At 38.5% G+C, this 288358-nt stretch overlaps 15 protein-coding genes across 26 annotated transcripts in view; 6 read left to right on the forward strand and 9 right to left on the reverse strand.

Annotated features, from left to right (window-relative positions):
* LOC131953854 (uncharacterized) overlaps positions 1-8695 on the forward strand; it is a 26266-nt gene extending 17571 nt beyond the window's left edge. The window contains exons 9-10 of the mRNA XM_059317257.1: positions 5402-5811; positions 8633-8695. Of these exons, the coding sequence (XP_059173240.1) occupies positions 5402-5769 (368 nt within the window). The 3' untranslated portion in view covers positions 5770-5811; positions 8633-8695. The remainder of the gene's footprint in view (positions 1-5401; positions 5812-8632) is intronic.
* A 6249-nt stretch (positions 8696-14944) lies between these two features.
* On the forward strand, positions 14945-25901 carry LOC131953858 (uncharacterized). 3 transcript variants are annotated; one of them, XM_059317284.1, is made up of 5 exons: positions 14945-15023; positions 18753-18900; positions 21904-22309; positions 22614-22686; positions 25722-25901. In XM_059317284.1, exons 3-5 carry the CDS (start codon positions 21943-21945, stop codon positions 25747-25749), a joined length of 468 nt encoding a protein of 155 aa, XP_059173267.1. In that variant the 5' UTR covers positions 14945-15023; positions 18753-18900; positions 21904-21942; the 3' UTR covers positions 25750-25901. The 3 variants fall into 3 exon arrangements, with proteins under 3 accessions (XP_059173267.1, XP_059173253.1, XP_059173260.1); XM_059317270.1 differs by having other exon boundaries at positions 14949-15023; positions 21922-22309; positions 25722-25899; XM_059317277.1 differs by having other exon boundaries at positions 15019-15120; positions 21922-22309; positions 25722-25899.
* Positions 25902-34633: 8732 nt separating this feature from the next.
* Positions 34634-64751, reverse strand: LOC131953326 (uncharacterized). The gene is made up of 4 exons (XM_059316468.1): positions 64564-64751; positions 62915-63214; positions 52702-62545; positions 34634-36435 (listed from the first exon to the last, which is right to left on the reverse strand). Exons 2-4 carry the CDS (start codon positions 63026-63028, stop codon positions 34943-34945), a joined length of 11451 nt encoding a protein of 3816 aa, XP_059172451.1. The 5' UTR covers positions 63029-63214; positions 64564-64751; the 3' UTR covers positions 34634-34942.
* A 1613-nt stretch (positions 64752-66364) lies between these two features.
* On the reverse strand, positions 66365-76988 carry LOC131953737 (uncharacterized). 3 transcript variants are annotated; one of them, XM_059317082.1, is made up of 3 exons: positions 76878-76988; positions 70090-73251; positions 66365-66851 (listed from the first exon to the last, which is right to left on the reverse strand). In XM_059317082.1, exons 2-3 carry the CDS (start codon positions 73187-73189, stop codon positions 66829-66831), a joined length of 3123 nt encoding a protein of 1040 aa, XP_059173065.1. In that variant the 5' UTR covers positions 73190-73251; positions 76878-76988; the 3' UTR covers positions 66365-66828. The 3 variants fall into 3 exon arrangements, with proteins under 3 accessions (XP_059173065.1, XP_059173056.1, XP_059173076.1); XM_059317073.1 differs by having other exon boundaries at positions 66365-66884; XM_059317093.1 differs by having other exon boundaries at positions 66365-66888.
* Positions 76989-78608: 1620 nt separating this feature from the next.
* LOC131953908 (uncharacterized) lies at positions 78609-88422 on the reverse strand. Its single transcript, XM_059317355.1, has 5 exons — positions 88400-88422; positions 82812-82924; positions 82434-82692; positions 81559-81628; positions 78609-80435 (listed from the first exon to the last, which is right to left on the reverse strand). Exons 2-5 carry the CDS (start codon positions 82920-82922, stop codon positions 80372-80374), a joined length of 504 nt encoding a protein of 167 aa, XP_059173338.1. The 5' UTR covers positions 82923-82924; positions 88400-88422; the 3' UTR covers positions 78609-80371.
* Positions 88423-94653: 6231 nt separating this feature from the next.
* LOC131953953 (UV-stimulated scaffold protein A) lies at positions 94654-110352 on the forward strand. Of its 3 annotated transcripts, XR_009388724.1 has the most exons (18): positions 94654-94802; positions 95842-95929; positions 96366-96498; positions 97069-97244; positions 97678-97832; positions 98312-98432; positions 98793-98924; positions 99208-99494; positions 99679-99820; positions 100291-100368; positions 101298-101652; positions 102292-102420; positions 103761-103821; positions 104170-104292; positions 104555-104669; positions 108706-108916; positions 109420-110162; positions 110245-110352. XR_009388724.1 is itself a non-coding variant. In XM_059317408.1 (17 exons), exons 2-17 carry the CDS (start codon positions 95905-95907, stop codon positions 109514-109516), a joined length of 2340 nt encoding a protein of 779 aa, XP_059173391.1. In that variant the 5' UTR covers positions 94654-94802; positions 95842-95904; the 3' UTR covers positions 109517-110346. The 3 variants fall into 3 exon arrangements, 2 of the variants coding, with proteins under 2 accessions (XP_059173391.1, XP_059173402.1); XM_059317408.1 differs by having other exon boundaries at positions 109420-110346; XM_059317419.1 differs by having other exon boundaries at positions 108709-108916; positions 109420-110346.
* Positions 110353-112253: 1901 nt separating this feature from the next.
* On the forward strand, positions 112254-128315 carry LOC131953287 (uncharacterized). The gene is made up of 10 exons (XM_059316413.1): positions 112254-112677; positions 123063-123184; positions 123483-123634; positions 123906-123959; positions 124368-124506; positions 125000-125106; positions 125250-125295; positions 125966-126640; positions 127098-127210; positions 127489-128315. The coding sequence occupies exons 1-10, from the start codon at positions 112664-112666 to the stop codon at positions 127513-127515; spliced, it is 1449 nt and encodes a 482-aa protein (XP_059172396.1). The 5' UTR covers positions 112254-112663; the 3' UTR covers positions 127516-128315.
* A 3618-nt stretch (positions 128316-131933) lies between these two features.
* On the reverse strand, positions 131934-141191 carry LOC131953881 (zinc finger protein 728). Of its 2 annotated transcripts, none has more exons than XM_059317297.1 (5): positions 141066-141191; positions 138312-138406; positions 137476-138159; positions 136488-136812; positions 131934-136229 (listed from the first exon to the last, which is right to left on the reverse strand). In XM_059317297.1, exons 3-5 carry the CDS (start codon positions 138152-138154, stop codon positions 134549-134551), a joined length of 2685 nt encoding a protein of 894 aa, XP_059173280.1. In that variant the 5' UTR covers positions 138155-138159; positions 138312-138406; positions 141066-141191; the 3' UTR covers positions 131934-134548. The 2 variants fall into 2 exon arrangements, with proteins under 2 accessions (XP_059173280.1, XP_059173289.1); XM_059317306.1 differs by lacking the exon at positions 141066-141191 and adding an exon at positions 140898-140935.
* A 14222-nt stretch (positions 141192-155413) lies between these two features.
* On the reverse strand, positions 155414-191036 carry LOC131953931 (uncharacterized). Its single transcript, XM_059317395.1, has 3 exons — positions 190524-191036; positions 166755-166928; positions 155414-156666 (listed from the first exon to the last, which is right to left on the reverse strand). Exons 1-3 carry the CDS (start codon positions 190666-190668, stop codon positions 156551-156553), a joined length of 435 nt encoding a protein of 144 aa, XP_059173378.1. The 5' UTR covers positions 190669-191036; the 3' UTR covers positions 155414-156550.
* Positions 191037-202953: 11917 nt separating this feature from the next.
* Positions 202954-208990, reverse strand: LOC131953259 (uroporphyrinogen-III synthase-like). 2 transcript variants are annotated; one of them, XM_059316368.1, is made up of 9 exons: positions 208898-208990; positions 208239-208362; positions 207094-207256; positions 206607-206675; positions 206262-206336; positions 206066-206149; positions 205385-205470; positions 204754-204849; positions 202954-204254 (listed from the first exon to the last, which is right to left on the reverse strand). In XM_059316368.1, the coding sequence occupies exons 2-9, from the start codon at positions 208338-208340 to the stop codon at positions 204144-204146; spliced, it is 786 nt and encodes a 261-aa protein (XP_059172351.1). In that variant the 5' UTR covers positions 208341-208362; positions 208898-208990; the 3' UTR covers positions 202954-204143. The 2 variants fall into 2 exon arrangements, with proteins under 2 accessions (XP_059172351.1, XP_059172358.1); XM_059316375.1 differs by having other exon boundaries at positions 208881-208990.
* A 2893-nt stretch (positions 208991-211883) lies between these two features.
* Positions 211884-227607, forward strand: LOC131953750 (uncharacterized). Of its 2 annotated transcripts, none has more exons than XM_059317111.1 (20): positions 211884-211950; positions 216665-216737; positions 216950-217133; positions 217747-217891; positions 219193-219320; positions 219613-219670; positions 219801-219852; positions 220085-220254; positions 220501-220690; positions 221954-222073; positions 222284-222338; positions 222514-222586; positions 222984-223047; positions 223238-223354; positions 223547-223611; positions 223885-223970; positions 224267-224333; positions 224552-224718; positions 224891-224997; positions 225377-227607. In XM_059317111.1, the coding sequence occupies exons 2-20, from the start codon at positions 216668-216670 to the stop codon at positions 226504-226506; spliced, it is 3048 nt and encodes a 1015-aa protein (XP_059173094.1). In that variant the 5' UTR covers positions 211884-211950; positions 216665-216667; the 3' UTR covers positions 226507-227607. The 2 variants fall into 2 exon arrangements, with proteins under 2 accessions (XP_059173094.1, XP_059173088.1); XM_059317105.1 differs by lacking the exon at positions 211884-211950 and adding an exon at positions 214791-214859.
* Positions 227608-227639: 32 nt separating this feature from the next.
* LOC131953762 (histone-lysine N-trimethyltransferase SMYD5) lies at positions 227640-232909 on the reverse strand. Its single transcript, XM_059317124.1, has 12 exons — positions 232841-232909; positions 230744-230992; positions 230327-230448; positions 230056-230125; positions 229806-229910; positions 229631-229693; positions 229395-229465; positions 229177-229283; positions 229039-229095; positions 228185-228279; positions 227954-228024; positions 227640-227795 (listed from the first exon to the last, which is right to left on the reverse strand). Exons 1-12 carry the CDS (start codon positions 232892-232894, stop codon positions 227681-227683), a joined length of 1179 nt encoding a protein of 392 aa, XP_059173107.1. The 5' UTR covers positions 232895-232909; the 3' UTR covers positions 227640-227680.
* Positions 232910-234607: 1698 nt separating this feature from the next.
* Positions 234608-242921, reverse strand: LOC131953817 (hypoxanthine-guanine phosphoribosyltransferase). Of its 2 annotated transcripts, XM_059317193.1 has the most exons (9): positions 242799-242921; positions 241150-241256; positions 240620-240803; positions 239386-239448; positions 237809-237874; positions 237500-237600; positions 237145-237191; positions 236865-236941; positions 234608-236264 (listed from the first exon to the last, which is right to left on the reverse strand). In XM_059317193.1, exons 1-9 carry the CDS (start codon positions 242817-242819, stop codon positions 236211-236213), a joined length of 720 nt encoding a protein of 239 aa, XP_059173176.1. In that variant the 5' UTR covers positions 242820-242921; the 3' UTR covers positions 234608-236210. The 2 variants fall into 2 exon arrangements, with proteins under 2 accessions (XP_059173176.1, XP_059173183.1); XM_059317200.1 differs by lacking the exon at positions 239386-239448.
* Positions 242922-246212: 3291 nt separating this feature from the next.
* On the reverse strand, positions 246213-254972 carry LOC131953888 (galactocerebrosidase-like). Of its 2 annotated transcripts, XM_059317328.1 has the most exons (19): positions 254957-254972; positions 253474-253835; positions 253020-253088; positions 252665-252728; positions 252411-252499; positions 251541-251705; positions 251306-251344; positions 250985-251112; positions 249855-249972; positions 249710-249747; positions 249465-249589; positions 249007-249146; positions 248701-248790; positions 248116-248205; positions 247762-247903; positions 247466-247637; positions 247032-247198; positions 246837-246910; positions 246213-246732 (listed from the first exon to the last, which is right to left on the reverse strand). In XM_059317328.1, the coding sequence occupies exons 2-19, from the start codon at positions 253612-253614 to the stop codon at positions 246505-246507; spliced, it is 2079 nt and encodes a 692-aa protein (XP_059173311.1). In that variant the 5' UTR covers positions 253615-253835; positions 254957-254972; the 3' UTR covers positions 246213-246504. The 2 variants fall into 2 exon arrangements, with proteins under 2 accessions (XP_059173311.1, XP_059173303.1); XM_059317320.1 differs by lacking the exon at positions 254957-254972 and having other exon boundaries at positions 253474-253925.
* An 11842-nt stretch (positions 254973-266814) lies between these two features.
* On the forward strand, positions 266815-287492 carry LOC131953280 (collagen alpha-5(VI) chain-like). Its single transcript, XM_059316401.1, has 14 exons — positions 266815-266892; positions 267538-267575; positions 271751-271793; positions 272662-272678; positions 272909-272924; positions 273746-273954; positions 274087-274432; positions 276569-276786; positions 282583-282915; positions 283883-283907; positions 284109-284317; positions 284430-284775; positions 285189-285406; positions 287162-287492. Exons 2-14 carry the CDS (start codon positions 267573-267575, stop codon positions 287489-287491), a joined length of 2313 nt encoding a protein of 770 aa, XP_059172384.1. The 5' UTR covers positions 266815-266892; positions 267538-267572; the 3' UTR covers position 287492.
* Positions 287493-288358: the final 866 nt, after the last annotated feature.

Genomic DNA, 288358 nt, shown 5'->3' on the forward strand with positions numbered 1-288358 from the left:
GAAATTCCATATATGATTGTGTGGGTAACTTGCGGAGTGTTCGGAATTTTGTCCGATAGGCCTCGGGCGTCAGTGCGTAGGCCTTTAAAATGGCAGTCTTGACCAAACTATAGTTATTTTGAACGTCGTGAGAGAGTGCCTGGTATGTTTTTGCAGCTTTCCCAGTAAGGACAGAGCTCAATAAAGCAGTAATGGAAGTTTCGGGCCATTCACATGTCTTCGCTAAACTCTCAAACGAGTTAAAGAAAACGACCAAATCTGTTTCATCAAATTTAGGAACTAATTTCCCAAATTTGGCAATCACTTGCCCTACCGACAACTTTTTTGGATCTACCGGAGAAGTGACATCACTAACTTGACCAAACTCTAATTCCAACCTCCTCTTATCTAAAGCAATTTTAGCCTCTAACTCCTGTTTCTCTAGAGCAATTTTAGTTTCAAACTCCTTTTCTTTTAATAGAAGCTCCCTCTCTTCTATAGATTTCTCCTCGCGGAGCAACACACTAGCTAACAAACTTTCGTCAAATACTCCTTCATTAATGAAATGAACAACAATTTTATCTCTCAACACCTCTGACTTCTGCGTAACAGAATAATCCAATTTCAATTCCTTAACAACACTAACCAAAACTTTTCTACTCAACTTTTCTACATCTTCAACAGTAGGATTAGCCAAAAAAGACTCCATAACACTACTTGAAAATCACAACAAGCCTAGATTCTTTAAATTACTACACAGCGTTGGGCCGTGTACTTGACCTCTAAATGTAGGACGTGACACGTCTGCTTATTTGACCTAGATACTCTAGCCTGAGCGCGCGTTGCAAGAACACTGCGCTACTGGATATAAAAACAACTAAATCCAACTAACCTTAGTATTCAACTGATATAACCAACAACTGGAACGACAGATTAAATCTCGGCGAGCTCCCACTTTGTAACGTTAACCTTTCTATCAGCCAAATAGAAGGAGAACGTCCCCGGATTCTTTTTTCGGGGTCATATGCAAATGCCTTACGGCCTAAGTGGATGAACACTTAACACAACGACCACTAGGGCTCGAAATTAATGTCTAGGGGAGCTAGTGATACTATTGTAATTAACACTCATCCAATCTACATACGACCATTTAATCAGCGAACTCAGATGTGGCAAAACACCAAGATGAACGAGATAAAATATTTAATGTATAAAATATCAAAAACCCAACTTACACAATGTAGGAAAAAACACTATCACAGATTTCTACACTGTCTAAAGAACAGCTACAGGCCACACAACACTGCTGTAGCTTCAAGACTTACTTAGCGACAAGTAATATTAAACTAGAAGACTAAATCATCTGAAGAAAGCAAGGCACACACAGGTCTTAAGTACTCTCACGTTCAAATGGTCAGAGTCTATAGCCGGACAATATGGACGGCTGCCTGACTAAGGTAAAACGGCCTCGTAGACTGCCAGGTCAAGAAAAACTGCCTCGTGTTGCGAGTGTGCAGTGCAATTAAAGACTTCTGTGACAGGGGAGGTTATCCTCAACTCATGTCGCCATTGGTTGGGATAATCATCTGATCAGAATCATTCAATCAGATTTTAATGGAAAATTTCTATGTCTCAAACACCTTAATAAGTCAGTGGAAAAACCCCAGGTGTTACACCATCATTCCATATAAGGAATTATACAATGTCAAAAATAAAAATGACTCGACCTAAGTAGGTCACACCTCTGTTTTCCCCATAAAATACAAAGATTATATAGGGAAATACGACTGGTCAGTTTTGACCCATTTCCCGATTTTTCCCGGACATGGCGAGTTTTTTGTGACACCCTAAGGCGTTCTCCTACCACCTCACAAAATATCAAGGGGGGTCGTCGGAGGAATTTTTTTTTCGTAATAGAGCTCATATAAAGAGAATTTCACTCGCGGTCACTTTTTAGCCCTCGTCGAGGGCTTTGAGTGTAACCGACAGTTTTCCCTAAAGGTCAAGCCATTTACCTATAAGCATGCCAAAACTGAGCCAGATGTAAAGAGGGTAAGTGCCATAAAATCCGTTTTGAAATGACCCTCTGTTTTCCCCATAAAATACAAAGATTATATAGAGAAATACGACTGGTCAGTTTTGACCCATTTCCCGATTTTTCCCGGACATGGCGAGTTTTTTGTGACACCCCAAGGCGTTCTCCTACCACCTCACAAAATATCAAGGGGGGTCGTCGGAGGAATTTTTTTTTCGTAATACAGCTCATATAAAGAGAATTTCACTCGCGGTCACTTTTTAGCCCTCGTCGAGGGCTTTGAGTGTAACCGACAGTTTTCCCTAAAGGTCAAGCCATTGACCTAGGAGCATGCAAAAAATTAGCCAGATATACTGAGCTTAAGTATCCTAAAGTCTACGTTGAAATGACCCTCTGTTTTTCCCATAAAATACAAAGATTATATAGGGAAATACAACTGGTCAGTTTTGACCCCTTTACGAAGTTTTCCCAGATATGCCGAGTTTTTTGTGACACCCCAAGGTGTTCTCCTACCACCTCACAAAATTTCAAGGGGGGTCGTCGGAGGAAATTTTTTTTCGTAATAGAGCTCATATAAAGAGAATTTCACTCGCGGTCACTTTTTAGCCCTCGTCGAGGGCTTTGAGTGTAACCGACAGTTTTCCCTAAAGGTCAAGCCATTGACCTAGGAGCATGCAAAAAATTAGCCAGATATACTGAGCTTAAGTATCCTAAAGTCTGCGTTGAAATGACCCTCTGTTTTTCCCATAAAATACAAAGATTATATAGGGAAATACAACTGGTCAGTTTTGACCCCTTTACGAAGTTTTCCCAGATATGCCGAGTTTTTTGTGACACCCCAAGGTGTTCTCCTACCACCTCACAAAATTTCAAGGGGGGTCGTCGGAGGAATTTTTTTTTCGTAATAGAGCTCATATAAAGAGAATTTCACTCGCGGTCACTTTTAAGCCCTCGTCGAGGGCTTTGAGTGTAACCGACAGTTTTCCCTAAAGGTCAAGCCATTGACCTAGGAGCATGCAAAAACTTAGCCAGATATACTGAGCTTAAGTACCCTAAAGTCTGCGTTGAAATGACCCTCTGTTTTTCCCATAAAATACAAAGATTATATAGGGAAATACAACTGGTCAGTTTTGACCCCTTTACGAAGTTTTCCCAGATATGCCGAGTTTTTTGTGACACCCCAAGGTGTTCTCCTACCACCTCACAAAATTTCAAGGGGGGTCGTCGGAGGAATTTTTTTTTCGTAATATAGCCCATATAAGGCGCCGGTCAGTCGAGGTCAGTTTTGACCCCCTCTCCGTAGACTTTTTGCCGAACCGTCACCGGCCCTCGTGTTCTATCGCCATAAGGCACCTTCGTGCCAAATTTGACGCGCCTGCGGCGCCGGGAAGTGCCCTATCGGGCACCCGACCACTTTGCTTTATATATATAGATACAATATTATGCTATACGAGAATACAATGTTGTGCATTTTATTCTCTCTGGCCCTTCCGGTTTACTTTAAGGAGAGGTTGGGGCCGTTTTTTTAAAATATTTGAATTAATAAAAGAATTCTTAACAGCTTATATTCGATACATAAATATATAAATGAGTGTTATCGATGGTTCCCGAACGGCTCTAACTTTTGCAAATGTAGCTATGATTTTATCACTTCCTTTATTTTTTAACGATTTTTTTTTCAAAAAATTAGTATGATTACATAGACTTTTCATGCCTATAATAAAAGTTCAGAACAAAGTCTTTGGTTTTTACAAAAATAAAAAAATATACATTCACCGCCTCAATGACTTCACTGTAATTCAGGCATATGAGTTTCTATACTAAACTATTTCAGGCCTTTAATGTGTTATAAAAACATTTGTTTAGCAATGGAATTGACTAAATTAGGATATAAATTATTATAAAATAATGCTCGCGTAATTTAACTGTATTATATAATTTTTTTCTTACGGGGAGGGGGGGGGATTAGGTGCCGCACCGGGTGACACCCGACCTCGCTACGCCACTGCTCTACGTGACTTTGACCGTCTCATGTTTGGGGAAGAAAAAATCGGATACTGACTGTTTTTAATAAGGTGTCTTCCAATAATAACTTCACCCTCAAAGGATGGGGGGGGGGGGGGGAATCCGTAGTTTTGTAACGAGTGAGGACGGGGAGGGGGGGGTCAGATCATGTGACGACGTATTTTTTGTATTTTAAAAAAGTCATGTTAGAAATTTAATTTTAGCCGCCATTATGCGTTTTAGAAAACTGTTTATAAACAAATGTAATAGAAATTGATTAAAATACCTATGTTAGTCGAGCTCAGTCAAGATCTTAGAAAAAAAATCGATGTTTAAAAATAAAATTCGGTTTTGAGGAAATATGATTTGAGAGGGAGTCTTGCTTTTGTGACAGAGAGGATAGGGAAGGTTAAAATCATCAAACAAACGTGACGTCGTTTATGGACGACACCTAACAATTTACAGCTATTCCCAAAACATAAAAAAACGACGTGCCTTGGCTATCAAAATGGTTAACTTTGGTTCACATATAAAACCCTTTCTAATTTCAGCTAATCTGGTCCATTTCATTTTCCATCACATGAACTTTCAAATGACAATTAATCTAAATCCAGGCTCTTTACAGTTGAAAACTAACATTTTTACTATTCCAATATTTAAAAGAATATAAGGCATAATTTAAAATTGAAAACAAGAGTAGAACAGGACTAGATTCGTACAATTTAAATTAGCTTAATGTTAAAATAAAACTTAATTTTCACTTTTGTTACATTGTAAAAAAATAAAGTTGTTTATAAGGTAACCATTAAATCGCAATTAAACAAGACTTTCAATGTTATTTTAGAGTAACATAACCTTCTTTTATTTAAAATATTAGCTATATCAAACAATAAATTAGTGCAGTAACAGTGTCCTCCTGTGTGAGACTCCTTTAACTGAGATTTTAAAAAAAGATAAAACATATTAGGTTCTTGTCCGAAGAAAATTTCCCAATTTTCTTTACCTGTCTGGTCACATTCCGGATTAGGGTGGACAAACTAGCGCCCCAACATCTAAGGACAAACTAGCGCCCCAACATCTAAGATGGGGCGCCTCGGGGGTAGTGAGGACAAACAGCGCCCCAAAAACTAAGATCCAAGAAATAAAGTGCCGACATTGTTTACATTAAATTATCACTATTCTAGAAAAAAGGCAAACGTCTTAAATAAATACACGATTGCTATGATGTCTGATAAAACAGCTGCAACGGTTTGGTGTGTATGACTAGATTTCGAGAGCCCATACTTCGCGCTTGGATGCATGTATGTGATAAGCTAACTTAAAAACAACAACTCCAATAGCATTAGTTAATAGATTTATAGTCTATTCGTTATTTGCTTTCAGTCGTCAACAGTTTCAAGAAAAGATACACGCAATTCCACAAACGATTAACAGACTTTATTACCGGGATGGACAATAATACGTACCTGAAAAATTTAAATTTGACCCAGAAACAAATGATAGACACTGTGAAAAAAACACTAAAGGACTTTCCTCTAAATGACACTTCGTTCACATATCAAAGCACGCTCGTGTTAAGTAAAAAATGGACTGACTTATCTGAAGCTGCTGGGAGCTATTTAGACGTGCTGCCCTCTTTAATCAAACCGCAGCCCGAAAAACAGCTGTCTTTGTTGCAGAACCTAATCTCGATGCTGAAGTCAGACATCTTTTTGACGACGTCTTATGCTATTCAGCTTAACTTCGCTTAGGATGTTTCAAAAGATAAACATTAGCTACTGGATCATTTCTGTGTAAGTTCGTTGTAGCAATGGCAATTTTGATCTGTCATATACATACATACATGAATACATACATACATAAAAACATGCATAAGTATGAACACGCACATGCATGCACACACATTCAAACATAAAGCTAAAATGTATACATAATAATGCACAGCCTGCATATGAATATATATATATATATATATATATATATATATATATATATATATATATATATATATATATATATATTAATGGACATCCCAGAATAAGTTGTCTCACACCAATCATCTATATGCTACTAAAATTCAAGTTTGTATAATAATTTTTAAATATTTTTTTTGTTGTTGTTTGTTTTTTTTTTGTTGTTTTTCTCTGTTTGGTTACAGGAGAGAATCTGCACTATGTGTAGATCTGTAAAATACGTATTTAGGTAAAGAACAATGTTCTTTTTTACCAAACTGTTAATCACAAAATAAATAAACCACGTGTGGTTCTTATTTTGTAAAGAAATTGTGATTTAATTTCACAAATACATTTTTTATGAAATTTTTAAGCTTCAGACCTCATTGGCCGATTGTAGGAAAAATGTCACAGGAAAAAAGTCGGATACTTTTATGTATTATGTTAATGAACTTACGATTAATTAAATGCAATGTAATCATTTTTCATTTGAATTTATTTTGTAATATTTATAACACATAACAATTTTTAGTATACAGTTTGTAGGTTTTAATTGTAACTCCGTGTTACATATAACGTTTAATAAAAATTAAAATAATGTTCGAACCAAAAAAAAGGATAACTTTTTTAGAAAATTTCAAAGTTCAATTTTTTTTGGTCTGACTTTGAAAAATTCTTTAAAAATTCAAAATTTGTCACAATGGGTATCTTCTAGTTCCAACGATAGGCTACCCTTAATTTAAAGACGTTAATTAATTTATTGAAATATTCATTGGAAGATTAACCACTTTAATTATAAAAGTTCAGAACAATGACTTTACTTATAGTCACGTCACATTATTTATTTACTTTTTCTACCCATTTTGGAGCACTCAAAAGCAGCCACCACGCCCTCAAAGCACTAAGAACGAACAATAAGCAAAACAGAACTCACAACCACCTCCATCCCATGCACTAACAACCGGAAATGTACCATCTACAATGACAACCCACAATACATCCCATTCTAAGTTGTCAGGCAACAATCCGAAAATCACCACTACAAGAATACAACAACATTTCAGGCAACAGAGCTATCAGCGTCGAAACCACCAACAATGACCCTAATGCCGAAAGACAAACAAACAGTCTAAACATCGATTACACTGGAGGCAACAGCCATGAAGCTAACAATATAGCTAATCAATGTTACAACTGCAAGTTCCAGTAAAACACAGACTTAAAAAGCAGTGGACACCATCACATCAACAAATAGAAAACAAATGAACATAGCCCTACACCAGAACAGTGGAAAACAAGGAAGGCAAACATTTACTATAAAATTACTAATTCAGTACCCGAGATAACCCCCCGTACCCCTTCTGAACAACAGCACCACAAAAAGGGAAAACAGCAGCACCACAAAAAGGGAAAGCAGCAGCACCACAAAAAGGGAAAGCAGCAGCACCACAAAAAGGGGAAGAAGTTGACCCAAGCATTAGCCAAAATAAAGAAACCACAACAAAAATTAACGAAAACACACTCATATAACCAGAGAATTTACACCAGTCAAGTAGCTCGTCCAAAACATCAAAGGAAATTAGTCTAAAATCCCAAGAAGAGGAACCATACAAGCAAGTGCACAGTTACACAAAATGCAAATACTTTGCCAGCCTGTACAAAGTAACCGCAGAAGCGGAATGCCATGAACATAGTACACAAAGACCTCAAACAATGCAGTCTTTGCGATGACATAAATAATTCACACCGACATAGAGAAGCAACACGCACAAAAACATCCCAACGCAAGTGCCTTCAAATGTGCCTACTGCAACACAATACAGCCACTGGAAAAATGAATTAAGATGTTCTTAAAGCACCACCATTCGTAGGCAAAACAAGGATAAAATATACTACAGAATCACCAAAGACACTTAAAGACTGCATAACATACATCTACAGCGGAGTTCTAGAATATGAACGCTAACACTTCACCTTACCAACTCAACTTTTCTTTCATTTCAGACGTTTTGTATTCGTTCCCCACCAGAAGAAACATATCAATAGATGTATTCATAACTCCCTCCCCACTTTTTAATTAGTTAATTGCATTGACCTCACTGCAGCTACCATTTGTTTTTATCTCTCCCCACTTTTTACCAGTTGTCAAATGTTTTGTTTTTTTAGAAAATGATATAAATAATACTAGTAATAGGAATATGATAATGTTTTAATGTATAAATGATGTTTTATTTTCTTTTCATGCACAATTGCTATTACCGCTTGAACCTCTTACTAGAGTAGGCAGGCGGTGAGAGAGAATTAATATTAAACGGAAAAAATTGATTGAGCTTAAGTAAAAATGAGCCACATGTTTGAGCTTATATATATATATATATATATATATATATATATATATATATATATATATATATATATATATATATATATATATATATATATATGTATATGTATATATATATATATATATATATATATATATATATATGGGCGGCGCAAAAATTCAAAGTTTGCCCGGACAACGAAAGGAGTTGCTACACTTGTTTTGATCTATGACGACTGGATGACGACAGACAGAGGAAGCAAGTGAAATAAAAACTTGTAAAAATATGTTTTGTAATCCAATTAAGTCAAATTCAATGTCATTTTGCATTCTCATCAGGTAGGGCCAAACTTCACTCTACTGTTGAGATTTCGACAGACAGGATTGAGACAGACAGAAAAAGCAAGTTAAATAAAAGTTTGCAAAAATAGTGGGTCTTTGTTATTATCTTTCCATTTATTTGATTCAAAAAGGACGAGAAGATATGAAAAAACTAACAACATTAATCCGTGATAAACTAACTTCATGCCACATTTCTTGTAAAAAAACACTTTGGTCAAAGTTTTTTTTTTTTCGGCGAAAGGCTGCATAAGTTTTATGCTTAATGTTGACAGAGTTGGTATAATGTGTCTAGGTCACTGCTGGTAAAAATGTGTCTATGATATGCAAGCTTAATGCACATGCAGTCAAATAACAAGTCTTTTTTTCTGTAATCACGGATCTGTAGGCCTACGCTGTCCACTACATACATACAGATGAAAGAATTGAACTTAGATATTCGAGGAAGTTAACTCCCACTTTGTTTATCACTTACATCTAGATCAAAACATTACCCTGTGTGGCGATGTGTAGAGGAAGGTACCTTGTATCACACTTCTCAATAATGTCATTCAAGGAAACTTGACTAGACTTCGTCAACCTCTCACGTACAAAGAATGTAGTATATTTTATCGAATAGGACTGTTGTTTTATGCTTCGTTAAAAAGAAAGCTTCTCACAATCGACACTCACATACATGTATAAAAAAATATGTAAACTTTAACACCAGACTCTTCTTATAGAATAACACATTTAGTCTCTAAACTAAGAAATTTAGAATGTAATACATAGAATAAATCATTTATCACTGTAGACTTCACATAGAAGAAAACACCTAACATTATACACTACACATAAAACATCTACCACTATACATAAAACATGTACCACTACACATAAAACATCTACCACTACACGTAAAACATCTACCACTACCCATAAAACATCTACCACTACACATAAAACATCTACCACTACACGTAAAACATCTACCACTACACATAAAACATCTACCACTACACATAAAACATCTACCACTACACATAAAACATCTACCACTACACGTAAAACATCTACCACTACACATAAAACATCTACCACTACACATAAAACATCTACCACTACACATAAAACATCTACCACTACACATAAAACATCTACCACTACACATAAAACATCTATCACTGCACATAAAACACTTATCACTAACACTACATATAAAACATCTAACACTACACATAAAACAGCTATCACTGCACATAAAACAGCTATCACTAACACTACACGTAAAACATCTACCACTACACGTGAAACATCTACCATAATACATAAAACATCTACCACTACACATAAAACATCTACCACTAGGCTAACTTATTACTAGTATTTTGCTGCTGTCCGTTTGTCGATCGCCACTGGCCATCAATAACGGATGGCCTGTTCCCGTCTAATCAAGTTCTGTGTTGATGAGAACAAACAGCCCGCTCCATATTTCATTAGCTGTGTAGCCAGTCTAGGGCCTATAACTCTGTCTAACGTAAGACGGGATAAAGTACTGGGTAAAAAAACACGGTTATCTCTCTTTTATCGGCTATTTCCTATGTCATTAATTCTAGAAAAAAAAAATGAATGTCACTTGAGTGGGTAATCGCCTCACACCCTAGTAGCGGATTTAAGGGGGGGGGGGCTGAAAGGACTGCAGTCAGTGGCCCCCGATTTTTGCGGGGCCCCCAAATTTGCTGGTTAATTGTTAGTTATCACTATGAAAATAAAATGTTTAATGTTTGCATCACAAGATTCAATTTTTTGTTTCAAAATATCTAAAACGTGCACACACTGAAGTATAATAATACATAGGAGCTGTCATCACCTCCTACCCGGGCATTGTTTAAAAAGCCGACGCTCCCTAAAATAACGCAGTACGCATCAACAGTAATAGCTTGAATTTAAAGTAATTAAAAATTTTAAGGAATTTCATTCAAGTAATGGGGATATATTTTGTCCTGGTATCTTTTGTATGTGAGATCAATTGTCCTTGAGATCATTTGTCCTGAGATCATTTGTCCGTGAGATACTTTGTCTGAGATATTTTGTCTGCGATCATTTGTCCTGCCACCTTGAAATGTGATGGCATTAGGCTTGGTGGTTGTTGTGGCCTCTGGAAGATGACAGACTGGTGAGCTAGCTACAAATAGAACTGGTGTTGGCGTGACGATGGTTGTACAGTCACCGTGGGGTAATGGAAGAAATGGGTGTACATTTTAGTCTGTTTTGTCAAGGGAGGTAACAAAAGGGTGTACATTTTAGCCTTTTTTGTTAAGGGAGGTAAGAAATGGGTGTACATTTTAGCCTTTTTTGTTAAGGGAGGTAAGAAAGGGGTGTACATTTTAGCCTTTTTTGTTAAGGGAGGTAAGAAATGGGTGTACATTTTAGCCTTTTTTGTTAAGGGAGGTAACAAAAGGGTGTACATTTTAGTCTGTTTTGTCAAGGGAGGTAATAAATGGTTGTATATTTTAGTCTGTTTTGTTAAAGGAGGTAAGAAATGGGTGTACATTTTAATCTGTTTTGTCAAGGGAGGTAACCGATGTGAACACGATTTTAAAAACAAAAGAATTCTGTGTAGCCTCCCTGTACTACTATTAAAATTATATTTTTGTTTACTGTGATAAATTGCAGGGTAGATAAAATGGTCGATAGCTGGACTTTGGTCATTTCTGCATCAGCCGTCCACTGTTGAACTACCTTAGACTAGTATCGTCGCTCTGCCCTCCTCAAGTTAAACATGTTACCAACTGCTAACTTATTGGCGACCTAACATTTACTGCTTGTTAACTACTGTTAAAATCCCAACTAACTACCTGTTCTATCCCAACTACCTACCTGTTCTATCCCAGCCACCAACCTGTTCTATCCCAGCTACCTACCTGTTCTATCCCAACTACCTCCCTGTTCTATCCCAGCTACCTCCCTGTTCTATCCCAGCTACCTACCTGCTCTATCCCAGCTACCTACTTGTTCTATCCCAGCCACCTACCTGTTCTATCCCAACTACCTACCTGTTCTATCCCAACTACCTACCTGTTCTATCCCAACTACCTACCTGTTCTATCCCAACTACCTCCCTGTTCTATCCCAGCTACCTATCTGTTCTATCCCAACTACCTACCTGTTCTATCCCAGCTACCTACCTGTTCTATCCCAACTACCTACCTGTTCTTTCCCAACTACCTACCTGTTATATCCCACCTACCTGTTCTATCCCAGCTACCTACCTGTTCTATCCCAACTACCTACCTGTTCTTTCCCAACTACCTACCTGTTCTATCCCAACTACCTACCTGTTCTATCAAAGCTGCCTACCTGTTCTATCCCAGCCACCTACCTGTTCTATCCCAACTACCTACCTGTTCTATCCCAACTACCTCCCTGTTCTATCCCAGCTACCTACTTGTTATATCCCATCTACCTACCTGTTCTATCCCAGCTACCTACCTGTTCTATCCCAACTACCTACCTGTTCTATCCCAGCTACCTACCTGTTCTATCCCAGCTACCTACCTGTTCTATCCCAGCTACCTAACTGTTCTATCCCAGCTACCTAACTGTTCTATCCCAACTACCTACCTGTTGTATCCCAACTACCTACCTGTTCTATCAAAGCTGCCTACCTGTTCCATCCCAGCCACCTACCTGTTCTATCCCAACAACCTACCTGTTCTATCCCAACTACCTACCTGTTCTATCCCACCTACCTACCTGTTCTATCCCGGCTAAACTACCTGTTCTATCCCAGCTACCTACCTGTTCTATCCCAACTACCTACCTGTGCTATCCCAGCTACCTACCTGTTCTATCCCAACTACCTACCTGTTCTATCCCAGCTACCTCCCTGTTCTATCTCAGCTACCTACCTGTTCTATCCCAACTACCTCCCTGTTCTATCCCAGCTACCTCCCTGTTCTATCCCAGCTACCTACCTGTTCTATCCCAGCTACCTACTTGTTCTATCCCAGCCACCTACCTGTTCTATCCCAACTACCTACCTGTTCTATCCCAACTACCTACCTGTTCTATCCCAACTACCTCCCTGTTCTATCCCAGCTACCTACCTGTTCTATCCCAACTACCTACCTGTTCTATCCCAACTACCTACCTGTTCTATCCCACCTACCTGTTCTATCCCAACTACCTCCCTGTTCTATCCCAACTACCTACCTGTTCTATCCCAACTACCTCCCTGTTCTATCCCAGCTACCTACCTGTTCTATCCCAACTACCTACCTGTTCTATCCCAGCTACCTACCTGTTCTATCCCAACTATCTATCTGTTCTATTCCAACTACCTACCTGTTCTTTCCCAACTACCTACCTGTTGTATCCCAACTACCTACCTGTTCTATCAAAGCTGCCTACCTGTTCTATCCCAGCCACCTACCTGTTCTATCCCAACAACCTACCTGTTCTATCCCAACTACCTACCTGTTGTATCCCAACTACCTACCTGTTCTATCCCAACTACCTACCTGTTCTATCCCAACTACCTATCTGTTCTATCCCAGCTACCTACCTGTTCTATCCCAGCCACCTACCTGTTCTATCCCAACTACTTACCTGTTCTATCCTAGCCACCTCCCTGTTCTATCCCAGCTACCTCCCTGTTCTATCCCAACTACCTCCCTGTTTTATCCCAGCTACCTACCTGTTCTATCCCAGCTACCTACCTGTTCTATCCCAGCTACCTACTTGTTCTATCCCAGCCACCTACCTGTTCTATCCCACCTACCTACCTGTTCTATCCCACCTACCTACCTGTTCTATCCCGGCTAACCTACCTGTTCTATCCCAACTACCTACCTGTTCTATCCCAGCCACCTACCTGTTCTATCCCAGCTACCTACCTGTTCTATCCCAACTACCTACCTGTTCTATCCCAACTACCTACCTGTTCTATCCCGGCTACCTGCCTGTTCTATCCCAACTACCTACCTGTTCTATCCCGGCTAACTTACCTGTTCTATCCCAGCCACCTGCCTGTCATATCCCATTTATCTACCTGTTACTTACTTATTATCTGCGTAAGAACCTGTTATCTACCTGTGTGTTACCTCCCCCTTTCATCTCACCTGACAGACCCATGCACCAATGACTTTCTTCTATTTTTAGCTCTCCACGCCCGGCTGATTGTGAGCTCAAAATTTCTCCGTGGCTTCGATAAGAGAATCATTTTTTCCGTCGAGACATTCAAGCGGCTGAGTTAAAAAAAAAACACTGCTGGTTTTAAACGGAAGGTGAGCGCCTGTGTAGGCGGAATTTCAAGTGGTGGATAGGGTTTGTTGATGGACTTTACTGTCGGGCAGACAAATTTATCCGCTTGTAAACTTTTCAGTCAGACAGACATGCATGTCTGCCTGTGACTTGCAGACAGACAGACCAATGCGATTGTATACCCGACAGCCTTATATAAAAACACAAATCTCCTCTTATAATTTCTTTTTTACTTGAAATTTACGACTGTGTAAATTTTCTCCAATCTAATTAAAGACTGAATAAAAAAGCTTTGATATAGACTTACTCAAGTTTTTTAAATCTAATTTAACCTTCAGAAACGACACTGAAACATGAGATCGACAACCTTTCAATACTCAAGCAGCAGGGGCGCTTCTAACATGGAGGGAAAGTGTGAGGGGGCGCCCATTACCATCTGAAAGTAATTTTCTCAAACACGACATAAGGATTACAATTTTCATCTGTCAGGTGTGATGTGTATGCCGAAGCAACGTCACTTAGCGATCATCATTTGCAGTGTTTCTTCCAGACTTTTTTATCCGGGGGGGGGGGGGCACTTGAAATTTTCGAGGGGAGCGGACAAAATTTTCCGGGGGGTGGGGGGCGGTCACTGTTAAACGTATATATTTTCTATGTAAATTCCATTTTGTTCGGGGGGCGGTAGACTTTCTTCAGGAGGGGGGGGGGAGAAACTCTGATCATTTGTACCTAAAGTAACTTTACCAACAAGCAGATTTATCAAACGGGTATTCCCGACATACACACAAAGAAATAAACGGAAATGCCCGATCATAATCAAATAATCGGACAATCCCAATGTAAAGTGAAACAAGGGAGAAGTTAAACGCGGCAATAAATGAAATCGTTCTTTGGCCTTTGGAAATGACAGTAAAAGGGGCGCAACTTCTGGTCTTGTTTTGATAGGCTTATCTATGCGCAGTGATCTACGGAGAAAAACGAGCAAATTTACAACTTGTCAGGCATTGACTAAAAATGTTGACTGCATTATCAATTTTGTCATGTGTACTTTTTTGTACAATGTCGCTGTGTACACACTTAACCTGAGGTTGTATTACCTCACATGTAAATCTTCTGTTTCAGATCATAAAAATGACACAATAAACAGGTCTAGTCTTCTTATAAAGCTCTGGTTTCTGCCTTTAGCTCGCTCTACAAGTTGTTAGCTGCGTGTAGGGTGTTGTTGGCGCCGAATTCTTGCACAAGTAAGTAAAGAAAAACCTAATACGGTACGGGTTAGTTCTCTAGTTGACGGGACGTCAGTTGGTCCATGGCCAGCTTGCTGTGACAAATGCCTCCGGAAATATATCGATATGTCCGGAAATCGGCTTGATCACAGTGTTCATTACATCACGACTGTCAATCTCTGTCCGCGTAGAAGCTTGATATAATGTTAATTAGGTTTAGCCCTAATGAACTTGTACCTTACTTTTAAGACGCACTCAAGTCTCATGGAACTGAATGGCGTTTCCCACCCTACCCTCTACCCCCACCCTCCACTTTAGCCAAACGTGTGTAGCCTACTCTCTAAGAACGGTAGGTTTTTAAATTCTTGGCGCACATTCAATCATCGACATGGTAATTTTAAAAAAACTCATTACAGGTTCAGTGAAGTTTCACTGGAGCTCTTCATTTCTCTAGGCCGTACACACGTACACGTACACGTACACGTACACGTACACGTACACGTACACGTACACGTACACGTACACGTACACGTACACGTACACGAACACGTACACGTACACGTACACGTACACGTACACGTACACGTACACGTACACGTACACGTACACGTACACGTACACGTACACGTACACGTACACGTACACGTACACGTACACGTACACGACATTTTTTGAGGTAATAACTCCCTAGTGATAAGGGGGTCATAGCTCGGTGTTACGCTAAAGGTAAAGGGAAAGATAACTCATTGTATAGATGGAGACAAAGTATACGTCACGTAAGAGTTGAAGGATTTATATACTAGGTAATGACTTGTGGTATTCATGTATTTGAAGTTAATGATAAATAAGGATATACATTCCTAGAGGTGAGGGGTGTCAAGTATCACATGACAGGGATAATATTACTTCATGTAATTGGTAACATTACATACGCAATTAACACCATTGGTCTAATTAGGGAACGACGTGGTCGGATGGTAGAGCTGACCTGAAAATGTTCGTGTTCGGATCCCAGTTCTAGTTTGTTGGGCGTTCCAGAGTCCACTCTAATACGTGTTAGATACGTTAGATACGTTAGATACGTTAGATACGTTAGATACGTTAGATACGTTAGATACGTTAGATACGTTAGATACGTTAGATACGTGTTAGATACGTTAGATACATTAGATACGTTAGATACGTGTTAGATACGTTAGATACGTTAGATACGTTAGATACGTTAGATACGTGTTAGATACGTTAGATACGTTAGATACGTTAGATACGTTAGATACGTTAGATACGTTAGATACGTTAGATACGTTAGATACGTTAGATACGTTAGATACGTTAGATACGTTAGATACGTTAGATACGTTAGATACGTGTTAGATACGTTAGATACGTTAGATACGTTAGATACGTTAGATACGTGTTAGATACGTTAGATACGTTAGATACGTTAGATACGTTAGATACGTTAGATACGTTAGATACGTTAGATACGTTAGATACGTTAGATACGTGTTAGATACGTTAGATACGTTAGATACGTTAGATACGTTAGATACGTGTTAGATACGTTAGATACGTTAGATACGTTAGATACGTTAGATACGTTAGATACGTTAGATACGTTAGATACGTTAGATACGTTAGATACGTTAGATACGTTAGATACGTTAGATACGTTAGATACGTGTTAGATACATTAGATACGTGTTAGATACGTTAGATACGTGTTAGATACGTTAGATACGTGTTAGATACGTTAGATACGTGTTAGATACGTGTTAGATACGTTAGATACGTGTTAGATACGTGTTAGATACGTGTTAGATACGTGTTAGATACGTTAGATACGTGTTAGATACGTGTTAGATACGTTAGATACGTGTTAGATACGTTAGATACGTGTTAGATACGTTAGATACGTGTTAGATACGTTAGATACGTGTTAGATACGTGTTAGATACGTGTTAGATACGTTAGATACGTTAGATACGTTAGATACGTGTTAGATACATTAGATACGTGTTAGATACGTGTTAGATACGTTAGATACGTGTTAGATACGTGTTAGATACGTTAGATACGTGTTAGATACGTGTTAGATACGTGTTAGATACGTGTTAGATACGTGTTAGATACGTGTTAGATACGTTAGATACGTTAGATACGTTAGATACGTGTTAGATACATTAGATACGTGTTAGATACGTGTTAGATACGTTAGATACGTTAGATACGTTAGATACGTGTTAGATACATTAGATACGTGTTAGATACGTGTTAGATACGTTAGATACGTGTTAGATACGTGTTAGATACGTTAGATACGTTAGATACGTTAGATACGTGTTAGATACATTAGATACGTGTTAGATACGTGTTAGATACGTGTTAGATACGTTAGATACGTTAGATACGTGTTAGATACATTAGATACGTGTTAGATACGTGTTAGATACGTGTTAGATACGTGTTAGATACGTTAGATACGTTAGATACGTTAGATACGTGTTAGATACGTTAGATACGTGTTAGATACGTGTTAGATACGTGTTAGATACGTGTTAGATACGTTAGATACGTGTTAGATACGTTAGATACGTGTTAGATACGTGTTAGATACGTGTTAGATACGTTAGATACGTTAGATACGTTAGATACGTGTTAGATACATTAGATACGTGTTAGATACGTGTTAGATACGTTAGATACGTGTTAGATACGTGTTAGATACGTTAGATACGTTAGATACGTGTTAGATACGTTAGATACGTTAGATACGTGTTAGATACGTTAGATACGTGTTAGATACGTTAGATACGTGTTAGATACGTTAGATACGTTAGATACGTGTTAGATACGTTAGATACGTGTTAGATACGTGTTAGATACGTGTTAGATACGTGTTAGATACGTGTTAGATACATTAGATACATTAGATACGTTAGATACGTTAGATACGTGTTAGATACATTAGATACATTAGATACGTTAGATACGTTAGATACGTTAGATACGTGTTAGATACATTAGATACATTAGATACATTAGATACATTAGATACGTTAGATACGTTAGATACGTTAGATACGTGTTAGATACGTTAGATACGTGTTAGATACGTTAGATACGTTAGATACGTTAGATACGTGTTAGAGGAAAAAAGTCGGCTGGACATAGTGCTGACCATAACATCCCTCACACGTCGAGATCAATAAAACAGGTCAACTTCACTTCATCTACCCCGTGTATATTGGGTACGAAAGGGTAGAAGATGATGAAGATTGTTCGATTTTACTTTCTACCTACACTCAACACACTGATCTATTTTACTTTCTAACTACACTCAACACACCGATCTATTTTACTTTCTACCTACACTCAACACATTGAGCCTAGATCCAATTCTGGGCACATCCTTAGAATGCGAACAGAAACACAAACCTCATCAAACCCATTAAACTAATTATAACTTCAGTTACCACCTCTAAAAAAAAACCAGCTCCCCTTAAAAGCACATTAGCCCGCTGCTTGAAGCAACTCGGACTAATCACGTCCTAGTGAGCTGAATTGTCTACACGAACTACCACTACAGACCAGCTTCGTGAAAATATTTCAAATTTTCCATACCTGTCCACGACCGCCCCAACCCACAGGTTCCTGCTCGTGCACGCAGGTGTGAGTGCACTGAGGGTTATGTGCATGGTCATATCTCGTCAAGTTGTTTATTTACCAAGTGAAATAGTTTGACGGCAGTTGAGCAGACTTCTCTAGACCAGATTTTTGTGCTCACACCAAGCTCAGGTAAATATTGATTTGACTTTATACTCCAGCTGTATGTGGGTAAATCTAGGTGAAGCAGACATACGTCTGATATTTTAGTCTAATTAGTAATCTAATGATGGTGATAGTATTACTTAAAATTGTTCCTATATTTAATTAACCCCTAAGGAAACGTCATAGACAAAATATTAACTTTTGAAGTAGGTGGCGACTATTTGAGTTTAACTTTTAATCTAACGACTAAGTTCGACTTTTAATCTAACGACTAAGTTCGACTTTTAATCTAACGACTAAGTTCGACTTTTAATCTAACGAATAAGTTCGACTTTTAATCTAACGACTAAGTTCGATTTTTAATCAAACGACTATCTAAGTTCGACTTTTTATATATTTTTTTAATCAGTGAAAAATAGTCTATCCTCAAACAGTTTGTTGACCGACGTTTTCTCTATCGTATCTAAAGAAAGAAATATGGTCTAATCGTTAGGTTATTTAAATGATAGTTATTACTGTTTTTAAAACATATTATTTTCTTCTTTTTCCAAATTAGTTCTGTAAGAAGAAAATTGTAAATCAATATTTATGTTTTAAAATAAATTAACATCATAATTGTTAAATTGTTCACGTTCATTCTTAATTAAGACGATACACTTCCAATTAAAATATATCCATTAAATCCAATCATTAGACTACGATAAGTAAACTGTGAGTTGTAGTAAAATGGAATTAACGTCTTACTAATTGTGATCTAATTAAATATACACATTTTTTAACAAATCAGTATATTACCTAAGTTTGTCTTTTAAACTCATTACCTCATATGTTACATGTTTAAATCCTACATGATAACCTATGATTAGCACGAAGTTTTGTAAACAACGATGAACATCAGCTCACCGGACTGGCCTTTGCGACCTAGTCCTTTCCCGTTTTTTTCCCACGTTTTCTTTAACTTGCTTTCGCGTCTGTTTTTCCATCAAATCTTGCGATCGAAATTGAGGGCACTTCCCAATTAGCTAGCGCGCTGAAATTTTCAGGGAAGCTTTGTTTACGATGACAATACAATATTCAATTATTATTATTACTAAATTGATCCATGGAAAAATTTTATTGATCATTTTAGACTCCTATTGATTTGTACAAAAAAAGGGACATAACCTTGTAATTGTAATTTGATAAAAAACAAGGTTCGGTACTTTCCCTTTTCTGGCTTACAATTTTTTTAGTTCAATCAGAAAACGTGGGTTGTTTTTTTTTATTTTTAATGATAATTATTATTATTGTAATAATTATCTTTTAGTTTTCTCGACAAATTGACTTATTTGATATTCTTTTAGTTGACTAATCATCATGATTGAAATATTTATAATGATATTCTTGAAAACGATACTGTTGATAATGATACTCTTGATAATTATACTCTTGTAGATACAATAGAAAAGAAATTATTCCTTTAAATATAGATTACTTGAATTGAGCACCAACAAACAAACAATTAAACTTTACGAAACAAAGTAAAACCTGGTAAAAAAAAATGAATCCAAATATTTTAAGAGATACAAATATTTTATAGACCACCGACAAAGGTATTTAAAGTATAGGCTCCGACAATCTATTGAGATAACTTTTCGACTGACAACTCGCTCAGACGTGAATAAAACACGTGTACTGCACCTCAACTCCTATTCCCCCCCCCCCCCACCCCCCCACCCCCACCCCTCCCCAACCAAACAGCGAACATCTTCAAACGTTCATATCAAACCTTGGAAAACACTTGTTACTATTACCTCCCCCATATCTCATAGATACCGTTTGTTTGATACTTTAGGCATCCCCGAATAGTAACATCAGAAAAATGATTTTAAAAACTGTAGATCTTGGTACGTAGGCTCACAAGATCATGTTCAGAAAAATGATTTTAAAAAGGTAGATCTTGGTACGTAAGCTTACAAGATCATGTTCAGAAAAATAATTTTAAAACGTAGATCTGGAGACATTGGCTCACACCATAGAACTTTCCAACAAGATCTAGTGTAGAATTCCCACTCGAACTATTTATGTGAGAAGGCTTAAAGTACGAAGAATTTTAGTTCATCGTTAAACTTGTATTACTTAGCCCATGGCTCAGGTGGGGTAGGAGGGGGTGGGAGCGGAAATTGCAGGTCTGGGTGTAGACATTCAACTACAAGGTATAATTTGTAGCAACAACTGTAGACAAGATTAATAGTTAGATACAAACTTCACATAGTGCCGAGGTGTGCTATTCAAACTTCACATGGTGCAGAGGTGTGCTATTCAAACTTCACATGGTGCAGAGGTGTGCTATTCAAACTTCACATGGTGCAGAGGTGTGCTATTCAAACTTCACATGGTGCCGAGGTGTTCTATTCAAACTTCACATGGTGCAGAGGTGTTCTATTCAAACTTCACATGGTGCAGAGGTGTGCTATTCAAACTTCACATGGTGCAGAGGTGTGCTATTCAAACTTCACATGGTGCAGAGGTGTGCTATTCAAACTTCACATGGTGCAGAGGTGTGCTATTCAAACTTCACATGGTGCCGAGGTGTGCTATTCAAACTTCACATAGTGCCGAGGTGTGCTATTCAAACTTCACATAGTGCCGAGGTGTGCTATTCAAACTTCAAGCTAATACCTTTCATCAAGCTCAGTCTACACGTGCATAAAAACACAATGTGTTCAAATTTAACTTGTCAACTTACCCAAGTCATCTACTGTATAAATATATACATCGTACACATATCTCTCCAACACATCAACACAACATATTGTATTCTCGCCCGGGGTGGCACCCCCTCATTGTGACGCCATTTTTGTAACTTGCTAGATTTAGCTATGCAAAAATCTACAAGATGAAACCCTTTAAAACTAAATGATTCTAATTTTTAAAAACGTGTGCCCACTTTTCGTGTTTATCTTACAGGTGTGAAATAATAATAAAAATTATCCGAAGCGTTTTTGTTACTTGATAAAATTTTCCAATAGATTTGTATACTTTATTTAGTCTTTTCTCGAACTCAAGCAAGCAAGGCGTGCAGACAACATGGAGGAAACCAGACAAACTTTCAGCGACGTGCACAAGGCTATTGGCGACTTCACCAAGGCTCTGCCAACCCATCTGAAGTCAGGCCAACCCAGGCTGGTCGAGACCTTGACCCAGATCTTGTCCTACCTGCCCCTGGATGACCCAGCCTGGGACGACGAGGAGGTGGGTGAGCTAAAGACGGGGTGGGACGACCTCCAGGTGTGGATGGAACTGATTCTGGACAAGACGGGCGCCTTGATCAAGGACTCAAGCAAGGACTGGTACTCCAAAACTAAAGAAGACTTGCAGTGGAAGCTATTCTTGTTGCATGCTGCTATAGAAAAGATGAAACCCTTTAACGAGATTAGTGTTGTCAAAATGCAAGGTATGAATCTGTAGACTAAAGATCAGAGTTTCTTTCAGGCATATCTTCAGGGGCGCTCCCCTAACCTCTAACAAATTGAGAAAACTCTCTAAACAGTAAATTTATTCTTTAAACAGTGTCTGCTAACCTCGCCCCTGAAATTTTAAGTACACCCCTGGAGATAAATGTTTGAAAGAAACCCTGCTTAGGATGTGTTTGTAGTGTGTACTTCAGTATGAAAACATTGAAATACAAATGGACAACTCTTGTTGCGTAAAAAAATGTACCCAGCAGTTATTTCCCCTGAATGTAACTTTTCTTCCAGTTCTGGCCTCCGGTATTGGCGGCGGTAACCACTACATTGGAGGTGAACAACGTAAGGCCATCACTAGGGAGAGGTAGGTCTACAGGTGTCTCTAGACAGGCAGGTAACCACTACATTGGAGGTGAACAACGTAAGGCCATCACTAGGGAGAGGTAGGTCTACAGGTGTCTCTAGACAGGCAGGTAACCACTACATTGGAGGTGAACAACGTAAGGCCATCACTAGGGAGAGCTAGGTCTACAGGTTTCTCTAGACAGGTAGGTCTACAGGTGTCTCTAGACAGGCAGGTAACCACTACATTGGAGGTGAACAACGTAAGGCCATCACTAGGGAGAGGTAGGTCTACAGGTTTCTCTAGACAGGTAGGTCTACAGGTGTCTCTAGACAGACAGGTAACCACTACATTGGAGGTAAACAACGTAAGGCCATCACTAGGGAGAGGTAGGTCTACAGGTTTCTCTAGACAGGTAGGTCTACAGATGTCTCTAGACAGACAGGTAACCACTACATTGGAGGTGAACAACGTAAGGCCATCACTAGGGAAAGGTAAGTCTACAGGTGTCTCTAGACAGGTAGGTCTACAGGTTTCTCTAGACAGGTAGGTCTACATGTGTCTCTAGACAGGTAGGTACCTACAGGTTTCTGTAGACAAGTAAGTCTACAGGTTTCTCTAGACAGGCAGGTCTACAGGTTTCTCTAGACAGGTAGGTGTCTACGGGTTTCTCTAGACAGGTAGGTGTCTACACGTTTCTCTAGGCAGGTAGGTACCTACAGGTTTCTGTAGACAGGTAAGTCTACAGGTTTCTCTATACAGGTAGGTGTCTACGGGTTTCTCTAGGCAGGTAGGTGTCTACGGGTTTCTCTAGACTGGTAGGTGTCTACAGGTTTCTCTAGACTGGTAGGTGTCTACAGGTTTCTCTAGACAGGTAGGTGTCTACAGGTTTCTCTAGACAGGTAGGTGTCTACAGGTTTCTCTAGACAGGTAGGTCTACAGGTTTCTCTAGACAGGTAGGTGTCTACAGGTTTCTCTAGACAGGTTGGTGTCTACAGGTTTCTCTAGACAGGTAGGTCTACAGGTTTCTCTAGACAGGTAGGTGTCTACAGGTTTCTCTAGACAGGTAGGTGTCTACAGGTTTCTCTAGACAGGTAGGTGTCTACAGGTTTCTCTAGACAGGTAAGTGCCTACAGGTTTATCCCGACAGGTAGGTGCCTACAGGTTTCTCTAGACAGGTAGGTGTCTACAGGTTTCTCTAGACTGGTAGGTGTCTACAGGTTTCTCTAGACTGGTAGGTGTCTACAGGTTTCTCTAGACAGGTAGGTGTCTACATGATTCTCTAGACAGGTAGGTGTCTACAGGTTTCTCTAGACAGGTAGGTGTCTACAGGTTTCTCTAGACAGGTAGGTGTCTACAGGTTTCTCTAGACAGGTAGGTTTCTACAGGTTTCTCTAGACAGGTTGGTGTCTACAGGTTTCTCTAGACAGGTAGGTCTACAGGTTTCTCTAGAAAGGTAGGTGTCTACATGTTTCTCTAGACAGGTAGGTGTCTACAGGTTTATCCCGACAGGTAGGTGCCTGCAGGTTTATCTGGACAGGTAGGTCTACAGGTTTCTCTAGACAGGTAGGTGTCTACAGGTTTCTCTAGACAGGTAGGTGTCTACAGGTTTCTCTAGACAGGTAGGTACCTACAGGAGTTTTTCTAGACAGGTAGGTGCCTACTGGAGCATTTCTGTGCTAAATTTGCCTCAGTTTTACGTGTCTGGCTTGTAAAGACAATAGATACACCACTAAAAGTGAAATCCTTTCGGTGTGTACCATGGCATTAGCCAATGAGATCATGAGTCTCTTGATCTCACTCAATCTTTACATGTATAGTCCAAAGAAATGCTAAACCATAGGTTTGGTTCCAATCGGTTGCAGAATCTGGCGAAAAGAGACCAGAGTTGGTAATCCTGTCACGTAACGGGACGGTGGGAATTTGTTCTCCCACATCGAATAGTTTCTGTCCCCACCCAACCAGCCTCATCTGTCCGGTGGCTCGAACTCAGGCTCTAACTCAGGCTCGAACTCAGGCTCGAAATCAGGCTCGAACTCAGGAATATCGGGTTGACAGCTATGAACTTTTCCCTACCATACCACGTATAATTTGATAGTTGAGAGGTTCCACGCGTTTAATGTATTAGATATCAAAAACAAGCTTTTAATGCCATGCAATGGGATAAAGTTCAGTCTGACTTGCGGTCACTTAGAATTGGTTTTCAGCTTTAGGGAGAGAAATGTGGGCCTTATCAATTGGTTAGAGAGCTGCGTTTTAAAATATTTAAAAAGATGTAATGTTTAAATCAATGTAGTGTGTAAATATAAATAAAAATGTGCCTAACGTGTCTGGTAATAGTTAATTAGCCTTCCTAATGTAATCTTATCACAACTTTGGACGCGGGTTAAAATCGTACTGGTGTTTGTGTTTAACTTCATATGCACTTCCTTTCATATCGCATCTGTGTAACTTTTGTTACGTTATTTGTAGCTTTAATTTTCTTTTTCGATATTGCCTTTCTTGTTAACTTTAAGTTGATTTAGAATTTTTTTAAATTAAATTACTTCTTTAAATAAATTAGTGTTTAACAGTTTTGTAAAAAAGAAAATTATTATCTTCATAAATTCGTAATTTACAGTTCTACTCATAATGCAGACAAAGTTTCTTCCAGGCTTCGCCCCCCCCCCCCCCCCCCCATCCCGAAAAAATTCTACCGCCCCCCCCCCCCCCCGAACGAAATGAAATTAATATAATTTATATAGAAAATATATACTTTTTCAGTGTCCGCCCCCCCCCCCCCCCCGAAGAAAGTCTACCGCCCCCCCCCCCCCCCGAAAATTTCAAGTTCCCCCCCCCCCCCCCTTGAAGAAAAACGTCTGGAAGAAACACTGAAAGCAGATGCTCTGATCTACCGGAACAATCAAACAAACAATAATATACAAACTTCTCGCTTTTAGCATGCATATAGATAACATCGTTTAAAAGAATATTACATTGTTAAAATTATTTTTAAAATTTTAATAAACATATCTACGTCTAGAAGCGAAAGACTGAATGTATTTTTATTTTTACAGAATCAACTGTGCAGTCAACCTACTGTAAATAAAAAGTCTTGAAATAATCAAGAAGGCACTCACAGAAAATGCATCATGATTTGGCTGCAAATGCAAACTATGGACACTTTTACTAGTTTCCTTCTCTGCTTTTATATGTTGAATAAATACTTGTCAAAAATACTTGTCAAAAAATACTTGTCAAAAATACTTGTCAAAAATGCTTGTCAAAAATACTTGTCAAAAATACTTGTCAAAAATACTTGTCAAAAATACTTGTCAAAAATACTTGTCAAAAATACTTGTCAAAAATACTTGTCAAAAATACTTGTCAAAAATACTTGTCAAAATAGGCCTACTTGTCAAAAATAGGCCTACTTGTCAAAAATAGGCCTACTTGTCAAAAATAGGCCTACTTGTCAAAAATAGGCCTACTTGTCAAAAATACTTGTCAAAAATACTTGTCAAAAATACTTGTCAAAAATACTTGTCAAAAATACTTGTCAAAATAGGCCTACTTGTCAAAAATAGGCCTACTTGTCAAAAATAGGCCTACTTGTCAAAAATAGGCCTACTTGTCAAAAATACTTGTTAAAAATACTTGTCAAAAATACTTGTCAAAAATACTTGTCAAAAATACTTGTCAAAAATACTTGTCAAAAATACTTGTCAAAAATACTTGTCAAAAATACTTGTCAAAAATACTTGTCAAAAATACTTGTCAAAAATACTTGTCAAAAAACTGTCGTGATAGTGTTTGTAAACGGATGCAGTTTCTGCCATATTTAAGTCTTTGAGTTGCATAATCTTCCTCCCACTTCCCCTTCTCCTTTACGTATGCACTTGACAGTAGCCTAGCACGTCGTCAACCCTCTATACATTTTGGCTTACACTTACAATACATCCTTCATACTTTCTTTCTACCTGCCTCCCTTAATACATTAAGGTCATTACATTATGTTATAACCGTCTTACACTTACATCCTTCATGTAGCACTTGCATTTGGCGATATCGTGATTTTATTTTATCTGGCCAAGATTTGACCATTGAGGCGATTGGTCCTTTTGAGAGTCTACTGGGCACAACATTAAAACAAGATAACTGAGTTCGTACGGGCATGTCACCAAAGTTTCTTCCAGGCATCTCTTCAGGGGGCTCTCCCCCCCCCCCCGAAGAAAGTCTACCGCCCCCGCCCCCCCCCCCCCCCCGAACGAAATAGAATTTATATAGAAAATATATATTTTTGAAATTGTTGTCCGCCCCCCCCCCCCGAACGAAATGGAATTTATATAGAAAATATATACTTTTGAAATTGTTGTCCGCCCCCCCCCCCCCGCGCGAAAATTTCAAGTGCACCCCCGGAGAAAAAAGTCTAGAAGAAACACTGCATGTCACACGAACCAATGGCCTATCCAAAACAATAATGCAGGGCACTGTGCCAGGAGAGACAAGAAGTGGAAGGCAAAGATGTGACTGGATGGATGACACCAAAGATAGGACTGTCTGCCTGTTTTAGAACTAATCGTAGTGGAATAGGGCCGAGATGGATGGCGGGTAATGCGAAGGTCAAATGTGGTGCCCCAACGACTCATTGAGCGATGGTGATGTTGATGGTGATAATGATTATAATGATGATGGTGATGATGATGATCTGGGCAAGAGAGACATTAAATTATGCGGTGGGCTGATATTTTAAATACTGAAATTTCTGATCATGAAGGAGAACTTTGAGTTATGTAAAAAAAATAAACCGGGAGTGATCTCCCCTAACCTTTCTCGAATATTCTAATATAACATTACGGGGGATGGCAACTCGGGAAATATTTGTAATCCATTTTTAATTACTTAAATTTTTTATAATAGAATAGAATCTCGTAAAAAAGGAATTGCCCATCAAGTGAACGCCAAATAAAATGTGCATAATAGTCCGGGATATTATTAGTACTTTATAAATTCACATGCGTTGTTTTTTTTTTAAGAAATCGGAAATACCGTAAATCACAACTTCAGGAGGACGGAAATTACTCAAAATTTGATAGAAGTCAGAGAATTAGAACTTTTACTTACACGTGAAATTTCATTTATCTATCTGAAATAATACTCAAGTTCTAGGCTTTTGAAAAATTCAAAGTAGAAAAAGTTCCACTTCCGGTTATCGGAAATCGCTCAAAAGTTGATACGGATATATGATTTTGATATAATACTTATATATGAAATTTCATCAACATAGCTGTAACGGTACTCAAGTTATCGTGTTTACACACACACACACACACACACACACGTACACACAGACATACGGACAAGATTGCAAAACTATGTTTTTCCGACTCAGAGGGCCCTAAAACGTCGAGATTTGCAGGGGGGGGGGGCTACGATAACGAAACATACACGCCACCTATATGCGAATACCTCCGTGGGTGGGGTGGGACGTCTATTGGGGTCGGTGTCGGAGGTGAAATCATAGGAAAATACTAATTCTGTAGGACTTGTCTGAGAACAGTGTAGCACGTCATCGACCTTGGGGCAGTGCAGTGTAGCATGTCATCGACCTTGGGGCAGTGTAGCATGTCAACGACCTTGTGGGTAGTGCAGTGTAGAATGTCATCGACCTTGGGGCAGTGTAGCACGTCATCGACCTTGGGACAGTGTAGCATGTCATCGACCTTGGGGCAGTGTAGCATGTCATCGACCTTGGGGCAGTGTAGCATGTCATCGACCTTGGGACAGTGTAGCATGTCATCGACCTTGGGGCAGTGTAGCATGTCATCGACCTTGGGACAGTGTAGCATGTCAACGACCTTGGGGCAGTGTAGCATGTCAACGACCTTGTGGGTAGTGCAGTGTAGCATGTCATCGAACTTGGGGCAGTGTAGCACGTCATCGACCTTGGAGCAGTGTAGCATGTCATCGACCTTGGGGCAGTGCAGTGTAGCATGTCATCGACCTTGGGGCAGTGTAGCATGTCATCGACCTTGGGACAGTGTAGCATGTCAACGACCTTGGGGCAGTGTAGCATGTCATCGACCTTGGGACAGTGTAGCATGTCATCGACCTTGGGGCAGTGTAGCATGTCATCGACCTTGGGACAGTGTAGCATGTCATCGACCTTGGGGCAGTGTAGCATGTCATCGACCTTGGGGCAGTGTAGCATGTCAACGACCTTGGGGCAGTGCAGTGTAGCATGTCATCAACCTTGGGGCAGTGTAGCATGTCATCGACCTTGGGACAGTGTAGCATGTCATCGACCTTGGGGCAGTGCAGCATGTCATCGACCTTGGGACAGTGTAGCATGTCAACGACCTTGTGGGTAGTGCAGTGTAGCATGTCATCGACCTTGGGGCAGTGTAGCACGTCATCGACCTTGGGGCAGTGTAGCATGTCATCGACCTTGGGGCAGTGTAGCATGTCATCGACCTTGGGGCAGTGTAGCATGTCATCGACCTTGGGGCAGTGTAGCACGTCATCGACTTTGGGGCAGTGCAGTGTAGCATGTCATCGACCTTGGGGCAGTGCAGCATGTCATCGACCTTGGGACAGTGTAGCATGTCAACGACCTTGTGGGCAGTGCAATGTAGCATGTCATCGACCTTGGGGCAGTGTAGCACGTCATCGACCTTGGGGCAGTGTAGCATGTCATCGACCTTGGGGCAGTGTAGCATGTCATCGACCTTGGGGCAGTGTAGCATGTCAACGACCTTGGGGCAGTGTAGCACGTCATCGACCTTGGGACAGTGTAGCATGTCATCGACCTTGGGGCAGTGTAGCATGTCATCGACCTTGGGGCAGTGTAGCATGTCATCGACCTTGGGGCAGTGTAGCATGTCAACGACCTTGGGGCAAGGTAGCATGTCATCGACCTTGGGGCAGTGCAGTGTAGCATGTCATCGACCTTGGGGCAGTGTAGCATGTCATCGACCTTGGGGCAGTGTAGCATGTCATCGACCTTGGGGCAGTGTAGCACGTCATCGACCTTGGGACAGTGTAGCATGTCATCGACCTTGGGGCAGTGTAGCATGTCATCGACCTTGGGGCAGTGCAGTGTAGCATGTCATCGACCTTGGGGCAGTGTAGCATGTCAACGACCTTGGGGCAAGGTAGCATGTCATCGACCTTGGGGCAGTGCAGTGTAGCATGTCATCAACCTTGTGGGCAGTGTAGAATGTCATCGACCTTGGGGCAGTGTAGCATGTCACCAACCTTGGGACAGTGTAGCATGTCATCGACCTTGGGGCAGTGTAGCACGTCATCGACCTTGGGGCAGTGTAGCACTTCATCGACCTTGGGGCAGTGCAGTGTAACATGTCATCAACCTTGGTGCAGTGTAGCATGTCATCGACCTTTGGACAGTGTAGCACATCATCGACCTTGGGGCAGTGCAGTGTAGCATGTCATCAACCTTGGGGCAGTGCAGTGTAGCATGTCATCGACCTTGGGACAGTGTAGCATGTCAACGACCTTGTGGGCAGTGCAGTGTAGCATGTCATCGACCTTGGGATAGTGTAGCATGTCATCGACCTTGGGACAGTGTAGCATGTCAACGACCTTGTGGGCAGTGTAGAATGTCATCGACCTTGGGGCAGTGCAGTGTAGCATGTCATCGACCTTGGGGCAGTGTAGCATGTCACCGACCTTGGGGCAGTGCAGTGTAGCACGTCATCGACCTTGGGGCAGTGCAGTGTACCATGTCATCGACCTTGGGACAGTGTAGCATGTCACCGACCTTGGGGCAGTGCAGTGTAGCATGTCATCGACCTTGGGGCAGTGTAGCATGTCATCGACCTTGGGACTGTGTAGCATGTCAACGACCTTGGGGCAGTGTAGCATGTCATCGACCTTGGGGCAGTGTAGCATGTCATCGACCTTGGGACAGTGTAGCATGTCATCGACCTTGGGGCAGTGCAGCATGTCATCGACCTTGGGACAGTGTAGCATGTCAACGACCTTGTGGGTAGTGCAGTGTAGCATGTCATCGACCTTGGGGCAGTGTAGCACGTCATCGACCTTGGGGCAGTGTAGCATGTCATCGACCTTGGGGCAGTGTAGCATGTCATCGACCTTGGGGCAGTGTAGCATGTCATCGACCTTGGGGCAGTGTAGCACGTCATCGACTTTGGGGCAGTGCAGTGTAGCATGTCATCGACCTTGGGGCAGTGCAGCATGTCATCGACCTTGGGACAGTGTAGCATGTCAACGACCTTGTGGGCAGTGCAATGTAGCATGTCATCGACCTTGGGGCAGTGTAGCACGTCATCGACCTTGGGGCAGTGTAGCATGTCATCGACCTTGGGGCAGTGTAGCATGTCATCGACCTTGGGGCAGTGTAGCATGTCAACGACCTTGGGGCAGTGTAGCACGTCATCGACCTTGGGACAGTGTAGCATGTCATCGACCTTGGGGCAGTGTAGCATGTCATCGACCTTGGGGCAGTGTAGCATGTCATCGACCTTGGGGCAGTGTAGCATGTCAACGACCTTGGGGCAAGGTAGCATGTCATCGACCTTGGGGCAGTGCAGTGTAGCATGTCATCGACCTTGGGGCAGTGTAGCATGTCATCGACCTTGGGGCAGTGTAGCATGTCATCGACCTTGGGGCAGTGTAGCACGTCATCGACCTTGGGACAGTGTAGCATGTCATCGACCTTGGGGCAGTGTAGCATGTCATCGACCTTGGGGCAGTGCAGTGTAGCATGTCATCGACCTTGGGGCAGTGTAGCATGTCAACGACCTTGGGGCAAGGTAGCATGTCATCGACCTTGGGGCAGTGCAGTGTAGCATGTCATCAACCTTGTGGGCAGTGTAGAATGTCATCGACCTTGGGGCAGTGTAGCATGTCACCAACCTTGGGACAGTGTAGCATGTCATCGACCTTGGGGCAGTGTAGCACGTCATCGACCTTGGGGCAGTGTAGCACTTCATCGACCTTGGGGCAGTGCAGTGTAACATGTCATCAACCTTGGTGCAGTGTAGCATGTCATCGACCTTTGGACAGTGTAGCACATCATCGACCTTGGGGCAGTGCAGTGTAGCATGTCATCAACCTTGGGGCAGTGCAGTGTAGCATGTCATCGACCTTGGGACAGTGTAGCATGTCAACGACCTTGTGGGCAGTGCAGTGTAGCATGTCATCGACCTTGGGATAGTGTAGCATGTCATCGACCTTGGGACAGTGTAGCATGTCAACGACCTTGTGGGCAGTGTAGAATGTCATCGACCTTGGGGCAGTGCAGTGTAGCATGTCATCGACCTTGGGGCAGTGTAGCATGTCACCGACCTTGGGGCAGTGCAGTGTAGCACGTCATCGACCTTGGGGCAGTGCAGTGTACCATGTCATCGACCTTGGGACAGTGTAGCATGTCACCGACCTTGGGGCAGTGCAGTGTAGCATGTCATCGACCTTGGGGCAGTGTAGCATGTCATCGACCTTGGGACTGTGTAGCATGTCAACGACCTTGGGGCAGTGTAGCATGTCATCGACCTTGGGGCAGTGTAGCTTGTCAACGACCTTGGGGCAGTGTAGCACGTCATCGACCTTGGGGCAGTGTAGCATGTCATCGACCTTGGGGCAGTGTAGCATGTCATCGACCTTGGGGCAGTGTAGCATGTCATCGACCTTGGGGCAGTGTAGCATGTCATCGACCTTGGGGCAGTGCAGTGTAGCATGTCATCGACCTTGGGGCAGTGTAGCATGTCATCGACCTTGGGGCAGTGTAGCATGTCATGGACCTTGGGGAAGTGTAGCATGTCAACGACCTTGGGACAGTGTAGCACATCATCGACCTTGGGGCAGTGCAGTGTAGCCTGTCATCGACCTTGGGGCAGTGTAGCATGTCATCGACCTTGGGGCAGTGCAGTGTAGCATGTCATCGACCTTGGGGCAGTGTAGCATGTCATCGACCTTGGGGCAGTGCAGTGTAGCATGTCATCGACCTTGGGGCAGTGCAGTGTAGCATGTCATCGACCTTGGGGCAGTGTAGCATGTCATCGACCTTGGGGCAGTGTAGCATGTCCTCGACCTTGGGGCAGTGCAGTGTAGCATGTCATCGACCTTGGGGCAGTGCAGTGTAGCATGTCATCGACCTTGGGACAGTGTAGCATGTCATCGACCTTGGGGCAGTGTAGCATGTCATCGACCTTGGGACAGTGCACTGTAGCATGTCATCGACCTTGGGGCAGTGTAGCATGTCATCGACCTTGGGACAGTGTAGCATGTCATCGACCTTGGGGCAGTGTAGCACGTCATCGACCTTGGGAGAGTGCTCTATCCTATCACACACGTGCAAGGGGTAGGACATTCTCTCACACCAAAAACATTTTTAAAAATTGTCTTTTCTTCTTCTCCGTTTTAAATAATTTTAATGTTGGAAGAGATATCCCCCACCAGAAATCAACTTGTTTGATTTTCTTCCTAAGCTTTTCGCCAACTGTAAACAAACTGCAAAGCAGTTAATATTTAGATGAACTTTCCAAAATGTTGACTTTGTATTAGATACTAAATCTATTTGCCGTAGCATTCTGTTTACAACGGGGTGTATTCTACCTTTATATTACCCATTCCACCTTATCAAGGCTATATCAATCACGAGAAACACCATCCGCCTTGCCTTCGTTATTGACAGCCGGATGTTTAGATGACAAACAGCAGGGTCACTAGAACTACATCAGATGTGGAAACGCCCCTGAGGGTCACTAGAACTACATCAGATGTGGAAACGCCCCTGAGGGTCACTAGAACTACATCAGATGTGGAAACGCCCCTGAGGGTCACTAGAACTACATCAGATGTGGAAACGCCCCTGAGGGTCACTAGAACTACATCAGATGTGGAAACGCCCCTGATGGTCACTAGAACTACATCATGTACAGCATGACGTGCTGGTACATGATACTTACTTTATTGTTGGAGGAAATCACATCGAAAAATACATTTAACAACGAAGAAAAATGGTGAATGGTTTTTATCAAAGTTAGACTAAAATGTTTTAGTCATTACTTCCGTTGTGACAGTTGTTTGAATTATTTCTTCCCCTGAGTTAAATATATTTTAATCATTACTTCCCGTTTGACAGTTGCTTGAATTATTTCTTCCCCTGAGTTAGTTAAATATATTTTAATCATTACTTCCCTTGTGTGAGTTAAATATATTTTAATCATTACTTCCCTTGTGATAGTTGTTTGAATTGTTACTTCCCCTGAGTTAGTTAAATATATTTTAATCATTACTTCCCTTGTGTGAGTTAAATATATTTTAATCATTACTTCCCTTGTGATAGTTGTTTGAATTGTTGCTTCCCCTGAGCTAGTTAAATATATTCAAAGCCAAGGTTACAGTAAACAAGTGAACTCTACTTCACTTGCCTCATAGACCGTCAGGTTGGAAAGGAAACTATCTATCTATCTATCTATCTATCTATCTATCTATCTATCTATCTATCTATCTATCTATCTATCTATCTATCTATCTATCTATCTATCTATCTATCTATCTATCTATCTATCTATCTATCTATCTATCTATCTATCTATCTATCTATCTATCTATCTATCTATCTATCTATCTATCTATCTATCTATCTATCTATCTATCTATCTATCTATCTATCTATCTATCTATCTATCTATCTATCTATCTATCTATCTATCTATCTATCTATCTATCTATCTATCTATCTATCTATCTATCTATCTATCTATCTATCTATCTATCTATCTATCTATCTATCTATCTATCTATCTATCTATTTATTTATTTATTTATTTACTTATTTATTTATTTATATATTTATTCTTACGTTAGAAACCAATTTATTTGTAAATGAATAGCAAAATCGTTGCAAGATTCAACAACAAATCCACAGACAGACAGACATGTGGACTAAACAAACAGCCTCTCAAAACGAAGGAGAAAACCATTTAAAAAGTCGCAGGCATGTACTGAGCATGTTCGTGTATTATATATTTTATGTTTGTTTTGCCAGACTAGCAGGGGCACTGCGACTGATGTTACTACATATATCAGGTCAACTTTGGTGATGGTACAGTCGATTGCAAGAATTTAGCTGCTGTTAATAATACGGACGTGCCAATTCGTGTTATATACCAACATAGCTGTCATAACACATTTGTCATGACAACACAGCAGACATCAAGACTTTAGGCGAACGATGATACCTCAGCTCGTAGATAAACTGAACAAAAGCTTTTAGTTCAGAACTTGAACAAAACCTAATAGGGCCACTCTGTCAACAATTATAGTAATATGCCGGATCAGCCACATAGCATGCAGGATCGCATGTCATGTACTGGCATGGGTTGGCTTGACTCTGTGTGGCCGTCCCCTTCTTGATCTTCTCCCCCAGCACCCTCTGAAGAGTCTCGGGGTCTTCGCAATCTGATTCGTTAACGTAAACGAAAATAGAACTCGTGCCCGCCTCGGCTGGTACAGGTGTGCAGTGCGAGAAGCCGCCCATTGCTTGAGTCGGGTAAGGGTACATGCTGGTTGAACCTACCACAGGCACCATCACACCTCTGTCCCGCTCGGAGGATGAGTTTCGTGTTCTCCGCTCCTTCTTTGAGGTATTGCGCTGTGTTCGAGGTCGGCTACGCTCTTCTTCGCTATCGCTTTCTGAACTCTCGGTCAGTTGTCGATTTCGCTTTTGACGTTTTTTTCTTTCCGATCTCTCTTCCTCCTCGTCAGAAGATGACTCTGGGGAACGTGTACGTGTGTGGCGCTTTGAACAACATGCCCGTTCATCACAATGGGCAAACTTTACGACGCGGCAACAGCATTTGGGTATGCAGCTATTTTCACACATACAAGTGGACTCACAAACTGCGTGTTTGCTTTTACTTTTACGCTTTGGTGTGCTTTCCACTTCAGAGCTTTCTTCATCAGGAGAACTAGCTTTTGCTTTTCTACTTCGCGGAGGACTGGGGCTATTTTCTTCAGAATCCTCATCTTCCGAATGTGCCACTGCTCGTGTTTTTTTCTTCCTACCAACTTTAGATGCAGAACCTGACACTTTACTTACACTTTCTGAAGTGGGCAATTCGCTATCTGACACTTCATCACTTTCTTGTGCCTTTTTGCTCCGACGGTTCATTTTTCCGTCCCCACCTTCATTTTTAGTAGGCTTCTTCTCTTTCTTTATCTTGGGTTTCTTCTGTGACTTTCTCAGCTTTTGAGATTTCTTATCGTGTTTTGCTTTTTTTTCACTATCTTCCGCGTCTTCTTCGTCCTCTGACGCCACTGGTTTTTTACTACGTTTATCTGGCTCGCTGTCAGAATCTAATGACGAAAGCGCATGTTTATTTTCTCCTACAGCAGTGGTTTCATTAGCAGAGTCTTCATCATTACCTGTTGAATCAACGTCTGCTTCACTTTCGTGACGCTTCCTGTCTTTCTTAATCCGACTTGCCTTCTTTGTCTTCTTTTTCTTTTTCTTCTTTAACCGTGGTCCTTTTGCACTTTCCGTCGCCTCCTCTTCGTCTGAAGTTCCTGCTTTTTTCCTAGATTTCCTGGACGGGCTTCGATCAGAATCTGCTGATGAAACAGCTTTCTCGCTGTCAGTGTCAGGTGAGAGCTGGGAAGGTGAGTCCACTTTCACATCACCCTCATCCTCTTCATCGATGCGGGACCCTGTAGGCTTGCCACCAACAGCACTAACAATTCGATCTTTATCTTCTTTGCTTGTACGTGTTCCATTCTTTGAGGATTTCTTAAGGTTGGGTTTACCTGGTGAAGTGGACGAGGCGAAAAGGTTAGGTCATCGAGCTAGCTACATAACACGACTTGCCAACTGTCATATTTTGATACGACCCTTAAAATAAATTGGTGAATAGAACTCACTTTACCATTATATTTTTTACTTTCTCGAATACGAAGTGTAGAGAAAGTGTTGTTATCGTGCTGAGAAATTAACAGATACTTCGACAGTTTTCGACGTTTTTTACCTCCCTACTATATTTTACGGACTGTAAAAGCTGTATTATAATTTTTCGAAAAGTCTCAATAGATGTTTTGAAAAATTATGACACTTTTTAATGTTCCTGAGTCTGAAAATCTTTTTTTTTTCATTTTGTCAATCTATGTGTGTTACTCTAAACAAGATAACTTGAGTACCGTCTCAGTTGTGTTACCAAATTTCCTATACAAGTTTTATATCAAATGTGTAGTTTTATTTCAACTTTTCAGTGATTTCCTTAAACCGAAAATTAGGTAAACGAAATTTCAATATAAGTATTAGATTTTATGGAAAGGTTCTTTTTGAACAATTTCCGGTAACTGGTAGTGGTATGTCGCACAATATCCTCGGGAATACGATAACTTAGATACTGTTTCAGTTGGGTAGGCTAAAATTCATATATTAGTATAAAATCGTATACTTGGAGTACTGTCGAAATTTGGAATTACCTCCGAAAGTGGTACTTTAATCTATTTCGGGTTTCTAAAATACAAATAACATAACTACCGTTTCAATTAGATGTGAATTTTTTTTATAAATAGGTAATAGATCTTATTTCTTGCTTTTGACAAATTTAAGTGATTTCCGTTGACCAGGAAAAGTACTTAAAGGAATTCCGATTCCTCAAAAATATCACTGCTACAGAACTGATCAGATGTTTAATTACTTTAAATTTTCCGTTCTTTTTTAATTTCTCGTATATACGAAGTATAGAGAAAGTCTTGTAATCGTGTTTAAAAAATCGAGATTTTTGCAAATCTCGATATTTTACACCTCGCTAATACATAAAAATATAATTTTGCAATCTTGTCCGCATCTCTGTGTGTATGTCTCTGTGCGTCTGTGTGTGTGTCTGTGTGTGTGTGTCTGTAAACACGATAACTTGAGTACCGTTACAGCTAGGTTGATGATATTTCATATATAAGTATTTTATCAAAATCGTAGATCCCTATCAACTTTTGAGCGATTTCCGATAACTGGAAGTGGTACTTTTTTTACTTTGAATTTTTCAAAAGCCTATAATTTGAGAACTATTTCAGATAGATAAATGAAATTTCAAATGTAAGTAAAAGAACTAATTTTCTACCTTCTGTCAAATTTTGATTAATTTCCGTTGCGGGAGTACTAATTTACGCTATTTCCGATTTCTCAAAATCTAATGTAAATTTATAAAGTACTAATAATATTTCGCACTATTATGCACATTTTATTTGGCGTTCACTTGTGCGCAATTATTTTTCTACGAGATTTTATTCTATTTTAAAAAGTATTTAAAATGGATTAAAAATCATGTCTATATCCCGAGTTCCCATTCCCTGTTTTTTTTTAAATCTAATATATAAAGCTCAATTCTGATGTAACATGTAATAAGTTTGTCGTTGACATACTTCCCTGGATTTAAGTGTTAGATTATTATCGTGCTCATAGTCTAAATTTATGAGTTAAAAAATTATTATTGAAAGTGTTGGGAAATAATTTTCATTTTTCAAACTGATAGTAATAATTGTCGGCATGTTCATTAAACACAATTTTAAAAAATTATCATCTTTTACAAAAATTCTAATTATGTCTGAAAATTATTTATATTGAGTCCTTTAGCACTTACTTCCCTTTGATGAATTAGGAAAACACAATTACTTCCCTTTATAAAACATTGGATTAGTGGAAAAGAATTTACTTTTTATTACTTTGTTTTGGTGTTGGGAAAAAATAATTACATAATTAGCGGGGATTGATCAAGTGCAAATGTTGTAGGTATTTTACGGATAAGCTTGGAGTATTATAATTGTTCATTTGGTTTGGTTTGGCACCTACGTTCGTTTAAATGAGTGCAAAAGACTATGAATAAGTTGGGGTACTATAGTCATTTATTAAGCTGAAACAGGCGATTCTGCCCCGGGCTAGACTGTGAGCACTTTGCGTTTATGTTCGCGTTTGTGTTTTCTTTGTGTTTAGGTATGGTTTGCGTTAGTGGTTGAGTTTTGATTTGGTTTTGTTCGTTCTTTTTTCGTTTTCGTTTGTGTTTTTTTCTTTGGGTTTGTATTTGTGTTTGTGGTTGGTTTTGCGTTTGGATTTGGTTTGTTTTCGTTTGCTTTTTCGTTTGTGTTTTTTTCTTTGGGTTTCTGTTTGTGTTTGTGGTTGGTTTTGCGTTTGGATTTGGTTTGTTTTCGTTTGCTTTTTCGTTTGTTTTTTTCTTTGTGTTCGTATTGGTGTTTGTGGTTGTGGTTGAGTTTGTTGTTAGGTTTTTGTTTTCGTGTGTATTTGTAATTGTGTTAGCGTTATGTTTGCGTTTTGTTGTTTTGGTTTTGGTTGGTTGTGGTTTGGGTGGGCAATGCCGGGTTTATGATGATTACTAAACACATAGGTAATGGTCTTTAACAAAAAGGTTTTTCACAGAAGCCAGAGCAGGGCCTGGCCGGGACGGCTAGTATAAGAATATTAGAGAAAGTTTATGGGAGATCACTCCCGTTTCATTGCACAAAATATTTACCTTTATTTGGTGCGCAATTCATTTTTTTTTACTCGATTCTATTTTTTTTAATTAAGAATTTAAACATGTATAAAAAAAATTAATATAGCCAGATTTTACTTAAAGTTCCATAACCTTTACAATTTTACATAACTAACCGTCACGACCAGGCCCTGCACTGGCCTCTGTGAACACCTATTTGTAAAGGACCATGACATGTGTGTTTAGTAATCAGCAGATACCCGGCATCGCCCACCCTAACCGCAACCAACCAAAACGAATAAACAAACGCAAACACAAACCGAAACCTAACCACAAACTCAAACACAAAGAAAACAAAAACAAACAAAAAAGCAAATCAAAACGAAAACAAACCAAATCAAAGCGCAAACACAACCCCAAACGCAAACCCATCCCAAACACAAAGAAAACACAAACGCAAACATAAACGCAAAGTGCTCATAGTCTATCACGGGGTGCCGAATCGCACCATGTGGGGCGCCGGCGGAACCGCTTGTTTCAGCTTAGTAAACGACTATAGTACCCCAACTTATTCATAGTCCTTTGCACTTACTTAAACGAACGTAGGCGCCATAGCGAACACGGGAAGGACCGGGGCGCAAAATGTTATTTGGAGGGGCGGGCGCAATAAGGAACCGTACAGGGTGACATCCGACTTATCGAAGCCACTGCTATACCCAATGTTGGCAAATCTCAGTTACATTTTAGATAGAAATCACTGTTTTAGGACGAACCAACACACATTTTTTATGGATGGTTGGAAGACTATAGTTTAAGTAATATTTGGGGATAGAGCTAAGACTCTCTGTGAAGTTGAAAAAGTGAAACGTCAATATTGGTTGACCGCAGTCTATTTAATTTGTACCTGTTGATCTGGGGGGGAGGGGGTTAACACGAGTACTGCCTGTTAAAATATATACATTTTATACGCAGATTATGAGTTTTTGTTTGTTTCAATTTTCATACAAGGTAAAGATACGGCCCACAAACATTGCTCAGACTCTTTCTAAAGTTTCATCATTTTAAATGCATTTGTACACAAAATCACGCTAAATCAGTATAAGATGAGTTTATTATTACCAGATGTAACTATGTCTTTACGATAAGATTTTTGTTTACTTGCACATACTAGCACATTGTTTGTGTTGGCCGAGGCTTATGTGAAAAAGTCTTTGTGTGCAACACTGCAGGTTTTTGTCAAGTGATACGGAATTAGTTTCGGGGACTGCAGGCTTTTCCTTCGTTGACAAAGGGTTGGTTTACAAGGCTGTAGATTGTACCCACTTGACAAAGGGTTGGTTTACAAGGCTGTAGATTGCACCCACTTGACAAAGGGTTGGTCTACAGTTGTACTGTTTTGACGATGTGTTATCTTTTGTCCGAGTCATCATTATGTTGCTGCCTGAACCAGGCCCGGGGCACGCGCCGGTCCTGTGGGTATCCTGGCATACAGCCCTGGCTGATTTGGTTCTCGTTCCACGAGTTCCCGTCATGGCAGTTATCCTTGTAAAATCCTGCCACTTGCATGGGAGGGCAAGACTGGCTTTGGATGTCGACCTTTGGGCAACTATTGAACAAGGGCGGGGCTACTGGCTGGTTAACACAGTTACACGGCATACCGACGGGCTGGTTGCCATACATGCTCGGCATGGCGAAAGGCTGGTTGTTGTAGCTGACTGGCATTTCATAATTTGGATACACACAGTTGCCCTGTGGCTGCACGTACGACGGCTGCGACGTATTTTGAAAGCAGCTAAGATAGTCAGTCGGGGGGCGTGACGGCATGCTAGTCATCGGAAAACAATTGTTGACGGATGAAGGTCCAACGGCCTCATAATTATTAGAACTCCCCACGCAATCAACTCTCTGTTGATAATCCATTGGTCCTGTACCGCTCTGCTCATACTTTCTGCTAGGGTAGCACTGTCTATCGGCCAAGTGGCTAGGGTCTTCCATCTGACCGTAACATCTGCTCATGTTTGCAGGTCCTCTGGTCTGCCATGGAGGGATGACAGTTTTACTCCGAAAGAATTCCCGGTTGCATTGCGCTTCACAGGCGGCTTGACATTTTTTACGTTCCATACAATATCTCTGGGCATCCTCGATGTAGTTTTGAGGCTTGGAACTGATGTCGCGATCGCTTGTATGTTGTTTGGGCTGACTGTGATACCCAGAGCAAGATCCGCGGGAATCTTCGTCGTACCGACTTCTTCTAGATCCGCGTTCTGCATTGTCGTCGCTTTCCTCCCCTGAAGAGACCGGTCTTGATGACTCCTTACACTTGGATGATCCGCTGGTTGAATTAGCGTCGTAGAAGACAGGCGAGCTGGACGGGGGCGTCTCATCACGCGAACACTTTCCCCGGCAGTTCTCTCCTCGTCTGTAAGCCAATCTATCATCCTGATCCGTTGGTGTGGCTATCCGTTTCTTGACGCAGGTCTCAGAGTTCGGTCTCTGTTGCTGTCTTTCATTGCGAGACCTCGCTTGCTGTAAGTCCTGGCTATCGGAGTGAATTAACCGACGCCTCTGATCCTCGCTAGCCGAGTGTCGGTTGGAGCCTCTTTCATCTTGGTATTTATTGGAGCAACGCTCTTTATATCCGTTGTCTCTATACTCAGGTGTCGTTCTGCCTTTACGACTATCTACCGTGTCTTTGATGTATCTATTCCTCTCTTCATCAGACCGCGATCTATTCTGAGCTTTCCTCTCTCTGACCGGCGAGGAGATCGCGCTACTACGGGTCTCTGCTTCAGAGGGCCGGTTTGACCATCTACCTGGTCTATAGTGTGCACTCTCGTTGAACATTTCTTCCTCTTGGAGGGAGACGCTCCGTACTGCACCAACATTCGCCACTGAAAGTTCCTCGGTCGATTCGTCTGCAGGAAATTTCCTCGAATCGTTATGGCTTAGAGGAATTTCCTCTTGCATGCCTAGAAGGGAATAGCAAATATTACTTGCATGAATACAGTGTCCAAATAAATCCTAATACATAAAAGCCCATGTGCGCACTTCTCTCTCTCTCTCTCTCTCTCTGTCGGTCAAATATTTTCCGACGCTATGAGATCAGTATCTTCAGCAATATATGGATAACTTAAAGATACGGATTTTTGTTGAAAATAATATGTTGGATGTACTAAATGTACAAAATATTTTTTTAAGACAGAAAATTTTAAAAAGGCATTTTCGAATGCAGAAACACATCTTTAATTCAGCAGCCGAAGAAGTGTTAATAGCTGTGACATCACTATCACGTGCAAAAAAATGACGTCAAACGGAACAAATAAAAAATATTAATATAAATCAATATTAATTAAAAGTTTCAACTACGGACAGTACACAACACTAAATGCGTCATTGATTGTAGGATACAAAATAGAATTAAAATTTGAATGTCGAAAATCATACACAATACTAACGACGTCATCTTCAGTAAAAATTGCTTCCCACATTTTTCTATTTGAGAATTTGAAGAAATTAGCTACTTCACTCAAATTGGATATAGATCCATAGATCCACGTACGCTATGAAATTTATATTAAAAATAATAAAAATGAAGTTTTGTTTAAAAAAAACACTTATTCCATTGAATAGCCGGGATTTTACGGAATCATGTCACTTAATCAGCGTGGGCATTTAAGGTGGTATTACGTTGACTAATAATTTTAATAATTTGGTATTAAATTTTCTAATAGGTATTGGTATCCTATCTATCTATATAGTACTCAAACTCAAGTTTGTTTACATGTTTGAATATGTATTTGTTTGTCCGTTTGGTTACAGGAGAGAATATGCACTATGCGTAGAGCTGTACAATACGTAATTAGGTAAAGAACAATTTTCTTTTTTTAAACAAACTGTTGATCACAAATTAATTTAAAGACGTTAATTAATTTATTGATATATTCATTGGTAGATTAACCACATTAATTATAAAATTTCAGAACAATGACTTTACTTATGGTGACTTCACATGATTTATTTACTTTTTATAACAATAATGGCGGCTACCATCGAAGAATGTGTTGCCCGTTCAAAAGTTTGATTCATTATAAAGCCAATTTTCTGTCGGCTATAGCTTTAACGATACGCCCGTTTGCTATTTTTATTAGGTTCCAACACTATTATAAATTTTCAACGATTCTTCTAATTTGAGTATACAATAAACTTCTCTAGATCTAGAGATCAGCTGTCGGACGGAGAGAAAGTCAATCCTAGATCTAAATTCTAGAATCTAGGTCAAACCAAAATTAATTAGTTAAAAATAAAAACAGTTAAAAAACCACAATCAATCAGTGAGCTTCTTTATTAAACTATGTTAGTCCTAAAATATTTTATATAAATCTTTGCTTTTTAGCTTCAATGATCATCTAATTCGAGAATACATTGGATTTATCTATCTAGGTTCTAGATCTAGAGCTACGGAAAAACTAGACTTAATGTAAATCCTACATCAAGACATTAAATTCTACATCTATAATCTAGACTAGGCATACTGCCTAGCTTCGCTTAGGTTTTTAAAAAACATTTGAGAATTTGAATACTTAATTATTTTGCGATGGATTGGGTGTGGAGTGCTTAAATTTAAACAGTAATTTCTAACTTTAGAAAATGTTGTGTTTGTTGTTAAAATTCCGTTCTAAGAGTAATAATGGAAAGTGCGCAATCTATAACTAAAATGGAATTAGATCTACACAGGTTCCATGAATAGTATATCTCATAATTTATGTCACATTGCCTTTTAAAATTAATTAATTAATTATGATACGTAACTGGATTAACAACTTAATTTTGTATCAAAACAAATGCTATACTTCGTCATTTTCTGTTTCTGTTTAAAATAGTAAACAATTATTTGAAAAACTAATAATTTTAAAAACGTTACCTCCCTTGAAAAATGAACGTATGACGAATGTCATTGTTTACTTATATTGTTTGCTTATATAAGAAATTATCTTATATGAACATATTTAACGACTATAATGGCTGTTTCCGACGGGAATAGAGTTTTTTTGTTACCCTCCAAGGTCGGTCTACGACGTCACATAATATTAAGGGGATCGTTCGTCAATTTATTTATATATATATCTCATATAAGGAGAAATTCACTCAAGATCATCTTTTAGCCCTCGTCGAGGGCTTTGAGTCTGACCAACAGTTTTTCCATACGGCCTAGTTATCTATAGTAGTGTATGCAAAAACTTAGCATGATGTACAGACGTTAAGTAACCTAAAAATTGTGTTAAAATGTCCCTGTTTTTCCCATAAAATACAAAAATTATATAGGGAAATACGACGGGTCAGTTTTGACCCTTTTACGAAGTTTTCCCAGATATGCCGAGTTTTTTGTGACACCCATAGGTGTTCTTCTAACACCTCACAAAATATCAAGGGGGGTCGTCGGAGGAAATTTTTTTTCGTAATAGAGCTCATATAAAGAGAATTTCACTCGCGGTCACTTTTTAGCCCTCGTCGAGGGCTTTGAGTGTAACCGACAGTTTTCCCTAAATGTCAAGCCATTGACCTAGGAGCATGCAAAAAATTAGCCAGATATACTGAGCTTAAGTACCCTAAAGTCTGCGTTGAAATGACCCTCTGTTTTTCCCATAAAATACAAAGATTATATAGGGAAATACAACTGGTCAGTTTTGACCGCTTTACGAAGTTTTCCCAGATATGCCGAGTTTTTTGTGACACCCCTAGGTGTTCTTCTACCACCTCACAAAATATCAAGGGGGGTCGTCGGAGGAAATTTTTTTTCGTAATAGAGCTCATATAAAGAGAATTTCACTCGCGGTCACTTTTTAGCCCTCGTCGAGGGCTTTGAGTGTAACCGACAGTTTTCCCTAAATGTCAAGCCATTGACCTAGGAGCATGCAAACAATTAGCCAGATATACTGAGCTTAAGTACCCTAAAGTCTGCGTTGAAATGACCCTCTGTTTTTCCCATAAAATACAAAGATTATATAGGGGAATACAACTGGTCAGTTTTGACCCCTTTACGAAGTTTTCCCAGATATGCCGAGTTTTTTGTGACACCCCAAGGTGTTCTCCTACCACCTCACAAAATTTCAAGGGGGGTCGTCGGAGGAATTTTTTTTTCGTAATAGAGCTCATATAAAGAGAATTTCCCTCGCGGTCACTTTTTAGCCCTCGTCGAGGGCTTTGAGTGTAACCGACAGTTTTCCCTAAAGGTCAAGCCATTTACCTATAAGCATGCCAAAACTGAGCCAGATGTAAAGAGGGTAAGTGCCATAAAATCCGTTTTGAAATGACCCTCTGTTTTCCCCATAAAATACAAAGATTATATAGGGAAATACGACTGGTCAGTTTTGACCCATTTCCCGATTTTTCCCGGACATGGCGAGTTTTTTGTGACACCCCAAGGCGTTCTCCTACCACCTCACAAAATATCAAGGGGGGTCGTCGGAGGAATTTTTTTTTCGTAATAGAGCTCATATAAAGAGAATTTCACTCGCGGTCACTTTTTAGCCCTCGTCGAGGGCTTTGAGTGTAACCGACAGATTTCACTAAAGGTCAAGCCATTTACCTATAAGCATGCCAAAACTGAGCCAGATGTAAAGAGCGTAAGTGCCATAAAATCCGTTTTGAAATGACCCTCTGTTTTCCCCATAAAATACAAAGATTATATAGGGAAATACGACTGGTCAGTTTTGACCCATTTCCCGATTTTTCCCGGACATGGCGAGTTTTTTGTGACACCCCAAGGTGTTCTTCTACCACCTCACAAAATATCAAGGGGGGTCGTCGGAGGAATTTTTTTTTCGTAATAGAGCTCATATAATGAGAATTTCACTCGCGGTCACTTTTTAGCCCTCGTCGAGGGCTTTGAGTGTAACCGACAGTTTTCCCTAAAGGTCAAGCCATTTACCTATAAGCATGCCAAAACTGAGCCAGATGTAAAGAGGGTAAGTGCCATAAAATCCGTTTTGAAATGACCCTCTGTTTTCCCCATAAAATACAAAGATTATATAGGGAAATACGACTGGTCAGTTTTGACCCATTTCCCGATTTTTCCCGGACATGGCGAGTTTTTTGTGACACCCCAAGGCGTTCTCCTACCACCTCACAAAATATCAAGGGGGGTCGTCGGAGGAATTTTTTTTTCGTAATAGAGCTCATATAAAGAGAATTTCACTCGCGGTCACTTTTTAGCCCTCGTCGAGGGCTTTGAGTGTAACCGACAGTTTTCCCTAAAGGTCAAGCCATTGACCTAGGAGCATGCAAAAAATTAGCCAGATATACTGAGCTTAAGTACCATAAAGTCTGCGTTGAAATGACCCTCTGTTTTTCCCATAAAATACAAAGATTATATAGGGAAATACAACTGGTCAGTTTTGACCCCTTTACGAAGTTTTCCCAGACATGCCGAGTTTTTTGTGGCACCCCAATGTGTTCTCCTACCACCTCACAAAATTTCAAGGGGGGTCGTCGGAGGAATTTTTTTTTCGTAATAGAGCTCATATAAAGAGAATTTCACTCGCGGTCACTTTTTAGCCCTCGTCGAGGGCTTTGAGTGTAACCGACAGTTTTCCCTAAAGGTCAAGCCATTTACCTATAAGCATGCCAAAACTGAGCCAGATGTAAAGAGGGTAAGTGCCATAAAATCCGTTTTGAAATGACCCTCTGTTTTCCCCATAAAATACAAAGATTATATAGAGAAATACGACTGGTCAGTTTTGACCCATTTCCCGATTTTTCCCGGACATGGCGAGTTTTTTGTGACACCCCAAGGCGTTCTCCTACCACCTCACAAAATATCAAGGGGGGTCGTCGGAGGAATTTTTTTTTCGTAATAGAGCTCATATAAAGAGAATTTCACTCGCGGTCACTTTTTAGCCCTCGTCGAGGGCTTTGAGTGTAACCGACAGATTTCCCTAAAGGTCAAGCCATTTACCTATAAGCATGCCAAAACTGAGCCAGATGTAAAGAGCGTAAGTGCCATAAAATCCGTTTTGAAATGACCCTCTGTTTTCCCCATAAAATACAAAGATTATATAGGGAAATACGACTGGTCAGTTTTGACCCATTTCCCGATTTTTCCCGGACATGGCGAGTTTTTTGTGACACCCCAAGGTGTTCTTCTACCACCTCACAAAATATCAAGGGGGGTCGTCGTCGGAATTTTTTTTTCGTAATAGAGCTCATATAATGAGAAATTCACTCGCGGTCAATTTTTAGCCCTCGTCGAGGGCTTTGAGTGTAACCGACAGTTTTCCCTAAAGGTCAAGCCATTTACCTATAAGCATGCCAAAACTGAGCCAGATGTAAAGAGGGTAAGTGCCATAAAATCCGTTTTGAAATGACCCTCTGTTTTCCCCATAAAATACAAAGATTATATAGGGAAATACGACTGGTCAGTTTTGACCCATTTCCCGATTTTTCCCGGACATGGCGAGTTTTTTGTGACACCCCAAGGCGTTCTCCTACCACCTCACAAAATATCAAGGGGGGTCGTCGGAGGAATTTTTTTTTCGTAATAGAGCTCATATAAAGAGAATTTCACTCGCGGTCACTTTTTAGCCCTCGTCGAGGGCTTTGAGTGTAACCGACAGATTTCCCTAAAGGTCAAGCCATTTACCTATAAGCATGCCAAAACTGAGCCAGATGTAAAGAGCGTAAGTGCCATAAAATCCGTTTTGAAATGACCCTCTGTTTTCCCCATAAAATACAAAGATTATATAGGGAAATACGACTGGTCAGTTTTGACCCATTTCCCGATTTTTCCCGGACATGGCGAGTTTTTTGTGACACCCCAAGGTGTTCTTCTACCACCTCACAAAATATCAAGGGGGGTCGTCGGAGGAATTTTTTTTTTGTAATAGAGCTCATATAATGAGAAATTCACTCGCGGTCAATTTTTAGCCCTCGTCGAGGGCTTTGAGTGTAACCGACAGTTTTCCCTAAAGGTCAAGCCATTTACCTATAAGCATGCCAAAACTGAGCCAGATGTAAAGAGGGTAAGTGCCATAAAATCCGTTTTGAAATGACCCTCTGTTTTCCCCATAAAATACAAAGATTATATAGGGAAATACGACTGGTCAGTTTTGACCCATTTCCCGATTTTTCCCGGACATGGCGAGTTTTTTGTGACACCCCAAGGCGTTCTCCTACCACCTCACAAAATATCAAGGGGGGTCGTCGGAGGTATTTTTTTTTCGTAATAGAGCTCATATAAAGAGAATTTCACTCGCGGTCACTTTTTAGCCCTCGTCGAGGGCTTTGAGTGTAACCGACAGATTTCCCTAAAGGTCAAGCCATTTACCTATAAGCATGCCAAAACTGAGCCAGATGTAAAGAGCGTAAGTGCCATAAAATCCGTTTTGAAATGACCCTCTGTTTTCCCCATAAAATACAAAGATTATATAGGGAAATACGACTGGTCAGTTTTGACCCATTTCCCGATTTTTCCCGGACATGGCGAGTTTTTTGTGACACCCCAAGGTGTTCTTCTACCACCTCACAAAATATCAAGGGGGGTCGTCGGAGGAATTTTTTTTTCGTAATAGAGCTCATATAATGAGAATTTCACTCGCGGTCACTTTTTAGCCCTCGTCGAAGGCTTTGAGTGTAACCGACAGTTTTCCCTAAAGGTCAAGCCATTGACCTAGGAGCATGCAAAAAATTAGCCAGATATACTGAGCTTAAGTATCCTAAAGTCTGCGTTGAAATGACCCTCTGTTTTTCCCATAAAATACAAAGATTATATAGGGAAATACAACTGGTCAGTTTTGACCCCTTTACGAAGTTTTCCCAGATATGCCGAGTTTTTTGTGACACCCCAAGGTGTTCTCCTACCACCTCACAAAATTTCAAGGGGGGTCGTCGGAGGAATTTTTTTTTCGTAATAGAGCTCATATAAAGAGAATTTCACTCGCGGTCACTTTTTAGCCCTCGTCGAGGGCTTTGAGTGTAACCGACAGTTTTCCCTAAAGGTCAAGCCATTGACCTAGGAGCATGCAAAAAATTAGCCAGATATACTGAGCTTAAGTACCCTAAAGTCTGCGTTGAAATGACCCTCTGTTTTTCCCATAAAATACAAAGATTATATAGGGAAATACAACTGGTCAGTTTTGACCCCTTTACGAAGTTTTCCCAGACATGCCGAGTTTTTTGTGACACCCCAATGTGTTCTCCTACTACCTCACAAAATTTCAAGGGGGGTCGTCGGAGGAATTTTTTTTTCGTAATAGAGCTCATATAAAGAGAATTTCACTCGCGGTCACTTTTTAGCCCTCGTCGAGGGCTTTGAGTGTAACCGACAGTTTTCCCTAAAGGTCAAGCCTTTGACCTAGGAGCATGCAAAAAATTAGCCAGATATACTGAGCTTAAGTACCCTAAAGTCTGCGTTGAAATGACCCTCTGTTTTCCCCATAAAATACAAAGATTATATAGGGAAATACAACTGGTCAGTTTTGACCCCTTTACGAAGTTTTCCCAGATATGCCGAGTTTTTTGTGACACCCCAAGGTGTTCTCCTACCACCTCACAAAATTTCAAGGGGGGTCGTCGGAGGTATTTTTTTTTCGTAATATAGCCCATATAAGGCGCCGGTCAGTCGAGGTCAGTTTTGACCCCCGCTCCGTAGACTTTTTGCCGAACCGTCACCGGCCCTCGTGTTCTATCGCCATTAGGCACCTTCGTGCCAAATTTGACGCGCCTGCGGCGCCGGGAAGTGCCCTATCGGGCACCCGACAACTTTGCTTTATATATATAGATATAGCTCTATCTAGATCTAGAATCTATATATTCAACTATTTCAGGCCTTAATTATTAAATATAAATCTTTGTTTGTTTAGGTATGGAATAGGCTAATTTGGGATGTAATTTAATTTGAAATAATAGGGCCTATTCGCGTAACTGAAGTTTCTTACTTTACAGTATATTATAGACTTAATTCTGCACTTAGTCGTAAGTCCCCACTTAGCAAAGATGACAGTATAATAGTTACCATGCGGGTGGTAAGCGTTCGAGATACATCACGTCAATATTATATTTTTTTCAATTCCTATCGTGACTCGGCGGGAGACAGGGCAAGTGAAGTAGAATTCACCTGTTTCTATGTCCTCGGCATATGAAGACCCATGCTCGGCATAGATCAATGTTTTAAAACGATAAAATCATGTCTAAGTCTTGGTGGGACACAGGGCAGGTGAAGTAGAGCTGAGTAGGTCACCTGTGACGTCAGCGTATGAAGGGATAGTGTGGTCAGACCCATGCTCAGCCGAAACAGGTGTTTTTAAAAGACAAAAACATGTCTGAGTTTGCGGGATACTGGGCAGGAGAAGTAGAGTTGATCTCTTGTATGTGACCTCAATATGTGAAGCGATAGTGTGGTCAGACCCATGCTCAGCCGAAACAGGTGTTTTTTTAAAAGACAAAAACGTCTGAGGTGTGACGTCTTTTTAAATGTGGGGTCTGGTTTTTTTTTTACGATAAGTGACAGACGTGCTGTTATTTATGGATGACCCGCGAAACCCACAGTTATCCAAAGGATGACGGGTAGTCTAGTGTTATATTAAATGTTTCGGATATTTAGTTTTGGTTATTTCTATGCGTGGCACTAATATCGATCAACGTTAGTAAAGCACGTTGCGCTTTGACCAATAACTATTTTATTAAAACAAATTTTTCAAACAAGTATCTCTATACTACTAAAACTCAACTTTGTTTACATGTTTGAATATTTATTTGTTTGTCTGATTTACTACTGGTGAGAATCTGCCATATGTATAGACCTGTAAAATAGCATATAGGTAGAGAACAATTTTTCTTTTCAGACAGACTGTAAATCACAAATTTATTTAAAAACGTTAATTAATTTATTGATTGATTCATTGGTAGATTAACCACATTAATTTTAAAAGTTTAAAACAATAGTTTTATTTTGACTGAATAGTGACGTCACATTACGTGTTTACTTTTTAGTACAATAAAATGGCGGCTTCTATCGAAGAAGATTGTGTTCCCATTTCAATGTTTAACGCGTTCTAAGGCTAATTTTCTGTCGGATATATTTTTAACAAGACGCCCGTTTGCTGTATTTATTACGTTCAAACACTTATATCAATTTCAACTGTCTTTTTCATTTAGTTTTACAATAAATTTCTCTAGTTCTACAGATCAGCTGTCAAAGGAAGAAAAAGTTTTTAATCTAGATCTAGATCTAAATCTAGGTCACTAGACTTAACGTAAAGTCTAGATCTAGACTTAATGTAAATTCTACATCTAGAATCTATTTCATGCCTTAATTATTTTATATAAATCTTTTTTTAGCTTCAATGATCATCTAATTCGAGAATGCATGGGATCTATCTATCTAGGTTCTAGATCTAGATATTGTAGGATTACTCGCTAACTTGGAGGCGTGGTCGGTTGCTAACAACAATATGGCGTCCGGACTGGACGCATGACTTCAGATCATTTTAGGCCATGTTTACCCCAAGCAAAATGGCGGGTTTTCACGTTATATAAATATGCTATAGGTGGCCAGGGCTAGATATGCCAGAAAAGCATTTTAAAATTTGCTTTGAAGAATAAAGGCTAAATTTTAAAGTCGGTGAGATTAAAATTAATAGAACTTTTTAAAGGTCACCTGTGACGTCAGTATATGAAGGGATAGTGTGGTCAGACACATGCTCAGCCGAAATCGGTGTTTTAAAAAGATAAACGTCTTTTGGAATGTCGGGTCCGGTTATTTTGTGATAAGTCACAGACGTGATGTCATTTTTGGATGACCTTCGAAACCCACTGTTATCTAACTAGATAACGGGTAGTCTAGAAACATTTAAAATAAATAGGCCTTTAATTCAAGCGTAACGCGTACCGTTTGGTAGTATAATTTATAGGGGAGCCGGACGTTTTCCCGAAAGTAACTTGCCCGAATGCCGTTTGCCCGAAGGCTATTTTCCCGAATGGACACTTGCCCGAATTGGACGAATGCCCAAATATACACTTGACAAATACCCCAATAAACAGTTGCCCGAATGCGACAAATGCCCAGATGGACACTTGCCTGAATGCGACAAATGCCCGAAGGGACACTTGCCCGAATGTTTAATCTCATATGGTTCTACAGAAACAAACAATACGCCATGTTTTATTAGCTTGTGGGAACTAGCTCAAGATGCGATATTCAGGAGATAAGGGAGTGGATAATGGTAATTATTCAGGAAATAAGGTGTTTACAAGGTGAGATATTCAAGATATAAGGGGTTTACAGGGTGAGATATTCAGGAGATAAAGTGTTGATATATTCAGGAGATATGTGTATAAAATGTGCCAGCAATGCATATCAAGTAATCTTCTCTGTTTGAGGTGTTTACACTTTTAAAAAGCATACCACAACAAGGTAGTCTGAGATTGACAAAGCTTAAAATATGTTTACAGATGTGTTGGTGAACATAGACAAAGCACCATTTACAAAGCTACAGAGGGACAGAGAATACGAAAACTATTTGACAATTTTAGAAAAGGTAACAGTTCAATTAAATTCTAGATTATTCCTTTCACATCTACAAGCACTTACTTAATTGTGCCATTTCATCCGGAGCTGAATCCTCGTCCATGTACTTCTCCATTTCGCCAATGTACTGCGACTCTACGTCATCTCCAGTCACGGAGTCTGACTTGGTCTTGGCGACGTTGCTCTGTGATTCCCTTCCATCTTGATCATAGAGATCTTCATTCAACAAACTCTGCGCCCTCTGGCGGTCCGTGCTGCTTTTATTCCCGACCTCGCGAGAGTTGGTCCGAGAAATCCTGTTGCGGGACATAGAAGACCCGTGTTTGCTTGATACAGAAATTTGATCCTGCGTGTTTTGTTCAGTCTCTTCGTTAGCTTCACTGTATGTCTGTTCAGTTTGGCATGCGGTTGTCAAAACACGCTGCATAATTTCCTCTTCAAAGTCTTTCAAGACAGAAGAAGCAAAGTCTCTTTTGGAAGTTCGACGGCTATCAATACGCACGTTTCCTGATCCAACTTCATAAATGGACTTTCTTTGGACATCCATTTCATCCAACAGCTGCCTGAAGTCTTCATCTACGTCGCAAGCCACGTCATACCGCGATACAACGTTAGCTGGCAGAGGTTGCTCTGTAACTCCTTTATTTTCCAACAGGGCGTAAAAATCAAACTCGGTTGAACCATCTTCATCAAAACGTATCACCTTATTGTTTTCTCGAACGATTGTACAAATATCCCCAATCGAGTTATAGTAAGACTCTATCAGTGCCTTGAATGTGTCGATAATATCACCGTTTGACACCCTCCTCGATAGATTGTTCAGTTTGAATTTAGCACTCCCACCCCCTACTTCGCTGGTCTCGTCGTAATTCTCTTTCTTTAAACAAAGATCTGATTGAATCAGATCGTTCATAAAATCAATAACATGTGCTAAGCTTTCAGCGCTTTCGTCTTCAGTGACGTTTCGGGGGTTGACCCTTGAAAGTAAAGAGTAAAAGGTTTGTCCCATTTCAGTGTAATAAAGTTCTGGGTTCTCATCACGACATAACATTCGAACTTGTTTTGCACTAAGGACTTTTGTGGGGCTTACAGCATTTATCTTACTAGCGTTTTCCATACTGGCTTTCGATGGGCTCGGAGTTTGCGCTGCACTGTTTTCCGTGGTTCTGGGTTTTGACTGGCTAGGGGTTCGTGCCGCACTATATGCTTCCTCTGCAAAAAGGGCTTTATCCTGGCTGGTGGCTTTTTCCATGCTTGTGACCTTTGACGGAGTAGGACTCTGCACTGCACTATTGACTTTTTCTATAAAACTGGCTCTTTCCTGACTTGTGGCTTTTTCCATACTTGTGACCTTTGACGGAATAGGACTCTGCACTGCACTATTGACTTTTTCTATAAAACTGGCTCTTTCCTGACTTGTGGCTTTTTCCATGCTTGTGACCTTTGATGGGCTCGGAGTTTGCGCTGCACTATTTTCCGTGGTTCTGGGTTTTGACTGGCTAGGGGTTCGTGCCGCACTATATGCTTCCTCTGCAAAAAGGGCTTTATCCTGGCTGGTGGCTTTTTCCATGCTTGTGACCTTTGACGGAGTAGGACTCTGTACTGCACTATTGACTTTTTCTATAAAACTGGCTCTTTCCTGACTTGTGACTTTCTCCATACTTGTGACCTTTGACGGAGTAGGACTCTGTACTGCACTATTGACTTTTTCTATAAAACTGGCTCTTTCCTGACTTGTGGCTTTTTCCATGCTTGTGACCTTTGATGGGATCTGGCTTTGTACTGTGCTATTTGCAGTTTCTGTAAAACTGGTATTTTCCAGACTTGTGGCTTTATCTGTACTTGTGACTTTTGATGGGATCTGGCTCTGTACTTTGCTATTCACGGTTTCTGTAAAACTGTCTTTTGTACTTGTAACTTTCGACGGGCTCGGGCTCTGTACTGCACTATTGGTTGTTGTTTTTTGCACACTGCTCACACTTTTGACTTTCTCTGCGATTTTAGCTTTTTCATATTCAATATCAGGAATTTGCGATGACGTTCTATTGCTTACAGTTTCCGTGCGGACGATGCTTTCAGTGACCACGGGCTCTGACATATCGTCCTCACGAACAATCGAGTCATTGATGCTTTGCGAGTCATCATTAACATCGTAGTCCATGTCATCTTGATCTCTGATCTCGGTGATGTCATCGGTTTCATCTTGATTCATCGGCCTGGAGCTTCCCGTCATTGGGGCACTCGCTGCTTCATCTTTATGGGGTTCAAGCTCTGGCGTTCCAATTCTGCTAGTCTCATCAATTTGAGCAACCTCTTGTTGTTCGTTATATTCATTATTAAAATCCGAAGAAGCCTCAGTCTCTTTCGATATATCAGTATCATCTACATTATTCTCGATATCATTGTTGACCCGCTCATCAAATGGAGAGTTGTAACTTTCTTTCCTTTCATTGGTGTCGTAAACACGCTCCTCAAGCTCAGGGTCTGTTTTCCTGCGACTGTACTCCCGCGGTTCTGATTTGCCACAGACTACAACGTCAGCGTTCTCCACTCCTTCCAAGGGAACGTGACATAATTTTCTGAACTCTATAATTTCTCTAGGATCAACTGTGATCTTCCTATATATACGACTTTTCAGATCCATAGCTCTCTGTTCACAGTCTTCATCTGAAGCATCGTTGAGCTGTACTGTAAAATCTTGTCCAGTGTCACACATGAAGTCTCTGACATCCCGACAAAGTGGTGCAAGGTAACATGTCTGGGTACCTTCTTTAGTGCTAGGCCGACGAGGTTGGCTACCAGAGGCCGCATATTGTTTTGCTGATGAATAATCCACGCAATCTTTGAAATTTTTACGGGCATCAGCGGACAGGTCAGTAGCACAATCCTTGTAACTTTCTTCAATGACATCTCTAAACTCTTCCGCCCCTGAGCCGGTCAAATCTGAATTTAACGTCATGAAATATTCGCATTCATCGGATTCGGCGTAAGAGGTCTGAGCTCTATTAGGAAAGGCTCTTTCTTCAATGCCATTACAAGATTTCGACCCGAAGCTTTGAATGTGTTTGATTTTCCCGAGATAACAGCCTGCGTCTGGATCGTGGAATCCATCGTTGCATCGGCAGAAGATAACAGCGCGGCAGCATTCGTTGTCTTTTGATCTGCACGTAGCAGACGTCTCGGTAGCTGGTCTTTCTTGGCTTGCAGTTCTTTTTCTACTGGGGGCCATTTCAGTCTGCAATCGTTCTCTCCCCTCCATGTTTACAAAACTCTCGTTTCTGGGTGGGCTTCTTGGCGCTCTTTCTTTTAGTTCCTGGAAATTGACCTCCTTGCCGACTGGATCGTTGTCATTATTGTCGTAGTTGGATGGTTTTATAATGTGGTTCTTATCATCAGCTGTTCTGGCTGAACCTACAGGATAAACCACATTTTCTATCACATCTTCGTCATAATCAATATTATGCTTATCATTTAAGTTTTCTTGTTTTCTCTTGTACAGTCTAGATGGAGACTGGAGGTTCTCATGTTCCTCTCGAGTGGGCGGACAAACACACTGACGTTTAAAGGTACCGATACATATCCGCCCAGGCTGGCCTAGAACACACCCCTGTCCACGTTTATCGCAGCCACTTGACGTGCAAGATTTCTTTTCTTGACTCCCCGATCTATCGTCGTAATGCTTAGCTGATTTAGACCGACTCCTCGAATCCTCGTAATCTTGTGGTCTTTGAGTGCGGTGACTGGACATTCTACAAGGTTCCGGGCAGACGACCAAACACTTTTTCCGACAGACGCTCTGTGACTCGTCATCAGAACATGTGCCCCGATGAGCTTTTACGATTTCATGCCTTTTTTCACATTTTATCATCCCTTGTGACAGTAAAGTGAAAATTGTTTTAGCTTCACAAGGGTCACAGCTTCTACTAGTGGCCCCGACCACACAAACTTCCTTCACTGTATCGCACGCGAACAACGGCGTTTTTTGCTTTTCTCTGTACACTTGACTGTTTGGTCTGTATCTTGGGTCGCCATCCAAATGAGTATCAGAATTTGCTTCCCTCTGATTTATTTCACGTATCGGTTGCGTATCAGGCCTGTTGGTTTGAATCTGAAACTCGTTATCAAACCGGCTTTCGATTTGGTGATCAGCTTCTGCATTTTCATAAGCATCCAGTTGCACTTTTGAAGTTGGTTTCATTTCATTCACTCCAAAATCGTCATATTGATGTTCGATTATCTCCTCCTGATGGTAATCAATTTCCTGATCCGCTACAAACGATGATCTTTTTGATGGTATCTGATTGATAGTGTTTAGACTTGGTGGTCTAGATTTTTGTTCAGATGATCTTTTAGAAGGGATTTGATTGATATTGACCCCACTTGGCCGTGTAGATCTTTGTTCAGATGATCTTTTAGAAGGGATTTGATTGATATTGACCCCACTTGGCTGTGTAGATCTTTGTTCAGATGATCTTTTAGAAGGGATTTGATTGATATTGACCCCACTTGGCTGTGTAGATCTTTGTTCAGATGCTCTTTTTGAAGGAGCCTGATTTACTGTGACGTTCCCTACAAAAGATGATCTTTTTGAGTACGTCGGAGAGTCATTGACAGCACTTTGCTGAACAGACCCCCGTTGACTTGGCAGGATATTATTTCTTTCATCATCGTAATGAGCATCGATTCTTTCATCCCGAGGTTCGCTGTTGTCGTGATTTGTTACAAACGATGATCTTCTTGAGGGAGCATCATTACCGTTTGGCGCGCCTTGCTGTGTAGGTCTTCGTTCAGATAAAGATCTATTTGATGCTTGACTGATATTGACCCCGCTTGAATGTATGGATCTTTGTTCAGATGTCTTTCTTAAAGGAGCCTGAACTATTGAATGCGTGCTTGGCTGTGTAGATCTTTGTTCAGAAGATCTTTTGGAAGGGATTTGACTAATATTGACCACACTTGGCTGCGTAGATCTTTGTTCAGATGATCTTTTAGAAGGGATTTGATTAATATTGACCTCACTTGGCTGCGTAGATCTTTGTTCAGATGATCTTTTAGAAGGGATTTGATTAATATTGACCCCACTTGGCTGTGTAGATCTTTGTTCAGATGATCTTTTAGAAGGGATTTGATTGATATTGGCCCCACTTGGCTGTGTAGATCTTTGTTCAGATGATCTTTTTGAAGGAATGGGATTAATGTTGACGTCACTTAGTCTTGCTGATCCTTGTCTGCTGCGGGCTGTATTCATTCTTTCCTCATCTTCTTGACGAGCGTCTATAGCGTGCTGATCGTCGATTCTTTCATCCCGTGGATCGTTATTTTCTTGATTCTGTGTAGGTCTTTGTTCAGATGATCTTCTTGAAGGGATCTGATTGCCATTTACCGCGTTTGGCAGTGAAGATCTTTGTTCAGATGATCTTTGTTTGGTGTTGACTAGACTTGGTCGGGCCGACCCTTGTTTGCTGCGAGGTATGTTTTCTTCATCTTGTTGCGACACTGTCCCCGACTCACTTCCCGAATGTGAATTGTTCACATTGATTTTACTTTTCTGACTTACATTGTTACTTTTGTTTCTGTTAGGAAAGGCTATTTCTTCAAGGCCATAACAAGATTTCGACCCGGAGCTTTGAATGTGTTTGATTTTCCCGAGATAACAGCCTGCGTCTGGATCGCGGAATCCATCGTTGCATCGGCAGAAGATAACAGTGCGGCAGCATTCGTTGTCTTTTGATCTGCACGTAGCAGACGTCTCGGTAGCTGGTCTTTCTTGGCTTGCAGATCCTTTTCTACTGGGCGCCATTTCAGTCTGAAATCGTTCTCTCCCCTCCATGTTTACAAAACTCTTGTACAGTCTAGATGGAGACTGGAGGTTCTCATGTTCCTCTCGAGTGGGCGGACAAACACACTGACGTTTACAGGTACCGATACATATCCGCCCAGGCTGGCCTAGAACACACCCCTGTCCACGTTTATCGCAGCCACTTGACGTGCAAGATTTCTTTTCTTGACTCCCCGATCTATCGTCGTAATGCTTAGATGATTTAGACCGACTCCTCGAATCCTCGTAATCTTGTGGTCTTTGAGTGCGGTGACTGGACATTCTACAAGGTTCCGGGCAGACGACCAAACACTTTTTCCGACAGACGCTCTGTGACTCGTCATCAGAACATGTGCCCCGATGAGCTCTGACGATTTCATGCCTTTTTTCACATTTTATCATCCCTTGTGACAGTAAAGTGAAAATTGTTTTAGCTTCACAAGGGTCACAGCTTCTACTAGTGGCCCCGACCACACAAACTTCCTTCACTGTATCGCACGCGAACAACGGCGTTTTTTGCTTTTCTCTGTACACTTGACTGTTTGGTCTGTATCTTGGGTCGCCATCCAAATGAGTATCAGAATTTGCTTCCCTCTGATTTATTTCACGTATCGGTTGCGTATCAGGCCTGTTAGTTTGAATCTGAAACTCGTTATCAAACCGGCTTTCGATTTGGTGATCCTCTTCTGCATTTTCATAAGCATCCAGTTGCACTTTTGAAGTTGGTTTCATTTCATTCATTCCAAAATCGTCATATTGAGCTTCGATTATCTCCTCCTGATGGTAATCAATTTCCTGATCAGCTACAAACGATGATCTTTTTGATGGTATCCGATTGATAGTGTTTAGACTTGGTGGTCTAGATTTTTGTTCAGATGATCTTTTTGAAGGTGCCTGATTAATGATGTGCCAGCTTGACTGCGTAAATCTTTGTTCAGAAGATCTTTTAGAAGTGATTTGATTGATATTGACCCCACTTGGCTGTGTAGATCTTTGCTCAGACGCTCTTTTTGAAGGAGCCTGATTTACTGTGACGTTCTCTAGAAAAGATAATATTTTTGAGTACATCAGAGAGTCCTCGACAGCATTTTGCTGAACAGACCCCCGTTGACTTGGCAGGATATTATTTCTTTCATCATCGTAATGAGCATCGATTCCTTCATCCCGAGGTTCGCTGTTGTCATGGTATGTTACAAACGATGATCTTCTTGATGGTATCCGATTGATAGTGTTTAGACTTGGTGGTCTAGATTTTTGTTCAGATGATCTTTTTGAAGGTGCCTGATTAATGATGTGCCAGCTTGACTGCGTAAATCTTTGTTCAGAAGATCTTTTAGAAGGGATTTGATTGATAGTGACCCCACTTGGCTGTGTAGATCTTTGTTCAGAGGATTTTTTTGAAGGAACCTTATTTACTGTGACGTCCTCTACAAAAGATAATCTTTTTGAGTTTTTAAGAGAGTCCTCAACAGCACTTTGCTGAACAGACCCCCGTTGACTTGGCAGGATATTATTTCTTTCATCATCGTAATGAGCATCGATTCTTTCATCCCAAGGTTCGCTGTTGTCATGATTTGTTACAAATGATGATCTTCTTGAAGAAACATCATTACCGTTTGGCGCGCCTTGCTGTGTAGGTCTTCGTTCAGATAAAGATCTATTTGATGCTTGACTGATATTGACCCCGCTTGAATGTATGGATCTTTGTTCAGATGTCTTTCTTACAGAAGCCTGAACTATTGAATCCGCGCTTGGCTGTGTAGATCTTTGTTCAGATGATCTTTTAGAAGGGATTTGATTAATATTGACCCCACTTGGCTGCGTAGATCTTTGTTCAGATGATCTTTTAGAAGGGATTTGATTGATATTGACCCCACTTGGCTGTGTAGATCTTTGCTCAGATGATCTTTTAGAAGGGATTTGATTGATATTGACCCCACTTGGCTGTGTAGATCTTTGTTCAGATGCTCTTTTTGAAGGAGCCTGATTTACTGTGGCGTCCTCTACAAAAGATAATCTTTTTGAGTATTTCAGAGAGTCCTCAACAGCACTTTGCTGAACAGACCCCCGTTGACTTGGCAGGATATTATTTCTTTCATCATCGTAATGAGCATCGATTCTTTCATCCCAAGGTTCGCTGTTGTCATGATTTGTTACAAACGATGATCTTCTTGAGGGAGCATCATTACCGTTTGGCGCGCCTTGCTGTGTAGATCTTCGTTCGGATAAAGATCTATTTGATGCTTGACTGATATTGACCCCGCTTGAATGTATGGATCTTTGTTCAGATGTCTTTCTTAAAGGAGCCTGAACTATTGAATGCGTGCTTGGCTGTGTAGATCTTTGTTCAGATGATCTTTTAGAAGGGAATTGATTGATATTGACCCCACTTGACTGTGCAGATCTTTGTCCAGATGATCTTTTAGAAGGGATTTGATTGATATTGACCCCACTTGGCTGTGTAGATCTTTGTTCAGATGATCTTTTAGAAGGGATTTGATTGATATTGACCCCACTTGGCTGTGTAGATCTTTGTTCAGATGATCTTTTAGAAGGGATTTGATTGATATTGACCCCACTTGGCTGTGTAGATCTTTGTTCAGATGATCTTTTAGAAGGGATTTGATTGATATTGACCCCACTTGGCTGTGTAGATCTTTGTTCAGATGATCTTTTAGAAGGAATTTGATTGATATTGACCCCACTTGACTGTGTAGATCTGTGTTCAGATGATCTTTTTGAAGGGATTTGATTGATATTGACCCCACTTGGCTGTGTAGATCTGTGTTCAGATGATCTTTTTGAAGGGATTTGATTGATATTGACCCCACTTGGCTGTGTAGATCTTTGTTCAGATGATCTTTTAGAAGGGATTTGATTGATATTGACCTCACTTGGCTGTGTAGATTTTTGTTCAGATGATCTTTTTGAAGGAATGGGATTAATGTTGACGTCACTTAGTCTTGCTGATCCTTGTCTGCTACGGGCTGTATTCATTCTTTCCTTATCTTCTTGACGAGCGTCTATAGCGTACTGATCGTCGATTCTTTCATCCCGTGGCTCGTTATTTTCTTGATTCTGTGTAGGTCTTTGTTCAGATGATCTTCTTGAAGGGATCTGATTGCCATTTACCGCGTTTGGCAGTGAAGATCTTTGTTCAGATGATCTTTGTTTGGTGTTGACTAGACTTGGTCGGGCCGACCCTTGTTTGCTGCGAGGTATGTTTTCTTCATCTTGTTGCGACACTGTCCCCGACTCACTTCCCGAATGTGAATTGTTCACATTGATTTTACTTTTCTGACTTACAATGTTAGTTTTGTCTTCCTTGCCCCCAACTTCTTCAAGTGTAGTCCCCAGGCCTAGTTGGTCAATGCCACCTGATGGTTGATTGAGTTGAGAGTTTCCTAGTTCAACTTCTTTTGGTTGTATTGGAGGTTCTGGTAAGATTGTTGTTTGTTCTACAACTTCTGACAGGAAATCGATATTCTCCACGTCAGATACCTCCTGAGTTGTGTCGTTAATTAAGGTTCTTGAACCAAGAACAAACAGGTTTTCGTCAAGTATTATCCGGGTGTTATAAATTGAGTGGCTTGTGGGCGTGGTTTGGGATTCTGCTGAAGCCATGTTGTGTTTATCTATAGATCTTGTTAAACACACGTCTCCATCTTTATCGTTTTGCTCTAGCGGGCTGTAATGACGCAATGCTAGGTGTTGTATATTGTTATCAGTACAATCACTTTCTTGTCCACATCGTGTACAGACCAAAAAAGAATTGCTGGACGGTTTGGTACTAGGACTTTTTGATGTCACCTTTTGACTGTTGAGAGTAAGTTCTGCAGCGCAGAGCTGGGGAACTAGCGAGGAATTGTCAGGATGACAGAAGCTGTCGCCCCCGGGTGAGCTGGTTAGCTGTAGGACTGGTTCCAGTTCAGATTGTCCACAACAACATTTGTTTGTTTCACGTCCCGACTTGTCCCTCCTGTTTCTGCTCTTGTTCATGCTCCTAGCCCCGGCACATCGACCCCCAACTTTGGCATCAGAAGTGCTAGACACCTTGCGTGCAGGGACCTGTGCTTTCTTCCTGTCCAACTACGACAAAAGTAGATTTTATGTTGTTTTCTTTTACTGGCGGGTTTAAAGCGTTAAACTTTGCCTAGGTCTTATAAAAATATAAACATTTTAACAGGGGCGTAGCGAGGGGGGGCGGGGGGTGCGGACCGCACCGGGTGACACCATTTAGGGGGGTGACACCAAGGCAAAAAATAGCAAAATATATAGAGAAAAACTCGAGGGGGGTGTAAATCGAAAGTTTGAGCGGGGGATGCAAATCGAAAATTTGAAAGTTTGTCCCTGGGAAGGGTCTCTATGCCTCTGGGGGGGGGTGACACCATTAAGTGACGCACCGGGTGACACCCGACCTCGCTACGCCACTGCATTTTAATCTTTCTTTAGACTTACCTTCGCAGTTGGAATGATCAACGTGTTGTGTTTAGTATTCCTTCCCTTAGCCAGGGTCGCGAGATTGCCGATCACCTCTAAAGTGGCTACTAAGGGGAGAGCCAACAGCATCATTGTTCCTGTTTACCGGTGCCTAATTACCTGGTCTAATGACAACAATAAACATCGTCTACAGTAGTATTGTTAACTCTTGCTAGGCCTGTCCTTCAATTATTCCTTATCCGAATAGGTACCAAATGACAACCTCGATAAAATAAAACAAGTTCAATACCGTTCATCACTAGTCTAAATTTGAAACACCTACGGAAAAGTATCTATGTTAAGTTTAGATGATACATTGGGATGAAAACGTTTAAATGGAGTCGCCAAGCCATCAATACAACTATTCTTCTATATACAGTAGCCAGATTCTTAGAAATCAGGAATTCATAGAAAAGTTGCCTAGAAAAGACAAACTGTTTTTATTGACAAAAGCTAGACAATATAATTAAGGTAATTAAAACCCCAGAGTTGATAACTCAATCCCTTAAATGTTCCCAAAATTGTTATAATCTAGCTCGCGTGAAATTCAGCTACCGAGATCTAGATGGTTAGGATACTGTTAGGGTTAGATCAAAGGTTGCACTGTGTCTAGGGTTCCGATTAAGATACTAGAAAAACAACGCACTGGATATATCCTATTGAATTCTCGTCAGTAACTATACTTATAACACTAGAAAAGTATAAAACTGTAGATCACATTTAATTAAAAAACGTACACTGAACTTTCGGATAGGTAGAATCAAGTGTGTAATGTGCGTGTCTAAATGTGACTGGTCTCTTGTTATGTGCAAGCCACAGGTTTGAACGGGTGTTGCAGGTTTACAAAAAAAAAAATGTAAATATTTGATTATGTAATTAGTAAGCTAATTAGTGGTCCGTGAAGCTTTGATAGTTGCAGCTAAATTTTAGGTTTTGTTAATACGCGGGGTTGTTTTTTTTTTTCAATGTATAACTTGTACAACTTGATATAGAGTTACTGTGGTATGGTGGATAAAAACAAAAAGCCGGTCAATAAATGAAACACCTGCCGGATACTACGGACGTAGGATACTTTAGAGTTAGAGCTACAGTCAGGATCAGTGGCGTCACAAGCCGGGGGTCGAATGCGGCCCGGGTATCACCAATGTTAGGGGTGACACCAAATCGAAAAATTTTAAGATACACTGTCAAAATAATGTTTTATCCAGTGAAACAGAAAAATAGAAGGGGTGAGGGGTGACACCAAAACTACAATGAAAAATTGGTGGAGGTGAAATGACTCCCTCAATTACATCACAGGGTGACACCCGACCTAGTGACGCCACTGGCCAGGATCACGGTCACCAGGGTTAGAGTCAGATTTTGTGCTGTTAAGGTTTAGAGCAGTGTGTCTAGATCTAGCACACCCAAACACAGCCTATGACTACAGTTAGTTCTCTGATATTGGTGAAGGCAACGGTTACAGTCAGAAATAAGCGTTTGGCTTAGTTTAGCAATACTGCGGTACAAACTTAAGGATAATATATTAAATTCGCCCCATTCGAATCTTTAGTATAGAATCTACCTAAAACACTTTTCCTAAGTTATACTAATGTAGATATGGCTGATATAACATGTACCTAATCTACCTAAAGCGCTGGGTTTGTACGGGGTGTATTTATATATGTCGTGCTATTCAGAAATGCATCAATTGTTTGAGTTAAAGTTCCATTAAGTCTTGAGGCGACCCGTGACAAAGACTAAGTGCTGCCACCCTGTTTGGTAATCGTCCACCCATGTAGTGACACTCGCTAGATTATCTTCTGTACACGGTGGATCGCCATGTTAACATCTTTATTTATGTTTCGGTTACTTCCGTTCGAGAATGGTTGCTTGTTGTGCGCCTCATGTTGCTGTGCAGTTTTAGCTGGTGCAAAACAATCGAGTCGCAGCGGGACGCAAATTGTGTCGATGTAGTGAATGAAATGCATTATTTATTTTTAAATCAAAACTAATTACTTTAAAAAAAAAACAGTTTAGCGATTTTAAACCAACTCTCACTATTTTTTTTTACTACAGTTTGATTTTTAAATACGGCAGCATAAATTACAAAACTAGCCAATTATTTGATTACCAAGCATTTTTCTTAGTAAGGAACGTAAGGAATAAATCCTTAGACGGAGATCTTGTGATACTGATATGTGCCTTCATGTTGGTCTTTACACGTCGCTATATCTTTAGTGCTGGGCTATTGTGGAATTTTCTTCAGTTTATTTTAAAAACCTGCCACCCACAAAGCACCAATAATATTTGAAGAAACTTGAATTATTCAGGATCCTTACTTTTAGTGACCAGCTCATAGAAGGTATGAATATTCACATACATCTGGCCATATTGTCAACACTATCCGATCAAAGCCACAAATACTTAACCTTAAGTGCACACTGCACGTGACATATGGACTTGTATTTGTGGTCTCAAAGCTATACAAACTTTGTGTTTATTTTTATTTTTTTCAGTGGATTTTTTTTCAATTTTATTTCAAAATTCGTAGAAGCTTATCTACGTGTACAGTAAAGTTGTCTTTCTTAAATCTTATTTGGATTTGTATTACAATTCAGCATTTCGTGTGTATGGAATCGATTGATAACTTTAGTTACAGTCAGATGTTGGACTTCAGCTGGTGGAGAATCCACACTGTTTTACCGTGACACTGATCCAGCATTATTTTACCGTGACACTAATACATTTGTTTACCGTGAAAGTTTTCAGGAATTTTTTCCAATACTTAATTTTTTTAATGAGAATAGAAAAACGATTTGCACATAAAATGAACGCAGTTTTTGTATACTAAAAAGCAAAATATGTACTTTTAACTAGAAATAGCCTAAAGTACTACTTCCGGTCAACTGATATCACTAAAAATTGTAAAGCAGACAGTGAATATGATTATGTACCTTTATATGAAATTTCGACCAGCAAACTGAAACGGTATTCAATGTTATCAGTATTTAAAATAACAAAAATAGAGTAAATTAATGTTTCCGGTAACCGGAAATAGTTCAAAAGTTGGTAAAAACTTGCACATACAATTAATGATTATATGTGCAATTTCTTCAAACTAACTTAAATTTTACTCGTTATCGGCTTTTTAGAAACCGGAACTAGAGGATATATCGCTTCCGGTTACTGGACATTGCTCAAAAGTTGATAGAAAATTCAAAAATGTGTCATATTTATGTATAAATTATCGTCAAATTAACTGACACACACACATACACATACAGACGGACAGGATGGCAAAACTAATTTTTTCCGTTCCGGAAGGCTGTAAACGTCAAATTTGTCTAAATCTCGATTTAAATTTTTTGCACGATTAAAATACATTCTTTTATACTCTTATATACCATAAAGTAATGAGGTGTAAAACGGCGAACACTGTCAAAATTTGCATTTAATTTTTGTGCACGATTACAATGCTTTTTCTATACTCTGTATAAGAGAAAGTAAATAACACACTAAGTTTTTTAATTATCTAATAAGAAAATTTATTCATAATGACTAATTATAGCCCTTGGTGATGAATACTAAAATGTTTGGTTTCATTTTAAAGGTAAAAAGACAAAAGGATTTCACTAGTTATACTTGACGATATTACAAAATCTTAATTTTAAGAATCTATGCTGGTAACAAGAAAAATGGGTTTTACTAATTATAATAATCATCATCATTATTCATGTGGACCCCTTGTGGAGGAAGGGGATGTAACCACACCTCTCCATCGTACTCAGTTCTGGGCGATTCCTCCTAGTTGGGCCCACGACATTCCGGCTGCTTCTGCTTCTCCTATAGCTAACCTTTTTCACGTTTTTTTTTTGTCCTACCTACTTTCCTCTTTCAATGTGGTTTCCCATCTAGTGCCTGTCTGGTGATGTTGCTAGATGATATATGCAAGGTGCACTAATAATACCTGTCTATAATACACAATCTTAACAAGAGGAATCTATGCTGGCTTCAAGGCTAATATAATTCAGTAGCAACGTAGGTCTACTTTATCGAATCAGTAAACTAAACGATTTTGGTACAAAGTACATGAAAACAGATTTTTTTTTCAACACCACAAATGAAAGCTCTGTTTATGGGAAATTTACATACAGAATAGGTAGAAACAGATTATGTCTATGCTAAATATGGTCGCTTTATTTTGCATGTGTTTTGTTTTGTTTGTTTTGATGTACTTTTTTGTACTTAACTTTTGATTGATTAAACTTCATACTTAATTGTGACCGCTCAACTTTAAAATGTTACTTTAATGTTATATCGCTAGTAATATTAAATAAGCCCTTACTAATATTTGATTTATATTAAACCAAGAAACACGACGCGGCATGCTATATGATTTGTTTCGGCATATTTAATACCCACAGTTGCCTAAGACTTAGCAATTACTATGTAAATGCCCTTAGCAAATTTCTTGTAAAATGTTTCTTTAATTTCAAAATATAATGTAGAATGGATAGTGTACCTCGCAATTTTAGAGATTACTTGAGTATTTCATCTATAAAACTAGAGGTGAAGTCAGCGAGATGACCCATTGAATCAGTTTATAAATTAAACGGCTTTAGTTTTTAACTAGTTTCATGTAGTTTCCGGAGGACACATTAGCAGGTAATGTATTTTGGCCAATATACTCATTAAGAATAGCAGTTAACTTATTCGCCGCCCAGCTAGTATCAGCTAACTTATTCTATAGAAACCTACGGGCCGCCCAGCTAGTAATAGCTAACTTATTCTATAGAAACCTACGGGCCGCCCAGCTAGTATCAGCTAACTTATTCTATAGAAACCTACGGGCCGTCCAGCTAGTATCAGCTAACTTATTCTTTAGAAACCTACGGGCCGCCCAGCTAGTATCAGCTAACTTATTCTATAGAAACCTACGGGCCGCCCAGCTAGTATCAGCTAACTTATTCTATAGAAACCTACGGGCCGCCCAGCTAGTAATAGCTAACTTATTCTATAGAAACCTACGGGCCGCCCAGCTAGTATCAGCTAACTTATTCTATAGAAACCTACGGGCCGCCCATCTAGTATCAGCTAACCTATTCTATAGAAACCTACGGGCCGCCCAGCTAGTATCAGCTAACTTATTCTATAGAAACATACGGACCGCCCATCTAGTATCAGCTTACTTATTAAATAGAAACCTACGGGCCGCCCAGCTAGTATCAGCTAACTTATTCTATAGAAACCTACGGGCCGCCCAGCTAGTATCAGCTAACTTATTCTATAGAAACCTACGGGCCGCCCAGCTAGTATCAGCTAACTTATTCTATAGAAACCTACGGGCCGCCCAGCTAGTAATAGCTAACTTATTCTATAGAAACCTACGGGCCGCCCAGCTAGTATCAGCTAACTTATTCTATAGAAACCTACGGGCCGCCCAGCTAGTAATAGCTAACTTATTCTATAGAAACCTACGGGCCGCCCAGCTAGTATCAGCTAACTTATTCTATAGAAACCTACGGGCCGCCCATCTAGTATCAGCTAACCTATTCTATAGAAACCTACGGGCCGCCCAGCTAGTATCAGCTAACTTATTCTATAGAAACATACGGACCGCCCATCTAGTATCAGCTTACTTATTAAATAGAAACCTACGGGCCGCCCAGCTAGTATCAGCTAACTTATTCTATAGAAACCTACGGGCCGCCCAGCTAGTATCAGCTAACTTATTCTATAGAAACCTACGGGCCGCCCAGCTAGTATCAGCTAACTTATTCTATAGAAACCTACGGGCCGCCCAGCTAGTAATAGCTAACTTATTCTATAGAAACCTACGGGCCGCCCAGCTAGTATCAGCTAACTTATTCAATAGAAACCTACGGGCCGCCCAGCTAGTATCAGCTAACTTATTCTATAGAAACCTACGGGCCGCCCAGCTAGTATCAACTAACTTATTCTATAGAAACCTACGGGCCGCCCAGCTAGTATCAGCTAACTTATTCTATAGAAACCTACGGGCCGCCCAGCTAGTAATAGCTAACTTATTCTATAGAAACCTACGGGCCGCCCAGCTAGTATCAGCTAACTTATTCTATAGAAACCTACGGGCCGCCCATCTAGTATCAGCTAACTTATTCTATAGAAACCTACGGGCCGCCCAGCTAGTATCAGCTAACTTATTCTATAGAAACCTACGGGCCGCCCAGCTAGTATCAGCTAACTTATTCTATAGAAACCTACGGGCCGCCCAGCTAGTATCAGATAACTTATTCTATAGAAACCTACGGGCCGCCCAGCTAGTATCAGCTAACTTATTCTATAGAAACATACGGGCCGCCCAGCTAGTATCAACTAACTTATTCTATAGAAACCTACGGGCCGCCCAGCTAGTATCAGTTAGTTACAGTTTGACTGACGTAATAATAAGCGTCAGCTGCAACCTGCAGTAGCTAGACAGGTGTATCATATCTAGACAGGTGTATCATATCTAGACCGTTGTATCATATCTAGACAGGTGTATCATATCTAGACAGGTGTATCATATCTAGACAGGTGTATCATATCTAGACAGGTGTATCATATCGATATAGGTGTATCATAGCTAAACAGGTGTATCATATCGAGATAGGTGTATCATAGCTAAACAGGTGTATAACAACTACACAAGTGAAGTGAAGGCAAATAGGTGTACTACAGGTAGAAAGGTGTACAGCCACTAGGCAGGTAGATACGGCTAGACAATTGTATTGCGGGTGGAAAGCTATACCACAGGCAGGTCGGTGTGCCTATTCTAGACAAGTATATAAAATTGCAAGTAGACAGGTGTTCCACAGGTAGACAAGTGTACGACAGGTAGACAGGCGTACCAGAAGTAGACAGGTGTACGACAGGTAGACAGGTGTACGACAGGTGTACGACAGGTTACGACTGGTGTACGACAGGTGTACGACAGGTAGACAGGTGTACGTCAGGTAGACAGGTGTACGACAGTTAGACAGGTGTACGACAGTTAGACAGGTGTACGACAGATAGACAGGTGTACCACAGGTAGAAAGGTGTACGACAGGTGTACGACAGGTGTACGACAGGTGTACGACAGGTAGACAGGTGTACGACAGTTAGACAGGTGTTCGGCGGGTAGAATGGTTGAAAATAAATGATCTGCTTACCTGATGTTTTCTTAGGACGGTTTGTTTTGTTGACAACTCTGTAGTCTCTCCGGCTCCACTCCAAATCCTCCTGCCCGCTTAGCTCGTCGTCCAGTTCTTGTTGTTTTGCCCTTTTCAGTGCCCTCAGCTCGTCTTCCGTGAGTTCTCTGGTTATGATCTGGTCCTCGTGTATCTTTGTTCTGTCTAAAGATCCGTGGTCTCCGGTATCCACGGGCTCTAGGACCAAACGGAACTGTTGAACTTTCGAGTTGCACATGCAATCAGCAAGACTCAGGGACTCGATCGCTTCTGCCTCGCAATAAAAGTATTTTCTGATGATCGCGTCTGTAAGCTCTTCATCTGCAGTCAACGCATCACTGGCATTTTTCGACCTGCTAGCAATATCTCTGAGAGTGCTGTGGACTTCTTCGGCTGTACGGTTTCTAGGAGATTCCATGATAAGCCGGTCCACTATTGGCTCGCCCTGTACTGCCGGGGTATCATCGAGGTAATCTCTCTCCATCCCAACGTTGCCAGCTTGGCTGTTACGTTGTACAACTAGTCTAACCGGAGGACTGTCCAGTTCGAATAGCTCGTCTGTTGAGAAGCCGACGCGCTTGATGTATGCTGGCTCTGGGCTGGATGAAGCCGCATTCCGGAGGATGTTGGCGGTGGAGGCTGAAGTTGTGTTTGTGGCACGATCCAGCGATGTGTTTACGGGCTTAGGTCTAGCCGCCGGTGTTGATGATGTTCTTCTGAAGCTGCGGGTGACATTAGCGTGAGCCGAATCGTTTAAAACCGATGGTCGCCGAGATGCGTTCGTCGATTTGCTGATGTAGTTGTCCGCGGTTCCAATAGCTACATTGCTTTCTGCAACAAGTCGTTTTCTTTCATCGTTAACTGGGGGACTGGTGAAGTTGTCCACGCTTTGAACAGCGCTATCCGTCATTTGTCGCCTCCTGTTATTCTCAGCCTGGGTCGTTGATCTTGCTACCTCAATGGCAGGACTAGTGGAGCTGTCTATTTTCTGAACGCGGCGGGAAGCATCCGCCTGCCTCGTCTCATGTTTTGGTGTTTTTGCCAAGCTTCGTATTTGTTCAGCTTCAGTTTGATCATCAGCATCTGCTGGAGACTCGACGTACTGAGGTTGCTTTCGTTTCAGTTTTCGAACCGACGCAAAGTTTCCTGTTTCTTGGGCGTCCGTTGAAACATCGTTTACCTGTTTACGCTTTGTCGGAGGCCTTTTGTTGTAATCGTCTTGGTTGTCTGGCAAAACATTACTTTGCTGAAACCCTTGTGGTGGTGTCGGGGTGAAATCGGCTAACTCTTCTGCATCATCCGTACATGGACAAGGAATAATGTAACATGTGCACTCCTCACTGCCACCCAGCACATCATCTGCAAACTGGATGTGTTTGCAAGAGGTGTGTTTAGAATTAGTAAGAATGCCGTAGATTTGGTTCTCGATTGACAGGTCGACACGTCCAGCTTGCTTGTTTTTTATTGATAGGTTCTGGATTAAGTTGCCCTCATCGTCGTAACAATCTTTCTTAATTTTGTTAAACGTAATTTTTGTGAGCAATGAACAACTGCTTATATCTTGGAGATCTGTCCCAAAATCATCGTGAGGCGGTTTTTTAGATTTTCTTTTAGAACTCTCCTCGGCTGGAACTGTTCGCTTTGATTTCTTGTCTGGATCCTTGGAGGCGCTACCCACCTCAGCCTCATTGTGAGCTACATCTCTATTTCTATCGGGCTCTGGTAAATCTTCCCAATATTCATCGCCATCCTCATATTTATTTCGATGATTCGTTTTCCTACCGGTGGATGTGGGCGTGTGATCGCCGTCAAGTGCTTTGAAGTTAGATTTACTTGAGGGCGACCTTTCACTGGCATATGGATCATCATCTGAATGAAGGGTTCGCTCACCATTGTACCCCACTGGCCTATGAGAGCTGTCTCTTCGTCTCTCGTTTATGCTCCGTCCATCTAAGACATGACGGAAATCCTCCAAGACGAAGGCACCAAAGTCAGCTGTACTAGTCTTGAGTTTTTCTCGAGATTTCGCCACGTCCAATGACACGTTGCAGCTAAAATCTTGAAACCTTTTTTTGACGATAATATTATCAAAATCATCTTCAACGGATCCATTGAATTCAACTCCAACTTTCTCATCTGTCTGAACTTCTTGTGTATTTAGTTGCCTTAGTGATTGCACCGCACTTATCATTTTATTGCTTTGTTGCCTCTGAACCTCTTGGGGTTCTGGAGCAGAAGCAGACAATGAACTCCGAAGACAATTGTTTTTCAAATGTCCATCAGTTTCAGTATAATCAGTCTGAACTTCGTGGGTACTCGAACCCGGCCTTAGTGCCTGCACACTCGTCATTTTATTGTTCGGCAACTCTGAAGGTTCAGAAGCTAAGGCAAAGAATTTTTCCCAAGCATATTTTTTTAAGTAATCATCTAGTTCATCGGCATCCATTATGATGTTTAACTCTGAGGGTTCTTTGGTGACAGAAACCGCCGACACTGATTTAAGAGGGGCGGTCTCGTCCACCGTCACGTCCTCCGTCACGTCCTCCGTCACGTCCTCCGACTGTGTAATCTTCTCACTCTCGGACGTGTTTACATCACTCACGGCCAGAGACTCAGGCTCCGTCACAGGCTCCTCCGGCTCCGTCTCCGTCACAGGCTCCTCCGGCTCAGTCTCCGTCACAGGCTCCTCCTGCGTCCCTTCCGGGGATTTTTTCTCAGCCTCCCTCACCACCTCCTCCTGTGTATCTTCCTGCGATTTACTTTTTTTCTTTTTCTTCTTCTTGCTTTTATCTTTATCGCCGTGTTTCTTCTTTTCTTTTTTCTTATCCTCATCGGACCCCTTACTCTCGTCGGCGAAGTATGGGTCGTCCAACTCGTTGCCGCCCACGACGACTGCCGCTTCTGCCCCGTAGGTTTCAATTGTTTTTGACGTCCTTACCTTCTCCTCCACTTCACCACCAGAGGCTACAGGTTCCTCTTCCGGCGCAGTGTCTGTCTCTTCCTGTTTCGCGTCACTGTCTACGGCCTCCTCTACTTGCCCTTTCTTTTTTTTCTCTCCCTTTTTCTTGTTCTTTTTCCCCATGGTTTGATCTCACACTGTGTTTGGGTGGACTCGATTCAGTGTTAGCTAGGATACGTGCTTCCCTGTGGTAAATTGTCAAAACTGTAAATACTAAGATATTGTTAGCTAGGATACGTGCTTCCCTGTGGTAAATTGTCAAAACTGTAAATACTAAGATATTTTTAGCTAGGATACGTGCTTCCCTGTGGTAAATTGTCAAAACTGTAAATACTAAGATATTGTTAGCTAGGATACGTGCTTCTCTGGGGTAAATTGTCAAAACTGTAAATACTAAGATATTGTTAGCTAGGATACATGCTTCCCTATGGTAAATTGTCAAAACTGAAAATACTAAGATATTGTTAGCTAAGATATGTGCTTCCCTGTGGTAAGTTGTCAAAACTGTAAATACTAAGATATTGTTAGCTAGGATACGTGCTTCTCTGTGGTAAATTGTCAAAACTGTAAATACTAAGATATTGTTAGCTAGGATACATGCTTCCCTGTGGTAAATTGTCAAAACTGTAAATGCTAAGATATTGTTAGCTAAGATACGTGCTTCCCTGTGGTAAATTGTCAAAACTGTAAATACTAAGATATTGTTAGCTAAGATATGAAAATTGTCAAACTGTGAATTTCTAAGAAATTGCAACAAAGATTAGAGACATGGCACACATTATATTAACACAAAAGGACGCAACGGTGTGCCCATCCCTAACCCATATAAGCTATATATAACGTTTTTGTAGACCTCCAAAAATTCATAATATATAGCCCTCCCTCCGACCCCGAAAAGCTTGATTTCAAAAGGGCCCACGACGTTACGCCTTTGTCAATAATCGCCATGTTATTGCGAATTTTCGCAAAGCTGCAAAATCTTTATAAAAACTTCGGAACTTACTAAACGACTGGATTTTAAAAAAACCTAAAACATTTAATTTTTCATTTTATCACTGGAATTACAAGTAAACATGATCTGACCCGGTTTCTTTTATTTTGTTTTTGTTTTTTTTTATTGGCAGTTTTGAAAACATCACTAAAAAATTGGGTTTTCAAAAGGTGATTAGAGAAAAATCTCGCTGTGAGTTGTTTTTCCCAGGATTGTACCTAGACACGTATTGTATACATGTCGCAAGTGTAAATACTACATAAGACAAACAATAATTTGCTATACAGAACCTTCCTGACCATCTTCTGAAAACACCAAATGAAAACATCTATTTCTATCTAGAGTCTAGATCACGGGTTCCCAACCTGGGGGTCGCGACCCCCTTGGGGGTCGCGAAGGTCTTTCTGGGGGGTCGCCAACTGGTATACTAAACCTTAGTAATTTGAAACAAAACATAAATATTTAGAAGAATTTTTTAAATTCGGCTTCATTAACATCACTGGAAATGTAATAGAGAAGAAACAAAGCGCACTGTACAAAGTTGTTCTCTGTCACGAATCTATGAAATCTTCAAAACTAAAACGCCATTTGAGACGAGTCATTCGGAACACACCAAAAAATATATGGAGTTCTTTTCACCAGAATTAGTGCAAGCATCAAATAAAGTCGCGATAGAAAATGCCAAGCAAAAAAAAAAAAACAATCGGAGAAAATCTCATCAAGCGCTGCATGTACGTAAATGTTAAATAACACATTTTTATCGAAATTAAGCTTACACCATTGTTTGCTTTTCAAGTTGATAAATCAACAGACGTGAGTTCGTGTTCGCAGTTGCTGGTCTGTGTTTATATTAATGCGGATGATAGCAAAGAAGAGTTGCTCTTTTGTGAAGATAGCATGGAGAAAATAAATATCTTTTTTGAAACTGGATGATTAAAATGTGTTAGAACGGCTGTGGGGGTTTGTACGGATGGTGCGCCATCATGTTTAGCTCAAAATCGGGCTTTCCGAAAACAGAAAAGATTTAGCTCCCTAACCACTGCCCTAACCAATCGACATCAAGAGTCCATTGCTAGTATAAGTCGTAAATTATATAAAATCTGGAGCCTTCAAAGAACTGAGCAAAAACATTAATATAGATCACGAGGTTCTGCTCTTCTACACTACAGTACGCTGGCTGTAAAACGAAATGTTGTAAATTGTGTTTCTGAATTGAAATCTGAAATCTAATTGTTCTTTGAAGTGCAAACGAAAAAAAAAAGACTTTTTGGTATACTTAAAACGACATAGAGTGGTTGGAGAGAGTATCATACCTAGCAGATGTATTCGAACATCAAGATAAGCTTAACCTGAAGCTTCAGGGAAAATGTACGAATATTATAACTTTCCATGATAATCTCGGGGCATTTTTATCAAAGCTGCAAAATCGGTAAAGAAAATAAATCTTGGAAATATTGTAAATTTGAGAAACTCTGCGGTGTGGTAGATGAATCTGATTGTGAGATAAATAAAATTTTGAAAGAAGCGATTTCTGGGCATCTTGAATCTCTTGAAAATGAACTGCATCGCTTTTCTCTGAGCTGAAAAAAAAATCTGTATTTAGGCATTACCCATTCTCTTCTTCCCTTGATGTTGCCAGCATTTCCGATGAATTACAAGATGAATTATTTGATTTGCAGAATGATTCCGAGTAAGATGAAAAACTGCAGACACAATTTTGGTGTAGTATTCACCATTCATACCCAAACGTAAAATTGATTGACTTTTCGAGAATATATTTTCAACACTATTCTTCGATTAAAAACAAAATTAAGATAATTATAATGACATAGGTTGGCGTTAACAATTTTTTTTAAAATGAAAAACTTAACCACGAAGGTTTAGTGAATAATATGCTATTAAAATAGTTATCAAGAGTAGTTCATATTGAAAGTCTATTAGAAAATCTTATTTTAGTGCTTATTAATTACCATACTAAGGTAAAATCACGATATAGCGTCGGAAATTATTGGGTAATGTTCGTTGAGTTTCGGTAACATTCGTTACTGTAAACCATAGTTTATTTGACCGATGAAAGAAAAATAAAGTCAAGTGCATTAAATTAATGCTTTAACTTAATTTAATGTTTAACTGACCAAAAATTAGCAACAATTAGTAAATCTAAATATTATTAATAAAGTCGAGTGTAGTAATTAATGTTTTTTTTTAAGAAACAGAAAAAACCTGCAGAAGATTTGCGACAACCAGCTCTAGTTCTGTTAGTAAATAAGACGATTAGATTAACTAAAGTTAAAAGTAGTAAGAATAACTAGAATAATGTTTAGTAGCAGCAATAATTAGCACATACACTTAAAATAATTAGAAATACAAAATAATTACCCAAAACAGTATTTAAAATGCAACTAAAATCAATCCTTGCACATTTTTAAACATTATGTATTAAAAATAATATGGCGGCAAATAAATGATGGTTTACAGTATTTCCGGTGGTTTCCGGAACGGCTCGACAGGCTACGCCATGGTTTTACTGTTTTTTACTGCTGTACAGTTCCGGAATAATAACCGACGCTATATCGTGATTTTACCCATACTAATTTTGGCTTTTTAATTCTATGGGGGTCGCGGGTCATTTACTTTCTATAAAAGGGGGTCGCCACTCGAAAAAGGTTGGGAACCACTGGTCTAGATCTATGTTTTATTTATATTTGTTTATGGCAGAATTTTCGTCAACTCGACTTTCAAGTCGCCATTGGTTATTAATTACTTCGCCTGTCTTTTTAATTATTTATCTTGTACTGTAAAACTCTAAGAAAAAGTTACCTTGTTTGACATTAATTGGTTAAATTTCTAACTGCATATTGAAATCTCCAGACTAAGATTGTACGTGTTTTTCTAAGGCGAAGCAATACGCTTCGCCATGATTTATTAGGCAACAGTAACTTCCGTTCAATTTAGTGCTAGAAATGTTTTTCCCCCAAGAAAGCAGTACGCTTTACTACTGAACAGTGAACAAACTGTGTTGCGTACATCGTGCGGTTTAAGGAAAAATAAACCAACCTCATAATATTTCATATAAATCTATATTTATTGTCAAATCATATAATTACGATATAGTCCCTAATTGAAATTAAAAATAATTTTGCGTAATTTTTCTTCTGATTTAGAGTAACCTACCTACACAAATGTTTACCCAGTGAATGTATGTTCACCGAATGGTAGGTGATTTTAAAATGTTTACCGAGAACATGTACGTACACCGAATGGTAGATGATTTTAAAATGTTTACCGACAGCATGTAAGTACACCGAATGGTAGGTGATTTTAAAATGTTTACGGAGAGAATGTATGTTCACCGAATGGTAGATGATTTTAAAATGTTTACCGAGAATATGTACGTACACCGAATGGTAGGTGATTTTAAAATGTTTACGAAGAGAATGTACGTACACCGAATGGTAGGTGATTTTAAAATGTTTACCGAGAACATGTACGTACACCGAATGGTAGGTGATTTTAAAATGTTTACGGAGAGAATGTATGTTCACCGAATGGTAGATGATTTTAAAATGTTTACCGAGAATATGTACGTACACCGAATGGTAGGTGATTTTAAAATGTTTACGAAGAGAATGTACGTACACCGAATGGTAGGTGATTTTAAAATGTTTACCGAGAACATGTACGTACACCGAATGGTAGGTGATTTTAAAATGTTTACGGAGAGAATGTATGTTCACCGAATGGTAGATGATTTTAAAATGTTTACCGAGAATATGTACGTACACCGAATGGTAGGTGATTTTAAAATGTTTACGAAGAGAATGTACGTACACCGAATGGTAGGTGATTTTAAAATGTTTACCGAGAACATGTACGTACACCGAATGGTAGGTGATTTTAAAATGTTTACCGAGAACATGTACGTACACCGAATGGTAGGTGATTTTAAAATGTTTACCGAGAACATGTACGTACACCGAATGGTAGGTGATTTTAAAATGTTTACCTCGAACATGTACGTACACCGAATGGTAGGCCTATGTGATTTCCCTGGGCGAGACGACAGGCGCCAATCAAAACACAAGCTGTAATTGTTAATTATTTCTAATTTTCCCACACAGACAAAGCAAAGTGAGAAATCTCAAGGAAGGATTCTGATTCATATTATTATTTAGACGTTTATTTTAATAATGTATTCATTTGTTATTTACAAGGGGTCGGAGCAGAGAAAATATTATAGAAAGAAATCGATATTTTAAAAAGAGAACCATTGTAAGCTGAGGTGTCACATCTTTTAGATGCCTCTAGTAAAGTTCCCTTTTGGAACTGGCGGTACATGTGGTGGGTGAAGTAAAGTTCACCTGTTTCTGTGACCTCATCATTCAAAAGACAAAAACATGTTGGTAAAGATGTGGACGTTGTATAAAAGCCGGGGTTTATCTTAGTAAAAATGTGATTGTTTCGAATGTGAAGAGTAAGGTGTTTGTAGTTTTCTTAGTTTTCGAGGATGAATTGTGTGGTGTTAATCAACAAGAGAAGACAAAAGAACAATTTTACTAAAAATATATTAACTTTATTGACAGATCTTTGTTCGTATACATTTTACAAAAACTGAAATGAAATACATGTCATTTAAAATGTCGACAAAACGTTAGATCTACTTCCAAATTTCTATTTGATGTAAAGACTCTGGCGACAATTGCATCTACACCTACAGATCTAGATTTATTTAAATTAAAATGTGACATTTTAGGAAATGACACTTGTATTCATTGCATATTACATCACAGAAATTGTATGAAAATAATATCGTTTTATGCTATACATAAGCAATAAGAACTAGAAAATAAGTTAAATAGCCTTAGACAATGCGAGCATGCTATATGTACTTACTAGCAATTGTGTATGTGATTGATGATTGTAGATTAGATTAATGCACATATGCGTATGCTTGTGTGTAAGAAACGTATGGCATGTTTTAGTTTGTTAAAGTGTGTGTTTACTAGCCTGTGACGCCGATGTTTGTTTGAAGCAAAGATTCTCTAGATTATGTGCAGAGCTGTGTAGCGACTGTTTGTGTTACTCACTCAAGCGAAGCGACGTATTCTACATTAAGACCGGACGTGTTGATTATATGTCTAATCTGATCAGAGAGAATGCTCGGAATATATGGCAACATTTTGTTTACTAAACTAGTGAAGACTCACGGCAACAATTACTGTATGCTACTGATGTTATTTCCCATTTTAAACCAAATACAACATTCTAACCGGATTTTGTTATCAGTAGTGCATTGATCGTCTCAACAAGTATTTTAAAATGGTAGCTAAGCTAATGTCTTTAATGCTAACTGTAATTGTAAAGCAATACAAGTATACTCTAAAAAAACGTTACGTTTTTATCAAATGTTTATCAAATATACAAATTTGATTTTAATTCTTCTAAAAGCACACAAAAATGATGTGATAAATGAAAATGGTAAAAAAGAAATACGCAAAATGCTGAGATTTTTTCAAGTGTGACGGATGCATCTGACAATTGTCCTTGACGTATGTCTGAGACATGGCCTACAGATGTCCAAAAACTAAATTACAAACATATGTCACAGACACCTGTCACAGACACCTGTCACAGACACCTGTCACAGGCACCTGTCACAGACACCTGTCACAGGCACCTGTCACAGGCACCTGTCACAGACACCTGTCATAGACACCTGTCACAGACACCTGTCACAGACACCTGTCACAGGCACCTGTCACAGGCACCTGTCACAGACACCTGTCACAGACACCTGTCACAGACACCTGTCACAGGCACCTGTCACAGACACCTGTCACAGACACCTGTCACAGGCACCTGTCACAGACACCTGTCACAGGCACCTGTCACAGACACCTGTCACAGACACCTGTCACAGAAACCTGTCACAGGCACCTGTCACAGACACCTGTCACAGGCACCTGTCACAGACACCTGTCACAGACACCTGTCACAGACACCTGTCACAGACACCTGTCACAGGCACCTGTCACAGACACCTGTCACAGGCACCTGTCACAGACACCTGTCACAGACACCTGTCACAGAAACCTGTCACAGGCACCTGTCACAGACACCTGTCACAGGCACCTGTCACAGACACCTGTCACAGACACCTGTCACAGGCACCTGTCACAGACACCTGTCACAGGCACCTGTCACAGACACCTGTCACAGGCACCTGTCACAAACACCTGTCACAAACACCTGTCACAGGCACCTGTCACAAACACCTGTCACAGACACCTGTCACAGACACCTTTGGTCGTGTCTCAACTGCCGGGTTTTTTCATTGACTCCAAAATTCTCACGAATTCGTCTACTTGTACCTTGATTCTGTCAATACAAACAATAAAATGTTAAACTTTCTGTCGAAACATATTCAAAACAAAATGTTAAACATTTTGTCAATACATATTCAAACAATAAAATGTTAAACTTTCTGTCGAAACATATTCAAATATTCAAAACAAAATGTTAAACATTTTGTCAATACATATTCAAACAATAAAATGTTAAACTTTCTGTCGAAACATATTCAAAACAAAATGTTAAACATTTTGTCAATACATATTCAAACAAGAAAATGTTAAACTTTCTGTCGAAACATATTCAAAACAAAATGTTAACCATTTTGTCAATACATATTCAAACAAGAAAATGTTAAACTTTCTGTCGAAACATATTCAAATATTCAAAACAAAATGTTAAACATTTTGTCAATACATATTCAAACAATAAAATGTTAAACTTTCTGTCGAAACATATTCAAAACAAAATGTTAAACATTTTGTCAATACATATTCAAACTAGAAAATGTTAAACTTTCTGTCGAAACATATTCAAAACAAAATGTTAACCATTTTGTTAATACATATTCAAACAAGAAAATGTTAAACTTTCTGTCGAAACATATTCGAAACAAAATGTTAAACATTTTGTCAATACATATTCAAACAAAAAAATGTTAAACTTTCTGTCGAAACATATTCGAAACAAAATGTTAACCATTTTGTCAATACATATTCAAACAAGAAAATGTTAAACTTTCTGTCGAAACATATTCAAACAAAGAAAATGTTAAATATTTTGTCAATACACATACAAATAAAAAAATTGCAAATATTTTGTCGATACACATCTTTCAAAAATATTTGTATCCATACCGACGAATTAGTATTATAAAATCCTAGCCCACCCCTTTTTGTTAAAAGATGAAGTATTCTGAAATATAAGTGGACCATCTAGTAACTAAGCGTCTCAAAAATCCACTTAAATTAATTGAGAGACTATAACTTAGATTACTCTTTTCGATATCAAAACTGTTACAGAGAAAAAGACAATCGTACCATAGATGTAGTGTAATAAACCAAATGTCGAATAGTATACGTTTATGATCACAACATGTAAAACAGACTTGTCTAATGATTGCTGGTTAATCAAATAAAGAAATACATACTTCTGTAATTCTATGCTCCTTGATTGGTCAATAGTACCAGAGTTAACGCCTCCTATTCCAGATGATATAACTGGGGAAAAAGAAATATTAAAGGTAGAAAATATAAAACCAAATGTTATCGTGAAAAAGAAATATTAAAGGTACAAAATATAAAACCAAATGTTATCGGGAAAAAGAAATATTAAAGTTACAAAATATAAAACCAAATGTTATCGTGAAAAAGAAATATTAAAGTTACAAAATATAAAACCAAATGTTATCGGGAAAAAGAAATATTAAAGTTACAAAATATAAAACCAAATGTATCCAGGCTAGAAACTAAATGTACAAGACGCCATCTACGTTGCAACCATGCCAGAGTACAGAAAAACCTTGTCACATGCGAGGTGGGGGCGGGGGGGGGGGGGGGGGCGGGGGGGGGCGGATCGCACCGGGTGACACCATTTCGGTGACCAAGACAAAAATTGCACGATTTATAGAATAAATAAGTCGTTTTTTTTGCCAGTTAGATGAATGGTAAACTCGAGTTAAAAAGTATTTTAATCCATAATTACAATCTCGACAAGGGAGGGGGGGGGGGGGGGTGACACCATGAAGTAAACATGCAAACTATAGAGAAAACAATGGTACATCCGGATGTATTAATAACCAACTATAGATAAACATCGTTAGTATTGTATTAAATGTAAACACTTTAAAGCTTTTACCGTTGGGGGGGGGGGGTGACACCAACTGCAAAATTTACAGATAAAATTAAGGGGGAGGGGGCGCCATGAGGTGCCGCACCGGTTGACACCCGACCTAGCGACGCCACTGACATACCCACAAGATCAGCAGTCCGGGTGACACCCGACCTAGCGACGCCACTGACATACCCACAAGATCAGCAGTGTTCATCCTAGGGTCTCGCTTCATCAACTCCACCGACGTCTGCACCAGAAACATCCACCACTCCAGTTTGTCCTTCTGCCCCTGGTACCAAGCCCGGCTGGCCGACTTGACCAACTGCACCATCAGCGTCAGCAGCTTCTCGATCACCTCCTGCAAGTAGTACCAGCGTTTGACGATGTCTTTCAAATTTTCGTTGGCAAACTCAGGATCCTTTACAGTAAGGTAGGTGGGTACAAGTTTCAACTGTCAAAAGATGTGTTCGATAATTGACGCAAAGAAACGAATTATGTATCCCAATTTGACAGTATTACAAATTATTCTATGAGAAAATACAATCGAATGTTCTCTTGAAAACTACTGACCTTAACTTCAAAATCGGCTGGAACTCCTTTCATGAATGTTGATGGAAGCTGCTCTGTGAATCTTGTAAAATCCTTATGGAATTCGCTGTAGTTGATTTTAAATTCTTCCATTGCTGAAGAAATGTATAGTGATTACAGCCCAAAGCTCAAATAGAAAAATATCGTTGCAAACAACAGCTCTCTCAATACATGTAAACATTCAGGTAGGGTGCCGGGTTATCACTGCCAAATAAACTTAAGTTTGGCATAAATTTAAAAAAAACTATTTGGTTTACTTATACCTATATAAAATATCATATAAAAATGTTATAATAAAACATCTTTTTAAAATGTATTTTCAAGCAATAAATAGGATGCTTGTTTTTCTTTTAGGTCAAGATGTCCTGACAGGAAACTAACAACATCGTATCCAGAACAACTAGGGAACATGAGAGGTATGAGAGTGGGGTACGGAAGGGCATGGATATTATAGGCGCACTTGAGCCAAACAATACACATGCATACCTAGCGTTCATGTGCGGACATTTGAACTTTATAAACAACAAATGGTGTTAACAGCCTGGGTATTTAAATCGTACATACAACTGGCAGCACCACATAAAACGTACATACAACTGGCAACACCACATAAAACGTACATACAACTGGTAGCACCACATAAAACGTACACACAACTGGCAGCACCACATAAAACGTACATACAACTGGCAACACCACATAAAACGTACATACAACTGGCAGCACCACATAAAACGTACATACAACTGGTAGCAGCCACAAATAAAATTAAACCTGACAGCAGTACTTCTGTTTTAGAAACCTGACCATGGGGTCCCCGTCAACATACCCCCCCCTCCTAGATTAAACGGAGATTAAAACAGCGTGTCAACACGACACATATCCTGGGAATTATCGCAGTCAAAACATAGCACACTGCGGTGTGGTGTGTAGCTTTTTGGGGTTGTTTTTTTTTTCATTTTTTAAAGATTCTTTTATTTCACATTTTAAATGCATATTGTGTCATTAACAAGGCTTTAATTTGTTTGTTGTTGTTGTTTTGTTTTGTTTTGTTTTTTCATAAATTTTCCAGATACTCCAACGCAATATTTATAAATTTATAAAAGTAAATGCATGATCACATTAGAAGGTCCATAGAACATAAACAACAGAAATAAATAAATATTAATAATTACTTTTGTAATGCTATGTTTCACATTGCTGATGATGTGATTTCCATTTTTATAGGTCCACAAAAGAATGTAAACATTCATAAAAAATTATATTTTTTAAAATTTAAGTGGTCCCCACCATTTATTAAATTTTTTTTTTTTTGTGTAGCATGAGACGACTTTAGATGTGTTATAGCAAGTGTATGTGTGGCCAGCATGAAACCTTATATATTTAGGGCTTTCCTTCTATGGCTACTGTTGATCAAATAGAAAATAAGCTACATTTGTTTAAGTATGGTTTGTCCTCTGGCCAAAGTGCATGTTGACCTAGCATAGAGCTAGACCCAACCTTCCCTAATCGCTGTCAACATTAGGATCATATTCCCCGCCTTTACCGCAGACAATATCGAGGAGAACACGATATCGCAGTACTCTCCCTTCTCCCACCCCCAAACACACAAAAAACAAAGTTACGTAGTTGTTTTTTTTTTTTTTTAGGTAAATTCTATTTGTTTAAAGTATCAATTATTTGAATATTTTTAAGCGTGTGTACATAATGGTTAAATATTTGAATAGGGTGAATGGTGTGCATAGTTTTAAAATAGTTGTTTAAACATAGTGGAATGTATGAATAGCTATTTTGGTTGCGTGCGCAAGTATGTACACATGTATCTTGTTAAGTGGTGTACGCAAGTATCTAACTAAAGTCGGTACACGAATGTTGGGTAGAACGGGTAAAGTAAGATGTGGGTTCGATTCTGAGCGAATCTTTCAATTCAGTTTGATATTGGCCATACAGTTTTATTTTGGATATGACTACATACAATAGATTAATTAATGTGAGAGAGCTAGATAGCCATCACTCTATCACTATGGTAAGCTGCTATTAGATAAATGTTTACAAATTTTTCAACTAAAATTGGAGCTAATATGGGGCAGAGAATACTCGTCAATTTAATTAAAAGTTAACATTTTTTATTCATGGGGGGGGGGGGGGGGGGGGGCTCGACTCAAGAACGCTCTATAAGACCAAATATTGTATTTTTTCTTTGAACCATTAAAATGATTTCTTAATAAGCAAATATTTTAATGAAAATGCTACGTTAGCATACAGTATTGCACTACTGTGTTTTATCGTATTGAAACTGTTGCGACTCAAGAACGCTCTATAAGACCAAATATTGTATTTTTTCTTTGAACCATTAAAATGATTTCTTAATAAGCAAATATTTTAATGAAAATGCTACGTTAGCATACAGTATTGCACTACTGTGTTTTATCGTATTGAAACTGTTGCGTCTAGTTGACACGTATTGACATGTATTGACACTGTGACACTTGACACAGTTGACATTTAAAGACACTTTGACGTTTTGTTGGGTTTCTTGAGATACGTTTCTCAAGTAATTATTTTATTTTATTTTGGAAATGAAAGCATATTTTGGAAATATGACGATTTCAGATATCAGTACAACCTCGCTTTGAAAACTGATAATCTAATTATAGCAACAGATTCCCCAATGTTTACAGACTATGCAGACACTCGAGATACTACTCCGTGCTGCACCAATAAGTTTCCAGGTGGCGCCACAGTCTGGAACAGCGTGAATAACTTAATATGCAAATTGGTTGTCTAGTGTACAGGAAAATTCAGAATCAAAGCTAAATGTATGACATGTTTGTGTGGGAACACGCCGTGCTAAACGGGTGTGATTTTGGTGACTACACAACAGGGCAGTGTTAATGTCACTCGTGTTTGTTGATCGTGCAACATAACCATATTTTTGTCAATAATGTCACGTTAGCACATTTTTGTCAATAATGTCACGTTAGCACATTTTTGTCAATAGTGTCACATTAGCACATTTTTGTCAATAGTGTCACGTTAGCACATTTTTGTCCATCGTGTTACGTTAGCATATTTTTGTCAATAGTGTCACGTTAGCACATTTTTGTCTATCGTGCAACATAACCATATTTTTGTCAATCGTGTCACGTGAGCATATTTTTGTCAATCGTGTCACGTTAGCACATTTTTGTCTATCGTGCAACATAACCATATTTTTGTCAATCGTGTCACGTGAGCATATTTTTGTCAATCGTGTCACGTTAGCATATTTTTTGTGAATCGTGTCACGTTAGCATATTTTTGTCAATAATGTCACGTTAGCACATTTTTGTCAATAATGTCACGTTAGCATATTTTTGTCAATAATGTCACATTAGCACATTTTTTGTGAATCGTGTCACGTTAGTACATTTTTGTCGGTCTTTGTATAAACATTTTGTTGACAACTCTTACACTCCCACCTCCTACACCCCCACCTCATACGCTACTACCTCCTACACCTCCTACACCTCCACCATCTACACCCCCACCTCCTACACCTACAACTTCTACACACTCCACCTCATACGCTACTACCTCCTACTCTCTCATCTACACACCCCAACTTTACACACCCCACCTCCTACACCTCCACCATCTACACCCCCACCTCATACGCTAATACCTCCTACACCCCCACCTCATACACCCCCACCTCCTACACTCCTACCTCATACACCCCCACCTCCTACACTTCTACCTCATACACCCCCCTCATACGCTACTACCTCATACACCCCCCTCATACGCTACTACCTCATACACCCCACCTCCTACACCCCCACCTCATACACCCCCACCTCCTACACTCCTACCTCATACACCCCCCTCATACGCTACTACCTCCTACACCCCCACTTACACACCTCACCTCCTACACACCCCACCTCCTACACCTACACCTCCTACACCCCACCTCATACACCCCCTCCTCATACACCCCACCTCCTACACCGTCACCTCCTACCCTCCTACCTCATACACCCCACCTCATACACACCCCACCTCCTACACTTCCACCACCTACACCTCCACATTACACCCCTACCTCCCTGAATCAGGTTGACCCCCTGTGTCACGTTAATCCCTGTGTCGTAGCTGCCGACAGCGATGTTTGTGAACTGTTTGCTAACTGGGTTACTAGATCTATAGTGTCTATAGTCGAATGGACAGGTTGTTGATAGACGCTGTAAAGCTCTTATCGCTGGTTGTTTGGGGTTAGAGATTAAAACTGCACCTCTCTATACAGGAGCTATTATCTTGATTCCTTTACACAAGTATAATACAACGTCGATCTTAAACTTATATAAAGTCGCTCTTTAGACCTAGCGATCCTAGACAATCGTGGAGTTGAGTTCTTATGTTAAATGTTTATGTTTTTTTTTTAACTACGCTGTTGTAACCTTGATGGATTGGAAATTGTATCAAATATTCGAGGGCAGGTTTTGTAAGAGCCACGAGAAATATTGCAAGAATACCACAGTGTTGTGTGTGTTGTTGCCGACCTGTTTGTTAGTTTGTAAACCTGACATATAGAAAACTTAAATCTTACCAATATAAAATAAACCCTTACACGTAAAAAATAAAACTAACAAAAAGTGTAAACCTGTTTTAACATGTAAAGAAAATGTAAACCTCAATAAGCTGTATGTACACACATACAACGCGAAAATTAGAACGACAATTATAAAATTAGTAAAACTTGAACCTACCTACAAAAAATTATAAAATCTTAGACCTCACACTAATACTAAAGCTAACAATCCACCCCACAAAGCTTCATCATTCCACCACACAACAGCTGATAATCCACCACACAAAGCTTCATCTTTCCACCACAACACAACTGATAATCCACCACACAACAGCTGATAATCCACCCACACAAAACTTCATCTTTCCACCACACAACAGCTGATAATCCACCACACAACAGCTGATAATCCACCACACAACAGCTGATAATCCACCCACACAACAGCTGATAATCCACCACACAAAACTTCATCTTTCCACCACAACAGCTGATAATCCACCACACAAATTATGTATGATAGCTATGTACCATTGTTTCTTTATTCCACATTTTTAGTGCTATGTGTTACTGCTATGTGTTATTGAATTGTTTTATTTGTTTAAACGGCCAATGTGAAAAAAGGCCTTTGTGCCTACAATTGTAACCGTTGTTTGAATAAATTTGAATTTGAATAAATTTGAATTTGAATTTGATCTTTCCACCACACAACAGCTGATAATCCACCACACAACAGCTGATAATCCACCCACACAACAGCTTATAATCCGCCCCACTCCATCACATCTTAACAAACATCAAACTTTTTTTATCTGTCATTTATATTTTAGTCCTATCAGTTTCATTTCTTGTCTGATTAGATTGGAATTCTTATCGGTAGGTCTTGAAAATGCGGAAGTAGCCTACCTCTAATATCTTAACATGCTGGTATAACCGCATCACTACCAACTAGCAAGAGTTGCCGTCCACCTCTCTACAGTTGTCTACAGGTACCTACCTGAGCTGACACGTACAGCCTGATCTGAGGCCGCTACACGCTGACCCTGTATGACATGTCAACTGTCAACAAACTTAACCCCCCCCCCCCCCCCCCAGGTGAACTGACAAACTCCTGACCTACATACCCTTAAGGTAAACAATGATCGGAAGTCAAACAGAATTAAACAGTGTAACTTACCTTACGATGTGTAATTGATTATTAACATGCAGTTTGCCTTGAGTTGGTAGAATTGACGTGGACAAGTTTAGGATCTGAAGGACGCACGCATAACTTGTGTACCAGACGGAACTAAAAAGGTAGCGGACCGTTCATGCATGCAACATTCATTGAAAACCATTGAAATAAAACGGAATTCGTTCAGAGCTCCACCTTATCGAGAGTATACGGTGGAGGAGGGGGGGGATGAAAGGCTGCCTTATGACAAGTGCTTTTCTAATTGACGCACATTTATACAGATACTTCGAGCAGAGTAGGAGGTTTCATCTTATGTTAAGGCTGAGCTAGTGGATTGTGTTGGGGGATTGTTGATACTTCGTCTGGATTGTGTTGTGGATAGTTGATATTGTATGTGGATTGTGTTGGCGGATAGTTGATATTGTATGTGGATTGTGTTGGCGGATAGTTGATATTGTATGTGGATTGTGTTAGCGGATAGTTGATATTGTATGTGGATTGTGTTGGCGGATAGTTGATATTGTATGTGGATTGTGTTGGCGGATAGTTGATATTGTATGTGGATTGTGTTGGCGGATAGTTGATATTGTATGTGGATTGTGTTGGCGGATAGTTGATATTGTATGTGGATTGTGTTAAGGGATAGTTGATATTGTATGTGGATTGTGTTGGCGGATAGTTGATATTGTATGTGGATTGTGTTGGCGGATAGTTGATATTGTATGTGGATTGTGTTGGGGGTCAGTTGATATTGTATGTGGATTGTGTTGGCGGATAGTTGATATTGTATGTGGATTGTGTTGGCGGATAGTTGATATTGTATGTGGATTGTGTTGGGCGTCAGTTGATATTGTATGTGGATTGTGTTGGCGGATAGTTGATATTGTATGTGGATTGTGTTGGCGGATAGTTGATATTGTATGTGGATTGTGTTGGGGGTCAGTTGATATTGTATGTGGATTGTGTTGGCGGATAGTTGATATTGTATGTGGATTGTGTTGGCGGATAGTTGATATTGTATGTGGATTGTGTTGGGGGTCAGTTGATATTGTATGTGGATTGTGTTGGCGGATAGTTGATATTGTATGTGGATTGTGTTGGCGGATAGTTGATACTGTATGTGGATTGTGTTAAGGGATAGTTGATATTGTATGTGGATTGTGTTGGCGGATAGTTGATATTGTATGTGGATTGTGTTGGCGGATAGTTGATATTGTATGTGGATTGTGTTGGCGGATAGTTGATATTGTATGTGGATTGTGTTGGCGGATAGTTGATATTGTATGTGGATTGTGTTAAGGGATAGTTGATATTGTATGTGGATTGTGTTGGCGGATAGTTGATATTGTATGTGGATTGTGTTGGCGGATAGTTGATATTGTATGTGGATTGTGTTGGCGGATAGTTGATATTGTATGTGGATTGTGTTGGCGGATAGTTGATACTGTATGTGGATTGTGTTAAGGGATAGTTGATATTGTATGTGGATTGTGTTTTGTGACAATTGATATTGTATGTGGATTAGTCCACCTTGTTAGGGAAAGTAAAGCCTGGTGGGTCAAGATTATTTTGTGATGTAAAGTACACTTTCTAGCCATGTAGTAGATGAAATAGAGTTGTTTGTTTTATCTCTCCAAATGAGGCGATAGTGGGAACAATGCCCAGTCACCCTTACTTTATTTCAGTCGTGAGAGCTGAGCAAATGCAAACACGTTCGAGCTTTCCAGAAACCTTCTTCGATGACAATGCAAAAATGTCTCATTTTTATTCTAATTAGATAGGAAATAATGATTAAAATTAAATTTAAACATTTCTAAATTTAGTAACAAATCTCAAGCGATTACTTGATTAGACTGTTTACAGGGGTCAACTGTTTTTCACTGTTTAGTGAGTGGTTGTCTGAGTGTCGAGCTAAGAAAGAGAAGATAACTGACTTTTAAAGATGCTAGAGCTTCAACGCAAATATTTTTTGTCGTAGCGTGTCAACTTCATTTTAAAAGAATTATTAAAAGGTGTGATATATATATATATATATATATATATATATATATATATATATATATATATATATATATATATATATATATATATATTTATTTATTTATTTATTTATTTATTTATATTATAAAGTAAGCTTTTTAATGCACTGAAACTAATTAATTTGCTTTCTTCAGTAACCGTTAATTTGGGCGCTCGTGAAATATTTAGCATATTTTAGCGACCATTTCGTTTGTATAAGGAAGAAAATTGTTCTTATTTCCAGCCTATTTAAAATCTTATTGCTATAAAGGTTCTTACATTAGTTTTATTTTTTAGCTGTAATGTAAGGTATGGATTGGTTTAATTAAATAAACTATTCAAGGGATACCACTGTCCTTATCATAACTACCCAACACAATATATGTTTCATTAGTTGCCTCCCATTTATAAAGAACTAGATCAAGCTAGTTTTGTATATTCTTTTAATCCCAATGTGATTATTGTTTTATCAGTGTTAATATAAAATCCTAGACATATGTCAGCAACATGTATCTTACAGTAGTCATGAGTCAGCAACATGTATCTTACAGTAGTCATGAGTCAGCAACATGTATCTTACAGTAGTCATGAGTCAGCAACATGTATCTTACAGTAGTCATGAGTCAGCAAAATGTATCTTACAGTAGTCATGAGTCAGCAACATGTATCTTACAGTAGTCATGAGTCAGCAACATGTATCTTACAGTAGTCATGAGTCAGCAACATGTATCTTACAGTAGTCATGAGTCAGCAACATGTATCTTACAGTAGTCATGAGTTTCCAGCAGCGGTCGTTGTTGGCGTGGCTTCATAGTGTCCAGCAACCTGACCAGATTATCTACCTTCTTTTTAATCTTGTCAGCATGTTTGAACTAGAGAAGTTCATCGGCGGCAATAAATTTTTTTTAAACACAAGCACACGCTAACACACACACACACACACACACATATATATATATATATATATATATATATATATATATATATATATATATATATATATATATATATATATATATATATATATATTATATAATATATATAATATAATATATAAATATATACAGGCCACGTGTATAGTGACTACATGTCTAATATCTTCGGCGGTCTGATTGCTGACGTGTTACTTAGTTCTCAAACCAAACTGTTTGCTATGACAACAATAAACATTACGTGACCACTACATGACAAGAAAATATGCACCAAAGGAACAGCTACTAATGTTAATGGATGTAATCAACAAATTACTCCATGCTGGGGCTTTTATGCAATACTTTAAACACTGTTGTATTCGATACTTTAAACATTGTTGTATTCGATACTTTAAACACCTATTGTTCGATATTTTAAACACTCTTCGATACTTTAAACACTGTTGTATTCGATACTTTTAAAAAGTTTATCTGATATGCCTGTCATGGATATCTTTTTATTTTATTATTACATGACGTCAGGACACAAAAACCTTTACAACTGCTGAGGTGGCAGACTACAAGTCTGGCATCTAAGTGTTATACGACTTGAGAAAAAACCCGAAGAACATTCTCAACATGATTAGCATATGCAAATGTGGCGTCTGCTGTTCGGGCATATTAAATTACATTTCAGTTTATTTCTCTGGTTGAGAATGTCGGGATTAAATTGTACATACGGTTATGTAAATATGTCTGTATGTATTAATATCACACTCGTACTTTGTCGACTGCGCAACTCTGTGTACACAAACTGCAGACCGCCCCTCCCTAACTCACACTAGTATGCCATATAACGTATATTTTTAAAATTATTCTGAATTATTTCTTCGCTGTTTTCCAATAAATAAAATGTTGAAGCCAACATAAGGAACTAACAATGCCCATTAAAATTAAATTTCATGTTTATTATATTAAGACACACAACTCGGGATATCAGTGGCGTAGGCAGAGGGGGTTAGGGGGGGTCATAACCCCCCCCCCCCCATAGACCCCTCGGTATATATATAAAAAGTATGAGGGGGTGCAAATCGAAAGTTTGAGGGGGGGGGTGCAAATCGAATGTTTGAAGGGGGGGTGCAAATCGAAAGTTTGTCCCCGGTTGAAAGTTGGAACCCCCCCCCCCCCCCTTGAGACGATCCTGGCTACGCCACTGCGGGATATAGAGAAAGAAAAGCCATATGAACAATTTTGTTTTCGAGTTCCGTAACTCCTCTTGGCTTGTTCTGTGGTAGGGTATTTCTGTGGTTGTTCCTCTTGGCTTGTTCTGTGAAAAGGTATTTCTGTGGTTGCTCCTCTTGGCTTGTTCTGTGGTAGGGTATTTCTGTGGTTGCTCCTCTTGGCTTGTTCTGTGGTAGGGTATTTCTGTGGTTGCTCCTCTTGGCTTGTTCTGTGGTAAGGTATTTCTTTGGTTGCTCCTCTGAGAAACAGGCAGCTCAAGTAATTAAATACCATCACATATGTAATACATGGGAGCTTTAAAAAATTATTAATTTTCAGTGGAAAAATATATTTACAAAAAATGATGTAGGTTTAAAAGGTAATAATATTGGAAAACATACTCGAATGTAAAACGCTCTATTGAAAGATAGAGTTGAGTCCATTTGCAAATCTTGTGAATGAAGTAGACAAAAGCCAACCATTGGTTGTCTCAGCAATATGACGACCGTGTTTTGAAATACTGGTGTAAAAAATTGGTTTAACAAAAAGGCTACATTTAAAACCATACGAACAACTATAGTCAGTCAGCCGTATATCCTGTCAGTCTTTTGTTAGTCGGCCTTTAGACCTGGAACCCTCTGTTTCTGATGCCGTTTGTTATTCTTGTCAAGACTCAACAAACATGAGACGAACATCGCTACAGGGGGCGCTCCATGAAGACATTAACTGTGAGAATCTGATACCTGGGTGTGCAGTGTAGGCATTGGCAGGTGTCTCATGTAGACATTGGCAGGTGTCTCATGTAGACATTGGCAGGTGTCTCATGTAGACATTGGGAGGTGTCTCATGTAGACATTGGCAGGTGTCTCGTGCAGACATTAGCAGGTGTCTCATGCAGACATTGGCAGGTGTTTCATGTAGACATTGGCAGGTGTCTCATGTAGACATTGGCAGGTGTCTCATGTAGACATTGACAGGTGTCTCATGTAGACATTGGCAGGTGTCTCGTGCAGACATTAGCAGGTGTCTCATGTAGACATTGCCAGGTTTCTCATTAATACATTGGCAGGTGTCTCATGTAGACATTAGCAGGTGTCTCATGTAGACATCGGCAGGTATCTCATACAGACATTGTCAGGTGTCTCATGCAGACATTGGCAGGTGTCTCATGTAAACATTGGGAGGTGTCTCATGTCAGTGGCGTAGCGAGGGGGGGGGGGGTGGGGGTGCGGACCGCACCGAGTGACACCATTTAGGGGGTGGACACCAAGGCAAAAAATAGCAAAATATTTAGAGATAAATAATTCCACTTAATTAAGTTTTTAATTCGAGTGTTAAATAGTCTTTTAAGAGGTGCAAATCGAGAGTTTGAGGGGGGGGGGTGCAAATCGAAAATTGAAAGTTTGTCCCCGGGAAAGGTCGCTACGCCTTTGCGGGGTGACACCATTAAGTGCCGCACTGGGTGACACCCGACCTCGCTACGCCACTGTCTCATGTAGACATTGGGAGGTGTCTCGTGTAGACATTGGCAAGTGTCAGATGAATACATTATGAGTGAAGGTGTCACATGCAGACTTTTTTTTAGCACTTTTACTAAAAATGTAAACTGTAATAGACATTTTATACTTATGTAAGACATCTTTCCCAGACACCGGTTATAGACACCTGTAGCCTACAAAGATAACTGTAATAGACACCTGTAATCTAAGAATACAATTATTTTGCTCTATCGGTCAATTGTGTAGTCACGAGAATGTTACACATGACATTAGTCTTAAACATGGAACATTGATATCAAAAGAGTGAGGTGTAGTCTATATGTAATGATTTAATTATAATTTATCCATTTTTAACAACCGATTGTAAAATGCGAAATAATTTCATTTCAACTTCCAGATCAAATAGGTCAAGCTCTACACTAGAATCACTAGGAAAATGTTTACTTTTTTTTAGACACCTAAAAATAAAATATTCTATCTATTATTATCTATTCTTCCCGTATATTCTAGATCTATATTGGGCCTACTGTATAAGTATAGATCTAATAGGTCTACAACAACAACACAACAAAAACGGTAGACCTTTTTGTTTGTTTTTATTAGTTTTTAATTTTAACCCAGTGGGGAGTGCCCAACTACTCGACACTCTAGTTTAAGTAGTACACAGTGTGACAGTACTGTGACTACTAACTTCAACTAGATCTAGATTTAGAATCTAAGTACTAACTAACTCAAACTGAACTGACCACTCTAACTAGTATTGCCTCTAGATCTAGTATCGACGTCCTACGTTTTTTGCTGCTATCACTGCAAACCCACTACTACACACACACAAACATATTCCACCCCCATCCCCATAACAAAATGTCCTCTACTCTTTACAAATTACTTTAGGCCTAGATTTTTTCTTATGAGGTTGTATCTAGATCTACATCTCTGTAAAAATTCAATCCAAAAAGCCCACAGGCTAATAGTAACTTAATAGATTCAAAGGGTCACTTGAAAGATTGACCCAAAATATAAATTATAATCCCTAACTGAGTAGGCCTAATCTAATAGTAATAGTATTTTGGGTGGATATTATTTTATGGGCCTAAACTAATAGGTGGACTTTTGCCTTGTTGAATATCTATATATATAATTCTCTTCTTCGAGCCGTTAGAAAACAAGCTGCAAACGCTCTCCCTACCTCCCCACCCCTACATGGTTTTAGTGAGCTGTGTTCACTCTAAATGTTTACAAGCAGAGCCAACGATTTTAAACGTAGGGGGGGGGGGGGAGGAGGGGGGAGGGAAGGAAGAAGGGGGGGGGGGGGGTTATGGTCCTTAACGAGCTACTTATAGTGTTTTAAAGAAATATTTTCAGTGTCAGCGTTGGTACTGTCGAATTCACAAATTATGAATTATTGAAAATTAGAAACAACTAAATAGCGGCGTATGTTATGCCGCGGGCCGGCTCGTTTATATTAATTTATATCCTCAAAACAGTAATAAATTAAAACATGCTCATTCAATCATCATAGGCAGTCGTCATGACTGTTTGACAGACTGTGTAGGTCTATTTGATTATTATAAAATAAGTATGACAACAAAACTACTTTCTCTCCATCAAATAGTGTACTAGACACCTTGATCTCCTAGAATAAACAAGACATCTATGTATTATACTGAGGAATACCATGGATGGTTTTAATATTGAAACTGGTAAGTAAACAAAACGACTTTACTAATTACTTAGATATCCATATATGTTTGGCCTACTTACTACTGAGTAGCCTCCTTTCAAAACTTACTCAGATTTTTAAATATATAATTCTTTGGATGCTGTTTTAACTGCCACCAGGTAACAGTAAAAAAAAATGAATTAAATATAAATCAAATTCACTCAGTGTCTCCCTCTTCAGCTCAATAGTTTTAGTGTTTTACCAGCTTTAATTTGATGTATTGTGAACAGCAAACTGCTTAGAACTGTAATAAGTTCACCATTCATACACATCTCAATCATCAGGCTTTAATTTTAAAATATAAATATCTACTTGTTGACTCATATTTTCTTCAACTACTATTCTAAATACTAAAAGAGAGAGATCAAAATTATTTTATTTTAAAGTTAACAGTTTGTATTGAATGTTAATTCCAGAGCTGAAAAAAGCTGCTCTAAGTTTGAATGGAGAAGTGCTAAAACAGATGGACAAATGTCTGCAGACTCTCACAATGACTGGCAACCCCTCACTTGACCCAGCTGACCTTAAGCAGTTTAAGCGCTTCTGCAGGTAATTCATTATTCAACTACCAAAGTTGAAACTACACTACCATTATCTGCATCTTTTCATTGAGACAGTTATGGTTAATTGCATCAGAAATATTAGTAGTTTTAGCAATGTTTTTTATTATGGTTCATAATATCTGATTGCCTAATGATAATTTTGATATTGTATATTTTCAACACAGATCAATTAATTATTTCCATACCCACAAAAAAAGGATACTAATTATTTTTTATCACAAACTACAATACTGCAACTCTAAAATAAATTCGTATGTATTATTTGTAACTTCAGTTATATAGTAAATTGATATTTTCTAACATGAACGTCTAACATGCTAATAAATATTACTAATACAGGTTAGTTATTTGCATACTTACTAAATTTTTAGGAAAATTGTTCATGATATTAGAGATGAAAATACATAGTTAATTAAATTTCATAAATAAAATATTCTTGATATAAAACATAGTTATTTAATTAACTTTCATAGTGAAAATTTTTTTGATATAAACCATAGTAGTTGTTTGCAACATGTTATTTTGATTAAGATTGAAGTCAGAGTTGTGCCCACAGGGAGTCAGACGACTATGTGCGCTACGCCTTCCTGCTGATCATGAGACAGCTGAAGAAGAACCACGCAGAAGTCAGACTGTCAGCTTTTCAAGTTGCTGATGAGCTGTTCTGTAGATCCCATGCTTTTAGGGAAATATTGGTCATACACCTGCAAACATTTCTCTCACTAACTACAGGTTCATTGTTTTTTTAACTGCTAACTTATCCTAAATTAGATCAGTATGAGTATTTTGCTTGGTCAAGTCTGTAAAGGTACTGGTTGCTAAACTGAAAGTTCTCTGGTTCGAACCCCCCGGGTATATGAGCCTCAATAGCTGGAGACAGCCACTCTTGTAGGAGAGACAACTCCAAAATAAAAAAAATACTGCTGCCTTGTAATTTGTTCTTGGATAGACAAAGGCTTAGGAAGCAAATCCAAAAAGAAAAACAGGCTGAAATCGGAGTTAACGGCCTATATGGTGCATAACAAGTTAACACGTTGTGTGGGAGAGAAGAAGAAAGATCAAAAGCTGAATGCTCTTCTAGAATTCTTAAAATTCAAATTTTTAAAGAAGTTTTGTCATTTTAAAATTTTGAGTTTATCATGTAAATGTTTCAATGCTCCAACAGAAACAGAAGCCAACAGGCCATTGCCTCCACCAAAACCTGCAGCCAACAAGTTAAAGTCTGACTCACTGCGAGCAATACAACGTTGGTATGAGAAGTACGGACAGGGCTATAGAAAGCTGGCGCATGGCTACGATTACCTGAAAAACTGTAAACATGTATGTGCAAAGATTTTACTGTAAACATGTATGTGCTGGGCTTTTACTTTACACGTACATGCTGTGATTTTACCGTAAACATGTATGTGCTAGGATTTTACTTTACACGTACATGCTGGGATTTTACTGTAAACATGTATGTGCTGGGCTTTTGTTGTAAACACATATTTTACTGTAAAAACATACATGCTTTGCTTTTGTACTTGTCCTGTTTGTGTTCTAGTATTTTAGGTAGGTAACAGATTTATGACAGAAATTCCGAATAGATACATTTAATTATTGAAACTCTTCATTTGTCAGACAGACTTTGTTGATATAAAAATCTCTACATTTGTCAGATAGACTTTGTTGATATAAACTTTACATTTCTCAGATAGACTTTGTTGATATAAACTTTACATGTCTCAGATAGACTTTGTTGATATAAACTTTACATTTGTCAGATAGACTTTGTTGATATGAAACTCTACATTTGTCAGATAGACTTTGTTGACATAAGAGCACAGAATGAAGCAGAGAGGAGAAGAGCAGAGCTGGAAGAACAGAAAAAAGAGAAAATGAGAACTGAGAACCTGGCCAAAGTCTTGAAGGAAATTAAAGGTTTGCTTGTTTTACATTTGCGTGATAGGTTAGTTTTACATTTGTGTGATGGGTTAGTTTTGGGAGGTTGGGTTGCAATTTCAACATAATTTATTTTATAAGAAATTACTTACTATTTCAATTTTATACTTTGTATTATCCATAGTTACTTTTACTTGCTTATAATATCCCTTTCTATTTTATGAGATAAAAAAATAAGAATTTTTCTTAAATTGTATAAGTTTTATTAATAAAAAGAGTAAAATAATTTTTTTAAATCATCAGTAATTTTAATTATCTTAGTTATCAAAAGTCTGAATGATGTCCCTTTATGTAATAAGCAGTGGAGAGTCTAATGTTTGTTGTATCCATCTATGTCAGAAAGCAGGGGTGAGGTAGAAAGCTGCTGTAGTGAAGCTGAGAGCTGCCTGAAGATTCTGTTGCCCACACCATCTGAGTTCTTCCTGGACCTACCTGAGGATGCTGTGGCCAGGTGTACCCCCACAACTTCAGGTACAACTTGTCTCTTCATCTCAACTGTCATTCAACTTGGCTTCATCAGCGATCACATCAGATGACCATACATAGTGAGCCAGTTAAACAATGTTTGGCCAATGTGAAGTAGACTGGTAGCATTACACCCATATCTACTGAGTCAAGGAAGCTTGACAACTGTGCACTAGACTAACTGCTAACCTCCATTAGTCACCTGGTTAAACATTGTTTGACCAGTGTCCCCTGGACAAACTGCATAACCTCCATTACTTACCCTGCTAAGATTGCCTGATTGTTTCAGCCAATGAAAACATTGAGAAGAAAGCTGACAATGTAAACACAAATCCTGCTGGATGTTCTAAGCCTTCAACTGATGACAGAGATGATGATGGTGAGGACAGTGAGGATGATGACCTACAGCTGCATGGGGTGACTAACCCAGGCTATAGCATAACCCTAGAGTTGCCTGCCCCTGGGAGCCTGGCCATCCAGGAGACAGCAGACAACACTGACGTGATGAGCTGTCTGAGAGACGCCAGCAAGCTGGTCAGCAGCAACTACCTGCCTAAGGTCACCAGATGGCTGGAGGTCAGTGATGATAACTTGGTTGTTTCCCTTGTTTCAGAACTTTGTCTACAGATAATTGTGAATGTTGGTAAAAACATGTAGTTGTGCATTTCAATATTTTTAAAATTGTAAAGATGTTTTGTCTACTATGCTGTATTATGTTAATTTTATTTACTATTCAAGTTGTATTGTTTGGTTGATTTAGATTCTGACGAAGAATGGAGCAAGTCAGTCAGATATTACCTCAGCTATTGATCTGAAAGTTCGTCTAGAAAATATTCACTTAAAATGTGTGGACCTGAAGCTTGTGGCACTGAGAGGAGACAGAACTAAGGAAGAGGATTCAGGTAGTAGAACTTTCTGTTGGGCTTCATTTTATGTAGTGGCACTGTTGCTTAAAATTTAAAGGAATGCTAGATTTTATGTAGTGGCGAGTTGCTTAAAACTTAAGGGAGTGCTACATTTAAGAAATTAGCAGTCTACTTTTGATGTGCTACAAAATATAGAGTAGCCTTTTCTGTTATAATTTTACAAATACTAATAGGGATCATTGTCTTGAAGTTTTGTGTTAAAAAAAACAATGTTAGAAATATTTTTCACCAAACCTTTCATTAAAATTTAAGTTTTACAAAGAAGAAAAATTTGTTTTGAGAATGTTAATCTATTTAAATTTTTTTTCTAATGAAGTTTTGCTTGTTATTCAGCATTAATATTTGTGGCTGATTAAAATTTGGAAGGTGATCTTTTATCTTAAAGTCTGTTTAATTAAGACTTTATGACCAGCAGTAATTAAAATATTTGTTCTGTTATCTGTCAGACGAAGAAGATTTTGAAGAAGTTCCAGTGAAGGAAGGCTTTGAACCCCACATACCAAGTCATCTAAGAGCAGAATACGGTGAGTGTGATGTCCAGTTACAACATGCTGACTGTGCTCATTAGCTGATGTGTACGAGATTCAACTGGTAGATGAAAGCAACTCTTACAAACACGTACAGTTTCTATGAGTTTAGTACTCAAAAAAAAGAAACTCTCTAAGACTGTAACGACGCACCCAGCGCCCAATAAAATTTTCTCTATTTAATTTGTTGTTTTTCAGAATCCGAGTATTTGATCGCAAATCTAGGTCATGATAACGCTAGAACTGACATGTTCCTTAGTATTTACTTCTTATAGTTCTCTTGTTAGAATTGATGTTGTATTTTATAGATTTTTTTCCATAAAACAACTCGCAAAACAGCATTTTTTTAACACTGCGGAAAGCCATTCAGCGGCTGCGTCTGTTTATGTCACCGCATTATAAAAAATTAACTAAAATTAAAGTATTTAAGCTAAGACTAATCCGATCCATGATTTTTGTAGAAAAATGGACCTACTTTTGTTTTCTATGAATAAAAACTCATGATAAGTAATTCTTAGCATTAATTTTCCTGACAGAAGCGTATTTTTTGTCCGAAAACATCATCTCTTTATATTTTTTTTCTTTAAAACTAAGTAATTATCTTTCTTCAATAAATAAATAATTACTTAAAATGTATATCAGTGTGTAGGGCATTTAATTATGATTATTTTTTATTAATAATGTGTGGGGTTTAAATCAGCGGGTAAAAAGGTTATGGGTCGTTTATCCGCAGGGTTACTGAAAAAAAAAAATTCCGGTAAAACGTGAAACTAATTATGGGCTTAAAGAGTTAAACAAGGATAGCTTTATATGATAAATTATATTTATCAGTTTTTCTGTTTTTAATTAGAAGCATTTACTGTTTTAAATGATCATTTTCAAATGGTTCAAATGATCATTTTCAAATGTTTTTTTTTTATCTTTAGGTTTAGCAGGTCCTTCACAGACACAATCTTCAGGTGCTAAGTTAACAAACACCACATCCCCACCAACTGGGTCGTCTACCACCACAACACCACCAACTGGGTCGTCTACCACCACAACACCACCAACTGGGTCGTCTACCACCACAACACCACCAGCTGGGTCGTCTACCACCACAACACCACCAGCTGGGTCGTCTACCACCACAACACCACCAGCTGGGTCGTCTACCACCACATCCCCACCCAAAGTGGCCAGGAGAAATGTGGGCTGGAACTTGAAGGAAAAACTAAGCTCAGAGCATGCATCGGATCCTACATCACTGGCAGCTGCTGTGGCTAGAGTCAGGTCTAACAGGTGAGTCTCATTGTATGAGTCAGGTCTAACAGGTGAGTCTCATTGTATGAGTCAGGTCTAACAGGTGAGTCTCATTGTATGAGTCAGGTCTAACAGGTGAGTCTCATTGTATGAGTCAGGTCTAACAGGTGAGTCTCATTGTATGAGTCAGGTCTAACAGGTGAGTCTCATTGTATGAGTCAGGTCTAACAGGTGAGTCTCATTGTATGAGTCAGGTCTAACAGGTGAGTCTCATTGTATGAGTCAGGTGAGTCTCATTGTATGAGTCAGGTCTAACAGGTGAGTCTCATTGTATGAGTCAGGTCTAACAGGTGAGTCTCATTGTATGAGTCAGGTCTAACAGGTGAGTCTCATTGTATGAGTCAGGTCTAACAGGTGAGTCTCATTGTATGAGTCAGGTCTAACAGGTGAGTCTCATTGTATGAGTCAGGTCTAACAGGTGAGTCTCATTGTATGAGTCAGGTCTAACAGGTGAGTCTCATTGTATGAGTCAGGTCTAACAGGTGAGTCTAGTTTTACAGGTAGTGTGTCAGTTTTAACTGGTAATTGTACAGGCATTTTGTCACTTGTTACAGATCATGTACATCACAAAAATGTGAGGATTTTAACACTATTTGTTGCTGTATTTTATTGTTTTAGTTCTGAGACAGCTCCATCTAGCAAGTTGGAACAAGAAAAGACAACTGCTGAAGTTCCAGTGGTGGAGTTTGGTGCTGACTTGGCTTATTGGGAAAACCCTGAAGAGATGGAGGCACCCTCTATCATTAAGTAATTGTCTAAATTTAGCACTCACCCATTTTTAATTCCTCCTGTAAACAAAGGTGAAAAAGCATAAGACATTATTTTAAAAAACAATCGTGTGATGGTCAGAGTTAAAGTAAGTTTCAAATTGTTTAAAAGCTAAATTATCTGCCCCTAAAAGCCATCACTAATTCGACCCGGCTTTACGATTGTTAACATTCAGGGTGACACTAAGCTCACCAGACTGGTGGGGGTGGTAGCGAAATGGTCTGTTGCGCATGTCTGGATAGCGGGAGGAGGGTTAGACAGTCGGCTTGCATCGTCTTGCCCATGAAGAGAATTATATATATATATATATATATATATATATATATATATATATATATATATATATATGTGTGTATATATATATATATATATATATATATATATATATATATATATATATATAGATGTGTAATGATTGACAAAAGAGGGATATATTAATACTAATAGTTTCGCTGTCTGTCTATGTATCTATCTATCTATCTATGTATCTATCTGTCTGTCTGACAAGAACGCTCTAGAGAAAACACAAGCAAATTAAAAACTTTCACAGTAAAGCGGCTGGCGAAATATGACGTCATAGAGTAGAAAATAATCTCTAGCCGGAGAGTGCACACAGTAATATGACGTCATTGATTCTCGAGTAAACATTGAATAAAAAGGCAATTTGTCTAATCTAAGTGGATTGCGTGAAGAGTTTCATTCACACAATTCTTCGGGTAGGGGCGAAGCCCCACCCCTGCGTAAGAACGTCTGAGCCCCCCCCCTCCCCAACTCAAAAGAAATTTCTTCATCGATACTCTATAATAAAATTACCGTCTAATTAATGTGTCTAATCTAAAAAGTGGTTTTCTTGCAATTTCTTTAATGCAATTCTTCGGGTAGTGGCTAAGCGCGACACCAGTGTTTCTTTCAGACTTTTTCCTCCCCGGAGAGGGGTGGGGGTACTTGAAATTTTCGGGGGCGGTGGTAGAATTTTCTGGGAGGGGGCGGACACTGGAAAAAGTATATAATTATATTTCGTTGAATGGGACGGTAGACATGTTTTGGAGTGTGTGTGGGGGGGGGGGAGGGGGGGCGAAGCCCCCTCCTCCCAAGAAGAGTTGCCTGAAATAAACTCTAAATGCGACTTTTGTCATGAATGAGATTAGGTGCATGGTTTATTGATATGCCTATGACTATATTTTGAATAAATTAAAGTACCGAGAAAATAGACAGCACTATCAACCTAGCTCCCGTTGTATCCTTCCTCAACGGGCCATTTTTCTCGTTAAGGAATAACTACCATATTTCTAAAAAATTACCTTTCTTTTTCTTCTCAGGTATGATTCCCTCCACAGGTTTTGGAGACCTCATGAACCAGAAACAGAGAAACCTTCCCAGGTAGGTGAATACATCAAGCAGGGAGGCAATAAATTGCGTCTGAATTTTAGTCTAAATTTTTTCCTAGGATTAGTCTAATACTTGTATTTTATCAATAAAACAAAAGCCAACTAAAAACTTGAATCTGTTTTGTTAAGAAACAAATATAAGTCAACCAAAAACTTGAGTCTGTTTTGTTAAGAAACAAATGTAAGATAACCAAGAACTTGAATCTGTTTTGTTAAGAAAGAAATGTAAGCCAACCAAAAATTTGAATCTGTTTTGTTAAGAAACAAATGTAAGCTAACCAAAAACTTGAATCTGTTTTGTTAAGAAACAAATGTCAGCCAACCAAAAATTTGGTTCCAGCATGACCTGGCAGCTGTCAGGAACCGTGTGTTTGCCTTCCCTGGCAAGTTTGAGCCAGTCAAGTGGAAATGTAGGGCACCCATGTCTAATGGCCGACTCTGTGAGAGGATGGACAGGGTTAAAGTAAGTCTTTGGTCTAATTGTGTGAGAGGATGGACAGGGTTAAAGTAAGTCTTTGGTCTAATTGTGTGAGAGGATGGACAGGGTTAAAGTAAGTCTTTGGTCTAATTGTGTGAGAGGATGGACAGGGTTAAAGTAAGTTGGGGATCTCATATTCTTGTAATATGTTGTATTTCATCTACTTGACCTAAATGACCAGCCCATAATCACCAACACTTAATTAATTGAATGGTTTAAATAGAGGCTAGTAAACTTTCTATTCTAGTGTCCCTTCCATGGAAAAATTATTGCCAGAGATGAACAAGGCAAACCATCAAATGAAATGGATTTAGTTGACACAGTTGGTGACAGTTTAAAAACAGAAGAAACTTCAGCACAAGGTGATTAAAATTTTGTATAGAAATCATCACACAACTCATGTTGTCAAGATTGTTGGCAAGTTTGAGAGTTAACAACAAACACTATTTTATTTATTTTTATTTTTTTATTTTTTAGCTTAACTCTAGTCATTAATATTTGAGATTAATTAAAGTGTAGCTGTTTCAGTGATTGATTGGTTGTTATTTTGAAAGTTTTAAACTTTTGATGTGGCTCAGAATTATTGTTTCAGTAACACTCATCACCGCGGTCCTTATCAAAACATTTTGTTACTCTATTAGTTTAGCTCTCAATAAATCTGATAAGTGTTACAATGTTATCTCAAACATTAGCTGAACATTAGAGAAGAATTTTAAAAATAGCAAATTATATAAATTCTTTTCTGCTATGAAAAATTTGAGCTAAATCTTACTGCTATTGTTTTTTTTATTTCATTAAATGTTTTAGCAGTTGAAATCTTAGTTGTTATAATCTGATTGCTGTAGTGACCAGCGTTATAATCTAATTGCTGTAGTGACCAGCATTATAATCTGATTGCTGTAGTGACCAGCGTTATAATCTAATTGCTGTAGTGACCAGCATTATAATCTGATTGCTGTAGTGACCAGCATTATAATCTGATTGCTGTAGTGACCAGCATTATAATCTGATTGCTGTAGTGACCAGCATTATAATCTGATTGCTGTAGTGACCAGCATTATAATCTAATTGCTGTAGTGACCAGCATTATAATCTGATTGCTGTAGTGACCAGTTAGAGTATTATAATCTGATTGCTGTAGTGACCAGCGTTATAATCTGATTGCTGTAGTGACCAGTTAGAGCATTATAATCTAATTGCTGTAGTGACCTTAGAGCATTATAATCTAATTGCTGTAGTGACCAGCATTATAATCTGATTGCTGTAGTGACCAGTTAGAGCATTATAATCTGATTGCTGTAGTGACCTTAGAGCATTATAATCTAATTGCTGTAGTGACCAGTTAGAGCATTATAATCTAATTGCTGTAGTGACCAGTTAGAGCATTATAATCTGATTGCTGTAGTGACCTTAGAGCATTATAATCTGATTGTTATAGTGACCAGTTAGAGTATTATAATCTGAGTGCTGTAGTGACCAGCATTATAATCTGATTGCTGTAGTGACCAGCATTATAATCTGATTGCTGTAGTGACCAGCATTATAATCTGATTGCTGTAGTGACCAGCATTATAATCTGATTGCTGTAGTGACCAGCATTATAATCTGATTGCTGTAGTGACCAGCATTATAATCTGATTGCTGTAGTGACCAGCATTATAATCTGATTGCTGTAGTGACCAGTTAGAGTATTATAATCTGATTGCTGTAGTGACCATTAGAGCATTATAATCTAATTGCTGTAGTGACCAGCATTATAATCTGATTGCTGTAGTGACCAGCATTATAATCTGATTGCTGTAGTGACCAGCATTATAATCTGATTGCTGTAGTGACCAGCATTATAATCTGATTGCTGTAGTGACCAGCATTATAATCTAATTGCTGTAGTGACCAGCATTATAATCTGATTGCTGTAGTGACCAGCATTATAATCTGATTGCTGTAGTGACCAGTTAGAGCATTATAATCTGATTGTTATAGTGACCAGTTAGAGTATTATAATCTGATTGCTGTAGTGACCAGCATTATAATCTGATTGCTGTAGTGACCAGTTAGAGCATTATAATCTGATTGCTGTAGTGACCTTAGAGCATTATAATCTGATTGTTATAGTGACCAGTTAGAGTATTATAATCTGATTGCTGTAGTGACCAGCATTATAATCTGATTGCTGTAGTGACCAGCATTATAATCCGATTGCTGTAGTGACCAGCATTATAATCTGATTGCTGTAGTGACCAGCATTATAATCTGATTGCTGTAGTGACCAGCATTATAATCTGATTGCTGTAGTGACCAGCATTATAATCTGATTGCTGTAGTGACCAGCATTATAATCTGATTGCTGTAGTGACCAGCATTATAATCTGATTGCTGTAGTGACCAGTTAGAGCATTATAATCTAATTGCTGTAGTGACCAGTTAGAGCATTATAATCTGATTGCTGTAGTGACCAGTTAGAGCATTATAATCTGATTGCTGTAGTGACCAGCATTATAATCTGATTGCTGTAGTGACCAGTTAGAGCATTATAATCTGATTGCTGTAGTGACCAGCATTATAATCTAATTGCTGTAGTGACCAGCATTATAATCTAATTGCTGTAGTGACCAGCATTATAATCTGATTGCTGTAGTGACCAGTTAGAGCATTATAATCTGATTGCTGTAGTGACCAGTTAGAGCATTATAATCTGATTGCTGTAGTGACCAGTTAGAGTATTATAATCTGATTGCTGTAGTGACCAGCATTATAATCTGATTGCTGTAGTGACCAGTTAGAGTATTATAATCTGATTGCTGTAGTGACCAGTTAGAGTATTATAATCTAATTGCTGTAGTGACCAGTTAGAGCATTATAATCTGATTGCTGTAGTGACCAGTTAGAGTATTATAATCTGATTGCTGTAGTGACCAGCATTATAATCTGATTGCTGTAGTGACCAGTTAGAGTATTATAATCTGATTGCTGTAGTGACCAGCATTATAATCTGATTGCTGTAGTGACCAGTTAGAGCATTATAATCTAATTGCTGTAGTGACCAGCATTATAATCTGATTGCTGTAGTGACCAGTTAGAGTATTATAATCTGATTGCTGTAGTGACCAGCATTATAATCTGATATCTGATTGCTGTAGTGACCAGCATTATAATCTGATTGCTGTAGTGACCAGTTAGAGTATTATAATCTGATTGCTGTAGTGACCAGCATTATAATCTGATTGCTGTAGTGACCAGTTAGAGCATTATAATCTAATTGCTGTAGTGACCAGCATTATAATCTGATTGCTGTAGTGACCAGTTAGAGTATTATAATCTGATTGCTGTAGTGACCAGCATTATAATCTGATTGCTGTAGTGACCAGTTAGAGTATTATAATCTGATTGCTGTAGTGACCAGCATTATAATCTGATTGCTGTAGTGACCAGTTAGAGTATTATAATCTGATTGCTGTAGTGACCAGCATTATAATCTGATTGCTGTAGTGACCAGTTAGAGCATTATAATCTAATTGCTGTAGTGACCAGCATTATAATCTGATTGCTGTAGTGACCAGTTAGAGTATTATAATCTGATTGCTGTAGTGACCAGCATTATAATCTGATTGCTGTAGTGACCAGTTAGAGTATTATAATCTGATTGCTGTAGTGACCAGCATTATAATCTGATTGCTGTAGTGACCAGTTAGAGCATTATAATCTAATTGCTGTAGTGACCAGTTAGAGCATTATAATCTGATTGCTGTAGTGACCAGCATTATAATCTGATTGCTGTAGTGACCAGCATTATAATCTGATTGCTGTAGTGACCAGCATTATAATCTAATTGCTGTAGTGACCAGTTAGAGTATTATAATCTGATTGCTGTAGTGACCAGTTAGAGCATTATAATCTGATTGCTGTAGTGACCAGCATTATAATCTGATTGCTGTAGTGACCAGCATTATAATCTAATTGCTGTAGTGACCAGCATTATAATCTGATTGCTGTAGTGACCAGTTAGAGCATTATAATCTGATTGCTGTAGTGACCAGCATTATAATCTGATTGCTGTAGTGACCAGCATTATAATCTAATTGCTGTAGTGACCAGTTAGAGTATTATAATCTGATTGCTGTAGTGACCAGTTAGAGCATTATAATCTGATTGCTGTAGTGACCAGCATTATAATCTGATTGCTGTAGTGACCAGCATTATAATCTAATTGCTGTAGTGACCAGCATTATAATCTGATTGCTGTAGTGACCAGTTAGAGCATTATAATCTGATTGCTGTAGTGACCAGCATTATAATCTAATTGCTGTAGTGACCAGCATTATAATCTAATTGCTGTAGTGACCAGTTAGAGCATTATAATCTGATTGCTGTAGTGACCAGTTGATTTTATCCTACCAGAAGCTGAAGTCCCACCCTGGCAGGACCCTGAGCTACAAAGAGAAATTGAACATGCAACTGGCCATGACCTTGGGTCAGCTCGCTCTCAGAAACTTCTGGAAAAATCATCGAAAGGAAAGGGTAAAAAGAAGAACAAGAACTCTAACTTAACAAATCTAAACGAAACAAAAAACACAACTCGCAAAAGGTTGGAGGATAAAGTTTTTAACAAGTGAGTTTCCCTGTTATTTGAAACTTTACACAATATCATTATTAGACCTGGGGAAAAATTGTCACTTTTGGTTTGTGTATTACTACCTTCATTCTGTTTGGATTTAAACATTGTTATTTTATATATTATACTTGGGTTTTATAAATTAAAACTTTTCTCTCTACTATTGTTTTAAAAAAACACCAGTAGTTACCCTTTGAAAATAAGCGTTCAGAAGTTACCCTATGAACTTAAGGGTTTAGATGTTACCCTTTAAACATAAGGGTTCAGATGAATTAGCTTTCTTTGGTTTTGGTGAGCTCAGTATTGGAAGGGATAGTGTGGTTAGTCTGGCTGCCTTAACTATTCCTAACTGCGGCCATCAGTTGGGTGAATACAAGATCCCTATGGGCACAAATTTATGATCCAACTTTAAGACTTAGTTAGCCATAGTGTGGTGTTCCAGCATGTTCCATTCTTTTGTATTTACCCATGTCTTACAACTATTTCTTGTCCTGTGTCAGGCGGTCGTTGAAGCGTGTCTGCTCATCTATGGACACATCAGACTACAAACGTGTGCGGGACAAGTTTGCTAACCAGTTTAACTACAGTCTTAACTAGCGTCACAGTTTAACTACAGTCTTAACTAGCATCAGTTTAACCTCAATCATAGCTAGCTTGAGTTGATTGTTTTACATCAGACACCAGTTAAACTTAACTAGCATCAGTTGACTGTTGACAGATGTAGGATCATGAATTGATGTGTTGGTGTGAAATTTGATGATGAACGGAAGAAATTTGCTGATGTATGGGTCATTGTCTCGTCATCTCAACACCATAATATGAAAAGATCACATGGAGTCACCCCCTCAGGTGTCTATTGACTTGATGAACATTTCTATACAAATATGTGTATACAAGTCATGTCATATGGCAGATGAAGTAGAGTTCATGCTTCTTTGACCTCAGTATATGATGGGATTGTGTATACCGCACCAACCCTCCTTTGATATGACTCATGCACACATTAGAGCTGGATGATTGGAGTTTTAACACTGGAGCACACATGAGGCATCAATTAAATAACTGGAACTTTTGGAAGAATTGATTGTATAATTATCACCTTGTGATACTATCTAAAAGTTCTTGATCTACTGTGGGTGAATGCTGTTGTCTACAAGTGTACATTGTAAATAACTATTTATTTATGGGCCAGAAAATTGTGTGGTTTTCCCCTATCAAGCGATTGTTTTATTCTTGCTAGGAGGTATGAAGTCAAATATTTTGTGCGATTGTTTTATTCTTAAGAGGTATGAATATTTTGTGTATTGTTTTATTCTTGATAGGAGGTATGAAATCAAATATTTTGTCCTAAATTATTCTGGTTTATTTGTGATATTTGAGTTCATGTATATTTTTATATTTACTTTTATTACATTTATTGTATTTTTGCAGCCAAAAATAAAATATTAAAACACATTAACATTAATTATTGTCACTCATTGATTAGCATCTGTGTCTCTATTATAGTACAAAAATGGAAACAATATCTAAACCATTCCCAATTAACTTTTGTCTGTTTAATCTGGTTTAATATAGCCATCTGTTTAAATCAGATCAACCTTATCTCTCCCTCCCTCCCTCCGTCATCTTCTTCCTAAATTAAAATAAAAATGTTTTGAACAGTTCACTTTTAAGCCAGAGGGGAGACAACTAGACGTGCAAGTCATCTCTCATCGCTTCACTGTTTGTCTTCTCTTGGATTGGCCCACCACAACATTGAGCGCTCACTAAAACAGCTGACCTGACAGTTTGTTGACACCTCTTATAATCATGGTGTGTCTAGGGACCCTTCAACCCCACTTCTGTGATTAGGGACCTACCAACCTATTTAAGGGATCTCTTACCATCCTCATGAACCTGCCAACCACTCAAAGATCCTCCAACGACACCAAATAGAGACCCCCCCCCAACCAACCCCACTCAGCATCCCCCTACCAACCCCACACAGCATCCCCCTACCAACCCCACACAGCATCCCCCTACCAACCCCACTCAGAGACCCCCTACCAACCCCACTCAGCGACCCCCTACCAACCCCACTCAACGACCCCCTACCTCCCCCACTCAACGACACCCTACCAACCCACTCAACGACCCCCTACCAACCACACTCACCGACCCCCTACCAACCCCACTCAGAGATCCCCTACCAACCCCACTCAGCGACCCCCTACCAACCCCACTCAGAGACCCCCTACCAACCCCACACAGCATCCCCCTACCAACCCCACTCAGAGACCCCCTACCAACCCCACTCAGAGACCCCCTACCAACCCCACTCAACGACCCCCTACCTCCCCCACTCAACGACACCCTACCAACCCACTCAACGACCCCCTACCAACCACACTCACCGACCCCCTACCAACCCCACTCAGAGATCCCCTACCAACCCCACTCAGCGACCCCCTACCAACCCTACTCAGCGACCCCCCCCCCCCTACCAACCCCACTCAGCGACCCCCTACCAACCCCACTCAGCGACCCCCTACCAACCCTACTCAGCGACCCCCCCCCTACCAACCCCACTCAGCGACCCCCTACCAACCCCACTCAGCGACCCCCTACCAACCCCACTCAGCGACCCCCTACCAACCTCACTCAACGACCCCTACCAACCCCTCCCCTAACCCGGATGTCTTTAAACCTGCCCGTGTTAGGGTCAAACAATCGCCTCACGCGAGGGTTAGTGGCAGTTTGTGTTGTCATGGTTACTCCTGCGTTTGATTCAGCAATTTACATAACGAACAAAGTCAGGTGATACTAATCATCGCACCTGTCTACACTCTACACACATTTAATCTTTTACAAACCAGCTTATTAGAAGAAAGATAACACACCAAACATCATTACCTGTAGCAATGTAATAAACGCTAGTTTTGTAGTAAATTCAATTAGGCTTTACAAGAGCATCTTGTTGGGAAAAAAATTGTATCATTTAAGTAATTCATATAATAAACTTAAACATCAGTCGTATGTTACAAAACAATGTCACGACTAATCAAACGCTTCTCACGTTTTATAGAAACGAAGTTTCACTATAGCTTCAAACTTATGAAAGTAATGATTCTATTCATGTGACACTTGCAGTTTCATTCAGCCTTCAAATCTCCGACTACTTACATTGTTAACTGGGGGAGGGGGAGTTGTCACTGACCTATTGTACACTCTGGTGTTCCGTCGGAAAACTTTGACAAAGGTAAACTTTGGGCTCACGAATCAATACGCCGGGGTCACAATAATATGGCGGTGGGCGGGTCCGCGGTGACATTTTTTTCTGGCCAGGTAAGGGGCGGTAAGCGGGGCCGGGTTATCGATCGCCCAACTTCACCGCAACAAACTCATAAAGCAAAACATTTTGGGCTCAGCCAGCAGACGGCTTTGTTTTACCAGCTGCTTGTGTAGAATTCTTTTCAAATATTTTTTTTCGCCAGGCTTCTGATTTTATTTTTTTAATATTCTAAATGTCCGACATCTTAGCCGAGCGAACATCCGAGTTTTCTCATAAGTAAAGTCGAGTGTTGGTGAGTTGAGATTAGTGAAGTGTTTCTAAAAATAGCCAGAGCGAGGACCATGAGAACAGTGACATAATGCTTGTTGTCGTGAGTGAACGACACACGAATACACCGCTATGGACGATCTCTGTGGATTATTGACAGAAAATCTCACGTGCGTAGTTCGCCAGGTGATTCAAAGGTGATTGAGATGGAAAAACACAGGTGAGTGTTGTGTGTTCTTTGTTTCATTTTTAACTCCCTGCTTTTAGTTGATCTGTAACTTCACGTTATTTAAATAGACTTCCTCTTTTACTTTACTTTGACATCTTTTTACCTCTCACTTTTAGAATCTTGCTACAATATAATTTTCACTTCCTTGTAGTGGCTTGTAGGGCTACATCGCCCATTGCTTTGTTTGACTATCTTTATAATAGATCTATATATTAAGTTTTCTTACTTTTAGGCCGACTTGATGTTTGTTCATCATTATTGTGTCGTTGTTACTTGACTTTAACTTTCTACGTTTCTTCATCTTCTTACTTTTTGTACATCTTTTATTAAACTTGTCCTTCTTACTTGTTCACTTCTTATTTGAAATATATATTATATCATGCTATACTTTTCCAATCGCTTTACTGTTACGATTTCTTACTTAAAGGTTGCGCTACGTGTCTCGAGGTTGTGTTAACATATTGTTTACTAATGTGTGAACTTTTGCTTACATGGTGTTTACTATTGTGTGAACTTTTGTTTACATTTTGTTTACTATTGTGTGAACATTGTTTACTTTTTGATTGATGGACCCCTGCTCTATGTTAGCACTGTGTGTTAGCCTAGTGTTTAGTTTTGTCACGATACACAATTAAATCAAATGGGTATTTAATGTTTTTAACAGCTTTGTAACCCAGTTGTGTGATTGGGCCACATGTTACACCGCCCGAATTCAGCTTTACATCACACACTACTGGAGGTTATTCTACATTTAACACAATTTACACCGCCTGAATTCATCTTTACGCCGCTTTCAGCTTTACGCCGCCCTGATTTAGTTTTACGCCGCCCTGAATTCATCTTTGCACCACACAACATGACTGATCTTCTTTCCATCCGCTGATAAACTACACTGATTAGCCGGTACTTATCATTAGCCTTCCTTTTTATCGAGCGCTGAAAATAACATGTCGATGTGAACAGGGCGTTACCGTTGTGATGTCACATGACATGTGGGCTTCTTTTACTCGATGTCAATGTCTGACTTGCTACACTCATTTCACATGCTGACCGTTTGGAACTAATTTCACATGTTAACCCTTTCCCCGTCGATTTCACGCGATTGTACCTGTATATGGAGCAGATTAACATACCTTGATACGTCCAGGTTTGGTCTAGCGATTAGGGCACACTGCTATCTAGCCAAGCAGCTTGTGGTCAGTATACACTGGCCAACAAAGCGACGTAATCAGATGGTGTAACGGCTAGATTAGCTCCCTTATCACTTTCTACACTAGAGTAGTTCCCCGTGCGGTGTGTAACACACGACAGGTTCTCACATTCTACCCTAGGAGTTTCGTGTACTTTGTGCTGGGGCTTGTACTCACTAGGCCTAGTTGGGTACACAGAGCAACAGGATGTTGGATACATAGAGCAACAGGATTGATGGAGTGGAGTCACATCGACTCCACTCATTGCTCCAAGAATGTGTATTTAGCTAGAGTGGGGTCAGTAGAGTCACATCGACTTCAACGCATTGCTCAAGGATTGTGTATTTAGCTAGAGTGGGGTTAGAATGGATCCACATTTAGCTTATGCAGCAATAATTTGTATCCCCCCCCCCTCCTCAACATACCCCACCCGTATGTGTGCAGCTCGTAGTATCGAAAGATTATGTGCAAAAGTTAAAGACCTCGATATTGTCGAAATTCTTATAATTTATAGATGGCTAAATTGGTTATTAAATAATCTTTAAGATATAAATCTAGATTGTATTCAAAATTGCAAACATAAAGGTGCAATGCATAAGATTTTGTGTGACAAATAAGGACCAAATTTCTGAGTTGCTTGCAAGGTACCTACGCTGTGCTGTATGATTTTAAGGTTTAGTGCAATAATGTACTATACTTAGTATGGAAACTATGAAACATTAAAATTGTTTTACGTTGAACGCTCTCACGTTACTTCCAATTATAAATTTCCAGATAAGAAGGGAGTTAACCTAAAATAGTGTTCCCAAAAGTCATTTAGCATAAATAGAAACTAATCATTAAAAAAAATGTAAAAAAAAAAAAAAAGTTGTTCTTGCATCTTTGTGCACCTAAGATACATTTTAAATTGCTTATAACACTGTTCGTCTATTTTTGTATATTTTATTGATTTTAGCATTATTATATAATTTACTAACAATAGAGAACTATTAGTTATAGTAGCTATTAGTAGTGTTTGTGGATTTCATTAGTTATTATCAAGTTCTCAAATCTGTTGGTACTATACACGCATGCCTTTTAGATATATTACTAACTAACTAGCCCAGGGGTCGGCAACCTGCGGCTCGCGAGCCGCATGCGGCTCTTTTGATATCAAGATGCGGCTCTCCAGCTCCTTGAACAAATACTAATAATCTTAATAAATAAATAAAATATTTGAAATAAAAAAATGTTAGTGGCTCTTTAAAACCAGGAAAATTTTGAAAATTGTAAATTTTGGCTCTTCCGCTTCAAAAGGTTGCCGACCCCTGAACTAGCCGACTCGCGGCGTATCATAATCATACTCCGCTATTTAGTTGTTTTATTTTCTACTTTTCACAGTAATTCATAATTTGTGAATTTGACAGTGCCAATGTTGCCACTGAAAATATTTGCTTTAAAACACTATCAGTAGATAGTTAGGCCTAAGGACGATCCCCCCCCCCCCTCCTTTCCCCCAACCCCTACCCTACAACCGTCCCCCCCCCCCCCCCGTGAATGCAGTGCAGGCTCCTCTTAGTTACCTCCCCTAAGTTTAAAATCGTTTTAAACTAAATTATCTGCCCCTAATAGCCGTCACTAAACCCGGCTCTACGATTGTAAACATTTAGCGTGAACCACAGCTCACCAGACCATGTGGGGGTGGTAGGGATATGCCGAGAGAGGAAGAGAGGGGGCTGCTAGGCGCGCTTACAGCTTGGTGTTTTCTATGGTCTCCTTGAAGATAATTATATATATATATAGAAGATTGATTAATGACGGCAATTTTATTCATAATCTAATGCACTGGATTACCCGCCGTGCGTCGCTGCATCTCAGAAAGGCTGACACAGCATTTTAAGAGGATTTCATCAATGCGTTATCAATCGTGTATTTTTAAACGCATGACTTTTGAGTGATATAAACGTAAACAATGCCGGCGCTATACTTCTCAAATCCTAATTGTCGGGGCCAAGTTTGTCCACACTATCGCCCAGACGCTCTAGGTCGAGTGGTATGAAAACCTTGAGTGTACGTTAATCAGCCTCCTTAATAGTGAAGTATAACACAGCTCGGCGACCGTCTGGGTATCAGGGGGGTATCAGGGCGCTCAATGGAGTCACTGGATACACTACTGCAGGGGCGCCAGTTGTTTCTTCCCCTGGTTCTGTTTAGTCATCGAATGTCGTGTGACACCGTGTCCCTATTTTAGGTTATCTTTAAAACTACAGTAGGCGCCATAGTGCACACAGAAGTGCCTGGGGGCTCCAGGTCACCGGACCGCCGGGGCGCCGGCGAATGCGCCTTGTGCAGTTGGACCATTGAATCAAGTATTACCCCTGGCCCCCTGTGCAGGAAGATCAAACTACGGATCCGAAGAGCTAAGATAGCCGTCGTAGAATCTGGGGTTCTCAGTCGCACCAGTGTTTCTTCCGGACTTTTTTTCCAGGGGGCTTTTGAAATTTTCGGGGGGGGGGCGGTCAACATTTTTCGGGGGGGGGGGGGGCGGACACTAGTAAAAGTGTATTTTTGCTATATAAAATCCATCTCGTTCGGGTGGGGGGCGGTAGACTCCGACGAGATGCCTGGAAGAAACTCTGAATCGCACATCATCCAAGTACTAAGGTTGAATATCCAGCATCGACAGCAGCACAAAGTTTAAATGCCCAACACCATCCCAGCACAAAGTTTGAAGCGATGGCAGCAGTAGGGATGAATGCCCTACATCATCCCAGCACTAAGTTTGAAGCGATGGCAGCAGTAGGGATGAATGCCCTACATCATCCCAGCACAAAGTTTGAAGCGACTGCAGCAGTAGGGATGAATGCCTAACTTTTTCAAAAATCCTAAAGAAGACGTCTGAGAATTCGGGCGAGGCTAGATTTTAAAAATATGTTTGAAATTTCTTCATTTTTCATATGTCAGACATCACGGCAAAGTTGATGGGATTTCTCGGTTATTTCAAGCCTTTGCGTTTGTTTTCGGTTCTTGGCCAGTTATTTGTAGCGGAAATATTTCTCCCGCGCCGTTGTTTGCCTCGAGATTGGGACGTGTGTGAAGCCACCGACACCACCATGCCTCGGATTGTACACATCGCTGTTTACCGTGTACTGGTTGCTCCCCTTGTCCACCACTCGCGCACAAAGCAATTTGTGTTTGAATATTGTACGCACCCTCCCCTCCTTCCCCTCAGCTTCCCTCCCCGTAAACAAAAGCTATGGATTGTTTTATTCGATACTTCGCGTGGGCCAGCTTTTGGTAGATTTTAATTGACCTTAGAGGTCACGAAATATCTGTGGGATTAAATTTCACCATGGCTTGGCATGGAGAAAGCACGAAAACCATGCCCACCTCCCCTTCTAAGTACTGATCGCATGATAGGGAAAAACCTGACAGATTTTTTTTTAAACAATTAGATTGACTTTTTTTCCTGAAATTGTTTGAAGTACAATAAATGGTTTGTTCTTAATTAGGCCTAAGCCTATACTGAAAGATTATTTCTTTATATGACAACAGTGTCACAAACAATGAACAGTGTATTGTAGGAAAATTAAATGTTGACTTCGTTTCCATTGTTTGTTTATATCTATTATTGATCTAGAATTATAACCATTGACGTTATATATATATATATATATATATATATATATATATATATATAATTATATGTATTTATATTTATAGGTCTATTTGAGAAAGTAAAATTGATGCTCTGCGATATTTTCAATTTTGAAACTAATGCAGTTATCTATTACATTGGATGTAAACTTTTGTCATTTCGCGGATGTCAATCCCTATTGAATTCACAACTTTGTCCCCATAAAATAAGTCAAGACTCGACAGCTCTATTTGGCTATTTACCTATAACAAGTAGAGAGTTATCGAGATGTGTAGATTGTATACTGGTAAAAAGTAAAGACTTGTCTAGATCACCAATAGAGATACTAGCACAGCTGATAATGACACTGTCACATGACTGTCACATGACTGTCACATGACGACGTAAGAAGTTCTAGGGTCGCCCAACTTAATTGCCAATCGTTTACTGCTCGGTTGTAAGTGTCTGGTCCAGCCTGCCGTCAAGGCGTGGAGGGCTCGGCCCTTCAAGTGCCGTACAGCCTGCCCGGCCCTTCAAGTGCTGTACAGCCAGCCCTTTAGAGGTCTAAGGTGTCAGAGGCGTGACTCAATGTGACCGGTCTTGGCGTGACTCTCCAAAGTTGTGCTCACACACGGGGCTTGTGTCACGTCAACTAGGTCACGTTTGTGTCACACAACATCACAACACACCATCTACCCCTACGACATCTAACACTTCACCACGCCTTTTCACCTTACGACTACACCACACCCTACCACCTTACCACTAAACCACATCCTACCACTCCAGCACAACTACTTCCACACCACATCCTGCCACCACACCATACCCTACAACACACTACCACCGTTCCCCATCCCCACACATATCCTCGGTTTAGAGTCAGTGTCACACATTACCGACAAGACCCAAAACATTCCCGACAAAACCCGCACATTCCCGACAAGAACCAAAACATTCCCGATAAGAAATCGAACAAATTAGTTACGAAAGAGAAAGACTCGGCTATGAACGAGGACTAAATGGTAATTGTTTAGTGCCCATTCCTTGATTTCAACACGTCTTGAAATCCGATGAGTTTTCCTAACCCAGACAGTCATTAAGCTATGTCTGAAGATGACACCTCTTTCAAATAAAATTCAATCCTTTTATCTGACCAGATGGCTGTCGTGTTGCCCACTGTTAAGCCGGACATTTCACTTTTTTTTTCTTTTGGTGCAGGGTTTTGTTTTCGCGAAATATTATTTTAATATTTTCCAATTTTTTGTTGTTTGGTCTCCAGCTGCCCTGACTCAACAAGAAAACATCGCCATACACTCAACGGGTTTGATCAGTGGGGGTTTTAGTGGTGTAAGACGGGTGGTGTCGTGGTTGTATAACAAATGTTTGGTCGGTTGTGGGTGTTTTACAGAGGGTCTCTGACGGCAAACGTTCAGCTGTTGGAGTACTGGACTGCTCTCTGTACTGTAGACCATCGTCCTACAAGAGCTAAGCTGACATCAAGAGATCTGACTTAAGCTCTGTGTTTTTATTGTATTGTAGACCATCGTCCTACAATAGCTAAGCTTACATCAAGAGATCTGACTTAAGCTCTGATTGACCAAAATATTTTTCTTCTTCATCTTCTTCGTTCTTTATTGTTATGTTGGACGTGATTTCCTCTAACACGATTAAAAATTTACGGTCCGTTTACTCTGATTTCAGCCTGCTTTTCTATCTGGATTTGCTTCCATAGCCTTTGTCCAACCCAGAACAAACTATTTGATTTTGGAGTTATCTCATATAGGTGGGTTGCTGTCCCCAAGTATCGAACGTCACCTCCCGGGAGGGGGGGGGGAGGTGCGGACCTCGGGACTTTTCGGTTAGGCAGCCGTGAGCTTTACTGAACCGACCACGCCGTCCCCTTGCCAAACAATCCGACTTAAGCTCACAGACATGTGGTCAGCCAATTTAAAAATGTGGCCATCTCAGAGATGTCTGAAGATAACATGACCATCGTGAAGGAAACTGCTGGTCAATGTATCATTGTATGGATACATACAGTTTGGCTGATTTCAAGGTGGGTAAGAAATGGTGACGTCACACAGTCCTGGAACAAACCAAAGCACAAACAACACCTGCTATCTGGCCTGACACGTGTACACAATATACTCAAGGGGGAGGGGAGGGTATAACGTTATACCACGAGAGGGTAATAAATTGATTGTAATAGTGATGAAGTAAATGGAAGAGTTATAAGGAAATGGTAATAAAAAAGTGCGAGATATCGTAATGATAGTAAATAAACAAGTTTGGAATTGATGAAATCTGTGGCCTTGTCACCAGCCTCTCAATATGACACATTGCACACAACATATTATACATAACACATTACACAACACATTACATGCAACACATTACACACTACACATTACACACAACACATTACACACAACACATTACAAGCAACACATTACACGCAACACATTACACGCAACACATTACACGCAACACATTAAACACAACACATTATACAATATATTACACACAACACATTATACTCAAGACATTACACACAAGACATTACACACAACACATTATACACAACACATTACACACATCACATTACACACATCACATTACACGCAACACATTACACACAAGACATTACACACAACACATTATACACAACACATTACACACATCACATTACACACATCACATTACACACATCACATTACACACAACACATTACACGCAACACATTACGCACAACACATTACACGCAACACATTACACACAACACATTACGCACAACACATTACACTCAATACATTATACACAACACATTACACGCAACACATTACACTCAATACATTATACACAACACATTACACGCAACACATTACACACAACACATTACACACAACACATTACACGCAACACATTATACACAACACATTACACGCAACACATTGCACTCAACTCATTACACACAACACAAAATACACATTACACACAAAACATTACACACAACACATACACATCACATTAAATATCACATTACACACAACACATTATATACATCACATCACACACAGCAATGTACACATATCACATTACATAGTAAATTACACACATCACAATATACAACAAATTACACACAGCAAATTACACACAACTTAATATACAACAAATTAAACACCTCAAACTACACACATCACAATATACATCAAATTACACACAACACATTGAACCCAGCACATTACACATAGCTTTAAACGCAGACAAAACAAACAAACGTATTTTAGGGTAAAATTATCACATTTCTTGCATCACGTTACGTGACCATAATACGTCACAATACGTGCGTCACAAAGAACATGCGTCACTTGACACAGTTTTAAATTGGTTGATAACATACACACACACACACTCACACACATCATATCACAGTCTCCTATCGTGTTAACACCAGTGTCCACGTTTCTGACAGATCCACCAAACTTTGAGAGACCAGATCAATAATGATTGTCACCACGTCCAATGTGGTCTATTGATATCTACCCGGTAGCCGTCACAAAGCTGACAGTAATCTCCTTGTACACTCTACATCTTTGTTTCTGTTTGCCTATCTCGTTGTAGACCTACAGCTGCAGGCTGTTGACAGGCTATTGTACAGCTACAGGCTGTTGTACGGCTACAGGATGCTGCACAGCTTTAATTAACTGTACAACTGTAGGCTACCATACAAAATTTACATCTTCATCTAAGTAAACAGGCTACGTTTGGAAGTAGCAGTATCAAACTGCGATTAATAAAAACGTCGTACATACAAGTAGCTATCAGATAAGGGACGCAACTGATCACCGAGGGAGATAAACATATTTCCCACATTGTTCTATTGAATAATATTGTTCTTGGTATTAATAGGTCACTAGATCACAGATATCAGTAATAGACGATCTATATTGGGTGTGTAACGTATGAAAATTCGATATGAATAAATGGAAGTCAGACCGAGACTGTGGAAGTCAAACCGAGGCTGTGCAAACATCAACTTGTGACAAGTGGGACGTACAGACGATGATGGTGGGGTTGAAGTGTTGTTGCTGTACCCTACAATGGGTTTCTTGGGTGGTGGGGGTCCTATCTTTCAAGGTCACGTGCTTGACCAGCTGACCACTGGGCACACGACGGGGGCTGAGTCGGCACACATTCCTGGACTATCTGGGAATGACCGTTGTTTATTGGGGATTTGGGAGATAAAATGTGATGGTCAGCTGGTTGAGTGAAGGTCGTTGGTACAATGGTAACAGCTGTGGTGCTGGTGGTGTGAACATTTGGCTAAATGGTATTCGTTGGACAATATGTACATACGCATATACAATTGTATATATGTAGCCTAAATATATACCCTTCCCGGCGCCCGGGGACAAACTTTCAATTTTGCGCCCCCCTCCCCCCCCCCCCATTTATTTTTATATTTATAATGCAAAACTGCAGCTAAAATGAGCTTTTATTTGTTTTAAACCCACTTTGGCGCCCCCCCCCCCCCAGGGTCGGCGCCCGGGGACATATGTACTCCCCGCCCCATCGCTACGCCTCTGCTTAGAACTTATGAGTATGTGAAAAGATAATGATAATAATCTCTCCCAAATACTTTCGTATGTGTGCTACAAGATAGCCTGTGTAAGAAAAGATGGAAGAAAAGTCTAGCGAATGTCGACCTACGACCTTTCCACACACTTTAGTGAACAAAGAGTGTACTGCAGATGAAGTGATTTGATCAATGAATCACAAATATGGCGTTTGAACGGATTCTATGTTAACTTAAAGGAAATAAATAGTTAGAAGAAAGGAGGAAACACTCTATTCAACCAGGATTTAAAGTGCGGTTTACAAAATATAAAACGGAAGTGCTCGTTGTCTTCCAACATATTCACATATCCGTGAATTAATATGGTGACAAGTATATAAATAATTCGTCCGTTAACGTCCGTAGTCGTATAGTCCGTCCACTTGAGTCCAGGTTAATGTTGAAATCAGAGTTTCTTTCAGGTATCACTTCATCTGTCCACTTCCCCTCATAAGACACACGCACACACACATGTTGGCTATACAAATACATATCAGATATGGGAAGATGCATGTGAAAAAGTCTGGAATCTGGAAGAAACACTGGTTTGTTGCTTTTGTCTTCAGCAAACCTCTCTATTATCTGTCTTTGGTTTTCAGTGAGAGTTATCTGTCTTAGTTGTTTCTTCGTTCTCAGACTGTAATGGTTTTCATTTTCAGATATCCTAGATGAGAAGATCATTTCTCTGTATATTTACATGGGAAATGAACCAAAGGATATCTTTTTGATAGCACCGTGAAACAGGACTATATTTAATTTTACCTTAAGGATTGTCCTAAAATGGCGCCACTATTTTGAAGTAACCCTTCCCACCCTTCCTAATCGTCTCACTGTCGTCACAAAAAGTAAGCACTTCAAAAATGGAATGTGGCGTCATTTATGGACAACCCCTGTATTGTTATTGAAACATTCTAAACTTTTTTTTTTTTTTTGCTTTCTCTCCCCTTGGCAGGTCATGTCGGTGTCATTGTTTACAAAACAGTGTCCTGCTAGAGAGTGTTGTCATCACCTTGACCCTCGTCTCTGTCTTGGCCATCACAGGCAGGAACCTGCTGACCTTTCATTTAATCACAGGTACCCATCTAATCAAAGTTGTCTTCTTTGTTTTCTGTGTAGGTCTAGCCTATTCTAAACTCAAACTGTATTTTTGAAAAATATTAAATGACTTTTTAAAAAAAGCTACTCCAAATCAATTAATGAATGACAATAATTTAAACTGTCAGATTCAACTTCCAAAATAGAAAATAGATCTAAATTCTAGAAATCATCCGATTCTAGTTCAAATAATAATTATTAATTATGTTACTTATTTCAATGTTTAAAAACAAATCAATGTTTATTTTAAAACAACATAACTACATACCTTCTACAGTTCCTGAAGTTTCGATTGGGTCGGGAAACTTGACACAACCTAATGAAAACAAAGATGATCAAATGTTTACACCTAATGTCAAAATTGTGGATTTACTGGACACCATTTTTTGTCTGACCAGTCTAGGAATTGCTGCTTTATTTATGCTGGAGGTAATAAAGAAAGGCTGATGTTGTACCATTCAGTCAGACTGGACTATAAAGATTATATTTATTTATGCTGGAGGTAATAAAGAAAGGCTGATGTACCATTCAGTTAGGCGGAACTATAAGGATTAAATCTTATTTTATTCCAAGATTAAGTTGCCAACTAAATAAAGGAATGAATAACGCTTAGAAATGGATTCATTGTTATAATGGGGGTCAACTAGTAATGTATCTGGTGATGTTATTTTAACACATTTCATTTTTAATGTTATTCCAGATCCTTCTCAAAGTTATAACTTTACACAAAGCATTTGTGACGAATCCTTGGCAGGTAACTGTGTTCTACATCTCTCACTAGAGTTGTCCCATTTTACCCAGCAGCTATTCCATGAATCCTAGTTTTGTAATTCTTATCACCAACAACATTGAAACATGTTGTGTAGTGTCATTTGTTTTTTTTTCTGAGACTAAAAAGATGTTTAATGTTAGAGAAGAGTAGAAAAAATGAAATTTTATAAATTTATAATGAAAATGTTATAATGTTTAGCTGAATAATTTATAACAATTTATTGTAGAATACACTTTAAGCTTTACAACTGAAATGGAAATTTTTTTTTTTTAACTTTGTGGACAAAAATATATGTAGAAATGTAAATATTTTGCCTTGTTATAACATTTGTATTACCATTGACTATTTTATTATTACTGACTTGATCATACATTATCTCCTCTGTGCCAGGTTTTTGATTCTCTTGTAGTGATTGCCACATTGTCTGCTGAGCTCATCTTCTATTTTATGACCTTCAGTGAACCAGCTTTGTATTCTATCAACTACGTGGTTGTCTTAAGACTCTGGAGGATTCCTTATGTTTGTTCCAGTAAGTCAACTCCATTTTCTTAGGTCATGTATATTTGTCTTTGTTTTGTATGTTTAACTTTTGAAGCTTTAGTGTTATAAGGTGTCATAGTGTGTTATGTAGTGTTATAAAGTAACTAACGTTGTATATAACATGTATTTATTAAACCAGTAGTAGCTCTAAAAGCAACTTAATACAAATGATTTCTGTCCTCATTCAGAAAATCTTTAATTGATTTCCCTTTCCAAGGGATATCACTCTAGTCAATTTTTCAATAGTGTAACATCTGTTTGTATTAATTCCTCATTAAATTATTCATGCATCAAAACATTAATATCAATATTAAATTGTATAAACATTTATTCAATGAAGATCACTTTTGTTAAGGTAACAGCTGTTTGGCTATTGTCAGGTTTTGAAATTAAACTGTCGCAACAATAGTAGTTTTACTGCTTTATAACATAGTTACTATTTATGTTAGACAATGATATTAAAAGTTTGGTTTAATTCCCAGTCAAATCCAGGCAAACAGAAAGAGCTATGACTGTGGAGTTAGAACAGTATAAAATTAAAACAGAAGACAGAGTGACCACGCTGCAAAATACTGTAGCCAAACATGAGGTTTTTATAAAAATCATTTTTGTAGATTTAAAACTAAAACAAATACGACTAAATCTTACAGATTTGTTATTTAGAAAAAATTTAACAAATTTTTCATAATTTTAGTATTTGGAGATCCTGTACTATATATTTTTTTATCCTAGGCAACAATCCTAGCTCTGCAGAAAGGATCTGCTCTAAAGACAACTGGTAAGTTACTTTCATATTAAAAGCTGTTTAATTCAGAGCAACTCTCCTTGTAACTATCAAAATTAACAAAATATAGTTTCACATTTCTAGAACCCTTTAGTTTCACATTTCTAGAACCCTTTGGTTTCACATTTTTAGAACTCTTTAGTTTCACATTTTTAGAACCCTTTAGTTTCACTTTTCTAGAACCCTTTAGTTTCACATTTCTAGAACCCTTTATTAGTTTCACATTTCTAGAACCTTTTGGTTCCACATTTCTAGAACCCTTTAGTTTCACATTTCTAGAACCCTTTAGTTTCACATTTCTAGAACCCTTTAGTTTCACATTTCTAGAACCCTTTGGTTTCACATTTTTAGAACCCTTTGGGTCCACATTTTTAGAACCCTTTAGTTTCACTTTTCTAGAACCCTTTAGTTTCACATTTCTAGAACCCTTTATTAGTTTCACATTTCTAGAACCTTTTGGTTCCACATTTCTAGAACCCTTTAGTTTCACATTTCTAGAACCCTTTGGTTTCACATTTTTAGAACCCTTTAGTTTCACATTTCTAGAACCCTTTGGTTTCACATTTTTAGAACCCTTTGGTTTCACATTTTTAGAACCCTTTAGTTTCACATTTTTAGAACCCTTTTGTTTCACATTTTTAGAACCCTCTTGTATCTGTTACAGATGAAAAGAACTCAACTCCTCCCACCAGGGGCAAAGATGGCAGAAAAAATGTCCCGCCTAAAAATCTCCCCACTAAAGCAATGAAAAAGACAGCCCTTCCAACAATTATGTCAAAAATTTCAGTTGAAGCCAACTCAGGCCAACAAGAAACATCTTTCTATGAAAGTCTGAAAGATTCTGAAAGACAAGATTCACCACCAACTGATGATATTCTTCTGAGGAATCAGGTCAACAATAATCTCAGTAAATCAGAAATGAATATCATGAGAGAGCTTCCGCGCTCTGAAGCTTCATACAATATCAGTGAATTATCTAAACGGCCGAGGCAAACCGCCTCCCGTATTCGTAAACGTCGTTCCTCTACTAGTGAGTACATAGACTACAGTAACATGAACTCGCCAGATAAAAATGTGCCATTTTTTATTGACAAAGACAAATGTTCATCTTGGCCAAAATTGGACGTAGATGCAGAAAATATTCTAAATCAGATCAATGTTGCTGTCCTAGATAGTGACTCCCATCATTCTGATAAACAGACAAGTTCAGACTCTAAGAGCTCTCCCAGCAATAAGGTCACAAAAAGAAGGAAGAGAACTAAAAGGTTTGCTTCTTGCCCGGAGTATGTGTACACACAGAGAATGAGCATCACCAATGATGAATCCAAGCTGATAGGTGGTAAGATATTCTTCTTCTGTTGTGTTTTACTTTGCTCAAACTTTTATCAAAGAGCTCTAAACCTTCCAACCAAGAGCAGAAGCTGTGTATGATTAAAAAACTTTTTTTTTTCTTGGCTGTCAACATTTGTTTTTGACTTTTTTCAAATAATATGCATGCCACTGATGATAGCTTACAAAAGATAATATATTTAATATTTCTCTCCTTAATGGCTTGGATTACACATTTGATTTAAAGATTATATGTTTCTGTCATTTTAGTCATTTGGATTACCCTACATTTCAGTTAAGGATTTTGTGTTTTTATCATTTGGATTACCCTATATGTCAGTTAAAGATTATATGTTTCTGTCATTTTTGCCATTTGGATTACCCTACATTTCAGTTAAAGATTTTGTGTTTCTAACATTTTCGTCATTAAAAATGAATGCATCTATAATATTTGACCATTCTTCTAGATGACCATGGCCTAGACTACCCCACAATGTATGACAATATTGCCTATATCCATGATGACATCAGACTGCAAATTTTAGCAGAATTTGATGGCACAAAGACCTATTGCAATAAGGTTTGGATCGTTTTTAAATCCCTTTTGTAAATTTTTAAACAACTGCTATTTTTTAAGCTATACAATTTACAACATATATTAATGTATTAAATAATCTCAATGTTTGGTGATATCTATTGCAATAAGGTTTATTTTTTTTAAATCCCTTTTGTAAATTTTAAAACAACTGCTATTTTTTAAGCTATACAATTTACAACATATATTAATGTATTAAATAATCACAATGTTTGGTTTTTATAAAGTAAAATAAATAATAGTATTTTTATATATTTTTTCAGGATGGTATTCCAATGACTTCATTATGATAAAATAATCATAAACTCGCAGTAAATTGTTGTGACTACATTCCAATAATATCATAACAAATACACCACAATGTTACAGTTATGATCTAATTTAAATGCATTCCATCAAAGTACAGACAATATTTGTGCTCCAGTTCAAGCAAGCAAAAAACAATTGTTTTAATAGCAGTATGGTCACAGTTTGAGGAGCTTCAATTTTTTTATTTAAATTTATGCCATAATATTCAGTTAATGGCTTGATGACATAACATAGTAACTATAAGTCAATTTTTTTCTGCTGGTTTGAGTTTTCAAATGTTAAAAATGTGTATAGAATTATATTAAATAATCTTTGTTTTTATGGACCCTTGAAGTATTTAGAAGAAAAACAAAAATATGTATGTATTTAATCTGTCAGTATATATGACATTCATGATCTTTAAAAATAGATCAATATGTCCTTTTTTTATGTGTGTACTAGGTTTTTTCTCTAATGGAACAAGTCTGCTTTTTAAGTCAAAGCATTTAACATGTGTGCTTACTTATAGTCATATGATCAACTATCAGATCTAGTGATGAAATTATCTGGCCCTAGCTTAGTGTGACTGAACAAGATGATCTTCCCTGGGTTATTGATCTGGCCACTTTGATCAGCACACCATAAATTCTGCATCCATAAGAACGTGGCCGTAGATTTATTACCCAAGCTACAGTGGGAAAATCAATTCGACTACTTGTTTAAGGATGGTGGCCTAAGTCTGCTTGTTTAAGGATGATGGCCTAAGTCTGCTTGTTTAAGGATGATGGCCTAAGTGTGCTTGTTTAAGGATGGTGGCCTAAGTCTGCTTGTTTAAGGATGATGGCCTAAGTCTGCTTGTTTAAGGATGATGGCCTAAGTGTGCTTGTTTAAGGATGGTGGCCTAAGTCTGCTTGTTTTAAGGATGATGGCCTAAGTCTGCTTGTTTAAGGATGATGGCCTAAGTGTGCTTGTTTAAGGATGGTGGCCTAAGTCTGCTTGTTTTAAGGATGGTGGCCTAAGTCTGCTTGTTTAAGGATGATGGCCTAAGTGTGCTTGTTTAAGGATGATGGCCTAAGTCTGCTTGTTTAAGGATGATGGCCTAAGTCTGTTTGTTTAAGGATGATGGCCTAAGTCTGCTTGTTTAAGGATGATGGCCTAAGTGTGCTTGTTTAAGGATGGTGGCCTAAGTCTGCTTGTTTAAGGATGATGGCCTAAGTCTGTTTGTTTAAGGATGATGGCCTAAGTCTGCTTGTTTAAGGATGATGGCCTAAGTGTGCTTGTTTAAGGATGGTGACCTAAGTCTGCTTGTTTAAGGAGGATGGCCTAAGTCTGCTTGTTTAAGGATGGTGGCCTAAGTCTGCTTGTTTTAAGGATGATGGCCTAAGTCTGCTTGTTTAAGGATGATGGCCTAAGTGTGCTTGTTTAAGGATGGTGGCCTAAGTCTGCTTGTTTTAAGGATGGTGGCCTAAGTCTGCTTGTTTAAGGATGATGGCCTAAGTGTGCTTGTTTAAGGATGGTGGCCTAAGTCTGCTTGTTTTAAGGATGATGGCCTAAGTGTGCTTGTTTAAGGATGATGGCCTAAGTGTGCTTGTTTAAGGATGGTGGCCTAAGTCTGCTTGTTTTAAGGATGATGGCCTAAGTCTGCTTGTTTAAGGATGATGGCCTAAGTCTGCTTGTTTTAAGGATGATGGCCTAAGTCTGCTTGTTTAAGGATGATGGCCTAAGTGTGCTTGTTTAAGGATGGTGGCCTAAGTCTGCTTGTTTAAGGATGATGGCCTAGGTCTGCTTGTTTAAGGATGATGGCCTAAGTCTGCTTGTTTAAGGATGGTGGCCTTAGTCTGCTTGTTGAAGGATGATGGCCTAAGTCTGCTTGTTTAAGGATGGTGGCCTTAGTCTGCTTGTTGAAGGATGATGGCCTAAGTCTGCTTGTTTAAGGAGGATGGCCTAAATCTGCTTGTTTAAGGATGATGGCCTAGGTCTGTTTAAGGATGATGGCCTAAGTCTGCTTGTTTAAGGATGATGGCCTAAGTCTGCTTGTTTAAGGATGGTGGCCTAAGTCTGCTTGTTTAAGGATGATGGCCTAAGTCTGCTTGTTTAAGGATGATGGCCTAGGTCTGTTTGTTTAAGGATGATGGCCTAAGTCTGCTTGTTTAAGGATGGTGGCCTTAGTCTGCTTGTTGAAGGATGATGGCCTAAATCTGCTTGTTTAAGGATGATGGCCTAGGTCTGTTTAAGGATGATGGCCTAAGTCTGCTTGTTTAAGGAGGATGGCCTAAATCTGCTTGTTTAAGGATGATGGCCTAGGTCTGTTTAAGGATGATGGCCTAAGTCTGCTTGTTTAAGGATGATGGCCTAAGTCTGCTTGTTTAAGGATGGTGGCCTAAGTCTGCTTGTTTAAGGATGATGGCCTAAGTCTGCTTGTTTAAGGATGATGGCCTAGGTCTGTTTGTTTAAGGATGATGGCCTAAGTCTGCTTGTTTAAGGATGGTGGCCTTAGTCTGCTTGTTGAAGGATGATGGCCTAAATCTGCTTGTTTAAGGATGATGGCCTAAGTCTGCTTGTTTAAGGAGGATGGCTTAAGTCTGTTTGTTTAAGGATGATGGCCTAAGTCTGCTTGTTTAAGGATGATGGCCTAGGTCTGTTTGTTTAAGGATGATGGCCTAAGTCTGCTTGTTTAAGGATGGTGGCCTTAGTCTGCTTGTTGAAGGATGATGGCCTAAATCTGCTTGTTTAAGGATGATGGCCTAAGTCTGCTTGTTTAAGGAGGATGGCTTAAGTCTGCTTGTTTAAGGATGATGGCCTAAGTCTGCTTGTTTAAGGATGATGGCCTAAGTCTGCTTGTTTAAGGATGATGGCCTAAGTCTGCTTGTTACATGGGAAAGCTGATTCTATAGGATAGTTGGTAAAAGTCATAGGATAGGGTAAAAGTCATCCTATAAGATTGGTAAAAGTCATCCCATAAGATTGGGAGTAATAGTTTTCTTATCCTGTCTGATATTTTGAGTGTTATCTTGTATGATAGGCTGTGTTATCCTGTTTGATCATGGTAGTGTATCTTGAATATTTTGTATGACTTATCCTAGCAGGCAGATGGTTTAACTTTAATGTGCCTGAATAAAATCCTGGGGTTTTTTCTTTTTTTGCTTAAAATAAAGTAGATTTTTTTTAGTGGACGTGAATGTTGTAAATATAAAAAAAGAAATCTTGAAATATTATCGAGGGCTATAGAGTTGATTTGTGTAGGAAATATCACATGTAGACTAGTTTTTTAACCTAATGCCAAATGTTGTAGCCACTATTCCAATTGTTATCATTGTAGGTTTATTGTTATAATGGTAGGTTTATTGTTGTAATGATACGTTTTTATAATGGTAGGTACATTGTTATAATGGTAGTAATGGTACATTTATTGTTATAATGGTAGGTGCATTGTTATAATGGTAGCAATGGTACATTTATTGTTATAATGGTAGGTGCATTGTTATAATGGTAGTAATGGTACATTTATTTTTATAATGGTAGGTTCATTGTTATAATGGTAGTAATGGTACATTTATTTTTATAATGGTAGGTGCATTGTTATAATCGTACGTTTTAGGTAGCACCATCAACCAACATAGAAGACCAGCTTTGAAACGCAATACAAAATATCTGACCAAATATTCATACAATAGTCTGCCCATGTTGACCAGTTAACCTATGAATGGTTTCTTGAATGACCATTTGGTCATTATGAACTAAGTCATCTGGATATTTTTAAAACTTTGTATGCAATGTAAATAAGCACATATTTATGGGTTCTTTGTTGTATGTTTTAAACTTCCTACTGATCATTACTGTATAGCAAATAAGTTGCGTTCAAACTGTTTCTACACACACACATATGCAAGATGTGTACACAAATATAGGTTTTCTAATTAATATTGTATTTACTCTTATTAAAACTTGGTCATTTTTTTTTTTACCTTTTTTTTATACACATAATTCTGTTACTACATAATAAAGTGTCTGACACTGGAGTATTTAAATGAGAAATTCACATTTAGCTTTGTCTCATACAGGTGTTCCATTTTAAGTTAAAAACTCCTGACGGTTTTGTGTTTCAATAACTAGAGTTAACTCATGTAGGCCTATTGTTAAATTCCATGATTTTCAGTCATGTATCATTATGTTCATAAGATGTTCAATAATGTACAATTTCATATCTGTATGATGTAAAAAAAATTCTCATCTGTATGATGTTCAATTTTGAATGATGCACCATATCCATGTGATATGTTGAGAAGATGAATGATGTACCATGTGTATGTGATGTTGAGTGATGTATGTTGATGTGCCAGTAAGTTACATGTGGACTGTACAATCTGTTCTTATGTTTTTGAATGGTAAACAGTCTTTCAATCATACAAACAAACTGCATTTACTCCTGTGATAATTTATCCATTGGTATAAAAATGTTTTATTGTTAACTACTTAAAAATTCAATAAAATATGTTGCCTCTAGATTGTTGGATCCTTATATTCAATGTAACTCTCAATACTCGCTCATTGCCTTCAAAAACTGCTCACACTGAAATCAAGTTTTCATATTTTATCAAATAATATCACAATATTTGATCATACATCAACAATAAATAAACTAAACATTAAAAATTATTTAAGAGAAATTACAGAATGCATGCAAAATGTATACCCTAAACAAACTCAATGCAAAACAACATCCATTTCTTCTTTATTTTTTGCCAATGAGACTGGTCCTTTCAAGCTGGTAGACAGGTCAGTACCTGAGCTACATTTCTTTCAGCCAGCAAAAAGGTAGACACTTTTGACCAACAAAATTTAAAAAAAAAAAAAACATTTTTTCTTAACACTAAGAACTAAGTTATAGCAAGCACAGTGTAAACATACAACATGTGCACATACACATCCGAGCACAACTGTAACAACAAATTACGAAAAAAAACCAAACCAAGAAATAAAATCCTATTATAATGACTCTGCAAGAGATACACATGACTTAACCATGTTTGTTTAAATGAGTATTATTTACTCTCAGCTCAATGAATGAGTGAATATACAGATATTTTTTTCTGTTTTCAAAAGCTGAGTAAAAACACAATAGATTTTAAAACATTACAATTTAAAACTTTATTTTTTTTCAACAATTTTTTGTATGATAACAATCTTGTTTTCTACAAAAATAGTCACAAAATTGCTTTTTACATAGTTATTATGCTTCAAATCACCTTCAAAAACAAAAATACAAATATAAAAGGAGTTTTAAAAAGATAAAAGAATATTTTAAGCTCTTTAACATTCTCTCATTATTCTTAACTCATGTTAAATTACTTTAGTTTCCTTCAACTTCTTTTGCTTAAATTATTGAGTTGGTTTGCGAATTTTATTTTGAGTTAAGTATGCTGATTGTGTTACAAGCAATAAATTAAAGAATAGAAACCATCCAAACTAACAAGCAAAAAGATTTGTAAAAATAGACTTCAAATTTAAAAAGACATAAAAATCTGGGTGAACACCACCAAAAGAATATGTACACACTTTACAAAACTGGCTGTACATAAATGGAACTTTTGATTAGACAACACATTCTATCCAAGAAATAAAACTTTCTAGGTTGAATATCTACAGTTACAGTGGAAATAAAAGGTGCATACATTTAATGTGATGGGATGAACTGCTGGCTCCATCAGTGGTAGAGGAACATTTAAACACAATCTACTGCTGTCTTGTAGCTGTTCACATATACAACATTCAAGCTACTGTCACATCAATAACACATTCAAATGTGATAGGATGAGCTGCTGGTTCCCTGTCAGTGGTAGAGGAACATTTCAACAGAATCTACTGCTGTGTTGTAGCTGATCACACAGACAACATTCAAGCTACTGTCACATCATTAACACATTATGTAACAAAAATTTCTGCCCATATAATGTAACACAATTCCGTGACAAAAATCTGTCCATACTACTCTCAGACTTTAAAGCTACAGCTATAAGTTTGCTGATGCTGCCTGTTTTAGTGGGAAAGATAACTCTTGGTCAGACAAATCTTGATTGGTCAACACAATGACATTGTCAACACAAGGACATTTATATACATTACCTGACACAACGACATTTAAATACATTTCCTGACACAATGACATTTATATACATTTCCTGACACAATGACATTTATAATTATATACAGATTATCCATTCCTGACATAGTGACATTTTACTTGAGTACATGCATCTTTACTTATCAGGTACTACAAAATATTCTCATAAACTTTTGTTTTTAAACAGATACACCAACAAGAAATAAATATATTTGTCTGAAACAATCTTGACTCATAAGAAAGCTGTTCTGTGTCAAGTTTTTCTTCCACTGCAGAGCAGAATAAATTGTTTTCTATAAATATAGTGGTTCAAAGTATTTTATTTTGAAGAAAGTGGTCATCCATAAATGACATTCCAAAAGGTGGGGTGTAGATATACTACACAGGGGAAGGGTAGGGTAAGATGATGCCATATATTGGGGGAGATGAAGGGAACGACTTAATATTTGAACAATTTAGAGAAGATGGCAGACACTGAAACAACATATGTAGACTAACTAAACTAGAGCACCATTTGTTAAAACCAAACTTGTAGTATCAATAGCACTTTGAGAGCAATACACTTTCTACTATAGATCAGCTGATTAAAAATGTTAGCTACTCTTCAAGTTTCTAAATATATATAAGTTGTTAGGTGACTTATCAAAACACTTTAGATCATCTGATTTTAAAGTGTTCACATTTTTGTTTACATTTTTGTTAACACATAAGCTGGCCAGAGAGCATTAATTTCTAGGATAAGGCTCTCTCTAAACATCACTAGAGTATTCAAGGAAAACATCACTGCTGGAGGGTATAAAAGTCTGAAGAAATAGTTGATCTTCCCTAGTGCTAAAACCAAAATGACAACATGCCAGATAAAATGTTGGACTGCCCTACTGTTCAACATCAATGTGGCATCAGATAAATAGCCTCTAAACTTTATCAGAGTCTGAACTTTTGTGTAGCTGCTCAGCTTCCCATTGTACTGCATGACGTTTCTTCTTGTGCTCATTAAGTTTGCCCAGAGTGTAGTAGCACTTCTCACAGTGCAGGCACCTGTACTCCTTCAGCCCAGCGTGTCTCTTCAGGTGGACTTTGTAGCGGTAGCGGGTGGGGAACGCTGACTCGCACAGGTCACATTTAAAGGGCATGTCTCTGGTATGGACCACCTGAATGTGAAGTTTGCGATGACCTCGCTGCTTAAAGCTGCGATCACAGAAGTCACATTTAAAGGGAGTTTCTCCACTGTGGGTTCGTCTGTGTGTTTTCAAGTCAGAGTTGGAAGCAAAAGCTTTCTGGCACACCTCGCAGCTCCAGCGTTTCAATATTTTAGCTTGGTGAGAGAACTGCCGTGTGGCCAGATTGTAAGCGTCAACGTTACTGGGGAGGTGGCTCATCTCTTCATCGTTCAAACCACCGGTCTCCATCAGAGTTTTACTTTCTGTAAGTGAAGATTCACTTAAATGCGAGTTACTATCTTCCCTGTTTTCTTCCATTTCTATAGGTTCTTGTTTTATAACGCCATTCAATCCTGCGCCTTTGTTTTTGGAATACATGAGGAAAGCCTCAACATCAGGGCTGTAGTTGGGATCATTGAGCCGCTTCATCAGCTCCTCGTGTTTCTTGAAGATGTGCTGCTTGAGTTCTGTGCTAGTCTTGAAGGAGATGCCACACAGGTCACACTCAAAAGGCTTGGAGTCAGGCAGGTTGTGGCAGTGGCAGTGGACACTCAGGTGGCTCAACATGGGGAACCTCTGACCACAGATGTTACACTTGTAGATGTTGAGCACCTTGTCGTACCTGTGCTTGGTGTTCTTGTGCTTGTCCACCTCAGACACAAACCTGAACTCCTGGCCGCAGATGTCACACTTGACAAACTTCTTGAACGAGTGCATCTTTTTGTGAACTAACAAAGCGTATTTACGTCGGAAGTTTTTCCCACACTCCTCACAAGAGAAGACTTGGGTGTATATTTTGTGCAGCCTGACATGGCGTTCGAGGTTGTCTTTCCCTAAAAAACTTTTACTACACAGACCACATTTGATAAAGTCCCCTTCTTTATGGACCTTCCTGGCGTGAGCCTGAAACTTTGCACCACCGCTATAGAACTTTAACCCACAGAAAGGACAAGGGTAGTTTTTTGGCTTGTGATTGGGGGTCTTCACAAGGCTGGGATCTTCATCACCCCCTGACTGACTGACATCCGCCACCTTTGGCTCACTCTGGACCTTCAGTCTTTGTAAGATCTCTAGCGCTGGCTCAGCTGGACTTTCTACTTTAGCCTCAGGTTTAGACTCTGTTATAAACGTGGCCTGGATTATTTCCTGGTTGCGATGACCTCGTAGATGAGCATTATACCCACTGCGAGTAATCAACTGCACGCCACAAATTTCACAGCGACAGTCATGCCCTGTCTTGTGTAGCAGTGAATGTTTCTGTAGCATGCGCTTGGACTTGAAGCCTCTGCCACACTCCTTACATTTGTAGGGCTTGGTCTCATCGTGGTAGCTCATGTGTTTCTGGAGCTCCTCAGGGGAGTCAAACATGATGGTACAGATGGGGCAGGAGTACTGGGACAGGCCTGACTCTTCACTGTCTGCCTCCTGGTACTTTCTGGAACAATACCATGATGGACTTCAGAAACACTCTCTAGACTAGCACCAAGTACTCAATAATTTATCTTAATTAGTTCTTTAAAAATATGTGATGCAAATTATGTTAGGTTTCAAATATTTTATCTTGTTTTATTATATTTTATCTTAAATTAATATAAGGTATAAGAATGAAGGAAACATGTTCAAATATACCTCTGTTGGCTGTTAATTAAATAAATATAAGGTATAAGAATGAAGGAAACAAGTTCAAATCTACCTCTGTTGGCTGAGCTGGTCAATAAACTGCATTTCCTCAGCAAAAGGCAGACTCCCAGGCTCCACATCACAGTATTTCAGGTGGGTGGACAGGGAGCTTTTCATCTTAAACCTGCGCAGGCAGCGCCGACATTGGAAAGGCAGGACATGGGAATGCTGGAGGTCTATGTGGTTGCGCAGCAAGCAGGCGGCCTGGAAGTTCTCCTGACACACAGCACACTGGAAGGCTGTTGTAGCTCTGTGGGCACGGACGTGCTTGATGAAGGATGGGAACTTGTGGACAGCCTTCCCACAGATGTTGCAGAAATACTTCTCTTCTAGCTGACCTGGGCAAGGGATAACACAACTAGACATTTTAAACAAGATAGCAGCTTGTTTGTAGGCAAGTAAACAAGACATGATACATTTAACACAGGGCTGTAAATGGTTTAGATGTAGGTGCACTGGCCAGGTGAATGGTGTCCTGTACAGCTCATCACATCTTTCTCTAACTTGTCTTACAGCACTGTGGTAAATATACTATGTGTAAAATACATGGGATAAAATGACTAAGTAGAAGAAAAAAGCAACTTCTAATCTGGAAGTCCTTTAGTTTTGGGGCTCATCCCAGCTCTGATGGTTATCTCACCTGACTTGTATCAGGATAATTAATTAACCAGTTGAGTATCTCTACATCTGCCATATAGACTATCTTGCCTAAAAGGTTGTTTTTTTTTAATTTAAATAGCAAAAAGACCAAAAGCTCTCTCTTCCAAAACTGTACTGCCCACACCCACTTCACTTAATCCTTTGTGGCCCCTGAGGAGCAGGGCCCATACCCAGCACCCAGATAATTACAGTCCAATATTACTTATATCAGTGTTAAAGTATAAGGATGAATACAGTCCAATATTACTTATATCACTGTTAAAGTATAAGGATAAATACAGTCCAATATTATATATATCACTGTTAATACAATGTATAAGGATGAACTTTTCATACAGTACCTTTTCTTCTTCCCTTGCTCTTAGTGGTTTCCTCAACAGGCCTGACCATCTCAGCGTCTTGTATTTTACTCCTGTCCACCCACACTTCAAAGGTTGACAGCCTGCGATGACAAGTGTACTGGGCCTTGGAGGAGAATGTTTCATTGCAGTCACTACAGTGTATGCTGAGGGCTTCGCGGCAGTGTGAGACCATGTGGGGGGTGTACAGGCTCATGTCCGTGAACCTCTCGTCACAGACAAAACAAGCGTACACTTTATTGGTGGGCTCTGACCTCTTCAGCTTGTTGCCAGCTGTCACTCTTTTCTTTGCCACAGGTTTAGGTGTGTCTGTCAGTGAGACGTCAATTGTGGCATCACTGTCGTCATCATCAGACTCGCTTGGTTGCTGCAAGTCTGAATTGGCATCTTCGATAACCTTCAACTTTTGACAGGATGGGTCAGTGACCTCTGTAAACCAAGTCGAAGAGGTCTGGGAGGAGAAGCTTGAATAGATGCCATTACTGGCTGCCTGTGGCTCAGCTTTGGTGCTCTGTATCAGGCTGCTGCCTACATGCTGGAGGAGGAGCTCTGTGCTGCCTGCATAAGGGAGGTCACTGTCATCAGGAAGAAATGTCCTCAGTAGACTGGCTAGAGAGCTTATCTCCTCCTGGCCGCCATTTTCTCGGTTCTCAAACTCCATTATGGCTGTCAACAAATTCAAAAAAATTAAACCAGGCACATTAACATAAATGGTTTTATTTACTGATTCTAGAGAGAGGAAGACAAAAATGGTTGTGTTTACTGACAAAATTAACAAAATATTTCATTATGAGGTCCAACAAATATAAGCTACTTACACTACACAGACAAACAAGTTGTTAAGACAGGTAAGTGGCCAGTAGCTGGGTTGGTGCCATCCTGTCTTCACCTGCCTGTATGATCAGGCATCAACCTGCAGAATTTACAATTTGGTACTTTATAAATCTGCTTCAATCATCATTAATGTACACATTCTTCAACTCTGGCTTTTCATCATCACTAGTGTACACATTCTTCCTACATTAATATAAATTACAGCAAACTATAGGATACAAAACTTGTAATGTTATAGTAAATTTAATTTGTGATGAATTTATCAAGAAACCGTGGTAAAATTTTATAATCCTGACTTCACTTAAGTTTGTGAGCTTTCCTATGAGTCAACTCAGCTTTTATGGGTACCTGTCATTATTCAGGTAGAATAAAAAGACTGACAAATGAAAGATATTTTTATTCCTGTGACTACACAAACTGTTTTTTCTGCCACTTTCATCTCTCAATTACTTCATTTTCTTTTTGTGCCTGTAGTTTATTCATTACTTTCTTGTGTAGGCATAACCAATACAAACAATGCTGACAGTTATGCCAGGTTTTTTAGAAAATGTATTAAAATAATATTATTAAATTAGGCCAAGCTGTAAAGGGCTACATACTACATATCATTTTTACTAATTAACTAATGTTATCTATTAGTATCTACATCTAGTAGTAGCAGAGTCATCACGAGGACGGTGCGGACTGCACCAGGTGACACCAAGACAAAAAATTGCAAAATATTAAATAAAAATGCTTTTTGACAGTTGAATTAATGATTAATTAGAGTTGAAAAGTCTTTTAAGTTTTAAATTGCTGATCCAGACAGGGGGGGGGGGGGGGGGGGGACACCATGCTAATTATTGAGAAAACTATGAAATGTTACTTTGTTTCTTTCGAATTAAATATATATATATATATATATATATATATATATATATATATATATATATATAAATATATATACATTTTTTTATTTGATGGGGAGGGGGTTACACCATGAGGTGCCACATCGGGTGTCACCCGACCTAGCGACGCCACTGAGTAGTAGATGAAGTCTACTAGTAGTAGATCTATAACTTAGTTAATTAAGTTAATAGGCTAGTTAATATTAATAGATCTAGATCTTATAATCTATCTATACTAGAATAACTAGATTATTAGCCATTTTTACTGTCTCATATACAGAGTATAGAGGAAGTGATGTAATCGTGCACAAAAGTAGTTATAGTAGATCTATAACTTAGTTAATTAAGTTAATAGGCTAGTTAATATTAATAGATCTAGATCTAGATCTTATAAACTATCTATACTAGAATAACTAGATTATTAGCCATTTTTACTGTCTCGTATACAGAGTATAGAGGAAGTATTGTAATCGTGCACAAAAATCACATGAAATTTTGACAGTCTTCATTATTTTACACCTCAGTACTTCATCACACACAGAGTATATGGGACTTATCTTTATCTGTCAAAAATTCTAAATCCAGATTTATTAAAATTTCGGCGTTTTATGCGTATTCGAGTCAGAAAACTGGGTTTTGAAATTCTGTCAGTGTGTGTGTATGTGTAAACACGATAACTTGAACACCGTTACAGCTCGGTTGATGAAATTTCATATATAGGCCTATGTATTATATCAGCGATTTCCGATAACCGGAAGTGGGACTTATATTAACTTATTCTACTTCAGTACTTTTAGTTTTATAAAAGCCTATAACTTGAGTGCTCTTTCAGATAAATAAACTAAATTTCACATATAAGTAAAAGATATAATTTTTTGCCTTCTGTCGAATTTTGATTAATTTTCGTTGATCGGAAGTAGTAATTTAAGCTATTTCCGATTTCTCAAAAAACGAAAATGAATGTATAAAGTATAAAGTACTAATAATATTCCGCACAGATTGTTTGGCATTCACTTGGTGTGCAATTCTTTTTTTCTACGAGATTCTATTTTAAAAAGTTTAAGTAATTAAAAATTGATTAAAATTCATGTCTATATCCTGCGTTGCCATTTCCCGTAGTGTTATATAAGAATATTTGAGAAAGTTTAGGGGAGATCACTCCGGGTTTATTAGTTAGAGCCTAAGTAATTTAGGTTATATATTTTAGGTCTAGAATCTAGGCTAGATTCTATTTTAACTAGTCTAGCTAGATCTAGATCTAGTCTAGATCCTTGCCCTTGACATCTAGATCTAGATATCTAGGAATATGCCTAGATTCTAGATTAGGGTATTAGATCTTATCTAGGTTTAGTACTAAGATCTAGACTAGAGAGAGATTCTATACATTTTTTTTTTCTAGAGACGTCTATTTTTTTATAATCTAGATCTAGAAGATCTAAAAGTAAAATCTAGATCTAGAAAATCTAGATCTATTATTTTTTATTTTATGAATTTATGGTCTAGACTCCAATTTGTTTAAATGACCGTTTTGAATGTGTAGAGTCAGCTTAAAAATCAAAAAGTAATAAAATCTAGAATTCTAGATCATTAATTTACAAAAAAAAAAACAGGGGAAAATGCAGAAAAACAATATAAAGAAGGGCAACAGAGTCCCGTAACGCCGTAAAGAAATGGGTTGCGAACCCCGGCCGCCGCCATATCCTGCGATAGCTTTGACGATGGACTCGCCATTTAGAACATTGTGTTGTTTTTTTTTCTGCTGGATTGAAACTGGCCAGGAGTAGCGATGTCGATAGCAGACTACTGAAACTAGTGTCTCTAATCATGGAAAATGGTAAAATTTCTTCTCACCCCTGAACATTTAAGCAGAATCCATATTAGTAACCGTTCGTCCTAGCAACACCTTCCTGCGTTGGGCTGCAGCAGTTTAACCAACGCACATAAAGCCGTTTCGCGACAACCTGTCATTTCGCATCGCATTATGAATGTAGGTCTCGGAGTTCGGATCCCGTTGTGTAAAGGGAGGCTAACAGCTTTTTATTTCAGATCTGTTGAAGGGAAAATGGGTTAAGGGACATGCTTAATTTCTTTTTTTTTTTTAAATGATCTAGATTCTATAGGTCTAGTTAAATAATTATATTTTTAACTATTGTTTTTTCGTTGACATTAAATTTGAGTTCCACTGATTAGGTACTTTATTAAACGTTCGTAAATAAATGGCTCTGTATCTTTGTAAATGAGGCGTCCTTGATTATTCTGGTGTAATCCAAATAGTATTCTAAATAGAGCTTAAGTTCTGTTCCAGTTAAGCTCTTATCTTGTTCCCGTCTCTGCCTAAAAAGCGCGGGGCAGAAGAAGTAGAGTTCATCTGTTTAAATTACCTCGGCGTACAAGGGGATTATATGTGCGGTCAGCATTAGGCCCAGTCGCCTTGTTTCCCTTAGGTGAATTAGGAACCCATCATAGCTGGGTGGACTCAGAGACGTTCTACTGACTTGAACCCGGATTCGAACGAGACTTTCGGGCAAGCAGTCTAGCCCTTACGCTAGGCCACGCAGTCCCTTCTCTTATCAAATAGCAATTCCCAAATATTTACCACATCTTTATTGGTTAATATACGGTTAGATTTAAGCAAATGTTTAATATGGTTAGGGTTAAGCTCATGATTAAAGAAATCTCATCACGAATGAAAATCACTTTGGGCCCTAGCATGCCTATGACATCCTCTATAAATGGTTCACTCGTCTAACGTTACATACGTCACGTTGTGTGTGATTGATTGGGTGGGTGGAGTCTAGAAATATGATCTAGTTTATACTTTGTAGATTCTACTGACAAATAAATAAATTAATATATCACTGTGTTAACCTACGCAGTGATGATCTCTATATCATCGTTCTAAAAATGAGTTTAACTTTCAGCAAGCGATTCTTCATCGTACCCGTCGACAACATGAGCTAAAGCAAGGACACGTGTATAGTCTATACAGCTAATTGATTCATTGTCTCGATAACTAGTCAACTTATCACCTACCCGCTATCTAATAAACTAACCCCCACCACTAACCAACCCGGCAATAACCCACACCACTAACCAACCCAGCAATAGCCCACACAACTAACCCAGCAATAACCCACACAACTAACCAACCCAGCAATAGCCCACACAACTAACCCAGCAATAGCCCACACAACTAACCCAGCAATAGCCCACACAACTAACCCAGCAATAGCCCACACAACTAACCAACCCAGCAATAACCCACACAACTAACCCAGCAATAACCCACACAACTAACCCAGCAATAGCCCACACAACTAACCCAGCAATAGCCCACACAACTAACCAACCCAGCAATAACCCACACAACTAACCCAGCAATAGCCCACACAACTAACCCAGCAATAGCCCACACAACTAACCAACCCAGCAATAGCCCACACAACTAACCAACCCAGCAATAACCCACACAACTAACCAACCCAGCAATAGCCCACACAACTAACCCAGCAATAGCCCACACAACTAACCAACCCAGCAATAGCCCACACAACTAACCAACCCAGCATTAACCCACACAACTAACCAACCCAGCAATAGCCCACACAACTAACCCAGCAATAGCCCACACAACTAACCCAGCAATAACCCACACAACTAACCAACCCAGCATTAACCCACACAACTAACCCAGCATTAACCCACACCACTAACCAACCCAGCAATAACCCACACAACTAACCCAGCAATAGCCCACACAAATAACCCAGCAATAACCCACACAACTAACCAACCCAGCAATAACCCACACAACTAACCCAGCAATAACCCACACAACTAACCAACCCAGCAATAACCCACACAACTAACCCTGCAATAACCCACACAACTAACCCAGCAATAACCCACACCACTAACCAACCCAGCAATAACCCACACAACTAACCCAGCAATAACCCACACAACTAACCCAGCAATAACCCACACAACTAACCAACCCAGCAATAACCCACACAACTAACCAACCCAGCATTAACCCACACAACTAACCCAGCATTAACCCACACCACTAACCAACCCAGCAATAACCCACACAACTAACCCAGCAATAGCCCACACAACTAACCCAGCAATAGCCCACACAACTAACCCAGCAATAACCCACACAACTAACCAACCCAGCAATAACCCACACAACTAACCCAGCAATAACCCACACAACTAACCAACCCAGCAATAACCCACACCACTAACCCAGCAATAACCCACACCACTAACCAACCCAGCAATAACCCACACAACTAATCCAGCAATAACCCACACAACTAACCCAGCAATAGCCCACACAACTAACCCAGCAATAGCCCACACAACTAACCCAGCAATAACCCACACAACTAACCAACCCAGCAATATCCCACACAACTAACCCAGCAATAACCCACACAACTAACCCAGCAATAGCCCACACAACTAACCCAGCAATAACCCACACAACTAACCAACCCAGCAATAACCCACACAACTAACCCAGCAATAGCCCACAAAACTAACCCAGCAATAACCCACACAACTAACCAACCCAGCAATAACCCACACAACTAACCAACCCAGCAATAACCCACACAACTAACCAACCCAGCAATAGCCCACACAACTAACCCAGCAATAGCCCACACAACTAACCCAGCAATAACCCACACAACTAACCCAGCAATAGCCCACACAACTAACCCAGCAATAACCCACACAACTAACCAACCCAGCAATAACCCACACAACTAACACAGCAATAGCCCACACAACTAACCCAGCAATAACCCACACAACTAACCAACCCAGCAATAACCCACACAACTAACCAACCCAGCAATAACCCACACAACTAACCAACCCAGCAATAACCCACACAACTAACCAACCCAGCAATAGCCCACACAACTAACCAACCCAGCATTAACCCACACAACTAACCAACCCAGCAATAGCCCACACAACTAACCCAGCAATAGCCCACACAACTAACCAACCCAGCAATAGCCCACACAACTAACCAACCCAGCATTAACCCACACAACTAACCAACCCACCAATAGCCCACACAACTAACCCAGCAATAGCCCACACAACTAACCCAGCAATAACCCACACAACTAACCAACCCAGCATTAACCCACACAACTAACCCAGCATTAACCCACACCACTAACCAACCCAGCAATAACCCACACAACTAACCCAGCAATAGCCCACACAAATAACCCAGCAATAACCCACACAACTAACCAACCCAGCAATAACCCACACAACTAACCCAGCAATAACCCACACAACTAACCAACCCAGCAATAACCCACACAACTAACCCTGCAATAACCCACACAACTAACCCAGCAATAACCCACACCACTAACCAACCCAGCAATAACCCACACAACTAACCCAGCAATAGCCCACACAACTAACCCAGCAATAACCCACACAACTAACCAACCCAGCAATAACCCACACAACTAACCAACCCAGCAATAACCCACACAACTAACCAACCCAGCAATAACCCACACAACTAACCAACCCAGCAATAGCCCACACAACTAACCAACCCAGCAACAACCCACACAACTAACCAACCCAGCAATAGCCCACACAACTAACCCAGCAATAGCCCACACAACTAACCAACCCAGCAATAGCCCACACAACTAACCAACCCAGCATTAACCCACACAACTAACCAACCCAGCAATAGCCCACACAACTAACCCAGCAATAGCCCACACAACTAACCCAGCAATAACCCACACAACTAACCAACCCAGCATTAACCCACACAACTAACCCAGCATTAACCCACACCACTAACCAACCCAGCAATAACCCACACAACTAACCCAGCAATAGCCCACACAAATAACCCAGCAATAACCCACACAACTAACCAACCCAGCAATAACCCACACAACTAACCCAGCAATAACCCACACAACTAACCAACCCAGCAATAACCCACACAACTAACCCTGCAATAACCCACACAACTAACCCAGCAATAACCCACACCACTAACCAACCCAGCAATAACCCACACAACTAACCCAGCAATAACCCACACAACTAACCCAGCAATAACCCACACAACTAACCAACCCAGCAATAACCCACACAACTAACCAACCCAGCATTAACCCACACAACTAACCCAGCATTAACCCACACCACTAACCAACCCAGCAATAACCCACACAACTAACCCAGCAATAGCCCACACAACTAACCCAGCAATAGCCCACACAACTAACCCAGCAATAACCCACACAACTAACCAACCCAGCAATAACCCACACAACTAACCAACCCAGCATTAACCCACACAACTAACCCAGCATTAACCCACACCACTAACCAACCCAGCAATAACCCACACAACTAACCCAGCAATAGCCCACACAACTAACCCAGCAATAACCCACACAACCAACCAACCCAGCAATAACCCACACAACTAACCCAGCAATAGCCCACACAACTAACCAACCCAGCAATAACCCACACAACTAACCCAGCAATAACCCACACAACTAACCAACCCAGCAATAGCCCAGACAACTAACCCAGCAATAGCCCACACAACTAACCCAGCAATAACCCACACAACTAACCAACCCAGCAATAACCCACACAACTAACCCAGCAATAACCCACACAACTAACCAACCCAGCAATAGCCCACACAACTAACCCAGCAATAGCCCACACAACTAACCCAGCAATAACCCACACAACTAACCCAGCAATAGCCCACACAACTAACCCAGCAATAACCCACACCACTAACCAACCCAGCAATAACCCACACAACTAACCCAGCAATAGCCCACACAACTAACCCAGCAATAGCCCACACAACTAACCCAGCAATAACCCACACAACTAACCAACCCAGCAATAACCCACACAACTAACCAACCCAGCATTAACCCACACAACTAACCCAGCATTAACCCACACCACTAACCAACCCAGCAATAACCCACACAACTAACCCAGCAATAGCCCACACAACTAACCCAGCAATAACCCACACAACCAACCAACCCAGCAATAACCCACACAACTAACCCAGCAATAACCCACACCACTAACCAACCCAGCAATAACCCACACAACTAACCCAGCAATAACCCACACAACTAACCAACCCAGCAATAGCCCAGACAACTAACCCAGCAATAGCCCACACAACTAACCCAGCAATAACCCACACAACTAACCAACCCAGCAATAACCCACACAACTAACCCAGCAATAACCCACACAACTAACCAACCCAGCAATAGCCCACACAACTAACCCAGCAATAGCCCACACAACTAACCCAGCAATAACCCACACAACTAACCCAGCAATAGCCCACACAACTAACCCAGCAATAACCCACACAACTAACCAACCCAGCAATAACCCACACAACTAATCCAGCAATAGCCCACACAACTAACCCAGCAATAACCCACACAACTAACCAACCCAGCAATAGCCCACACAACTAACCCAGCAATAACCCACACAACTAACCAACCCAGCAATAGCCCACACAACTAACCCAGCAATAACCCACACAACTAACCCAGCAATAGCCCACACAACTAACCCAGCAATAACCCACACAACTAACCAACCCAGCAATAACCCACACAACTAACCCAGCAATAGCCCACACAACTAACCCAGCAATAGCCCACACAACTAACCAACCCAGCAATAACCCACACAACTAACCCAGCAATAACCCACACCACTAACCAACCCAGCAATAACCCACACAACTAACCCAGCAATAACCCACACAACTAACCAACCCAGCAATAACCCACACAACTAACCCAGCAATAGCCCACACAACTAACCCAGCAATAACCCACACAACTAACCAACCCAGCAATAACCCACACAACTAACCAACCCAGCAATAACCCACACAACTAACCCAGCAATAACCCACACAACTAACCAACCCAGCAATAACCCACACAACTAACCCAGCAATAACCCACACAACTAACCAACCCAGCAATAACCCACACAACTAACCCAGCAATAACCCACACAACTAACCAACCCAGCAATAGCCCACACAACTAACCCAGCAATAGCCCACACAACTAACCCAGCAATAACCCACACAACTAACCAACCCAGCAATAACCCACACAACTAACCAACCCAGCAATAACCCACACAACTAACCAACCCAGCAATAACCCACACAACTAACCAACCCAGCAATAGCCCACACAACTAACCAACCCAGCAATAGCCCACACAACTAACCAACCCAGCAATAACCCACACAACTAACCCAGCAATAACCCACACAACTAACCAACCCAGCAATAGCCCACACAACTAACCCAGCAATAGCCCACACAACTAACCCAGCAATAACCCACACGACTAACCAACCCAACTCTAACCCATACCACACCATTTATATCCAGACTTTACTCTTCCATCACCGGTTTCTGAAATTGTTGTTTGTTTGTTTTGCAGATGTTTCACATTATAAACATTTTGACTGCTTGTTTTAACACAATGCACGGTTCTATTTATTTAGCTATTGAAAACAAAAACCAGTTGGAAACTTTTTCTAAGCAGATTGTAAAGGCTGTTAGTAAAATAATGAAAAAGTTATAGTGAAATATTGCTAGTAAACCTATTGAAGATGTGGTCGAACGTCCAGTGTCATTGCTTTATTTCTAAATTCAAGTAGTTAATTATATGTGTGTGTGTATATATATATATATATATATATATATATATATATATATATATATATATATATATATATATATATATATATAAGATAAAGAGGCTGGTCCTGGTCTCACCCCTGCTGTTGTCAAACGAACAGGATGACAGACAACTGACAGAATTTCTAGAACTTTCTCCTCAGTGACAGACAGAATTTCTAGAACTTTCTCCTCAGTGACCGGTACCTCTCACAGCGTGTCCCCGGCGTTAGTCAGCCAAAAGTAGCTCGTATATGGCGGGGAAGTCACAGCTCTCGTGAAAAAAGTGCTTCTGTGAATAATTTAGTACTTTCTCGACGTCATTGATGCAGTGGCGCAGACAGGATTTTCGTAACCGCTGGGGGTTCAAGCTATATCCCCATATACATAGGCCAATATATATATATATATATATATATATATATATATATATATATATATATATATATATATATATATATATACATCTGTCATTTTGGTGGTCCATTGTGTTGGGGAGGGGGTGTGTGAAACACCTGCTAACTATGTTCCTGCCAACTCCACTGCATAGATGTGTACCCCACCCCCTTTTTTTATCATAAAAAATACTTAACATTTATTTATAACATCATGTTACATTTATTTAAAATTTTAAGATACTTCTGATATGTTATTTTAATTTTGATCTTACATTTAGATCTATTTTTTATAAAGGGGAATGAACTCCGCGAGAATATTTTGACTTCTGTCCATGTATTATTCCCCCTTAACAGTCTGTCCATGCCTTGAAGCAGACGGACCAAAATGGCAATTCAATTTCCTTTACTGTTGGTCTTGTCGTCTGACTTGCTCAATATGATCTAGTCTATGTATGATAGGTGGTAACCACGTGATTTCAATCAGTGCAGGGGCGTAAGCAGGTTTTGGGTTAGGGGGAGAGACGAGTGCAAATAAAGACGATAGTCTCTTGGATCCATTCGCTGTGTGGAGAGGGGGGGGTCTGATACATAGGCAACATCTGGCTCTTCTCATCTTACTGCCTAAGCTTTGTGCTTGGATTTCCAATGTGCGATAATCCAATGATCTATTAGACCAGGGTATCCAAACTTTTCAGTCCGAGGGCCGCATTACCTATCAAATTTCAGTTCAGGGGCCAGTTTCTTCCAGTCATGGCTTTGATTTTTCTGGGGAAAGTTCCCCAGCCATTACCGCCAAACGTTTTTTCCGTGGACAAAAAATCTCCGCGGGCCGGATGAGAGGACCTCGCGGGCCGTAGTTTGGAGACCCCTGTATTAGACTATGGAGCGTTATATATATATATATATATATATATATATATATATATATATATATATATATATATATGAGCATGTGGGTAGCAGGGGCGGAACTACTATACCACCAGACCCCAAAATCCGACCAAACTTTTTAAAAAGTGTACACCTTGATAGACTAGTGGTTTTGTAGAAGAAAAAAACAACAACAAAACCAGATTTACCACATCACTGATTGTTCTAGAGCAACTAACACACACTGTTGCATGGGGAGGGGGGGGGGGACTAGATTAGCTTTGAAAGATAGGCAAACCTATTCCTTGACTTATCGCCAGAGGCGTAGCGAGGGCGGGGCGGAAGGTGCGGGCCGCACCGGGTGACACCATTTATGAGGGTGACACCAAGGCAAAAAAATTACAAGATGTGCAGAAGAAAAATGTTTTTTTTGCCAGTTTCATTACTGATTACTTAGAGTTAAATAGTCTTTTAAGTACAAATTGACAATTATTACAAGAAGGTGGGGGTGACACCATGACGAAACATACTAGCTATAGAGAAAACAATGCTACATCCAAGTATATTATTAATCAGACTATAGATGCACAACTTTAATATTACATCTGCAGGGATTAAAGCTTATATATATATATATATATATATATATATATATATATATATATATATATATAATGTTTCTTTAAGAAGGGGAGGGGGGGGGGGGGTAACACCACGAAGTGCCGCACCGGGTGACACCCGACCTAGCGACGCCACTGCTTATCGTCCCTATTTAACCAGTCTAATAGGAGTGTTCATCAAGCTTATTTAAATACTTGTGTACTAAGCAAATAAAAAAAGAAACTTCTTCTCTTAACTGTTACAAAAATAAGACATACTAAAGGATAACATAACTATAAATTGAATTTTATTCAAAACTAATACAATACATTAAAAAATATAAGAATAAAACGAACACCGGAAACCACTACACATATCAAGCTTACGTGTTTCAAATTCTTTCGACCGCATAGCCCAGGGGTCGGCAACCTGCGGCTCGCGAGCCGCATGCGGCTCTTTTGCTGTCAAGATGCGGCTCTCTAGATCCTTTCACTAATACTAATAGTTATATTATTTCATTTTCAAAATTCGCAGCAAATATTTTACTGTAAAGAAACTCTAAAGTTGATAAAAAAGGATAAAAACACTCATCAGAAACCAGTGAGAATAGGTGCAGTAGAAAGTATACCGACAGCTGGCAGCTGCTTGGGCACCAGGCCCAGCCCCACAGCCGTGCTGTAGCCAGCCCCGTGACAACAATTCCATGCTTGTCACTGCAGAAGTGTCGACTTTTTCGAATATAGTTAAATGTGTAATGTTATTTTATTCAGAAAGCATGTCCTTATCTGTCAGTAATCATCAATTTGACCTCAGTGACGTAGTTTTTTAGTTATTAGCTTCCTACTGTTGAGCCAGGTACTGGACGCTTGGGTTACGAGCTGACCCTGCGTTCAGTGGGGTGGAAGATAAGCCTGGCGAGAACAAAGAGCGACCAGTACCCGGTAATCAATCAGATACCCAAGCCCGTTAGTCGGAGTTTCTCGTGTTAGAGCCTGCCTGGCTAATGGGAGACACCTTCTGAGCCGGTTATATTTTTTTTTTTAATTTTTTTTTGGCCTCAGACATGTAATTTACAGCGACTGATACAGATTTACAATAGTAATATTTCTTTCTTACTTGTAGCCTACTTTCATTCATTTAAGATGGTTTACTTATACATAGATCTAATACAAAACGTCTAAATATTAAAAAATTTAAAAATAAATAAAAAAAAAACATGAAAATGCAAATGTATAATTAAATGATGATTCAAGGGATTCAAGGGAGCCGGTGATATCATGAAAGAAAGGAAAACATAGTTAACAGCTTCTAAAGTGGATTGCGATAGTCCTATAGTTATATTATTTGATAACTAAGTTCATTATCCTGGCGAAACATGTGTATGTTATATGAATAAATATTATTTCATATTTAAGGGTATTTATTTTAAATAACTAATAAAATTAATTTACCTAATCCTAGTCAAATACTAAATATTGAAATAAAAAATGTTGGTGGCTCTTTAGAAACTGGGAAATTTTGAAAATTGTAGCTATTGGCTCTTCCGTCTCAAATGGTTGCCGATCCCTGGCATAGCCCAATACGAAGTTAGAATTTTGACAGTTTTCAGCAGATAGAAATGATAAAGCTGTTTTTTTCTTTAAAATCATTTTATTTTTCTCACATCAGACCAATTCTTGTCAATATTTTAAATGTGAATGTATGAATAGCACAAAAATTGCCAAAAAAGGATTATCGTAGTTTGAATATAATGTCTCTAAATTTAATTAAATTGTTAGAACTTTGAAAAAAGTTCTTTAGTTGCTGGATTTGTTATAGTTGGCACACAGTAAGTTTGTAAAGTCCTTTTGACAGAAAGAGATAATGACAATATGGCTGCAGGTACCAACATATATATATATATATATATATATATATATATATATATATATATATATATATATATATATATATATATGAAGAGTTGATTTTCAAAATGCAATATATCCAAAATTTGGGTTTCGAGAAAATCGCACTTTTCTCCTACACGAAGCCATTGTACAATATGCTAAAACTGTTTATCAATTTAGGTTCATAACCCTCATATACATAGGACTAGGATGGTTTTTGAAATGTACCTGCATAAAAAGATGCTTTTTTTTTGTCCCGAAATTTGCGTTTCGTTGCAAAATGAGGTATATCCAGTTTTTGTTAAGCTACAAAATAGAAATAAAATGAAAATTTTGCGCCGTGAAGATTAAAATTAAGTTTTCCTAATAGTAACTGAGTAGCTTTACAATATGGGCACGTTATCTCATTTTTTTCAAAAATGGCGCTTATCGCGTTTTGAAAATCAACTCTTCATATATACATAATTTTAATTTTTTTTTAGTTGTATTCAAATGACTGTTAGGCAATTATAATAGTGTGGTAATAAGCCAAATTATTTATTTGCTAGAATGCTAATTTTTACATTTTGTTGGGAGCAGGCATATTGGTTATGTAAGAGGTCATCCATATATGACGTCACGCTTTTTTGGACGATTTTTACCTCCCCCCTCCCCTCCGTCACACATCCTCACAAAAAGCCAGACCCCCCCCCCCCCCTAAAATGACGTCACACCTCAGCCTACAACCCCCCAAAAATTGCAGTTGAATGTTTCTTTAAACATCGATATTTTTCTTAAATCTTGTCTGAACTCTGTCAAAATAGAGTATTTTAATCAATTTCCATTGCAATTTATTAAATCAGTTTTCTAAAACGCGAAATAACGTCTAAAATTCGTTTTCTAACATTGCTTTTTTATAATGTAAAAGTGTGACGTCGCACCATCTGAACCCCCCCCCCCTCCCCCTCGTCACACATCGTCACAAAATTACGGACCCCCCCCCCCTCCCCCCTGTGAGTATGACGTCATTTATGGACGACCCCTAACAAGTAAATGAGTAAACTTATTATGGATAATGTAACTTTGTATTGTGACCTAATCCTCTGAGTATGTATACATGAAGGTGTAAATATTGCTAAAAATGGAGCAAATGTAAGATCATTTTAAGCATTCCATTATTTTATTTGTAGATCTGATGCCATTTTTTACATATGATGTATTGTACTACTGAAAAAGATAAAAATTTAAGCTTTAAAATATGCTCAATCTTCTACTACTTAAAACTATTCAAACAATTATATTGATTCTTTTCCCATTTTCTTTTACTTTTGTATTTTGTTTCAGAAATAAACTATTTGCCAGTTTAAAAAAAAAGGAAATGATATAAAGATGTTGTTAAAACTTGATTATTTCTGTTCAAAAATGAGTTTTTGCCTATTTCTGAGTGGTTTGTTGTTTCAAAATAGATATATTACCGGCAATGTATGAAAAACCCGGTTTACTATAGACTATAGAATGCCTAGGCAATGTATACAATCCCTTTCCTTTTTAGGCAGAGTATGAAATCTCATGCAAAGTGTAAAATGCAAACGTCTTAGATAACAAACAGTCAAAAAATAAAATACTAGATACAAAATGAACAGAAAATCTCTATCCCTATCCCTAAACGTAACCCTAACTCTAACCCAACCCTATCCCTAGACCTAGCCCCAAACCTAAACGACATATTTAGCTTTCTTCTGTTGGCTCAGTTCTATAAACTTTCTGTTTTAGGTCAATATATTTTTACTTTCTCTTATACGAAGTATATAGAAAGTATTGTAATCATGAAATAAAAATTGAGATTTTTACAAATCTCGACGTTTTACACCTCCCCGAATCGGAAAATCATAGTTTTGCAATTGTGTCTGTATGTCTGTGTGTGTGTGTATGTAGGCCTATGTGTGTATGCGTGTTTGTAAACACGTAACTTGAACACCGTTACAGCTAGGTTGTTGAAATTTCATGTATAAGTATTATATCAAATTTGTAGTTCTGTATAAACTTTACAGCGATTTCCGTTAACCAGAAGTGGAATTTATTCTACTTTTGATTTTTCAAAAGCCTATACTATAACTTGAGTTCTGTTTCGGATAGATGAACAAAATTTCACAAATAAGTAAAAAATTTACTTTTCTGCCTTCTATCAAATTTTGAGTACTTTGCGTTGACCGGAAGTAGTAATTTACGCTATTTCCGATTTTCCAAAAAAACGCATGTGAATTTATAAAGTACTAATAAAAAAATTAAATAATATTCCGCACTATTATACACATGTTATTTAGCATTCGCTTGGTGCGCAATTATTTTTTTCTACGAGATTCTATTCTATTTTAAAAATTATAAGTAATTAAGAATCATTTCTATATTCCGAGTTGCCATCCCCCGTAGTGTTATATAAGAATATTCGAGAAAGTTTAGGGGAGATCACTCCCGGTTTATTTTTTATCAAACACACATCCGCCCACCTGTTGCGGAACTACTTTTCTTTATGGTGATTTAAATAGTAGTGTATTATTATATATTTAAAGAAATTCTTTTTTTTTCCTCCTTTTTGGTGCATTATTACATAAAAGCTTGTTATTAAAATGTGTTTATGCATTTTTTTTTCACTTCATTATTTAGTTATTCATCACTGACTTTGTATTTTAATTTTCAGCACATGGCGTTGCTGTCCTAAAATGCTCAGGGGGAGTGGGGGGATGCTCCTACTGCTTCCTCCTCTCTCAGAGTTTCTTCCAGGCATCTCTTCGGGGGGGGGGGGGGGCTAAGCCCCCCCCCCCCCCCCCGAAAATTTTTTACCGCCCCCGAACGAAATGAAATTTATATAATTTATATAGAAAATATATACTTTTAACAGTGTCCGCCCCCCCCCCCCGAAGAAAGTTTACCGCCCCCCCCCCGAATATTTTAAGTGCCCCCCCCCCGGAGAAAAAAGTCTGGAAGAAACACTGACCTCTCTGCAGAACGTGTCTCCTTAGGATGTTTGTAATTTCTGTGATAAATTATGCAAAGACGGTGTTTTTGTTTTTATTAATTCCTTCTTTTTTTTATATGGTAAATATCACAGATTTAATTCAAGATAAAGAAAGCTTTATTCATGCCTTTAATCTCAATGGGAATTCGAAATTTAATAACGTTTTTTTTTTACTCAAGAACATGAGATCGCAGTTTCTTGCTTAAGCCCCTTGAGAAATCTGGACATAGCAGTTTCAAATTATTGCTTTAGTTATGTTAGCTTTGCTCTGTTAGTTCAGCTCTCTTAGCTTTCTGTTTAAGCTCAGTACACCAAACACTAATGTACACCACAGTCACACTACCCCCACACACCACAAGACAATACACCACACACTACTGTACATTACTGATCCATCCACACCATCCCCCACACACTACTGTACAACAACCACACCATCCCCTACACACCACACACTACTGTACACCACAGCCACATACCCCCCCCCACACCACAAAACAACACACCACACACTACTGTACACCACTGATCCATCCACACCATCCCCTACACCACAAAACAATACACCACACACTACTGTACACCACAGCCACATCATCCCCCGCACACAACAAGATAACACACCACACACCAGTGAACAAACCAAGAAACACCATTTGACCGTTGTATAGTTTAATATCGAGCGAATCAAAATTCTGCATAGACGCTGAACCAACCAATGGCTTCTTATTGCTGACCTGAACACACAGCTATGTTTTAATTCACAGCTAATTCAAGATTTGTTTCGTTAAAAAAACATTTGAAATCGTATCAATTACTTTATTCATGAAATACAATATAATTTCTAACTCAAATTGGTAGTTAGAGTTACCCGTTTGAATTCAATGATTGGCATTCGATCAAATTGTCTAACAGTTAAATAACTATAAAACAAAAGAAAACAATGGCAAAATAAACTTTTTTATCATTTTAAAACTATAGCTGGCTTGAAGGGGTCATACATAAACAAAGTCATGCTCAGAAGGGGTGGGGGAGGATACCGACTTTAGTGACGGTGTATGACACGAGGGGGCGGGGAAAGGTCATAAAATAACGTCACACTATTGCATTTGAAAAATTTCTGTTTGAAACTGATTTTAGCCGCGTTTTTTTTTTTTTTCATTATTATCTTTGTTTTGTAAATAATAATAAAAATTGATCTTTGTACCCTATGTTTACCGAAGTCAGTTACTAGTTAATTAAGAAATGGCTACTTTAGATTACAAATTTTACACATTTGAGTAGTGGGGGGGGGGGGCTGGGCTAAGACGTGACGTGGGGAGGGGGGCTGATTCATTTTGACGGTTTGTCAATGGGAACTGGTTATAATCGAGTTAGAAAGCCTGACTTCTATTATGTACGACCCCAAAGATTAATGGCTAGTTCAGGCAATAGATTTCAGCCACATACATTTTGAATTATTTACTATGAATAGAAAAGACGGGTGTTTTTGTTAAGATACTTGCGTATAAAACTTGTGTAGGCTTATGTGGCTATTCTCTCTACCTCAGTGTGCATGATATACGTGTTCTATCTAAATTTAGGCGTGTTAGCATTTGTCTTTGAAAAACTATGTTTTAAAGTTTGTTCAGACCTTGTAGTAACAAAAAAAGTTACGAAAATGCAAAATGTTAGTAACAGCATCTGGTTCTATTTATAGTTACTACGTCATTAGCTGTTCTTGTCACTTCAATTACGGTTATTCAGTCCTGCAATTCACCTCCCGAGTCGCACTGTGTTTGGGTACTTTTGTTCACCTTTTTCCTGCTCCGAATCTCAGCAAGGACGCTCGGCCTCCATTGTAGGTGTTCCCTCTCATTTGCATGAGCCGCCGGATTAATTCATTAAGGCTGCTCCGCTTATAGTAATCTGCAAGCAAAATCAGAGAAACAGGGTTAAAACGATATATTAAGGTCAACAAATGACAGGTTGTGTTCTGGTGGCTAGTATAGGGTTAAAATAAAATATCACCGTCAGATTGAAGGTTATGGAGTGGCGGCTAGTATAGGGTTAAAATAAAATATCACTCTCAGATAGAAGGTTATGTACTGGCGGCTAGTATAGGGTTAAAATAAAATATCATTGTCAGATTGAAGGTTAAGTAGTGACGGCTAGTATAGGGTTAAAATAAAATATCACCCTCAGATTGAAGGTTATGTAGTGGCGGCAAGTATAGGGTTAAAATAAAATACCACCCTCGGATTGAAGGTTATGTAGTGACGGCAAGTATAGGGTTAAAATAAAATATCACCCTCAGATTGAAGGTTATGTAGTGACGGCAAGTATAGGGTTAAAATAAAATATCACCCTCGGATTGAAGGTTATGTAGTGGCGGCAAGTATAGGGTTAAAATAAAATATCACCCTCGGATTGAAGGTTATGTAGTGACGGCAAGTATAGGGTTAAAATAAAATATCACCCTCAGATTGAAGGTTATGTAGTGACGGCTAGTATAGGGTTAAAATAAAATATCACCCTCAGATTGAAGGTTAAGTAGTGACGGCTAGTATAGGGTTAAAATAAAATATCACCCTCAGATAGAAGGTTATGTAGTGACGGCTTGTACGAGATGGCATCAGGGGATCATGCAACGTGAAATAACTGTCAGTCATTATGTTGTCGACTGGGTCATTTGAGGTTGTGTTGTTTCTTGTTCTTTTTTAGCTTTACATTTTGGGGCTGTTTGTTCTGTTTTGATTGTTGTTTTTTATGGGCTGTTTTGTTGAAATTTTGTGGGCGGTTCTGTTTTTGTTGACATGTTGTGGGCGGTTCTGTTTTTGTTGACATTTTGTGGGCGGTTCTGTTTTTGTTGACATTTTGTGGGCGGTTCTGTTTTTGTTTACATTTTGTGGGCGGTTCTGTTTTTGTTGACATTTTGTGGGCGGTTCTGTTTTTGTTGACATTTTGTGGGCGGTTCTGTTTTTGTTGACATTTTGTGGACGGTTCTGTTTTTGTTGACATTTTGTGGGCGGTTCTGTTTTTGTTGACATTTTGTGGGCGGTTCTGTTTTTGTTTACATTTTGTGGGCGGTTCTGTTTTTGTTTACATTTTGTGGGCGGTTCTGTTTTTGTTGACATTTTGTGGGCGGTTCTGTTTTTGTTGACATTTTGTGGACGGTTCTGTTTTTGGCCTAAGTTGGTTGTTCCATATCTATTTCAATGAGGGTGTCTCTACATTAGCTCAACAAAATATATCTCTCGCTAAGTGCATGTACCAGTCCCACTTGAACACAGAGAGAACGGATCCCTGGTAGACGTTAATTACACGACTCGTCATTAGGTATCACCTCAGGCACATGTGCCAACACATGATCTAATCAGCGAAGGTACTGCGACTATATTTGTAACAATAGGGCTCACAACTCTGATTAAACCAGGGGCGGTAACCCTCTGATTGAACCAGGGGCGGCAACCCTCTGATTAAAGCGAGAGATTAGTCTTGAGGCTATGTGGTCAAACTCTTCCTAGGCTGACTTCGGGGTAAGATCCGGGAAAATCAATATATTGCACAATTTATACCACGGCCTGCTGGATAATTCGCCATATATCTTACAGGAGTAAAATGAATATATGAGTCTTGGAGGTTCTAGACGTATGACAACAGGCGGTGTAAATCAATACAACATACAACGTTTGTGTGTGTGTGCGCTGTGAAAAAAAAACCACTTCTCTACCTCTCTCTATCTAGTTCTCCAACACTCCCGTATCTTCGTATCCATCCCTTCCCTCTCTCTAGCTCTCCATCCCTTCCCTCTCTCCCTCTACACCCATCCCATCTCTCCCTCTCCATATCCACCCCATTCCCTCTTTCTATCTCTAGTCCTCCATCCCCCCTCTCTCACTCTACTTATCTATCCCTCACCTCTCTTCTTCTCCCTATCCATCCCTCCCCTCTCTACCTATCCAACCCTTCCACCCCCTCTCTCACTCTACTTATCTAACTCTCCCTCCCCCTCTCCCATTCCATCCCTTTTTCTTCCTCTCACTCGTGGGCCACGTGATCACGTTACGTAATTAACCAGGTAATTAAAGTAAATATTGTAATAAATACTTCATTAATTTCTGACCAAAACTTGATCAAATCAGTAAGTAACATGAACCGCTAGATGGGAACACGATGATACAGTCTGTTGTAGCGGTGCTCGGTCATTTGTCGTTCAAAACATTTTTACAGTGTTCAAAACTATGTTTACAGTCATCGTTTTAAGTCATTTTTACGTGGGCAAAAATTATGTTCACAGTCACCGTTTAAAGTCATTTTTACGTGGGCAAAAATTATGTTCACAGTCTACGTTTAAAGTCATTTTTACGTTGGCTAAAATTATGTTCACAGTCACCGTTCACCGTTTAAAGTCATTTTTTCGTGGGCAAAAATTATGTTTGGAGCCATTCACATCAAGTTAATACACCATGAATTAGGTTTATACCTTCCAATCATTTTAGAACATCAACAACAAATCGCTTGTTTATTTATTTATCCTCATCGAGATTAAAATATTTACTTTAGTACATACATACTTGAAAACTACACATTTGCAGGGTTCCTTTTAGACTTTGTTTTCTCCCAAGGGGAGGATCTTAAAATTTACGGGGTGGGAGGGGGACACTAGTCATAGTATATCTTTTATTTATAAATTACATATTTATTCTATTTTGTCCAGGGAGGCGGGGGAAGCGGATCGTTAGGTGCTCATGAAGAGGAGCCTGAAAGAAACTCAGCACATTTGCTTACAAAAATAACAGTAATCCAAAATCATCCACCTAATAAACAGTTTACGTCTTTGTTTTCCACGCATAATTTGTTTGGCAAACTAAAAAAAAATGTTCCCACTAAGTTGCCCTTCAATTCGATTTCCTCTTAGTTTTACTAAAATAAAATCTTAGCTCTGCTAGTGGCACTGCGCATCCAATTAGTTTAAAAAACAAAACAACTCTCATTTCCTCTTCGCTAATATGATAGCCCATAACTCGGGTTCAAGGTTCACGGGGCCAAAGTTCAATGGCCGTTCGTCGAAGAGATTATTGAACGCTTTTAAGATATTTTGTTTCAAGGTATCAAATGAACTCTGCATTACTGAAAATAACGGATATTATAGTTTGAGTTGGCTGTTGAGTTTCCAACGCATGCTGGCGAAATGTCCAAAAGTCGAGACCTCTGATGGAAGTTGATTAATATTCAACAATGCCGTGTCTTCGCTGGCCCTCATCACGTGATTAGAATCCAGCGAGAAGGCGTCCAACTCTCGCGAGTGTCGTATAATATACGAGATTGGTTTTTTGTTTAATATTTGGGAGTCGGAACGGACAGCGAGACTTTTGAACCTTTCTAAAAATAGCTGGTGTTGGGAATATGAAAACCTCGTTGATTGGCTAACTACTAGTTGTTCTATTTTAAGACACAGTGTTTCGTTTTTATGGCAATGGACGCACACTTGGTATTACATTCTACCCTCAAAAGACACGGGTCTTGTATTTCCTCTCTGTGCGCATGCGTGGCCTCTACACGCATCCGTTTAATGAGGTGGCGGCTAATTCACAAAAACAATTGTCTTTTTGTTTAACCAAGCATTCCAAACAAATTCAATTTTTTTTATTATTGGCAACGATGCAGACCTAACGAAAATCGATTTGTGTTTTATTTTTTCTAAAAGAACAAAATCTTGTTTTATTTTTGTTCTCGTCTACAAATGAAGACCACGTGTCTTTTAGCGGCAGACGACCGAGTTAATCGAGCGGACTGAGAAAATCTTGCCAGGATTTTCCAACCCAACATGTGTCAACAACTTTGGTGATTCCAGTTCATTAGCTCCAATGTTAATGCGGCGTGCAATGATATAAAGACACAGAACATAACGCAGCTTCTCTTAGACAAGAGTTAAAATATCTGCAGGTAAAACAGAAAGGCTAGGTTGGATTAGAACCCATGTATCTAACCGATATCTGAACGACAAGATGACAATACGCATATGTAACCCAATTCGCTTCTTTTTCCCATGTAAAGGAATTCAAAGACAGACGTCCCAAAAACACAACACGTTAGCCAGTTACACGACTAAAAAAATTGTTTTTTTTTTAATTTAATTCAAGGGAAGGAAGTAACACGAAACAAGGGAGACAACTAGCTCTTCAGTCAGGTATGGGAAAAAAACTGTTGTAATATGGCCGGAGAGAAAAAAAAAATGAAACCTTGAAAGTTTGTTTTTTTAATAACTGATATTGCCAGTTTGATGTCGTTTGTGTAGTGTGGGCTTCAGTCTAATGGCAGTACAGGTAATTAAATCGAGAGAAGCGGCAAACCGTGGTAGGAACTTCTTGCCTAGAACGTGTGGCAGTTAACATGATCTGTGTGAGCAATAGCAATACATGCGAGTGTTGCATTTCACGTTCGTTATGTCATGTTTGCTAGTGATGTAGGTGTGTTAGTTATGTTATTAATGTAGGTTTGTATTGAAGGCTGAGGCTTATCTCAGCACAGGATCGGGTTAGGCTGAAGAATTAAGCCTGTGTTGGTATGGGGTGGATGGGATGTCTGTGTGTATGCCTGACATACAGAGAGATACATAATGGTAGACGCGTCTACGTTTACAGTTACTTTCGTTACAAGTGTTTTGTAGAGAAGAATGTGTTCAAGCCAAGTTTTGAATATTAGATACTCCATATTTTTGGCACAAAAGGTTTTAAGAAAGGTTTCACGGTAACACAGATGTAACAGTATGGGAAACTTTTTGGATTCATAATATGAATGAGACATGAGACCTTGATACTGGAGTGTTTATGAACAGAACAGACCTTCTTAATTAAAAGCCTTGGCACGACGAGCGACCTTCACCCCACGACCTTCACCCCACGACCTTCACCCTGCGATTTTGAACCAGCGTATCGAGATCTATACAACCGTACGATAACCAAGATCAAAACCTTGGAGGAATGAACTCTTGCCAGATGAACTCTACTTCGCCTATACAATTGATCATCACTGTCTGTGTGATGTTTTCGTGTAAATTTGAGATGCAGATTATATCAGGGCCGTCAATATATCAGGGGCGTCAATATACTAGGGGCGTTAATATATCAGGGGTGTCAATATACTAAAGCCGTCAATATATCAGGGGTGTCAATATACTAAAGCCGTCAATATATCAGGGGTGTCAATATACTAAAGCCGTCAATATACCAGGGGCGTCAATATAACAGGGGTGTCAATATACTAAAGCCGTCAATATATCAGGGGTGTCAATATACCAAAGCCGTCAATATATCATTGGCGTCAATATTCAAGGGCCGTAAAAATATATATCAGGGCCCTCAATATACCAGGGCCCTCAATATACCAGGGCCCTCAATATACCAGGGCCCTCAATATACCAGGGCCCTCAATATACCAGGGCCCTCATTATACCAGTGCCCTCAATATACCAGGGCCCTCAATATACCAGGGCCCTAAATATACCAGGGCCGTCAATATACCAGGGTCATTACTTTTACAAGATCGTCACGACATGTATTTTATGCTGTTGTTTTTAATGTAAAATTATATTAGAACAATTGGATACATTAAATGTTATTACTAATTTAAGTAACTAATCAATACTGGAAAACCCCACAACAATGTGCCTTGTTTCCTTGTCAACACGGAGCAACAAAAAACAACACAAACGTATGCGAATTATCGATTATGCACGTAAACGTATACAAACTTTTAATTGCACACCGCGAAATGCGAAGCATTAATGAAAATTCTTTGAGAAGGTAGGAATAAACAAGACTTTCTCTATACTTCGTATATACGAGAAAGTAAAAATTAACTGAAAGAGTTGGCACTACCGAATGAATAACCGGTCAAAATTTGTGTTTCAAATTTCAAAAGATATAAAAGTGGCTATTTTTTTTTATTTTGTATTTTGTTTCAAGGTTTAAAAAAAAAGAACCAAATCCTCAGTTTCAGAGGAATAAATTACAAATCAGGTATTAAAGTATTAGATCTGAACATTTTTAAAGCTTTAGTTTAATTATTTAGGGTGTAATGCTTCTAACAATGCGACCTAAACAAAACACGTTTTATCGTCCATGACAGCTGTGAGAATAGCACCCTACTAGGCGGACTGGGTTGATACCATTCATTAATTACACACAGTAATTTGATTCTATTTCTATTTATACGAAGCCTTTTTGTGTAGACTTGTTGAACGGGGAGGTTTGGAAATAATTACGATAATAATTCGAGTCAACTTTAGTTGGGCGGGGTAGGGAATCCAGTCATGTGACCTGTGTGGGAGGGGAGGGCGACGAGTGCTGGTCAGTTGAAGGGGCAGCTATATAGGGTAGGCCTATATGACGTCATAATGGACTTGTCGTGACTGGTGTGTGTGTGGTCTGGGTGGGAGAGAGAACCCATCTCGTGCGTCGTAAAGGTGCTGAGGTACTTGCCATTTACGTGCTGGGTCTGGGTTGGGTCTGCTCTGGTTTGGGTCTGGGTTGGGTTATATATAGATTAGGACTTTGAATCTGGTTTGTGCATGGGTTGGCTATTTGGGTCTGGGTTGGGTATTTTGGGGGCTGGGTATGGGTTGGCTACTCGGGTCATGGTTGGGTCTTTGGGTCTGGGTATGGGTTGGCTACTCGGGTCATGGTTGGGTCTTTGGGGCTGGGTATGGGTTGGCTATTTGGGTCTAGGTTGGGTGGGTATGGGTTGGCTATTTGGGTCTGGGTTGGGTCTTTGGGTCTGGGTATGGGTTGGCTATTTGGGTCTGGGTTGGGTCTTTGGGGCTGGGTATGGGTTGGCTATTTGGGTCTGGGTTGGGTCTTTGGGGCTGGGTATGGGTTGGCTATTTGGGTCTGGGTTGGGTCTTTGGGGCTGGGTATGGGTTGGCTATTTGGGTCTGGGTTGGGTCTTTGGGGCTGGGTATGGGTTGGCTATTTGGGTCTGGGTTGGGTCTTTGGGGCTGGGTATGGGTTGGCTATTTGGGTCTGGGTTGGGTCTTTGGGGCTGGGTATGGGTTGGCTATTTGGGTCTGGGTTGGGTCTTTGGGGCTGGGTATGGGTTGGCTATTTGGGTCTGGGTTGGGTCTTTGGGTCTGGGTATGGGTTGGCTATTTGGGTCTGGGTTGGGTCTTTGGGGGCTGGGTATGGGTTGGCTATTTGGGTCTGGGTTGGGTCTTTGGGTCTGGGTATGGGTTGGCTATTTGGGTCTGGGTTGGGTCTTTGGGTCTGGGTATGGGTTGGCTATTTGGGTCTGGGTTGGGTCTTTGGGTCTGGGTATGGGTTGGCTATTTGGGTCTGGGTTGGGTCTTTGGGTCTGGGTATGGGTTGGCTATTTGGGTCTGGGTTGGGTCTTTGGGTCTGGGTATGGGTTGGCTATTTGGGTCTGGGTTGGGTCTTTGGGTCTGGGTATGGGTTGGCTATTTGGGTCTGGGTTGGGTCTTTGGGTCTGGGTATGGGTTGGCTATTTGGGTCTGGGTTGGGTCTTTGGGTCTGGGTATGGGTTTGCTATTTGGGTCTGGGTTGGGTCTTTGGGTCTGGGTATGGGTTGGCTATTTGGGTCTGGGTTGGGTCTTTGGGTCTGGGTATGGGTTGGCTATTTGGGTCTGGGTTGGGTTTGGGTCTGTACTGGGTATAGGTTGGGTCTTTGGGTCTGGGTTGGTTCTGGACACGGTCACCCTCCACACCTTATTACCAGTGTTGCTTCCAGACTTTTTTTTCTCCGGGAGAGGGGGGGGGGGGCGCTTGAAATTTTCGGAGGGGGGGGGCGGGGGTCGTAGACTTTGGGGGGGGGGCGGACTCTGTTAAAAGTATATATTTTCTATATAAATTTCATTTCGTTCGGGGGGGGGGGGGGTGGAGTAGACTTTTTCGGAAGAAACTCTGCTTATTACCAGCAAACGTCGGCCCTTCAAACGTTTACATGTACTAAATACCAGTCTCAAACAGGAAATGTTATGACGGATTAATTTTACTTTGTTAACCCTAAGCTATCCGAATGAAAACAAAGGCAAACAACATCAAAGTGTATTGTCTGACAGTTGTTTAAATCAGGGAGACGACGAGTTAAAGAAGTTAGGGAACACGGAAAATGTTGACATAATTAACACGACATTGTTTACACTAGTTTTCTAAGAAATGTCTTCGCGCTATTTCTTTAGTCTAGATCTTTTCCTTTCTATTTTTATCCAGTGTGAGTGTAAAACAAATGATTTTCTAGCCGTGTAAATTAAAATCTGAAACTTTCTTGTGTAGGCGTTTATGTGGCATGAATTCTGTTCTAAAGTGCTCACGTTAGAGAGCTTTAGAACTTGTGTAGGCGTGTGTGTATTGAGAGAATGTGGTAAAGTGCTCACGATTAGGCTTGCGGTGGTGGTGTGTGAGTGTGTGTGTGTTTGTGTGTGTGTGTTTGTGTGTGGTTTGTGTGTGTGTGTTGGACCCATGGGGTAAAGTGCTCACGTTAGAGAGCTTTAGAACTTGTGTAGGTGTGTTTGCTTGGGACCACTGTTGTTAAATGCTCACGATTAGGCTAGTGGTCGTGTGTGAGTGTGTGTGTGAGGCTGTTTGTGTGTGTGTGTGTGTTGGGAAAATGTGGTAAAGTGCTCACGATTAGGCTTGTGGTAGTGTGTGAGTGTGTGTGTGTGTGTGTGTATGTGTGTGTCTTACACCACTGTTGTAAAATGCTCACGATTAAAGCACATCGACTAGGCCTTGTACATGAATGCCGAGTGTAAACGAGTTAAAAACAGTCTTAAAGTATGGCTGAGTTAATTCCCTTACAAGGCAGGTATTACGAGGATTGCTTGTGTTATGGATTGGTGGTTTCTATGTACGTTTTGTTTTTGTTTTTGAGTCTGCGCTTATAGCGTTGGTTTGTGTGTGAATTGTTTCTGATGTAGCTGTTAGTGAAATCGTTCGGAAGAGTTGTGTGTTACGGTAGTTTGGTGGTTGTGTGTTTAGGTAGTTTGGCTGTTGTGTGTTACTGTAGTTTGGTGGTTGAGTGTCAAGGTAGTTTAGTGGTTGTGCGTTTAGTTAGTTTGGTGGTTGTGTGTCAAGGTAGTTGGTGGTTGTGTGTTAAGGTAGTGTTGTGGCTGTGTGTTAAAGAAGTTTGGTGGTTGTGTGCCGATACTGTCTGATGGAGTTGTGTGTCAATATTGTTTGGGTGGCGTCCAGCAAAATCTGCTCAAACTATCCCTGGGTCAGTGCCTGCCCACATAACTTCAGTATCAATCTGCTCAAACTAGCTCGGTGGACCCCCTGACATGACATCAACCTAGTTGGACAACCCCTGACATGACATCAACCTAGTTGTACAACCCCGACTTGACATCAACCTAGTTGTACAACCCCTGACATGACATCAACCTAGTTGCACAACCCCTGACATGACATCAACCTAGTTGGACAACCCATGTCATGACATCAACTCGTCCAAAGCCACCCACCCCTACAATCAACACTGATGACAACCTCCAAAAGTGGTCCCGCCTACACAGTCAACAGCAGTGTTCAGTGGCCAAAAATACACTCATACCATCCCACCCCCATCTCCATAGTAAACATCGGTGGTTAGTGGTAAATAAATACAGCCAAACCAACCCACACCCACCTCCACAGTAAACATCGGTGTTTAGTGGTAAATAAATACAGCCAAACCAACCCACACCCACCCCCAACTACACAGTCAATATAGGTGATCAGTTGCCAAAATTCATTCAGCCTCGCGAAAAACCACACCCACCCCACCTACACAGTCTACATCGGTGGTCAGTGTTCAAATATATACTTACCCACATCCACCCCCAGTAAAAAAAACCACACCCACCCCACCTACACAGTCTACATCTGTGGTCAGTGTTCAAAAAAACGCAGTCAACAATGAGGGTCAGCTTCTAAAAGTCCAACAGAACTACCCCACCCCCTCCACCTCCCCACCCCAATCACAACGTCCATGTTGTCCCTGCCTGCCTGTTGACCTACCTACGCTGTCTCGATGGTACCCTCCACGCTTGCTGTGGGGCTCAGATAAGACTGCCCAGGGCGAGTCTATGACGCCCCTCATCTCCCCACCCTCGTCCTCATCTGGCTCACCCAACGTCTCAGCAACTTCCGGTTCTAGTCCCCTCTGTAAATGAGAAAATCTCGCTCTGTCTTCTGGAAGGAAAAAAAGAGAAAAAAATTATTAAGAATAAAATTGACCATGCGTCATTGACTCTCAGCAACCCATGCCAGTAATTTTCTATTATTATTTTTAACCCTTTCAGTGCAGTCGGGGGACGGACGATCATTCAGCCGCCATCTTGATAGACAATCATTTGTTTTAACACTTGATAGATTCTTCCGTGGAGATTTCCCGCCTTTTTTATTTCTTTATTTTTATTTTTTTTTCAATGTGGTGCGATTTTTTATTTCTCCCAAATCTAGTTTTGCAATATTTAATTTGAGAGAGTTATTGGCTAGCTGACTGGTTAGGTCGTGCCTAGCTATAGATTGTCTACAGCCATGAAAGTGACCTCTGTCTTGATGTCTAGCTAATGAGCCCTTTTTGTTGAAGTCTTGGTGGTGATGTATCGTGTTAAACCCATGCCACCTCGATTCGTGGACCATGCTCCAGCCTCGCATTAACTTATCAGTTTCCACACACCCACATCTTACCCTACCCCCACCTCCACACTTCAGACCCACACTCCCTTCTACTTCACACACAATACCCCAACTTCACCCCACACACAAACACTTAGTCCCCCACACTTCTCCCAACTCCACACCACCCACCAGCACCTTTAACACCCACACACCACCCACCTCCAAAACCCCCACTACTTCTTACACCTCCACACCACCCACCACTTCCCCGCACCTCCCTTACCCCCACCACTCCCCTCCCCCTCTTCTCCCTACCACCCCTCCTCTACCTCTACGATATATGCTAAGCAAAATGAGGTCTATGTTTTTGATCTCTAAATATCACATGACGATGTATCACATGACTAAATCTAACCCCAACTAAGAGCTGGTGAATCAAGCAGACAGCAACGTTTAAAAAGGAATCTTTTGATTTCACAGCGGCGGTCAAAAGAAATCCGACTAGTATCAACTACTGAATAACCCAGAGCGAACGCCATGAATTTTACATTATTAGCACATTCTTACAAGGTTATTATCAAATTCCTATCACATTTCTGTCAAGTTCCTGTCACATTTACCTGTGATGTTTTACTATCCACATTTTAATTCCAACCTGTAATGACCAAACTAGCGACATCTTGATTTAAGCGTCTGTTGTTACTAATGTTTTTAGGGCGGTCTGTCGTGGTCTGATGTGGTCTACAGTGGTCTGTTGTGGTCTGATGTGGTCTACAGTGGTCTGTTGTGGTCTATTGTGGTCTGACGTGGTCTGATGTGGTCTATTGTGGTCTGATGTGGTCTGATGTGGTCTGATGTGGTCTATTGTGGTCTGATGTGGTCTATTGTGGTCTGATGTGGTCTGATGTGGTCTGATGTGGTCTGATGTGGTCTGATGTGGTCTATTGTGGTCTGATGTGGTCTGATGTGGTCTGATGTGGTCTATTGTGGTCTGATGTGGTCTGATGTGGTCTATTGTGGTCTGATGTGGTCTATTGTGGTCTGATGTGGTCTGATGTGGTCTGATGTGGTCTGATGTGGTCTGCCGTGGTCTGTTATTCTCTGCAGTCGTCTGCTACAGCTACGCTTTGTAGACATCCTAACTATAGTGTTAACGCTATCCGATGTGCTAGCGTGGTCGATGGGTAACGCACTCGATTACTCGCCCGAATGTCTCGTGTTCGATTCTCTGGTTGCTACGCCGACTGAGAAGTCAAGAAAAGTTTCAACGTCTTGTGGTCAAGATGTAACCAAAACACGCAGACCAACATTAGCATAAGATTTGAACAATGCCTGCATTCGCCTGTCTTACTGCGCGACTTAAGACTCAATAATCTGGAAGATAATCCCATACCTGATTACCCCGTGCTGATGTTTTAATAATCTAAACTAGAGCCTCGCCGCTTAGGATCCGGACAGTGCTGGTCTGCAACTAGTCTCAGACTTGCACGGACACGCACGGCATCTAATGGTGCCATTACGCACGGCAAGACGCGGTGAACGCGGTGCAAACTAGATCCGGGTCACGTGACAGCGACATCAAGTCTCAAAACTCCCCAAAACTTGATGCTAGCACGTGAACGCGAATCTGGTGATTTTTAATTCATTTTTACATCTAAATAAAAGTGTTGTTTTTTTTTGTTGTTTTTTTTTTTTTGGAAGCGATAGAAATCAAAGACGATCAATATTGGAAGTTTAAAGCGGTTCGTTCAAACACGCGGCCCCAAAGTTTGTCGTCGTCTGCTAGCGACGCTTCAAGAAAGCCCAGGAGATCGATGCTAATCTAAGACGGGCTGTGTGATAAGTTAACCAGTTTGTGTTGTTAGTTCTGTGTAAACGCCTCTACTAATGGCGTGTAAATAGCCCAAAATTAGCTGCAGATAAATTTAATAACGTGTCAATAGCACTAATGTAGTGCTACCAATAGCTTATCGGTTTGTAAATAGCACGGCTATAGTGCTGCAGAAAGCTTACTAGTGTTTTAATAGCACAAATATTGTGGTACATATAGCTCATTACTGTATCGATAACCAGTTAGTCGGAGTTTGTCGTGTTTAGGGCTGCCTGGCTAATGGGAGACACATCCTGAGCCAGTGATATCCGTAAAGAAAAAATAAAATTAAAATTAAAATTAAAAGCTTCTAAACTAAATTGAGATAGTCCTAGAATAATATTATTTGATTACTAGTTTTAAAATTCTGGCGAAACATGTCTATGTTTTTATATGAATAAATATTATCTCATATTTAGTTAAAGCTATTTATTTTAAATAACAAATCAACTTTATTTACCTAATCCTAATCAAATACCGAATATTGAACTAAAAATGTTGTGGCTCTTAAAACTGGGAAAGTTTGTAAATTGTAACTTTTGGCTCTTGCGTATCAAAAGGCTGCCAACCCCTGCCATAGCACAATATGAACGCCATATCACACCGGTTAAATATGTTATCATAGATCAAGGCACAAATATTTCTGAATGAAATATCCTTTAGATGTTATACTGCGCGCGATATATCATGGGAAATCGTTCGTTTCTTGAAATCCCAGCCTAGCAAACGATATTTACCATTTGAGATAAGGAGGCTGTATTTCACAAATCCTCGGAAAATCAAACGTTTAGAGAGGCTATTTTTAACACTTCAAAGCACGAATTTTTTTTAATGCAAATCTTTGTTATGAGCACACAAATGCATGACGTCAACACACTACCATAAGGCCTTGCAATATTTTTAGAAAACAAATGAGCTCCACCAGGAATAGGCCTACTGAGGCCAGGAGAATAGACTCACTTGAAATCTAAGGCGGTGCTCCAATTGTTTGTGGATTTGTTTCCCCTGATTTATTTAAATATGCCGTTATATCACCGAAGAGAGGTTTTTATTTCAATCAGATCTGACAAGGGAGGTAAAGAAGAAATAAAGGTTTCATCGTGTGCGTGTTACATAATACAATAGACTGGGGGGGGGGGAAATGTTCTTATATTTTACATAAGGGGGGGGGGGTATAGCGGTGGTAATCCAACACTTGTTTCTATACGACTCCTTCAAAGCTTTCTCTACTCATTTCTTGCTTGATGTTTCACGGACTTAAATGCAACTATGTATTTGTGGCTTTTATTGCAACTATATATTTGTGATTTTTATTGCATCTATGAGTGTGTGGTTGTGTTGTATATTTGGTGGGTGTGTCTATGAACTTTTTCTGTCTAGAGTGTGGTTTTGTTGTGTGGGTGTGGTTGTGGTTGTGTCTATAACATTCTATTTAGTGTGGTATGACGTAGGGTGTGGATGAGAAAAATGACAAACGATGACTGCTGCTCTAGACGATCCATCTTGTAACATCCTGGGTTTTTTAAAGTTACATCCGTAAAAAACAGCTACATCTGTAACAATTAAAGAGGTTCGACAATCTGCAGTCGCGCCATCACTCAAAGGTGTTGTATTGGATTGATGCTCCTCTTTTTATACATGTGTAAAGATTGGCGTGGGAGGGGATGTGTCTATAACATGAACTGATGTTTATTTCATCACAACGGACCAAGTCTATAACATGAACTGATGTTTATTTCCTCAAAATTATCAAAGTATATTACATGAACTGATGTTTATTTCTTCACAATTTACCAAGTATATAACATGAACTGAATTTTTAATATTTTAAGATCGGGTTGGCAGGTTACCAAAGGGTTTTTCCCCAACCTACAACATCCAAACATTGACAACCCGTTCCACTCAACATCAACCCTCCGCCGCCCTACCCCTTCCCTTTCCCCCAACCCGCAAGTAATTGCTTGTATTGATAAAAATAATTCCTACCCACACACAATCTAAAGCTGCTGACAATAGTTACACACATTAATAACAGACATTTATAATTTATTTGTTTGTTTTTTAGGCAGTCATCTCTACAATTACATAGGTATTTCCGACCGTTAAACAAACAACAAAAAACGGATTTTTTTTCCGGCAGTTATAATATAAACAAAATAAATTGCCTAACTCTGACTTGTATATGAATGTTGCCTCTACTTAAACCCAACATCCCCCAATCTGTATCCACTAGGTAACCTAGGGCAGAGCTATGACAGAACACAGCATTCAGGGTTGTTCATTGTGTGTTCATGATATACCCTAACCAGTGACTATTTCTCGGGAATATTACCAAAGGCGTTGCGATTTATTTCGGCGTCCAAGGCGAACTATTAATTTTGCGCCCCCTCCCAAAATCAGGTATATAAATAGTTATTCTCGTAGGAGAAAAAGCGCCCCCATCCCCTCATTTGGAAAGGTCGGAGCGCTTTTTACCAGTCACTTTGCCTTTGTATTTAAGTGTCACACAATTGATATAGAAAACAACTAAATATGTTCGTAATGCTAAGTATCACCCTGTATTCTTTACTTCGACTGTAAATAATTCAGTAATGCGATTTTTATTTTATTATCTACCACGTTTGGCGCACCTCTTAATTCGGCGCCCGGGGCGGCCGCCTCCCCTAGCCTACGCCTCTGCATATTACAAGAGATTTAGAACCCTTCAATTCTTTTTAGCCGCGCGTTGAGCAGGTCAAGGGCGATAATGTACAATTTGCCGCGGTGACCTCCCCTGTACCCATAGACTGATGAACCTTATTATGTAACAGTGTATGTAACAGTGGCGCAGAAACCCGAGACTCCCCCCCCCCTCCCCCACATATTGATACTGTTATTATCCTAGCTCCATTACCCTACATCATGGCCTAGCGCGGCCCCGGGCACATTTCTTACCCTCAGGAAACAGAAGACAGACAAATTATTCTTAATGCATGTAACTTGTCAAGAAATTTTTTTGCGATCCTATCAGGAATTTTATCACAACTTTGGGGTAATCGCCATATCTATGTTGTAATATACGTGCAATGTGTTATATACGTTCAGCTAATGATATACATTTGTAATAATTCCAGGAGTTTATGTCTTTAGGCTAATTACCATTATTTATTTGCTCTCTTTCCGTATAACTCCCTGTGTGTGTCTCCGTGTGTGTTTGTCCTTTTATATTTGTCCCTGTGTGTTTTCCTCTCGATATTTGTCCCACTATGTTTGTCTCTATGTTTGTCCCTCTATGTTTGTCTCTATGTTTGTCCCTCTGTTTGTCCCTCGATATTTGTCCCTGTGTTTGTCCCTATGTTTGTCCCTCTATGTTTGGCCCTCGATGTTTACACCAAATGTCCGTGTTACCACCATCACCAACATTATTGCTCTTATTTTTTACATTTAAAAAACCGTTTGAGCAAAGTGCTAAACCATTTCCTTATTAAATTTTAATATCCAAAATATATACCAGGGTTTGACGGTAATATTTAAAATTTTAATCGGATCCCAAAATGGACGAGCTGACCTCTCTAATAAATCCACATGAAACAAATCAGTCATCAAAGATCCCAGCGAAACTGGAGAGGTAAGCGAGTACTCACTCGGCACGTGCAAACACTCACTCGAGGGGGACGGGCAGCTCGTATCACTGACAGCTAATGAAATGTATCCACGGGAACTACACTCGGGAGTTATCCGTTTATCCAGCCTGGATTAGGACTGATCCACAGCAACGTGAGAAACTCATTCGGCGGATGATGTATGTCATATATGTCACCCCGCGCAGCACACGATGTCATTCATGTCATGACATGCAGTTCCATATAGACTGGGTCTTATATGTAACAGCTGGATGTGTTTTGTCGACAGTTTAAAAAAAAATTCTCATCTTTGTTGGTTTTTTTAGCAGATACGTCATCAAAATCAGGTTTGACAGATTATGACGTCACCAATAAACAAATCAGCACCTTTTGTGTACAGGTTGTCGATGAGACAATGTACGTCGTAGCATCCTCCAACCTCCACCCCCCTCCACCCCCACCACCCCGATCTATCCTCTAGACATACAATCAATATAACCTTTTGATGACACAATATCTGTCAGTAGATTGTTGATTAGGTATGCTTTAACCATAGTTTTAAAAAAGCTAAAAAAAAATAAGGCTGTCAATTTGAGGCTTTGAAATAGTGTTTTTTGTTTCTCAAATTTGACATATTTTGATTAACCAAAGAGAATATTTTTATCAATAAAAAGCTATGCAGGTTTTTATTCTGACAGTAGGCCTATCTCGATACATAATTCGTAGCCCATGACTTACAAAAAACGTGTGCTGTTTTTGTCTCTCATCCAACTTTAGTGATAAAATTATGATACAACGGACTAACTGGGAGACTCCAACATTAAAACAACGTATTCGAATATTAAAAGTTAATTTCAAACATTAAAAGAATGTCTTCTAAGGCTGAAAAGTTGTAATCAATATTCTAGTCAAGTCCACATCCAATAGTCTCAGGCCCACAATGGCCAGATAAATATTTGATTTCCTGGCCAGTTCTGGGTGCCGCACCAATGTACAGGCATAACTTGATGGTGGGGCTAATTATAGACTGGCCGGTGTCCACTGAGGCTATTTCCTTTGATGTCATCACGTGGTGACAGCAGTTCTGACGTGGCGCGTCTACAGGGCTATACAGCTGATCAGATATGTGCTGTAGGGTGCTATACAGCTGATCAGATATGTGCTGTAGGGTGCTATACAGCTGCTCGGGTATGTGCTGTAGGGTGCTATAAGCTGATCAGATATGCGCTGTAGGGTGCTATAAGCTGATCAGATATGCGCTGTAGGGTGCTATAAGCTGATCAGATATGCGCTGTAGGGTGCTATAAGCTGCTCGGATATGTGCTGTAGGGTATTATACAGCTAATCAGATATGCGCTGTAGGGTATTATACAGCTGATCAGATATGCGCTGTAGGGTGCTATAAGCTGATCAGATATGCGCTGTAGGGTGCTATAAGCTGATCAGATATGCGCTGTAGGGTGCTATAAGCTGATCAGATATGCGCTGTAGGGTATTATACAGCTAATCAGATATGCGCTGTGGGTGCTATAAACTAATCAGATATGCGCTGTGGGTGCTATAAACTGATCAGATATGCGCTGTAGGGTGCTATAAGCTGCTCGGATATGTGGTGTGGGGTATTATACCGCTAATCAGATATATGCTGTAGGGTGCTTTAAAGCTACCCAAACGTATGCTGTATGGTGCTATAATCTGCTCAGATATGTGCTGTGGGGTGCTATACAGCTGTCCAGAAATGTGCTGTTGGGTGCTTTAGAGCTGCCCAAACGTATGCGGTAGGGTGCTATAAACTGTTCGGATATGCACTGTAGAATGCTATAAAGTTGCTCAAACATGTGTTGTAGGGTGCTTTACAGCTGATCAGATATGTGCTGTAGTGTGCTATAAAGTTGCATAAACATGTGCTGTAAGGCTCTTTACACAAGTGCTGTAGTGTGATATATATTTATTCAGTTGAGTGCTGTAGGGTGCGATACAGCTGTTCAGAAATACGCGAGCTGTATGGGGCTATAAAGCTGTTTAAATAATAACAATAGAGTTCTATACAACGCCTATAATTGTTTAACTATTAAATTATCTAATACTATAGCTTTAAATATTAAATGTTCTCAACTAATTGTCCAATATTTAACTGTCAAATACCACATTGTCTCCGTGGTTTTTTGGATGGTTTGATTGCGAATTCGCGACTAAATAAATACGAGTCGACTTTGAATTGGGACATTTTGAAAACTCCATAGAGAATTGCTGACGATAGTAATCGATTGGAATATATTGATATCGAGTGAGAAGAAATGGTTCGAATCGGTGCTTAATGCGGTTTTAGCCACCATCGATTTTATTTTTATATTTCCTAAATTTTAAAATTAGCGATTAAATAAAAAGGTTTACATCACTTGGACTTTATACATGGAAAATTTGGAACATTCTCGACGTCTGTACGACGTTTTCTTATGTGTATGTTATCATACTATATACATAATTCAGCCCCCTCCCCTAAACAACCACCACCACAACCTATAAACTATAAGAAATCTACCACAAGAATTAAAACCATAAAATAAAAAAATGTTAAGTCAATATTTTTTTTAATATTTCTAAAAATTCACCTAAAATTTGCTTTCATCTTCCATAGAACTTTTTGAACTTTAAACATTTTAATATTTTGTGAAATGTGGCACAGATTTTTATTTTTAGAATCCTCTTAAATCAAATTGCTAAAGTACATTTTGATGAAGGAGACAGAGACTAGTTTTAATCAGGTTATTATGAAATATCTGCTCGGTTTCTGGGGTACGTAGGTGTTAACAACCACGGGCACGCTACGGGCTTTTTCTTTCATTCACAGCCGTGTCTATTTTTAGAACAACCAACGTCCCGCAGCTAATCAGTAAACACACAATTATTGGTTGTCATTTAAAGCGTAAACAGTTTTTAAATCCGGAACAATTAACACAATATTTAGACGATTGGTTGTTTGAGTCTAATAAAGATTAGAATAAAGAATAGTTAACGAACTCATGGACGTTAAAAAATTAATTAGGACAGACGGGAAAATTAATATTTTGCCTAATTACTCCTTGCGAGTCTAAAATAAAATGCAAGGTCTTCAACGCTGGTTGTCTTTTGTGAAATAATGAAATTTTGGCAGCACAGAGTTGATAGAATAGCTAGCCTCACTTTCATGAATGTGTGTTTGGTAATATAATATGCATACATTAATGTGTTTATTATTACAAATTTTATGTATAAAACATTCGTTCAACTGACCAACTCCATTCAATCAACTAAAACATTGAATTAAGTCTAACTGACCAACTCCATTTAACCAACTAAAACATTGAATTAGGTCTAACTGACCAACTCCATTCAACCATCTAAAACATTGAATTAAGTCTAACTGACCAACTCCATTCAACCATCTAAAACATTGAATTAAGTCTAACTGACCAATCGCATCATACACCAGTTGTGAAAATAGCTTCAACAACTTTCACTATTGTGGTTGTAGCCCAGCCCATTTTTAATCGTGTTAATAGCTCTAGCTCTATAGCGTGCTAATATCTCAACAGCTTTCTATTGTGACAATAGCGTTACCACGTGTAAATTAGTGTCATCTTTCTACCACTCCCATACGTTTATTATCTCTATAGCTGCAGCAGTTCTCCGTTGTCATTGGCCTGTGTGTGTATATATATATATATATATATATATATATGTTACGGTCAAAGCCCGAAGTGCGGCCAAACCTCGGATTGGCCGGCCAATGCGCGGATTGGCCGGCTCTCTTGGCCAAAGCCCGAAGAACTTAGAACTAAGATCGTATTTCGTACATTGGCCGGCCAATGCGCGCATTGGCCGGGACGCACTGGCCAAAGTCCGAAATGCTTAAACTTGACAGCGTATTTTATACATTGGCCGGCCAATGCGCGCATTGGCCGGGATGTCCTGGCCAATGTTCTATCTAGACTAAGTTGTGATCGCGTTTTCATTATTCTGGGTGCGGTTTCATTGTGAGTAACGTATTTTTAGCTCTTGTTTGTATAGCATTCTATATGCAGGGCGACATGGATCAAAAGGGCCGTCAGACCATGAGACAGACATAGCAAATGGCTGTCAAAAGAAAATAATGTAAATCCATGTTGATTTCCATATATGGGCTACAACTGTATGTGACAGCCTCCTCTATGATGACGAGGTGAGACAATCATCAAAGAACAAAATCAAAGACAGTCGGCGTCACCGACCAATTGCAACAAGACGGAACGTTCAATAGACTTTGCCGCGTTCCTTGTAAGTTGAACAATAGTGTCCAAGCGACTTGAGATGGCGTGGGCGTGGGCGTCAGAAACCATATTTCCCCAACAAGAAATGGAGGTTGCCATAAATGCAACTACATCCTCAGCTAACATATCTGCTGCCGTGGCGGAACGTCCAGACCAGTTGCGTGACAATAATGTGGCCAACAGATTCTGTATAGTTTGTGAAAAACATTGTAGTGCAGCTCATTCTTGTGGATCCTGTGGCAAAGATGTCCATGCTATATGTGGAGTACCCAATGAAACAGACGAAGGGTACGAAGGGAACATTACCTGCAGATTGTGTCACAACAAACAAGACATCATGGAACACAGGTCAGCAGCTCATACTGGCTTGCAAAATCAAGGTGCTAAGATGCTTAAAACATCAAATACAAAATTTAAAGATGGTGAAGTGGATGACAATGTACGCATCCGTGTTCCAGATATTGACAGAGGTCGCGGTGATCCCCGAAGCGTGATTGCAGTTGTCATGAGCGTCGAGGGCGGTTTCTACAAATTAGGAACGGAACATGGTGTTCTAAAACAACTGTATACTAGAAGTGAGTTTTCAATTCTTCACGAAAAACTGCTCTTATTGTCGTCAGTTGGCACTGAGGAAAAATCACTACGAACCATCGCATCTTCACAATCATTGACTGGGGGCCAAGGCTACACTCGCTGCAATTGCACAACCAAGTGCACAACAAATCGCTGCAAGTGTAAAAATAACAAGCTGCTATGTAATTCTAAATGCCATAAAAGTTCAACTTGTTGTAACAAATTATAATAATGATTGATTGAGACTATAGTACAATAAAAAATTTGAATGTTTCTGTCATTTACTTTAATTAATAATCAATAAAGACTTAATTTCATGATCCTACCGGCATAAAAAAAAAAAAATCTGCTCATGATCTTCTAATTAAGACTTTGGCCGGTCCACCATGGCCAGTCCGCGGACTGGCCGGGACTGGCCGGCCAAAGGCCGAAATCAAAAGCTATTTCAGACTTTGGCCGGTCCACAATGGCCAGTCTGCGGATTGGCCGGCCAAAGGCCGAAATGAAGCAAAGTTTCGGACTTTGACCGACCTATGGGAGGCGATATTGGCCAATGCGCGGATTGGCCGGCCAATCCTAGCATTGGCCGACTTCGGGCTTTGACCGTAACATATATATATATATATATATATATATATATATATATATATATATATATATATATATATATATATATATATATATATATATATATACATACATATATATATATATATATATATATATATATATATATATATATATATATATATATATATATATATATATATATATATATATATATATATATATATACATATATATATATATATATATATATATATATATATATATATATATATATATATATATATCCCCTAATTTAAATCTGTGTGATTTATATAATCACTCAACTCTAAAATCTATGGAACAGCAGGACAATATGTGATCGCGTTTTAAACATTAACTCGGCATCGAATCATCGAACTCAACTTAAAACACTTAAGAAAAGCTCGGTCTAAACTTAATGTTCTGAGCAGTCACAGGTCGCTCGATTCTCGACCAAAGTAATCGACCATGACTAACAAACGTCGGCGACTAAGGTTTCCCAATGACGTCATCTCTTTAGAATGGTCTGTAGTTATTTTCTTTTCTTTTTTTTACCGGATATGACGAAATCAAATAATAGGACGATCTCTTCAGAAGTTACTGAAGCTAGTATATGACCATCATACAGGACCTAACATAGGAAGACTTTTTATTTCAAGATTTAATATAATGCAAGTATTTTTATATGAACGTATGTTGACAAACACGTAAAATATTAGCGGCTCTTTCAAGAAAAATACGACTCAACAAAAATACGGCTCAACAAAAATACGGCTCAACAAAAATACGGCTCAATAAAAATACGGCTCCTGAAGAATTGTAAAAGTGCGCATGATCTAGTTCAAGTCGATCAAAACCACGCCCACACGGATATAATTTACACAAATGCCATTGTTCCTTAAAGTAACGGAAACACTGCAAGCAATGTATGTTAGCTGCTTCAAACGGTTGGTTCAATACTTGTTTTGTCTTGTCTCTAGCGTAGGTTGAGGTGGTAGATGTAAGTGTAATTGTATTCTCTTGTTACAAGGTTGATATGGTAGATGTAAGTGTAATTGTATTCTCTTGTTACAAGGTTGATGTGTTAGATGTAAGTGTAATTGTATTCTCTTGTTACTAGCGTAGGTTGATGTGGTAGATGTAAGTGTAATTGTATTCTCTTGTTACTGGCGTAGGTTGATGTGTTAGATGTAAGTGTAATTGTATTCTCTAGTCACAAGGTTGATGTTTTAGATGTAAGTGTAATTGTATTCTCTTGTATCGAGGTTGATGTGTTAGATGTAAGTGTAATTGTATTCTCTTGTATCGAGGTTGTCACGACCCTAATGTTATAACAGGAGTCACAACCGGGGTTACATCCCTAAAGTTCAGGAGTCACAACCGGAGACGTCCCTACACTTATAACAGGAGTCACAACCTTAAAGTTACATGAGTCACAAACTGAGTCATTGCCCCAAAGTTATAGTAGGAGTTAGGAGTCACAACAGGAGTCACACCCACGCATTGGTTTCCACACCAGTAGCGTCATCCCATACCTGAGATGTTACAGGGAAAAAATTGCCTGAGTTGTTTTTATGTTCAGTGACCTGATCTTTTAAAACGAAAGTGTTTAATGAGCTGGGAATTCCCGATTGTTAATTTTATTTTCCACGGGCGGAGCACCAAAAATGTGATTGTTCAGTCAATGTCGTAATGTGATTGTGATGTCACCAGCTGCAGTTTGTCGTGCCATTCACACCAGGAAGTTTGTTCAATTTTTTTTTTCTTCTGGAGGAAAAAAAAACAAAAACATTTCAACGGTTTTAATTTTTTCTGAAGATGTGGGTTACGTAATGTGGCGTGGGAGTGGAGCAGACATTTCGCGCCAAGAAATACAATATTCGTCTGCTTGCCCAGGTTTTTGGAGAGTTGACTTGGCGGGAAATTGTGATCTTTTTAGGAAACGACGTCAAGATTCTCTTTCACAGCGGATGTTAGGGTTTTGTTCCAAATATTACAAGGTTGGGGATAGGGTGACTAGTTTTGTACAAAATATTACAAGACTGGGGAGGTACTTTGGACTAATGTCCTGATTTTATTAATGTAACAGAAACAACTTGGTTGTGTATTGTTTTAATGATATGATAGTATTTTTAATGACCGTCGACAATGGTTTTTTTTAAAAAGAGTGGTTAGCACACGTACAGATAAAAACGAGTTGACAGTAACAACTCCATCAACCATCATTTGACTCAACTACATCAACCATCATTTGACTCAACTACATCAACCATCATTTGACTCAACTACATCAACCATCATTTGACTCAACTACATCAACCATCATTTGACTTAACTACATCAACCATCATTTGACTCAAATACATCAACCATCATTTGACTCAACTACATCAACCAACATTTGACTCAACTACATCAACCATCATTTGACTCAACTACATCAACCATCATTTGACTCAACTACACCAACCATCATTTGACTCAACTACACCAACCATCATTTGACTCAACTACACCAACCATCATTTGACTCAACTACTTCAGAAAATTAACTCAATTCCCTCACATTTACATGTCTCAAACTGTCCAAGACTCTCGCACAATGACGTCATGTAAATCTGAATCTGACTCACACAACCCCCACACAATGACGTCATATTAATCTGAAATGGACTCACACAACCCCCACACAATGACGTCATATTAATCTGAAATGGACTCACACAACCCCCACACAATGACGTCATATTAATCTGAAATGGACTCACACAACCCCCACACAATGACGTCATATTAATCTGAAATGGACTCACACAACCCCCACACAATGACGTCATATTAATCTGAAATGGACTCACACAACCCCCACACAATGACGTCATATTAATCTGAAATGGACTCACACAACCCCCACACAATGACGTCATATTAATCTGAAATGGACTCACACAACCCCCATACAATGACCCCACATATTTAGCTACTGCCGGCCAGCAAGATCTGTGGAGTAGCTTCACATTGGCTTCTACCACAGTCATCTCTACCCAGCATTCCGCCCATCCGGGAGTTCACGCGAGAAAACACGAGACTAACGTCATACGGCCAACTCTACCCAGCATTCCGTCCATCTGGGAGTTCACGCGAGAAAACACGAGACTAACGTCATACGGCCAATTCTACCCAGCATTCCGTCCTTCCGGGAGTTCACGCGAGAAAACACGAGACAGCACGGGACAAACGAGATCACCTTTATATCAGCGCTGTTACTTCGGGTCGTCTAACACCATAAAGTGTAAACAAAATCCCCATATTCTAGCCTTAAAAACATCAAAAATGGAGATGTTTAAAGTATATTTTAAATGTGTACAAAACAAGACACAGTAATTACATTTCTATTTTGAATTTGGCAAGAAAATTAATTATTTTAGACGGTTATGGAACTAAATACCAGGCGTTATTAGAGGTGTGCTTATGGTAATTTAGTCCAGGGGTGTAATTAACTCATTACGACTGAGCTGCAAAAATATCTTTTTAAAAGGTTCCTATATATAACGTATTTAACTACCATATTTTGCAGCGGTTTTATTTTATTTTAGAACACAACATCAAACTAATATTGTTCATTATCCTTTGTTTGTTCACAAATACTCAAATCTAAAAATAGATTTAGCACGTGATTGTGGTATGACAGCTCTGTGAGAAAGAATATTATTCAGACACACGGACCTTCGTTCTTAACTTGACCACAGGTCATCTAAACTTAGTCACACCCGGAACAAGTGCCCAGTTCAAGTTGTGAAATAACCGACTAATTGAACAAGTTCGGTAAAAAAAAACTTGGAAGTGGATGGTACCATGTGTTGCCATGACAACCTTCTCCTGGTCATGTGACAATTTAACAAGCCCTTTGGTCACGTGACAACTTGACAGGCCATCTGGCCACGCGAGGCTTAGCGTGGGCTGGGTCAAGGTTGAAGGATACATTAAATAATGCTCACATCCAAAATACAGGACCAATTTTTAAGCTGGATCCGAGGAAGATGTTGAGTTAAATACATTGATCTCGGCTAGCTCAAAATGACTGGACCAAATCTCCATTTTGAGTCAAAACGTAATTATGGAATAATTTTTTTTTAAAATGCATTGCTAATTAATACTAAAAATAATTTTAATTGGCTTGATTTTGAATTATTTATCTACAAATCAATTCACCACACACCTACACACACACACACATAGACACACACACACATAGACACACCTACGCAGTGAGAGAGGCCATATCAGTTCTGTTCATTTCCGGCAATACATTTTTTTTCTATCGAACTTCGCTTTGTGTGTTCCTATAAATAGCTCTTTCCTCCCAACCCCCACCCTCACACACACACACGCATACATACACAAACACACACACACTTTCCTTATCGGATCAGTTTGATGAGTTTGTAAACATTTCATTTCTAAATATGTGTGAGGGAGATAGGAAGATGGAAATAGAGAAAGTGCGTGTGCGTGCGTGTGTTTGTGTGTTTGTATGTGTTTGTGTGATGTCGTCATGATAATGAAATCTGTCATGACATCTGATGAATGAAATGTGTGTGGAGATTCAAATGTGGGGGTAAGAGAGGAAACGTAGGGGATTGTGTGTGGGGAGGGTGGGGGGGAGAGAAGGGAAGTAGAGGTAGGTGTGGGGGCTGAAATGTGTGGAGGGCTGCTCGTAAATAAAAGCGTGTGTCCGTTATGGACGTATATGTAAGATGCGATCACAGCAACGTACGCTTCAATATTCAACATCAGCGGCGAAGTCTGATTTTAGCCGGTACAAAATATATAACAGGTTTAGCTGTCAGCTGTAACAAAATATATAACAGCTTTAGCTGTCAGCTGTTACAAAATATATGACAGGTTTAGCTATATATAACAGGGTTTAGCTGTCAGCTGTTACAAAATATATGACAGGTTTAGCTATATATAACAGGTTTAGCTGTCAGCTGTTACAAAATATATGACAGGTTTAGCTATATATAACAGGTATAGCTGTCAGCTGTTACAAAATATATAACAGGTTTAGCTGCCAGCTGTTACAAAATATATGACAGGTTTAGCTGTCAGCTATTACAATTACATTAACATTATCTAGACCAAACAACGGACAGTTTTCTATCTCAGCAGGATTTGATCCTAGAGATCTGGTGTGACACATAGGGCTTTTTGATTGATTTGAGTGTACCAGTTGCAAGTTTTCCAAGCCTTCTTTTTAATATATCGGCCAGAAATATAAACAAGACTTCCAAAGTATATCAACAAAATTAAAATAAGAATCAACAAGATTTCAATAGTACATGGACAAAGTTAAAAAAAAAAAGTTTTCATTAATACTTTCACTATGGGCGATTAATTAAAAAATCTAAAAATAGCAGCGCTGTTCACAGATTGGTCTGCTGGAGTGTGGCGAGAACTGAAACTTGAATGGGCTGGCCAGGGAAGTGTCGAGGAGAAAAGTTATAATTGAATTTGCTTAAATAAACCACGGCAAGTCGCACAATGGAGAGTCTGTATTCAAAGGTCAGGGGTGAATAGTGAAACAAATGAAATACCCGCAATTAGATCGTGTTCTTCGTCCTTCTCTCATTATATCTCTCGTTCTCATTCTCCGGCTTTGTTTTTGTTATTCTCTTTTCGTTTCCTTCTGTCTCTCCGCCCATACTTTAGAAGATTGAAGCCACTTACACCCAACTCACGTCGCGTGCAGTATAATTAGAAACTTTGAGACCCTCCTTAATGAACACACGATGTAAAATCTAAAATTAAATTAGCCCCAACAGAGCGGTTCCACAGTCGAAATTTCTTCACGGTCAGATTTAGAATACGGTTTTATTTAATGTTTTTTTTTTAGTATCTCCCAATAAATTAGTAAAACAAAATCTCAAGTCTATTGGATTAGCCAGTACCAAACGGGGCTGAATACTAGTATTAATGATAAAAACTGTTTTTTCAAACATACGGAATACAACTCAAATATTAATTAGAGATGTATGTATTTACTTAGTGGATATGTTGGACCCTGTTTTATATGTTGGTCATGTGAATAAAGGTGTTTTATACAGTGACAATTTAAGGGTAAATGTTTTAGATACTGGTTATAATTTATGCAATGATGGCGTGCATGTTTAGAGAATATACTTTCATATTGGCCATAATTTATGTACTGAGGTTGTGCATGTTTGGTGCACATTTTGGCCCTTTATATAATAGTGTCGGCCATGCATGTGCTGATGTGCTTCCTGTAGGCCGATATTTTGTCAGGCATCAAAACATTCATGTGAAAACATACAATCTGAAACTAATTATTTATCTTTCAAATCTATTAGCTTAAAGCATCTGCTAAATAACATTACACTTATTGAATTATCGTTTCCCAAATATATTTATAAGATTAGAGGCTTTTGTATATTTTAAACACATATATATAATTTTTTTTATGATGATTATCTTAGCGTGAAAACAGCAAAATTGCTGCAGGTTTGAAAAAAACAGTTAAACAAATCTAAAGATAGACTCCATCCATGAAATTAACATCGAGAGACGAGAATAGCCAACATAACCTCATTTACGCTTGTTTTCGTCGTTTGATCAATCTCTTGAGCGGGCAAAAATTGATGTATAGACATGCCTATTGGGGCGCCAGGGCTAAAAATAGAACGGTTGGAGGATGGGGTTGCGTGACCACCGGAAAGGGCCGCTACTTCGCATGCGTAATTGATTGCCGGAAGATTAGGGTCCCATACGAGTTCACTCACAATGGCGTTTGAAAAGTTGAATTCGTTCTGAGATCTAAGGAGGCTTTTCGATCATTTTTAAACAAGAGCTCGGTCAGCAAATTTTCCAACTCACACACGATATGAATGTCGGTTCCAGGTCAGACAATGGCATCATGGTATCCCAATGTCTGTAAGTGGAATCAAGTACCTCCTTGCATATCCTGCGCCGACAATGATTCAGTTTATGTAGGCTGAACTTTATTGGCAGCCTCGAGTTCAGAGCTCGCGATCGTGTGTGTACAACATGACTGAGTCCATCCAGCTCTATCCACGCCCTACCCTCAGTCTACTCCCAGTTACCCTGCGCCCCACCCACAGTCTATTCCCAGCTACACGGCGCCCTACCCTCAGTCTACCAGGCGCCCTACCCTGTCTACTACCAGCTATCCGGCGCCCTACCCTGTCTACCCGTCGCCCTACCCACACTCTACTTCCGGTTACCCGGCGCCCCACCCAACAGTCTACCCGTCACCCCAGCGGCCCCACCCACAGTCTACTTCCAGTTACCCGGCGCCCCACCCACAGTCTACTCCCAGCTACCCGGCGCCTCACCCACAGTCTACCCGTCACCCCAGCGGCCCCACCCACAGTCTACTTCCAGCTACCCGGCGCCCCACCTACAGTCTACTCCCAGTTACCCGGCGCCCTACCCACAGTCTACTCCCAATTACCCGGCGCCCCACCCACAGTCTACTCCCAGCTACCCGGCGCCCTACCCACAGTCTACTCCCAATTACCCGGCGCCCCACCCACAGTCTACTCCCAGCTACCCGGCGCCCCACCTACAGTCTACTCCCAGTTACCCGGCGCCCTACCCACAGTCTACTTCCAGTTACCTGGCGCCCCACACATAGTCTACTCCCATTTACCCGACGCCCCACCCACAGTCTACTCCCAGTTACCCGGCGCCCCACCCACAGTCTACTCCCAGCTACCCGGCGCCCCACCTACAGTCTACTCCCAGTTACCCGGCGCCCTACCCACAGTCTACTTCCAGTTACCTGGCGCCCCACACATAGTCTACTCCCATTTACCCGACGCCCCACCCACAGTCTACTCCCAGCTACCCGGCGCCCCACCCACAGTCTACTCCCAGTTACCCGGCGCCCCACCCACAGTCTACTCCCAGCTACCCGGCGCCCCACCCACAGTCTACTCCCAGCTACCCGGCGCCCTACCCACAGTCTACTTCCAGTTACCTGGCGCCCCACACATAGTCTACTCCCATTTACCCGACGCCCCACCCACAGTCTACTTCCAGTTACCCGGCGCCCCACCCACAGTCTACTCCCAGTTACCCGGCGCCCCACCCACAGTCTACTCCCAGCTACCCGGCGCCCCACACATAGTCTACTCCCAGCTACCCGGCGCCCCACCCACAGTCTACTCCCAGCTACCCGGCGCCTCACCCACAGTCTACCCGTCACCCCAGCGGCCCCACCCACAGTCTACTTCCAGCTACCCGGCGCCCCACCTACAGTCTACTCCCAGTTACCCGGCGCCCTACCCACAGTCTACTCCCAATTACCCGGCGCCCCACCCACAGTCTACTCCCAGCTACCCGGCGCCCCACCTACAGTCTACTCCCAGTTACCCGGCGCCCTACCCACAGTCTACTTCCAGTTACCTGGCGCCCCACACATAGTCTACTCCCATTTACCCGACGCCCCACCCACAGTCTACTCCCAGTTACCCGGCGCCCCACCCACAGTCTACTCCCAGCTACCCGGCGCCCCACCTACAGTCTACTCCCAGTTACCCGGCGCCCTACCCACAGTCTACTTCCAGTTACCTGGCGCCCCACACATAGTCTACTCCCATTTACCCGACGCCCCACCCACAGTCTACTCCCAGCTACCCGGCGCCCCACCCACAGTCTACTCCCAGTTACCCGGCGCCCCACCCACAGTCTACTCCCAGCTACCCGGCGCCCCACCCACAGTCTACTCCCAGTTACCCGGCGCCCCACCCACAGTCTACTCCCAGCTACCCGGCGCCCCACCCACAGTCTACTCCCAGCTACCCGGCGCCCCACCCACAGTCTACTCCCAGCTACCCGGCGCCCCACCCACAGTCTACTCCCAGCTACCCGGCGCCCCAACCACAGTCTACTCCCAGTTACCCGGCGCCCCACCCACAGTCTACTTCCAAGTACCCTGTTTTGTGTATGTACATATACCCAAAACACCCCTGCCTACATCACTGCATCTTCATAGTATGGCTATTATTGATTTAATTAGCAGTTCCGATAATTATTTTTTTAAAATGTGTTTTGATATAATAAAACCCAAAATTAAATGATAATTGGAATGTTTAATTAGTGTCATTTTCCCTAATACAAACATAATGTAAATTAAGGAGTCGTCCATGAATGACGTCACATGTGGGGGTGAGGGGGTGAGCAGTGGCGTGGACATTTGGAGCAAAGTGGGAGCAGATAGATCAGGAAAGTGACGTAACATTAATTTGTTCATCTATAGATACACGGCATTTTACTGATGTATTTGTTTTTCAACTTGATAATGCAAAAAAAACCTACCAAGCTATTTTGTTTAGAACGTAAGCTCTAAATATTTTTACAATAGCAAATTATAACTTAAAGTTGTAATTATATGTAAGCGATCAACCTAAGGTGAAGGAATTTAAAATGAACGTAAAGTTAAGCAACGAATTATCTCCCATTTGAAAATTCCAATACCAAAATTTTATTCAAGGGAAATAACTGTCACAAGAATTGCTAAATTAACCAAGTGTAACTAAGACATGCTTGAAAAACACAATAAAACGCTCTAAATTTCATTAGGTAATAATTATAACAAAAAATTTATATTAGCTATGACAACTTGTGAAAACAATATATTCTATCTATTGAATACTTAACTGTATGTTTTGTTTGAAAGTCCGAAAATAGTAGCTTTATTATAACATACTTCTATTAAATTTTGATAAAAATCAATCAATTACATTCTTGAAGCACACATTAAGATGAAAATTTGAATCAAATAAATTATCATTTTTTTTTTTAATTTTTTTTTTTTTAATTTTGAAAAATTGCTAACTACAAATTTTATTTTAACTAGCTCCTATTATCCAATTGTAGTCTTTTTACATCCATCATTTAATCACTATATATACAATCTATGATCATGTTTTTGAAAGTGTATAAAACTACTAAATACATTATTATTAATATTTTAATTGTTTAAAAGAAATGTAATGTAACTACGACCCCGATTCGTTTAACTTCACCAAGCTCTACAAACGGTACTCCCAATCAACAATTTTTTCACTGGACCTAGTACTACACTTTAACAAACAATATAATTCGATTCCTTAATACCACAAGAATCAATACTCCCGAACTCCAAAACTACGATACTTCATCACCTGTATTCTCATTTCTCTATTACCAATCAGATTCCACTAGACCTTCAACTACAAAACAGCCGAATAAAATTTTGACACTTTAACACTTCGATACTTTATACCCACGAAACCAAATCAGCAACAGCCTTCCACCGTTACTCCCAAATCTAAACAATTCATCAAAACTTACCAAACAAGTACAATACTTTGAACACCACGTCATTACAAAACTCTATACACCAGGACAGATTTCTAATTCAAAGTCAGAGGAAACGAGACTTACAAGCCCTATTAAAATTAGATAACCGTTTTAAATGTTCGAAATTTAAATTACGTACTTATTTAATCGTTTTCTACGTCAATTATGTGACAACAAATTAAAAAGTCAAAGTGACTGGTAAAAAGCGCCCCGACCTTTCCAAATTAGGGAGATGGGGTTGCATTTTCACTATCACGAATAAATATAGGCCTATATTTTGGGGTGGGTGTGCAAAATTGATAGTACGTCCAGGGTGCCGAAATAGATCGCTACTCCTTTATAAAAGTTATTAATTATTAGGTGCTTTTTTTTTATAATAGCGATTAAACCTTTTGCGCCCCCTTAGGGATGGCGCCCTAGGCGACCGCCCTGTTCGCCTTACAGGTAGCGCCGGCCCTGGGGGGGGGGGGTCTAACATATTTGTCATGTCTTTAGGGTGCACTGTGCGAAAGTCAAGCTGACTGCAATTGCGTGACGTCAGCTATGTGTAATCCCGGTACAAAATTTCATAACCCTATGCCTGCATACTTTAATTACTAAATTTAAGACTAATTAAAACTTGAATTTTAAAGTGGAATTTTTTTATCAGAAAATCAGCAACTCAAATTTTTTTTTTAAAAAACGTATTTTCAAAAAAAATTTTATCTGCATATTTTATAATTCAACTTATTTGAATTATAATTTCTTTAAATGTTGAATCAATGAACGAAGTGTTTAAATGAGCAATAGACAAAACCCTGTGAGACAATGAGCAATAGACTAAACCGTATGAGACAATGAGCAATAGACTAAACCATGTGAAACAATGAGCAATAGACAAAACCCTGTGAGACAATGAGCAATAGACTAAACCGTATGAGACAATGAGCAATAGACTAAACCCTGTGAAACAATGAGCAATAGACTAAACCCTGTGAGACAATGAGCAATAGACTAAACCCTGTGAGACAATGAAACAATGAGCAATAGACTAAACCCTGTGAGACAATGAGCAATAGACTAAACCTTGTGAGACAATGAGCAATAGACTAAACCCTGTGAGACAATGAGCAATAGACTTGTGAGACAATGAGCAATAGACTTGTGAGACAATGAGCAATAGACTAAACCCTGTGAAACAATGAGCAATATGATAGACAAAACACCCCTAGATTGTGGTATAAATATCAAATCTGTCAACTTTTAGATCACCCTAATTAAAGGGTGGAATGTTTTGATTGGGTGCCGCCCCTTGACAGACCGACTACCCACATCACACCCAGAGTTTCTTCCAGGTATCTCTTCGCCCCCCCCCCCCCCCCTTCCGAAGAAAGTCACCCCCCCCCCCCCCGAACGAAATGGAATTTATATAGAAAATACATACTTTTGACAGTGTCCGCCCCTCCCCCCACCCCACCCCTGGTAATTGTTGTCCACCACCCCCCACCCCCCGAAAATTTCAAGTGCACCCCCGGAGAAAAAAGTCTGGAAGAAACACTGAACACACCATGTTACCGTAACACAAGTAAACACGAAATCGATGTGACACGTGACACGACAAGGACCAATAAAATCAAACGGATATGACGCAATATTGGCAACACTACCTACACTGGTCTGGGTACTGTATCATTAAAACACATATAACATTTAATTAACCACATAAAATTAAAATAACCACAAAGCGTTAAAAAACCGACTTAGCGTTAAAATAACCACGTGACATTAAAATAATCACATAACGTTAAAATAAAAGATAAAGGTTAAAATAACAACAACACGTTAAAATAACAAAACGTTAAAATAACTACATTACCTGGAAACTCTCGTCCCGTTAAAATAGCGCTCAGCTCAGCGTCCATAGACGGCTCGTATCTAGGTAACGTGGCTGGAAGACCGGATATGATGGAGACAATCACTGACCACACGATGACCACCGCAGGCCCATTAAGGCTCGCCATTGTTCACAGATGTACTCACTGTCCCTTTCTTCTTGAAACGATGAGAAACTCACACCACTAGGCACGAAACTTAAAACATTCTCAACTTCAACACAATATCTTGTTTCAACTTGCAAATGTCAAACGGGTTAAATGACGAACCAACTTTAAATCCTGAAATCCACTGTTTTGTTTCTTTAAATTCCTGGACTTATAATGTGGACCTAGTAAAAAATACAATTCCTAAACCTGAGATTTCCTCTCTGGAACCGCTCCCGTGTCCCTACCTGGTTAGTTGTGTCGTCCGGTTGATATCCCAGCCCAACTTTTATATCAGTTCATCGTCTGACATTTTGACGCACGTGGTTGACCGACCATTCGGCACGAGACGGGAGGAGCTGCGCGCGCATGCAGTGGCGGGCACGACGGTAGTTCAAACACGAGGAGACTTACGTGCTATTGGGTGGGTGGGTGGGGGGGGGGGGAGGTTAGGCTGAGAGCTGGTCAAGATACTTCCAGGGTGAGGCAGGGTTTCTTTCTGACATTTTTCCCTGAATAGGGAGAATTGTTTCTACCAGACTTCTCCGGGGGGGGGGGGGGGGGGGGGGGGGCACTTGAAATTTCCGGAGGAAGGGGGTGGGGGGGGGGGCGAACAATGCTAAAAATATATATTTTCTAGATTGGTAGATTCTCTTCAGGCAGGCAGAGCCGGCCCCCCCCCCCACACGATGCATGACCAGAAGGGGGGGGGGGGGGAAGCTGAGGATGTGACGTCATACTTTTGCATACTGTTGAAGTAAACTGTATTGTTTTTAGATTTATTTCAGTGTAATCACATTTGATCAATGTACCAACATTTTTGTGACGATATGTGACGATGACTGACATTGTGTGACGATAAGTGACGGTGTGTGACGATGTGTGACGATGTGTGACGATATGTGACAATGTGTGACGACGTGTGACGACGGAGTGAGAAATTAAAATTGTCCCAAAACTTCTCGCCATTTAATCTATGGACGACACTTTTGGTATCGGGTTAAAAAAAAATTTAAGTAACATCAAAACCGCTACCAGGAGATCTGGATTCTTTCCAAGCTAAGTGCTTGCGAATGATAAAAGACATCCACTGGTCTAACACCATCTCCTATATATACTAGTACTAGGAGAGATGGAAATGGAGGCCGTTTTCGAAATAAACGAAAAAGATGGCGCTGGAGTCTGTAGAATGAATCCAGATGAAATCACAGGAATGGCGCTAAACTTTTCAAGGAATAGGAAAGCAAAGCCAAGGTAGACGGGGAAGCAGCTGGCAGAGGCAGGACTGTCATGGGGGACTGCCAGGAAAATTGCCGGAGACCGACAATAGTGGAGGGAGCTTTCTATGGCGGCCCCATGTGTCTTGGGCACAAAATTGAAAAGCAGATAAGTTTTGTTTAGACGATACAAGTTTCACGACGGAACCGCACTAACCGTCGAAAGGCCGTCTATAAAGGGCCGATTGTCAAAAAACGGACTGCATAGACCGGCCGACAAATAAATACCAACCGAATTGTAAATATGCTCTACTTCTCCAAATCTTACATCTTGTAATATTTCTTTTTCAAATACATTTTTAAATGTAACAATTTGTTGTGAGCTTCCGCAACTAAACGTAGATTGGTGTTTACTATTGATGTGTTTTTAACAAATGTTGAAAGTGGGACCTGCTTTCAGCTACTTGAAGCAGAGAACGACATCAGATGAGATAACGCTTAAATATACGAATAGAAATTTTACAAAAGTATACCAAGCTATGGTGGTTGAAAAAAAAAACTATAATTGTTCAAGTCATCGAAACACCTATGCGCTAGATCTCAGTTAGTCTTTAGAAAGTCGCTCTTTTGTCCAGGTTGGCCTTTTGGCTGTCGGCCATTTGACTTCTTTGTATCCGTATCGGCGATTTGGCTGTCGGTGTTTTGCACTAACCCGTATCACAAATTGTCTGATACGGAAATCTTTGAGTACCATACTTCCAATGATAGAAACTGAAGTTAATAAATTGTGGAAGGGGACGCAACTTAACCTCAAAAAATAATTCTATTACAGTTGGCGCAGATTTGATTTTATCGAATTCAAGCTGGGTATAAAACAGATGAAAACGATTCAATTCAACAATGACGCACTGGGAGCCGCCGCCCGTCTGGGCCTGTCCTATACTGACCGGTCACGTGACCCGTGTAGCAGCAATGAGACAAGATTATTGGTAAACCGGCCCCTGTGGTCATCAAATACCCCTTCGTCTCACCCCCTACAGGGTTATCTCCCTGCCCGTCGCTTATTTTGAGACGCCCCATTAGACCGACGTCGCTCTGCACGAGGATTTCCATTATGATTTCTATAAATAGAATAAGCGTCATTGGCTGCCATAAATACATAGATTCATGTTATTAAAACTTAGTACTCTTAATACGAACTTGTTGAACAAGCAAAGATAACTCGCGAGAGCTAAAAATAGAAGTGAAAAGCGGGTGAGGCTATTTATAGAAGCCGCGCGTTTTGATCGCTGTCATCTCGGTTATTTCATGGTCTGTAGTGGCGCCCAGGGAAATTCCACTTGCGGTCATAAAGTGACGCCGCTCTACTGAAATTACTCGCTTGTGCGAACTTTCTAGAAGATCACTTTTAGCGGGGCCACAGTTGACGATAAATTGGATTAGAAGAAAAATGCCAGAATAAAGAAAGTTATTTTTAGCGTGAGGGGTGACATTATGTAATACAATAAAAGTAGGTGGAAAGGAGTAGACTAGTATCAATAATAAAGAGGGCGTGGAAGGGGGGTGAACATGACATAGCCAGACATTTTTCAACAGGCGATAAAATTTAAGGTGGGGAAAAATAAATTGAAAAAATTGAAAAAGAACAGAATTTAAAGGAAAATAAAGGATTTTTTACATTAATAAAAATTCCAGCTATATTATCAAAACTAAAAAAAGATTTATATAATGTAATATCATATACAGATATTCAAATATTGTTATTAAAGTAGTGAGGTCCTATTGAGACAAAATGCTGCCACATATAGAATAGCGAAAGAGGCATAAAAAGAAAGGAAGGAGAGAGGGTATCTCGCAATCACCGCCCACACAGGATGTGACGTCATACACGATCTATGGAGACGCCGGCCGATCGCCTGCTAGCGAAGCGCTAAGTAATAATGTGCTTGAGTGGGTTGTCTCCCCTTCAAATTGGCCTGCTCGCGAGTGGCGTAGACAGGGTTCAGGGTGTGATCGCTTGTGCGCATTCAGCTTAGTATAGTATACTATATGTATATATATATATATATATATATATATATATATATATATATATATATATATATATATATATATATATATATATATATATATAGTCTAGTACCACGTACTAATTAAAGTGACATTTGTGAACACCACGATAAACATCTAAATAAACATAATAGCAGAAGACAAAATAAGAATACTAATGAAAAGGAACAAAAATAACTATTTCAATCGTGAATATATGGCAGTATTTTTATTCTATCATCTGACCTATTACTATGCAAATCCTGCTGTTTACTTGTGGGTTTTGTCAGAGTACATTCATAGCCCGCTAGATTGGCGACAAACTAACTCTTTGTTCGTCAGATTAAGCCTGCTATTTTTGTGGTGGTATGACTAAGGCTTTCCTTTTTAGAATTGCTTTTTATTACTTTGTTTTGTTATAAATTAGATGCTTTGCTTTGGATTTTCATTGATTTTACTTTGAAAAAGGGATTTTTTTTAAATGAGCTAAATTGCTGCCATTAAAAACAAATGACGGTCAAATACAAAGAGCTTCTTCAAGTGCTTATAACAGTTGTTAGCTGTCGTTTATTTCCGACATCAAGGTAAATCTCCATATTCAAGAAAAATTCGATCATGCTAATGGACGACTTATCACTTTTAAAACGATTGTTTCAATTGGCCAGTCTTAGACACATAGTTACGCTAATAATAAAACGCGTTTAAAAAAGGTAAAGCGCTGAGTCTAGATGTGTTTTTACTGTGGTGAGCTATGTTTTATACTTTATCTTAATAGCAGCTATGTTCAGTTATAGTCCAGCTAAATAGCAGCTATATTCAGCTATACTCCAATTTAATAGCAACTATATTCAGCTATATTCCAGCTTAATAACAGTTATAGTCAGCTATACTCCACCTAAACTGCTGCTTAACTGAAGTGTAATCAATGGATGAGAAACAATCACATGACCTGCCATCATAGGAATCGATACCTGGGGTTAGGGTTGCTGTATACTGTACACCCCACAATAATGGCCCACTAAATGTTAACACTGTGTTAACATTAACAGTTACAGTTAACATTACTGTACACCCCACAATATTGGCCCATTAAATGTTAACACTGTGTTAACATTAACAGTTACAGTTAACATTACTGTACACCCCACAATATTGGCCCATTAAATGTTAACACTGTGTTAACATTAACAGTTACAGTTAACATTACTGTACACCCCACAATATTGGCCCATTAAATGTTAACACTGTGTTAACATTAACAGTTACAGTTAACATTACTGTACACCCCACAATATTGGCCCATTAAATGTTAACACTGTGTTAACATTAACAGTTACAGTTAACATTACTGTACACCCCACAATATTGGCCCACTAAATGTTAACACTGTGTTAACATTAACAGTTACAGTTAACATTACTGTACACCCCACAATATTGGCCCACTAAATGTTAACACTGTGTTAACATTAACAGTTACAGTTAACATTACTGTACACCCCACAATATTGGCCCACTAAATGTTAACACTGTGTTAACATTAACAGTTACAGTTAACATTACTGTACACCCCACAATATTGGCCCACTAAATGTTAACACTGTGTTAACTGCCATGGGTTAGCTTCAAGCTACAGTTAACATTACTGTACACCCCACAATAATGGCCCACTAAATGTTAACAGCCATGGGTTAGCTTCAAGCTATAGTTAATATTACTGTACACTCCACAAGATTGACCCACTAAATGTTAACATTGTGTTAACGGCCATGGGTTAGCTTCAAGCTACAGTTAACATTACTGTACACCCCACAATAATGGCCCACTAAATGTTAACAGCCATGGGTTAGCTTCAAGCTATAGTTAATATTACTGTACACTCCACAAGATTGACCCACTAAATGTTAACACTGTGTAAACAGCCATGGGTTAGCTTCAAGCTACAGTTAACATTACTGTACACCCCACAATAATGGCCCACTAAATGTTGACAGCCATGGGTTAGCTTCAAGCTATAGTTAATATTACTGTACACTCCACAAGATTGACCCACTAAATGTTAACACTGTGTTAACAGCCATGGGTTAGCTTCAAGCTACAGTTAACACACCGAGAGTCAGACACTGTCTTACTGCAGCTACCCCCCCCCCCCCCCGACCGGTGGACGCAGCAAGGACAAGGAGTCACCGTTTTCCCCTTAACAAAATCAATCCCCCCCCCCCCCCACCTAAATGCATAGAGTCAATCTCAACATAATTTAGTATCTTTATTAGGACAATAAGTTTTAGTGACTGTATGGGTAATTACTTGACGATCGGAATCCCCCACTTGGCTCTCTAGAAGTTTCTATGTGATGTCTATTGACCTCTGGGATCGTTTTTCTCTGACATTTATCATTTAGTTATCCGTCATCAACGTGAATACTTTTAGTCATCTGACAATATCAGGGCGTGTCGTGAACAATTTTTGTCATTTGACATAAGGTCATAACGTGAACATCTGACCTGCATCATCTGACAGTAGCATCTGGCTTCCTCTGGTCATAACTTTGCAAACAGTGTATATAGTTGGAGAAACAGCATCTCGGCTATCTGTTCATTAATAATCTATATACTAGTAAAAGTCAAGTTTGTTTACATGTTTGAATATTTATTTGTTTGTTTGTTTGTTTGCCTGATCGAATATCTCGCATGGTTGCACTCATCGTGGAAAGCTGTAAAATAGTATGTAGGTAGAGAATAATTTTTTAATGCAGACAGACTGTTAATCACAAATTTATTTAAAGACGTTAATTAATTTATTGATTTATTCATACGCAGAATAACCCATTTTTTTTTTAAATGTCAAAACCTTGACTAAACTTTGTGGGAATAGTGACGTCACAGGTTTTTGTTTACTCTTTAGTACAATAAAATGGCGGCGTCTATTGAAGAAAATTGTGTTCCCATTCAAAAGTTTAACGCGTTCTAAATCTAATTTTCTGTCGGTCATGACTTTAACAATACGTCCGTTTGCTGTATTTATTACGTTCCAACACTTATATCAATTTTAAACTGTCTTTTTTCATTTAGTTTTACGATAAATTTCTCTAGATCTACAATCTGTCCAAGAAAATGTTGACTAAACTTTGTGGGAATAGTGACGTCCCTTGATGTGTTTACTTTTTTAGTACAATAAAAATGGCGGACTCCATCATAGACTTTGTGGCCCATTCAAAAGTTTAACGCGTTACAAAGCTAATTTTCTGCCGGCTATAACTTAAACAATACGTCCGTTTGCTGTATTTATTACGTTCCAACACTTATATCAATTTTAAACTGTCTTTTTTCATTAGTTTTACAATAAATTTCTCTAGATCTAGATCTAAAGATCAGCTGTTGAAGGAAAGTTATGAATCTAGCCTAGATTCTAGACTAGAATCTAGATCTAGCCTAGATCTAGGTCACTAGACTCAATGTACATTCTAGATCTAGACTTAATGTAAATTCTACATCTAGAATCTATTTCAGGCCTTAATTATTTTATATAAATCTTTGTTTAGCTTCAATGATCATCTAATTCGAGAATAAATGGGATTTTTTTAAATCTAGGTTCTATATCTAGATATAGTAGGATTACTAACTAACTTGGAGGCGTGGTCGGCTGCTAACAACAATATGGCGTCCGGACCGGACGAATGACTTCGGACCATTTTTAGGCCATGTTTACCACGAGCAAGATGGCGGGTGTTCACATTATTTAAACATGGTATAGGTGGCCAGGGCTAGATATGCCAGAAAAGCATTTTAAAATTTGCTTTGGAGAGTGAAGGCTAAATTTTAAAGTCAGTGTCATAAAAATTAATAGAACTTTTTTTTTTACGTTTTCAATTATTTTTTCTTAAGCCCTATATGTGAATGATAAGGTTGACTATCAGGAACTCGCGGGGCACAGGGCAGGTGAAGTAGGGTTCATCTGTTTCTTTGTCCTAAGCATATGAAGGTATAGTGTGGTCAGAGACATGCTCGGCTGGAATCGTTTTTTAAACGATAAAAACATGTTGTCTGAGACTTGGCGGGACACTGGGCAGGTGAAGTAGAGTTGAGTAGGTCACCTGTGACGTCAGTATATGAAGGGATAGTCCGAAATCGGTGTTTTCGGTGTTTTTAAATGATAAAAAACATCTTTTTGAATGTGGGGTCTGTTTTTTGTGACGATAAGTGACACTGCAATAGCGTAGCGAGGAGGGGGGGGGGCGGGTGGGGGACATATGTCCCCGGGCGCCGACCTTAGGGGGCGCCAAAATGGGTTGGAAAAATAAATTAAAAGGTTGAGGGGGGTGCAAATCGAAAGTTTGAGTGGGGGGGGGGGGGGTGCACATCAAAAGTTTGAGGGGGGGGGGGGTTGCAAATGGAAATCTTGCGGGGGGGGGGGGGGTTCAAATCGAAAAGTTTGTCCCCGGGCGCCGAGAAGGGTCGCTATGCATCTGAGTGACAGACGTGATGTTTTTTGATGGATGACCCCCGAAACCCACAGTTATCCAAGGGATGACGGGTAGTCTAGTAATATATAAAACTCGCGATTTCTATAAACAAGTGTTAAAAAGTAATAGGCCAATGTATGAGTAAAATGGCCAAAGATTTAAACAAGTTGAGTATCGAAGTCTTGACAAAATGACAAGCACATTTGTTTGGAATTGGGTTCAATTATGGCCCCAGTCAACTTAAAATCTGATCAATATGGCCGCCGAGGGAGGGGAGGGGCTTAATTGGCTTGTTTAAGTGGCGTTTATAATGGGAGATGAAATCAAACGGAATGAACCGTAATGTTTGGATGCCACTTTGTGGAGTTTTTATTTTCAGATTTTAGATCAATAGAAAATCTTTTCTTGGTTTCTGGTAAAACACGGAAGACAGCTAGAGCACTGCATTGGTCAGAAGATGAGTACAGCTATAGCACTAGTCAGAAAATTGCTACAGCTTTAGCACTGTGGTGGTCAAAGGATGAGTACAGCTATAGCACTGGTCAGAAGTTGAGTACAGCTATAGCACTGATCAGAAGATGGGTACAGCTATAGCACTGGTCAGAGGATGGGTACAGCTATAGCACTGGTCAAAGGATGAGTATAGCTATAGCACTGTGGTGGTCAGAAGATGGGTACAGCTATAGCACTGGTCAGAAGATGAGAACAGCTATAGCACTGTGGTGGTCAGAAGATGGGTACAGCTATAGCACTGGTCAGAAGATGAGAACAGCTATAGCACTGGTCAGAAGATGAGTACAGCTATAGCACTGGTCAGAAGATGGGTACAGCTATAGCACTGGTCAGAAGATGGGTACAGCTATAGCACTGGTCAGAAGATGGGTACAGCTATAGCACTGGTCAGAAGATGAGTACAGCTATAGCACTGGTCAGATGAGTACAGCTATAGCACTGGTCAGAAGATGAGTACAGCTATAGCACTGGTCAGAAGATGGGTACAGCTATAGCACTGGTCAGATGAGTACAGCTATAGCACTGGTCAGAAGATGAGTACAGCTTTAGCACTGGTCAGAAGATGGGTACAGCTATAGCACTGTGGTGGTCAGAAGATGGGTACAGCTATAGCACTGGTCAGAAGATGAGTACAGCTATAGCACTGGTCAGAAGATGGGTACAGCTATAGCACTGGTCAGATGAGTACAGCTATAGCACTGGTCAGAAGATGGGTACAGCTATAGCACTGGTCAGAAGATGGGTACAGCTATAGCACTGGTCAGAAGATGAGTACAGCTTTAGCACTGGTCAGATGAGTACAGCTATAGCACTGGTCAGAAGATGGGTACAGCTATAGCACTGGTCAGAAGATGGGTACAGCTATAGCACTGGTCAGAAGATGAGTACAGCTATAGCACTGGTCAGAAGATGGGTACAGCTATAGCACTGGTCAGATGAGTACAGCTATAGCACTGGTCAGAAGATGAGTACAGCTTTAGCACTGGTCAGAAGATGGGTACAGCTATAGCACTGTGGTGGTCAGAAGATGGGTACAGCTATAGCACTGGTCAGAAGATGAGTACAGCTATAGCACTGGTCAGATGAGTACAGCTATAGCACTGGTCAGAAGATGAGTACAGCTATAGCACTGGTCAGAAGTTGAGTACAGCTATAGCACTGTGGTGGTCAAAGGATGAGTACAGCTATAGCACTGGTCAGAAGTTGAGTACAGCTATAGCACTGATCAGAAGATGGGTACAGCTATAGCACTGGTCAGAGGATGGGTACAGCTATAGCACTGGTCAAAGGATGAGTATAGCTATAGCACTGTGGTGGTCAGAAGATGGGTACAGCTATAGCACTGGTCAGAAGATGAGAACAGCTATAGCACTGTGGTGGTCAGAAGATGGGTACAGCTATAGCACTGGTCAGAAGATGAGAACAGCTATAGCACTGGTCAGAAGATGAGTACAGCTATAGCACTGGTCAGAAGATGGGTACAGCTATAGCACTGGTCAGAAGATGGGTACAGCTATAGCACTGGTCAGAAGATGGGTACAGCTATAGCACTGGTCAGAAGATGAGTACAGCTATAGCACTGGTCAGATGAGTACAGCTATAGCACTGGTCAGAAGATGAGTACAGCTATAGCACTGGTCAGAAGATGGGTACAGCTATAGCACTGGTCAGATGAGTACAGCTATAGCACTGGTCAGAAGATGAGTACAGCTTTAGCACTGGTCAGAAGATGGGTACAGCTATAGCACTGTGGTGGTCAGAAGATGGGTACAGCTATAGCACTGGTCAGAAGATGAGTACAGCTATAGCACTGGTCAGAAGATGGGTACAGCTATAGCACTGGTCAGATGAGTACAGCTATAGCACTGGTCAGAAGATGGGTACAGCTATAGCACTGGTCAGAAGATGGGTACAGCTATAGCACTGGTCAGAAGATGAGTACAGCTTTAGCACTGGTCAGATGAGTACAGCTATAGCACTGGTCAGAAGATGGGTACAGCTATAGCACTGGTCAGAAGATGGGTACAGCTATAGCACTGGTCAGAAGATGAGTACAGCTATAGCACTGGTCAGAAGATGGGTACAGCTATAGCACTGGTCAGATGAGTACAGCTATAGCACTGGTCAGAAGATGAGTACAGCTTTAGCACTGGTCAGAAGATGGGTACAGCTATAGCACTGTGGTGGTCAGAAGATGGGTACAGCTATAGCACTGGTCAGAAGATGAGTACAGCTATAGCACTGGTCAGAAGATGGGTACAGCTATAGCACTGGTCAGAAGATGGGTACAGCTATAGCACTGGTCAGAAGATGAGTACAGCTTTAGCACTGGTCAGATGAGTACAGCTATAGCACTGGTCAGAAGATGGGTACAGCTATAGCACTGGTCAGAAGATGGGTACAGCTATAGCACTGGTCAGAAGATGAGTACAGCTATAGCACTGGTCAGAAGATGGGTACAGCTATAGCACTGGTCAGATGAGTACAGCTATAGCACTGGTCAGAAGATGAGTACAGCTTTAGCACTGGTCAGAAGATGGGTACAGCTATAGCACTGTGGTGGTCAGAAGATGGGTACAGCTATAGCACTGGTCAGAAGATGAGTACAGCTATAACACTGGTCAGAAGATGGGTACAGCTATAGCACTGGTCAGAAGATGGGTACAGCTATAGCACTGGTCAGAAGATGAGTACAGCTATAGCACTGGTCAGAAGATGAGTACAGCTATAGCACTGGTCAGAAGATGAGTACAGCTATAGCACTGGTCAGAAGATGAGTACAGCTATAGCACTGGTCAGAAGATGAGTACAGCTATAGCACTGGTCAGAAGATGGGTACAGCTATAGCACTGGTCAGAAGATGGGTACAGCTATAGCACTGGTCAGAAGATGAGTACAGCTATAGCACTGGTCAGAAGATGAGTACAGCTATAGCACTGGTCAGAAGATGGGTACAGCTATAGCACTGGTCAGAAGATGAGTACAGCTATAGCACTGGTCAGAAGATGGGTACAGCTATAGCACTGGTCAGAAGATGGGTACAGCTATAGCACTGGTCAGAAGATGAGTACAGCTATAGCACTGGTCAGAAGATGAGTACAGCTATAGCAGTGGTCAGAAGATGAGTACAGCTATAGCACTGGTCAGATGAGTACAGCTATAGCACTGGTCAGATGAGTACAGCTATAGCACTGGTCAGAAGATGGGTACAGCTATAGCACTGGTCAGAAGATGAGTACAGCTATAGCACTGTGGTGGTCAAATGATGAGTACAGCTATAGCACTGTGGTGGTTATAGCGTTAGATGAGTTCCATACAAGCTAGAACAACCCTAATGCTGCACATGAAATAAAACCAACATGAACAAAAACTTCAGAGAAAACACAACAAACTTGAGCTCTCTGACAATAGTCAATGAAGTTGAGTTTCTTTAACATAGCTCTCAATAAATTGCATTTGAAGTCTGCCAAACTTGTTGACGCTAAATCGCAACTGACATGCTTCATATTGTATGAGGTCAACTGATAGTTGAAAGCTTATGAGATTATTCTTGGGGAAGTTTTTTGCAGAATAAAATAGTCATGATAGAAAAGTTTACACCAAATTTTTTCCATTATTCAGCTATGTGTTTACAAATTCTGAACAACATACAATTTAATAATTGAAATCATGTTATGAAGTTTAATTTTAAAAATCACCAGTTCATAATTAAAAGTACTTCATGACCACAGGAAAAAAAATATAGTTTTACAAATGTTAACTCCTCTCAACCGTGTACTGATGTATTTCTCTCAACCATGTACTGATGTATTCCTGTCACTTCTGACAAGATACAAACAAAATCCACATTTTGGCACTATAATCAAAGTTTGTAAAAACAGACTTTTGGAACAGCAGAGGCCACCAAATGTTTACATGTTATTTTATTCAAAAGTAGAAAAAGTCCACATCTGAAGTTTTTCCCCAAATGTCTTCAATTATTTTTACCTTTTAAATCATACCATCAAAGATATTTCAACTCAAAATATTGTAATTGATAGTGCTGGAATATAATTTATTATGCATTTGCTACTTTACATCACTAATGTAGCAGCTGAAAGTATTAAAATGTTAATACAACTACTTTTTTATAATTTGAACATTTTAAAATAAAAAAAACACTTTACATCACCATATAGCTTTTTAAAATATCAAAGAATAAATGCTACTTATTTTTTAATCTTTAAAACAATTAGAATAAAATACATTCCTCACTTTGTAATAAAAGCAGTTTAAAATAGTAATAACAGTTACTGAGAGTTACTCTCACATTATTTGGTAAAAAAACTGGATTCTTTAAGCTCAATGTTTTACAAGCAAATGTTCAGCTGGTATTTTCTATAGTAACTATCTTACTCACAAAGTAATGGTTACACAAAGTAACTGGACACAGTAGCCAGACACATGGACACAGGCTAGACACAGTGAACACAGACCAGACACAATATAAAGGAGAGACACACAGACCAGACACAATATAAAGGAGAGACACACAGACCAGACACAATATAAAGGAGAGACACACAGACCAGACACAATATAAAGGAGAGACACACAGACCAGACACAATATAAAGGAGAGACACACAGACCAGACACAATATAAAGGAGAGACACACAGACCAGACACAATATAAAGGAGAGACACACAGACCAGACACAATATAAAGGAGAGACACACAGACCAGACACAATATAAAGGAGAGACACACAGACCAGACACAATATAAAGGAGAGACACACAGACCAGACACAATATAAAGGAGAGACACACAGGCCAGACACAATATAAAGGAGAGACACACAGACCAGACACAATATAAAGGAGAGACACACAGGCCAGACACAATATAAAGGAGAGACACACAGACCAGACACAATATAAAGGAGAGACACACAGACCAGACACAATATAAAGGAGAGACACACAGGCCAGACACAATATAAAGGAGAGACACACAGACCAGACACAATATAAAGGAGAGACACACAGGCCAGACACAATATAAAGTTTAGACACAGGCTAGACACACACCAGTCAGACTATATACAATAAGATTGCAATATTCCACATCTGAAAAATTCATCAGAAATAATAAAAAATAGTACATTATCAAGCATCTCTGTTTACAATGTGCATAGAGTCCCGCAGTAAAGAAAAAACAACCATCACCACATCTCACAGCAACAACTGCAACAGGCTCTCAGGGTCTGGTTTCTCAGCCATCCCAAAGGGGAGGTAACCCATATCACGAACAGCTTTATCTGTGGCTGGGCCTAGTGTTAAAATCTGGGGGTGGTAAGTTCATCATTAGTCTTTCTGGATCTTCTGTTTCATAATGGTAATTAGATCATTAGTCTTATTGGACCTACTCTTCCAAAAAGTTAATTAGATAATTAGTCTTCATGGACCTACGCTTCCAAAATGATACATTTTTAATAAGCTATTACAAGAATTGGTTATCAATAAAAACATACTGGTGCAAATTATTTTTTAAAGTAATAAGTCAACATTAAATGTATAAAATATATTAGAGAAATTCAAAATTATCTATATATTTGATGTGATTAATACACTTCAGATGAGTTTGTTAAATAGTCATGAGCCACTAACTGTTACTGCTTGCATGTTTATAAAAAATCAAACAACTAAAGTTCTATTTAAGATTCTAAAAAAATTAATTGAAGAAAAATTGTACTCTTGTGAGGTCAGTGATTCATCAAGTACTTCAAACCAGTTTAGTTAGCTCTGACAGTCTGGCTAGCCACTAAAGGGTTAATTGACTTACCTTGACCTTGTCTAAAGGTAAGATGTCATTGTCCACTATTCGTTTAGTGTTTTGAAAACCAGATGGACTAAAAAATACTGCATAGTCGGGTATTCCCTGTCAAAACATTAAACATTTATTTTTAAAAAACTACACTTCATCACTCAGTAGCAACCACATTTTCTATTTGAACTAAAGGGTGACAATCCTTAGATCTAGAGGTCAATATTTTACATGTCTCAGAAAAAGAAAAGGCTGAAACAGGTAGTATCAATATAAAATAAAAGCTGTTTGTTTCTTCTAAACTAGCTCAAAGTTAACCGAATGTTTTGTAATCTGTTCTTGCCTGCAGTTTTTTCATTGAGAGTTACATCTCTTTTTCACAATTTAATGTACAACACATAAAACTATACATCACATATTTCATTTAATAGTTAACAAAATTAGGTGAAAACATTTATTTTTGTTGAAATATTTAGACCTAAAATAATAATAATAATAATACTCTATACACATTACATACTAAATAAGTCTAATTAATTAAATTTTATATTGAGTTTACGGTACAGCAGTTCTAAAGTTAATTCCTTAATAGGCCCACACCACACACTTTAGGCAAAGAGTGTTTGATCCACTAATGACACCAACATACCTGCTCACCAAGTGATTTCTGAAGGCTAAGTTTCAAATCCTCATTGAGACAAGTTTCATATGCAGTCACCTCTGTGATGGGAATCCCTGGAATAAGAAACTACATCAACATTCCAATTTCTTAGCAGGTACACATTTTCTATTTTAAAATCTAAAGATAAGGTATAACTACAAGTAGGAAAATCTTTCTTCTTCTGCGTTCTTAATTTTTAGTGTTGGAAGAGATTCCCACAAGAGATTCCCTCCCACACAATCAAGTATACATGTCAACTTGTTATGCCCCATATAGGCTGTTGACTCCGATTTTAGCCTGCTTTTCTTTTTGGATTTGCTTCCATAGCCCTTGTCCAAACAAGAACAAATTACAAGAGCAGCAGTCGTTTGATTTTGAAGTTGTCTCTCCTAGAAGAGTTGCTGTCCCGAGCGGTCGAGCCTCATCTGATCGAGGGGGCGAGCTCGAGACTTTTCAGTTTAGAAACCATGAGCTTTACCGACTTGACCATGCCAACCCCTAAATAGGAAAAACTAACTTTTAGATTTTAAAACCTAGCTTAATCCACGGATAAAAGCTTAACTGGTGATAATCAGTAAGAACACAAGGATAACTTATTTTTTTAGTAAATTGTGTTATGTTAATTTTCATTCAGATTTTAAAAGCGTGATATTGTGAACAAGTTCTTACCATATTTAGTCAGGATCTCTTTTAAAGTGTCTCGACGAATATTAGAACAGGGATACAACATAAGCTTGCTTTTATCACAGGTATCTAGAACATTTTTATTATGTAATAAAAAACTTAAGTTACATAATATCAACACAGAAATCAATGAAGTTTATATAATACAGATGATGGACTTTACTTGAAAATACACCTGTACCTTGTAAAATATATTCTGCCAGAGCCTCTGCATTCCCTGTGTTTTCACCTTCAGGTTTGAAGTTAGCTTTCCTGGCTTATTGAGAAAAAAAAATTGATGTACGTTGTAGAAAAAATTGATGATTCACTTAACGTATGCTATGATAATAACTTATTTCATCATTTTCCTTCGAAATTTGTTGAAAATTTTCAAACTAAACTAAAAATGTGATAAATAGGCTTATTTATTTTTCTAATAAATCAATTTTAAATTGCAATTAACTGTTTTAAGTTTTTCTTTAAAATGTGCAAATTAGTTTCAGGAAAAAATAAAAAAAATAAAAAGATTAAACCAATCGACATATACCAGCTTCAGCAGTTGTTTTGCCCACAACAAAAGCCCTTGTTTTACACAATGTCTCTACATCATCCAGCTCTGCAAAGTACAGAATTAAACAAAACAATAAATATTTTACTTACAAAACATTTAAAATAATGAATGCCATTTTAAAAATTAAATCTATTATGATAAAAAAAAATTATAAACTAAACACCACTATCATGAGTAGCTAAATAATGAAGTGTCTATTCCAATATACTGGGAATAGCCTTGGTCTTTAAATAAACCAAACTTAGAAAACTCTATCTTCTTAACAGTACAGACAGAGTGTAGAAACATTGTTTTTATTATCGTTATCCAAAACCTAATACTGATCCAAGCCTTGGTTCTCAGCCTAAACCTAATGAAGGGTAAAAAATTAACTAAAAATATAAAATACTATCTGGATAGTGAATGAATGGATCAAGTTCATCTACCAATGGTTCAACATTAGAATACCTGATTGATAACAGACCTTTGATAAGATTGGCCACAGACTCCACAGCTCTGACACTGGTAAATATAATGGCAGAAAACATGTGGATTGTTTTTAGATAAGATTTCAGAGTTGACTGGTTGACAAATGTAAAGGACAGCACAGGTAGTGAAACACAAGAAAAGCCAGCTTTCTCTAGGGTCTGAAACAAAAATTTGAAAATTATTAGATAAGCCTAGCCTAATCCTTGGTCCTAATCAGCCTTAATATCATTCATAATTTATACAAAGTGTCTATTCACAGTCGACTGTGAATAGCCGTATTGGGGCTATTCACAGTCGTAGTCACGTGACCGTTTTTTGATAGATTTAATTTTAAAAATTCTTAATTAGGCATGAAGATGTGTGGTCGAGCGGTCATTGGGAGTGATTGCCGTGCCAGGTGTGGGTTCAAATCCATCAGATGCCCTATTGCCATGACTCTTAATTTTTTTCGTTACTCATCGAAGGGTTACTTTTGTTAAATTTTTTTTGTGACGTAATTGTTGGCATAGCAGCAAAAAAAAAAAAATAAAGGAGAGAAAAAACACAAAAGTGTGATGGAAACTGAATTGTAACTGATGAAAAGGGACATCCTATTTCACCTGATATTTATTCTATGTGATAATGTGAATTTTTAATGGTAATTGATAAGTGAATAGCAATGTGAACAACCAACTAAACTTTACCAAACTGATGCTTAATTTGTATTATTTATTTAAAATTACTAGATCTATTATTCTAGTGTATAGATTTAGAGTGCATAATTGACCATCTATGACCTACGTAGCCTGTAGCAGATATGTCTGACATGAGCCTAAAAGCTAAACTAAACTTTAATTGTAATAACTTTTTTATAACAAAATAAAAATAGCACTGCTCTCTTAATCTATACCTCATTCCCCAGTCACTATAAATGCTTTTATTATTTTAAGATATTATACATAGTCGTATTTCGCATGAAATGACAGCCCACTGTGAATAGCCGTATTGAGGCTATTCACAGTCGGCTGGGAATAGCCCCAATACGGCTATTCCCAACCAGCTGGGAATAGCCTTGGCCTAATTTATATAGGTGCTATTTTTATTTAGGCCTATTTGTTTATTAATTTTTAGGGCTCATTTTATTGCTTAGATATTACTTACGGCTTTGTATAAGTCTACATCATTTTCTTTCTGGCTTTTGAATAAGAAAACAGATTTCCTTTTTTGGCTGAGTTGGTTTCCATTGTTGTCTTCATCACCCATGAAGAGTCAACAACCAGACAGCCTAAATAAAAATATTTATAATGAAGTTAATTCTGTTATTGGCTATGTGAATTGAGTAATTGACAGAGTTCAGACAAGATTTTTGGAAAAATATCGATGTTTAAAAAAAATTCAGTAGCAATTTTGGAGGGGGTTGTAGGTTGAGGGGTGTTTGTAGGCTGAGGTGTGACGTCACTTTAGGGGGTCTGGCTTTTTGTGACGATGTGTGATGGAGGGGAGGGGGGAGGTAAAAATCGTCCAAAAAAGCGTGACGTCATTTATGGATTACCCCGCCCTTAGTACATTCTTGTTTCTAACAAATAGGGAGTCCTTAGATTACTAAATTTTTAAACAAGTTCAAGTAACAACTAACAACTCGAATTGAACTCAAGACAACATCATAACAATAACAGTATTTATTTACTATTTAACAATTTAACAGTTAACAGTAACGTGATACTGATTACTGATAGTCTTGATCTAGTCGATTGGTACCAAGTCTTAGATGTTATATTACTTAATTCAATTAAATAAATGTACCAGATCAATATTTTTACCAATCTAGAAAATCGAGTGTTTATTTTTAAGCTTTATTTTGATTTTATTCAAATGAGAGGCAGTCACTCAAAGAATCGAAAGTAAAAGAAAGTTCTTCCGATTTTGTCTTTGTAAACTCTAAATTTAGGAGAGCATCTGAACCACATCAACATTCATCTTTCACAGACTAGCCTAAACCAAAATGTACATTGAGACCAAAATAAAATTACATTATTTTCTGATGATTCAATAAAATTATAAATTACTTTAACTAGATCTATGTGTTTAAAATCAAACAAATTTCTTAAAAAGTCTAAAGAGACTTTTGCTCAAATTAATCATACATTTCTTTTGTTAGTCTTCTTCTTTTGCGTTCTTAATTTAGTTTATGGTGGAGGATTTAATTAAACAAGCCCAACTTCGTGTATGAACTGGACTGTGGTCCCCAGATTCGCGGGTGCCCCATATAGTTTTTCCTTGAGTGGGGTGTACATGGACCAGTGTTTACCACAAGGGCAAGTTTCGCCATACCCAATTTTTAGTTTTTATGCATTTGCTGTTTAGTATGTTGTGACCTGTTCTGAGTCTGAAGATTATAAATTGTTGTTGGCGTGTCAGTTTGTAAAATCCGTCCTCTCTGTTAGACCACATTTGTGTTTGTTTTTTATGATTCTTTTTATTTCTTTTGGATGTAGCGATATTTCTGGTTATTTTTTTCTCTCCCCCAATTTTCGCCAGCTGGTCCGATATCTCATTTCGATAATTGTATCTGGCAGTGGCCCACCACTGTAGCACCATCATGCTGCAAGTATTTTTTAGCATTTAAAGTGCTGTCCTGAGTGATTGAGTATAGGACTCTGGATTTTTTAGGGACTGCAGGACAGATTTTGCATCTGTAAGAAAAAGTATATGACTATTTGGAGATTCAAGGACTTCTGACAGGAGGTTTGCTGCATGTTCTAGAGCTTCTTTCTCTGCTCTAAAGTTGTCAGATAGGCTGCCTGTGGCTAAGGACTTTTCTAAGCGTTCTCCGTTTTGGCTAAACAGGCCAAAATAACTAAATAGGCTTAGTGCTGCGAATGCCAGCAATGTTCCGACTATAAATTAAAACTAGCCGTCGGTACCCGTTATACGTGAATTATAGGCCTATATATTTTAATGTTATACTTATACTTGTTTGAGAAAAATATTTTATAAAATAGTTGTTAGGGGGGTCATCCATAAATGACGTCACACTCGTAGGGGGGAGGGGGGGTCCGTAATTTTGTGACGATGTGTAATGAGGGGGAGGGGGCTAGGGGTTCAGATGTTGCGACGTCACATTTTTGCATTATACAAAAGCAATGTTAGAAAACGAATTTTAGACGTTATTTCGCGTTTTAGTTAACTGTTTTAATAAATTGTAATAGTTCAGACAAGATTTTAGAAAAATATCGATGTTTAAAAAAAATTCAACTGCAATTTTGAGGGGGGTTGTAGGTTGAGGTGTGACGTCATTTTAGGGAGGGGGGGTCTGGCTTTTTGCGACGACGTGTGACAGAGGGGAGGGGGAGGTAAAAATCGTCAAAAAAAAGCGTAACGTCATTTATGGATGACCCCTAGTCAAAACGCTATGTGCTTTACTACACGTTGAACGATATTAGTGACAAAGCAAAGAAATAACTAAGTAGCTAAAAACCCGACACATTTAATATGACATAGGCATCCTTTAAAATGTATTTATTTTAATGCATTGCATGAGAATAATAAGAACACCCATATTGTTTTTGATACACTGTAAGGACACCCTCAAAAATAAGCATCAACATATTGTTTTTTGATACACTGTAGTGATATCATACAGAATAATTGTGCCGTTATTGAATTTAATGAATAGTAGGGGCATGCTTTAAGTAGTATAAAGATAAAGTATTTTGATTCTTGATCATTCTGACTGTAAAGTAATTGGGGGCACCTTATAGAGCCATTTTAATTACCAGTAGAGTAATTGAGCCTATATTGATTAAATGCAATTTGAGGGAGGGAGTGGGTGGGGATGGGTGGTCAGGCCATTCTCCCCTACCTGAACTTGACAGCAGTAATTTGATAGGAATGCGTTACCTGGGTGTTAAACTTGGGAAGACACATCCTTAGGTGTAGCGAGGGTCTGACAAAGCACAGTGGATGGTTAGACACCGACCAATGTAGAAGTTGTTTTTTTTAAGGTAGTAAGGTGTGGTAGGGCTGGCAGCTGTAGCCAACCATGATTCACTTCTGTTATATTCAAGGCTCAAACAGTTTGAGAGTGTTTAGCATCACAACTCCTTAAAGCATTGACCTTTTGATCGAGTGGTTTAGAGATACAAATGTGAAACATCGCTAGTTCAATACACACTCTCACCTGTATTAATTACCCTGTAGAAATTCCCGAGCAGGCCAAGAGAGAAGCAACCCATAAATAATGGCGTATCTGACGCCTTAATTGTAGACACGGACATCTTTTTTGTGACCGAGGTCCCGTACGGTAATATAAAACCGGATGAGACTCTTTTGTAGAGCATGGCATACAACCCCCCCCCCCCCCCACGACATGCCCCAACTGTTTCCCCGCCCCGATTTCCCGAAGTTTTACCCATTAATACATTTGAGTTCGTCATTCCTTGGGATTTAGCCGTAATAAATGTTTTCATCTAGATAAGTACAATTTTTTTAAAAATGCTTCTCTATTTGCATTTTTAATTAAGCTATATATATATATATATATATATATATATATATATATATATATATATATATATATATATATATATATATATATATATATATATATATATAGTAAGGGGGCATCTCCCTCTTGAGTTGGCCACGGGCACCTACACAGGTCAGCACGCCACTGCCTGTGATTATATTTTTAACTAAAAGTCGAGGCCCATAAATCGGACCACGTGATAGGTTCCTGCCAGAGCTGGGCGCGACCCAATCAGTCAACAATAGGAACAGGTAGACGGGGGTGGTGGGTGGGGGTGGGCAGTTAAAATGTGAGAGCACAGCCGAACGATTAAATCACACCTGAACTGAGCATGTTAGATGGAAGGTAGGTTTATGCAGTGAATGTCTAGATTCTAGCTCTAATTGTTTCTGTACCACAATTGTAAGGTAGGTTTGTGTTGTGAATCTCTAGATTCTAGCTCTAATTGCTTCTACAGCACAACAATATATATATATATATATATATATATATATATATATATATATATATATATATATATATATATATATATATATATATATATATATATATTTAAATATATATATATATATATATTGTTGTGCTGTAGAAGCAATTAGAGCTAGAATCTTCAGCCGGGGGCCCCGCTCAGCTTTAATCCGCCCCTGCTCCAAATGTATACTAATTTTTTAGTGGATTGTGTTATACACACTATGAAATCGGATACCCGAAAACATGCATCAGAGAGTAGCATTCGAACACAGCTTTAGAGGGTTGCTGTATGTCAGAGGGTCGGTAGCTGTGTAACTGCGACTTACAACGTGTGCAATAAAAAAGAAGGTAATGATCCACACTCGTAAAATACCTTATTGAATAGACAGGGTAAGTTTAGTTCAAAATGAAAAAAAAAGAACCAAGTAAAACAGAATATATTTTTTTAATACTGCTTTCCTAACTTAGATCATTTATACATTATACTGTAAGCAATAAATAATGATTTTAGATTTTGTATGGTGTCGCCATCTTATAATTGTAATAGTAATTCCAAAGAAGTAAGTTTGAACAATAGGATCGCTAGTCAATATGTTGTACAACTTAACATCTGAACAGAGCCCAGAAAGTAATATGCCATTGAGGGCAAGGTCAAGTTTCAATAGAACACCATATAGGGGCCTATATAGACATATTTCGGTAGACCAAATGTCAGTAAACCTGACATCTATAGACCAAATGTCAGTAAACCCGATGTTGGTAGACAAAAAATGTCAGTAAACCTGACATCTGTAGACCAAATGTCAGTAAACCCGATGTCGGTAGACCAAATGTCATTAAACCCGATGTCGGTAGACCAAATGTCAGTAAACCTGACATCTGTAGACCAAATGTCAGTAAACCTGATGTCGGTAGACAAAAAATGTCAGTAAACCTGACATCTGTAGACCAAATGTCAGTAAACCCGATGTTGGTAGACCAAATGTCAGTAAACCACGAAATGTCAGTAAACGACCAAATGTCAGTAAACCCGATGTCTGTAGACCAAATGTCATTAAACCCGATGTCGGTAGACCAAATGTCAGTAAACTACCAAATGTTAGTAAACCCGATGTCGGTAGACCAAATGTCAGTACACCCGATGTCTGTAGACCAAATGTCAGTAAACTACCAAATGTCAGTAAACCCGATGTCGTTAGACCAAATGCCGTGGTGGATAAGAGTCAGTAGCAGTGTTTCTTTCAGACATTTTTCTTTTTTCTCAGGGGGTCATTTTAAACTTTCGGGAGGGGGGGGGGGGGGGCGGACTTAATTTTCCGGGTAGCGGGAATGGACACTGGTTGGTAAATTATACATTTTCTGCCTCAATTTTATTTCATATGGAGGGGGGGGGGGGGTAGACATTCTTCAGATAAGTGAAAGAAACTCAGGTCATTAGACCAAAAGTCAGAGACGAAATGTCTGATGACGAATTATTGTGATACCGCGCGATAATTCATGTTTCTAGTTTCTGACGTCATGAGCATCCGTAATACTATAGCCATAATTTGACATAATTATCATAAAAGCACACGGACAATCGCTACAGCTATTTAACGTGTGAACCAGATTTTGAGAGTCCGTGCTTCTCACATTGACATCTTATGGAAAACGACACGATGAAAATTAAATGTTATCAATATAAATCACCATAAAGGCTTTCCTTGATTGCCCTTTCTTCTGAGATCGCTTAAACGTGCAACGGGTAAGCTAGGAACTATAAATTACTAGATCTAACTAGATCAAGAGAGTTAGAAAATGCTGTGTCAGCAGTTTCCCGCATGTTCTAGCTCATTAGCTGCAGAATTAAAAAAAAAAACTCGGAAGAGGATAAGATTAAATTTAATTCTTAAAGAATATTAATAACCGTTAGAACAATAAGATTTTTTAATTCACGCTAAAATCGTGCGTTTATTTTATTTTTAACTAGATCTAGACAAGATCTAGGATAAATTAGGCCTAGATCTACAAAAGATCTAGGTAAAATCACGATATAGCGTCGGAAATTATCTGGCAATGTTTGTTGAGTTTCGGTAACATTCGTAAACCGTAGTTTATTTGACCGTTGAAATAAAAATAGAGTCAAGTGCATTAAATTAATGTTTTAACTTAATTTAATGTTTAATTGACAAAAAATTAGCAACAATTAGTAAATCTAAATATTATTAATAAAGTCGAGTGTAGTAAATAATGTTTTTTTAAGAAACCCAGAAAAATAAAACTTGCACAAGATTTGCGACAACTAGATCTAGTAAAATTTAATAAGACGATTAGTTAGATTTACTAAAGTTAAAGTACTAAGAAGAACTAGAACCAGTGTTTCTCCCAGACTTTTTTCTCCGGGAGGGGGGGGGGGGGGCGGTCAACATATTACGGGGGGGGGGGGGGGGACACACTAATAAAAGTGTATGTTTACTATATGAATTCCATCTTGTTAGGGGGGGGGGGAGCGGTAGAGTAGCTTTCATAAAAAACGTTTTAATAACAAGCTTTTATGTAATAATGCACTAAATAGGAGAAAATAAATTATACACTACTATTTAAATAACTATAAAAGCTTGTTATTAAAACGTTTTTTATGAAATTTTTCAAATTTAGATCTAGATCTACATTTTTTTTGTGAGGTCGTTAATTTCTATATTTTTCCATTTCTAGTTTTGCTAAGAAAGACAACTCTTAAATAAAGAAATTAGAAATTATCAGCGGGGATTTCCCTGCACTGCTGCTAATACCTTTGTTTGCTGGTTAGATATTTTTCAAACACTAGATCTAGATCTATTTTATATAGCCTATCTAAAAAATCTTAATGAAAAACCGAAAAACATATTTGTAATCTTTATCTAGACTCTAGGAATAATTTATAACGTTCATTCTAAATCTAGAGAATAGAGATCTAGAATCTAGGAATCTAGAGCCTCGGGCTCTAACAAACTTAGTACTAGACTAGGCACCGTCCGTTAGTGTTACTCGGCGGCTGACTGGTGTTCAGCTGCTTATTAACTTTATTAATTACTAGATCTAATTAGAGATCTAGATCTAACTAAGTACTAAGTAGGCCTACAGGTTGTTTCTTTAAAGTTTAGAATGGGCTCTAAGTCTAAAGAGAATAGTTGTGAATTGTTCATTAAATTATCCAATAGTCAATAGGGCTAAATATTTTTTAAAAATCGGTGCGATGTTTTAAAATAAATGTTAGATTTTTTTATATATTACCATAGTGGGGCTTATACAATATAAAAGGAAATACTGCACTTGATCAGTAAAATGGTAAATTAATATTTTAGGCCTATAATATTAATTTTAGCAATGGCAGACACGATACTTTAAATTTAAAAACATATTGACCCAGATGACATGATCAAGTGGCTAAGGGATGTTCTATCTCACCCTTGTAGAGGCTGAACAACGTATATTTAAGCTTTTCACACAGCATACCCTGGGATGTTTAGCCCCAACCACTAGGATCCAAGGAATGCAGAGGCGTAGCGATGGGGGGCAGGGGGGACATATGTACCCGGGCGCCGACCTTAGGGGGCGCCAAAATGGGTTGTAAAAACAAATTAAATGTCAATTTAGCTGCATTTTTGCAGTTTGAGGGGGGGGGGGGGGTGCAGATCAAAAGTTTGAGGGGGGTGCAAATTGAAAATTTGCTCCCGATGGGGGCGCCAAATTGAAAGTTTGTCCCCGGGCGCCGGGAAGGGTCACTGCGCCTCTGAAGGAATGTAGTGGGGACATTTAAATAATTCAAGTGATAATCAGCCCAAAATTATACATTTAGTATCTAGGAATAGCTGATAACCAAAACTGATTCTGTGTTGATATTTGAACTGCACTACAGGTCTTAGGAAGTTACTTGACAGTGATATTTTTCATTGATTTAACACTCAAAATCCCCCCTCCCCCCTCAGATTTCTTGAAATGTTTCTTCTCTTAGGCCATCGATAGAACTAACCTACAGTAAGAATAAGAGCTTGTTCCCTTTTGTCACTCACTGTTAGATTCATTGAAATGTCTCCTTTTTAGGCCAAGGATACAATAAAGCTAGTGAAGATAGGTTGAGGCTAGATATTCATAATTCCATTTCAAAGAATATACTGAAACTGAATGTTCAATTTCTGTCACTAAGTTCATCATGTTCATGATCTGTTTCTAAAGGCTATGGTTATTATAAATCAACTTTGTGTTAAAGTTTTGGTACTTTTAGCCAAATTTAATGAAATCCAAACTTAACATTCCTCATTATGTTTGTAGCAACACAATTTGTATTGAACCTGCTAGCTAATAAAGCAGTAATTAAACATTCCACATAAAAGGGTAGGCTTATGGTGTTAGGTTAGGTTTATGTGTTTATCCTTCAGTAGGATTAGGAGTGATCCATCGTATTGTGGCTGGTGTTGTAAATAAAATTCTAACTACAGTAAATTAATCAACTATAAACCATTGTAAAGGATAGGGGAAAAGGACATATTCTGATTTTGGCTTGTGTTTTCAATTTTGTCAGTTATTTTAGAAGTAAAAAATCAACTTAAAAATCTTTTTTTTTCAACAGAAAATGGAATTATTTCATGCAAAAATAGCTCATGTCATTGACCCCAACAGTTTTTGGCTGCAACTAGGAACAAGTATGTCTTTTACTTTTTTTACTTTTTTTTTAGTATAACTTTAAAAATAACACTCAGCTTTATTGTTACTATGTTAGTCTGATGTAAAGTCTACATTAATGTGTTTCTTTTGTTTTGTTAAAAAATGTAATTAACACTTCAGTTTGCCTTAACACTTAACTTTAATAAAGAGTCTTCTTGAATTGTGTTGACTTAAATATGTTCTATTTTAGCAAATGACTTTGAGAAGTTCAAGAACTATGAAGGAACTTTAGCTGACTATTACAATGAAACAAAAGATGCTTATCAAGTAAAGTTCAATGACCTGCAGCAAGGAGAAAAAGTTTTGGTTGCTGCTGTAGAGGTTGGTGCCCTCGAGACCTCTATCAGCTGGAGGAGAGCACAAGTTGCTAGAATGTAAGGATGGCATTAATTTCTGTCTGTTAGAATGTTAGAACTACACATTTCAGGCCATTTCTGCCTGTTAGAACTAAACATTTCATGCCATTTCTTTCTGTTAGAACAACGCATTTCATGCCATTTCTGTCTGTTAGAACTACACATTTCATGCCATTTTTGTCTGTTAGAACTATATATTAATATTAACAGTAATAACAAAAAAAGATTCCAACCTGGAGCCTCCAAAACATGACAAAATCCCACTCCACCAGCTTATATTTGTGACATGTTCAATATTTTATTACATTGACCCTAGCTTAATATAGATTTGACCCTAGCTTAATATAGAACAATAGTTGAATATTTTGTCACATTGATCCTAGCTTAATATAGAACAATAGTTGAATATTTTGTCACATTGATCCTAGCTTAATTTAGAACAATAGTGAAATATTTGTCACATTGCCTCTGGTTATATGGAACAAACAATGAAATATTTTATCACATTGCCTCTCGTAATATAGAACAAATAATGAAATACTTGTCTGATGGTCTGATTGACTCTGGCTATATAAAACAAACATATTTCCCCCTCAAGCATGTTCACCATCGTGCTATTTTCTTTCTGCAGAGAGAAGGACATGGTGGATGTTTTCTACATTGACTTGGGTTACACAGAAATGGTGACAATAGACAAAATCTTCCACATCAACCAGGAGCTGTTTGACCACATGCCACGCCAGGCGATACGAGTTGGACTTGCTGGCATCAAACCGGTATAAAAATTGTTCAAATATATCTTCATTAGCTTGTAAAATAAAATGTCATTTTTTTAAAACCTTACTTAACTATATCAGTAGCTCATTCTGCATGTTGGGTTCTATTGTCTAGGGATATGTAGGACAACACAATGTATATCGCATGATACAATAGATTAAATTATGATACTAAATATTAATAAGGGACGGAGTGGCCTAGCGGTAGAGAGCTAGACTGCTAACCCGTAAGTCGCGAGTTCAAATCCGGGTTCAAGTCAGTAGACAGTCCCTGAGTCCACCCAACTCTGATGGGTACCTAACTCATGTTAGGGAAAGTAAAGGTGGCTGGGCATAGTGCTGACCACACTATCTCTTCATATGCCAAGGTCACAGAAACAAGTGAACTCTACTTCACTTGCCATATGGACCGTCAGGTTTGAAAAGAGAACTTTACTTTTAAATATTAATAAAGAGTTTAATATATATATATTGATCAATAATACTACAAAAAGATAATAAACAATAAAAGGTTTACGACACAAATTACAGTACACAATACTTAGCACACTTGTCCATGTTCTTCCAAAACCACACGCCAACCAACTGCCACACATTCTAGCACACTCGCTATCACCCGTCAACTGACAATCTTCTCATGAACACCACTTGTTCTGTGTAAACACACTCAACCAAGGGCTACAACTATATGCACAAAGACTGTACCTGTTGCTCGAGCACACAACACGCACACAATCAGTAGACACTACATGTCAGGGATGTAACCCAGCATATATTAGAGTTAAGGTCTCTCTCATTTTTTTAAATGTGTGTAATACAATTCAGTGCTAGAAGAAAAATAATCTGTGTATATGACTTATATCAGCCAATTTATATCTATGGGGGTCATTCATTTATGATGTTCACAAAAAAAATTGCCATTCTTGGCGAGCATTGCCATTAATTTATATATAATCCATATGCAGATTAAAACATAAAAACATGTATTTTCATGTTATTTTACCATGTGGACATAGACACACGTTCTCAAAAGTTCACCCCCTCTCTTCCTTCTGTGTGGACTACATAAATGGATGACCCCCTTATCTGAGGGCAAAAGTGTTATATCAAACAAAAGTTTTTAAATTTTTTTTATTAAAAAACTTTATGTTAACATGTGGCATAACTCTTCCTGTTTAAAGAAATCAAACACAATCTGTCTTATTGTTTACACTCATGAACACAATGAAATGAAACAAATTATATGGTTCACTTTGCTCTAAAGGTGTATTCTTATGGTAACAATGTTTTCTCTGGTTTAGCTGACCAGATCCTGGACAACACGGGCTATCTCTCTGTTTGAGAAAGAGGTGCTGGATAAGAATTTGGTTGCATCACTAATTGAGTATGATGAAGTTCAAGACTTTGGCATTGTCATATTGTATGCACTGTAAGATTTGCCAAATTTTAGTTTTTTCTAAGTAAATTTGTTCACTATGTGTTTAATGTAATATTATTTCCCAGTTACAACTGAAACTATTACATTTATTTTTACTAGCTATGTTTTTATGTTCCTCTTTTGGTCTGTGATAAGGAAATAATAAATGCATTTCATTTTAAGGTTAATCTAACATAGTAATTAGCTTTGATTTGCAATTCTAAAAGAAATTAAATAAGAATACACAAAAATATGTTTTATTTTTGTAATTATTGTATAATGTGTTTAAATTTTAATATTTCAGGCACGAAGACAAGTGGATATCCTTGACCCAGAAAATGATAGATGATGAACTTGGCTTGGTACTGTCCTAGTTTCGCTTCTAACACTTTTCTATTTTCATTCATCAACTCTTCAATCATGCTTTATTTTTTAAATTGTAGAATTTTAAACATGAAATGATGAAATATGTTTCGTAAATTTATTTTGTAGACAAATGGCCTGAACATCAAACCAACGCTGAGTAAAGCTGAGGTTGAACAAGGTAAGTCTGTCCAGTCCATCTTATGGGCTGTTGTATTATAGTTTTCAGTTCAAGATTTAGCAGACTTTTACAACTAAGCTTAAACTATGATAAATAAAACCCCTCAAAATTTCCATGGCAACAGCATCTTGTTTTACATAAATGTTAATAATCAAATTTGACTAAGGCTAATATTGATAGTTGTTGTGTTTAAACTAAGACCACTGAATATTGTGTTGATCCTGTTACTTAGCCTTAAGGGCCAGTGAAGAGCTGCACAAACAGGCAGACAGCTCTAAAGAATCTGGGGCCAACTACGAAGACACAGATGACACTGACAACCAGTGTAACGACGTAGTGGACAACACTGATACACCATATGATGACAGCAGCAACGTATCCCCATTACAGTACCCTAGTATTGTAAGTATGGCTAAGTAGTGAATTGCAAATTTTATATCTCTTATGGCATAAACACAAGTTACTTGTAGGCCTACATATTAGCACTTGTACAACATTTGACTGTCACACTCCTTAACACAAACAGAAATGCTTTTTTCATCTTCACATAAAATGTATATTCTTATTTCAATTGTGATTCTCAAATTATTATATAAAAGTATTGTTTTTGAAAACATCTTGTGATATGAACATTTTTTCCATTGCCAGAATGCTCTGATACCCCCTATAGATGTCCCTGCATTTGATTTCAACACACTGATGCAGACCAGATCAATTTTTTTGTCAAAGATGCAAGAAGACAAGGAATCTGAATCTCGTTTGCATCTTCAGACCAAGCTATCACAGGAAACCAGCAGCACTGAGCTGATGGATCAGACCGCTGGGTTCACACAATGGGGTAAGTTAAAAACTGGACAGTGGCGTCCTACTCACACAGATGCACATACTTGTTATAGCAAGTTGAGAGTAAACTAGCAGCACTGAGCTGATGGATCAGACCGCTGGGTTCACACAATGGGGTAAGTTAAAAACTGGACAGTGGCGTCCTACTCACACAGATGCACATACTTGTTATAGCAAGTTGAGAGGAAACTAGCAGCACTGAGCTGATGGATCAGACCGCTGGGTTCACACAATGGGGTAAGTTAAAAACTGGACAGTGGCGTCCTACTCACACAGATGCACATATTTGTTATAGCAAGTTGAGAGGAAACAAGCAGCACTGAGCTGATGGATCAGACCGCTGGGTTCACACAATGGGGTAAGTTAAAAACTGGACAGTGGCCTCCTACTCACACAGATGCACATACTTGTTATAGCAAGTTGAGAGTAAACTAGCAGCACTGAGCTGATGGATCAGACCGCTGGGTTCACACAATGGGGTAAGTTAAAAACTGGACAGTGGCGTCCTACTCACACAGATGCACATATTTGTTATAGCAAGTTGAGAGTAAACTAGCAGCACTGAGCTGATGGATCAGACCGCTGGGTTCACACAATGGGGTAAGTTAAAAACTGGACAGTGGCGTCCTACTCACACAGATGCACATACTTGTTATAGCAAGTTGAGAGTAAACTAGCAGCACTGAGCTGATGGATCAGACCGCTGGGTTCACACAATGGGGTAAGTTAAAAACTGGACAGTGGCGTCCTACTCACACAGATGCACATACTTGTTATAGCAAGTTGAGAGTAAACTAGCAGCACTGAGCTGATGGATCAGACCGCTGGGTTCACACAATGGGGTAAGTTAAAAACTGGACAGTGGCGTCCTACTCACACAGATGCACATACTTGTTATAGCAAGTTGAGAGGAAACTAGCAGCACTGAGCTGATGGATCAGACCGCTGGGTTCACACAATGGGGTAAGTTAAAAACTGGACAGTGGCGTCCTACTCACACAGATGCACATATTTGTTATAGCAAGTTGAGAGGAAACAAGCAGCACTGAGCTGATGGATCAGACCGCTGGGTTCACACAATGGGGTAAGTTAAAAACTGGACAGTGGCGTCATACTCACACAGATGCACATACTTGTTATAGCAAGTTGAGAGGAAACAGTTTATTAGATTTACTTTTGCTTTGTAATCTGATTGTTCTTTCTATTGCTTTTTCTTCAAATAAAATAGTTTAAAAAATTTTTTCACTAATTTTGGCAGCCCCGTCAGATTTACTTGTGGGTCAAGCTCATGCCTTTAACGATGTGCATGAGGATATCACTAAAGAAATTTATAAATGCTGGCCAAGCCACGCCCATGAAACAGATGACATATTTCTGGGTGAGTTAGAACAAAATTTCTTTTTTTAAAACTCTATTTGCAGAATAAATGTGTAGCCCTCTTTTATTTAAACCATTCATGTGCCCAGTATTACTTTTCTCTTATAAATTTTACTAGTAAACTGTTTATCCTATTTGAATTTTCCTGTGGAATCCTTCAACATGAATATCTGTTTGTCATCCATTATCATAGTCTTTATGTTTTGTACAGGCAAAACCAAAACTTCCAAAACACCTGTAGTGCCAACCAAGATCCCTACACAAAAGTATGTTTAACATTTTGTTGTTTGAAAAATATATTTATTTTTGGAGTTAACAATTGAGTGTGTTGAACTTGAATGTATTCATAACAAGTGGGTAGGTCTTGTGATAAAATAGCTCAAACAATATTGTGAGCCATAGTAAATAAATAATCTCACCATTGTTTTGTTTTTCTGACAGGGTTACGCCTCAGCCACAGCTTGACCCACTCACAGAACAACAGCAGGCTGAGCTGCAAACTTTGATTATAGAGGTAATGGTGTCATCTGGTGGTGTTCTGTTAGTTTAGTGGTGTTTGTGTGACACTATCTAATGGTGTCCTTGTGACACTAGTCTTTTTTAATGGTGTTTGTGTTACACCAGTCTGTTTAATGGTGTTGTGACACTGGTCTGTTTAATAATGTCTTGTGTTCTTATAACACCACTTTGTTATTCATGTGGTGTTTCAGGTCAAACCCACAATGTCCTTTAATGTTATCTTTACTTAAAGAACAGGATTTTAATGTCTTTTAACTCTACTCATTAGCAAACAATTGAAGTGTTTAGTTTATTTTTTTTTATAATGACCTATCTGGAGATTGTGTAAAACCAAAGCTTGCACTACAAATTGACAGCAACTACTAAACTCAAAATGTAACTTTCATTTTCAGATTCTGGTTAAAAATAGTGAAGAGGCAAGTTTATTGTGCTTGCTACATGATGTTGTTCAACCTGGTATGCTGATGTTGTATTCGAGCTAATGCTCAACTATTAAATATATTACAATTATTTTTGCCTGTTTTAAATAAGCTTTAATCATGCCACTAATGTTAGAATACATAAAATGTGTTTTTATGGGGTCAGTTAAAGCTAAACTTGCCTGTATTGATTAAATTCTAAAATGGTCCATCTATTGATTGTGTAGACACCCAGATTCCCATAGACAAACTGATAGCAGTAGTTACAGCTATGATTGAGGCACCAGTCCTTCACAGCAGCCTTAATCCATCCTTGGCTTTTGAAATTCTGGAGACTTATTTAGGTGAGATTTATGGTTTATGTTTATTTAGGTGAGTGGAATTTATTGTTTTTGCATCACTATTTAATTCATGCTAGTGTATTATCTGTTGTGTGAACTAGTTCTTAAACAAGTCATGTTCTAGTTTTTAACCTTTCAGTAAGAAAACTAGCTTGAGAAATTAACTTATCTTTGCTGGTGTCCTCATTTTTTCAGTGACTGAATCATCACAAGCTGCTCTCATTACTGTCCTGGACAGACTTAAAGACAAATATCTCAAGGTGAAATATGTTAATTAGCACCAATCCACCATTGTCAATTCTTGTTATATGTCACCTACAAGTAATCAGTGAGACATTAAACAGGGATAAAGTACATCTCTAACAGTGGGATGTAAGCTTCTCTGTGACAACATTGTGACTTTTATTCCTTATTATAATTTTAATTTTAGTGATTAAAAATAAAATTGTATAAAAGAGTGCTCTAATTTTAAATCAATATGAAAAGTGTTTATGCTATCTAAATGCTTCTAAAATTTTGAGTTATTTTTCCAGAATCCAAATGCCAAAAAAGTTTCCAAATATCATGAAAGGTTTTCTCTTGTGCTAGCCACGGCATTCCTACACGAGTGGCCAAAAAAGTAAGTCATTTGACTGACAGATGCAGCTTTTATCTGCCTGTAGGTTTTGTTTTAAAATTTTGGTTTCTTAAACATTAGATAGTTAGGTTCTAGTTATGCTAGCAAGAAATTATATACAGTTTCATTCATCCACAGTAGCGGAAAATAGCTGTAGTGTTCAGTAAAAAAAAATAGCAATTGTACATCAGCCAGTACAACATAGTCAAGTTGTAGATTATGTGATTTCTGTACTTTTAGAATGTAAACCTATAGGTTTCAGTATGTTGGGTAAAGTAGTTGTACATCTAATGTTTCAGCATTTGCCATCAGCTAAAGAAGTATATACTCATGTTGCTGGAGAGATGGGTTGTTTTTAACAAACAGGTAAAGCTAATTGTTTTTATTTTTTGTTACTTTCTTTTTTATTTATTGATAGTGGAAAGATGCATAACAGAAAACTTAATTTATGTGAAATGTGATCTAGCCATATATGTGAAATGTGGTCTAGCCATATATGTGAAATGTGGTCTAGACATATATGTGAAATGTGGTAAGACAATAAGAGACTCCTCTAATGATATCTTTGTATCTGAACCTGCCAGCGAGTCCAAGACTCTGCTGAAGCCATGTTCTCTGAGCAGATGTACTTGGAGTGTGTGGACACCGTCGTCAGCAGAATTTACAAAGTTCTAGCAGCTGAGTTCCCTGATAACTATGGCAAACTTTTAGAGGAGATGAGGTACAAGTTACTCCATGATGCTTCTACCAGGTGGGTTCAACCAAACTTTTGTTCCATTTGCTTGTTGACCAGCTTGTTACTTAAACTTAGGTCAAGTGAGAGTCTACTCAATGTTTTAAAAAATGGAGTGGTTGTTTTAACTTCTGTTAACATTTAATTTGTTTTGTAAACATTGAAGAAATTAAGCCCATTGCTTCTTTAGGGGTGTCAGAGTTTTATTACTGGATCTGTTGCTTAAAGTCCACATTAAAGAGGATTCTGTGGCTCCAGTGGTGCACCATGTCAGCACACAGACGGAGGATAAGACAGGTCAGTTTTCATTTAGTCAGTCAGCACACAGACATAAGACAGGGCAGTTTTCATTTAGTCAGTCAGCACACAGACATAAGACAGGTCAGTTTTCATTTAGTCAGTCAGCACACAGACATAAGACAGGTCTGTTTTCATTTAGTCTGTCAGCACACAGACATAAGACAGGTCAGTTTTGATTTAGTCAGTCAGCACACAGACATAAGACAGGTCAGTTTTCATTTAGTCTCTCAGCACACAGACATAAGACAGGTCAGTTTTGATTTAGTCAGTCAGCAAACAGACGGAGGATAAGACAAGTCAGTTTTTAGTCAGTCAGCACACAAATCCTGACAATTTGAAATTACTATTTTATTAATGATTATTTTTTCTCCTAAAGGTACCTCCAGTAGTTACCCAAAGGTTGGCCAAGTACAGACTGTCCAAAGTTCACAGGAGCAGCCAGCCAGTACCTTAAATGTTGAGACCTACTCTCCTAAGGTTAAAACTGTAAACAATCCCCCAGTTGTAGACTCAACAAGTGGCAACAAGGAGGAGAAAAAGAGAAACATTCCAAAGTCTGTGATGAAAATTCTCAAACAGGCTGATGATCCCATTGTGAAGCTAGTCAAGGAAAATGCTAGTGACTGGAACATCCACGCGCCTGAATTTGTCTGTGATAAAACAGCAGTCTCAGCTACTGAAGCCGCTCACAGTGTAGGTAGAGTTGTCAAATCTGAGCCTGCACCAAAGAAGAGAATCAAATACAGTCTTGAGGAGCTTGTCAACCTGAACCCATATCCTGAAGGAGGTTTAACAGTGAAGGAGCCGTATGAGTTGTCGTACATGTTCAGATTGTCCGAGCCACCTGTCTCATCTCACCAGGGGAGTGAACCCAATAGCCAGACCCCTACTGCTGCTGAGAAACCTGACACCAGAGATTCTCCAACTATTACTCTTGGCCCCAAGTCCAACTTCATCAACTGGAAGCCCCTTTCTGATTTACTTCCAAAAAGTAATTTAACAGCTAAGCAGCCTTCCCCCTCTAATGCTGATGTTTCAAAATCAAACAGCACACTCAAAGATTTAGCCAAAGAACTGTTGGGTACTGCTGGCCAAGGTGACAGTTTTGATAAAACTGACTATAAACCTGAGACTGCACAAAAGAAGAAAAAAAGCAAGTTCCATCCCATTGATGAGCCAGTGAAAGCTGAAGAAGATGCGGATGATCTGCTATCTCCAGAGGCTTTACAGATGTATGAGGAGCTGGAAAAAGAGCAAAGATCAAAACCTACAGGGATTCCTAAAGTCATCCACCCATCAAGGCAGGGGTCTACCTCCGGCAGTACCTCCTCCAGGTCCTCGCTGTTTGCCAGTGTCAGGAACCAGCAGAAAGAACCCCAGGGGACGTGGATGCCGCGAAGATGGTGCACGCGCTGTGGGAGTGAGCAGCATATCATCAGCGACTGCCCTGAAGATATCACTTATGAATACTCAAAGGACCCGGATTACAATAACATTTACTTGTAATTTTTGCGTGGGAGAAATTTAAAAAAGTAAGGACAGGTATACAGGTAGAATTAGGCTGTTATTTTAATTATTGTTAAATAGAAAGAAATAAAAACATTGAACCCAAATTTATCCCACAGCGTAAGGCAAGTAATTAATTGTGGTTAATAGTTTTAAAGTTATAAGTGGATACTTGTATTAAAAGACAGGTTTAGTCAATTAGCTAATTGTGCTGACAGGCCAAGTTAATTACCTGCTAATTAAACTTGATAGAATGTCACCTTCACAAGCTGATCCTAGTGGTGAGGATAGTACTAGAGGCCAGATCTGTGTTGGGGCATGCATGTAAATATTTTAAATTTTTATCACATACACTGGTACTTTGCTAGCATTGAACTATTTGTGTTGCCAACAATGCATTTTGGGTGTACTGTGCTAACTGCCTTAGTCCATCTTTAATGCATACAGACATTTTGTTTTCTTCAAATATTACTTTTATTATGAAAATAATGGGAGTATTTTTTTAAATAATGGGAACTAGTTAAGGACAGATGATTTTAGTTATTTATGTGCATTTTTTAATGTAGCTTCTAAAGCATAGACTGTTTTTCATTTTTGTTTTTCTTGTTGAAAGCTATATGAAATTATTAAAAAAGAAAATCTCTTGATATACTCATACTCCGTTCATCGGACTAATAATCTGTTAATAATAAGTTATCAGCATTTGTAGTGTCTAAAAATGGTTATTGGGGTTATATGTCTAGTGGTAGGACTGTAAACTTAAAATGTACTAAATGCCGTTGGAGAGTCACCAACATTAACAAAACAGTATTTTCTCCAATAATGCGGACTACTAAATACTCGTATGGTCTGATTGATGAGGACCTAAAATTTTGCAACATAGTGTACCTTTAGACCAATTGACTTCACACAAACGGTGAAGTACCAGTGCAAATTATCTTTATATTTGTAAAAAGTGTAAAAAAAAATTGTGTTTATTATTTTACAAATTGCTGTTTAATCTTTGAGAACTAGAACGTTGCGCATTCTAGTCGTTGCTTTGTTAAAATTGTTTATTTAAAGATGAATGAGGTGAATATAGTTGCACACTCTTCACTGTTGAAAATAAAATGAAAAAACTACAATTTATTTGTGTCAGTTGTTTATTAATATGTGGTGTAACAAATCTAGCTCGTTAGTCCTCCATGTCATCACCCTGTTCGTCAGACAAGTCTTCCTCAGATGTCACACTTGCATCATCTGCCTGTAGCTGACACTTTTCACAGGCACATTTGAATAAATAATTTTCCCTAGAACAATGAGGGGGAAATCATAAATTTAACATGTAAACATTTAATAGAGCTGAGAAAACTGAATTTTTATTAATTTCCATGTGTTTTATAGCACCTTCAATATACGGGCAATTTGAGTAAGCTAGAAGTCTTTTTAAATAGCTTGAGATTCTTACTTTAAAACTTTTTGTCGACTATGTCTACTTCTCTCAAGGTCACAGCATCCTAGGTAACTGATGGTTATTTCCTGGACGAATGTAGCAACAAATACATTATATATCAAACTTGTTTAGGTTTTACACAAATAGGTGAGTTACTCTTTGGATTAAGGTATCTATTTTTTTTGTTTCAAATGTGTTCAATATATTTTTTAAAAAGTAACATTTATTTAAAGATTGCAAACAAACCTCTTCTGGTGCTATATCCCTAAGGGCAACCATTACTAAGGTGTGGTCACCATTAGGGAAGGTGATCTCAGCGTTGGGAACACAACTGTGGTTACCTACAACAATAAACAACTGGTTACCAACAACAATAAACTGGTTACCTACAACAACAGTAAACAACAGGTTACCTACAACAATAAACAACTGGTTACCTACAACAACAATAAACAACTGGTTACCTACAACAATAAACAACTGGTTACCTACAACAACAATAAACAACTGGTTACCTACAACAATAAACAACTGGTTACCTACAACAATAAACAACTGGTTACCTACAACAACAATAAATAACAGGTTACCTACAACAGTAAGCAACTGTGGTTACCTACAACAACAGTAAACAACTGGTTACCTACAACAACAGTAAACAACAGGTTACCTACAACAACAATAAACAACTGGTTACCTACAACAACAATAAACAACTGGTTACCTACAACAACACAGTAAAAAACTGTGGTTACCTACAACAACACAAACAACTGGTTACCTACAACAACACAAACAACTGGTTACCTACAACAACACTAAACAACTGGTTACCTACAACAACAATGAACAACTGTTTACCTACAACAACACAAACAACTGTGGGTATCTACAACAACACAGTAAACAACTGGTTACCTACAACAACACACTACACAACTGGTTACTTACAACACATCACAGTAAACTGCTGTTACTTACAACACATCATAATAAACAACTGTGGTTACCTACAATAACAACCCTAAAAATGTTACTGTGAATCCTTTTACGAACTAAATATATACACTAATGAATGAATGAACTAATTAAAATCTTACAAGAGCTCTGTAGATGATACAATCCTGAGCCTTCACAATCCAGGAACTCCCCTGATACTACAAGATAAAAAAAAAAAACAATGATATGCCAGGTTCAATAATTCACCTAGGTGTAATATACAAGTAACTTTGCTCTACCTTCATCCAGCTGCTCATAAACTTTCTCTATAAATTCATCCAAAGACTTTTTGTCTTCTTCAGCAAGAGACAAGTTTTCTGTATTCTTCACCCAGTGACTAAATGAACTGAAAATATAGAATACAACCATAAACCATTTAATTGTGTAATTACTTTGCCAACAAGAATCATTGGATAAACATTGGGACAAGAACTAGCACAGCATTGAGTGAACTTACCTGGACCCGATACCTTGTCCATTGGTGCCAATCAAAGCTAAGAGAGAGTTGAAGCCTTCAGATGTAAACCACTGGCGATAAACAAAATAATTTGTTATGTAAAAAGTTTGGAGACCACAAGTCATGATAACACAATATGCAGTGCTATGTAAGCAGCAGCTAGGTTGGATGAAATCTTTTCTAAATTCATTTTTAAAAATTCTGTATTCATAAAACAATGACAGCAGATAACTGACCTCTGCAATGGAGTCGTCAAACATAATCTCAGCAAGCTGTTGTCTGAGCACTTCTCTTTGGACCTAAAATTGTATGACGTGATTTCAACCACCATTTAAAATCACAATAAAACATAGTTATAATTTAAAATATATTAATTACACTGTTGTAACAAAAATTATTTTGGATATGTACCTGGAACTTTTCTCCCAGTAACTTGTGAGCAATATGTTCTTGTTCATTGCTAGTGGTATTGACAAAGTTGGAAAACAATGAGATCACTTTTCCTTTGTCTTGTGCCTGAACAAAATTTAACCATTTGATTAAAGGGACATTACAATTGGTGTAACAAACTTGTAATCCAATGAAATGAACACTTCCTTTGTGTTACCAATGACACTGAAATTTTTATACCAGGCATAAAAAAAATGTTAAAACCACATACCTGTTTAACCATTGCAATCATCTTCACTATCAGCATGATGCTAGTTGTCTCAGGGGGATAATGAAAAGATCTGAAATATAAAATATAAAACACCTATCCTATGAAACAAAAATTTTAATTAAACAAATCAGACTGTTACTATGTTAATTTATGAGAACTAGTTATAATAGAACGAGTGTAAATAAACTAGTGCTCACAGTCTGTTTCCACATTTGTAATTTAGCAATATACAATTATGTAGAAGTACTTAGAGCAACACAACTAGATTTACCTCCAATCTTCCACGAGACGATTTAAAGGATGGTTTGGGTCATCTTCTGAAGCACCTTTACACAACACCTGATGGTACTGGCTGGCTGCCTGATCTCTGCATGCAACACTGCAGTACATTTTCTAAAGAAAGAGTTTCTTTTCTTACAAGTAGACAAAGGTACAATAAAAACATTGTGTTCTTTGATGTTTGGTTTTCTTTTCTGCTTGTATTAGGGTTGTGGATATGGCTAGGTATAATGCCCTGTTTGCAATCATAAAAGTAAGTAACTGTTTTAAACTGCATTATAAAAATACTCTTAATTACTAAATTATACAAGGATTAGGAATTACTAACTAGTATCGTGCAGTGAATATAAATGCTAATGGAGTACTTATTATAATAATTATTGCTGGGTTAACTACGACTGCAACTCACCTTACATTGGGGGCAGGCGGCATACTTGGATGGGTCAACCTGACAGCACTCAGGGTGGGGCAGAGTTAAACTCGGGTTGGTGGTCAGTCTTTTAACCATATCCTCAGCACTTTCTAAGGAGCGCAAGCAGTACTCACAGGCCAGATATTTATAAAGTTCATTCCAAGAAAACTGGGCACACACAAGAGGTTTCTCCTCAAACAGGGTGTCACCTTTCTGAAAACTGTTGCAAGACACCAAACCCCGACCCTGTTTTAAATTAGCAAAAGTTTTTTTTTTTCATGGAATAATTAGGTCATGCTTTTGATTTTAAATATTTATTGGAAAAGTTTTGAGAAAGAAAAGTGAAGACTAAGGTCACACACTGATAACACACTCTACTTAGTCTTAAGTCTACACAGTTTACACACAGTTGGCATAGAGTAGTTTTCTAAGTATTTCACTTCTCTTTTTAAACCAGTTTTAGCGTAATATGCTTATTCTTTTTATTCCCAGTCTAACAAAAGTGGGTCTCTTCCTAAATATTAGTAAATAGTAATAGATAATAAAGTCATAAAGTGACCCACGCTTTTCTTTATAGTTATTTAAATAGTATTTAAATAGTATTATTATATATTTAAAAAAAAAAAAACATTTATTTTCTACTTTTTAGTGCATCATTACGTAAAAGCTTGTCATTAAAACTTTTTTTTATTAATATTTTTTACTACACCAGTGACACTTTGTTTTTTAAATCTTTGATTAGGTCTCTATTAGGGTGTCGCCTAAGATTTTAAACTTCATTATTGTTCATGATGACTTTAAAAATAAAAACTACATGTATTTACCTTAAATTTGATACCAATTTTATTTATCCGATTTAATCGTTAGCCTAGAAAATGACTATAATGATAAGACTGATTTTCAGTGATATGGTGGGTTAGTTTTTTAGGCTAGTTTTTGTGACGCGATTGACACTTCAACAGAAATATGTCATCTGCAAGATTTCTCCCCGTTCAAAGACACGGCGAGCAAAATGGGCGGGTTTAGTTTGCTGTGGTCTCAATCAAGTTATGTTTTATAGGTTTCGTTTTTACCCTGCCCTATTTTTAAAACATTAATGACATTAGTTTAGTAGAAAGCAAGTTATAATTTTCTATAGTTAAGATATATTTTTAGTAAATTCAGGACAATATCAAATACAGACATTCACATTTTGCAAACTTGTATTATGTTCTACTCGATATTCTCAATAATTAGACAAAAAAAAGGTAGGTATACATGGTAAGTTAGCATCAAACACTAATCGTCCATTGTTAAAATTAGACCGGTATAGTTAAATAACACGCAAAAAATAACGTTTTAAGTATACATTTCTGAAATGACCATGAAACGTTAAAAAAAACGGAATCATGATATCGTCGTTTTCAGCAGCCATCATTACCATGACGACGGTAAAAAAAGTAGGTCAAGCGACAACCTAGTCTATATAGTAGTTAGCCTACTATTTACAATTTATTTAACAACAAACTTCAGACTTTCATTAACAGATGCCCCACTACATATTGAACAACAGGTGATCTGGAAAAAATTTACCAATCCCAAACTGTGGAGAAAAATTGGGCAAGACCCTGTTGGCAAAGAAACACAAAATTGAAAAGAGCAAATGCCAAAATGGAGATGCATTCAATCATCATAGGCCATAGGACTTGGTTGGACACACCTGCACCAGCATAAAGTTATAAACCAACTACTAGCTCAGCATCACCAGATACAGGCAGATAGATGAGCTCTAGAAGATTGGAATCCCCAAGGAAAGAGAAAACTAGGTAGGCCAAAACAAAGGGGGAAAGGTCAACTGTCATTTAACTCTAGATCTAGAAGAAGCCGTGGGCCCAAGTAATGCCAACTTCAACTTGGAGGAATCACCCACACTCCACCACACACTGGCCACACACTCACACGAGACAAGATCGACGACAGGAAGAGAGAACCGAAAGGGGCAAGGGGTCCACAGAAATAAAGGTGACTACTTAGGCCTATATAATATCATACGAATTTCTAGATGACATAGATTACTCGAGATTATGAGACATAAGTATGTTTTTCACTGAGTACCTTTGAGTCTGACATGTGTATAACACGAACATTGTTGAAAACATGTGCAGCCATTTTCTGAAAAGTACCGGAAACACTCCCATGCAGCAGTTTAAAATAGTTCTCCGTTTGTTGTTGATAGAAACAAGATCGCTAGTCCGCATAGGCCATAAATAAGGCTTCTGATTAGAAAACATTGAGTGAGATGAGATCCTTTAGAATTAGGCTCAATGTTTTCTAATGTTAGCTAACTGCAAGCGCTTGAGTTAGAGGGAATGGATACTACTACTTGAGTAGTATAGATCCAAACAAATAATCTAGATTCTAGACCTAGACCTAGATCTCTGACTAACACCACTAAAAAAATTATAGTAAAATACAATAGCTTCTTTGAGTATGAAGATCGTAAGGCATAATTTATGATAAGTATTATAAGTAGTATTTACTAGTAGGTAGATCTAGATTCTAGATCTAGTCTAGTATTAGGTAGGTAATCTATCGTTTTAGGTACTTAAAATCGTCCGAGACTAGTATGTAGTAATGTGAAAACAAGGTGACTCATTAAATTTTTATATCAGTATCTTTTTTCACATTTTTAGGAGGATTTATTTATGTTTTGAAAGTTACAATATTGTTTCAAAGTTTCATTAATGTTCCGGTTTTAAATAATTGTATTAAAACTTTTCAGTAAAAAATAGTAAACTTTATTATAGTATAGTAAGTATAGGCCTAGTATATACTTATATTATATATATAATTCTCTTCTGGGATCAGTTAGAAAACAAGCTGCAAGTGCGCCTTTGCAGTCCCCTCTCTCCCTCTCTATCACTATCACCCCCACCCCACCCCCACATGATCTGGTGAGCGGTGTTCACTCTGTTTACATTTTACAATCATAGAGACGGGTTTGGTGACGGCTATTAGGGGCAGATAATTTAGTTTGAAACGATTTTAAACTTAGAGGAGGTAACTAAGGAGGCTGCTTTCATGGGGGGGGGGGGGGTGTAGGGTAGGGGTTGGGGGAAAAGGGGGGGTTAGTGTTTTAAAGCAAATATTTTCAATGGCAGCATTGGTACTGTCGAATTCACAAATTATAAATTACTGAAAAGTAGAAAAAAACAACTAAATAGCGGCGTATGATACGCAGCGGGTCGGCTCGTATTATATACTCTTATACAGGTCTCTAGGTCTAGCTATTTGTTTAAGTGTCCTCCGAGCTGCATTAAGTCATACAGTACCAATTATCATTATGTGTAGTGTAGCGTAAAAATGACATGACAAGGGAGGCTAGATAGTGATGTAATTGTTTAGGTACAAGGAGTGTGGCTGTTGAAATAAGCAGTTTTGTTTTGTGGGTGAATATTTAATGTAAAACGAATGCGTTTAAATAATTGAAAGCACTAATATAATTGGCCGCCTTGGCTCAACAACTTACTTATTAAAAGAAACAATTGTAGTGGAAGAAACAACTTGTTATACTGAACCTCCCCCCCAACCCAATTTTATAACAAACATTTCCTATAACAATATATTGTCAATATCATTTAAGAAGCAGCACTCTTATTAATTATTAACAATCTTTTAAATACACCAAATTATAGAATTTCTTAAACATTTCCCCCCCCCTTTGACCACCATCTCATGTCTTGGCCCACATCACTATGTTGACCACTGGTTCATATACAGGGCTATATCATTCTGTTGACATCTGTTGCAACAAATACCCATCATCTAACAACAAACCAACCAGCCTTGACATTGAAACATAACACAAAATAAACACAAAAATGAGGATGAGATAATTTATTCTTGACCATGGAACAAAGGTGTATAATGAATGGTAATAGTAAAACATTTATAAATAAACAAAGTATGGCTGCACCATTTGACTAAGATGATATGTTGTTTATGAATGCTTGATATACAAGTACAAGTGAATGCTTTCTGTGTATAATGCACAAGAATTGAATTTTTTATTTGTAAGATTGTCTCTATAGCAATGGAAAAATTTTTCACTCGACAAAACCATTAGTATAAAAAAAATGCCCATGTTTATTTTTAAATATAAGAACTACATTTGTAGATGTGTATAATGTTGAACATTTTGAATGCCAAGAAATATAAACAGAATGCTGGAAAGGACAGATATAAAATAACAGTAGAAAGTTATCTCAAAATGAGAGCTTTATCATATGGCACAGGGACAAACTACTTCAATAGACCAAAAATATCTACAGAGAACAATAATTATAGTAATAGACCAATTGTTAATACTTCAGCGATGATCAGATTTAGGATACTTTTCTTTATATATTGTCATAAAATTAAGACAGTGGTAAGTTTCAATTCCCACTAAAAATGTCTAAAATGTTCAATTTTTTTTTAATATGAAGGAACAATACAGATTCTTAAAACCGTATAAAAAAAAAATACTTATATTGTGCTGCTACCAAAATGACTATTTTTAAAGCAACAAAATACTTAATTATTATATCAAATGTGTTAAATCCTTGACAACACTACTCAATAAAATAATTTGAAACAAATTTTCAATAATTTTGATTCCACTGCATAAAAACCAGAAAATACTCTTCAAAGCAAAAACAATTGTCTTCAAAAAGCAGGAAAAAAATCTGTTTTAAATATAAAAAAAACGGCAAATACCAGCACTAAAGCAATTTTCTCCATTGGATGAAACAAAATGAAATAAGAAGCTACATTCATCAATTTTAAGAAAAGTGATAAATAGATCTCCTATTTGAAATTGAGACATATTTTTACTTTGGAGATATGTATGTTTTATTTTTTATTTCTGGTATAAGTATTCAAACTTGCAATAAAAAAAATCTTTGCAAAAATAAAAAGATTGTGTTAGGTTTAAATATTAAAACTCAAAACATGGATTTGAAAAAAATCACAAAAGGTGCACACTCGGGCTTTGAAAACAACACATTAACTGCTGGAACTTTGGTAAATATTAATATATCTACATAGACAATACCTCTGTCTCTACAAGTAGTGTCAAAAAAACATATTGTGCATATTATTCATGGTACCCGTGAATCAAAGATGTACAAATCTATTTCACTGGGCCATTTCAAAACTAGAACAAACCCACCAAGAAGAAGAATGTCGATTCTCTAAAGTTGATATTTTCTTTCTCTCACAAAAACTACTGCCATTTTTATTTAGTGTGGAGAACTGTTTGTTAACAATCACCAGTAAATATTAAACAGGACCAAATACCTGACATTTGCATGTTACTTGATAGAGAAAACAGGATGTACTTTTCTAAAATTAATCTAGCTAAAGAGCTGACGTCATATACACCCAGGATCAAACCACTGTCTTTAGGGGATTGTACTCTTCACAAACTGGTTCCAACTAGGTGCTATTTGTTGATGGTGTATTTCTTTTTACCACTTTCATTGATCACACAAATATGCTGAAAAAGATTTTTGAAAGATTTCTCACAAGCATGTAACACAACTTCTGATTAAAATTCAGAAACAATATAGTATCAGTGATGTGAGTTTGGGATGGAGGCGACTTCTATGACTGTTAATTTATAGACAATGAAGATCAGATATGAATCACTGAACAGGACCACATTGGTTCATTCCCTAGTTTATTGCACTGCTAAATACGCATGGCCAACCACTTTCACTTAAACAAAAATGACTATATTGATGACAATAAACAAATACTTCTACCCACTAACACAACAGGACTGATCTAACCATAGGTCACATCCTCACATACCTAATCACACATTCACAATCTTTTATTAATACAAATCATTGCACAACATACATACTCTCATACCCATGCAGTACAATGAAATACCATTCACAACAATCAGCATTTTTAAAAGTTTGTGGTTGCATGGAGACAAAAAAAAAACGTTTAAAGTTTATTTAGGAAGAAAATCAGCCAGGATATTTTTACTATACACAAGCACATAGACCACAATAATACACTACAAAAATACACTAGTACATGTGACAATACACCACCACCATGAATGACAACTTTATCTACTTACACTAAGGTCTCTGAAGTACTCATTGTAGTCAAGAGCATAGCCAACAAGAAATTGATTGGGAACTTCAAAGCCAATGTCTATAAAAAGATAAGTTATGTGTTCTTGAGTCAAAAGTTCATCTATTTAAAAATGTGAAAAGTACATGCAACAATATATAAAAATGTGGAAGCAACAGTAGTTTTTTTATACAACTTTTAGTCTAACACATACAATAATGACCTAATCTTATAATCTGAGTACAAAATTTTAGCATACCCCACAAACAAGTATCCCTACTTACAATCAGGTGTATATCCTACATTATCTGGAGTTCTTTTAACCAACAAACTGTAAATTGAAAGTTTTAATTTAACAGTCAAAAATGTAGTTTTGTTCATACTTATTAAAAGTTGCTATGTTTTTACACTAGGTAATCATCTTCTTTGTTTTATAATATTAGTGTTGGAAGAGATTCCCTTCAAAACAATTTATATATAAAAATGTTTCATTATATAAAATCCAATATAAATATATATTGAAGTGGTTGAGTGGTTAAAACTTTCTAGTAACACTAGCAATATAAATTTTAAAATCCTAATGTACAAATCAGCAATTAAAATAACTAGGCTATACTGTGTTGTAAATTGTTTCCAGACCTTGCAACTTTGACAGACTTTGGCCCAACAGATTTTAGAAGTTCTAATAGTTGCAACATTGTCCGCCCTGTGTCAATTATATCCTCCACAACTAAAACATTCTGTAATCAAATAATGATGTCAAGAATTAAACTTACACATGACATCTATTAATAACATAAAGATAAAAAGTGAAAGAGTTGGCTAGGGCACAGGCTAATATGTCAGATCAGCTGTTACAACCAGACTGTATTACTATTATACTGGTATAATTCATAAGTAGGCTCTGAATAATTCAGTTACAAAACATATGTGACTGTGAAGCATTACCTTCCCCTTGAGGTTCTCTAAGTTATCTCCTCCTATCACTTCAATGGAACCTGATGAAGAATCATTCTGGAAATGTTTCAAAAAATATTTGTTAACGGAAATAAATCAACTCCTTTAAAAGCTAATAAATTAAAGGTCTCACACATTCACACATTCTTACTGAGAAACGTAACAGTCAATTTATACATTTGTATAATATCAATTTTTATTGATAGTAATTTATGACATTCTCCACTCTCATATTTTTACCTAGAATAGTAGTTTCAGAGGTATTTTCTTACTATTTAGGATTGTTGCATAAAAAGTTATAAAGTTTTGATGCAGTAAAAATAATTTGAAGATTCAGTGCAAAACATCCCAGTTTTTATTTTTAAACTGGAGAAAAAAACTAGACAATAGCAAAACAAGCACTGAAGTAAATATTTTAGCAGCCAAGGATAAATAATCAAAGATGAACTCTAATTATTGGTTATGAAATAACAAGCAGATTCTAACAAATATTTAACCTGTTTGACAACACAAACTTGAATCATTTTCCTTTGTATCAGCACGAATAACAATGGGTTGTGACAGTTGGGTTATGAATGGAACAGTTTCACATTTCTAAACAGATCAGCCAATGTAAACTGTTTACATAGTTTGGATTATTTTATATTAACCGGCAATTTCCAAACTAAAAGAGACCAAGTCAGGTAAAATTATATTGACACACATTTTTCAAAAAATTATTTGACCAATACAGTTCCATTAATAGAATACCTTGTACTTTTTGCTAACCACGTTAATAAATGTGTAAAGAAAAGGCTACATAATTTTAAGATTTATTTTTAATATTTGGTACAGAACAAGTTTTTGGAAACCACTTTGTGGGGTAGGAGATGAGGTTAATAGGTATGCCAACTTTGTTACAAAAACTCAAAAAAAAATTGTTCATCACAACAACAGAGGAAAGATATGTCAGAGTTTTGGATAAATATTAACAAAATAAGTTTCAGTTACTTCAAAGTTTGTGGGCATTAGTTGTTTGTTAAAAATACAGTTCTAAAAAACTATTATATAAGGGGGCAGTCCATAAATGACATCACAACTTACAGGTAGAATAAAGTGTGGTGTTGCACCTATTTAATTTAAAAAGTAACTTTTCAAACACTGAATTTAAGCAGAAATTTTACATTTAAAAGGACCTTATTTGTAACTTGTAAAAACAATGTATCAATTATCAATATATCAGATTTAAGCTTAATTAATATAATAAAAAAGGATGCAATTTAGAGAGGGTGGAGTATGATGAAGTAACATCATTTTAGGATGAGGTTTGACTGTGGGGAGGTTAAAGCAACAACAAAAAAAAACACATAATTTTATGAACCCCTAAATTTTGAGAAAAAGTTGCAGCATTTAATTAAGCAAGAAAACAAAATAAAATAAACAGAAGTTAAGCAAACAACATGTACAACTATCTCTAGAATCATGCATATGACTCCATAGATTCCTTCTATTTCCATCAATCAAAATATTTATTTCATAGTCCAAATTGTGGACACAACCAATGCATGACACTAGATGGATCTACTTGCCCCATTTTCAGGAGTTAAGACAACAATATTGCTGTCATTTGAGGAAGTGGTGTATACAGAATGCTGTGAAATTGAGGAAACAATCATAGAACACTTGTCTAGATCAGCAGGCATAGATCAGAACTTAGTATCAGCATTCAACAAAGCATGAATATGATTTTAGGTTAACATAAAATTATGCTAGCCAGAAATTAATTTGGAATTACTGAATTAATAAAAATATTTCTGCATTAATTAAATAAACAGGTAATATATACAACTAATTAATTAGCAGTCACTTAATAAATATAGCATAGCTATTAATAGGTACATTACTGCAATTAATGAATCTTTTATTAAAATGAGTTAGAATTATTAAACTACAACAAACTGTTATCTACATCATAATTGCATAGTGCTGTTCAAATAATTACTTGCGACATTACATAAAATGAAAGTTAAATGAAGTTAAACGACTCAGCTATATGTAGTAGCTGTTATATATAAAAACTGACCCACCATAAAAACTTTTTTGTACAGAAAATACACAAAAAAACATGAACATAAACTGCACTAATCATATTTTTTTTTTTACATATTGGAGAATCCATACTTTTTGTATAATGAAATGTTTTTAGTTATATAGAAAATATAGCATACTAATTTTTAAGCATAGATTCAGGAAAAAAAAAAGTATCAAAGCCAAGTTTGATAAATTACAAGTTTTAAAAATAAATTCTACTAACATCAAATTAAAAAGATTCATCGAAATCCACTAAGATTGAGCTCAATAGTTCAGGTATACATTAATTGCATCATTGTTTTTTTATTGTTTTTTTTTGCATCTCAAAACCGTGTTCTTCAAAACTAGTTACACAACGAAAACGATAACAAAACTATTAAAAATTATTAGGGGTGTGGGGATGGGGAATCTACTAAACATGACACCATCATTTTAAGCGAGGGGTATTGGCTTTTGTGACAATGAGCAACAACAGTAGGAACAGACAAAAATCTGCTATAACTGCAATGTCATTTATGGACGAATCCTTCATGGCTAAGAATAATCTGTGATTTTTTATATGGGCAGAGTACTAATAAAAATGACTCAGACAAAATTATAGAATCTCCTCCAGTTAAAATAATTCTAGTGTACACCACTTCCACATGACCTCTAAAATATCTTGTAAACAATCAAAAAAGAATGTTTATGTGTACTCATATAAAACAATGCCATAAGTACAATGCAACTCACCACATAGCTCTTGAGTCTAATAAAATCAACAGCAAGTTGAACTGAATGTCCACTGTTTCTGTTGAGTATCTGGATTTTGTCAACCAAATCAGTGAAAAATTTGTAGCCACCCTTCAAAACACATAAGCCAACGATGGGTTCATTTTGGAAATGATTAACTATGTCCCGAGCTAAACGCTCTGTCCTGTGAAATCAAAAAAAATTTTAAACATAAAGATGATGATTTTTAATGATAAATCAATCAATTTGTTAATATGAATGTTTTGGTGCTTATGTATGCTTACTACCACTAATACACTAAAAATGATACTTTCATGTTTAGAGAAACTATTAAAAATTGTTTTTTGCATTTTAAAATACTGGCCACCACTTTACTGGCCTATAAGAGAATTAATGTAACTATAATTACAAGAAAATAGTAACCACTTTATTACTGGCCTATAAGAGAATTAATGTGTAACTATAATTACAAGAAAATAGTAACCACTTTACTGGCCTATAAGAGAATTAATGTAACTATAATTACAAACCTGTCATTGATAAGACCTGCAGGAATGAGAACATGGTCTAAATCTTGCTCATAGTGTTTGGGTATACAAAACTGGTCCAACTCATAGCCTTTATCATCATCTGCGATCTAGATGGAGTACAACATCATGCAAGTGTTAAGTTTACAAAAACATTTTATAAAACATGGTTGATACTTCATAGAAAGTAACCTCCACAATCAGATGTGGTTATAGCACATCTTTAAAAATATAAAAATCCTATACAGAAATCACCCACAGATCTGAATTCTGTTGGCCTTTAACAGTTTGTTAGACCATTATAAAATGCCTGTAACTCAACTGTGAGTATTGACTCACTTTTTTAGCATCTCAAAAGTATGCAATTTCCAAGTGAACTGTCTATCAATGCTATCTTTTCATAAGTCATGATGTTGAGACTGACTGCTCCATTATATTAAGTTAATTAAGATGCAAAGCTCTGAGATTCCTAAAGTTTAAGTTGCATTATACCCAATCCGCAGCTTCAAATATCCACATTTTCCTAGTTTGTCACTTTTATTTAATAGGATCAGGTCCTATCGTTTCCCATTTCTTCTTGTTGCAGCTTAGTTTAGTAAGGTGCATTTTCAAGTCACTGAAGCCATTCTTCTGAGACTCAGACTGAGTTTTCACCATACCTAAAGGCAAAGCTATGCACTCCTGGGGTGTGCAAAAAACATATCTAAATACAAATCTAACCAAAGTTGTAAAATTAGTGTTCAATTGTACTGCACCAAACACTTGAAGACTTCAATAATAAGCTCAATACTTTCTAAGCTTATTTTTTATTTATGCTATAGGGCTAGGGCATAGGGTCTAGTCTAAGCCATATTGATTTTATTATTGTTCTGTAGGCCCCTATGTGAAAACTTATCACAAAATACAAACATTAGGTAGGCCTAGGGCTTAAACATTAAATTTAAATAGAATAGATAGGACCTAGAAGTTTATACTTTAACCACTCACTCTGTAACATTCTATAAAAATAATTCTCACATTTAAAAAAAACATTTTTAAGGAAGGTTTTTATTAGCCTATAGTCGTATTATCTAGATCTAGTTATAGTACTGTTATTGTTATAGTATAGTTAAGTAGGCCTATTCCTATTATTAATTAATTATTCTTGATGCAGTAGGCCCTATTCACAACGTCTAGCTGCTCTAGCACAGCATAGGTTAAATAAAAATATAGAATCTAGGCCTATTATGGCTATTAACTTAAGTTTAGTTAGAGGCTAAGTTATTTTATAAATAAGTGAGTGCCCCAGGCTTATAATATTTATATATTTTAGACAGTAGTGTCAGTTAGTCAGCCAACAATGATCTAGATCTAGATCTTGAGTCTAGATTTAGATCTAGATCTAAAAAATTGTCAGCGCCGTGGTTTTTTATAAAAAACTCAGTCTATGTCAAGTCCTGATTTCATCATCATGGTCACGTGTTGTTTCTCTTTTTCCTTCTATCTAGACCCGTCCATAGGCAACAGGCGTGGTGACATTGATCATCAATGATGCACGACGTATAAAAATAAACAAAATATAGAATGAACCATAAAATAAGTAAATCACGAACCAGCTGTAACATAGGCTTCATAGTAATTTGATTATTTCAGTTAAAAAAGACAATACTTACTCGTATGAACGATTTAGACATTTTTAGAGGGAAATTACTAATCAGGTTAAATGTTTTCTATTATTCTGTTCTGGTTTTACTCTATACCGAAAACTTTAATAACATCGAAATGCAACAGCGATTTCGAAACAAGCGATGTAAAACAATTCCCCTGCTCAGAAAGTATACTCGACACTTTATTTTGTTCTGGTCATAGACAGGCTGGTTTACTGTTTTTTTTACTGCTGTACAATTCCGGAATAATCGGATCGTGATTTTACCGACAGGCTTAAATATATTTAGAGTTAGAGCCTAATGCTCACACTTTGAATAATCCCATTTGATTTCCATAAGGCAATTACTTCACGATATGTGATTATTTTATTACTAAGCTCAGTGGCGTCGGTTGTCATCAGGTGCGGCAACTCAGGATCAGTGTTTCTTCCAGACTTTTTTCGGGGGGGGGGGGGCGCTTGAAATTTTCGGAGGGAGGGGCGGACTAAAATTTCCGGGGGGGGGGGGGGGGGGCACTCATAAAAGTATATATTTTCTATATAAGTTCCATTTCCACTCGGAGAGGGGGGGGGAGACCCCCGAAGAGTTACTTGGAAGAAACACTGCTCAGGATGTCACACCCCCCCCCCCCTTTTTTTTTCACTGTAAAAGATTTAAAGTGTTCACATTTAATACTAATGATGTTTATCTATAGTCGGTTATTAATACAGTAGGATGTACAATTGTTTTCTCTACAGTTTGCATGTTTACCTCGTGGTGTCGCCCCTTCCCCCCCCCCCTCTCCTTGCCGGAATCATACATTTGTACTTAAAATACTTTTTAAATTCATTTTTAGTCTTGGTGTAACCCCCTAAACGGTGTCACCCTGTGCAGTCCACACACCCCGCCCCCGCCTCGCGACAGCTCTGACTTCTACCACTCAAATATTTATATATTCTGTGGTTCTTTGTAATACTGCATAATCAGATTTTGAATTGAATATAATTGAATATATAATATATAGGCATGCTCTTGAACTCTCCAACAGAAAAAAATATTCCAGGAGCTCAATGGCTCAATTCAGAGATTCTTCCAGGCATCTCTTCGGGGGGGGGGGGGGGCTTTTTTACCGCCCCCCCCCCCGAAAATTTCAAGTGCCCCCCTCCCCCCGGAGAAAAAAGTCTGGAAGAAACACTGGCTCAATTAGGTAGTTGGTGACTCGATTGGGATAGGTTAGATATTGGTGACTCGATTGGGATATGTTAGCTGTTAAATATTGGTGACTCGATTGGGATAGGTTAGTGGTGACAAACGCGGAAAAATTAAATTTTAGATCGTCTATTTGAGTCAGTTTTGTGCATTATTCATTATCTTTTGACCTCACGACCCCCCCCCCCTCCCAAACATCAGATTTTTGTCAGACTGCTTCTCCCCCTTGTTGTGGACGGCATTACATGAATGGCCTCTTACTTTATACTGATAAAAGTTTGGCCATTGCTTTTAATTTATTCACAGAAGTCTGTGTTCTCAGAGTTTCTTCCAGGCTCTGTTATATAATAAACATACACTTTTACTAGTGTCCGCCCCCCGAAAAATGTTGACCGCCCCCCCCCCCCGAAAATTTCAAGTGCCCCCCCCCCCCCTTCCCGGAGAAAAAAATCTGGAAGAAACACTGTGTGTTCTAGGCCAATAAGAAAATAAGCCGCTGCAAGGCTTGACACACTGATGTACCGTTTTCTGACCAGTAAAATTACATAGGGTCGGAGCGGGGTGAGTGGAAAACTATATTGTTTGGTCGAAATTCTATGACATCAAGAAAAAAAAAAGAAAAAAATATATATATAGGTATATATATATATATATATATATATATATATATATATATATATATATATATAACCTAAACGTTTGTTCGAGCGAAACTTGCCATTGTGACATAGCCCCGGAGAACACAGAATACGTCATACAACTATACAAGACTGCAGTATAAAACTCAATGATGAAACGCTGTCTAGATTCTGGCTCCCATAACCCGACTAAAATTGTATGAGCCCGCAAATTTGGAGACCACCGTACAGTTCGTCCGCGAAGTTGGTCTTGTTGTTTGATTCCTCCGATATAAATAAGAACGACGAAAAATAGAAGATTTTAAAAAAAAGTCTAATTGTACCAGAGAGAGGAGCATTTGATTAATTTATAGGCCTATAAATTAATACTGCGATTGTCATATTTAACGCCGTTATGGTTACTAATTAAACAATGTAGGCAGACAGTTCGTTCTGACCATGATACAATTCAATGAATACTACTCATAATAAAAAAAAACTAAGTTACTATTTTCGAGATAGTTTTTTTTTTTTTAAGACACGACCAAAAATGGACCGAATTTGTTTGCACCTTCGCTACGATAAACACTCTAAACTTCTGATTTTCTTCTTGGTTTTCCTTTCGGCTCAGTTGCGCATGTCTACACGAAACGGTCAACCAATTGGATTTCTTTAAGCTCATAAGCCAGCTTCCCCGCCTCTATTTCGAACGATATTGAAATTTTTATTCATGATTTTATAAGTCTCTCCCTGTTCCTCTCTCCACACTATGGCGCCTCAATACGTGTCATGTTACCCTTTGGCTCTGTGCAACACAGTAAAACAAACTCCACATAGAACTGGAGATCCTTAGTTTTTTTTTGACAAGGCAGATTTCCACATTTGGTTTAGAATGTTTAAGTATTTGAATAAATTTTACGAGCCGACCCGCGGCGTAGCATATGCCGCTATGTAGTCGTTTTATTTTTAGTTTTTATTCTTACCGCCCCTTAGTTTCAAATAGTTTAAAAGCTAAATTATCTGCCCCTGATAGTCACTAATTCGACCAGGCTCTACGATTGTAAACTTTCGGGGTGAACCACAGCTCACCAGACTGGTGGGGGGTGGTTGCGAAATGGTCTCTTGCGCATGCCCGGAGAGCGAGGGTTATTTACTCGTCTTGCCCAGAGAATTTTATATAGAGATTGTTGCCGCTTCTTATTTTGCCGCTTCTTCAACCACTGTAAACTCAGCAGCAGTTGTTCTGCACGTGGTGTAGCAGAGCAAATCTGAGAAATCCAAGTCTTTACTTAGGTCTATGTTAGATTTCAGTTTATTAATACATCTAAATATACACTTGTATAATGGGGGGTCTCCAAATATAGTTCGCCCCCGCGTGAGGGTCGCTGCGCCTTTGGGTGTAGTGAAATATTGAAATGAAATCAATTTCAAGGAACTTTGCATGGGTCGAATTAATAATCTATTAACCCAGTTGTATAAAAAGTTACTTGATTTGACCATTTAAATTTAAACCCCATCAGTTGCAAGTCTTGAGACTTATAAAAATCTAACAAGGCTAACCCAATGCTGTTGATAGGCTTACAAATACGTTGATCAAATAGTGACAACAGTAAAGTAAACATTTATATTTATTTAACTTGAACAATTTTAGAAAGATCTAAAAATATTTTGACAATAACCAACTGCTGTGACTAGAACAATGACAGGTGACAATGACAAGTGACATGACAAAATGAGACAGAAATTTAAACAGAGCTGGCAATCAGAAAAAGTTGTGCATGTGGCAGTCATATACCAGCAGTAAAAAATATTCATATTCAACTACATTATATTAAAATTTGAATGAAAATTGAAAGAAAAAAGGTTAGAATATAATACTCTGAGCAATATCAATGTGTACAAAATATTTAGTTCATCTGAAATGTTTTGACAAACAATAAAGGCCTAGGCTTATGTATTTTGAAATATTCTCTCATTTTGGCAATGCCTTCTTCCTTTGTACCAATGTAGAAATTGTCGAAGTCAGCCAAACCGTAGCTGTCAGTTCCAATGCCAGCAAAGCCGTGGTTAGGATTACCACTGTATGTTGTATTGAACAAACCTTTTTGGTCAAATGCCCCCAGCACTATGTGGCCCTAGAAATAATGTAAACAAAATTAAATGTAAGAATACTTACAAATATTAGTAACATAACATGAACATCGGCCTACTAGTATTGCTCCTAACAGTTAAAACTTACCTGAACAAAAATGGAGAGTTTATGCCATCCAGGTTGAACCGTTACATTTCCACGATAAATCACGTTATGGGTTTCTGTTTCAAGGAAGAGAATACAAAAATTGACATTAAACTAAACAATTTTAAATAGCTTGCAAATAACTGCCCAAGAAGGTTGACTGCTGCTATTGGAAAAATGAAAAAATCTGGCACTTACTGATGTCAGTTGACAAAATGAAAGACCCGTCTTGTCTGACGATAAAGAAGAGGCCATGTCCGTCTCCCATGTCACATCCACCTGTGTCGATCCTGGTGGCCACCATGGCACCTGTTGTACCATTCACAGCTGGGATCCTGTAGTCTACCTCCACCAAGTAGTCCGTCCTGGTTAATAACAAATTAACACTCAAAGACAAGACAATGGGCGAAAGAATTTGTCCAGGTAAATTAAAATAATATTTGAATAATTGTATTAATATTTTAATTCTACACAAAAATACATTTTTTAATTATACAAAATTACAAATTTAAAAGTAACCTTCAAACCTTATGGTCCATGGGGCAGGTTTATTATAATAAATAAATATAATAATTATAATAATAAATAGTTGAATTTAAAGTTACCAAATCATTAATCAAATTTCAAATTACCAAGACACATTTCCAATCAAAGCGTTGGGTCTTTTAATCTGATCCACATTACACCACAAGACCGGGTATTGGGTCACCATTTGTCGGATGAACTTGTTGTTGCCTTCAGACAGAACTTCAAAGGATCCACTTTGTGGGGCAAGGTCATATGGCTCCTGGTACAGGGAGTAGCCTGCGTAGACAAAATGTCCAGTTTTGTCAACACTTCATGGACATTTCAAAGTTTAAACAATAGTGATTTCACACTGAAGTTTGTCATGTTAAAACTTATGCACAAGGAAAAGAAAATGTTATACTTTCAAAATCGTCAGAATAAGGAACTGGGAATGGCTTGGCAGGTGGTGAATCAGGGTAAGCTCCCTTGACACCAGTGTTCATGGTGGTCAGTGTAAACATGACGTCTGGGTCCAGATGCAGCTTGGCGGAGCCATTAACAAACTAGAAACAAAAAGTTTTACTTAGTTTATAGAATTAATGCATATTCATTTTGATTGTATGCGTTAAATATACTAATTGCTTAATCATTCAAACTAATTAAAGAATTAATTAATAAGCACTTAGCATTTCTTATTAATTAATTAAATTCTACTACAAATCACAATTGTTATCTGGATCATGCCATAGGACAATACTTTTTAAAACTTCTGTACCTTCAGAGGTTCCAGTTTGTTGAACATGCTGTGGTTTTGTTTGGAGAAGTCATAGCGACTGAACCACACATTCATCTGGGTGATGTTTGCCTGGAAAATTAATAATTTATATGTGGATGTAGAGACTTACAACATATCTGCAACAATATTGTACAATAAAGATTGGCCAGAAAGATTTCAGTTTAAAACATTGTAAAATGTTCAGGAAATGCTTGAGGTGATGCACACACTGACAAATATATTCAAGCAAATGGCTAAGAGCTTAGGGGGTGTCACAAATACTACCAGTAATGTGAACCCAGCTTAGGGGAGTCTCCTAACAGATACCCGGAGGGTATTTGGTGTGGTCTCATAAAAGGTTTCATGAAGATGATGTTAACCAGATGACCAAATTAACCATGTAAACTGGTGTGAAGCTGGAAATCTGCACTAAGTCAAACACTTAAAAATAAGCTGGCCACTGGTTACTTAAAGGAACAATTTAAGAAAAAATTATGTTCTATACTCCCAAAACAGTAGGTCAATATTTGTTCATTTCATTATGCAAGTGCTATGTAAAAACTTTAAAAAAAAAGTACAACTTACAAATTGACCCTTGAGGGTGATGGTGACATCTTGGGGATCAACAGAATACCAGGGTAGGCCAGGTCTGATGCAGTAGGAGTGGTCATGTGACTAGGTAAAAATAGATGTGGTCATGTGACTAGGTAATATAAAATCTATGGTACAACATTAATTTAAGAAAGCAACTAAAGTAAAATAACTTTACATTTTAAAATATATGTTTTTACCAGCTAAAATGTAAACAAAACTCTTGATAAAAAGTACATTCACTTAATTCACAAAGAATGAATTGCCAGATAACTCCAGCATAATGCAAGTCAAACTTACAATGGTCTCAAAGATAATTGTCAGATCATTTTGGTCTGGACTCATTAGACTGACATAGGATCCACCATGAGGCAAATGGCCAACTCCATTTTTGTGGCCCAGATATTTCCATCCAATGTTGACAAATTGGGTTGTGTGAGCTAATTTAAAAATAAATGAAAAATGGTAGTTATAATATAATTGCTACTTTAATTTAGATTTAGAGATAAGAGTTGTAAACTGCTGAAAGTACACTTCAACATTTGAGGTTTAAACTGAAAACACTAGAAAAGGGAAGTAACTACTTGTTTATCATGCTTCAATCAAAATATTTACCATAACCAATTAGCCTAAATTTATTTGGCTAATTAGTTGTTAAAAAAAAACTTTCACCATTTATTTTAATTTCTAACATTGATGAAATTGAGGTCAAATGTATCTACAAACACATCTGCCATCTTGGATGAACTCTGACATACCTGTCGCCCAGATGGGGAGTTCCACTGTGTACTTTCCTGACCAGGGCTGGTAGGCGGACATCAGGCCATCTCTAAAGTAGGGCAGACCCTCATAGTAGCTGGCTATCAGGTCCCAGGCTATGGTGCTAGAGAAACAAAACATGACTGGTCAGTCTTGGGGAGGAAGTGGGGGGGGGGGGGGCAGATCATGATAGTTGATATTTTTACATATTTAGCAGTAAGGAAGACCAGTGATTAAAACTTACGAGGTCATTAAGCCATTGACATAATTTTGATTCAATATCTGTTGAATAAAGAAATGTTAAAAATGATGAATTACAAAATGAATCTAAAAAGGCATCTGAAAAAATATCTTTAATAAAGAAAAGCAAAAAAAAAAAGCCAACCTACCCTAGACCAGCACCCAGCACCTACAGCATCATTGTACGTGCTGTAATCTTCTGACGCCCACAGCAACCTGCCAGAATCATAGGCTTCTTGTGAGGCCCACGTACCTGGGTAGTGGCACCTGGGGAAGATGGAGTTACAAGATGTAGGCTGTTAGCCTTGGCACATGTAATGTTGTATGTTTGGTATACATCAAATTTGACATTTGTATGAGCTGACAATATTTGGTATGGGTAGCATTCATCACATTTGACATGTGTATGAGCTGACAATGTATGGTATGGGTAGCATTCATCACATTTGACATGTGCATGAGCTGACAATGTATGGTATGGGTAGCATTCATCACATTTGACATGTGTATGAGCTGACAATGGTATGGGTAGCATTCATCACATTTGACATGTGTATGAGCTGACAATGTTTGGTATGGGTAGCATTCATCACATTTGACATGTGTATGAGCTGACAATGGTATGGGTAGCATTCATCACATTTGACATTGGTATGAGCTGACAATGTTTGGTATGGGTAGCATTCATCACATTTGACATTGGTATGAGCTGACAATGTATGGTATGGGTAGCATTCATCACATTTGACATGTGTATGAGCTGACAATGGTATGGGTAGCATTCATCACATTTGACATGTGTATGAGCTGACAATGTTTGGTATGGGTAGCATTCATCACATTTGACATGTGTATGAGCTGACAATGGTATGGGTAGCATTCATCACATTTGACATTGGTATGAGCTGACAATGTTTGGTATGGGTAGCATTCATCACATTTGACATTGGTATGAGCTGACAATGTATGGTATGGGTAGCATTCATCACATTTGACATGTGCATGAGCTGACAATGTTTGGTATGGGTAGCATTCATCACATTTGACATGTGTATGAGCTGACAATGGTATGGGTAGCATTCATCACATTTGACATTGGTATGAGCTGACAATGTTTGGTATGGGTAGCATTCATCACATTTGACATTGGTATGAGCTGACAATGTTTGGTATGGGTAGCATTCATCACATTTGACATGTGTATGAGCTGACAATGTATGGTATGGGTAGCATTCATCACATTTGACATGAGTATGAGCTGACAAGAGACCCGACTCACCCAACAGCATGTACAGCAGCATCCAGCTCCTTGTCACTCTTCATGTCGTGGACAATGTCCCAGCCGTTGTCAGATGCGATGATCAAACACTTGTTGAAGCCCCATGTGTCCAGAGTCTTTCTCAGAGTCTAAGAGAAGAAGTCCATGTTAACTAGGTTTGATAGTACTACAGAACAAACTAAAATACATCTCAACCAATGTGCAGAACAAACTATCATACATCTAAAACGGGACAAATCTAGAGTGTACAACAAACTATGATACACCAAGACAAGCCAGCATGATACACCAAGATTAGTCTAGAGTGTAGAACCAACTTACTTTAATGTAGTCCTTGCTGTAACCCCTTTCATTCCAGATCTGAAAACCAAAATTTTGAACTTTTAAAACACTTTCAGTGATAAACAGGAAACAAATTTAAATTCACAAGAACTTAATACATTAAACCATTGAGAAACCTAGTTACTAAATCTGTCCAATAATGGACAAACTAATTTGCATTTTAATTACATACCTAATTATTAGCTTAATTAAACTGATTGTATGCCAAGCTTACCCCAACATAATCAATAGTTAGATTGTAGTAGACTTTGGCTGCATTGATCCACCTGACGATGTAATCTGACGTCTTGTTGGGGTTCACGTAGGGGTTCTGGCTGCCCTCCCCTATCCAGCCGGGGAAACCCCAGGGTAGGGCGTACAGTTTGATGTCAGGGTTTCTCTGGAGAGAAAAAACTAGAAGTTAGGGCGTTTTAAGGATTAACTATGTGTTAGTATACGGTGATGGTGTTTGTTGAGGATTAACTATGTGTTAGTACACTGTGATGGTGTTTGTTGAGGATTAACTATGTGTTAGTACAATGTGATGGGGTTTGTAGAGGATTAACTATGTGTTAGTACACTGATGATGTTTGTAGGGGATTAACTATGTGTTAGTACACTGTGATGGGGTTTGTAGAGGATTAACTATGTGTTAGTACACTGATGATGTTTGTAGGGGATTAACTATGTGTTAGTACACTGTGATGGGGTTTGTAGAGGATTAACTATGTGTTAGTACACTGATGATGTTTGTAGGGGATTAACTATGTGTTAGTACACTGTGATGGGGTTTGTAGAGGATTAACTATGTGTTAGTACACTGATGATGTTTGTAGGGGATTAACTATGTGTTAGTACACTGATGATGTTTGTTGAGGATTAACTATGTGTTAGTACACTGTGATGGTGTTTGTAGGTGATTAACTATGTGTTAGTTCACTGTGATGGTGTATGTTGAGGATTAACTATGTGTCAGTACACTGATGGTGTTTGTTGAGGATTAACTATGTGTCAGTACACTGATGGAGCTAGTAAACTGAGCATCTAAAGCCAATGTTTGTACACTGATGGTGCTAGTAAACTGAGCATCTAAAGTCAATGTTACCTTCTTAGCTTCAGTCATCAGCCACCACTCGTAGCCTCTTTGGTAGTTCTCATCCCAGCTGTAGTGCATGTGGGAAGGTTCGGATCCATCTGGAGGGGGGGGGGCATGGTACAAACGGGGAAAAAATGTACATTTTTTATATAACATAGATGTGCTCGAATTTAACCAAAAAAATTGGAATGGAAAAATTCTTGTAACTTTAAGCAACTAGGACTCAACTAATATTTGAACAAGTGGAAAAAGGTTAAACAAACCTGTGCTTTGAATGTCTCCTCCAATTTCAACTTTCAAGATATGAAGAGATGCCCCAAAGTTTGGCTAGATGGATTCAGTATACAGGTTTATACAACTTACATTTTTAATTAATGGTTCTATTAATAGAATTCAAATACTACACAAGCGTGTCACTGAGAAAGTAGAACAGGCTCTTACGTTTTTCAAAATATAATCATTGAAAGATTTCACAAATGGAAGTGTATTGTTTATAGATCTAACAATCCTAAACTGAGCGATGATCCCATTCCACTTGAATGGGTTCAATATTTTTTTTTATTTTACAACCTATTCCAAGTTACAGACACCAATCTAATGCTTATGATACGAACTCACCTTGAAAAGGTAATCCAAAATTTGACTCTGTAGATCAGGTGGGTAGTTGACCAGCAGCTTGGAAGTTGCCTGCAAATTTAAAGTGCGATCAAAGATTGATTTAAAGTTATAAGATTGGACGTTCAACATCAAGTTTGATCAAAGGTTGATTTAAAATTTATAAAACAGGACGTTCAAAATAAAGCTTGATAAAAGACTATTTAAAATATAAAACTTGACTTTCAACATAAAAGTTCGATCAAAGATTGATTTAAAGTTATAAAACTGAAGAAGCTGACATGCATTTGAAAAAGGTCGTGTGCTGTGTCAGCATATCTTGAATGGAATCTTCCAGAAACCTCAACCTAGCAGACTTGTAGCACACAAGTGCTGCACATTTCTAGAAGTCCCCAGATAAAATCTGCAGACGACAGTGCATCAAGAAGAGCAAAAGTTTTAAAAAAGGGGATCTTACCCCTCCACCACTGATGCCACCAATTCCCTCAAAGATACGTCCCAGTTGACCGGTAGGGTCAATGTTCAGAACGTTGTCGCTCAAAGCAAGATGCGCCGACACCAACACACACAGCAGACGATGAATACCACACGCCATCATACCGCTGTCACTACAGCAGACTTCTACACAAGGTCACACTTAGCAGGCGTCCAACGGTCACTGGTTTACACTTAGATCTAGCAGACGATCAACTAAACAAGGCTCAAGCAACACTACAGTTCTGCATTACTGGGTGTCACCTCAGGTTTTTATAGCCTGCCTACGGGATGTGACCCGCTTCTACCAATGTTGACCTGTTTCCGTGTTTACCTAAACATCACCTGATTGATAAACACACCCACGTGAGTAGATATACCTGGCCAGCGACAACAAGAAAATTTTCTTCCCACAAATTCCTGTGATTAGATGTCACCGTCCACACGAACACCTCCCCACCCGCCCTCCCCGTAACTTTCATTAAAAACTTCTAGTTCACTGTGTCGATGACCTATTTTCTCCTCACTGAATCACGTGACTTCGTACCACCATCAATATCGTCTGATATTTTGTCTCATGCAGGTTTTAAAATTTGAGAGAAAGGGGTTCATATTATTATTAGCACACCTCACTACAACACTGCGATTTTTTTAGTAACAAAAGTCGCACGTACAAAAGTCGCAGGAAAAAGCTACGTTATATCATAGTGTTGCGAGTTATACATGTTTTTATGTAGTTGATCAGGGTGAGCTGTTTTGTAGAACACTTAGCCGCCATAGCAATTCGTGGCAATTTGTCCTCGACAATTTAGAAACAATTAAAAACATTTCAAACAGCAGTACGCTGTGAGTCATCTTACAATGTCGTGTTGGGGCACGACTTACATGAGCAACAACAGTTGTACTTGTTATTGGTAGGGGGGTAGGGTTCTTTTAAAAGTTTAGAACAATTAAAATATTCAAATCGCTTTCATTTGTGTTGGGCGCAACACCAAAATTGGAAACCAATGAGGCCAAAACTGTTGCAGAAATATCGACCTATTAGGCCTACTAGTTGGGTTTCAACATGGGTGCATGTGTAGTGGGGGAGGGGGTGAGGGGAGAATATAGGTTTGATTTAACTATTAATTGGGTTCAGTGTGAAAAAAAAAAAGGGGGGGGGGAGGTAAATTACTGAAAAGTTCACACACAAAAAGTCGCAATTCGCCTCCACCAATCACATGTGGTAATAAACAGATCAGCTGGTAGTGTTGACCCTTACTTGCTGACGTCACGTCACAAGATGAAATCTCCCCGAGCGTGACCTTTGGGAGGTGTGTCACATGGCTGCTGACCACTGGTCACCGCAGGAACTGCCCCCTGGGGGTGTGTATGTTGTGGGGGAGTCAACTATAAATACATCAACATGTAAACAAGACGTATGCTAATCACAGGGGGAGGGGGGGCGGTTTGTGTATAATCCTTACCTTGAAAAGTGAGTAAGAAAATAGATCCACAGCAACACAAAGTCATGTGGTTATGTATTCATACACTGAGCTTTGATAACTTATAACTGTAGTCCTTATGTAGGCCTATGCTGACAAAAAAAATGACTCAATTCAAAACGAGGTCATAATTTGGTAAATTTAGAAAGGACGTGAGCGACTAAGTGTCAAGTGGTCTTGTCAATTTATCAGTGTGGCCTCGGGGTGAAGGTTATTGCCTGATTTTAAATCTAGGTCACGATAAACTAGTTTTTCATCGAATAACCATATTTGAAGGTCACGGTGCTAAACGCGAGATATTCAACTCGAAAAGTGTTTTTATCAAGGCCATTTGACAGGCCGGGTAACTAGGTACAGAATGTCTATAAAGGCCATTTGACAGGCCGGGTAACTAGTTACAGAATGTCTATAAAGGCCATTTGACAGGCCGGGTAACTAGTTACAGAATGTCTATAAAGGCCATTTGACAGGCCGGGTAACTAGGTACAGAATGTCTATAAAGGCCATTTGACAGGCCAGGTAACTAGGTACAGAATGTCTATAAAGGCCATTTGACAGGCCGGGTAACTAGTTACAGAATGTCTTTAAAGACCATTTCTTCTCTTCTTCTTCTTCGTTCTTAATTTTTAGTGTTGGGAGGGATCAAGCCTTATCTGCCAGAGGGTTTGAACTCGAGACTTTTTTTCGAATTTATCAACCATGAGCTTTGCCGACTCGACCATGCTTCCATCACAATTAAGGATTACGTGTCAACTGGTTATGCGCCATTGAGGCCATTGACTCCGATTTCAGCCTGCTTTTCTTTTTGGATTTGCTTCCATAGCCTTTGTCCAACCAAGAACAAACTACAAAGCAGCAGTTGTTAGATTTTGGAGTTGTCTCTCCTAGAAGAGTGGCTGTCCCCAGCTAACGAGAGCGAACTCGAGACTTTTCGGTTTAGCAACCATGAGCTTTACCGACTCGACCACGCCGACCCCTAAAGACCATTTGAAAGGCCGGTTAACTCGGTGTACTGCAGTATATTCAGTGAAACTGAAATTTTCGGGGTAGCGGACACTGTTAAAGTATATATTCTCTGTATAAATTCTATTTCATTCGGGCGGGGAAATCTTTCCATCCCCCCCCCCCCCCCCCGAAGAGATGCCTGGAAGAGTATATTTTGTTTTCTAGTATCACAATTGACCATGTAACCTCAATGAAAACGTTCACACAGTTTAACCTTTCTCTTCAGGTTTAATAGTATCAAGTTTGAAGTTCGTCACTGAAACCCTCCCCCCCCCCCTCGGGGCTTCTAACGATTTTTTTTATCGCTAATGCCCCAAGCAGTTCCAAGTAGGCATATAGAATGATATACAAATAAATGAAGATAAATATGTTAAAAACAAATGTTTAAAATGTTTTACAACTTTCTGCATTCACATTTGGCTAATTATATTATTGCAACAATAATTCCCTCGTGGAGGTCCGCAGAATTAGCATTCACATTTTGACTTTACTTGGTCCTCTTTGCTCCTTATGGAACATAGGGCCTCCACCATTTCCTTCCATTTCTTCCGATCCCCGGCTATTAATTTTGTCATCTCCCAAGACATCCCTGTTGGCTTCAGTTCTTCAAGAAGACTCCGCCTCCAGGTCTGTCTTGGGCGCCCTCTTTTCCGCTTTCCCTGGGGGTTCCACTCAAGCGCTTGGCGTGTAACAATTGGGTGAGCCTTTTCCAGTGTGTGACCCACCCAGCGCCACTTCCTCCTTCTTATTTGCACACCCATAGGCTCCTGCCTAGCTTTCCTCCATAGTTCTATGTTCGGCACTTTGCCCTGCCATCTCAGTTTCAATATCTGTCTAAGGCATCTATTCATGAAGGTCTGTATCTTTGCTGTGCTTGCTTTGGAGACTCTCCATGTCTCTGCTCCATACAGCAGAACTGCCTTGACAATTGAGTTAAATATCCTAATTTTTGTGGTAATGGAGATGGCCGAACTTTTACATATGGGTCGCAGGACTGTGAAAGCGCAGCGGGCTTTATTAACTCTAGCGCGTATGTCCTCCTCTGTGCCTCCCGTTTTGCTGATCTTGATGCCAAGGTAGACAAACTCTTCCACCTCATTTACCTGTCTCCCGTCTATTGTCAATGGGGCCTCCTGGTTATTGTTAATTCTCATCACTTCTGTCTTTTCTTTGTTCATCTTGAGACCTAAGCGCTGAGAGATGGCTCCTAATGCATCAACTTTTTCTTGCATGTCTTGTAGCCTGTGCGAGAGTAAGGCAAGATCATCTGCAAACTCCAGATCTTCTAGTTTCCCCGTGAGTGTCCACTGAATACCTTTTCCAGAACTGGCATAGGCTGTGCGTGTCACCCAATCGAGAACCACCAAGAAGAGGAGGGGCGACAGCAGACATCCTTGTCTCACACCTGTGCAGAGGCGTAGCGACCCTTCCCAGCGCCCGGGGACAAAACTTTCGATTTGCACCCCTCTCAAACTTTCAATTTCCACCCCCCTCAACCTTTCAATTTGCTTTTCCAACCCATTTTGGTCGGACATATGTCCCCCCCCCCGCCCCCCTCCCCCTCGCTACGCCTCTGCACCTGTGTTGACCTGGAACTCTTTAGACAGTTTCCCAGCATTCACATTTTGCTAATTATATTATTACAACAATAATTCCTTCTTGGAGTTCCGTAGATTTTACATGCACATTTATTTATTAGCTTAGAAATCACAAACACATAAGAAAACACTCATTACGTAACACGACTTAATGCAAAAATAAACGCATAGTGCTCACAGTCTAGCGCACCTTATGAACATGACGACGCGTCAATAATAATAGTGCTGGATAGTTGATTAAAAATTATAGCATTGGCAATGTAATTAGAATCACCGCCGAACAACACGCTTTCCCAGGCGTCCAGAGTTTCTTCCAGGAATCTCTATCGCCCCCCCCGCCCCCCCCGAACGAAATAAAATTTATATAATTTATATTGAAAATATATACTTTTAACAGTGTCCGCTCCCCCCCCCCCCCGCTGAAAGTCTACCGCTCCCCCCCCTCACCCCCCACCCCCGAAAATTTCAAGTGTCCCCCCGGACAAAAAAGTCTGGAAGAAACACTGGCGACTATACGGGTGGGGGAGGATGGGGGTGGGGGTGGTTGGCGGGTGGAATCAGTGGCGGAACTAGAAAAAATGGGCCACCCCGCAAAAAAAATTTTTGGGCCCCCCCATATATATATATATATATATATATATATATATATATATATATATATATATATATATATATATATATATATATATATATATATATATATATATATATATATATATATATATATATATATATATATATATATATATAATTCTCTTCTTCGAGCCGTTAGAAAACAAGCTGCAAACGCTCTCCCTACCTCCCCACCCCTACATGGTTTTAGTGAGCTGTGTTCACTCTAAATGTTTACAAGCAGAGCCAACGATTTTAAACGTAGGGGGGGGGGGGGGTTATGGTCCTTAACGAGCTACTTATAGTGTTTTAAAGAAATATTTTCAGTGGCAGCGTTGGTACTGTCGAATTCACAAATTTTGAATTACTGAAAAGTAGAAAAAACAACAACTAAATAGCGGCGTATGTTATGCCGCGGGCCGGCTCGTATATATATAATTCTCTTCTGGGATCAGTTAGAAAACAAGCTGCAAGCGCGCCTTTGCAGTCCCCTCTCTTCCTCTCTATCACTATCACTACCACCCCCACCCCACCCCCACATGATCTGGTGAGCGGTGTTCACTCTGTTTACATTTTACAATCACAGAGACGGGTTTGGTGACGGCTATTAGGGGCAGATAATTAAGTTTGAAACGATTTTAAACTTAGAGGAGGTAACTAAGAGGAGGCTGCTTTCACGTGGGGGGGGGGGGGTAGTGTTTTTAAGCAAATATTTTCAATGGCAGCATTGGTACTGTCGAATTCACAAATTATAAATTATTGAAAAGTAGAAAAAAACAACTAAATAGCGGCGTATGATACGCAGCGGGTCGGCTCGTACATATATAAACACAATACGAACATAGGATACTCCTTTCTGGCCTGATCGGGTTTTGAAAAAAAATTCAATTAAATCTAATCACAACAACATGTTATGTGTATGAGTGCATTGGTCTATTTTGAAAATCTTTGATTTCATTTATGTTTAATACTTCTAATCATTAAGTCGGTCAAAAGTATATCAATCATGAAGCTTTGTATAAGTAATGGTATCTCGTGTTATGTTTATTTTTATGTTTTTTTATTTATATTATTAATTTTAACTACGTTTCATTTTTATATTATACCATTCTTTAGTACTTATTTTTAAAAAAATAATAATAAGGACCAGTAATTGCTGTTTAATTTGATTATTACAAATCTTCTAAAAAGAGCTTTTGAGCAAACCTATTTGACTATTTGAAAAAGGGAAATAATTTATGGAAGTGGTTTGAGCATTTGCCTATCTTTCACACTACAGCTAATGTGTATATTTTTTTTAAACAGCATGTCTTAGCTACTATATAACATCACTACTGTATTAGATCTGTTATCTGTTTGTTATTTACAAAATCACTATCAAGGTGCCAGTGACGAAACTAATATATATATATATATATATATATATATATATATATATATATATATATATATATATATATATATATATATATATATATATATATATATATATATATATATATATATATATATATATATATATATATATATATATATATATATATATATATATATATATATATATATATATATATATATATATATATATATATATATATATATATATATATATATATACATATATATACATATATATACATATATATACATATATATACATATATATATATATATATATATATATATATATATATATTTATTTATATAGACACATACATACATATATATATATATACACATACATACATATATATATATATATATATAAATATATATATATATATATATATATATATATATTAATATATATATATATATATATATATATATATATATATATATATATATATATACACATGTATATATATATATATATATATATATATATATATATATATATAATATATATATATATATATATATATATATACATATATATATATATATATAGATATATACATATATACATATACATATATATATATATATATATATATATATATATATATATATATATATATATATATATATATATATATATATATATATATATATATATATAAATTTAACACGCTATCATTCGTGTATTTATTTGAGACGTTTGCCTTGTTTTCTAGAACTGTGGTTAGTAAACGTAAACAATGTCGGCACTTTATTTGTTGGATATTAGTTGTTGGAGCGTTAGTTCGTCTACACTACCACCGATACGAGCCAGCTTAGTTGTTGAAGCGCTATCTATTCGCTTCTTGTAAGGCTAAGAGCGGGAGGGGAAGTCTGAGAAAAGAACTTAAAAGGGACAACAAAGCACCGATGTGCTTTTATCCATCAGTACCAACTTTGGGATGGTCTCAAAAAGCCGTCTTAATATCTAGCGGCCTCTCGCGCAATTGATGTTTTTTCAAAAGAATTTTGCCGAAAACAGCGTGTGTTTGATTGTAGGAAAAAGAATAAACAATAGAGCGTGAAATGGTGTCTATAGAATAAAGATACTCCAACCGCAGCTACAGTATTCTTTTTTCAAAACAACCATCAGGTAAAAAATGCAAGAAAATAATTTTAACTATATAAAATGATTTTGGGCGGCTGTGGGCCCCCTAAACGGCGTGCCCCCCCCCCCCCGCATTGCGGGGTCCGGCGGCACTGTAGTTCCGCCCCTGGGTGGAATCAGGGACGTTCCACTCTCTTGAAAACAGCGTTGAACTCGAAACTATCGGGTTAGCATTTTATCACTCCACCTTTATAATAAAAGAAATTTAAATCATAGAAAATAATTAAAAGATCGGTATATCTAAAAACATGTGTAACATTTTAAAAATAGTATTTTACAGTGAAAATACCTGCGAATTAAAGGAAATCTTAGGGGAATTAATAAAGAATTATTTTGAAATTGTATTTCTCTATTTATCTACCTTGAATATGATTAAACTGAAACACAAAACAAGTATAAAATAATAAAATTGCTTCTATGAATAAACAATGCACTGGCGATGAAGGACAAAACTTCGCTCTTTAGCGACCAGTGATTTTTATTTTAAATGATACACACGTTTTCTTTGTTTAAACTTTGACATCGGTTTAATTGTAGTGCATTTAACATAGACACAATTTATCGGAGACATAAACCGATTTTGGTATCGTTTGCATGACGTAAGAACATTCTAATAAATAATTTATGACATAAATAGCCCGAACATCTAAATCATCCAAGGTCATTTTTATGACTGAAGTGATGGCGTCTATTGTATGACTCAAATGATGGCGTCTATTGTATGACTGAAATAATGATGTCTAATGTGGGACTGAGATGATGGCGTCTATTTTAAGAACGGGGTGATGACATCTATTGTATGACTGAGCGGATTGCGTCTACTGTATGATTTACATAATGGTGTCTATTTTATTAAAGAAATGATGCCGTCTATTCTATGACTCAAATGATGGCGTCTATTGTATGACTGAAATGATGGCGTCACTTCTTACATCAGTTTCCTAGAAAAATATTTATCCCCACATCATCCATAAAACTGTTTCACAATATGTGTCAATGTTGCCTGTTTCACAATATGTGTCAATGTTGCCTGTCTCACAATATGTGTCAATGTTTCCTGTCTCACAATATGTGTCAATGTTACGTGTCTCACAATATGTGTCAATGTTGCCTGTCTCACAATATGTGTCAATGTTGCCTGTCTCACAATATGTGTCAATGTTACGTGTCTCACAATATGTGTCAATGTTACGTGTCTCACAATATGTGTCAATGTTGTCTGTCTCACAATATGTGTCAATGTTGCCTGTCTCACAATATGTGTCGATGTTGTCTGTCTCACAATATGTGTCAATGTTGCCTGTCTAACCATGTGTCAATGTAGCCTGTCTCACAATATGTGTCGATGTTGCCTGTCTTACAATATGTGTCAATGTTGCCTGTCTCACAATATGTGTCAATGTTGCCTGTTTCACAATATGTGTCAATGTTGCCTGTCTCACAATATGTGTCAATGTTGCCTGTCTCACAATATGTGTCAATGTTGCCTGTCTCACAATATGTGTCAATGTTGCCTGTCTAACCATGTGTCAATGTAGCCTGTTTCACAATATGTGTCAATGTTGCCTGTCTCACAATATGTGTCAATGTTGCCTGTCTCACAATATGTGTCAATGTTGCCTGTCTCACAATATGTGTCAATGTTACCTGTTTCACAATATGTGTCAATGTTGCCTGTTTCACAATATGTATCAATGTTGCTTGTCTCACAATATGTGTCGATGTTGCCTGTCTTACAATATGTGTCAATGTTGTCTGTCTCACAATATGTGTCAATGTTGCCTGTCTCACAATATGTGTCAATGTTGCCTGTTTCACAATATGTGTCAATGTTGCCTGTCTCACAATATGTGTCAATGTTGCCTGTCTCACAATATGTGTCAATGTTGCCTGTTTCACAATATGTGTCAATGTTGTCTGTCTCACAATATGTGTCAATGTTGTCTGTCTCACAATATGTGTCAATGTTGTCTGTCTCACAATATGTGTCAATGTTGCCTGTCTAACCATGTGTCAATGTAGCCTGTCTCACAATATGTGTCAAAGTTGCCTGTCTCACAATATGTGTCAATGTTGCCTGTCTCACAATATGTGTCAATGTTGCCTGTCTAACCATGTGTCAATGTAGCCTGTTTCACAATATGTGTCAATGTTGCCTGTCTAACCATGTGTCAATGTAGCCTGTCTCACAATATGTGTCAATGTTGCCTGTCTAACCATGTGTCAATGTAGCCTGTCTCACAATATGTGTCAATGTTGCCTGTCTCACAATATGTGTCAATGTTGCCTGTCTCACAATATGTATCAATGTTGCCTGTTTCACAATATGTGTCAATGTTGCCTGTCTCACAATATGTGTCAATGTTGTCTGTCTCACAATATGTGTCAATGTTGCCTGTCTCACAATATGTGTCAATGTTGCCTGTCTCACAATATGTGTCGATGTTGTCTGTCTCACAATATGTGTCAATGTTGCCTGTCTAACCATGTGTCAATGTAGCCTGTCTCACAATATGTGTCAAAGTTGCCTGTCTCACAATATGTGTCAATGTAGCCTGTCTCACAATATGTGTCGCTGTTGCCTGTCTCACAATATGTGTCAATGTTGCCTGTCTCACAATATGTATCAATGTTGCCTGTCTAACCATGTGTCAATGTAGCCTGTCTCACAATATGTGTCAATGTTGCCTGTCTCACAATATGTGTCAATGTTGTCTGTTTCACAATATGTGTCAATGTTGCCTGTCTAACCATGTGTCAATGTAGCCTGTCTCACAATATGTGTCAAAGTTGCCTGTCTCACAATATGTGTCGCTGTTGCCTGTCTAACCATGTGTCAATGTAGCCTGTCTCACAATATGTGTCAAAGTTGCCTGTCTCACAATATGTGTCAATGTAGCCTGTCTCACAATATGTGTCGCTGTTGCCTGTCTCACAATATGTGTCAATGTTGCCTGTCTCACAATATGTGTCAATGTTGTCTGTTTCACAATATGTGTCAATGTTGCCTGTCTAACCATGTGTCAATGTAGCCTGTCTCACAATATGTGTCAAAGTTGCCTGTCTCACAATATGTGTCAATGTTGCCTGTCTCACAATATGTGTCGCTGTTGCCTGTCTAACCATGTGTCAATGTAGCCTGTCTCACAATATGTGTCAATGTTGTCTGTCTCACAATATGTGTCAATGTTGCCTGTCTCACAATATGTGTCGCTGTTGCCTGTCTAACCATGTGTCAATGTAGCCTGTCTCACAATATGTGTCAATGTTGTCTGTCTCACAATATGTGTCAATGTTGCCTGTCTCACAATATGTGTCGCTGTTGCCTGTCTAACCATGTGTCAATGTAGCCTGTCTCACAATATGTGTCAATGTTGCCTGTCTCACAATATGTGTCAATGTTGCCTGTCTCACAATATGTGTCAATGTTGTCTGTCTCACAATATGTGTCGATGTTGCCTGTCTCACAATATGTGTCAATGTTGCCTGTCTCACAATATGTGTCAATGTCGCCTGTCTCACAATATGTGTCAATGTTGCCTGTTTCACAATATGTGTCAATGTTGCCTGTTTCACAATATGTGTCAATGTTGTCTGTCTCACAATATGTGTCAATGTTGTCTGTCTCACAATATGTGTCAATGTTGCCTGTTTCACAATATGTGTCAATGTTGCCTGTCTCACAATATGTGTCAATGTTGTCTGTCTCACAATATGTGTCAATGTTGTCTGTCTCACAATATGTGTCAATGTTGCCTGTTTCACAATATGTGTCAATGTTGCCTGTCTCACAATATGTGTCAATGTCGCCTGTCTCACAATATGTGTCAATGTTGCCTGTTTCACAATATGTGTCAATGTTGCCTGTTTCACAATATGTGTCAATGTCGCCTGTCTCACAATATGTGTCAATGTTGCCTGTCTCACAATATGTGTCGATGTTGCCTGTCTCACAATATGTGTCAATGTTGCCTGTCTAACCATGTGTCAATGTAGCCTGTCTCACAATATGTGTCAATGTCGCCTGTCTCACAATATGTGTCAATGTAGCCTGTCTCACAATATGTGTCAATGTTGCCTGTTTCACAATAGGTGTCAATGTTGCCTGTCTCACAATATGTGTCAATGTTGTCTGTCTAACAATATGTGTCAATGTTGTCTGTCTAACAATATGTGTCAATGTTGCCTGTCTCACAATATGTGTCAATGTTGTCTGTCTAACAATATGTGTCAATGTTGTCTGTCTAACAATATGTGCCAATGTTGCGAGTTGACTCGCACATTACTGTTACTAAGTAGCGGTGCAGTGCCGTTTTCAAGAAAACGCTGCGAGAATGTTTTTTCTGTGAAAATCAAAAGTAGGTCACAGTTGTAAATGGCGGGGTAAAAAAAAACCCACTGAGCTGGTAATTACTCAATCAACGTCGTTTTTTCCCAAACGTTTAGACTGCGACTCTCCGCGTAAGTGATGACATAGCAGAACACCTAACATTTTTAAAATTTCCCGCAAGTAAAAACAATGGGGAATTTTGTGGAGTGTATACGCGTTGTTCATCGGTCAGGAGCTAAAGATAACACCACGATAAAAAAATATGATGAAACAAAAAAGTCTGTTTTTCTGGGAAAATATCGCTGTTGATTTATACCATGCAGTGTTGTATGATTGTAGTGTTTATCGTCAAAATCAAGGGTGGGGTACTATTAGTATATTGTCAACATGAGTATATTGTCAACATGGGCATATTGGTCAACATGAGTATATAGGTCAACATGGGCATATTGGTCAACATATTGGACAACATGGGTATATTGTTGGGAGTCATTAACAGCCTTGTTTCTGGGTTTAATGCACTATCGTAACGAAGTTTCCTTATTAGGTGTTAAATTTAAAAAATTCAAGTCAATTTAAAAATGTGGGCGTGTATGGGGTTTTGCGTTGCCGTGGTTACTTTATCTATTAGGCATGCAGGCATACCTTCTAATTATGCAGGCATATCCTCTAATTATGCATGCATATCCTCTTATGCATGCATAGCTTCTAATTATGCAGGAAAATGACTAAACAATTGTGCGTGTGAATATTTTTACGTTTTTAAAATGTCTGCAGAAAATATTCTCTTACGCTTGATATTTATAACAATAGCAACAACTGTGTAGTAATTATAAGAGCTGTGACAACATGAGTATATTAGTCAAAATGAGTATATTGGTCAACATGGGTATATTGGTCAAAGAGGTATATTAGCCTACATGAGTCTATGCATGGGATTCATGAACACACTGCCTTGTATCTAAGTCTAAAGCTCTCATCACAGCGTGATTTCCTTATTAAATGTTACATTTAAAATTTAAAGTCAATTTTAAAATATGTAATTGTATTGGGTTTGCGTTGTTGTGGTTACTTGATCTATCAGGCATGGAGCCATATCTTCAGAAGACTTTCTTCGGGGGGGGGGGGGGGCGGACACTGTTAAAAGTATATATTTTCAATATAAATTATATAAATTATATAAATTATTATTTATATATTTTTTTATTTATTTATATATTTTTATATATTATTATTATAAATTATATAAATTTCATTTCGTTCGGGGGGGGGGGGGGGGGGGGGCGGTAAAAAAATTTCGGCGGGGCTTAGCCCCCCCCCCCTCCCCCGAAGAGATGCCTGGAAGAAACTATGGTCTCAACAGCTCATAGGTAGTGAGGCATGAATTCCCATTTATTTGCTAGAGAGCTTGCTTTGATCGAAGTTTAAATTAAAGTTTCCGGTTTTTTACGTTTAATTATGGCATTGCTTTGTGTTAATTTAAGAACAAGTCGATTGGTTTTGTTAAGATTTAAATACGTGTCACAATGTTTCCAAGCTTAGATAATTACACCGCCATCATTTAATAAATGCGCAGAATCTAATTAGTCATAGTTTAAGTCATACTTTAAATGCATGGAGAAGATTCTGAGAATCGCGAATTTCCGCAGATGTCATTTAGGCCTAAACGAAACTAACGCCCGCTAAACTACGTATCATTACATCCGCATGGATGAATATAACTATAAGTAGCACCACTCGCTGATGAACGACACTTAGCAGCTGAGCTGGTGAGCTGTTTTTATGCTCTTCTTAGCAGGTCGGCGTTGTATTATGAGTCTATTTTGTGAGTAGTTGTAAGCTTTTTAAAAATGTAGTCTATTTCTCCCAGTTTCAAATTTTGTGGACATGCATGTCGAAAACTTAACATTTCATAATGAATGTTAAGAAATAAGGAATGTTCTAGAATGATAAATGTTCTAAAACCCGGGTTAAAATGAATTTTTTTTTCATCAGAAAAGATCCATAATGATAATGTTTTATAATAAGGAAAGCTCGCTAATGAAGAATGTTCTAAAATAATAAATGTTTATATTGATAAATGTACTACAAAGAGGAATGTTTTATTTTGAAGAATTTTCTAGAGTGAGGAATGTTCTAGATCGAGGAATGTTCTAGATTAAGGAATGATCTCTAATGAAGAATGCTATATTAGGACAAGTAGTCAGTTTCCTCTTGCTACTTACATTTAAATAAGCCTTGTGGTAATTGCACATTGTTATTAAGTGAACATTGTTGTTCAATGCAGGTTGATTCTAAATACACATTGTTATTAAGTGAACATTTTTATTAAATGCAGATTGATTCTAAATACACATTGTTATTAAGTGAACATTTTTATTAAATGCAGATTGATTTTAAATTAACATTGTTATTAAGTATATATTGTTGCTATAGCATCGTTGTTAAATGCCAATCTATTTTGTTCCAGGCTGATAATTAGGTATCAGTAGCCACTCATATAGAATGGTAAGGTGATCTCTTGTATCTGTTAGTTATCTGATTGGTTTAATTATAGTCACATGATGGCGACTTAATTTTTACATTTTTTTTAATCGACGAGTTAATGGACTGCTAATTAGCGTGTCACTTCAAAAAAAAAAAAAAGAATATATGCAGAGGCGTAGTTAGGGTAAATCGAAAGTAAGCAAGGCGGCTCAGGGGGCCATTTTTCCTCTTTAAATAAACTGACGCTTTTACATTTCAATTATAGTATTTGTTTGTTTTTTTTTTTTTAATTTTAGTCCTCTTTGCTCCTTATGGAGCATAGGGACTCCACCATTTTGTTTTACATATAAATAATTTTAAAAAGAAAACAAAAATCCAGTTTCTTGTGTACTATAGAAATAATTTTAGGTTCCAAAAAGGGATCCAGTTATTTCTTACTGCACCGGCAGTAGCATTTGGGGGGGGGGGGGGGGGGGGCTTACAGTGTCCTAGTTTAATAGTAACACTGTTGTCGTTTCTGGGTGGTTGGGCAAGACATTGACAAAATTAGTCTATAATTAAACTTGAACTTTGACTCTTCTGTGAGATTGGCACCGGCACCCGTAAATTTACATTCATCGCTACAAACCTCAACTAAATGGGAATTTCTCTTCCCGACTTTAAAGACCCCCCCATTTGGACCACGCCTTTGGACGCTACTGTATTTGGTTACTTTAAAAAAAAAAAGTAACTGCACGCCTGTTACATTGTTACAAAACTGTGGGTTAGTAGGCCTTCGTTATAATATAGTATGAATACACAATCAGAACGTATATAATCCAGAATGTACAAAATATTGATAATAATTCAAACCCTCCATCGTATGTACCAGTTGATTCCTTCGCTACCCATCTTTAACTCAGTTGTAACCTAACAGCTGAAAAACGGGCTTACTGATAATTTTTGCATATGGGTCCGAAAATCCTAGCTACGCCACTGAATATGTCTACCAAAAGGTACTAAAAGTTCTATATGCATGTAACTTATTTGTTCACATGCAATTCATTAGGCTGATAAATAATATGTAGTTACTTAAAATATACAACAATTCGGTTTTATATATATATACCTTTTAGCGCAATTTCCTTACAGGAATTGCGATTATTAACTCGTCATTTCTGGATGGATGTGTGTCCCCAGCTTTAAGTCGTATCTCCTCCTCAACGAAGGAATATCAAGGACTAGTTCCAAAAGCAAATATGTTAAGCAAGTTCCGAGGATAATTGTGGGCCAATAAAATTCCCAGAATTCCTTCCTGGATTTCCCGGAAAAGCCAAAAAAACTCGGAAAAAATGCAGTTTTTGGCCCATATCTCGGCAACCAGACCACTTAGCGACTTGAAACCTTTACCAATCGATTCCTGCCATAATTTAGACCAATATTGCCGAAGAAAGTTTTCAAAAATATCCTTTCGTTCGGTCACAAATTTTTTAAAAAAATTACATAAACACCTACAAACCGATCGTTCTCCTAGCTTGAACGCACTCCAGCATTATACGTCTTGTGTTTTGTCCCCGTGTGTGCTTTACGATACTACAGAGCTAGGGGTTATGAACATGACACACTACAATACTATATAGCAGGGGTCGGCAACCTTTTGAGACAGAAGAGCCAAAAGTTACAATTTACAAAATTTCCCAGCTTTTAAAGAGCCACTAACATTTAAATTTCAATATTATATATATATATATATATATATATATATATATATATATATATATATATATATATATATATCTATATCTATATCTATATATATCTATATCTATATCTATATCTATATCTATATCTATATCTATATCTATATCTATATCTATATCTATATCTATATCTATATCTATATCTATATCTATATCTATATCTATATCTATATCTATATCTATATCTATATCTATATCTATATCTATATCTATATCTATATCTATATCTATATCTATATCTATATCTATATCTATATCTATATCTATATCTATATCTATATCTATATCTATATCTATATATATATATATATATATATATATATATATATATATATATATATATATATATATATATATATATATATATATATATATAGGCATGTAGGTGTGTGCGTGTGTGTGTCTGATTGTCTTTTATTCATTACTACACCTTAAACCCGATCGCCATGAAACTTTAGGCCAGGGGTCTCCAAACTTTTCAGTCCGAGGGCCGCATTAACTATCAAATTTCAGTTCGGGGGCCAGTTTCTTCCAGGCATGTCTTTGATTTTTCTGGGCGAAGTTTTTCATCCATCATCAACAAACGATTTTTCCGTTGCACAAAAAGATCTCCGCGGGCCGGATGAGAGGACTCCGCGGGCCGCATCCGGCCCTCGGGCCGTAGTTTGGAGACCCCTGCTTTAGGCTGTTGTTGAGATTACTCCTCCGGAGGTATCTACAAAAAAAAAAGTCAAATTCGCAGGGGTTGCGCCCGGCACGGAGCGATTCGGTTTATAAAATTAAAAGTCGATTGATGATTGACACCGTTCATCCGATCGCCAAGAAACTTTGTGGAGTGATTAAAACAATCCAGTGGAGGTTTCTTAAAAAAATCGTTTTTAATTTCGCAAGGGCGGCGCCCCGGGAGGGTGCGGTAATTAAAAAAATATACGTCGGACGCGGTTCGACACCGTTTATCCGAGTGCCATGAAACTTTGGAGAGTAAATAAGAATACTCCCGAGATTTTATGCAAAAAAATAAATTCTTATGGGTATTGCCCGGGAGGGTGTGATTTTCGTCAGTACACGGTTTGGCGCCCAGAGTTCCAGAACGGGTATGTTAGCACTTGGAATCCTTTTATTGGGCGTCCTGCATAGCGGGTAAGGGTTACTACTTTATTCATCCGCCAGCGCCTCGTCGATTGCGCGATCCGAAGAGCCCCGGCTCACCTGCGAGCACTATGGCGCCTACGTTCGTTTTTTTTTTAAAAAAAAGGCTATACACTAAAGACACGATGGGCATCAATAACCATTGACTTAATCGAATCAGGCGCGCCCTACGACGCGCCGGCAGGGAGCATTTTGGCGCCCCGGGCTTACCCGTGAGCGCCACAGCGCCTACGTTCATTTACGATACAATGAGTTGCTATAGTCGCTTACTAAATCGAATGATGCGCGTCCACCGGCGTCTCTGCAGAGTGCAATTTGGCGTCCAGGGCTTTCCCGAGAGCACTACGCGACTACGTTAGTTTTAAGGAGCACCCTACAATATTGATAATGCGGCACACGACAATCGACGATTAAAAGGGGATGTACATGGCACCCTCGCGATAGTGTAATCGGGTTCACAAGAGCGCCACTTCTCGTCCCCGACACTTTAAGCGGTGAGTGAATAACGGTGATATCACGGTGAGTGATTAACTTACACTCAAGGCTTTCATACAGCACGCCCCATGGAGAGCTGGGTTGTAGTGTAGGTCAACCCGTGCCCCGATAAATATGATCCAAGCACAGGCATTGTTTACAATTAAATAACTCAATTTTAGAAAACAAGGAAGTACATTGAAAAATGGAGTAACTAAATACTCTAATAGAATGGTGAATGTTTATTGTTTATATTTATTATTATATCGTTCATTACTGAGAGTTGCAGACTAATATATTCACGAGTTTAAAAATAAAATAAAATAATTATTAGTATTTTTGCATGGAGCTGAAGAGCCGCACCTTGACATCAAAAGAGCCGCATGCGGCTCGCGAGCCGCAGGTTGCCGACCCTTGCTATATAGCAATATATAGATATAGATCTATGGGGAAAGGGACGTGTCAAAATAATCTATTTTTCGCTGTCTTTTAGATCTTGCTATAAGTTTATTTTTTACTTATTAATTCAAACGTTATTTTTGTACCCTATTAATTTATTTATAATTTATATGAGAGTGATAGGGAGTTACAATTACAAGGTTTTGTTTCGCTAGGCCTAATCATTTTTTCACATTTTTTAAAAACAAACTTGATCACTATCTATTTTTAGATAACATAAGGAAATTGCGCTTAAATTGTCACTAGACTTTTTATTAACTTGTTTATATTGCTATATTGATTTATGTACAAACTTAACACTAAATATATATACTTTTGTATTGTACAGTTTAATTTACAAAATCTTTGTAAATTTTCGTCCTCATTTGATTTTAGGATTGTGTCTGCAATATAATGTGTAGGGGTGCCCGTTCAGTAGGTAAGGTATAGTGTAATACTTGCACAATAGGTAAGGTATATTGTAATATTCGCATAATATGTAAGGTATATTGTAATACTTGCTAGCACATTCACATCATTTGATTTGAGAGTTGTGTGAACTAAATACTCGTGTTGTTGCACTGAGCGCATTGTGTAGACAAACAGGCACGCAGTAAAACAAACAAACTTAATTCTCTCCCATGCCTCTACCTAACCTTTAGAAGGTCACTTAACGTGTGACCTGAAAAACTGACATCAAATGTCAAAACAGACATTATGATGTATCTCATACAACAGGTCAGTAGGATTAGACCCCCCCCCCCTTTTCACGATGTCTAACGCATCACCCTATGATGAACCTGCACTGGTTATCGATACTTGCAGTTTACTGGCGTCAATAGTCAAAGTGTGAATACCCTTTTTATTGAAACTTTTCCGGTCATTTCACAACAAAAAATATGTGTAAATGATGATCCCCATGCTGATAAAAGAAAGAACAAATTAAATTTCAAATTATAAACGAAATGCTAATACATATATATATATATATATATATATATATATATATATATATATATATATATATATATATATATATATATATATATATATATATATATATATATATATATATATGTATGTATATATACATATATATGTATATATATATACATATATATATACATATATATATATATATATATATATATATATATATATATATATATATATATATATATATATATATATATATATATATATATATATATATATATATAATAAAAAATATCACAAGTTTAAGTAGATAAAATTCACTAAAACACAAACATTGAATTTGTCGATTTATTTTATTTTCTAACACGCAGCAAAGAACTTCGCAAAAGTAAGTCTTTTTTTTTTGACAATAGAAATAAGCACACACATACTAATGTAGAACTCAAAACAAAAAATTATTTCCAAATATTAGAATATTTATTTTTAAAACTAATCACTATCTTGCTTTCTGTCCTTTAAAAAAAATACGAATCCTTTTAAGAGATAATCAATTAAAAACCCATTCATTCTAATAATTTTACTAAACTGACTAAATATTCATGCGTTTCTATGTTTCAGTCAAAGCTATCAATCAGTAAGTTGATGCCTTATATATCGCTTGTTTCTATGCATGTTAACATTACTTAACAAAATAGAACTACACAGGTTTTTAAATTGTACGGTAGTATAGGATGTGTAACAACATTAAGTCTTTTCTAAACCCCTAACTCCTACAACAACATTCATTCTATTCTTGACCTCTGACCCACAACATTCATTCTATTATTGACCCCTGACCCACAACAACATTCATTCTATTCTTGACCCCTGACCCACAACAACATTCATTCTATTCTTGACCCCTGACCCACAACATTCATTCTATTCTTGACCCCTGACCCACAACATTCATTCTATTCTTGACCCCTGACCCACAACAACATTCATTCTATTATTGACCCCTGACCCACAACAACATTCATTCTATTCTTGACCCCTGACCCACAACATTCATTCTATTCTTGACCCCTGACCCACAACAACATTCATTCTATTATTGACCCCTGACCCACAACAACATTCATTCTATTCTTGACCCCTGACCCACAACAACATTCATTCTATTCTTGACCCCTGACCCACAACATTCATTCTATTCTTGACCCCTGACCCACAACATTCATTCTATTCTTGACCCCTGACCCACAACAACATTCATTCTATTATTGACCCCTGACCCACAACAACATTCATTCTATTCTTGATCCCTGACCCACAACAACATTCATTCTATTATTGACCCCTGACCCACAACAACATTCATTCTATTCTTGACCCCTGACCCACAACATTCATTCTATTCTTGACCCCTGACCCACAACAACATTCATTCTATTATTGACCTTGACCCCACAGACCCTCGACTACTGGCTAAAGCGGACATCCATCTGATCGTCCAGTCCCCCAGCACTGAGGCCGCCTATAGAACACAGATAGAGAGTATCATCCGACTCTCCAGGGAGTATGACAAAAATGACGTCACCATGATGGTGATCATTGTGGGAGCAGTAGAGCACAGGTGTGTGGATTCCAGCAAGTTCCAGACTCAGGCGATGTTCGAGCAGGTATAACATGCCCAATAGTCTAGAATTGTAAGTAGTGTCCTAAAAGACAACACTCCCCCCTCCACAGCCCTCGTCCATTCTCCTTACTTCTAGACTTGCCCACACATACGAAAGACAAACTATTTTTTCCAGGCACTGACCACCACTGTCTATCTGGGCCACTGCACGCAAGTGTCGGTAGCCTTGAAAGTGGCCAGAGAAAACTACATGAGCTCCTATGATGGCCGCCCAGGGGTGAAGAAGTTGGCCATGATTCTGAACGTGGCCAGCGACTGTGGGGAAGAAACCTCGGCTGTTGATGAAGCGAACAAGATCAAGCTGATGGTGTCTGTGGTTGTTGTCGTCTCAGTTGGTGCCGGTAATCGGACATTCCTTGACCGTCTGACGTCAAAATCTGACAACGTCTTGACCTTCTCTAGTGACCTTGAGCTGATTGATAATGGCACTCAACAAATCAAAGAGATGACGTGCCGCATTGGTACGGCGAAAATTTGAACTCTTCTCTTTCAAATTAGATCAATAGCTTTAGTTTCTTTAAAAAAAACACACCATTTGGTTTAGTATTACCCACGGTTTTACAGCACACTTTACATCACACTTTACATCGCTGTAAACGATGGCCAGATGCCTCATATGTTTAAAATAAACCGGGAGTGATCTCCCCTAAACTTTCTCGAATATTCTTATATAAAACAACAGGGGATGGGAACTCGGGCTATAGACGGTGCGCGGACCTTTGACCACAGGTGCTTTGACCATAGGGGGTTTGACCATAGGGGGTTTGACCACAGCGGAGCTTTGACCATAGGGGGCTTTGACCATAGGGGGTTTGACCACAGCGGGGCTTTGACCATAGCGGTGCTTTGACCATAGGGGGTTTGATCATAAGGGGTTTGACCATAGGGGGTTTGACCACATGTGTTTTCTCAGCAGAGGGTCTTTGATCACATGTGGTCTATCAACTGGTGTTTGATCACAAGCGCTGCGTCCGGCTTTGATCATAGATGTGATACAATTAACACGATTTTATACATGTTTCCTGAGAGTACGTTAATAGAAATTAACATGTATTTAAAAGAAGCCAAGAACTATATTTTAGTCTCCACATAAAGGCTGGTGCTAGGCCTCATAGATTTATTTTAAATATAAATGAAACACAAATAATGCGACATATAACAAGCTTCACAAATAAATAATGTAGATGTACTTTAAAATACATAGCATATATAAAGGATAAAAAAATGATACAAAACTTGCCAAAAATATAGTCAAAGATGTAATACATAAAATGGTTAACTAAATGACAGATGTGCGATAGCACGCAAATATGTCAGTACATCTGTTTGACCATATGTCTGGACAGCACGTTGTACTTTTTCGTGCAGCATCTTGTATAGAGTCTCAGCTGGGAAGCTTGCCCCTGCAACACCTTGCAAGAAAGTTGTCTTTTGCCGTGTGCAGTCCATCTGCAGACCTTCAAGGAAACGCCACATTGTTTGGTTACTACATTGGAGGAGAGACTGAAGACTGTAATGCCATCCTTCACAAATTTTATTTGTTCGTGCTACACCATCGCCAATCGTGTGCAAGATTCTCCATGGTTTTTAAATAGAGTAGTTTAGATGACTTGTATTTATACATGATGATTTAACATATTATTACATCATGTCGAAATTTAAAATATAATTTAGCAACTTTTAAAATAAATCCTTACCATATATGGACAGCATTGGACAAACCACCTGAGATCAAAGACCCTATGTGGACAAAAAAACCTATGATCAAAGCCGGACACAGCGCTTGTGATCAAACACCAGTTGATAGACCACCTGTGATCAAAGACCCTCTGCTGAGAAAACACCTGTGGTCAAACCCCCTATGGTCAAACCCCCTATGATCAAACCCCCTATGGTCAAAGCACCGCTATGGTCAAAGCCCCGCTGTGGTCAAAACCCCTATGGTCAAAGCCCCTATGGTCAAAGCTCCGCTGTGGTCAAACCCCCTATGGTCAAAACCCCTATGGTCAAAGCACCTGTGGTCAAAGGTCCTAGGACCCTATAGACATGATTTTTTAATCCATTTTAAATACTTAAAGTTTTAAAAATAGAATCTGAAATAGTACTCAAGTTATAGGCTTTTGAAAAATTCAAAGTAGAAAAAGTACCACTTCTGGTTATCGGAAATCGCTCAAAAGTTGATACGGATCTACGATTTTGATAAAATACTTATATATGAAATTTCATCAACCTATCTGTAACGGTACTCAAGTAATCGTGTTAACACACACACAGACATACGGACAGGATTGCAAAGCCCAGTTTTTCAGAATGGATTACGCATAAAACCTCTTAATTTTGATAAATCTGGATTGATAATTTTTGCCCGATTAAAATAAGTCCTCTATACTTCGGATGTGATGAATGACTGAGGTGTAATACGGTGAAAATTGTTAAAATTTCAAGAGATTTTTTTGCACGATTACAATACTTTCTCTATACTTCGTATATACGAGAAAGTAAAAATTATATAATGTAATACAAAATATCCGAGAGCTTACGAAACAAATTTTAGAATGTATACGAAGTAATAAAAATATGAATGCAATAAATTACAGCTCCAAAGCACAACATATGCGCTGATATTGGTTTGATGATCGATGCCTCGGAAAGTATCGGACATGACGACTTTACCAAGCTGCTGATCTTCATCGTGGGGCTGACTGAGTATTTCAACATCGGTGCGGACAGCGTGCAGTTCGCTGCCATGCTGTTCGGCAGCTCAGTGCAAACGCTGTTCAACCTTCAGGTAGCATCACACGCCACAATCAGACAGGTAAAACACAATTCTACAGCAGGTCACCTGCCTCTGCAGCCTGATATGTTAGCAATATATGATACCAAATGCAACTAGGATTGATTGATTAACCTGATATGTTAGCAATATATGATACCAAATGCAACGAGGATTGATTGATTAACCTGATATGTTAGCAATATATGATACCAAATGTAGCTAGGATTGATTGATTAACCTGATATGTTAGCAATATATGATACCAAATGCAACTAGGATTGATTGATTAACCTGATATGTTAGCAATATATGATACCAAATGTAGCTAGGATTGATTGATTAACCTGATATGTTAGCAATATATGATACCAAATGTAGCTAGGATTGATTGATTAACCTGATATGTTAGCAATATATGATACCAAATGCAACTAGGATTGATTGATTAACCTGATATGTTAGCAATATATGATACCAAATGTAGCTAGGATTGATTGATTAACCTGATATGTTAGCAATATATGATACCAAATGTAGCTAGGATTGATTGATTAACCTGATATGTTAGCAATATATGATACCAAATGTAGCTAGGATTGATTGATTAACCTGATATGTTAGCAATATATGATACCAAATGTAGCTAGGATTGATTGATTAACCTGATATGTTAGCAATATATGATACCAAATGTAGCTAGGATTGATTGATTAACCTGATATGTTAGCAATATATGATACCAAATGTAGCTAGGATTGATTGATTAACCTGATATGTTAGCAATATATGATACCAAATGTAGCTAGGATTGATTGATTTTAACCTGATATGTTAGCAATATATGATACCAAATGTAGCTAGGATTGATTGATTAACCTGATATGTTAGCAATATATGATACCAAATGCAACTAGCAGGGGCGTAGCGAGGGGGGGCGGGGGGTGCGGACCGCACCGGGTGACACCATTTAGGGGGGTGACACCAAGGCAAAAAATAGCAAAATATATAGAGAAAAACTCGAGGGGGGGGGGTGCAAATCGAAAGTTTGAGGGGGGGTGCAAATCGAAAACTCGAGGGGGGGTGCAAATCGAAAGTTTGAGGGGGGGGGGGGGTGCAAATCGAAAATTTGAAAGTTTGTCCCTGGGAAGGGTCTCTATGCCTCTGGGGGGTGACACCATTAAGTGCCGCACCGGGTGACACCCGACCTCGCTACGCCACTGGCAACTAGGATTGATTGATTAACCTGATATGTTAGCAATATATGATACCAAAGGTAACTAGGATTGATTGATTAACCTGATATGTTAGCAATATATGATACCAAATGTAGCTAGGATTGATTGATTAACCTGATATGTTAGCAATATATGATACCAAATGTAGCTAGGATTGATTGATTAACCTGATATGTTAGCAATATATGATACCAAATGTAGCTAGGATTGATTGATTAACCTGATATGTTAGCAATATATGATACCAAATGTAGCTAGGATTGATTGATTAACCTGATATGTTAGCAATATATGATACCAAATGTAGCTAGGATTGATTGATTAACCTGATATGTTAGCAATATATGATACCAAATGCAACTAGGATTGATTGATTAACCTGATATGTTAGCAATATATGATACCAAATGCAACTAGGATTGATTGATTAACCTGATATGTTAGCAATATATGATACCAAATGTAGCTAGGATTGATTGATTAACCTGATATGTTAGCAATATATGATACCAAATGTAGCTAGGATTGATTGATTAACCTGATATGTTAGCAATATATGATACCAAATGTAGCTAGGATTGATTGATTAACCTGATATGTTAGCAATATATGATACCAAATGCAACTAGGATTGATTGATTAACCTGATATGTTAGCAATATATGATACCAAATGTAGCTAGGATTGATTGATTAACCTGATATGTTAGCAATATATGATACCAAATGTAGCTAGGATTGATTGATTAACCTGATATGTTAGCAATATATGATACCAAATGTAGCTAGGATTGATTGATTAACCTGATATGTTAGCAATATATGATACCAAATGTAGCTAGGATTGATTGATTAACCTGATATGTTAGCAATATATGATACCAAATGTAGCTAGGATTGATTGATTAACCTGATATGTTAGCAATATATGATACCAAATGTAGCTAGGATTGATTGATTAACCTGATATGTTAGCAATATATGATACCAAATGTAGCTAGGATTGATTGATTTTAACCTGATATGTTAGCAATATATGATACCAAATGTAGCTAGGATTGATTGATTAACCTGATATGTTAGCAATATATGATACCAAATGCAACTAGCAGGGGCGTAGCGAGGGGGGGCGGGGGGTGCGGACCGCACCGGGTGACACCATTTAGGGGGGTGACACCAAGGCAAAAAATAGCAAAATATATAGAGAAAAACTCGAGGGGGGGTGCAAATCGAAAGTTTGAGGGGGGGTGCAAATCGAAAACTCGAGGGGGGGTGCAAATCGAAAGTTTGAGGGGGGGGGGTGCAAATCGAAAATTTGAAAGTTTGTCCCTGGGAAGGGTCTCTATGCCTCTGGGGGGTGACACCATTAAGTGCCGCACCGGGTGACACCCGACCTCGCTACGCCACTGGCAACTAGGATTGATTGATTAACCTGATATGTTAGCAATATATGATACCAAAGGTAACTAGGATTGATTGATTAACCTGATATGTTAGCAATATATGATACCAAATGTAGCTAGGATTGATTGATTAACCTGATATGTTAGCAATATATGATACCAAATGTAGCTAGGATTGATTGATTAACCTGATATGTTAGCAATATATGATACCAAATGTAGCTAGGATTGATTGATTAACCTGATATGTTAGCAATATATGATACCAAATGTAGCTAGGATTGATTGATTAACCTGATATGTTAGCAATATATGATACCAAATGTAGCTAGGATTGATTGATTAACCTGATATGTTAGCAATATATGATACCAAATGCAACTAGGATTGATTGATTAACCTGATATGTTAGCAATATATGATACCAAATGCAACTAGGATTGATTGATTAACCTGATATGTTAGCAATATATGATACCAAATGTAGCTAGGATTGATTGATTAACCTGATATGTTAGCAATATATGATACCAAATGTAGCTAGGATTGATTGATTAACCTGATATGTTAGCAATATATGATACCAAATGCAACTAGGATTGATTGATTAACCTGATATGTTAGCAATATATGATACCAAATGTAACTAGGATAGATTGATTAACCTGATATGTTAGCAATATATGATACCAAATGCAACTAGGATTGATTGATTAACCTGATATGTTAGCAATATATGATACCAAATGTAACTAGGATAGATTGATTAACCTGATATGTTAGCAATATATGATACCAAATGCAACTAGGATTGATTGATTAACCTGATATGTTAGCAATATATGATACCAAATGTAGCTAGGATTGATTGATTAACCTGATATGTTAGCAATATATGATACCAAATGTAGCTAGGATTGATTGATTAACCTGATATGTTAGCAATATATGATACCAAATGCAACTAGGATTGATTGATTAACCTGATATGTTAGCAATATATGATACCAAATGCAACTAGGATTGATTGATTAACCTGATATGTTAGCAATATATGATACCAAATGTAGCTAGGATTGATTGATTAACCTGATATGTTAGCAATATATGATACCAAATGTAGCTAGGATTGATTGATTAACCTGATATGTTAGCAATATATGATACCAAATGCAACTAGGATTGATTGATTAACCTGATATGTTAGCAATATATGATACCAAATGTAACTAGGATGGATTGATTAACCTGATATGTTAGCAATATATGATACCAAATGCAACTAGGATTGATTGATTAACCTGATATGTTAGCAATATATGATACCAAATGTAACTAGGATTGATTGATTAACCTGATATGTTAGCAATATATGATACCAAATGCAACTAGGATTGATTGATTAACCTGATATGTTAGCAATATATGATACCAAATGTAACTAGGATTGATTGATTAACCTGATATGTTAGCAATATATGATACCAAATGTAACTAGGATTGATTGATTAACCTGATATGTTAGCAATATATGATACCAAATGTAACTAGGATTGATTGATTAACCTGAAATGTTAGCAATATATGATACCAAATGCAACTAGGATTGATTGATTAACCTGATATGTTAGCAATATATGATACCAAATGTAACTAGGATTGATTGATTAACCTGATATGTTAGCAATATATGATACCAAATGTAACTAGGATAGATTGATTAACCTGATATGTTAGCAATATATGATACCAAATGCAACTAGGATTGATTGATTAACCTGATATGTTAGCAATATATGATACCAAATGTAGCTAGGATTGATTGATTAACCTGATATGTTAGCAATATATGATACCAAATGTAGCTAGGATTGATTGATTAACCTGATATGTTAGCAATATATGATACCAAATGCAACTAGGATTGATTGATTAACCTGATATGTTAGCAATATATGATACCAAATGCAACTAGGATTGATTGATTAACCTGATATGTTAGCAATATATGATACCAAATGTAGCTAGGATTGATTGATTAACCTGATATGTTAGCAATATATGATACCAAATGTAGCTAGGATTGATTGATTAACCTGATATGTTAGCAATATATGATACCAAATGCAACTAGGATTGATTGATTAACCTGATATGTTAGCAATATATGATACCAAATGTAACTAGGATAGATTGATTAACCTGATATGTTAGCAATATATGATACCAAATGCAACTAGGATTGATTGATTAACCTGATATGTTAGCAATATATGATACCAAATGTAACTAGGATTGATTGATTAACCTGATATGTTAGCAATATATGATACCAAATGCAACTAGGATTGATTGATTAACCTGATATGTTAGCAATATATGATACCAAATGTAACTAGGATTGATTGATTAACCTGATATGTTAGCAATATATGATACCAAATGTAACTAGGATTGATTGATTAACCTGATATGTTAGCAATATATGATACCAAATGTAACTAGGATTGATTGATTAACCTGAAATGTTAGCAATATATGATACCAAATGCAACTAGGATTGATTGATTAACCTGATATGTTAGCAATATATGATACCAAATGTAACTAGGATTGATTGATTAACCTGATATGTTAGCAATATATGATACCAAATGCAACTAGGATTGATTGATTAACCTGATATGTTAGCAATATATGATACCAAATGCAACTAGGATTGATTGATTAACCTGATATGTTAGCAATATATGATACCAAATGCAACTAGGATTGATTGATTAACCTGATATGTTAGCAATATATGATACCAAATGCAACTAGGATTGATTGATTAACCGTAGTTCAATTTCTTTCATCTGCTTACCATATATCTCATTGGTTGATGTGTTTTCATGGAGAAATGTGTAAAATTAGCTGCTTCATTATTTAAACATTTATTTGTATTGACTTACTGGTACATCGTATGAACACAATTCAATTAGTATATCTAAAAGGTCAATATAAAGTATTGACTAAGTATACCCAGTAGATAGCAGGAAAAAAATGTAAGATTACACATTAAAAATGTGAATTGTTTTCATACTAATTAAACACCTACTAACCGCAGCTAAAATTACAGCATCTTGATTAAGTAAATTGGTAAATTTAAAGTTGCATTAGTCTGTAAGTAAGCTGCATTTATGATTTACTTTCTAGAAACTTCTGGAGGCTCCATACCTAGCAGGAAGTACCAACACAGCTGCAGCTCTTGTAGAGGTCAGGACACGAGTCTTCAGCGTCTCAACAAGACCCAGCTGCCAGAAGATCGTCATCGTCATCACAGACGGTGGGTCAGACAGGAGGGAGGACACAGAGCAGGCGGCTGAGGCATTGAAAGACTCAGGTGTACGGGTGATCGCTATAGGGGTGGGTAGGGCCAACGTGGAGGAGCTGAACGTCATAGCATCCACACCTGGTGACGTCTTCTATGTGGACACGTTTGACGTCCTGCAGACCATCTTTGAAAAGATAGTGGAGCTGACGTCAAAGGTTTGTAGAGATTGGCTCTGTCTTGCGTCATATTTTGATCAGGAACCTCGAAGTTTGGCCGTAGACTGCACCAGCTATCCTGACATTCACGATATCATTTCCCGGCACCCGAGACTGTAGATCGTCTCATTGCTGGGCCGGTGCTCAGATCTAAACATGGTGGTGCCATGGTGGTACGATGCAGGGGTGGGGGGATGGGGCAGCAATTCTGGTGGAAACAGCACGAGTCTGCTATGTTTTGATTGGGTGTAGTCGGTTGTTTTAAATTAAGATCATATGTTCAAGTCAAACTAAGTAAATATTCCTTCCATACAAACAATAGAGGCAGCTTTGCTTTTAACTGCAAATTTTATGCCGACTAATCTAGCTCTTTTAACTGCACATTGGGGGTCGGCGTGGTCGAGTCGGTAAAGCTCATGGTTGCTAAACCGAAAAGTCTCGAGTTCGAACCCTCGGGCAGAAGAGGCTCGTTAGCTGGGGACAGCCACTCTTCTAGGAGAGACAACTCCAAAATCAAACAACTGCTGCCTTGTAGTTTGTTCTTGGTTGGACAAAGGCTATGGAAGCAAATCCATAAAGAAAAGCAGGCTGAAATCGGAGTCAATGGCCTCAATGGCGCATAACCAGTTGACACGTAATCCTTAATTGTGATGGAAGCATCGTCGAGTCGGCGAAGCTCATGGTTGATAAATTCGAAAAAAGTCTCGAGTTCAAACCCTCCCAACACTAATAATTAAGAACGAAGAAGAAGAAGAAGACCTGCACATTTTATGCCGACTAATCTAGCTCTTTTAACTGTACATTTTATGCCGACTAATCTAGCTCTTTTAACTGTACATTTTATGCCGACTAATCTAGCTCTTTTAACTGTACATTTTATGCCGATCAATCTAGCTTTTGTAATTGCTTTTATTTGATTTGTTTCTTCCTATTTAAATAAATGTTTGTCTGTTTACTTTTATTTTAGCCTACTGTGACGACTTTGTCAGTCAGTAAGTTTGTTTTTGTTTTAATTTATAGAATTAGTGGATGCTGATTTGTTATATTGGCTACCTTCTTCTGTTTGACGTGTAAATACATTAGAGCCGCTAGTTCTTGATCTCCCTGGTAGAGTTAGGATAAAACTTGTTTTAGAGACAGTCGTGTTTAAAAGAGAAACAAACTGTTTTAAAACTATTATATTTTCTCCCTAGATCCCAAACTCAAGTCGAAAGCGGACATCCATCTGATCGTCCAGTCCCCCAGCACTGAGGCCGCCTTCAGATCAAAGATGGAGTTTGTCGTCAAACTCTGCAGGGAATATGACAGAAATGACGTCAGTTTGGGGGTGATTGTTGTGGGAAAAGTAAAGCACAGTTACGTAGATTCCAGTAACTTTCAGGAGCAGACGATGTTTGAGCAGGTATATACCTGTCCAAAGTCTTACGCAATTCGTCACTTCCCCCTCCCCGCCCCTCAAGCTTTAACTTAAAATTGTTTGTCCTCATGTAAAAAAAAGGCTAACTGTTTTTCAGGCCCTAATCAACACAGCCTACTTAGGCCACTGCAAAGGAGCCTCAAAGGCATTAAAGATGGCCAGAAAAAACTACATAAGATCCTATGGTGGCCGCCCAGGGGTGAAGAAGTTGGCCATGATTCTGAACGTGGCCAGCGACTGTGGGGACGAAACCTCGGCTGTTGATGAAGCGAACAAGATCAAGCTGATGGTGTCTGAGGTTGTTGTCGTCTCAGTTGGTGCCGGTAATCGGACATTCCTTGACCGTCTGACGTCAAAATCTGACAACGTCTTGACCTTCTCTAGTGACCTTGAGCTGATTGATGGAGCCATCGGACAAATTAAAATCATCACGGCTAGTGTTGGTACGTTTCCTCCCTATGTGCATCCGATATTTTATTTTGTCAGTCTGAAGTTTCCTCCCCCCCCCCTATCCTACAAAGTTTTTGATAACATAAACTTATGTCAGGTTGTCAGAAACATATTTTGGCGCCACTGACTAAAACACATTTTGGCGCCACTGACTGAAACACATTTTGGCGCCACTGACTGAAACATATTTTGGCGCCACTGACTGAAACATATTTTGGCGCCACTGACTGAAACATATTTTGGCGCCACTGACTGAAACACATTTTGGCGCCACTGACTGAAACACATTTTGGCGCCACTGACTGAAACATATTTTGGCGCCACTGACTGAAACACATTTTGGCGCCACTGACTGAAACATATTTTGCCGCCACTGACTGAAACATATTTTGTCCATCTGTTTCAGCTCCCAAGTACGCTCCGGTTGCTGATATTCTTTTCGTCATCGATTCTTCTGGAAGTATCGGCGACGTCAATTACGCGAAAGTGCTGAACTTTATTGTGGTGCTGACGGAATATTTCAACATTGGGCTCACGGCTGTTCTCTTCAGTGCCATGCTGTTCTCAGACTCGACACAGATGTTGTTTACTCTGGATACACAGACACACGCCAGCATTAAACAGGTAGGTACAGCCTCAGTTGTGTGCTGTAGCTAGACACACGCCATCATCAAACAGGTAGGTACAGCCTCAGTTGTGTGCGGGCTGCTGCAGCTAGATACAATAGCAGAATTACAATCTCACGTCATGTATCACATCACTGATATAATCTATCACAACACTGACGTAATGTATCACAACACTAATTTATAAATAAAGTAAGAGATTGTTTGGTCAGCTGGTTGAGCAGACGTGAGACGACTGCTAACCTGAAAGTCTCGAGTTCGAATCCCGGGTTCATGTCAGTAGTATGTCTCTAAGTCCACCCAGCTCTGATGAGTAACTGACTCACGTTAAGGAAAGTAAAAGCGGCCGTGTATAGTACTGATCACACTATCCCTTCATGAGCCGAGGTAACTGAAACAGGTAAACTCTACTTCACCTGCCCCATGGACCGTCAGATTAGAAAGGATACTTAACTCGAACGTAATGTATCGCTACTTAAAGATGTTCATACCTCTTAGTTTCGCATCTGACGATACCCATATATAGGTTTTGCTAACTATATATTTCCCAATAAATAATATTCTTAGATTACTTTTGTATCATTCTCAGCACATAAAATTTAACTCTGAATTATAAAACAATAATAGAAATCTTTTTTTAATGCATAAAATTATTTAATAACAAGCTTTATATAATAATGCACTAAAAAGGAGAAAATACGTGATTTTGTTTAAATTAATACTAATACTTTCGCTGTCTGTGTATCTATCTATCTATCTATCTATCTATGTATCTATCTGACAAGAACGCTCTAGAGAAAACACAAGCAAATTAAAAACTTTCACAGTAAAGCGGAAGCGAAATATGACGTCATAATATTCAGCATATAGTAGAAAAAAGTCGACAGCCGGGAGAGTGCACACAGTAATATGACGTCATTGATTCTCGAGTAAACATTGAATATAAAGGCAATTTTGTCTAATCTTAAAAGTGGTTTGCGTGAAGAGTTTCATTCATACAATTCTTCGGGTAGGGGCGAAGCCCCATCCTCCAGAAAGAACGTCTAAGCCGTCCCCCCCCCCCCACCCCAACTCAAAAGAAATTTCTTCATCGATACTCTATAATAAAAATTACCGCCTAATTAATGTGTCTAATCTAAAAAGTGGTTTGCTTGCAGTTTCTTTCGTGCAATTCTTCGGGTAGTGGCTAAGCGCGACACCAGTGTTTCTTTCAGACTTTTTCCTCCCCGGAGGGGGAAAATTGGGACGGTAGACATGTTTTGGGGTGTGTGTGTGGGGGGGGGGGGGGGGGGGCGGATCCCCCTCCTATCAAGTAGAGTTGCATTAAAGAAACTCTAAATGCGACTTTTGTCATGAATGAGATTAGGTTCATGGTTCAGGGATATTCCTATGACTATATTTTGTATAAATTAAAGTACCGTTTCTGGATAAAAATCCGTTTTCAATGTCATTTTTTGTTTCCGGTTAAATTGAATTAAGGTGGTGATTTTTGTTTTGGTTTTAGTTTAGAGAAAATAGACAGCACTATCAACCTAGCGCCCGTTTTATCCTTCCTCAACGGGCCATTTTTCTCGTATATAATAGTACTCTACTATTTAAATAACAGCATACGTCACATTTTTAATAATGTCGAAAGGTTTCTTATCAACGATGTGTAACGATCTCATGGCGTAAGCAATATATAACTCTTGTTATCCAGACTTTAAAGACCAATACATGAACAGGTGTAAGAAAATATTGCCGATTATTCCAGACTGTTCTCGCGGCGCCCTATCTGTCCGGTGGCACTAACACGGCCGTTGCTCTCCGAGAAGCCGGACAAGCCTTGACCATTGGCGCCAGAAACACCAAAAAGATCGTCATCGTCATCACAGACGGTCAGTCGAACGTGCCGGCTGAGACGTCGACAGCGGCCGTGACCTTGAGGAACTCCGGAGTGCGTGTGATCGCTATAGGGGTGGGCAGCGCTAACCAGGAGGAGCTGAAGGTCATTGCATCCGCCCCTGATGACGTGTACTATGTGGACACATTTGACGTCTTGCAGACCATCTATGACAAGATCGCCGAGATGACGTCATCTTGAGGTCAGTAGGTCATTAATATACTTTAGGAAGTATGTTTAACTTTAAGAATCTGGGTAGGGTTTACAGAGACTTGGTGAAGGTAAGCCTGTATTTACAATAGGTCAAAGTCTAGAATAGACGATACGATACAATTATTGAGCAGCGTTCAATGTATTTTAGTGTTATGAAAAATTTTACGATCTAGCGAATGCATTATTGTGTTTAATATAAAACAGTAAGTGGTGCTACAGAAACGCAAATCATTGTGTCAAATTGTTATACTTATTTGTCGTCTTGGACACAGCTAGTCGGTAGGAAGATAAAAATATGTTGTTTACTCTCATGTCGTCTTTAACACAGAGAAAACAGCAGGAAGATAAAAGCCCTCTCAAGACATCTGGAGCAAGAGCACTTTATCACAGAAAGCGGATATTTAGTTTGGGATCTACCATCAAAATCTAACATCAAAATAATCAAATGTTGAATAGATGTTTATATATTTAAATATTTTGTTTCTATTTTAAATATTTTGTTGATATTTTTAAATATTTTGTTTACATTTTTAAATAGGCCTATTTAGAAAATTGAAGCGAATTTAGGCTAGCTATTTTACCAAATCTATTGCATTATGCACCATATGATGTTCTCTAATGTAAATATTGATCAATTAAATATACTTAATGGAGTGAAGACGCATTTAGATGTAACTATATATATATATATATATATATATATACTAGCTGCATCCCGTGCTCCGCCACGGTAAATCTTTTTTAAATGTACCAACTTGGGAAAAGAACAAAACTAAATACAACACAAACGAACGCAAAAAAAACAACGAAAAAACAAACACAACACTCATAACATAAACACAATTTAAATGCAAT

Source organism: Physella acuta, unplaced genomic scaffold, assembly GCF_028476545.2.
Source record: "Physella acuta isolate Inbredline_101_S28 unplaced genomic scaffold, ASM2847654v3 ptg000076l, whole genome shotgun sequence".
In the NCBI taxonomy this organism is placed as follows: Eukaryota; Metazoa; Mollusca; class Gastropoda; family Physidae; genus Physella; species Physella acuta.

Coding starts and splice junctions, on each gene's coding strand:
- LOC131953858 (XM_059317284.1), top strand. CDS start 21,943: ATGGAGGAAACCAGACAAACTTTCAGCGACGTGCACAAGGCTATTGGC. Junction 22,310..22,613: donor TAGTGTTGTCAAAATGCAAG/GTATGAATCTGT, acceptor CTTTTCTTCCAG/TTCTGGCCTCCGGTATTGGC. Junction 22,687..25,721: donor AAGGCCATCACTAGGGAGAG/GTAGGTCTACAG, acceptor TTATTTTTACAG/AATCAACTGTGCAGTCAACC.
- LOC131953326 (XM_059316468.1), bottom strand. CDS start 63,028: ATGATGCTGTTGGCTCTCCCCTTAGTAGCCACTTTAGAGGTGATCGGC. Junction 62,546..62,914: donor TGATCATTCCAACTGCGAAG/GTAAGTCTAAAG, acceptor CTTTTGTCGTAG/TTGGACAGGAAGAAAGCACA. Junction 36,436..52,701: donor GGATGAAATGGCACAATTAA/GTAAGTGCTTGT, acceptor CCACTTCACCAG/GTAAACCCAACCTTAAGAAA.
- LOC131953737 (XM_059317073.1), bottom strand. CDS start 73,189: ATGGGGAAAAAGAACAAGAAAAAGGGAGAGAAAAAAAAGAAAGGGCAA. Junction 66,885..70,089: donor CCGTCCTAAGAAAACATCAG/GTAAGCAGATCA, acceptor TATTATAGACAG/GTATTATTAGTGCACCTTGC.
- LOC131953908 (XM_059317355.1), bottom strand. CDS start 82,922: ATGGAAGAATTTAAAATCAACTACAGCGAATTCCATAAGGATTTTACA. Junction 81,629..82,433: donor GAACACTGCTGATCTTGTGG/GTATGTCAGTGG, acceptor CTTTTTCCCCAG/TTATATCATCTGGAATAGGA. Junction 80,436..81,558: donor AGGAGCATAGAATTACAGAA/GTATGTATTTCT, acceptor TTGTATTGACAG/AATCAAGGTACAAGTAGACG.
- LOC131953953 (XM_059317408.1), top strand. CDS start 95,905: ATGGATGGTTTTAATATTGAAACTG. Junction 97,833..98,311: donor ACCTGAAAAACTGTAAACAT/GTATGTGCAAAG, acceptor TACATTTGTCAG/ATAGACTTTGTTGACATAAG. Junction 99,821..100,290: donor AACTAAGGAAGAGGATTCAG/GTAGTAGAACTT, acceptor GTTATCTGTCAG/ACGAAGAAGATTTTGAAGAA.
- LOC131953287 (XM_059316413.1), top strand. Junction 124,507..124,999: donor GATTCCTTATGTTTGTTCCA/GTAAGTCAACTC, acceptor TTTAATTCCCAG/TCAAATCCAGGCAAACAGAA. Junction 126,641..127,097: donor TGAATCCAAGCTGATAGGTG/GTAAGATATTCT, acceptor CCATTCTTCTAG/ATGACCATGGCCTAGACTAC.
- LOC131953881 (XM_059317297.1), bottom strand. CDS start 138,154: ATGGAGTTTGAGAACCGAGAAAATGGCGGCCAGGAGGAGATAAGCTCT. Junction 136,813..137,475: donor GAGCAAGGGAAGAAGAAAAG/GTACTGTATGAA, acceptor TCCCTTGCCCAG/GTCAGCTAGAAGAGAAGTAT. Junction 136,230..136,487: donor GACCAGCTCAGCCAACAGAG/GTAGATTTGAAC, acceptor GTATTGTTCCAG/AAAGTACCAGGAGGCAGACA.
- LOC131953931 (XM_059317395.1), bottom strand. CDS start 190,668: ATGGCGAGCCTTAATGGGCCTGCGGTGGTCATCGTGTGGTCAGTGATT. Junction 166,929..190,523: donor AACGGGACGAGAGTTTCCAG/GTAATGTAGTTA, acceptor TTTTCCTTCCAG/AAGACAGAGCGAGATTTTCT. Junction 156,667..166,754: donor GTACCATCGAGACAGCGTAG/GTAGGTCAACAG, acceptor TTTTGCTTGCAG/ATTACTATAAGCGGAGCAGC.
- LOC131953259 (XM_059316368.1), bottom strand. CDS start 208,340: ATGGGTGATGAAGACAACAATGGAAACCAACTCAGCCAAAAAAGGAAA. Junction 207,257..208,238: donor ATGTAGACTTATACAAAGCC/GTAAGTAATATC, acceptor TTTTTGTTTCAG/ACCCTAGAGAAAGCTGGCTT. Junction 205,471..206,065: donor AGAGATCCTGACTAAATATG/GTAAGAACTTGT, acceptor TTCTTATTCCAG/GGATTCCCATCACAGAGGTG.
- LOC131953750 (XM_059317111.1), top strand. CDS start 216,668: ATGGAATTATTTCATGCAAAAATAGCTCATGTCATTGACCCCAACAGT. Junction 217,134..217,746: donor AGAGCACAAGTTGCTAGAAT/GTAAGGATGGCA, acceptor TTCTTTCTGCAG/AGAGAAGGACATGGTGGATG. Junction 219,671..219,800: donor TAGATGATGAACTTGGCTTG/GTACTGTCCTAG, acceptor TTTATTTTGTAG/ACAAATGGCCTGAACATCAA.
- LOC131953762 (XM_059317124.1), bottom strand. CDS start 232,894: ATGGCTGCACATGTTTTCAACAATGTTCGTGTTATACACATGTCAGAC. Junction 230,993..232,840: donor TACACATGTCAGACTCAAAG/GTACTCAGTGAA, acceptor AATTTAAAACAG/GGTCGGGGTTTGGTGTCTTG. Junction 229,466..229,630: donor TTGACGACTCCATTGCAGAG/GTCAGTTATCTG, acceptor GTTTATCGCCAG/TGGTTTACATCTGAAGGCTT.
- LOC131953817 (XM_059317193.1), bottom strand. CDS start 242,819: ATGTCTAAATCGTTCATACGA. Junction 240,804..241,149: donor GCAGGTCTTATCAATGACAG/GTTTGTAATTAT, acceptor TTGATTTCACAG/GACAGAGCGTTTAGCTCGGG. Junction 237,601..237,808: donor TAGAGAACCTCAAGGGGAAG/GTAATGCTTCAC, acceptor ATTTGATTACAG/AATGTTTTAGTTGTGGAGGA.
- LOC131953888 (XM_059317328.1), bottom strand. CDS start 253,614: ATGATGGCGTGTGGTATTCATCGTCTGCTGTGTGTGTTGGTGTCGGCG. Junction 253,089..253,473: donor GTGGCATCAGTGGTGGAGGG/GTAAGATCCCCT, acceptor TTAAATTTGCAG/GCAACTTCCAAGCTGCTGGT. Junction 248,791..249,006: donor CAATTATCTTTGAGACCATT/GTAAGTTTGACT, acceptor ATTTTTACCTAG/TCACATGACCACTCCTACTG.
- LOC131953280 (XM_059316401.1), top strand. Junction 274,433..276,568: donor AGAGATGACGTGCCGCATTG/GTACGGCGAAAA, acceptor AATAAATTACAG/CTCCAAAGCACAACATATGC. Junction 285,407..287,161: donor CACACGCCAGCATTAAACAG/GTAGGTACAGCC, acceptor CGATTATTCCAG/ACTGTTCTCGCGGCGCCCTA.